General features: G+C 43.3%; 1 protein-coding gene across 1 annotated transcript; it reads right to left on the reverse strand.

The window, feature by feature from the left end:
* Positions 1–17,521: 17,521 nt before the first annotated feature.
* Positions 17,522–193,821, reverse strand: enpp6 (ectonucleotide pyrophosphatase/phosphodiesterase 6). Its single transcript, XM_034180940.1, has 8 exons — positions 193,567–193,821; positions 132,774–132,953; positions 93,215–93,326; positions 91,423–91,564; positions 91,155–91,334; positions 78,633–78,770; positions 36,030–36,153; positions 17,522–18,078 (listed from the first exon to the last, which is right to left on the reverse strand). Exons 1-8 carry the CDS (start codon positions 193,793–193,795, stop codon positions 17,861–17,863), a joined length of 1,323 nt encoding a protein of 440 aa, XP_034036831.1. The 5' UTR covers positions 193,796–193,821; the 3' UTR covers positions 17,522–17,860.
* Positions 193,822–261,441: the final 67,620 nt, after the last annotated feature.

Below are 261,441 nucleotides of genomic sequence, written 5' to 3' on the forward strand. Positions count from 1 at the left end.
TAACTGTCAGAATGCTCGTTGCACGGGCCGGGGCGGAGGATTAGCAGCAATCTTCCATTCCAGCTTATTAATTAATCAAAAACCCAGACAGAGCTTTAATGCATTTGAAAGCTTGACTCTTAGTCTTGTCCATCCAAATTGGAAGTCCCAAAAACCAGTTTTATTTGTTATTATCTATCGTCCACCTGGTCGTTACTGTGAGTTTCTCTGTGAATTTTCAGACCTTTTGTCTGACTTGGTGCTTAGCTCAGATAAGATAATTATAGTGGGCGATTTTAACATCCACACAGATGCTGAGAATGACAGCCTCAACACTGCATTTAATCTATTATTAGACTCTATTGGCTTTGCTCAAAAAGTAAATGAGTCCACCCACCACTTTAATCATATCTTAGATCTTGTTCTGACTTATGGTATGGAAATAGAAGACTTATCAGTATTCCCTGAAAACTCCCTTCTGTCTGATCATTTCTTAATAACATTTACATTTACTCTGATGGACTACCCAGCAGTGGGGAATAAGTTTCATTACACTAGAAGTCTTTCAGAAAGCGCTGTAACTAGGTTTAAGGATATGATTCCTTCTTTATCTTCTCTAATGCCATATACCAACACAGTGCAGAGTAGCTACCTAAACTCTGTAAGTGAGATAGAGTATCTCGTCAATAGTTTTACATCCTCATTGAAGACAACTTTGGATGCTGTAGCTCCTCTAAAAAGAGAGCTTTAAATCAGAAGTGCCTGACTCCGTGGTATAACTCACAAACTCGTAGCTTAAAGCAGATAACCCGTAAGTTGGAGAGGAAATGGCGTCTCACTAATTTAGAAGATCTTCACTTAGCCTGGAAAAAGAGTCTGTTGCTCTATAAAAAAGCCCTCCATAAAGCTAGGACATCTTTCTACTCATCACTAATTGAAGAAAATAAGAACAACCCCAGGTTTCTTTTCAGTACTGTAGCCAGGCTGACAAAGAGTCAGAGCTCTATTGAGCTGAGTATTCCATTAACTTTAACTAGTAATGACTTCATGACTTTCTTTGCTAATAAAATTTTAACTATTAGAGAAAAAATTACTCATAACCATCCCAAAGACATATCGTTATCTTTGGCTTTCTTAATAACTGTTGTGTGGGCCGCCAGAAGAGGAGGTACTTTTGTGATTTGGCTTTTTGTCCATTGTTGTAATCTGTTGTATTTGTTGTGCCCATTCACAACAGTAAAGTGTTGTTATTTGACTTCCTCCATTGTCCGTTCATTTGCGCCCCCTGTTGTGGGTCCGTGTACCTACACTTTCCCAACAGGATATCTCGGCCAACGTCATGGACCCCCGTGGGGCGTCAACCGGCTGTTGAACGGCCAATGGAAGAGCAGGGCGCACAGGCGTCTGCAGGAGGAATGATCGGTGAGTTGCAGCGAATCCTCACCGCTTTTACGGCTCGGCTGGATCTGATGACCGAGCAGAACGTCCTCCTTAACCGCAGGGTGGAGGCTCTCGCCGCGCAGGTGGAAGCGCGCCCTCAGGGCGCTGATGCGGCTCCCCCTCCTGTCGATCCTGTGCGCAACAGTGACGTTCCACAGGTCGTTCAACGACCCCTCCCACCTTCCCCTGAAGCATACATAAGCCCTCCGGAGCCGTACGGGGGTTGTGTGGAGACATGCGCGGACTTTCTTATGCAGTGTTCGCTCGTCTTCGCACAACGTCCCGTCATGTACGCGACTGATGCTAGTAAGATAGCTTATGTAATTAATCTGCTTCGCGGCAAGGCACGCGCTTGGGCTACAGCGCTTTGGGAGCAAAATTCACGGCTCCTTCTGATATATGATGGGTTTGTGAGGGAGTTCAGAACAGTGTTCGATCACCCAAATAGAGGAGAGACCGCTTCAGCCGTGCTGCTGTCAATGAGACAGGGGCGCCAGAGCGCAGCTGTTTATGCAGTCGACTTCCGCATCGCGGCTGCGAGGTCCGGCTGGAATAACACTGCCCTCCGTGCCGCCTTCGTAAACGGACTGTTGTTGGTCCTGAAGGAGCTCCTGGTGGCCAAGGACGAACCGCGGGATTTAGACGGGCTTATTGATCTCGTTATACGATTAGACAATCGGTTAGAGGAACGCCGTCGGGAGCAAGGCGAAGGACGTGACCGGATACGCGCCTCCCCTCTCCCTTCCGGGTTCGAAAAGGGGCCGCCCTCCCCACGCTCCACAGCCGCAGCGCTTTGTGGGGCAACAGCTCCCCCTGGTGACATTGTTAGGGAAACGCACAGGGCCAAAATGGGGAGGCTGATCCGTGGAGAGTGTTTTCTCTGCAGCTCAACAGAGCACACACAGAGAGACTGCCCCAAACGGCCAAAACGTCAACACTCACCCTTAGAGACTGGGCTAAGGGGGGGGGGCAAGACATTCAAGTGAGACACACACAAATTGCCACACGACTCCCAGTCACAATCCTGAGCGGGGATTTAACCCTTCAAGCCCGAGCACTGGTGGACACGGGGTCAGAAGGGAATCTGCTAGACAGCAGATGGGCAAAGGAGGTAGGGCTCCCTCTGGTGGTGCTTCCTTCGCCATTGCAGGTGCGGGCACTAGATGGCACCCTCCTCCCTTTACTCACACACAAGACACAACCAGTAACTCTGGTGGTGTCTGGAAACCACCGGGAGGAGATTGAGTTTTTTGTAACTCCTTCTTCCTCCCGCGTGATTTTGGGCATCCCATGGATGTTAAAGCACAATCCCCGGATCGATTGGCCGTCTGGGGTGGTGGTTCAGTGGAGCGAAACCTGCCATCGGGTGTGTTTAGGATCCTCGGTTCCTCCCGGTTCCCAGGCTAAGGAGGAGGTCAAAGTCCCTCCCAATCTGACGGCAGTGCCGGTTGAGTACCACGATCTTGCTGACGTCTTCAGCAAGGATCTGGCACTCACCCTTCCCCCGCACCGTCTGCACGATTGTGCCATTGATTTGGTTCCAGGCGCTGAGTTCCCGTCCAGCAGGCTGTACAACCTCTCACGACCTGAGCGCGAATCAATGGAGACCTACATCCGGGACTCATTAGCTGCCGGGCTGATCCGGAACTCCACCTCCCCGATGGGGGCAGGTTTCTTTTTTGTGGGCAAGAAAGATGGCGGACTTCGTCCATGTATTGATTACAGTGGGCTGAATGAGATTACGGTTCGCAACCGATACCCGTTGCCATTATTAGATTCCGTGTTCACCCCCCTGCATGGAGCCAAAATCTTTACTAAGCTGGATCTTAGAAATGCGTATCACCTGGTTCGGATCCGGAAGGGAGACGAATGGAAGACGGCATTCAACACCCCATTAGGTCACTTTGAGTACCTGGTCATGCCGTTCGGCCTCACAAACGCCCCCGCGACGTTCCAAGCATTAGTTAATGATGTCTTGCGGGATTTCCTGCACCGATTCGTCTTCGTATATCTAGACGATATACTCATCTTTTCTCCGGATCCTGAGACTCATGTCCGGCATGTACGTCAGGTCCTGCAGCGGTTGTTGGAGAACCGGCTGTTTGTGAAGGGCGAGAAGTGTGAGTTTCACCGCACATCTTTGTCCTTCCTGGGGTATATCATCTCCCCCAACTCCGTCGCTCCTGATCCGGCCAAGGTTGCGGCGGTGAGAGACTGGCCCCAACCCACTAGCCGTAGGAAGCTGCAACAGTTCCTCGGCTTTGCAAATTTCTACAGGAGGTTCATTAAGGGCTACAGTCAGGTAGTTAGCCCCCTGACAGCCCTGACCTCACCAAAAGTCCCCTTCACCTGGTCGGATCGTTGCGATGCCGCGTTCAAGGAGTTGAAACGGCGCTTCTCGTCTGCACCCGTTCTGGTGCAGCCCGATCGTAGTCGCCAGTTAGTGGTTGAAGTGGACGCCTCGGACTCAGGGATAGGAGCCGTGCTTTCCCAGAGCGGGAAGACCGATAAGGTCCTTCACCCGTGTGCCTATTTTTCCCGCAGGTTGACCCCGGCCGAACGGAACTATGACGTCGGCAATCGAGAACTCCTTGCGGTGAAAGAGGCTCTTGAAGAGTGGAGACATCTGTTGGAGGGAACGTCCGTGCCATTCACGGTTTTCACTGACCACCGGAACCTGGAGTATATCAGGACCGCCAGGCGGCTGAACCCCAGGCAAGCCAGCTGGTCACTGTTCTTCGGCCGTTTTGACTTCCGGATCACCTACCGTCCCGGGACCAAGAACCAGAGATCGGATGCCTTGTCCCGGGTACATGAAGATGAAGTCAAAGCGGAGTTGTCGGATCCACCGGAACCCATCATCCCGGAGTCCACTATCGTGGCCACCCTCACCTGGGACGTAGAGAGAACCGTCCGGGAGGCCCTGGCACGAAGCCTGGACCCCGGAACTGGGCCGAAGAACAAACTATACGTCCCACCAGAAGCTAGGGCTGCAGTCCTGGACTTCTGTCATGGCTCCAAGCTCTCCTATCATCCAGGGGTGCGAAGAACCGTGGCAGTTGTCCGGCAGCGCTTCTGGTGGGCATCCCTAGAGGCCGACGTCCGGGACTATATCCAGGCCTGCACCACCTGCGCCAGGGGCAAGGCTGACCATCGCAGGGCATCAGGTCTACTCCAGCCGCTGCCTGTGCCTCATCGCCCCTGGTCCCACATCGGCCTGGATTTTGTCACGGGCCTCCCGCCGTCCCAGGGTAACACCACCATCCTCACGCTAGTGGACCGATTCTCCAAGGCGGTCCACTTCGTGGCCCTCCCGAAGCTCCCAACAGCCCAGGAGACAGCGGACCTCCTGGTCCACCACGTCGTCCGGCTGCATGGGATTCCAACAGACATCGTCTCCGATCGCGGTCCCCAGTTCTCCTCGCAAGTCTGGAGGAGCTTCTGCCGGGAACTGGGGGCCACGGTGAGTCTCTCGTCCGGGTACCACCCTCAGACCAACGGGCAAGCAGAACGGGTAAACCAGGAGGTGGAGCAGGCCTTGCGCTGCGTGACTGCCGCACACCCGGCGGCCTGGAGTACCCATTTGGCCTGGATTGAGTATGCCCATAACAGCCAGGTGTCTTCAGCCACCGGCCTCTCCCCTTTTGAGGTATGTCTGGGGTATCAGCCCCCGTTGTTTCCGGTGGTTGAGGGAGAGGTCGGTGTGCCCTCGGTCCAGGCTCACCTACGGAAGTGCCGTCGGGTGTGGCGTGCCGCCCGTTCTGCTTTGCTAAAGGCCCGGACGAGGGCAAAAGCCCATGCAGACCGTCGGCGGACCCCGGCCCCTGCGTATCGGCCAGGGCAGGAGGTGTGGTTATCCACAAAGGACATCCCCCTCAAAGTGGACTCCCCCAAGTTACATGACCGTTACATCGGCCCATTCAAGATCCTGAAGGTCATCAGTCCAGCCGCAGTGAGGCTTCGGCTGCCGGCCTCACTGCGGATCCATCCTGTGTTTCATGTGTCCCGGATTAAACCTCATCACTCCTCACCCCTCTGTACTCCGGGTCCGGCGCCGCCTCCTGCACGGATCATCGATGGCGAGCCGGCTTGGACTGTACGCCGGCTTTTGGATGTCCGTAGGATGGGCCGGGGCTTCCAGTATTTGGTGGACTGGGAGGGGTACGGCCCCGAAGAACGCTCCTGGGTGAAGAGGAGCTTCATCCTGGACCCGGCCCTCCTGGCCGATTTCTACCGCCGCCACCCGGACAAGCCTGGTCGGGCGCCAGGAGGCGCCCGTTGAGGGGGGGGTCCTGTTGTGTGGGCCGCCAGAAGAGGAGGTACTGCTGGCCCACCACCAGAGGGCGCCCTGCCTGGAGTGCGGGCTCCAGGCACCAGAGGGCGCAGCCGCCTCACAGGAGCAGCCAGGGTGACAGCTGTCACGCATCACCTGCAACAGCTGTTACCAATCAGCAGGGGTACATCAGCAGGACGACGTCTCCACCTCTTTGCTGAGATATCGTTCTACCTGGAAGGTAACATTCTCAGCTAACTGTGTGACAGTAACCTTTTGTGACTTTTGTGCGTTGTATAACAGACTCCTTTTCCAACGAGAGGTGGAGGTAGTTTTCCTGCCGTGCGGATTGCTGGGTGCAAATGCGCCCACATTTAATTGTTTCTTTGTTCCTCACCAGCAGTACCAGGTCCGACACGCGGAGGCAGTGGCCACCTGGGAATTCGGGACTTGGCGGCTCCAGTATTCCCGGGGTCTGGTGGCGGAGGAAATCGTGTGGTTCCGGTTCTGCTTTGGACAGACGTCTCCTATCTTCGAGCCTGCCCACACGACACCTTTTGTGATTTGGCTTTTTGTCCATTGTTGTAATCTGTTGTATTTGTTGTGCCCATTCACAACAGTAAAGTGTTGTTATTTGACTTCCTCCGTTGTCCGTTCATTTGCGCCCCCTGTTGTGGGTCCGTGTACCTACACTTTCCCAACAATAACATTTACATTTACTCTGATGGACTACCCAGCAGTGGGGAATAAGTTTCATTACACTAGAAGTCTTTCAGAAAGCGCTGTAACTAGGTTTAAGGATATGATTCCTTCTTTATGTTCTCTAATGCCATATACCAACACAGTGCAGAGTAGCTACCTAAACTCTGTAAGTGAGATAGAGTATCTCGTCAATAGTTTTACATCCTCATTGAAGACAACTTTGGATGCTGTAGCTCCTCTAAAAAAGAGAGCTTTAAATCAGAAGTGCCTGACTCTGTGGTATAACTCACAAACTCGTAGCTTAAAGCAGATAACCCGTAAGTTGGAGAGGAAATGGCGTCTCACTAATTTAGAAGATCTTCACTTAGCCTGGAAAAAGAGTCTGTTGCTCTATAAAAAAGCCCTCCGTAAAGCTAGGACATCTTTCTACTCATCACTAATTGAAGAAAATAAGAACAACCCCAGGTTTCTTTTCAGCACTGTAGCCAGGCTGACAAAGAGTGAGAGCTCTATTGAGCTGAGTATTCCATTAACTTTAACTAGTAATGACTTCATGACTTTCTTTGCTAACAAAATTTTAACTATTAGAGAAAAAATTACTCATAACCATCCCAAAGACGTATCGTTATCTTTGGCTGCTTTCAGTGATGCCGGTATTTGGTTAGACTCTTTCTCTCCGATTGTTCTGTCTGAGTTATTTTCATTAGTTACTTCATCCAAACCATCAACATGTTTATTAGACCCCATTCCTACCAGGCTGCTCAAGGAAGCCCTACCATTATTTAATGCTTCGATCTTAAATATGATCAATCTATCTTTGTTAGTTGGCTATGTACCACAGGCTTTTAAGGTGGTAGTAATTAAACCATTACTTAAAAAGCCATCACTTGATCCAGCTATCTTAGCTAATTATAGGCCAATCTCCAACCTTCCTTTTCTCTCAAAAATTCTTGAAAGGGTAGTTGTAAAACAGCTAACTGATCATCTGCAGAGGAATGGTCTATTTGAAGAGTTTCAGTCAGGTTTTAGAATTCATCATAGTACAGAAACAGCATTAGTGAAGGTTACAAATGATCTTCTTATGGCCTCGGACAGTGGACTCATCTCTGTGCTTGTTCTGTTAGACCTCAGTGCTGCTTTTGATACTGTTGACCATAAAATTTTATTACAGAGATTAGAGCATGCCATAGGTATTAAAGGCACTGCGCTGTGGTGGTTTGAATCATATTTGTCTAATAGATTACAATTTGTTCATGTAAATGGGGAATCTTCTTCACAGACTAAAGTTAATTATGGAGTTCCACAAGGTTCTGTGCTAGGACCAATTTTATTCACTTTATACATGCTTCCCTTAGGCAGTATTATTAGACGGTATTGCTTAAATTTTCATTGTTACGCAGATGATACCCAGCTTTATCTATCCATGAAGCCAGAGGACACACACCAATTAGCTAAACTGCAGGATTGTCTTACAGACATAAAGACATGGATGACCTCTAATTTCCTGCTTTTAAACTCAGATAAAACTGAAGTTATTGTACTTGGCCTCACAAATCGTAGAAACATGGTGTCTAACCAGATCCTTACTGTGGATGGCATTACCCTGACCTCTAGTAATACTGTGAGAAATCTTGGAGTCATTTTTGATCAGGATATGTCATTCAAAGCGCATATTAAACAAATATGTAGGACTGCTTTTTTGCATTTACGCAATATCTCTAAAATCAGAAAGGTCTTGTCTCAGAGTGATGCTGAAAAACTAATTCATGCATTTATTTCCTCTAGGCTGGACTATTGTAATTCATTATTATCAGGTTGTCCTAAAAGTTCCCTAAAAAGCCTTCAGTTAATTCAAAATGCTGCAGCTAGAGTACTGACGGGGACTAGAAGGAGAGAGCATATCTCACCCATATTGGTCTCTCTTCATTGGCTTCCTGTTAATTCTAGAATAGAATTTAAAATTCTTCTTCTTACTTATAAGGTTTTGAATAATCAGGTCCCATCTTATCTTAGGGACCTCGTAGTACCATATCACCCCAATAGAGCGCTTCGCTCTCAGACTGCAGGCTTACTTGTAGTTCCTAGGGTTTGTAAGAGTAGAATGGGAGGCAGAGCCTTCAGCTTTCAGGCTCCTCTCCTGTGGAACCAGCTCCCAATTCAGATCAGGGAGACAGACACCCTCTCTACTTTTAAGATTAGGCTTAAAACTTTCCTTTTTGCTAAAGCTTATAGTTGGGGCTGGATCAGGTGACCCTGAACCATCCCTTAGTTATGCTGCTATAGACGTAGACTGCTGGGGGGTTCCCATGATGCACTGTTTCTTTCTCTTTTTGCTCTGTATGCACCACTCTGCATTTAATCATTAGTGATCGATCTCTGCTCCCCTCCACAGCATGTCTTTTTCCTGGTTCTCTCCCTCAGCCCCAACCAGTCCCAGCAGAAGACTGCCCCTCCCTGAGCCTGGTTCTGCTGGAGGTTTCTTCCTGTTAAAAGGGAGTTTTTCCTTCCCACTGTAGCCAAGTGCTTGCTCACAGGGGGTCGTTTTTGACCGTTGGGGTTTTACATAATTATTGTATGGCCTTGCCTTACAATATAAAGCGCCTTGGGGCAACTGTTTGTTGTGATTTGGCGCTATATAAAAAATTGATTGATTGATTGACTAAGGTTAATTATGGAGTTCCACAAGGTTCTGTGCTAGGACCAATTTTATTCACTTTATACATGCTTCCCTTAGGCAGTATTATTAGACGGCATTGCTTAAATTTTCATTGTTACGCAGATGATACCCAGCTTTATCTATCCATGAAGCCAGAGGACACACACCAATTAGCTAAACTGCAGGATTGTCTTACAGACATAAAGACATGGATGACCTCTAATTTCCTGCTTTTAAACTCAGATAAAACTGAAGTTATTGTACTTGGCTCCACAAATCTTAGAAACATGGTGTCTAACCAGATCCTTACTCTGGATGGCATTACCCTGACCTCTAGTAATACTGTGAGAAATCTTGGAGTCATTTTTGATCAGGATATGTCATTCAATGCGCATATTAAACAAATATGTAGGACTGCTTTTTTGCATTTACGCAATATCTCTAAAATTAGAAAGGTCTTGTCTCAGAGTGATGCTGAAAAACTAATTCATGCATTTATTTCCTCTAGGCTGGACTATTGTAATTCATTATTATCAGGTTGTCCTAAAAGTTCCCTGAAAAGCCTTCAGTTAATTCAAAATGCTGCAGCTAGAGTACTAACGGGGACTAGAAGGAGAGAGCATATCTCACCCATATTGGCCTCTCTTCATTGGCTTCCTGTTAATTCTAGAATAGAATTTAAAATTCTTCTTCTTACTTATAAGGTTTTGAATAATCAGGTTCCATCTTATCTTAGGGACCTCATAGTACCATATCACCCCAATAGAGCGCTTCGCTCTCAGACTGCAGGCTTACTTGTAGTTCCTAGGGTTTGTAAGAGTAGAATGGGAGGCAGAGCCTTCAGCTTTCAGGCTCCTCTCCTGTGGAACCAGCTCCCAATTCAGATCAGGGAGACAGACACCCTCTCTACTTTTAAGATTAGGCTTAAAACTTTCCTTTTTGCTAAAGCTTATAGTTAGGGCTGGATCAGGTGACCCTGAACCATCCCTTAGTTATGCTGCTATAGACTTAGACTGCTGGGGGGTTCCCATGATGCACTGAGTGTTTCTTTCTCTTTTTGCTCTGTATGCACCACTCTGCATTTAATCATTAGTGATTGATCTCTGCTCCCCTCCACAGCATGTCTTTTTCCTGGTTCTCTCCCTTAGCCCCAACCAGTCCCAGCAGAAGACTGCCCCTCCCTGAGCCTGGTTCTGCTGGAGGTTTCTTCCTGTTAAAAGGGAGTCTTTCTTCCCACTGTCGCCAGGTGCTTGCTCACAGGGGGTCGTTTTGACCGTTGGGGTTTTTACGTAATTATTGTATGGCCTTGCCTTACAATATAAAGCGCCTTGGGGCAACTGTTTGTTGTGATTTGGCGCTATATAAATAAAGTTGATTGATTGATTGATCTCTTTAGAGACTAGGGTTGGGTATTGAGAACTGATTCTTTTCAAGTATCGTTAAGAAATTATTCGATCCACTGATATCAATAGCCTTTTTGCCTAACAATTCCCTTATCAGTCCTTCAGAGCAGCTAAAAACAATAGAAACAATAGAATCCAATCAAATTCCCAATGTAGATCATTCCTCTACGTTGATTACAGACCCTGCAGCGGCTCTGTAATCAACCCTTTCTGTGGTGCGACACCACTTTGAAGCGTGAACCAATGAAGCAATGCTTTGATCCACTAGCTCATTGGTTCTTTGATTCGCTGCTCTTCAGAAGCGACAAGTCTGCTTCTTAACCCCTCTCAAAGCCATTAAAATATCATGAGTCACTTTTGTGTGGATTAAAGTCACTAACTGGGACTCTTGTGTTGTAGTCAAGAAATGAGAATCATCCTCCGTTCCATTGGCACAGCTCCAAACGTTGCTTCCAGATGGAATTAATAACTTCAAAACAAATTGCCGCTTTAAATAAAATGACACCTCTTACAAATGTTGCAATACAGACAAGAAACTACAATCAACTAAAATGTTTTTTTCATTCCAAAATGAGACTTCCTGCATTCTTTATAAATTACATCCTGACGTGCAGCACAGCCAGCTGCAAGAGCTCAGCTCAGATGTATGGAGTGAGATTCATACCAATAATGTCTGAAAGGAAATGCTTTGGACTAAAACTACAGATTTTGTTTATTTCTATTCATGTCCAGAGCTCAAAGATCCACCATGTAGAGTTTATTATGTCCAAAGTTTAAGGATCCAGTGACCAATTTCATATTTATTTACTTTAAGACTCAATAAAATGTTGTTCAATTTCAGTTCAATTTAATCAGCTTATAAAGCGCCAAATCACAACAAAAGCCATCTCAAGGTACCTCACATAGAACAGTTCAACATAAATAATTAAAATAAATAAATAAAAATTTAAAAATTCAAATACATAATTAAAAACAGAAGTAAAAGAACAAAACTGATAAAAAAATAAAAACTATTCATGAGAAAGAGAATAGGCTTTAAGTGTTGACTTAAAAATGTCCACAGACTCCATGTTGTGAAAGTGTAGGTACACGGACCCACAACAGGGGGCGCAATGAACGGACAATGGAGAAAGGTGAATAACAAGTTTTACTGTTGTGAAACGAGCACAACCGATACAACAATCAATAATTTGGGGTTTAAGCCGAAATCTGCTGGTGTCGTGTGGGCAGGCTCGAAGGTAGGAGACGTCCGTCCTAGTCGAACCGGAACCACCCAGATCTCCTCTGCCACCGAACCCCAGAAGTACTGGAACCGCCAAGTCCCGAATTCCCAGGTGGCCACTGCCTCCGCTCGTCGGATCCGGTACTGCTGGCGGGAGAGAGCAACAAACACACAGGTGTGGATGCGACAGCACCCAGTAAACGGAGAGGGGAGAAGCCGCCTCCACCTCTTGTCACAATAAAGCAGGAAGGTGAGTACTTATCCAAGTAATTAGCTTTCAGTAGTCAGCTGTCCTGAAAAGGTTTAACAAGTTTTATCAGATTATACAGAATATGCTTGCAGAGAAGGTTACCTCAATCTTAAGGCGATATCTCGGCACTGAGGTGGAGACGCCGTCCTGCTGATATACCTCTGTGCTGAGTGGAACAGCTGTGTCCAGTGATGGGTGACAGCTGTCACCCTGGCTGCTCCCATAAGGCGGCAGCGCCCTCTGGTGCCTGGAGCCCGCACTCCAGGCAGGGCGCCCTCTGGTGGTGGTGGGCCAGCAGTACCTCCTCTTCAGCGGCCCACACAACACTCCAACTGCCTCACGGTCACAGAAAGACCGTTCCACAGAGTGGGTGCACGAATAGAAAAAGCTCTTTGACCCGATGACATAGAAAACCTGCAAAGCCTACTTTTAGTACCCAAAAATTTCACAAGAGGTATCGATAAGGGGAATCGATAAGGAATCGGATCGATAAGCGGAATCAATAATGGTATGATATCGATAAAATCTTAGTGATACCCATCCCTATTAGAGACCACACCTTTTTTAGAACAAAAGAAATGGAGAGATGTTAAATTAAAAAATGAGTGGATTGTGTGTACACGACGAGTATGGACACAGGTAAGGAATAAAATTGGTGCACCTTTAACAATTTCACGGACACTTAAAATGACTAAGATTACTGATTATTTTACCTAATAAAATGGATTCTGGATTTAAGGCCTGAGCAGAAAAGGGTTTAATCATTATACACCAAATGTTTGATGGAGGGATTTTAATACCTGAACAACAGTTGCAGGACAAATTTGGTTTAAGTTCTGTTGATTTTTTTTTCGATATTTATTTGCGAGATTATACAGTATATTGTCAAGTGCAAAATGGGAAACCTTGAAACAAATGCTTATGCCAATCAAACACTTACTGATTAAGGCAATTGAAGAGAAAAGCAAGGTTAAAATAATATTGAGCATGTATAAATACCTACAATCTCACCTGGCTGATAATTCACTGGACTTGAAGGCGAAGTGGGAGTTAGAGGCAATTATTGAGGATGAAGAATGGGAAGAGGCCTGTAAAAGAGGCCATAAAATTACTGACAGTCCAACATGGAAGGAGTTCAGTTGGAATGTTAAGATTCTTTAGGACACCATCCATTATTTTTAATAATGATAATATTAAAACTAATCTGTGTTGGAGGGATTGCTAACAAATTGGTGATCACTGAAATCATACTGAAATCATACTGGCAAGGGATCCAAGGAGAGATTCGAACCATACTAAACTTTAACTTACCGCTCGATCCAAAATATTATATTATAGGGCTGACTCCGGGGGGTAACGAGATCTTGGTTAAAAGCACTACCTCCCTCTCTTCTTCATTGGCGTATGGGACAGATGGAAGAAATTACTGCTAAGGTTCATTTGAAAATGGACTTGTTTTTGGACTTAGTGTAAAAGTGTAATAGTGTAAAATATGTTGTAGGATGTACCCCTATTATTTTCAGTGGGCTGGAATACTGTTTTTGAAATTGCTGAGTCGCTCTGTTCTATTTGTTCTATTAATTCTATTTGTCCTTATTTTACTATGCTGTAACTGAGTATGGAGGTGACAAGATCTTTTTGAATAAACATTCAAAAAAAAAATACACATACACAGAATGAGTGTTTCTCAACTCTACTCAAAAGTATTGGAACACTTGGCATTTCACACAATTTTTTTTTATGTCATTTCAAATACAAATAATTAAATAAATCTAAAGTTATCTGTTGTGTGTTGGGGGGTGTGGCTGGAGGTTTTGGTGTTGTTTTCTTTTCTTTGCTCCTCAGGTGGCATGGAAGCTGATTTGTCTGTGGAAAAAAGGTGCTGGCTGAAGAATCCTCACCCTCGTCAATATCATGTGAGGCACCTGGGACTGGTGCTCACGTGCAGCCCTAAAGACTTTCAGCTGTAGCAGATAATTGGATGGCGTTCTGCTTTTAAGGCATGTGTGAATCAAGCAGAACTGCCGGGAACTCAACCTTGTGATGTTCGTTTGTGAGACGCTGAGGACCGCACCTGGGTTTGACACAATAAGCCTGTGAAGCAAGGAAGGGTGAGGACACTTGCTGTCAGCACACAGTAAAGGTAATTAACTGTTGGACTAATTGTAGATAGTAACTTGATGTTTTGCTACATAGTATACTTGAAATTGTGATGAGAATGGTGTGGCTTGCTTCTCACTGCTGTGGCGTGCAGGATAAGTGATCCTCCACTTATTGTGAGAAGCTGCTCATGTGCATAAAGATAAAAAGTACAGACCTTGATGTGTTGCTGATAGCATGTGTCTTGTGAAAGAAATTGTTATAACTGCTAACTTACCTCACATCTTCTGTGCTTCACAGAGAGTCAGTTTGTCGTGTCCACCTGGGGGGTGTTTGTCTGATGGTAGTGAGTCCAGGAGCGCCGGACTTCTCTCCTTATAAATGCTGGAGAGCGTGCCAGCAGTCACTCCTCTTGAAGGACATTGGGTTGGGGTTTTTTGTATAATTTATTTAGGCACAGGTGAAAAATAAATTGTTTTTTGTTGATGGAACTGCTTTCTGGTTATTTTTAGTGCTGGGTCCTGTCTGACGCAGGTTCGCTCCTCAATCTGCGTCGACACATAACATTATCTTCCTTAAACTCAAACTGAAAGCAAATGTCTGCAACTTGATATAAATTAATTAAAAGTATCAAATCCAGCTTCCTGAAGTGGTGTAGAGGAGGATTTTCTTAAAAAGGAGACCTGAAACTTCAGCTACAATTTGCCAGAAAGTAAGATGCAAACCTGGATTTGATGTTTTGGTGAAAGAAACATTTGTATTTCTTCATAATTGATGTGACTCGCTGTGACGTACGTTGTATTTGGTGTGATTGTGCAATGTTCACATCTAGTGCACATAATGATTGCGTGTCACAGACTTTGCACATTACATTATTTCATTTGCGCACCCCAAACAGGATGCACAGTGGGGTCCGGCTCATCGAGGGCACAATCAGGATGTACTAGCAGGATTTGGCATGCTTCATCCATTTCGAAGTTCCCACAAATGCCATCAGAATGATCCAAATGCAGCGCGAATGCAGCGCGACTGCCCTTCAACTGCTGTTCAAATATTCCCCAGTTCGAATGCAGAACGACAGTGGTGTGCATGTTCTCTACATTCATGCTGGCTATGTGAATTTGGCAGATTTTGTTAAGCGCCACATGAATGCTGTACGAGGAATTTGAATGCAGCTCGAATTGCACGAATGTCGTTTGACTGTCCATTCATACGGCATTCACACTGTAGTGTGACGGGAAGGACAGTCGAGACAATCGGCCAGGATTCGACATGCTCAAGCAATTCATACAGCCCCTTGAACTTCATTCGAATGGTTCGAATTGCATACGAATTGCCACATGAATGTCGTCAGAATACGATACGACTGCATCAACTTTCGAATGTTTTCCAATACAAGTGCAAAATGAATGTAGAGTGCATGTGTTCTGGCCGCATGAATCAGCATGGTCCTGAATGCTGTACGAGCCATTCAAGTGCAGTTCGAACTTGCACGACTGTTGTTCGAATCGTCATTCGTATGGCATTTGGGCTCATTCATGCTGTAGTGTGACGGGGTATAAGCGGGGTAGTCCTAGTGAGTACAGGCTGATACTTTTGTGATTGTGTTCCATCAGGAAGCAGCGTTTGTGGCAGCTCTGGCTGAGAACGCAACCGGCCACAGCTTTGCTTTTGTTTTTGAGCAGGTTGCGAGGAAAAAAGGTTTATAAGCCAGTCAGTTGCCAGGTCTCCACTTTATAAGCCAGCACGATGATAGAACAGTGCTCTGTGGAATAGGAGTGTTAAATAAAAAAGGTCTAAGTTCAGTTGTGAACACAATCTCTGCTGACAAACATAAACTTCATGACAGAGTTAGCATGAGAAGGCAACGTGTAAAGCAATCCAGGTGATGAGCAGTAATGTTTTTAAAGACAGACATTATTTCTGGGGAGTGATCACCTCCACACAACCCCAATGAAAGGAGGAAACACAAAGCCTTTGACAAAAGAGATAAATGTAATGAAAAGGTGACTATTTTGGACTACTTTAAGAAATCTTTCAATTACTCCACCATGAACATAATGAACTCAGGACACGCTGCTGTTGTTTGCCCCCTTGTCTTCCCAGATCGAGTCCATGCTTTGGGGATCTAGGAATCCAGTAAGTTGTTCCTTTTTGGTGGTTCATTTGGACCTTTGTTTTATGCTTCAGTTGTCATTCAGGTTGGTTTGTGTTATTCTTTCCACTCACCCTGGGTTCTTTCTTTGACTGTCACTGTGCTTGTGGGCGTAGCCATGTGCTTGTGGGCATGGCCATGTACTTGTGGGCATGGCCCTGTCACTTGGTGCTCCTCACAGCTGTTCCCCATCAGAATCACCTCACCTGTCTGCTGTCTCCTGGTTCCATGCCCCTGTTCCTCTTTGATTGCTGGATTATTGTGTGGTTCTTGTGTGTTTGTGTTCCTGCTGGTTGTCCTCCTTGCCCTGAGGTCCTGTACCTCAGCTGGTCCTTGACTCTGTGTTGCTCTCGAATCCCCGCCTGTGTCCCTGACCATTTCACTGCTCTGTGGTTTGGTAAAGTAAACCTTTTACATTCTGTGTCTTTGTTGTCTGCATTTTGGGTTCAGTTTATACAAATCATGACATAAATGGACAATGTGCACTATTTTGTGCCTTTGAAAGGCAGAATTCTCTGCACTCAGTGAGTCAGCATGAAACGTTTTTGGGAATGCTATGGTGTTGGCATAAATTGAAGTCACTGTTGTGTAAATTGTCACAGACGACGGTTGTCTGTCACTCAAACTCACCTCGCCTTCACTTCCCACCTGGGCCTTTCTGTGTGGAGTTTGTGTGTTCTCTCAGGGTTGGCGTGGGTTTCCTCAGGGTGCTCAGGCTCTGCCCACTTCCAGACATGCAGGTTCGGTGAATGTTTGACTCTAAATGGACCGTAGGTGTGAGTGTGTTTGTCTGTCTCTCTGTTGACACTGTGACAGACTGGCGTCCTGTCCAGGGTGGAACACAATCCCACTATTCCCACTGTCGCCAAGTGCTTGCTCACAGGGGGTCGTTTTGACCGTTGGGGTTTTTCCGTAATTATTGTATGGCTTTGCCTTACAATATAAAGCGCCCTGGGGCAACTGTTTGTTGTGATTTAGCACTATATAAATAAAATTGATTTGATTTGACCTATCTCTCACCCTATGACTGCTGGGATACACTCCAACCCCCGCTGTGACCCTTGATTGGAATGAGCGGGTATAGAAAAATGAATGACAGCAGACAGGAAACGTTCAGGAAAACGTTCCTCAACCTGGCATCTGCAGAGGTCGTCGGCTTCCTGTCTGCTGCCTCCCACTGACTCTGACACCACGTTCAACAATTCTTTAACTGTAAAAATCACTTCCATTCATAATCCTCAGTCATTCTCATCTTACTTATGACAATTTTTCATCTGACTTTTATTTACAGTCCTTTATTTTTAATCCTCAGAGAATCAAACTTTATTACAGTTCTTGTTTTTCCATTTTACTCCCAAGAAAAGTTTTATTCTTGTTTCCTTTAACTTGTTTATTTCTCAGAGCAGAGGCCTGATGAAGAAAGACATCACTAATGTCCACTGATCCACTGTCAAGAACTCGAACCCAACACTAAACACTGTAGCAGAATAAAGTGGTCCAGTGGCGCTCTGTTCCAGTTCCTCCATAAAAATAAGGATTCAAGAAGATTCTAGCATCATGGACACTTGCTCCTATAAGGATTTTTAAAAACTGATTTTTAAACGTATCTTAACATTCCATTAGCATTAGTCCTGCAGATGTCTCTACCAGATTACAGATTATAGTCTCCTTTTCAGAGAGCTATATGATGTCATCCCACAATGGCAGCAGTATTGCAAGAAAGCCTATGAAGCAGGTGGAGAGGGGCGTGTTCCTGGCTTCACCACCGCCATTCAGAAGATACTCCACTCGAGACCAAGAGCCGTTATTTGGCAAAGGATCCACACCCAGGACCCGGCACAGCAGGTTATAGATGTCCACTGTACGAATTGGTGCTGCTCGAACATTCCGCTTGAAGTCTGGAGGAAAACAAAAATGACACAAGTACTCTCCGTGAGTAATGATGGGTACAATACACCAATCAGCCTTCACATCGACAATTTATCAGCTGCTGAATGTAACAAATAGACTAACTAGTAATCCAACAAGTTGCTGGCAGCTGTTCATGAAGTAACTGTATAATGTAACTTTTCAAAGTTACTGTGGTAACACTGTCTGTTTGTGAAGCTTAGGACTAGCAGCCGGCGAACACCTTAGTAATTTCTCTGTTTTCCCGTCGACTTACTGCTGATAGCTTAGGTGTAGTTTTTTCTGACCGACTGATTCTGCTCTTTTTCTCTCTGTCCGAGGTACGAAAGACATCACTTGGAATTGCAGGATTGATGGATCCCAAACTCAATATGTCCAAAACTGACTGATTGTGAGATACAAGGCCTGACGCAGGGGCTGCAGTCTGTGTTTGGGGGTGACCCTGTTGTGGGAACAGGCCCTCTGACGGCATGAGGAATGCTCGATGACCCCTGCCTGTGGCGTTGATGCCTGCGTGGACTTCTCGTCTTCTTAATATTATTATGGTTTTTGATTTCCTGTTTTTTGTTTTGTCAGCTTTGTAAAATTTTGCAAAAACTTGTAATTGTTAGAATGGCCTAAGCAGTGGGTCACCCCTCTGAATCTGGTCTGCTTGAGGTTTCTTCCTCAGTATCATCTTAAGGAGTGCTTAAGATGAGTGTGCTTGCTCTAGGGCAGGGGTAGGCAACCTGTTCCAGAAAGAGCCATGAGGGTGCAGGTTTTCTTTGCAGCCATTGACTCCACCAGGTGATTTTACTGATTAATATCACTTTGAGCAGATGGAATCAGTGAAATCACCTGGTGGAGTCAGTGGCTGCAAAGAAAACATGCACCCTCATGGCTCTTTCTGGAACAGGTTGCCTACCCCTGCTCTAGGGGTTGGAATCTTTGGAATCTTCTGACCACAAAGATTCCAAAACAGTATACTGTGGACTATCTGTGACTGGATGTTGGAGTAAAAACAGCAAGAATGGTGACAAAGGTCAATTTCAGTTTGTACAGGGATCAAAAGTTAAAGTTGCTTTAATTTTGTTAAAAAGCAATGCAAATTTGAGTTAACAGGGTTTTAAAAAAGGAATAGTTTGCATCATGCTTAGTTATCATATTAGAATAAGAAAGAACTTTATTAATCCCAAAATTATTTTGTCAGAGTGCCAAAACAGTAAGCATTGCTTTTTTTTTTTTTTTTAGAATGAGAGCAATGAATACAACATGTTGTCGTCAGTTCAGCTGCTCCTGTTATTGTCCGGGTTTGCGACAGCAGATACAGCCAGATCTGCATTGGTTTTGCTCTTCCTGACGCAACTCCAGTTTCACGTGGAGAAACACACACAGCCACTGGTGTTCCGAAGAGGAGTCCCATCCAAGTACTAACCAGATGCTGCACTGCTTAGCTTCTGAGATCTGACGGGATCAGGCTGACACAGAGCAGACCGGCTGCAGCAATGAATACAACATGCTTATGCAAAATGACTGAAAGACACTTGCACAAGATGTTGACAGTATTGCACATATCTCTGAGTAACTGGAAAAACTCTGATATGTATAAATCCTGCAGAAAGGAGAGGCGTTATACAGTCTGATTGCCACAGGTAGGAAGGACCTCCTGTGGTGTTTTGTGGTGCACCTCGGTGGTCTCAGTCTGTGGCTGAAGGCAGTGGTGGGCACAGTTCCGATAATCCGATAACCGATAGTTATCGAAGATATTGTTTTCATTATTCTCTCAAAAATTCTTGAAAGGGTAGTTGTAAAACAGCTAACTGATCATCTGCAGAGGAATGGTCTATTTGAAGAGTTTCAGTCAGGTTTTAGAATTCATCATAGTACAGAAACAGCATTAGTGAAGGTTACAAATGATCTTCTTATGGCCTCAGACAGTGGACTCATCTCTGTGCTTGTTCTGTTAGAGCTCAGTGCTGCTTTTGATACTGTTGACCATAAAATTTTATTACAGAGATTAGAGCATGCCATAGGTATTAAAGGCACTGCCCTGCGGTGGTTTGAATCATATTTATCTAATAGATTACAATTTGTTCATGTAAATGGGGAATCTTCTTCACAGACTAAGGTTAATTATGGAGTTCCACAAGGTTCTGTGCTAGTACCAATTTTATTCACTTTATACATGCTTCCCTTAGGCAGTATTATTAGACGGCATTGCTTAAATTTTCATTGTTACGCAGATGATACCCAGCTTTATCTATCCATGAAGCCAGAGGACACACACCAATTAGCTAAACTGCAGGATTGTCTTACAGACATAAAGACATGGATGACCTCTAATTTCCTGCTTTTAAACTCAGATAAAACTGAAGTTATTGTACTTGGCCCCACAAATCTTAGAAACATGGTGTCTAACCAGATCCTTACTCTGGATGGCATTACCTTGACCTCTAGTAATACTGTGAGAAATCTTGGAGTCATTTTTGATCAGGATATGTCATTCAATGCGCATATTAAACAAATATGTAGGACTGCTTTTTTGCATTTACGCAATATCTCTAAAATTAGAAAGGTCTTGTCTCAGAGTGATGCTGAAAAACTAATTCATGCATTTATTTCCTCTAGGCTGGACTATTGTAAGTCATTATCAGGTTGTCCTAAAAGTTCCCTGAAAAGCCTTCGGTTAATTCAAAATGCTGCAGCTAGAGTACTAACGGGGACTAGAAGGAGAGAGCATATCTCACCCATATTGGCCTCTCTTCATTGGCGTCCTGTTAATTCTAGAATAGAATTTAAAATTCTTCTTCTTATAAGGTTTTGAATAATCAGGTCCCATCTTATCTTAGGGACCTCATAGTACCATATCACCCCAATAGAGCGCTTCGCTCTCAGACTGCAGGCTTACTTGTAATTCCTAGGGTTTGTAAGAGTAGAATGGGAGGCAGAGCCTTCAGCTTTCAGGCTCCTCTCCTGTGGAACCAGCTCCCAATTCAGATCAGGAAGACAGACACCCTCTCTACTTTTAAGATTAGGCTTAAAACTTTCCTTTTTGCTAAAGCTTATAGTTAGGGCTGGATCAGGTGACCCTGAACCATCCCTTAGTTATGCTGCTATAGACTTAGACTGCTGGGGGCTTCCCATGATGCACTGAGTGTTTCTTTCTCTTTTTGCTCTGTATGCACCACTCTGCATTTAATCATTAGTGATTGATCTCTGCTCCCCTCCACAGCACGTCTTTTTCCTGGTTCTCTCCCTCAGCCTCAACCAGTCCCAGCAGAGGACTGCCCCTCCCTGAGCCTGGTTCTGCTGGAGGTTTCAATATAAAGTGCCTTGGGGCAACTGTTTGTTGTGATTTGGCGCTATATAAATAAAATTGATTTGATTTGATTATCAGATTATCTTTTCAGATAACTTTAAAAACCATTATCGGACTAATTATCTTCCAATACATTTTTGTCTGATAATTTTTAGACCGTTAATGTCGTAAACAAAGGTGAACAGCTACAAACATTTCTAAAACTTCAAATCAGTTGAGCACCTACCTGTTAAATGCTTCATAGCAGATGTGTAGTTCTACCCTCTGCAAACAGAGGAGAGTTGCTTCTAGAAGAAACCACTCTATCCTCTGCAGTCAAAAAAGAACTGGTCACAAAAAACTCTCATTTCTTTTAACCATATACTGATACGTGGGCAATATCACCCAAGTCATCCAAAGGCATACATTTTTAACTTATGGTTCAAATTTTAACCAAACTAATTTTGGACAAGTTATTTAAATTAACATGTCTGAAGTTTTATAAAGTGTAAATATCAGATATATGTTTTAGTTTTAAAGTAATGCGCTAATTTTTAAGGTTTTAGTGTGAACATGCTGTGCCAAGTGCATTATGGGTAGGATAGGGTAATCTCAGGACGTTCACAACAGCATTTGAGACACTGATCAGGCGCCACGGACAACAGCATTAAACTCTAGTGCCTAAAACTCTCGTGAATATATTCTCTGGGTTTATAGACGTTGTTATTGTGTTTGCATTTATGAAATTCCACACATCTTAAATGTAGCAGACACAGATTTTCTGGAATTTTGTTTTGGCAAGTTTTCACAGCCTCTTCTGACATCTACTGGCCAGTAGTGTTCATGGCAGTATTTGCCCTGAAGCTGGGCACTGACACTGTACAGACACTGTACAATATTTTCAATCAATCAATCAATCAACTTTTTTCTTATATAGCGCCAAATCACAACAAACAGTTGCCCCAAGGCGCTCCATATTGTAAGGCAAGGCCATACAATAATTATGAAAAACCCCAACGGTCAAAACGACCCCCTATGAGCAAGCACTTGGCCACAGTGGGAAGGAAAAACTCCCTTTTAACAGGAAGAAACCTCCAGCAGAACCAGGCTCAGGGAGGGGCAGTCTTCTGCTGAGACTGGTTGGGGCTGAGGGAAAAAACCAGGAAAAAGACATGCCGTGAAGGGGGGCAGAGATCGATCACTAATGATTAAATGCAGAGTGATGCATACGGAGCAAAAAGAGAAAGAAACAGTGCATCATGGGAACCCCCCCACAATCTACGTCTAAAGCAGCATAACCAAGGGATGGTCCAGGGTCACCCCAACTATAAGCCTTAGCGAAAAGGAAAGTTTTAAGCCTAATCTTAAAAGTAGAGAGGGTATCTGTCTCCCTGATCTGAATTGGGAGCTGGTTCCACAGGAGAGGAGCCTGAAAGCTGAAGGCTCTGCCTCCCATTCTACTCTTACAAACCCTAGGAACTACAAGTAAGCCAGCAGTCTGAGAGCGAAGCGCTCTAATGGGGTAATATGGTACTACGAGGTCCCTAAGATAAGATGGGACCTGATTATTCAAAACCTTATAAGTAAGAAGAAGAATTTTAAATTCTATTCTAGAATTAACAGGAAGCCAATGAAGAGAGGCCAACACGGGTGAGATATGCTCTCTCCTGCTAGTCCCCGTCAGTACTCTAGCTGCAGCATTCTGAACCAACTGAAGGCTTTTTAGGGAACTTTTAGGACAACCTGATAATAATGAATTACAATAGTCCAGCCTAGAGGAAATAAATGCATGAATTAGTTTTTCAGCATCACTCTGAGACAAGACCTTTCTGATTTTAGAGATATTGCGTAAATGCAAAAAGGCAGTCCTACATATTTGTTTAATATGCGCTTTGAATGACATATCCTGATCAAAAATGACTCCAAGATTTCTCACAGTATTACTAGAGATCAGGGAAATGCCATCCAGAGTAACGATCTGGTTAGACACCATGCTTCTAAGATTTGTGGGGCCAAGTACAATAACTTCAGTTTTATCTGAGTTTAAAAGCAGGAAATTAGAGGTCATCCATGTCTTTATGTCTGTAAGACAATCCTGCAGTTTAGCTAATTGGTGTGTATCCTCTGGCTTCATGGATAGATAAAGCTGGGTATCATCTGCGTAACAATGAAAATTTAAGCAATACCGTCTAATAATACTGCCTAAGGGAAGCATGTATAAAGTGAATAAAATTGGTCCTAGCACAGAACCTTGTGGAACTCCATAATTAACTTTAGTCTGTGAAGAAGATTCCCCATTTACATGAACAAACTGTAATCTATTAGACAAATATGATTCAAACCACCGCAGCACAGTGCCTTTAATACTTATGACATGCTCTAATCTCTGTAATAAAATGTTATGGTCAACAGTATCAAAAGCAGCACTGAGGTCCAACAGAACAAGCACAGAGATAAGTCCACTGTCCGAAGCCATAAGAAGATCATTTGTAACCTTCACTAATGCTGTTTCTGTACTATGATGAATTCTAAAACCTGACTGAAACTCTTCAAATAGACCATTCCTCTGCAGGTGATCAGTTAGCTGTTTTACAACTACCCTCTCAAGAATCTTTGAGAGAAAAGGAAGGTTGGAGATTGGCCTATAATTAGCTAAGATAGCTGGGTCAAGTGATGGCTTTTTAAGTAATGGTTTAATTACTGCCACCTTAAAGGCCTGTGGTACATAACCAACTAACAAAGATAGATTGATCATATTTAAGATTGAAGCATTAAATAATGGTAGGACTTCCTTGAGCAGCCTGGCAGGAATGGGGTCTAATAAACATGTTGATGGTTTGGATGAAGTAACTAATGAAAATAACTCAGACAGAACAATCGGAGAGAAAGAGTCTAACCAAATACCGGCATCACTGAAAGCAGCCAAAGATAACGATACATCTTTGGGATGGTTATGAGTAATTTTTTCTCTAATAGTCAAAATTTTGTTAGCAAAGAAAGTCATGAAGTCATTACTAGTTAAAGTTAATGGAATACTCAGCTCAATAGAGCTCTGACTCTTTGTCAGCCTGGCTACAGTGCTGAAAAGAAACCTGGGGTTATTCTTATTTTCTTCAATTAGTGATGAGTAGAAAGATGTCCTAGCTTTACGGAGGGCTTTTTTTATAGAGCAACAAACTCTTTTTCCAGGCTAAGTGAAGATCTTCTAAATTAGTGAGACGCCATTTCCTCTCCAACTTACGGGTTATCTGCTTTAAGCTACGAGTTTGTGAGTTATACCACGGAGTCAGACACTTCTGATTTAAAGCTCTCTTTTTCAGAGGAGCTACAGCATCCAAAGTTGTCTTCAAAGAGGATGTAAAACTATTGACGAGATACTCTAACTCCCTTACAGAGTTTAGGTAGCTACTCTGCTCTGTGTTGGTATATGACATTAGAGAACATAAAGAAGGAATCATATCCTTAAACCTAGTTACAGCGCTTTCTGAAAGACTTCTAGTGTAATGAAACTTATTCCCCACTGCAGGGTAGTCCATCAGGGTAAATGTAAATGTTATTAAAAAATGATCAGACAGAAGGGAGTTTTCAGGGAATACTGTTAAGTCTTCTATTTCCATACCATAAGTCAGAACAAGATCTAAGATATGATTAAAGTGGTGGGTGGACTCATTTACTTTTTGAGCAAAGCCGATAGAGTTTAATAATAGATTAAATGCAGTGTTGAGGCTGTCATTCTCAGCATCTGTGTGGATGTTAAAATCGCCCACTATAATTATCTTATCTGAGCTAAGCACTAAGTCAGACAAAAGGTCTGAAAATTCACAGAGAAACTCACAGTAGCGACCAGGTGGACGATAGATAATAACAAATAAAACTGGTTTTTGGGACTTCCAATTTGGATGGACAAGACTAAGAGACAAGCTTTCAAATGAATTAAAGCTCTGTCTAGGTTTTTGATTAATTAATAAGCTGGAATGGAAGATTGCTGCTAATCCTCCGCCACGGCCCGTGCTACGAGCATTCTGACAGTTAGTGTGACTCGGGGGTGTTGACTCATTTAAACTAACATATTCATCCTGCTGTAACCAGGTTTCTGTAAGGCAGAATAAATCAATACGTTGATCAATTATTATATCATTTACCAACAGGGACTTAGAAGAGAGAGACCTAATGTTTAATAGATCACATTTAACTGTTTTAGTCTGTGGTGCAATTGAAGGTGCTATATTATTTTTTCTTTTTGAATTTTTATGCTTAAATAGATTTTTGCTGGTTATTGGTGGTCTGGGAGCAGGCACCGTCTCTACGGGGATGGGGTAATGAGGGGATGGCAGGGGGAGAGAAGCTGCAGAGAGGTGTATAAGACTACAACTCTGCTTCCTGGTCCCAACGCTGGACAGTCACAGTTTGGAGGATCCAAGAAAATTGGCCAGATTTCTAGAAATGAGAGCTGCTCCATCTAAAGTGGGATGGATGCCGTCTCTCCTAACAAGACCAGGTTTTCCCCAGAAGCTTTGCCAATTATCAATGAAGCCCACCTCATTTTTTGGACACCACTCAGACAGCCAGCAATTCAAGGAGAACATGCGGCTAAACATGTCACTCCCGGTCTGATTGGGGAGGGGCCCAGAGAAAACAACAGAGTCCGACATTGTTTTTGCAAAGTTACACACCGATTTAATGTTAATTTTAGTGACCTCCGATTGGCGTAACCGAGTGTCATTACTGCCGACGTGAATTACAATCTTACCAAATTTACGCTTAGCCTTAGCCAGCAATTTCAAATGTCCTTCGATGTCGCCTGCTCTGGCCCCCGGAAGACAATTGACAATGGTTGTACTCAATCACTGTACTCGGCTACAGCTCAAACTGTAGGACAGAACCGCACGGTGTAAAACTTCAGAGCACCCGATTTATGTTCTCACACACATTGTATGTTCAAAAACCACACGTCAGACTCATGTTTCCGGAAGCAAAACGTAAACAGAAGCTTTTTTTTCAAATTGAATTTACATTTCTTATTTTTTACAAAAGCTCTCGATGGGAGACATCAAAGTTTAAAGAAAAACATTACAAGACAGGTCTGCAGTGTTTGCTCAGGCACAGTGTGAGAGGTTGGACGCTTGTAGCACTTCAGCAGCGGCATACCCTCAGGACGGCCGACCAGACTATCAAACAGGTTTGATTTTCATCTGACCATACGATTGACGAGCAGGAGGTGGTCGTGAGATGTTAAATGCAGCTTGTTACTCCATGTATACTAAACGATGCAGGACGCGCGATTAACCCGAAACTCGGTGCGATCCAAAAAATTCTCGCACGAATGAAAAATCAGCTGAAAAGGACAAAACTCGCACAGTGTAAACTCAGCTTAAGTACTGAACATCCGGCACCAGTAGATCATGGCAGTGTTCTATTTATTTTTGACACCGGTTATATCAGACGGTTATCTAATTACAACTTGGCTTTTTTTTTTTTTTTTTTTTTGGAAAATGCTTTTTTACAAATAAAAAAAGGGAATATTTTACAAAAGCACACTTATCTGTAAACACCAACACACGACACACCTCACATTAACGTGTTGGTTTACATAGAATGGATGAGTCAACCAATCAGTGTTAGCAGAGGCACATTTTACCCAGAATCCTTTGCGATCTGTTTGTTACAAAAATTCAGAATTAGTGCATTATTCAACATTAAAAGATATATGTTATATTTTAACTTTGTACAAATGACAGAATTGACATTAATGGAGTTATTCTATCAGTATTCATTTTATTTATGTTGTGCTGCCTTTGTTTTCTGCACCTTGCTGCTGGATCTGCTTCACTCCCCCTCCCTTCCTATGTCTGTTGGAGCCACCTGTGGAACTGATTGCATTCACCTGTTCACACTCATCAACCTCCTGTACAAATACTGCTTCTCTTCACGCTCTCAGACGCTGGAAACTACAGTTACCTCCAGGTTTCTTCGGCCTTGTCTCTGCAGCATTCCGTTGTTCCATGTTTTGACATTGTAAACTAACTCTGTGTCTCTTGCGTCCTCAGTGCTCCATCAGCTTAACTGAGCCACCTGGTCCAGTTCTGAGCTGGTTTTGGATAATCTGTCTTGGGTGTGACGTTCCTGCCTCCTGTGTGCTCCAGTGGTCATTCCTTCCTCCAGTGCCTGGCTTCCTGGTTTAAACTCTTACCATTCATATTATATTTTTGTACTTTGGCCTGTTTCCTGCATTTTTCGGTCCAACTAACTGATCTGTGGGTTTGTCCCCTAACAATTTATACACCAAACCATAACTCAGCACTGCTTTATTTTCCAAGACCTCCACCTGACGGCAGCATTATGATTGAGTAGAGAGTTGAGCTTTGTGGCTCCTCTCAGCTTGCTTCTGTGCTGGAAGCCATGTAGTAAACAGAACCTTCCAGCAGTGGGCAGGATGCTCAAAGACAGAAGTGCTGACTTGACTCATTGTTTGGGTCTGTTGTCGCTTTTGATGCTACCAGAAGCGATTGTGGTGTTAAAACTCAAAATCAGCTTGTTTAGTAGTAGTTGCAAGTGTACCGGAAACAATACTGGAATTTATCGGTTATCTGTAACTTCTGATACATTTTTTGGGTGGTTTATCGGTTTAGCTTTATACCAGTTGTAGATAGTGTAAAATATGTTGTAGGATGTACCCCTATTGTTTTCAGTGGGCTGGAATACTGTTATTGAAATTGCTGAGTCGCTCTGTTCTATTTGTTCTATTAATTCTATTTGTCCTTATTTTACTATGCTGTAACTGAGTATGGAGTTGACAAGATCTTTTTGAATAAACATTGTAAAAAACAAAAAACAAAAAATACACATACACAGAATGAGTGTTTCTCAGCTGAACTCAAAAGTATTGGAACACTTGGCATTTCACACATTTAAATTTTTTATGTCATTTCAAATACAAATAATTAAACAACTCTAAAGTTATCTTCCTTAAACTCAAACTAAAAGCAAATGTCTGCAACTTGATAGAAATTAAATAAAAGTATCAAATCCAGCTTCCTGATGAAGTGGTGTAGAGGAGGATTTTCTTAAAAAGAAAACCTGAAACTTCAGCTACAATTTGCCAGAAAGTACATCTAAGATGCAAACCTGGATTTGATGTTTAGGTGAAAGAAACATTTGTATTTCTTCATAAATGATGTGACTCGCTGTGACGCACGTTGTATTTGGTGTGATTGTGCAATGTTCACATCTAGCGCACATAATGATTGCGTGTCACAGACTTTGCACGTTACATTATTTCATTTTCGCACCCCGAACAGGATGCACGGTGGGGTCCAGCTCATCGAGGGCACAATCAGGATGTACTGGCAGGATTTGGCATGCCTGATCCATATCGAAGTTCCCTCAAATGCCATCAGAATGATCCAAATGCAGCGCGAATGCAGCTCAAATTACTTTTTTTTTTTTTTTTTTTTACTAATAGCCCAATTTCATAGCCTTAAGAGTGTGCATATCATGAATGCTTGGTCTTGTTGGATTTGTGAGAATCTACTGAATCTACTGGTACCTTGTTTCCCATGTAACAATAAGAAATATACTCAAAACCTGGATTAATCTTTTTAGTCACATACTGTAGCACTACTTTTATTCTGAACACTGCTGTATGTCACATGTCCTAGAAACCAATGGACATCAACCTTGTTTGACCTTTACTTTGGAGACCAAACATTCAACACTGTCAAAACTATATAATTTATTAATCTATTAGAGCAACCAATAATTTGCACCAATTTTTACCATAATTGGAGCAACTTTAACTTTTGACCCTTGTACAAACTGAAATTGAACTTTGTCACCATTCTTGCTTTTTTTTAAACCCAATGACTCCACAACATTCTGTCATAGATTGTCCAAACTATACCTTTTTGGAATATTTATGATCAGACAAATAATGTGGTGTAATTTTCAACATGAATGAAGCAACTTTTAATTTTGACACCTGTGTAATTCTTCAATTGACCCATACCTGGCTGCCTATTGAAAATTCAAGTAGCCAATCAATTTTTTTCTAGAGAGCAATGCCATTTGTGCCAGATTTGGTGCTTGTTTCACATTTAAAGATTCCCCTGTAAATATTCTGTTATCTGTCTACCATGAGCTGTGAAGCTGGTGGATTTAGTCTGAGGTGTTGGAGGTGTGTGTGTGTGTGTTGGCCTCTACTGGTGGTTGGCTCTCACTGCGGTATTGTATCACTTCCTGTTCCGGAGCACAGCTGTGTTTTTCTGTATCTGTTAGCTGTTTAATCTGCACAGTTAGATTGATCTAGTTACCTAGATAACAATTTGTTTCACAGTGTAATCTTCACGTGCCTTAACTAAAGCACTCCCTTTGCTGAATCACCTCTAAATTATTTACACATTATTCACTTTGTGTGTTTTTAGGAATCCGCTAGCTTAGCGCAGCTACTAGCTCTTAGCCGGTTTAGCATGGCGGCTTCTCCTGTCTCTCCTGCACTTTTCTGCTCTGGGTGTGAAATGTTTAGTTATTCCTCGGCCTCCTTTAGCAGTAATGGTACTTGTAATAAGTGTAGCTTATTCGTAGCTTTGGAGGCCAGGCTGGGCGAATTGGAGACTCGGCTCCGCACCATGGAAAATTCTACAGCTAGCCAGGCCCCTGTAGTCGGTGCGGACCAAGGTAGCTTAGCCGCCGTTAGTTTCCCTCTGGCAGATCCCGAGCAGCCGGGGAAGCAGGCCGACTGGATGACTGTGAGGAGGAAGCGTAGTCCTAAACAGAAGCCCTGTGTACACCGCCAACCCGTTCACATTTCTAACTGTTTTTCCACACTCGACGACACACCCGCCGAGGATCAAACTCTGGTTATTGGCGACTCTGTTTTGAGAAATGTGAAGTTAGCGACACCAGCAACCATAGTCAATTGTCTTCCGGGGGCCAGAGCAGGCGACATCGAAGGAAATTTGAAACTGCTGGCTAAGGCTAAGCGTAAATTTGGTAAGATTGTAATTCACGTCGGCAGTAATGACACCCGGTTACGCCAATCGGAGGTCACTAAAATTAACATTGAATCGGTGTGTAACTTTGCAAAAACAATGTCGGACTCTGTAGTTTTCTCTGGGCCCCTCCCCAATCGGACCGGGAGTGACATGTTTAGCCGCATGTTCTCCTTGAATTGCTGGCTGTCTGAGTGGTGTCCAAAAAATGAGGTGGGCTTCATAGATAATTGGCAAAGCTTCTGGGGAAAACCTTGTCTTGTTAGGAGAGACGGCATCCATCCCACTTCGGATGGAGCAGCTCTCATTTCTAGAAATCTGGCCAATTTTCTTAAATCCTCCAAACCGTGACTATCCAGGGTTGGGACCAGGAAGCAGAGTTGTAGTCTTACACACCTCTCTGCAGCTTCTCTCCCCCTGCCATGCCCTCATTACCCCATCCCCGTAGAGATGGTGCCTGCTCCCAGACCACCAATAACCAGCAAAAATCTATTTAAGCATAAAAATTCAAAAAGAAAAAATAATATAGCACCTTCAACTGCACCACAGTGTTGGGGAAAGTGTAGTGACACGGACCCACAAATGAAGGGTCAATAGATGAGCCAAAAGGTAACAATTTTAATGTTGTGAATGTGCACAACGATTATACAGACAATCACAGAATCTGATAGCAGTCAATACACAAAGGTGACGTGTGGGCAGGCTCGAGGATAGAAGACGTCTGTCCTGAGAAGAGCCGGGACCACACGATTTCCACCGCCACAGAACCCGGTGAATACTGGAGTCGCCAAGTCCCGAATTCCCAGGTGATCACCGTCCCCGACTGTCGGATCTGGTACTGCTGGCGAGGAGCACAAACAGTGAGATGTGGGTGTGTGCACACCCAGTAACAAAAACAGTCAGAAGGTGGAAAGTCACCTCCACCTCTAATCACACACTCGTGCAGCTCCTGTTAACCACTTATCTGGTTGGGGTGTGAAGTGAAGCCGTCGCTGTTCACACCAAACGCCAATCCAGCAGATAAGGCACACAACAGGAAAACGGCTGCAAAAGAGTTCAGACTATTATTTAAGTTTTTGTTCAGCAGAGAAAATTACCTTCACAGGTAGATGATATCTCGGCAACAAGGTGGAGATGACGTCCGGTCTTTATGGAGTGAGATGATGTAGTGTAGATGGGTGACAGCTGTCAAGAGATAATGAGTGACAGCTGTCACCCCCGGCTGTGTCCGTGGCGGCAGCGCCCTCTCGTGCCTGAAGCCCGCATTTCAGGCAGGGCGCCCTCTGGTGGCGGGCCAGCAGTACCTCCTCTTCTGGCGGCCCACACAACACACAGACTAAAACAGTTAAATGTGGTCTATTAAACATTAGGTCTCTCTCTTCTAAGTCCCTGTTAGTAAATGATATAATAATTGATCAACATATTGATGTATTCTGCCTTACAGAAACCTGGTTACAGCAGGATGAATATGTTAGTTTAAATGAGTCAACACCCCCGAGTCACACTAACTGCCAGAATGCTAGTAGCACAGGCCGAGGGGGAGGATTAGCAGCAATCTTCCATTCCAGCTTATTAATTAATCAAAAACCCAGACAGAGCTTTAATTCATTTGAAAGCTTGACTCTTAGTCTTGTCCATCCAAATTGGAAGTCCCAAAAAACAGTTTTATTTGTTATTATCTATCGTCCACCTGGTCGTTACTGTGAGTTTCTCTGTGAATTTTCAGACCTTTTGTCTGACTTAGTGCTTAGCTCAGATAAGATAATTATAGTGGGCGATTTTAACATCCACACAGATGCTAAGAATGACAGCCTCAACACTGCATTTAATCTATTATTAGACTCAATTGGCTTTGCTCAAAATGTAAATGAGTCCACCCACCACTTTAATCATATCTTAGATCTTGTTCTGACTTATGGTATGGAAATTGAAGACTTAACAGTATTCCCTGAAAACTCCCTTCTGTCTGATCATTTCTTAATAACATTTACATTTACTCTGATGGACTACCCAGCAGTGGGGAATAAGTTTCATTACACTAGAAGTCTTTCAGAAAGCGCTGTAACTAGGTTTAAGGATATGATTCCTTCTTTATGTTCTCTAATGCCATATACCAACACAGTGCAGAGTAGCTACATAAACTCTGTAAGTGAGATAGAGTATCTCGTCAATAGTTTTACATCCTCATTGAAGACAACTTTGGATGCTGTAGCTCCTCTGAAAAAGAGAGCTTCAAATCAGAAGTGCCTGACTCCGTGGTATAACTCACAAACTCGCAGCTTAAAGCAGATGACCCGTAAGTTGGAGAGGAAATGGCGTCTCACTAATTTAGAAGATCTTCACTTAGCCTGGAAAAAGAGTCTGTTGCTCTATAAAAAAAGCCCTCCGTAAAGCTAGGGCATCTTACTACTCATCACTAATTGACGAAAATAAGAACAACCCCAGGTTTCTTTTCAGCACTATAGCCAGGCTGACAAAGAGTCAGAGCTCTGTTGAGCCGAGTATTCCTTTAACTTTAACTAGTAATGACTTCATGACTTTCTTTGCTAATAAAATTTTAACTATTAGAGAAAAAATTACTCATAACCATCCCAAAGACGTATCGTTATCTTTGGCTGCTTTCAGTGATGCCGGTATTTGGTTAGACTCTTTCTCTCAGATTGTTCTGTCTGAGTTATTTTCATTAGTTACTTCATCCAAACCATCAACATGTCTATTAGACCCAATTCCTACCAGGCTGCTCAAGGAAGCCCTACCATTATTTAATGCTTCGATCTTAAATATGATCAATCTATCTTTATTAGTTGGCTATGTACCACAGGCTTTTAAGGTGGCAGTAATTAAACCATTACTTAAAAAGCCATCACTTGACCCAGCTATCTTAGCTAATTATAGGCCAATCTCCAACCTTCCTTTTCTCTCAAACATTTTTGAAAGGGTAGTTGTAAAACAGCTAACTGATCATCTGCAGAGGAATGGTCTATTTGAAGAGTTTCAGTCAGGTTTTAGAATTCATCATAGTGTTGTGTGGGCCGCCAGAAGAGGAGGTACTGCTGGCCCACCACCAGAGGGTGCCCTGCCTGAAGTGTGGGCTTCAGGCACGAGAGGGCGCTGCCGCCTACAGGAACAGCCGAGGTGACAGCTGTCACTCATCAACTATGACAGCTGTCACCGATCATCTGCATCTCACCTGGCATAAAAGCAGGATGACACCTCCACCACATCGTTGAGATATCGACTTCTGCGAGAGGTAATATTCTCATCCTTAATCTGTGCCGTACTGCACTGTGTGTTTCTGATCTTTGTACAGGAGGTTTCAGTCGTTTGTGTCAGCGGGAAGCTGAGCTGGTCGGTAACGGCAGGGTGACGGATCGCACCCTTCATGATCAGTGAGACAAGTGACTGTTCAGGTTCTGTAAAAGACTGTGTTCATATTTTCGGAGGTGGAGGTGGAATTCCCACCATTATTGTTACGGGGTGTACACACAGCCACACTTGACTGTCTTTGTTTTCCGCCAGCAGTACCAGATCTGACACGCTGAGACGGTGGTCACCTGGGGACTTCGGGACTTGGCGGCTCCAGTATCCCTCGGGTTCGGTGGCGGTGGAAATCGTGTGGTTCCGGTTCGTCTCCAGACGGGCGTCTCCTATCGTCAAGCCTGCCCACACGACACCTTCATTAATTGACTTGTATTCATTCTGTAATCTGCTGTGTGTGGTTGTGACATTCACAACAGTAAAGTGTTCTAATTTAACTCCCTCTATTGTCCGTTCATTTACGCCCCCTGTTGTGGGTCCGTGTCACTAAACTTTCCCAACACATAGTACAGAAACAGCATTAGTGAAGGTTACAAATGATCTTCTTATGGCCTCAGACAGTGGACTCATCTCTGTGCTTGTTCTGTTAGACCTCAGTGCTGCTTTTGATACTGTTGACCATAAAATTTTATTACAGAGATTAGAGCATGCCATAGGTATTAAAGGCACTGCGCTGCGGTGGTTTGAATCATATTTATCTAATAGATTACAATTTGTTCATGTAAATGGGGAATCTTCTTCACAGACTAAGGTTAATTATGGAGTTCCACAAGGTTCTGTGCTAGGACCAATTTTATTCACTTTATACATGCTTCCCTTAGGCAGTATTATTAGACGGCATTGCTTAAATTTTCATTGTTACGCAGATGATACCCAGCTTTATCTATCCATGAAGCCAGAGGACACACACCAATTAGCTAAACTGCAGGATTGTCTTACAGACATAAAGACATGGATGACCTCTAATTTCCTGCTTTTAAACTCAGATAAAACTGAAGTTATTGTACTTGGCCCCACAAATCTTAGAAACATGGTGTCTAACCAGATCCTTACTCTGGATGGCATTACCCTGACCTCTAGTAATACTGTGAGAAATCTTGGAGTAATTTTTGATCAGGATATGTCATTTAATGCGCATATTAAACAAATATGTAGAACTGCTTTTTTGCATTTACGCAATATCTCTAAAATTAGAAAGGTCTTGTCTCAGAGTGATGCTGAAAAACTAATTCATGCATTTATTTCCTCTAGGCTTGACTATTGTAATTCATTATTATCAGGTTGTCCTAAAAGTTCCCTGAAAAGCCTTTAGTTAATTCAAAATGCTGCAGCTAGAGTACTAACGGGGACTAGAAGGAGAGAGCATATCTCACCCATATTGGCCTCTCTTCATTGGCTTCCTGTTAATTCTAGAATAGAATTTAAAATTCTTCTTCTTACTTATAAGGTTTTGAATAATCAGGTCCCATCTTATCTTAGGGACCTCATAGTACCATATCACCCCAATAGAATGCTTCGCTCTCAGACTGCAGGCTTACTTGTAGTTCCTAGGGTTTGTAAGAGTAGAATGGGAGGCAGAGCCTTCAGCTTTCAGGCTCCTCTCCTGTGGAACCAGCTCCCAATTCAGATCAGGGAGACAGACACCCTCTCTGCTTTTAAGATTAGGCTTAAAACTTTCCTTTTTGCTAAAGCTTATAGTTAGGGCTGGATCAGGTGACCCTGAACCATCCCTTAGTTATGCTGCTATAGACTTAGACTGCTGGGGGGTTCCCATGATGCACTGAGTGTTTCTTTCTCTTTTTGCTCTGTATGCACCACTCTGCATTTAATCATTAGTGATCGATCTCTGCTCCCCTCCACAGCATGTCTTTTTCCTGGTTCTCTCTCTCAGCCCCAACCAGTCCCAGCAGAGGACTGCCCCTCCCTGAGCCTGGTTCTGCTGGAGGTTTCTTCCTGTTAAAAGGGAGTTTTTCCTTCCCACTGTCGCCAAGTGCTTGCTCACAGGGGGTCGTTTTGACCGTTGGGGTTTTTACGTAATTATTGTATGGCCTTGCCTTACAATATAAAGCGCCTTGGGACAACTGTTTGTTGTGATTTGGTGCTATATAAATAAAATTGATTGATTGTGTGTGTGTGTGTGTGTGTGTGTGTTTTAAATTAAATTTAAGCATTAGAGATATGTTGACGGTTCAGTGCGGTCTGTTAGGGTGATGCTCCATAAGCAGTTCGAAAGAGATGGAACTTTAAGAGTCAAATCAGTGTTTCTCCCTGAGATGTTCAAACTCGCTCTGATGTCATTATGAAGTGCACTTTTTTCTTCATTAGACTGGATCATTTTTCAGTATATGAGGATGATTACCAGGTCCAGAAGCTAAGAAAAAAGCCCTCATGTCGATGAACTCGTTGTCATAGCCATGCCAGCCGTGCTGCCACCCTGCTGGATCCCCACTGTCGTTCTTCCAGTACGGGAGGTCTTCCCTCTTCTGCAGTGAAGACACAGAGACGCACACACACGGACACATTTAAATACATCGTATCCTGTAACCTCAGCAAACCATCTCAAGAAGGTTATGTCCTTGTCTCAAGGTTTAGTCAACAGTTTTATGAAACTTGGTGAAATATTTGTGCTATTGCAGACAGCTGATGGGAGGTGTGTCCATATCGTGATGTAGATTCATTTTGACCAGCTCCTGCACATCTGTTCACTAACTAAGGAACAAACATGGCTGTGTAATTCAGATGATGGCTTGAGATATCTGGCTGGGAAAAAGGAAACTCATCGAGAGCGTTTGGCTTGAGGTGCTCAGAGTCCCATTACTTGACAAGTTGGTGAGAAAGCTTAACCTGTGGTATCACCTGGACACGGCGACACTCCTGATGATGAAGGAGACCCTCCTGTCTCCATGGCTGTGAATCTTATCAAAACTTTTTGAGCTGAAACCTGATCATCGATGGACTCTTTCCAGTTGACTTGTTTGGCTCATGTCGGTGGAAATTTCACTTCAAAACTGTGATGTCACGCTAACAGCACTGGAGGCTAAGTGTGCGGAGCTAGCAAAATGCAGCAAGCTGCTAATGGCCAAGATGAAGGACCTCGAGCAGGCGCCAAAACCTGCATGTGTCTGGTGTCCCAGAGAACTCTGGTGGGTCACAAATTACATCTTTTGACTGATTTCCTTGCTGAGACACTGGGCATGGACATTCCAAATGGTCCAGATTTGCTTCCCGGCCAACTGACTAGCATTCGGGCCTCGAGGCCTGAATGCTCCCCCGAGGCCAATCACAGTACGGGTACATCATTTTAGGGTGAAGCAGCACATCCTTCAGCATGTCAGGAAGAAGGGACCACTCTCATTATGAAGACAGCTGGTGGACATCTTCCCAGATTTAACAACTGAGGTCACTTTGTGGAGAACATCCTTCAAGAACATCAAGCAAAAACTCTGGGGCGCGAGCATCAGAGACATCCTGCTGTTTCCAGCATGGCTTCTATAGCTTCGCAATACCGGAGAATGCAGAGAAATTCTGCACAGTGCCGTAGCCCCGCCCTCTTGGCAGAGACCGGTGATGGTGGCAACAGCTGAAGACTTTGGTCCCTTCTCTCACTGGGCCGCTTCTTCTCAACTCTGATACTGACTGATCCACATGATCAGGTAAAGTGCTACCCTCTTTTTATTTGGACTCCTTTTTATTTATTTTTTTAATTATTAATTTTAATTTATTTTGTTGTTCTATTTTGATATATGGGGGTTTTCTAAATCTTGATGAGGCCGCTCTTTGATTTTATTTTTTTTTGGAGGGTGTGGGGGGTGTTCTGGGTTTTTCTTCTTAGTTTATATTTTGTTTTAAGCAGAATTTTTCTTGCATTGTGAATTGAGATGTTGCATCAGGGTCCACAGATATGTCACATACATTTTGGATGGGGTACGTCTGGTAACACAATAATTACACTGTGCTTCTGGAAAGTCCATGGAATTCAGGGACCTGTTAAACACAAGACGAAGCTCAATTACAGTTGTGTTCAAAATAATGGCAGTTTTAAAAAAAACTGAGTAAACCTCAAAATCCGTATATCTTTTATTTCCATACAGGCAAATGCGGTGGGAACACTGCACATTCTATTCCAAAACAAAACTTGAAAAAATTATCAAATTTGCTATTACTTTACAGAAAGTGAAGAAAAAGGAATATAAATCTGTTAAAAAAAAAAAGAAAAAAAAAAAACAGCACCTGCATTTTTCTTTATGAACACTTACTGAATAAAATGTAAACTGTTTGAAGATTTATCTTGCCCGTGAATAACTGAACTAATATTTAGTTGTATAAACACTGTTTCTGAGAACTGCTTCACATGTGTGTTTCATGGAGTCGACCAACATCACCTGTGAACAGGTTTTCCATTCCAGGACCATCAGACGACATTCCACAATTCCTCTGCATTTCTTGGGTTTACCTCAGAAGCAGTATTTTTGATGTCACCCCACAGGTTTCTCTATTGGATTAAGGTCCTGGATTGGGCAGGCCACTCCATAACATTAATCTTTTTGGTCTGGATCCAACATGCTGCTTACTTGCTGGTGTGTTTGGGGTCATTTGTCTTGTTGAAACACCCATCTCAGGCTCATTTCCTCTTCAGCATAAGACAACACGGCCTCTTCAAGTCTTCTGATGTATTCAAACTGATCCATGGATGACACCATAGTATGAGGAACATCCCCATATCATGATGCTCCACTGTCTTCACAGAGGACTGTGGTTTGAATTCAGTTTTGGGGGTTGTCTGGCAAACTGTCTGCAGCCTCTAGACCCCAAAAGAATAATCTTGCTTTCATCAGTCATCATCAGTTTCTGTTTAGGTGTGTGTTGTTTGTGTGTGTTGTTTGTCAAATTGTAACCTCTTCAGCATGTGTGGTTTTTTTTCCAACAGTAGCACTTGGTGGGGTCTTTTTGTCCATATCTTGTCTTCACGTACATGTCTTCTAATTGTTACAGTACTCACAGGTAACTTCAGACCGTCTTTGATCACCCTGCAGCTGATCTTTGGCTGAGTCTTTCCCATTCTGTTGGTTCTTCGATCCATTTTAATGGTGGTTTTCTATTTTCTTCCATGTCTTTCTGGTTTTGTTTCCATTTTAAACAATTTGAGATCATTTTAACTGAGCAGTTTATCATTTTCTGCACTTCTTTATACATTTTCCCAGCTCCAGTTACTCTGATTTTTGTCAAGAAATGCACAACAACCAGCATGTACAACATTTGCTGCCTTCTTAAATAAGGGCCACCTGTTTGACACCTGTTTTTTAACAGATAAATGCAGACCCAATTTTTTTTTCTGAACAGACTCATATTTCTTTTCCTTCAGTTTCTCTGGAGTAATACAGTAGATACATTTTTCTTAATGTTTTGGTTTAGAATGGAATGTGCAGTGTTCACAATGCATATGCGTGTATGGAAATAAAAGCTATTAAGGCTTTTTGAGCTTTTTTAAACACACTGCTATGATTTTGAACAACTCTTATCTACAAAAACAGAAAATACAGATCACATTTATTCAGGAAACCCTTTAAATGATAGTGAAGGCTCTAAATTGAGGAGAGACTGGGAAGGTCGGGACTAGTGCTCCTTGCACTTCTAAAAAAAAGCAGAGGTGTCCCTGTCCTGGTCCAGATGTCCTGACAGAGGTAGAGCTGGTTCCATGTTTCTGTAAGGAGAGTCAGACTTACTGTCTGTATGTGTTTGTTTGTCATTTCAGAAAGTTGGACATTCATGTTTGCTTTTGTTCCATTTCATCTTACGTTTGCAATTAATGTTTTGTTAAATGTAATAAAGTTCAAGTGTTGCCAACGACTGGATGAATTCTCAGTGAACAAACCACCACTTTTTTTGTTGGTACCCAATACGCAGACACAAAACAGTGACTGAGGGGACATTCAGGCTTGGTCCTGTAATCCCACCATGGCATCCTGCCAGGACACAGCTCCTACCTCCCTGTAGTGATTAGTGAGGTCAAGTCTGGTGGCCTTCCACAGAGAGGTAGCTGTGTAGCCAGGGTGCATTATCAGGCCACGCAGAATGTTTTCCTGATCCTGCTGTCTCCACTCCCCCGGGTCATGGCTCAGGGTACACTGTGGCAGCAATTTCAACCACTCGGATTCCCATCAGCCAAGAGGTTGTGGAGGCTGCAAACTCAACTTTGTTTACAGTCTGCAACAAGCAGGACTGGAGGCACATGAACCTGCATACATAGGAGAGCTCTTGTATAACATTAGTTCATAAAAATTGCACATTGAAGAGACATTTTTGTGAACTATATAGCTACATTAGAAAGTTCACATGAAAAGCAAAACATGTATTTATACAGTGCATCCAGAAAGTGTTCACAGCGCTTTTTCCACACTTTGTTACAGCCTTATTCGAAAATGCAGTAAATTCATTTTTCCCTCAGAATTCTACTCACAAATCCCATAATGACATGAATTTATTTATTTATTTATTGCAAATTTATTCCATCCATCCATCCATCCATTTTCTTCCGCTTATCCTAGGTCGGGTCGCGGGGGCAGCAGCTTAAGCAAAGCCGCCCAGACCTCCCGATCCACACACACCTCCCCAGCTCCTCTGGGGGAACCCCAAGGCGTTCCCAAGCCAGCTGAGAGACGTAGTCCCTAAAGCATGATCTGGGTCTTCCCCAGGGCCTCTTCCGGATGGGACATGCCCGGAACACCTCTCCACTGAGGCGTCCAGGGAGCATCCGGAAAAGATGCCCGAGCCACCTCAGCTGGCTCCTTTCGACGTGGAGGAGCAGCGGCTCAACTCCGAGCTCCTCCTGAGTGACAGCGAGCGCCCTGCGGAGGAAACTCATCTCGGCCGCTTGTACTCGCGATCTTGTTCTTTCAGTCATGAGCCAAATCTCATGACCATAGGTGAGGGTCGGAACGTAGATCGATCTGTAAATCGAGAGCTTTGCCCCCCTACTCAGCTCTCTCTTCACCTGACAGTCCGATACAGCGACCGCATCACTGCAGACGCAGCCCCGATCCGTCTATCGATCTCACGCTCCATCCGTCCCTCACATGTGAACAAGACCCCGAGATACTTTAACTCCTCCACCTGAGGCAAGGACACCCCACCGATGCAGATGCTGCCCCGATCCGTCTATCGATCTCACGCTCCATCCGTCCCTCACTCGTGAATAAGACTCCGAGATACTTAAACTCCTCCACCTGAGGCAAGGACACCCCACCGACCTGAAGAGGGCAAGGCACCTTTTTCCGGTCGAGAACCATGGCCTCAGATTTGGAGGTGCTGATCTTCATCCCAGACGCTTCACACTTGTCTGCAAACCTCCCCAGTGCACTCTGAAGGTCCTGGTTTGACGAAGCCAACAGGACCACATCATCCGCAAACAGCAGAGATGAGATTCTGTGGTTCCCAAACCGGACCCCCTCTACACCCTGGCTGCGCCTAGAAATTCTGTCCATAAAGGTAATGAACAGAACTGGTGACAAAGGGCAGCCCTGGCAGAGGCCAACGTGCACTGGAAACAGGTTTGACTTGCTACCGGTAATGCGAACCAAGCTCCTGCTGTGGTCATACAGGGACCGGATAGCCCTTAGCAAAGGACCCTGGACCCCGTGCTCCTGGAGCACCCCCCACAGGGCGTCTTGAGGGAAATGGTCAAACGCCTTCTCCAGATCCACAAAGCACATGTAGACTGGTTGGGTGAATTCCCATGAAACCTTGAGCACCCGATAGAGGGTGTAGAGCTGGTCCAGTGTGCCGTGACCAGGACGGAAACCACACTGACATGGTTTAGTCAAACCTCCTGAAAATTTGCAGGAAAAGGTTTTTCCTGCAAATTGATTAAAAATAAAAAACTAAGACATCACGTGTACGTAAGTATTCACACCCTTTGCTCAATACTTTGTTGATGCACCTTTGGCAGCAATTACAGCCTCAAGCCTTGTTGAATATGATGCCACAAGCTTGGTGCACCTATCTTTGGGTAGTTTGGTCCATTCCTCTTTGCAGCACCTTTCAAGCTCCATCAGGTTGGATGGGGAGCATCGGTGCAGTCATTTTCAGATCTCTCCAGAGATGTTCAGTCAGATTCAGGTCTGGGCTCTGGCTGGGCCACTCAAGGACATTCATAGAGTTGTCCTGAATCCACTCCTTTGATATTTTGGCTGTGTGCTTAGGGTCACTGTTCTGCTGAAAGATGAACTGTCGCCCCAGTCTGAGATCAATTGTGCTCTGGAGCAGGTTGTCGTCTAGGATGTCTCTGTACATTGCTGCATTCATCTGTCCCTCAATCTTGACTAGTCTCCCAGTTTCTGATGCTGAAAAACATCCTCGCAGCATGATGCTGCCACAACCATGCTTCACTGTAGGGATGGTGCCTGGTTTCCTACAAACATGATGCCTGACATTCACACCAGAGACTTCAATCTTTGTCTCATCAGACCAGTGAACTTTCTTTCTCATGGTCTGAGAGTCCTTCAGGTGACTTTTGACAAACTCCAGGTGGGCTGCCATGTGGCTTTTAGTAAGGAGTGGCTTCTGTCTGGCCACTCTACCATACAGGCCTGATTGGTGGATTGCTGCAGGGATGGTTGTCCTCTCTCCACAAAGGACCTCTGACAGAGTGACCATCAGGTTCCTGGTCACCTCCCTGACTATGGTTCTTCTCCCCCGATCGCCCAGTTTAGACATGTGGCCAGCTCTAGGAAGAACTTCTTCTTCTGAACTTCTTCCATTTACGGATGATGGAGGCCACTGTGCTCACTGGGACCTTCAAAGCAGCAGAAATGTTTCTGTACCCTTTCCCAGATTCGTGCCTGGAGACAATCCAGACTCAGAGGTCTACAGACAATTCCTTTGTGCTCTGATATGCACTGTCAACTGTAGGACCTTATATGTAGACAGGGCTGGGTCTTTCCAAATCATGTCCAATCAACTGAATTTACCCCAGGAGGACTCCAATTAAAAACTGTAGAAACATCTCAAGGATGATCAGTGGAAACAGGATGCGCCTAAGCTCGATTTTAGGCTTCATGGCAAGGACTGTGAATACTTATGTACATGTGATTTGTTGTTTTTTTTTTAATAAATTTGCAAAAAAACAAACAAACAAACAAACAAACAAAAAAAAACAAAAATAAAACTTTGTTCACATTGTCATCATGGGGTATTGTGTGTAGAATTTTGAGGGGAAAAAAATGTCATCCAGTTCAGAATAAAACTGTAATATAATGTGGAATGTGAAGCGCTGTGAATACTTTGCATATGCACCCTACATACCTGCTTGCTAAAAGTATACTCCACAATGCTACAGGCCCTGGATGATCTGTAACTGACAATATGCTCTGACAGTGAGATTCCTCTTGGAGTGTGGCTTCATCAGCCAGACTCTGAGATCAAAAACATCATCACCAACGATGAAGTAGGGCACATCTAGCTCACTAGCTGGCAATACAGCCTTGCCCTGCTGGAGAGCAAGATGAAGCTCACACTTCCTGAAAGCTCCAGCGTCAGTCTGTGTCACAGGCACCTACATCTTCATACAGGAATTTGTACTTGCCACTGACCAGGGCAGCAGGATTATGGAACGGTAGCCATTGTAATTGTAGTACGGATTGCCACTGAGGTGGCATCTGTATTTTGGCATGTTTTTCATAGATGCAGCCACAGCCGTGATTGAAATTCCACCGGTCCAGTGGGCCAAGTCCTACTCTTCTGGTGTTGTTGGACACACGAAAGCAATGTCATGCTACCGGTCATAGATTGGTGCCACAAGTCTGCCAGGTACAGACACTTCAGTGAACCCATATACCAGAGTCATATAGGAGTCCACAGTGGCCAGTTTAAGCCAGGGGAAAGAGACTCACTAAAACTGGTTGACCTCTTCTCGATGGTTGAGGTCAGATCTTCCACCAACTGCTAGAACATGTCAGGGTCCAAACAGAGAAAGTTTGAGTGACCTAAGATCCTCCCCTCTCAGGTGCTGCATGAGCATGTCCTACATGCCATGTTGTGCTCTTGATCAGCAGCCAGCCCCCACCCAGACAGTCTTCCATCTTATCTGGTGTCTGACCCTCACTGTTCTAGCTTTGGCCTTGGCCATCCTCACTGCAGCAACAGCGAGCAGATATACTGCAGCCTATAGCCTGGCCCTCTAGTGGTGGCCATGGTATGGTTCCTCCACGCCTCTTCTGTCAGCTCCATCTCCATTGTCGTTTCCTATCCAAAATGTATGTTTGGACTTTGAAGGGGCTAGGGATTTATATAGTCCAAATGTTTGCATTGTCTCGCATACATATAGTGTGAAGGACACATGGCACTCTGGTGACCATCAACTATCACTCACGTGTCCTTCACAGGTGCCACATTGTTGCTGTTTTTCACATGAATGTCTCACAAGTGTGTGGCATTCCAGCAGGACTCACACAATAGGTATGAGGACTACTTGAGGTTCCTGATCCTATTTTCACTGTATGTCCATGCAACATTTGGTCGACATGCACTAACGTGTTGTAAGTACCAATTCAGTGAGATACCAATGGAAATATTGCGCCTAATTTGCGTGTTTTGTCACAAATTTGTGTTTCCGACTACTCCACAACAGTCACAGCCCAGTGAGATAGGGGCCCGACAACAAAAATATTAATAATTAATTTGTGTAATTCTATGAGTGTTTGTCCCACTCTGAGCAGGCTGTCACTCTGACTTGTTCATTTGTAAATTCCTTTTGAATAGCTGTTGAATAGACCCACTACACACGAGGCTATTAATACGAGGTCTGTTAGAAAAGAAACCGACCTTTTTATTTTTTTTAAAAAACTATATGGATTTGAATCACGTGCGATTACGTCAGACAAGCTTGAGCCCTCGTGCGCATGTGTGAGTTTTTTCACACCTGTCGGTTGCGTCATTCGCCTGTGGGCAGGCTTTGAATGAGCACTGGTCCACCCCCCTCATCGGAATTCCTTTGTCTGACTTCTTCCTGAGAGACTGGCGCTTTGCTTGATAAAACTTTTTTCAGAAACTGTGAGACACATCCAAGTGGACACCATTCAAGAAATTCAGACGGTTTTGGCTGAAAATTTTAACGGCTGATGAGAGATTATGGAGTGTTACTGTCGCTTTAAGGACTGCCTACGGAGCCGGACGGCGCACCGCGCCCCGAGCCGCCGTCGTCAGCCTGTTTCGAGCTGAAAACCTCCAAATTTAAGCCACTGTTGACCCACGACGTCGTGAGAGAACAGAGAAGTTTCAGAAGAGCTCGGGATCAGCAGTTTATCTGGACATTCCACTGTTGAAGGAGATTTTGTAATGAAAGACGTGCGGACGGATTCAGCGTCGGCACCCAGCCGCTCATGGCGCGGCGCCACAGCAAAACACCTCCGTGGTGATAACCATTCGTAAGATTCAATCAATCAATCAATCAATTTTTTTATATAGCGCCAAATCACAACAAACAGTTGCCCCAAGGCGCTTTATATTGTAAGGCAAGGCCATACAATAATTATGTAAAACCCCAACGGTCAAAACGACCCCCTGTGAGCAAGCACTTGGCTACAGTGGGAAGGAAAAACTCCCTTTTAACAGGAAGAAACCTCCAGCAGAACCAGGCTCAGGGAGGGGCAGTCTTCTGCTGGGACTGGTTGGGGCTGAGGGAGAGAACCAGGAAAAAGACATGCTGTGGAGGGGAGCAGAGATCGATCACTAATGATTAAATGCAGAGTGGTGCATACAGAGCAAAAAGAGAAAGAAACAGTGCATCATGGGAACCCCCCAGCAGTCTACGTCTATAGCAGCATAACTAAGGGATGGTTCAGGGTCACCTGATCCAGCCCTAACTATAAGCTTTAGCAAAAAGGAAAGTTTTAAGCCTAATCTTAAAAGTAGAGAGGGTGTCTGTCTCCCTGATCTGAATTGGGAGCTGGTACACAGGAGAGGAGCCTGAAAGCTGAAGGCTCTGCCTCCCATTCTACTCTTACAAACCCTAGGAACTACAAGTAAGCCTGCAGTCTGAGAGCGAAGCGCTCTATTGGGGTGATATGGTACTACGAGGTCCCTAAGATAAGATGGGACCTGATTATTCAAAACCTTATAAGTAAGAAGAAGAATTTTAAATTCTATTCTAGAATTAACAGGAAGCCAATGAAGAGAGGCCAATATGGGTGAGATATGCTCTCTCCTTCTAGTCCCCGTCAGTACTCTAGCTGCAGCATTTTGAATTAACTGAAGGCTTTTTAGGGAACTTTTAGGACAACCTGATAATAATGAATTACAATAGTCCAGCCTAGAGGAAATAAATGCATGAATTAGTTTTTCAGCATCACTCTGAGAAAAGACCTTTCTGATTTTAGAGATATTGCGTAAATGCAAAAAAGCAGTCCTACATATTTGTTTAATATGCGCTTCGAATGACATATCCTGATCAAAAATGACTCCAAGATTTCTCACAGTATTACTAGAGGTCAGGGTAATGCCATCCAGAGTAAGGATCTGGTTAGACACCATGTTTCTAAGATTTGTGGGGCCAAGTACAATAACTTCAGTTTTATCTGAGTTTAAAAGCAGGAAATTAGAGGTCATCCATGTCTTTATGTCTGTAAGACAATCCTGCAGTTTAGCTAATTGGTGTGTGTCCTCTGGCTTCATGGATAGATAAAGCTGGGTATCATCTGCGTAACAATGAAAATTTAAGCAATACCGTCTAATAATACTGCCTAAGGGAAGCATGTATAAAGTGAATAAAATTGGTCCTAGCACAGAACCTTGTGGAACTCCATAATTAACTTTAGTCTGTGAAGAAGATTCCCCATTTACATGAACAAATTGTAATCTATTAGACAAATATGATTCAAACCACCGCAGCACAGTGCCTTTAATACCTATGGCATGCTCTAATCTCTGTAATAAAATTTTATGGTCAACAGTATCAAAAGCAGCACTGAGGTCTAACAGAACAAGCACAGAGATGAGTCCACTGTCCGAGGCCATAAGAAGATCATTTGTAACCTTCACTAATGCTGTTTCTGTACTATGATGAATTCTAAAACCTGACTGAAACTCTTCAAATAGACCATTCCTCTGCAGATGATCAGTTAGCTGTTTTACAACTACCCTTTCAAGAATTTTTGAGAGAAAAGGAAGGTTGGACATTGGCCTATAATTAGCTAAGATAGCTGGGTCAAGTGATGGCTTTTTAAGTAATGGTTTAATTACTGCCACCTTAAAAGCCTGTGGTACATAGCCAACTAACAAAGATAGATTGATCATATTTAAGATCGAAGCATTAAATAATGGTAGGGCTTCCTTGAGCAGCCTGGTAGGAATGGGGTCTAATAAACATGTTGATGGTTTGGATGAAGTAACTAATGAAAATAACTCAGACAGAACAATCGGAGAGAAAGAGTCTAACCAAATACCGGCATCACTGAAAGCAGCCAAAGATAACATACGTCTTTGGGATGGTTATGAGTAATTTTTTCTCTAATAGTTAAAATTTTGTTAGCAAAGAAAGTCATGAAGTCATTACTAGTTAAAGTTAATGGAATACTCAGCTCAATAGAGCTCTGACTCTTTGTCAGCCTGGCTACAGTGCTGAAAAGAAACCTGGGGTTGTTCTTATTTTCTTCAATTAGTGATGAGTAGAAAGATGTCCTAGCTTTACGGAGGGCTTTTTTATAGAGCAACAGACTCTTTTTCAGACTCAGAATTCTACTCACAACATCCCATAATGACATGAATTTATTTATTTATTTATTTATTTATTGCAAATTTATTCCATCCATCCATCCATCCATTTTCTTCCGCTTATCCTAGGTCGGGTCGCGGGGGCAGCAGCTTAAGCAAAGCCGCCCAGACCTCCCGATCCACACACACCTCCCCAGCTCCTCTGGGGGAACCCCAAGGCGTTCCCAAGCCAGCTGAGAGACGTAGTCCCTAAAGCATGATCTGGGTCTTCCCCAGGGCCTCTTCCAGATGGGACATGCCCGGAACACCTCTCCACTGAGGCGTCCAGGGAGCATCCGGAAAAGATGCCCGAGCCACCTCAGCTGGCTCCTTTCGACGTGGAGGAGCAGCGGCTCAACTCCGAGCTCCTCCTGAGTGACAGCGAGCGCCCTGCGGAGGAAACTCATCTCGGCCGCTTGTACTCGCGATCTTGTTCTTTCAGTCATGAGCCAAATCTCATGACCATAGGTGAGGGTCGGAACGTAGATCGATCTGTAAATCGAGAGCTTTGCCCCCCTACTCAGCTCTCTCTTCACCTGACAGTCCGATACAGCGACCGCATCACTGTAGACGCAGCCCCGATCCGTCTATCGATCTCACGCTCCATCCATCCCTCACTCGTGAACAAGACCCCGAGATACTTTAACTCCTCCACCTGAGGCAAGGACACCCCACCGATGCAGATGCTGCCCCGATCCGTCTATCGATCTCACGCTCCATCCGTCCCTCACTCGTGAATAAGACTCCGAGATACTTAAACTCCTCCACCTGAGGCAAGGACACCCCACCGACCTGAAGAGGGCAAGGCACCTTTTTCCGGTCGAGAACCATGGCCTCAGATTTGGAGGTGCTGATCTTCATCCCAGACGCTTCACACTTGGCTGCAAACCTCCCCAGTGCACTCTGAAGGTCCTGGTTTGACGAAGCCAACAGGACCACATCATCCGCAAACAGCAGAGATGAGATTCTGTGGTTCCCAAACCGGACCCCCTCTACACCCTGGCTGCGCCTAGAAATTCTGTCCATAAAGGTAATGAACAGAACTGGTGACAAAGGGCAGCCCTGGCAGAGGCCAACGTGCACTGGAAACAGGTTTGACTTGCTACCGGTAATGCGAACCAAGCTCCTGCTGTGGTCATACAGGGACCGGATAGCCCTTAGCAAAGGACCCTGGACCCCGTGCTCCTGGAGCACCCCCCACAGGGCGTCTTGAGGGAAATGGTCAAACGCCTTCTCCAGATCCACAAAGCACATGTAGACTGGTTGGGTGAATTCCCATGAAACCTTGAGCACCCGATAGCGGGTGTAGAGCTGGTCCAGTGTGCCGTGACCAGGACGGAAACCACACTGACATGGTTTAGTCAAACCTCCTGAAAATTTGCAGGAAAAGGTTTTTCCTGCAAATTGATTAAAAATAAAAAACTAAGACATCACGTGTACGTAAGTATTCACACCCTTTGCTCAATACTTTGTTGATGCACCTTTGGCAGCAATTACAGCCTCAAGCCTTGTTGAATATGATGCCACAAGCTTGGTGCACCTATCTTTGGGTAGTTTGGTCCATTCCTCTTTGCAGCACCTTTCAAGCTCCATCAGGTTGGATGGGGAGCATCGGTGCAGTCATTTTCAGATCTCTCCAGAGATGTTCAGTCAGATTCAGGTCTGGGCTCTGGCTGGGCCACTCAAGGACATTCATAGAGTTGTCCTGAATCCACTCCTTTGATATTTTGGCTGTGTGCTTAGGGTCACTGTTCTGCTGAAAGATGAACTGTCGCCCCAGTCTGAGATCAATTGTGCTCTGGAGCAGGTTGTCGTCTAGGATGTCTCTGTACATTGCTGCATTCATCTGTCCCTCAATCTTGACTAGTCTCCCAGTTTCTGATGCTGAAAAACATCCTCGCAGCATGATGCTGCCACAACCATGCTTCACTGTAGGGATGGTGCCTGGTTTCCTACAAACATGATGCCTGACATTCACACCAGAGACTTCAATCTTTGTCTCATCAGACCAGTGAACTTTCTTTCTCATGGTCTGAGAGTCCTTCAGGTGACTTTTGACAAACTCCAGGTGGGCTGCCATGTGGCTTTTAGTAAGGAGTGGCTTCTGTCTGGCCACTCTACCATACAGGCCTGATTGGTGGATTGCTGCAGGGATGGTTGTCCTCTCTCCACAAAGGACCTCTGACAGAGTGACCATCAGGTTCCTGGTCACCTCCCTGACTATGGTTCTTCTCCCCCGATCGCCCAGTTTAGACATGTGGCCAGCTCTAGGAAGAACTTCTTCTTCTGAACTTCTTCCATTTACGGATGATGGAGGCCACTGTGCTCACTGGGACCTTCAAAGCAGCAGAAATGTTTCTGTACCCTTTCCCAGATTCGTGCCTGGAGACAATCCAGACTCAGAGGTCTACAGACAATTCCTTTGTGCTCTGATATGCACTGTCAACTGTAGGACCTTATATGTAGACAGGGCTGGGTCTTTCCAAATCATGTCCAATCAACTGAATTTACCCCAGGAGGACTCCAATTAAAAACTGTAGAAACATCTCAAGGATGATCAGTGGAAACAGGATGCGCCTAAGCTCGATTTTAGGCTTCATGGCAAGGACTGTGAATACTTATGTACATGTGATTTGTTGTTTTTTTTTTAATAAATTTGCAAAAAAACAAACAAACAAACAAACAAACAAAAAAAACAAAAATAAAACTTTGTTCACATTGTCATCATGGGGTATTGTGTGTAGAATTTTGAGGGGAAAAAAATGTCATCCAGTTCAGAATAAAACTGTAATATAATGTGGAATGTGAAGCGCTGTGAATACTTTGCATATGCACCCTACATACCTGCTTGCTAAAAGTATACTCCACAATGCTACAGGCCCTGGATGATCTGTAACTGACAATATGCTCTGACAGTGAGATTCCTCTTGGAGTGTGGCTTCATCAGCCAGACTCTGAGATCAAAAACATCATCACCAACGATGAAGTAGGGCACATCTAGCTCACTAGCTGGCAATACAGCCTTGCCCTGCTGGAGAGCAAGATGAAGCTCACACTTCCTGAAAGCTCCAGCGTCAGTCTGTGTCACAGGCACCTACATCTTCATACAGGAATTTGTACTTGCCACTGACCAGGGCAGCAGGATTATGGAACGGTAGCCATTGTAATTGTAGTACGGATTGCCACTGAGGTGGCATCTGTATTTTGGCATGTTTTTCATAGATGCAGCCACAGCCGTGATTGAAATTCCACCGGTCCAGTGGGCCAAGTCCTACTCTTCTGGTGTTGTTGGACACACGAAAGCAATGTCATGCTACCGGTCATAGATTGGTGCCACAAGTCTGCCAGGTACAGACACTTCAGTGAACCCATATACCAGAGTCATATAGGAGTCCACAGTGGCCAGTTTAAGCCAGGGGAAAGAGACTCACTAAAACTGGTTGACCTCTTCTCGATGGTTGAGGTCAGATCTTCCACCAACTGCTAGAACATGTCAGGGTCCAAACAGAGAAAGTTTGAGTGACCTAAGATCCTCCCCTCTCAGGTGCTGCATGAGCATGTCCTACATGCCATGTTGTGCTCTTGATCAGCAGCCAGCCCCCACCCAGACAGTCTTCCATCTTATCTGGTGTCTGACCCTCACTGTTCTAGCTTTGGCCTTGGCCATCCTCACTGCAGCAACAGCGAGCAGATATACTGCAGCCTATAGCCTGGCCCTCTAGTGGTGGCCATGGTATGGTTCCTCCACGCCTCTTCTGTCAGCTCCATCTCCATTGTCGTTTCCTATCCAAAATGTATGTTTGGACTTTGAAGGGGCTAGGGATTTATATAGTCCAAATGTTTGCATTGTCTCGCATACATATAGTGTGAAGGACACATGGCACTCTGGTGACCATCAACTATCACTCACGTGTCCTTCACAGGTGCCACATTGTTGCTGTTTTTCACATGAATGTCTCACAAGTGTGTGGCATTCCAGCAGGACTCACACAATAGGTATGAGGACTACTTGAGGTTCCTGATCCTATTTTCACTGTATGTCCATGCAACATTTGGTCGACATGCACTAACGTGTTGTAAGTACCAATTCAGTGAGATACCAATTGAAATATTGCGCCTAATTTGCGTGTTTTGTCACAAATTTGTGTTTCCGACTACTCCACAACAGTCACAGCCCAGTGAGATAGGGGCCCGACAACAAAAATATTAATAATTAATTTGTGTAATTCTATGAGTGTTTGTCCCACTCTGAGCAGGCTGTCACTCTGACTTGTTCATTTGTAAATTCCTTTTGAATAGCTGTTGAATAGACCCACTACACACGAGGCTATTAATACGAGGTCTGTTAGAAAAGAAACCGACCTTTTTATTTTTTTTAAAAAACTATATGGATTTGAATCACGTGCGATTACGTCAGACAAGCTTGAGCCCTCGTGCGCATGTGTGAGTTTTTTTCACACCTGTCGGTTGCGTCATTCGCCTGTGGGCAGGCTTGCATGAGCACTGGTCCACCCCCCTCATCGGAATTCCTTTGTCTGACTTCTTCCTGAGAGACTGGCGCTTTGCTTGATAAAACTTTTTTCAGAAACTGTGAGACACATCCAAGTGGACACCATTCAAGAAATTCAGACGGTTTTGGCTGAAAATTTTAACGGCTGATGAGAGATTATGGAGTGTTACTGTCGCTTTAAGGACTGCCTACGGAGCCGGACGGCGCACCGCGCCCCGAGCCGCCGTCGTCAGCCTGTTTCGAGCTGAAAACCTCCAAATTTAAGCCACTGTTGACCCACGACGTCGTGAGAGAACAGAGAAGTTTCAGAAGAGCTCGGGATCAGCAGTTTATCTGGACATTCCACTGTTGAAGGAGATTTTGTAATGAAAGACGTGCGGACGGATTCAGCGTCGGCACCCAGCCGCTCATGGCGCGGCGCCACAGCAAAACACCTCCGTGGTGATAACCATTCGTAAGATTCAATCAATCAATCAATCAATTTTTTTATATAGCGCCAAATCACAACAAACAGTTGCCCCAAGGCGCTTTATATTGTAAGGCAAGGCCATACAATAATTATGTAAAACCCCAACGGTCAAAACGACCCCCTGTGAGCAAGCACTTGGCTACAGTGGGAAGGAAAAAACTCCCTTTTAACAGGAAGAAACCTCCAGCAGAACCAGGCTCAGGGAGGGGCAGTCTTCTGCTGGGACTGGTTGGGGCTGAGGGAGAGAACCAGGAAAAAGACATGCTGTGGAGGGGAGCAGAGATTGATCACTAATGATTAAATGCAGAGTGGTGCATACAGAGCAAAAAGAGAAAGAAACAGTGCATCATGGGAACCCCCCAGCAGTCTACGTCTATAGCAGCATAACTAAGGGATGGTTCAGGGTCACCTGATCCAGCCCTAACTATAAGCTTTAGCAAAAAGGAAAGTTTTAAGCCTAATCTTAAAAGTAGAGAGGGTGTCTGTCTCCCTGATCTGAATTGGGAGCTGGTACACAGGAGAGGAGCCTGAAAGCTGAAGGCTCTGCCTCCCATTCTACTCTTACAAACCCTAGGAACTACAAGTAAGCCTGCAGTCTGAGAGCGAAGCGCTCTATTGGCGTGATATGGTACTACAAGGTCCCTAAGATAAGATGGGACCTGATTATTCAAAACCTTATAAGTAAGAAGAAGAATTTTAAATTCTATTCTAGAATTAACAGGAAGCCAATGAAGAGAGGCCAATATGGGTGAGATATGCTCTCTCCTTCTAGTCCCCGTCAGTACTCTAGCTGCAGCATTTTGAATTAACTGAAGGCTTTTTAGGGAACTTTTAGGACAACCTGATAATAATGAATTACAATAGTCCAGCCTAGAGGAAATAAATGCATGAATTAGTTTTTCAGCATCACTCTGAGAAAAGACCTTTCTGATTTTAAAGATATTGCGTAAATGCAAAAAAAGCAGTCCTACATATTTGTTTAATATGCGCTTCGAATGACATATCCTGATCAAAAATGACTCCAAGATTTCTCACAGTATTACTAGAGGTCAGGGTAATGCCATCCAGAGTAAGGATCTGGTTAGACACCAGGTTTCTAAGATTTGTGGGGCCAAGTACAATAACTTCAGTTTTATCTGAGTTTAAAAGCAGGAAATTAGAGGTCATCCATGTCTTTATGTCTGTAAGACAATCCTGCAGTTTAGCTAATTGGTGTGTGTCCTCTGGCTTCATGGATAGATAAAGCTGGGTATCATCTGCGTAACAATGAAAATTTAAGCAATACCGTCTAATAATACTGCCTAAGGGAAGCATGTATAAAGTGAATAAAATTGGTCCTAGCACAGAACCTTGTGGAACTCCATAATTAACTTTAGTCTGTGAAGAAGATTCCCCATTTACATGAACAAATTGTAATCTATTAGACAAATATGATTCAAACCACCGCAGCGCAGTGCCTTTAATACCTATGGCATGCTCTAATCTCTGTAATAAAATTTTATGGTCAACAGTATCAAAAGCAGCACTGAGGTCTAACAGAACAAGCACAGAGATGAGTCCACTGTCCGAGGCCATAAGAAGATCATTTGTAACCTTCACTAATGCTGTTTCTGTACTATGATGAATTCTAAAACCTGACTGAAACTCTTCAAATAGACCATTCCTCTGCAGATGATCAGTTAGCTGTTTTACAACTACCCTTTCAAGAATTTTTGAGAGAAAAGGAAGGTTGGAGATTGGCCTATAATTAGCTAAGATAGCTGGGTCAAGTGATGGCTTTTTAAGTAATGGTTTAATTACTGCCACCTTAAAAGCCTGTGGTACATAGCCAACTAACAAAGATAGATTGATCATATTTAAGATCGAAGCATTAAATAATGGTAGGGCTTCCTTGAGCAGCCTGGTAGGAATGGGGTCTAATAAACATGTTGATGGTTTGGATGAAGTAACTAATGAAAATAACTCAGACAGAACAATCGGAGAGAAAGAGTCTAACCAAATACCGGCATCACTGAAAGCAGCCAAAGATAACATACGTCTTTGGGATGGTTATGAGTAATTTTTTCTCTAATAGTTAAAATTTTATTAGCAAAGAAAGTCATGAAGTCATTACTAGTTAAAGTTAAAGGAATACTCAGCTCAATAGAGCTCTGACTCTTTGTCAGCCTGGCTACGGTGCTGAAAAGAAACCTGGGGTTGTTCTTATTTTCTTCAATTAGTGATGAGTAGAAAGATGTCCTAGCTTTACGGAGGGCTTTTTTATAGCGCAACAGACTCTTTTTCCAGGCTAAGTGAAGATCTTCTAAATTAGTGAGACGCCATTTCCTTTCCAACTTACGGGTTATCTGCTTTAAGCTACGAGTTTGTGAGTTATACCACGGAGTCAGACACTTCTGATTTAAAGCTCTCTTTTTCAGAGGAGCTACAGCATCCAAAGTTGTCTTCAATGAGGATGTAAAACTATTGACGAGATACTCTATCTCCCTTACAGAGTTTAGGTAGCTACTCTGCACTGTGTTGGTATATGGCATTAGAGAACATAAAGAAGGAATCATATCCTTAAACCTAGTTACAGCGCTTTCTGAAAGACTTCTAGTGTAATGAAACTTATTCCCCACTGCTGGGTAGTCCATCAGAGTAAATGTAAATGTTATTAAGAAATGATCAGACAGAAGGGAGTTTTCAGGGAATACTGTTAAGTCTTCTATTTCCATACCATAAGTCAGAACAAGATCTAAGATATGATTAAAGTGGTGGGTGGACTCATTTACTTTTTGAGCAAAGCCAATAGAGTCTAATAATAGATTAAATGCAGTGTTGAGGCTGTCATTCTCAGCATCTGTGTGGATGTTAAAATCGCCCACTATAATTATCTTATCTGAGCTAAGCACTAAGTCAGACAAAAGGTCTGAAAATTCACAGAGAAACTCACAGTAACGACCAGGTGGACGATAGATAATAACAAATAAAACTGGTTTTTGGGACTTCCAATTTGGATGGACAAGACTAAGAGACAAGCTTTCAAATGAATTAAAGCTCTGTCTGGGTTTTTGATTAATTAATAAGCTGGAATGAAAGATTGCTGCTAATCCTCCGCCCCGGCCCGTGCTACGAGCATTCTGACAGTTAGTGTGACTCGGGGGTGTTGACTCATTTAAACTAACATATTCATCCTGCTGTAACCAGGTTTCTGTAAGGCAGAATAAATCAATATATTGATCAATTATTATATCATTTACTAACAGGGACTTAGAAGAGAGAGACCTAATGTTTAACAGACCACATTTAACTGTTTTAGTCTGTGGTGCAGTAGAAGGTGCTATATTATTTTTTCTTTTTGAATTTTTATGCTTAAATAGATTTTTGCTGGTTATTGGTAGTCTGGGAGCAGGCACCGTCTCTATGGGGATGGGGTAATGAGGGGATGGCAGGGGGAGAGAAGCTGCAGAGAGGTGTGTAAGACTACAACTCTGCTTCCTGGTCCCAACCCTGGATAGTCACGGTTTGGAGGATTTAAGAAAATTGGCCAGATTTCTAGAAATGAGAGCTGCTCCATCCAAAGTGGGATGGATGCCGTCTCTCCTAACAAGACCAGGTTTTCCCCAGAAGCTTTGCCAATTATCTATGAAGCCCACCTCATTTTTTGGACACCACTCAGACAGCCAGCAATTCAAGGAGAACATGCGGCTAAACATGTCACTCCCGGTCCGATTGGGGAGGGGCCCAGAGAAAACTACAGAGTCCGACATTGTTTTTGCAAAGTTACACACCGATTTAATGTTAATTTTAGTGACCTCCGATTGGCGTAACCGGGTGTCATTACTGCCGACGTGAATTACAATCTTACCAAATTTACGCTTAGCCTTAGCCAGCAGTTTCAAATTTCCTTCAATGTCGCCTGCTCTGGCCCCCAGAAGACAATTGACTATGGTTGCTGGTGTCGCTAACTTCACATTTCTCAAAACAGAGTCGCCAATAACCAGAGTTTGATCCTCGGCGGGTGTGTCGTCGAGTGGGGAAAAACAGTTAGAGATGTGAACGGGTTGGCGGTGTACACGGGGCTTCTGTTTAGGGCTACGCTTCCTCCTCACAGTCACCCAGTCAGCCTGCTTTCCCGGCTGCTCGGGATCTTCCAGAGGGGAACTAACGGCGGCTAAGCTACCTTGGTCCGCACTGACTACAGGGCCTAGCTAGCTGTAGAATTTTCCACGGTGCGGAGCCGAGTCTCCAATTCGCCCAGCCTGGCCTCCAAAGCTACGAATAAGCTACACTTATTACAAGTACCATTACTGCTAAAGGAGGCCGAGGGAATAACTAAACATTTCACACCCAGAGCAGAAAAGTGCGGGAGAGACAGGAGAAGCCGCCATGCTAAATCGGCTAAGAGCTAGTAGCTACGCTAAGCTAGCGGATTCCTAAAAACACGCAAAGTGAATAATGTTTAAATAATTTAGAGGTGATTCAGCAGAAGGAGTGCTTTAGTTAAGGCATGTAAAGATTACACTGGGAAACAAATCGTAATCTAGATAACTAGATCAATCTAACTGCGCAGATTAAACAGCTAACAGATACAGAAAAACACCGCTGTGCTCCGGAACAGGAAGTGATACAATACCGCAGTGAGAGCCAACCACCAGTAGAGGCAAGCAAGAGAAGCCGGTTTTCAGGCGGTTTTCGATGGCTTTTAGTCGAGTGAGTATCCGAGAAATTGTTTAACAGCTGGGCATGTTCAAACTTGTCCTGTAATGCTTCCAACGGAGGTGTTTTGCTGTGGCGCCACACGATGAGCGGCTGCGTGCCAACGCGCAAATCCGTCCGCACGTCTTTCATTACAAAATCTCCTTTAACAGTGGAATGTGACGGCGGCTCCGGGCGCGGTGCACCGTCCAGCTCCGTGGGCAGTCCTTAAAGCGACAGTAACACTCCATAATCTCTCATCAGCCATTAAAATTTTCACCAAAAACCATCTGAATTTCTCGAATGGTGTCCACTTGGATGTGCCTTACAGTTTCAGAAAAAATTTTGATCAAGCAAAGCGCCAGTCTCTCAGGAAGAAGTCAGACAAAGGAATTCCAACGAGGGGGGTGGACCAGTGCTCACTCAAAGCCTGCCCACAGGCGAATGACGCAACTGACAGGCGTGAAAAAACTCACGCATGCGCACGAGGGTTCAAGCTTGTCTGACGCAATCACACGTGATTCAAATCCATTTAGTTTTTGAAAAAACAAAAAGGTCGGTTTCTTTTCTAATAGACCTCATACTTCACCAAACAAGGCCCCGACTGCCTGACTCCAGAATTTTAAAAAACATTTTGTGATCTGCTTAACATGTTGTCACACTCCTTTAACTCCAGGGTACTTCCCAACACTATGATGGATGCAAACGTCTCCTTAATTCTTAAGAAAAATAAACCTGCAGATGACTGTCCTTCTTTCAGAAGGGTTACCCTGCTGAATGTAGACTGAAAACTACTGGCCAAAATATTAGCCAAAAGACTTGAAGGTATCCTTCCTGATATAATCTCTGTAGACCAGATGCATTTTATAACCAGACATAAATAACAGTGGGGGAAACTGTTAATGTTATACATCTATGTTCAGAATCCAAAACCAAATGTCTGATGATGGATGCGGATTAGACTTTTGACAGAAATGAGTAGCCTTATCTACCGGAGGTTCTCTAAATTCAATTTGGGTGACACGTTTAGTGGATGTTTGTGTTCTGTGTCTGTCCTCATGCATCAGTTATCACAAACGGTTTGATGTCACTGGCTTTCACTGAGGCGCAGCTGCAGGCAGAGCTGTCCAATGTCTTCTCTTCTGTTTGCCCTTTTCAATTAAGCCTTTGGCTGGAGTATTTTGGAAGGATCCATTGGTGCTGGGCCTCTTTTGGTCCCATACACCAATGGGACCCTTTTTGGTGTATGGGACTTATTTGGTCCCATAGACCATAAAAGTTCTTTGTACTGTGGTGATGTCTTAATGTTTCTCAGTAATCCCAGGACTTCTTTTGCCAGAACTGTCAAAAAAAAACAAAAAAAACAGTTCCTTTAATTCACTTACAGCTTCTGAAGCAATGCCTTTATCCCCTGGTGCTCGGTGAACAGCCCTGACTCTGTCTCTGTTGGGCACAGTTAATTTTTAAGATAGTTACTGTTATGATTAGACAGAACAAGGTTAGGACTCAAAATGTAGGGAATCAGGAAAATGCCAATAAATTTATTGCATGAACAGTGGAATGTAATATTACGAGGGCTGTCAATAAAGTAACGGTCCTTTTTATTTTTTTCAAAAACTATATGGATTTCATTCATATGTTTTTACGTCAGACATGCTTGAACCCTCGTGCGCATGCGTGAGTTTTTCCACGCCTGTCGGTGACGTCATTCGCCTGTGAGCACTCCTTGTGGGAGGAGTCGTCCAGCCCCTCGTCGGAATTCCTTTGTCTGAGAAGTTGCTGAGAGACTGGCGCGTTGTTTGATCAAACGTTTTTCTAAACCTGTGAGACACATCGAAGTGAACACGGTTCGAAAAATTAAGCTGGTTTTCAGTGAAAATTTTAACGGCTGATGAGAGATTTTGAGGTGATTCTGTTGCTTTAAGGACTTCCCACGGTGCAAGACGTCGCTCAGCGCTCTCAGCCGCCGTCGTCAGCCTTTTCAAGCTGAAAACCTCCACATTTCAGGCTCTATTGATCCAGGACGTCGTGAGAGAACAGAGAAGTTTCAGAAGAAGTCGGTTTCAGCATTTTATCCGGATATTCCACTGTTAAAGGAGATTTTTTTAATGAAAGACGTGCGGACGGATCCGCGCGTCGGGACGCAGCCGACGCGGTGCGGCGGCACAGGAAAAATACCTCCGTGTTGATAACCATTTGTAAAATCCAGGCGGCTTTTGATGGTTTTCAGTGGAGTGAGTATATGAGAAATTGTTTAACAGGCAGGACATGTTCCAACTTGTCCTTAAGGCTTTCAACAGAGGTGTTTTTCCTGTGGCGGAGCGTCGCGGCCTCTTTGTGGATTTTGAGAAAAATGTGGCAAACCCAGAGAGTGATGCAAAAAATATTCAGCACTCAGATAAGCATTTAGCCCCCTGAGACAGAACCAGATTCAGTCTGTGTGCATAGCAATGCACAAACATTGCACTGGGGGCTATTGCTTTAACTTTGGCCTGCAAACCATTGAGAGATGAAGCCATGACAGCAGCCATGGCTTCTTCATAAGGAAGACTATCAAATGGCTTCGCCAAAATCCGGTCCACAACATTCAAATTGTCTGCCATTATGTGCAGCTTGCTACCTAGCTAGCTCGCTAGCTGGGACTGGCGCGAGGCTAGTGTGAAGTGTGTGCGCCTGTGAGTGCTTTGTGACGGTGGAGGGGTTCAGCAGCACCCGCTGCTCGGTAGGGACAGAAACTGCGATAGAAGTCAGAAAGAGTGATAGAAGTCAGTCTCCAAACACAAGCAGCTACAAAAAAACAAACAAAAAAAACCCACCAGAAATAGAAGCTCGATTTGTCACTAGTCCTTTTAATAAATAAAATGCCGCTAAGAGGATTAGGAAAGTCTCCAGTTCAACTCAGAACAGAATGAAAATGCTCCCACGGATGTTTACACCAAAAGATCACTGATTCACTCATTTCACTGTCAATCAAAAAGGGATTCAGCCTCAGACAGATCATCCAATCATCATGCAGAAGCTGAGTGTCCGGGCCGGCCGAGGCCAGCCCACTGCCCCATAGACCCCCAGACACGCTGAGCGTCCGATGGGCGGGACAAAGCCCAGCATTTATCCAATGACTCGTCTCGTTTCACTGCAGTCTTTCCTTTGCTATTGAACTCTGTGGATGCTGAGCTGTTTAAAGCACTGTGAAGCTGCGTGTTTGAGTGAGAGGAAAGCCACCATGGGACGGGGGGGGGGCGACGCTATGCCGTAACGTAACCTTGACCCCCCCCCCCCCCCGTCAGGACAACCCCCCCACCCCGTTTTTTTTTTTACCGTTTATTTTTTTTTTCTGCATGGTCGTGCCGCCCCCCCTGCGATGCTGCCCCGGGCGGCTGCCCGGTCGGCCTGCCTCCAGGACCGCCCCTGGTGGGTGGAACCTTAACCAAGACCAGTTGGCCGCGATGGAGCTGACAGGTGACTGGAATGTTGGAGGCACAAGAAACAGAGTTGTCAAAAATGCAGAGATTTAACAGGATCACAGAGGAAAAACAAGGAAGTCATTCACAGAGGAATAACTAACGCCAGGTACCAAGCAGGCAGAGCTGAGTTTTTGATAATTGTGGAGAGGCAGGACTGGGGTATATAACAGGTGGCGTTGATTGCAATCAGGTAAGTCAATCAGCTCCATGACGTAGTCACCTGGAAACACAGAGAAGGGAGGGGGAGCAGAGCAGACACCAAGGTAGCACAACAATAACCCTGCCCTGAATGGGAGCCCCCAGGCAACCTACCAGGCTGGCCCAGGCAGGCCCAATAGAAGTCCATCCATGAGCCGGGTGGGAGGAGGGCAATTGGCCGGAGGGCACAAAGCGCTAGTGTGGACAGGCTTCAGCCGAGACACATGGAACACAGGATGGATTCTAAGTGACCGAGGCAGATGGAGTCTGACTGCGGTGGGATTGATGAGATGGTCGACCACGAAGGGTCCAGGACAGCTCACCACAAATTTCCTGGCTTCTGTCTTCAGCAGGACATCCTTGGCCAACAGCCACACCTCCTGGCCCGGCTAGTATTGGGGGAGCAGGGTTTGGTGCATGTCTGCATGATGAGTAGTCCGGTCCCTCATCCGGTGGCAAGGAGAGCCACCCGGGAGGTCCTCCTCCAGGATTTGGGTGGTTCTTCTGCGCCTCCCGGACGACCCTCTCAATATCCCAGGTGAGAGCTCCGATGACCAGCTAGTTGGGAATGATGGTGTCTGGATCCGGTGTATGGTTCTGAAGAAAAATCTGATGAGAGAGAGCATCTGCTCTGGTGTTTTTAGAGCTGGGTCTATATGTGATTGAAAAATTGAATTGTCCAATAAACAATGACCACCTGGCCTGTCTGGAATTGAGAACCAGATTGATGTATGCCAAGTTCCTGTGATCAGTCCAGATGATAAAAGGAACAGATATGCCTTCAAGCCAGTGTCTCCACTCCTCCAGTGCCCACTTCACAACCAAGAGTTCCTGGTCCCCCACATTATAATTTCGCTTAGTGGGAGAAAGACACAGACAGAAAAAAACACAGGGGTGCAGGTGTTGATTGCCCTCAGCCCGCTGGGAAAGGATGCCCCAATCCCAATGTCAGAGGCATCGACCTCCATGATGAACTGGTGATCTGGATCTGGCTATATGAGGATGGTGTTGTGGCTGGGGTGCCTGGATGGCTTTTGTTTCTGTCTTTTGTTTTTCCTTCCAGGTGGCATGCGTTCAGGACTGAGTGGCTGTGTGGCTGAGTTATTAGGACCTCACCCTGATCACCTGAGGCTGGTCATGTGCAGCTCGTCAGGACTCACAGCTGTGGTGCATCTATATGGATTGGGGCATGGTTGCATTTAAGTCTGGAGTACACAGTGTGTATTTGCCAGAGACTCGACCTTGTGACCAGACGGGTGAGATCGACGTTTAGAGATCCATCTCATCATCATGGACGCAGAGACCGTACCAGGTTTGATGCCATGGTCTGTGAAAGAGGAGGGGGTGAGGTCTCACGCTCGTCAGCACACTTCCTGAGGTACTTTAGGTTTTGTGACTAACATGAGTACAGTCAGTAAATGTGGTGTCCCTCACACCTTATTATATTGAGCTGTTATGTTAGTCGTTTAATCAGCTTCCACTGCAGTGGAGAATTGAACTGGGTGTTCCATGCCTGCAGGGTGGGAAGCTGATTGGTGATTAAGCCAGGAAGTGTTTGCTGTTTATGTACACCTTTGAGTGGTCTCTCTGTGTGTGGAGTGGTGGACTCACATGATGGTTTCTTCTTTCACAGACTCGGTTGGTCGCGGCCACCTGGGGGGTGTCGGCGGGGTCCTTGGGTCCGAACTGTTCTGGCTCTGGACCGTTTGTGCTGCTGGGAGCGCACCGTTCTTCCACCTCGCCAGACCGCGCACTTATTTGTTTAGCACTCACTGTTATGTCATTAAATTCTGTTATCCTTTGAACCGTGCTCTGTTTCCTTTATGCTGGGTCCTACTTCAAATGCTGGTCGGTTCTCCGACTGCGTCCGACACATAACAGTAGTCTCTGGCCAATACATCACGGACCCAGCGGTAGCAGAGGCGGTACTGCGCCGGGAAGGCGGCAGCAGACGTCAGAAGTTATCCGGATCAGTTGCGGGTGCTCTCCGCCCAGATGGTGCGTGTCGGAGAACCCATTATTGAATAGTGATTTGAGCTCTCTTGCAGCCGTGTTCCTGTGGTGTTGCCTTATCTGTGGGTTGTTGTGGAGTGTGAATAGCGACGGCTTCGCGTCACACTTCGACCGGATAAGAGGTAAAACGGGAGCTGCATGAGTGTGTCTTTAATGGGTGAACGCGCACGGTGGAGTTCTGTGGCACGGGTCGCTGTGCTTCCTGTTGTTACAGTTGTAGCCCCGTCTCCCCGGGTGAAGATAGCTACTGTGTCTGTTGTGTCAGCTTCGGCGTAATTTAGTTGAAGCACATTTTGGTTGTGTGTTTACACGTAGCTGCGCACAGGGAAAGCAGCGTGAGTTGTTTTCTCGGTTACCAAAGGGGTTTTTTTATTTTTAGCACTTTGGCTCCCCCTGTTGGTGACTGAGTCACATTACCGTTATTGCTCTTAAGGTGGAACAGGTGTGTTCCATTTGTTTGAGCTTAACGGTATAAGTCACTTATTAGTTTTGTGTTGGTTCATTTTTTGTGGGTGTTTTTTGAGTTGGTTTTTGTGTGGGATGTTCTACACTATTAGTGTTCTGGGGTCGTGTCTGTGCAGGCTGTCTGGAGCATAGAAAGGACCCAGGTAACTTTATGTTAGTCTGTTAGTCTTTCTTTTTATTTCTTTTGGTTTCACCTCCCAGGGTTTGATGGGACGGTCCTCTGGGGGGTGATGGGGGGGGGGGGGTAATTGGGTTGTTTTTTCTTTTTTCTTGTTTTTTTTTGTTTTTGTTGTGCCCTCTCTTCTCCTCTGGCTCCAGCCGTGTGAGCCGTAGGTTGTCGGCGTTGCTGGAGTGGTGCAGTTTGGTTATGCTGGGCGTTTCCCAGGTAACCTCTGCACCCGGGAGGGGGGGGGGGTTCGGGGTGTTATTTTTTTTTGTTGATTCCCTGTTCCACCTCTGGCTTCAGCGCGCCTTTGAGCCGTATGCCATCGGCGTAGCTGAGGTTTGGGGCAGTGGAATATACCCGCAGCTGGTGGCTGGTTTGGAAGTCGGAGGGGTGGCGCCGTTTTGTGCAGTCTGCCATTACCGCTGTTCCACTCCTCCCGGTTGACTTCTGGGGTATAGTCGTGGTTGGTGACACTGGACGTACTTCCAGTTTCCACTGCGCCGAGGGGGTGGGGTTGGGGTTGTTTTGTTTGTATGTTTGTTTTTTTTTCTTTTGTTTTTCCCCCCAGTTTCCGCCCTCAGGGTGTGAATGTTGGTGTCCTCTGAGGGGGAAAGGGCTGTGGGTCCATCTAGCCATAGACGGCCGGGCTGGGTCTGTTAGTCATGAGGGGGGGCGTCTCCTGGGGTTTGATGGAACGGTCCTCTGGGAGGCGCTGGGAGTCCCCGTGGGTGACTTTGGATCCCAGAGGGACCTCGGCTGTGGTTATTACTCCTGGAGCTGGCGGGATATCCTCTGGGGGGTGTTGGTCCCTACATGTCGTCCGGGGGGGGGGGGGGGGGGGGGTGTTAGTGTTTTTGTTTGCAAGCTTAAGTTTGGGTTGTGTTTTTCTTTTCTCCTCTTCCCAGGGTTTGATGGGACAGTCCTCTGGGGAGGGGGGGGGGTGGTTTGGTTGTTTGTGTTTGTCTTTTTTGTTTTATGACTAAACAGACTTTAAACATGGTCGGACAAAGGCTGACCGCACAGGTTCAAGAACTCCTGGCCACACCTGTGCAAATTGACTGACAGAAACAAAGGCAAAGATGCAGTCAGAGGAGAAGACGTCAACCGTTCTGTTAGATGAAGATTCAGTTGGAAGATGAATGCAGATACGGTTTCCAGCCATGGTCCCTGGAGGGGGGTGTTTTTCCTGGGCCAGGTTTGTGTGGTCGCCGGGAGGCTTCCCGTGAGGGTGGGGTGCTGTTGTGGCTGGGGTGCCTGGCTGGCTTTTGTTTCTGTCTTCTGTTTTCTGTCTTTTGTTTTTCCTTCCAGGTGGCATGCGTTCAGGACTGAGTGGCTGAGTTATTAGGACCTCACCCTGATCACCTGAGGCTGGTCATGTGCAGCTCATCAGGACTCACAGCTGTGGTGCATCTATATGGATTGGGGCATGGTTGCATTTAAGTCTGGAGTACACAGTGTGTATTTGCCAGAGACTCGACCTTGTGACCAGACGGGTGAGATCGACGTTTAGAGAACCATCTCATCATCATGGACGCAAAGACCGTACCAGGTTTGATGCCATGGTCTGTGAAAGAGGAGGGGGTGAGGTCTCATGCTCGTCAGCACACTTCCTGAGGTACTTTCGGTTTTGTGACTAACATGAGTTCAGTCAGTAAATGTGGTGTCCCTCACACCTTATTATATTGAGCTGTTATGTTAGTCGTTTAATCAGCTTCCACTGCAGTGGAGAATTGAACTGGGTGTTCCATGCCTGCAGGGTGGGAAGCTGATTGGTGATTAAGCCAGGAAGTGTTTGCTGTTTATGTACACCTTTGAGTGGTCTCTCTGTGTGTGGAGTGGTGGACTCACATGATGGTTTCTTCTTTCACAGACTCGGTTGGTCGCAGCCACCTGGGGGGTGTCGGCGGGGTCCTTGGGTCCGAACTGTTCTGGCTCCGGACCGTTTGTGCTGCTGGGAGCGCACCGTTCTTCCACCTCGCCAGACCGCGCACTTATTTGTTTAGCACTCACTGTTATGTCATTAAATTCTGTTATCCTTTGAACCGTGCTCTGTTTCCTTTATGCTGGGTCCTACTTCAAACGCTGGTCGGTTCTCCGACTGCGTCCGACACATAACAGATGGGTGCTGTGATGAACCGGTGTTTAATTGACTGAAATGTGTTATCAGCTTCAGAGGACCAGTGAAATGGTGTTTTGGAGGAGGTCAATTTATGGAGAGTTGCTGGAACCTAACTGAAATTCTGGATAAACCTACGATAGAAATTTGTGAACCCTAAAAACCGCTGAAGCTATTTATGTTTGAAGTGGTGGGCCAGTCAGAAACTGATATTGGAGGAGTCTGGTTTTATTTGATTGCACTGAAAAAACGTAACTGAGTAATGAATGCACATTTTTTGGCTTTTACAAACCGATGGTTTTCCAACCAATGATTCAGTACCAAATGGACGTGGTGACATGTTCTTGGAGATCTTTGGAGAATATGAGAATGTCATCGAAATACACGAAAATGAAACAATTGAGAAACTAAATGGACTACATTTATATGGCGCTTCTTCATCTGCATCAGGCGCTCAAATCGCTTTACAATTATGTCACACATTCACCCATTCACACAGACACACTCACACACTGATGTCAGGGTGCTGCCATGCAAGGCTCTCATGACACACTGGGAGCAACTTGGGGATTAAGGACCTTGCCCAAAGGCCCTTACGGATTTTATGGTCAGGCTGGGGTTTGCACCGAAGATCCTCTAGTCTGAAGCCCGATGCTTAACCACTAGACCATCACCTCCCAAGTCATGGAGAACATCATTAACCAAGGCCTGGAAGGTGGCAGGAGCACTTTTGATACCGAAAGGCATGACAAGATATTCAAATTGACCTATGGGGTGTTAAAAGCAATCTTCCACTCATCTCTCTCCTTGATTCCAACCAAATGATGAGCATTGTGCAGATCAAGCTTTGTAAAGATTGAGGTCCCATGTAAAGAATCAAATGCAAAATCCAGTAGCAGAAATGGATACTTATTGAGCATGATCGCATTCAACCCACAAAAATCAATACAGGGGTTTCGGGTCCTGTCCTTTTTCCCTACATAAACAAGTCTGCTCCCAGGGGAGAGACTGAGGGATGGATAAGTCCCGTGGCCAGGGTGTCTTGTATGTACTGATTCACTGATTCCCTCTATGGGCGCGGCTGGTTGTAGAGATGCCTGGGTAGGAGGGATGCACCTGGGAGCAAATTAAATGGAGAAGTCATAGGGTCTGTGCTGCAGAAGGGAGAGCGCATGACTCATACTAAACACCTCACTGAGATCATGATATTGTTCCAGAATCATTGAGAGATCAAGGGGGAATGCTTCGGACTCCCTAGGGCACTGAGTGGGTGTTACAGAGATGCTAAGACACCTGAGGTGGCAGGCTTTGCTCCACCAGGTGATCAAACCGGTTGGCCAGTCAGTATAGGGAAAGCTGGGGGGTGACCCAACACTAGTGATGGAGAGGAGTAAACAAAAAGCTGAATGGACTCCTGATGATTTCCTGACATAATCAAGTGAGTGGTGTTCCGTCAAGTGCATTCACCATAATGGGAGTGTGAAATGACACCACTGGATGTGGGCTCAAGTGATTACACTGTAATCTAAAAAATTAGCTTAGGCTCTGGAGTCAACGAGGGCGTATAACTGCAGGGACTGATTTTCAAATAAAGCGGTCACCAGGATCTGAGTGTGTGGAGTGCGGTCACCCATGATGCAGGTGTTAATCAAGCCCTGCTCAGCTGCATGGGCTCTTCGGCAGGGAGCGCCGTGGGTATGGGGAGTGCATGGCCGGTAGAGAGCAAGGAAGAAGGTGCATATGGAGTTAAAATTGTCTCATTAATATTTGTAAATGCACACAGGGTGATCTACAAATAATCATTGATTTGCAAATGTGTTCAGATATCCACAAATGCAAATTTCATATTTGTAACTTGTAAATTGGTCTTTGCAAATAATGTTGTATTTGCAAATATAAAACTTAATTTGTAAAAAAAAAAAAAATTACATTTGTAAAACTGGAAATTGTATTTGTGAATTGAGTTTCAGCATTTGTGGCTCACCAATTACACGCATTCATCGCTTTCCTCTATGACATCATTTTGAGACATTCTTTTCGCGAACACAGATCCACAAACAAATGCCTACTGATTCACAAATACACACGCACACTGGATATCCACTAGATGGCAGTGTGGTTCCATTCATTGATGTGGCAAGCTGAATTATTTTTTTAAATTATGTGTTCGCGGATTTCATCATGGGAAAGGGGGCAGGGGTGTTGGTGTTGTACTCTTTAACGCAGTGGTTCAAATAAGAGTATTAAACAGCATTGCACCTGTGCGTGCTCCATGACACAGACATGCTGCAAAATTCTTCTTTTAAAAACTTGAAAGTTCTAAAAGTTGCTACATTTAGCTAAGCTTCGCACAGGAGCCACACAGCGTCACCGCAGCAACCAACCAGTCCCGCGTTACGACAACTGTCGCAACAGCCAGGCTCCGCGGATCCGAGGAAACTGATTTGTATCTGTAACACACAGATCAGTGTCCGCGGACTTATAAAACTTGCATTATGCTTTGCGATAAGCATTTTAAATACTCAGTATTTAACATAATGAAAATGAGGGGCCTGTAATGTCTGCCACCTTTCTCAAATCTCTTTTGTACAAACTAGATCACAAATATAAAGAGTGGCAGATAGGAATCAACAGAATAATATATTCTGGAGTTATGGGGTAAAAACAGCAAAAATGGTGACAAATGTCACTTTCAGTTTGTACAGGGGTCAAAAGTTAAAGTTGGTCCAATTACAGTAAAAAAATCAAATCAAATCAATTTTATTTATATAGCGCCAAATCACAACAAATAGTTGCCCCAAGGCGCTTTATATTGTAAGGCAAAAGCTATACAATAATTACGGAAAAACCCCAACGGTCAAAACGACCTCCTGTGAGCAAGCACTTGGCGACAGTGGGAAGGAAAAACTCCCTTTTAACAGGAAGAAACCTCCAGCAGAACCAGGCTCAGGGAGGGGCAGTCCTCTGCTGGGACTGTTTGGGGCTGAGGGACAGAACCAGGAAAAAGACATGTTGTGGAGGGGAGCAGAGATCAGTCACTAATGATTAAATGCAGAGTGGTGCATACAGAGCAAAAAGAGAAAGAAACACTCAGTGCCTCATGGGAACCCCCCAGCAGTCTAAGTCTATAGCAGCATAACTAAGGGATGGTTCAGGGTCACCTGATCCAGCCCTAACTATAAGCTTTAGCAAAAAGGAAAGTTTTAAGCCTAATCTTAAAGCAGAGAGGGTGTCTGTCTCCCTGATCTGAATTGGGAGCTGGTTCCACAGGAGAGGAGCCTGAAAGCTGAAGGCTCTGCCTCCCATTCTACTCTTACAAACCCTAGGAACTACAAGTAAGCCTGCAGTCTGAGAGCGAAGCGCTCTATTGGGGTGATATGGTACTATGAGGTCCCTAAGATAAGATGGGACCTGATTATTCAAAACCTTATAAGTAAGAAGAAGAATTATAAATTCTATTCTAGAATTAACAGGAAGCCAATGAAGAGAGGCCAATATGGGTGAGATATGCTCTCTCCTTCTAGTCCCTGTCAGTACTCTAGCTGCAGCATTTTGAATTAACTCAAGGCTTTTCAGGGAACTTTTAGGACAACCTGATAATAATGAATTACAATAGTCCAGCCTAGAGGAAATAAATGCATGAATTAGTTTTTCAGCATCACAGCATCTGGAGGATTTAAGAAAATTGGCCAGATTTCTAGAAATGAGAGCTGCTCCATCCAAAGTGGGATGGATGCCATCTCTCCTAACAAGACCAGGTTTTCCCCAGAAGCTTTGCCAATTATCTATGAAGCCCACGTCATTTTTTGGACACCACTCAGACAGCCAGCAATTCAAGGAGAACATGTGACTAAACATGTCACTCCTGGTCCAATTGGGGAGGGGCCCAGAGAAAACTACAGAGTCCGACATTGTTTTTGCAAAGTTACACACTGATTCAATGTTAATTTTAGTGACCTCCGATTGGCGTAACCGGGTGTCCTTACTGCCGATGTGAATTACAATCTTACCAAATTTATGCTTAGCCTTAGCCAGCAGTTTCAAATTTCCTTCAATGTCGCCTGCTCTGGCCCCCAGAAGACAATTGACTATGGTTGCTGCTGTCGCTAACTTCACATTTCTCAAAACAGAGTCGCCAATAACCAGAGTTTGTTCCTCGGCGGGTGTGTCGCTGAGTGGGGAAAACAGTTAGAGATGTGAACGGGTTGGCGGTGTACATGGGGCTTCTGTTTAGGACTACGTTTCCTCCTCACAGTCACCCAGTCGGCCTGCTTTCCCGGCTGCTCGGGATGTGCCGGAGGGGAACTAACGGCGGCTAAGCTATCTTGGTCTGCACCGACTACAGGGGCCTGGCTAGCTGTAGGATTTTCCACGGTGCGGAGCCGAGTCTCCAATTCGCCCAGCCTGGCCTCCAAAGCTACACTTATTACAAGTACCATTACTGCTAAAGGAGGCCGAGGAATAACTAAACATTTCACACCCAGAGCAGAAAAGTGCGGGAGAGACAGGAGAAGCCGCCATGCTAAGAGCTAGTAGCTGCGCTAAGCCAGCGGATTCCTAAAAACACACAAAGTGAATAATGTGTAAATAATTTAGAGGTGATTCAGCAGAGGGAGTGCTTTAGATAAGGCACGTGAAGATTACACTGTGAAACAAATCGTTATCTAGTTAACTAGATCAATCTAACTGCGCAGATTAAACAGCTAACAGATGCAGCAAAACACCGCTGTGCTCCGGAACAGGAAGTGATACAATACCGCAGTGAGAGCCAACCACCAGTAGAGGCAGCAATGCCCACACATGATGTAAAATGATGTAAATAATTGGTTGAAATCAAAGGATTAATAAATGGAATCATTTTGACTGTTTTGAATGTTTGGTCTCCAAAGTAAAGGTCAAACAAGGCTGATGTCCATTGGATGCTATGAGAGGTGACATATGTTACCCTGTATAATGATAACTAAGCATGACAGATGGTGCAAACTAGTCTTTTTAGAACCCTATCAATCCAAATAATCCAAACGATATGTAGAATCCACTGAGGCTGGATTCTAAGTGTCATTTGGTCACCTTGAGTGGTACCGACAGCCTGCTTGGCCCATGGACTACCAGGACAGCTGTTTCATCAAATTTAGTGTTTGACCTTCCTGTGACCTTGATCTTTGACCTTGAGCCTTTTGTGTACTGAAAGGTACTTGACTAGGGCTGCTATATTTCAAAAACTTTGTAGTTGAATTTAGTGTTTGCCCTTCCTGTGACCTTTGACCTTGAGCTTGATCCTTTTGTGTACTGAATGGTACCTTACTAGGGCTGCTTATATGTGAACTTGCAAGAGTCTGTGATGTAAACTGTGTGCTGCACAGCGAGTTAAGGTGAAAAATGCAATGATTACAAATAAACAAAGAAAAAAACCAAACATATTGACAAACATATCTTGCCAAACTCGTTTTGGCAAGATATTGAGGTGGGGATAAGATATCCGGGGGGGAGAAGATAAACTGTTACACTAGAATTCCACTGAATATGCAGCCACACTGCGGTTCTCCTGACAGAGTGATAATAGTCTTTTGGAAATTGCCTGCCCCCGCATCGGATGATCAAAGACCAGAGGTGTCAAGTAACGAAGTACAAATACTTCGTTACTGTACTTAAGTACACTTTTTAGGTATCTATACTTTACTCCATTACTTATTTTTCTGCCTACTACTGACTTCTACTCATTACATTTTCACACAAGTATCTGTACTTTCTATTCCTTACATTTTTAAAACAAACAGCCTCGTTACTCTTGGCTTCAGTTTAATGTTTATATATATAATATATTTCACGTCATGTGCGCCTGTAATCAACTTTTCTGCAGCGCGGCTTTGCTTTGAACCGTGAACCAAGCAGTGGTTCGCAGATTGAAGCAATGCTTCGACCATTGCTTCGTTTATTCTTTCTTTCGCTTAATTTCCCCCCGCTAAAACCCTAAAGAGCATACTTCTGTGAGTATTATTTACCTTTTCTATGTTAAACCGACCTGTTATGGTCTTCTGAAACAGTTGATAGATGTATTTTATAACTTAAAAACGGGAGCGATGCTAACGCGTTAGCATGTCTATGGCATTTTCAATGTTAAAAGTTAGCATTTAGCAATTGCAGCTCTCATCACGTTCGGGTGCATTTGTTTTCAAATTGTAATATTTCTTAAATTTATTTTTGTTTATATATTAATAATCTAATTATTATTATATACAATTCTAGAGAAAGAGGCAAAAAGAACCTGAATAGAAACACAACAGAAAATATAAAAGCCACTAACAATGAACATACATAAATAAATACATAGTACATAAATGTTTCCTGTGAACACCTAGTGACTCTTACTCCTTCATTTCATCCCTGTCTTATTTAAGTTTAATGACCGTTTGTTTCAGTCAAACCATATTTTCAGTTTGTTAATTTCTTCTGTGATTTCCTCCAGAACTATCTGCCAAACTAGAAAACTGCTGCATCCTAGTAAGAGCAGAATACTACTGGAATTAATTTGAATAAGGAAAGTTGTTTTTTTTTTTTTTTTTTGTTTTCCTTCACTAAATGGATGCTGCACTCACTGCAGTTTATTGTCTGGAATAGTCCCAGATTGCATTTCAGAGCTTCTAGAATTGAAACATTTTCATGCAGGTGGTGTTGGGGGGTAATTTTGGGTTTTGGGTCTTGGGCCACATGTAGAACGAATCAGTTTTTAAATTAAGCTTTCAATTCATATAGTGGCATCTACCTTTTTTTTTTTTTTTTTTTTAAAGGTTACTTTATACTTTTATACTTTAAGTAGGTTTTGGAGCACATACTTTTTCACTTTTACTTGAGTAAAGAGGTCAAGTTGATACTTCAACTTTTACCAGAGTGTTTTTAAACTGTAGTATCTGTTGGGAAAGTGTAAGTACACGGACCCACAACAGGGGGCGCAAATGAACGGACAATGGAATAGGTCAAATAACAACACTTTACTGTTGCGAACGTGCACAACAAACACAACAGATTACACAATAGATCAAAGGTCAAATTACAAGGTGTCGTGTGGGCAGGCTCGAAGATAGGAGACGCCTGTCCAAAGCAGAACCGGAACCACACGATTTCCTCCGCCACCAGACCCCGGGAATACTGGAGCCGCCAAGTCCCGAACTCCCAGGTGGCCACTGCCTCCGCGTGTCGGACCTGGTACTGCTGGCGAGGAACAAAAACACAATTAAACGTGGGTGCGTCTGCACCCAGCAATCTGCACGGCAGGGAAGCTACCTCCACCTCTCGTTGGAGAAAAAGTCTGTTATCACTCACAAAAATCACAAAAAAAGGCTTTCTATCAAGCAGTCAGGCTGAGGATATTACCTTTCAGGTAGAACGATATCTCGGCAAAGAGGTGGAGATGACGTCTTGCTGATATACCGATGCAGATCAGATGAGTGGTGACAGCTGTCACAGGTGATGAGTGTCAGCTGTCACCCCGGCTGCTCCTGTGAGGCGGCAGCGCCCTCTGGTGCCTGGAGCCCGCACTCCAGGCAGGGTGCCCTCTGGTGGTGGTGGGCCAGCAGTACCTCCTCTTCAGCGGCCCACACAACAGTATCTATACTTCTACTTAAGTAACAAATGTGTGTACTTTTGACACCACTGTCAAAGACCACCTAGAATTCTTGGGAAAAAGCAGTATAAGTCCAGTGACTTCTGCCCCCACAAGGCCATGGCCCATGCTAAGGCCTTGCCCCTGAAGAGACTGACGAGGTATGCAGTTTTACGTTGATCTGTGATATACATGGATGGTTTCTGAGAGAATACTAGTGAACAGTGTAACATAAAGGAGGCACATGTTTCTACTGACCCAGAATATGGTTCAGGATGATAAATGGTGGGCTTGTGGGAATGATGTACAGTTGTAGGTGCTGGTGCAGGTACAGAGGATGCAGGAGGAGAGGGTGATGATGGGGTGCAACTTGGCTATGATAACTGATTACTTGAGGGAAGACAATTGGAAACATAACTGCGATACCTGGGCGCAAGCGCCTGCTGTAGTTCAGAGAGTGTCTGAAGTTGCTGTTGCTACTGTCCTAATAAGGTTCCCTGTGAGCTGAGGGCTTTTCAGACCAGGTCTGCTCCTGCTGGGTCCATAGTATGTCCAGAAACGCCTGTTATGGTTAGACCGGAGAATAAGGTGAGGACCCAAAATGAAGGGAGTCAGGATAAAGCCGAATAACAATTTATTATGTGAATAGAAGAATGTAATATTGCACAGTCATGGAAGGAGACACCAGAACAGGGAGATGCTGACTTGACCAGAATGCTTGATGGGGTGAGTTCTTGGACCAGATGGTGGGTGGAAGCAGAATCAGGACTAGGTGGTGAAAAAAAGTGACTGGAATGCTGGAGGCACAAGAAACAGAGTTGTGAAAAATGCAGAAATTAAGAGGGTCTCAGAGGAAAAACAAGGGAGTCGTTCATGGAGGAATGAATGAGCCCAGGCACCACGCAGGCAGAGCTGAGTTTCTGGCAGTTGTGGAGAGGCAGGGCTGGGGTATATAACGTGGCTCCGTCACCGAGAGGGAGCAGAGCAGACACCAAGGCAGCACAACAGTTTCACTCTCATGTTTATTGTACCCCCACTTAAAAGCGATCCCTATTCTTTTGACTCATAAATCACTCTCTATCCTTAACGGCTCCATGTCAGCATTCCTCTGGAGAAAAGTGGGCCAGGCTAAAGCTAACAGTGCTACAATGCCCTCTCTTGTGGTCTCGGGGTACCCAATATTATCAAATTGCATATCTGTGTAGCTATTTTTGGTACTGGTTTAAAGAGGACCCTGATTCTACTTGGCTTACAGTGGACACCCCCCCAGTGAGTCCCATCCCTCTCTGTAACGTCCTGTATATCTCTAATAAATGGGATACTCTGAATGTTAAAAAATAACTTTATTCTGCAGAATTCCCTTAAAACGTGGAACTTGACAAGTTAACAAAATCAATGGGCCTTCCTCTCTATCCTCACTCCAATTCACTCAAATCCTGTGTTCACCTCTGGTTTAGAGGATTGCACCTTCTCCCTGTGGACCACTAAGGGTATTTTAATTTTTTATTTAACCTTTATTTAGCCAGGTTAGTCCCATTGGGATTGAGATCTCTTTAACAAGGGAGACCTTGACAATTTTTAAAGTTTTCAATTCACCTAACCTGCATGAAAATTCAATAAGGCCTATCTTCTATTATACATCCCAAATCTAAGGGGGAACCCTCCCAGTGCCTACTCAGGCACACCTAAATATCTTTACAAAAGGCAGAGCCACTTAGGTGTCTGGTCTTGAGAACCAGGGGTGGTCAGGTCTGCATGTCTTTGCATACGGGAGGAAGCCAGAGCACCTGGAGGAAACCCACGCAAATACGGGGAGAACATGCAAACTCCACACAGAAAGGCCACAGGTGGAAATCAATCCCATGACCTTCTTGCTGTGATGCAACAGTGCTAACCACTAAACCACTCTGCTCCCTGGTATCCAGACTGTGGAAAGGTATTGGTGAATAACATTGTGATGTCGTTTTACCAGCGCAGGCACACAGCTTTATTACCTACTGCAATTAAATGACACCCTAACAGGTTCTCGCTTATCAGTGGAAATCACTCTGACTCCAAAACTCCTCACAAAATTCTTTGGGGCCCATTAAATACTGGACACGCTGCTTATGTGATGTCCCTCTGAGAAGCTAACTTAGGGGTTCCTGTTTCTGATGATGAATGGGACAGAGTCTGGACAGAGTCAGAGTTCAGCAGGTTGTCTGATTACTACCAAAGCCCCAGAATTACAATTCAGGATTATTTATTGACTTCATATTATTCCTGTGTTACATAATGAGTTCAATCCTCCATTTTCAGAAACTTTCCCTTGAAACTATTTTCTGTATACTGGGGGTTCAACCAACCTTATTGAACCATGCTCCCTGCAGCTTGAAGTTCCTTTGGATTTAGGATTCCGTTCCTGATGTTTCATACTGGATCAGAAACATCATTGATCTTATCCCTCATGATCCAGTAAGCTAAATCTTTCAATATTTGGAGCCCCTTTTGGCCTACATTGGGAATGAAGGTATGCAGGCTCTTTGGAAGGGCCAGTGTGGACATGCGTAGACTTAACTGTCTAGGTGCACTCTTGGCTAGTCAGCCAAAAGTTTGGTAACTGTGCTGGTGACCTCTGATGCAACATTTTACATTCTATATTTATGAGTATCTTCTGTAATGTTTGTTATTTATTATTATTATTATTATGTTGCTGAGTATTCCATTAACTTTAAACTAGTAATGACTTCATGACTTTCTTTGCTAACAAAATTTTAACTATTAGAGAAAAAATTACTCATAACCATCCCAAGATGTATCGTTATCTTTGGCTGCTTTCAGTGATGCTGGTATTTGGTTAGACTCTTTCTCTCCGATTGTTCTGTCTGAGTTATTTTCATTAGTTACTTCATCCAAACCATCAACATGTTTATTAGACCCCATTCCTACCAGGCTGCTCAAGGAAGCCCTACCATTATTTAATGCTTCGATCTTAAATATGATCAATCTATCTTTGTTAGTTGGCTATGTACCACAGGCTTTTAAGGTGGCAGTAATTAAACCATTACTTAAAAAGCCATCACTTGACCCAGCTATCTTAGCTAATTATAGGCCAATCTCCAACCTTCCTTTTCTCTCAAAAATTCTTGAAAGGGTAGTTGTAAAACAGCTAACTGATCATCTGCAGAGGAATGGTCTATTTGAAGAGTTTCAGTCAGGTTTTAGAATTCATCATAGTACAGAAACAGCATTAGTGAAGGTTACAAATGATCTTCTTATGGCCTCGGACAGTGGACTCATCTCTGTGCTTGTTCTGTTAGACCTCAGTGCTGCTTTTGATACTGTTGACCATAAAATTTTATTACAGAGATTAGAGCATGCCGTAGGTATTAAAGGCACTGCGCTGCAGTGGTTTGAATCATATTTGTCTAATAGATTACAATTTGTTCATGTAAATGGGGAATCTTCTTCACAGACTAAAGTTAATTATGGAGTTCCACAAGGTTCTGTGCTAGGACCAATTTTATTCACTTTATACATGCTTCCCTTAGGCAGTATTATTAGACGGTATTGCTTAAATTTTCATTGTTACGCAGATGATACCCAGCTTTATCTATCCATGAAGCCAGAGGACACACACCAGTTAGCTAAACTGCAGGATTGTCTTACAGACATAAAGACATGGATGACCTCTAATTTCCTGCTTTTAAACTCAGATAAAACTGAAGTTATTGTACTTGGCCCCACAAATCTTAGAAACATGGTGTCTAACCAGATCCTTACTTTGGATGGCATTACCCTGACCTCTAGTAATACTGTGAGAAATCTTGGAGTCATTTTTGATCAGGATATGTCATTCAAAGCGCATATTAAACAAATATGTAGGACTGCTTTTTTGCATTTACGCAATATCTCTAAAATTAGAAAGGTCTTGTCTCAGAGTGATGCTGAAAAACTAATTCATGCATTTATTTCCTCTAGGCTGGACTATTGTAATTCATTATTATCAGGTTGTCCTAAAAGTTCCCTAAAAAGCCTTCAGTTAATTCAAAATGCTGCAGCTAGAGTACTAGCGGGGACTAGAAGGAGAGAGCATATCTCACCCATATTGGCCTCTCTTCATTGGCTTCCTGTTAATTCTAGAATAGAATTTAAAATTCTTCTTCTTACTTATAAGGTTTTGAATAATCAGGTCCCATCTTATCTTAGGGACCTCGTAGTACCATATCACCCCAATAGAGTGCTTCGCTCTCAGACTGCAGGCTTACTTGTAGTTCCTAGGGTTTGTAAGAGTAGAATGGGAGGCAGAGCCTTCAGCTTTCAGGCTCCTCTCCTGTGGAACCAGCTCCCAATTCAGATCAGGGAGACAGACACCCTCTCTACTTTTAAGATTAGGCTTAAAACTTTCCTTTTGCTAAAGCTTATAGTTAGGGCTGGATCAGGTGACCCTGAACCATCCCTTAGTTATGCTGCTATAGACGTAGACTGCTGGGGGGTTCCCATGATGCACTGTTTCTTTCTCTTTTTGCTCTGTATGCACCACTCTGCATTTAATCATTAGTGATCGATCTCTGCTCCCCTCCACAGCATGTCTTTTTCCTGGTTCTCTCCCTCAGCCCCAACCAGTCCCAGCAGAAGACTGCCCCTCCCTGAGCCTGGTTCTGCTGGAGGTTTCTTCCTGTTAAAAGGGAGTTTTTCCTTCCCACTGTAGCCAAGTGCTTGCTCACAGGGGGTCGTTTTGACCGTTGGGGTTTTACATAATTATTGTATGGCCTTGCCTTACAATATAAGGCGCCTTGGGGCAACTGTTTGTTGTGATTTGGCGCTATATAAAAAAAAATTGATTGATTGATTGAATTGATTTTGTTTTTCAACACATCATCATGGCATTATTTTGCAAATGAAGATTATGATAGTGGTAGCCAATGTCAACTCCAGGCATGATCATTATTGCATTTGTTAACTTTTGTGTGAAGATATTTGTTTGTGTAATTTCTTGTACTTTATCTAACATTAAAAATTTGTGACAACCGGATTCCACAACGGAATTATCAGTTCACATATTTGAGTACCTGTCATTACTGAGAACAACAAACATCATGGAGTTTAGTGAAAGTACACCTTGCTGAAAAGTGCATTCAACAGCTTATCAGAACATCCACAATTCAGCTTACCTGGACGCCATGTTGCCATGTTGGATTTGTAAAAATGGCATCTTAAAGTTGGAGCTTTTCAATATTTTGGCTTCTGGATGACCGAGGATCTTGGTTCCAGTGGCTCACTACACATTTTTAGGGCCAAGCAAACTACTGGTGTTTAATTACAAAAAGTTTATATTGACAAAGTCACATTTCTGGGTATTCAGCTTAAGCTTACTACACTTGGATTTCCTGGCCCCTAAATATTTATATTTAGCCACTGGAGTCAGGATCTGAGTTAACCTGGAACTCTGAGATATTAAAAAGGATATCATTATACCCATCCATGCTCAAAAGACAAAGACGATGATCATGGTGCAAAATCTCACACTGGTGAACAATAAAAGTCAGTGTTGTGCATTACCATGATGATGAACCAGCTCGGATCAGCGACCAGCGTCAGTGGGGACACAAACTTTCCTCCTCTGTAATGAAACCGTTGTGGAACCTGGTCTTTGGTATAAACATGCATGTGAGGGACACGGGACAAGGCGCCGTACATCTAAAAAAACAAGAAAACCACATCAGGGACTTGTTTCCACAGACTTCATGTGCACACCGCATGTGGCTTCATGTGCACACCCACATGGCTACACGTGTGTTTGCCACATGCATGTGTGTTTGCTGCATTTGTGCTGCGTCAGGGCTCATCTTTTATTCCACACTGGCTCCTCTGTGGTCTGATTTTAATGTGATTTTTACAGGTTAGTTTGGGCTTTGGTGCGTGTGTACGTGCATGTTTGTGTGTGTGTGTGTGTGTGCGCATATGCACACCAGACTGTACTGTATATAAACTGGACAAGACCTAATATGATATCACCAAAGGTTTTCTATAGAGTCCTTGAAGAGCCAAAAAATTGCTGCCCTGCCCTTACCAAAAAATAGTACTGATAAGTATATAAAAAGTAAACTAGAAGTATACTTGAAACATACTTGCATATACTACTTTTTGGTAAGGGTGGGCGTCGCCATGTTGGCTGTGCTGACCCCGCCTACTTCACAACCAACTGTGGATAATGAGGTGGAGCACGGGCAACACCCTGCATGACCGGCGTGATACAAACAAAAGCTGAACATGCCCTATTGTAGAGTAAAATTTATTTAATAAAGAAAGTAATAGACTCTCCATCAGCATTTCTTTTGTTCCCGTCCTAATCCAGATCTTGTGGGTCACAGAGTGCCGTGTCTGTTCAGTTGAGGCAAAGATTGGTTGTTTTTTGTTTTTTTATACTAAACTTCAGGGACATGCTGCTTAGTCAGGTACAGGTACACCTTTTACTACTGAGTGGGCAGTGGGCATAAGGTAGGAAGGTAGGACTTGAACCAGCAACCTTCAGCACATAAGGTCAGTGCTCAAACCACTGATTCATCACATGGTCATAGACCAAAACACCAACAAACAGGAAGAGGAGACGGAACAATCATCATGACTGAAAAAATGATCTACCAGGAATCGTAATTTGTTTTGTAGTTCAGAAAATAACATTCCTGTTTACAAAGTAAAGTAACTGTTTGCTTGGAGGTCAGTCTGAGCCGTTTATATATGCTGTAAACGTGATTTGTCGCTATATAAATTAATACATTTGATTTGATTTTGCAAACTGTTACGATTCTTCTAATTAATATATTAAACCGCAGCTACACAATTTAATGGCAGTAGAAACCAGGGACGTGCTGGGAACATTTTTCAGCCCGGGAGTTTCATATCCAACCGGCCCACAAACCGCCAGTGCACAGAGATAACAAGAGTTCTGCAGTGGCATTTAAATCCAGCATTTATGTGCTGACTGAAAATTGGGTGACTTATAATAGAAAGTAAAAGTCAAGGCGGGGCTTACATGGTGCGAGTTTTGGCCCTTTATCAGCCGATTTTTCACTCGTGCGAGAATTTTTGGATCGCGCCGAGTTTCAGCTTAATCGTGTGTCCTGCGTCGTGCAGTCTACATGAAGTAATGAGCTGCGTTTAACATCTCACGACACCTTCTGATCGGGAATCATATGGTCGAATGAGAATCAAACCTGTTTGATATATTATTATGGTCGGCGGCCGTCGTGAGGGTTTCCTGCTGCTGAAAGGTACAAGCATCCAAACGCTTGCACTGTGCCTGTGCAAACACTGCAGAGCTGGCTTGTAATGTTATTATTATTTTGGTGGTGTTTTGTTTTGTTTTTAAACTTCATTTGTAAAAAAACAACAACAAAAAAAAAAGCCATTTGCAAAGCCAAAAAGTTGATTTGACAATCATCTGATAAAACAGGAGTCAAAATAAATAGAACACTGCCATCTACTGGTTCCCAGAAGCTTAGTACTTAGGGCGAATACTGCCGTGAACACTACTGGCCAGTATCATCAATTCAATTTTATTTATATAGCGCCAAATCACAACAAACAGTTGTCCCAAGGCGCTTTATATTGTAAGGCAAGGCCATACAATAATTATGAAAAACCCCAACGGTCAAAACGACCCCCTGTGAGCAAGCACTTGGCGACAGTGGGAAGGAAAAACTCCCTTTTAACAGGAAGAAACCTCCAGCAGAACCAGGCTCAGGGAGGGGCAGTCTTCTGCTGGGACTGGTTTGGGCTGAGGGAGAGAACCAAGAAAAAGACATGCTGTGGAGGGGAGCAGAGATCAATCACTAATGATTAAATGCAGAGTGGTGCATACAGAGCAAAAAGAGAAAGAAACACTCAGTGCATCATGGGAACCCCCCAGCAGTCTAAGTCTATAGCAGCATAACTAAGGGATGGTTCAGGGTCAGCTGATCCAGCCCTAACTATAAGCTTTAGCAAAAAGGAAAGTTTTAAGCCTAATCTTAAAAGTAGAGAGGGTGTCTGTCTCCCTGATCCAAATTGGGAGCTGGTTCCACAGGAGAGGAGCCTGAAAGCTGAAGGCTCTGCCTCCCATTCTACTCTTACTAACCCTAGGAACTACAAGTAAGCCTGCAGTCTGAGAGCGAAGCGCTCTATTGGGGTGATATGGTACTATGAGGTCCCTAAGATAAGATGGGACCTGATTATTCAAAACCTTATAAGTAAGAAGAAGAATTTTAAATTCTATTCTAGAATTAACAGGAAGCCAATGAAGAGAGGCCAATATGGGTGAGATATGCTCTCTCCTTCTAGTCCCCGCTAGTACTCTAGCTGCAGCATTTTGAATTAACTGAAGGCTTTTCAGGGAACTTTTAGGACAACCTGATAATAATGAATTACAATAGTCCAGCCTAGAGGAAATAAATGCATGAATTAGTTTTTCAGCATCACTCTGAGACAAGACCTTTCTAATTTTAGAGATATTGCGTAAATGCAAAAAAGCAGTCCTACATATTTGTTTAATATGCGCTTTGAATGACATATCCTGATCAAAAATGACTCCAAGATTTCTCACAGTATTACTAGAGGTCAGGGTAATGCCATCCAGAGTAAGGATCTGGTTAGACACCATGTTTCTAAGATTTGTGGGGCCAAGTACAATAACTTCAGTTTTATCTGAGTTTAAAAGCAGGAAATTAGAGGTCATCTATGTCTTTATGTCTGTAAGACAATCCTGCAGTTTAGCTAATTGGTGTGTGTCCTCTGGCTTCATGGATAGATAAAGCTGGGTATCATCTGCGTAACAATGAAAATTTAAGCAATGCCGTCTAATAATACTGCCTAAGGGAAGCATGTATAAAGTGAATAAAATTGGTCCTAGCACAGAACCTTGTGGAACTCCATAATTAACCTTAGTCTGTGAAGAAGATTCCCCATTTACATGAACAAATTGTAATCTATTAGATAAATATGATTCAAACCAGCGCAGTGCCTTTAATACCTATGGCATGCTCTAATCTCTGTAATAAAATTTATGGTCAACAGTATCAAAAGCAGCACTGAGGTCTAACAGAACAAGCACAGAGATGAGTCCACTGTCTGAGGCCATAAGAAGATCATTTGTAACCTTCACTAATGCTGTTTCAGTACTATGATGAATTCTAAAACCTGACTGAAACTCTTCAAATAGACCATTCCTCTGCAGATGATCAGTTAGCTGTTTTACAACTACCCTTTCAAGAATTTTTGAGAGAAAAGGAAGGTTGGAGATTGGCCTATAATTAGCTAAGATAGCTGGGTCAAGTGATGGCTTTTTAAGTAATGGTTTAATTACTGCCACCTTAAAAGCCTGTGGTACATAGCCAACTAACAAAGATAGATTGATCATATTTAAGATCGAAGCATTAAATAATGGTAGGGCTTCCTTGAGCAGCCTGGTAGGAATGGGGTCTAATAGACATGTTGATGGTTTGGATGAAGTAACTAATGAAAATAACTCAGACAGAACAATCTGAGAGAAAGAGTCTAACCAAATACCGGCATCACTGAAAGCAGCCAAAGATAACGATACGTCTTTGGGATGGTTATGAGTAATTTTTTCTCTAATAGTTAAAATTTTATTAGCAAAGAAAGTCATGAAGTCATTACTAGTTAAAGTTAAAGGAATACTCGGCTCAATAGAGCTCTGACTCTTTGTCAGCCTGGCTACAGTGCTGAAAAGAAACCTGGGGTTGTTCTTATTTTCTTCAATTAGTGATGAGTAGTAAGGTGTCCTAGCTTTACGGAGGGCTTTTTTATAGAGCAACAGACTCTTTTTCCAGGCTAAGTGAAGATCTTCTAAATTAGTGAGATGCCATTTCCTCTCCAACGTATGGGTTATCTGCTTTAAGCTGCGAGTTTGTGAGTTATACCACGGAGTCAGGCACTTCTGATTTAAAGCTCTCTTTTTCAGAGGAGCTACAGCATCCAAAGTTGTCTTCAATGAGGATGTAAAACTATTGACGAGATACTCTATCTCACTTACAGAGTTTAGGTAGCTACTCTGCACTGTGTTGGTATATGGCATTAGAGAACATAAAGAAGGAATCATATCCTTAAACCTAGTTACAGCACTTCTGAAAGACTTCTAGTGTAAATGTAAATGTTATTAAGAAATGATCAGACAGAAGGGAGTTTTCAGGGAATACTGTTAAGTCTTCAATTTCCATACCATAAGTCAGAACAAGATCTAAGATATGATTAAAGTGGTGGGTGGACTCATTTACATTTTGAGCAAAGCCAATTGAGTCAAACCCAAATTCTAGGGTTTGTAAGAGTAGAATGGGAGGCAGAGCCTTCAGCTTTCAGGCTCCTCTCCTGTGGAACCAGCTCCCAATTCAGATCAGGGAGACAGACACCCTCTCTACTTTTAAGATTAGGCTTAAAACTTTCCTTTTTGCTAAAGCTTATAGTTAGGGCTGGATCAGGTGACCCTGAACCATCCCTTAGTTATGCTGCTATAGACGTAGACTGCTGGGGGGTTCCCATGATGCACTGTTTCTTTCTCTTTTTGCTCTGTATGCACCACTCTGCATTTAATCATTAGTGATCGATCTCTGCTCCCCTCCACAGCATGTCTTTTTCCTGGTTCTCTCCCTCAGCCCCAACCAGTCCCAGCAGAAGACTGCCCCTCCCTGAGCCTGGTTCTGCTGGAGGTTTCTTCCTGTTAAAAGGGAGTTTTTCCTTCCCACTGTAGCCAAGTGCTTGCTCACAGGGGTTTTTTTGACCGTTGGGGTTTTACATAATTATTGTATGGCCTTGCCTTACAATATAAAGCGCCTTGGGGCAACTGTTTGTTGTGATTTTGCGCTATATAAAAAAATTGATTGATTGATTGATTAATAATAGATTAAATGCAGTGTTGAGGCTGTCATTCTCAGCATCTGTGTGGATGTTAAAATCGCCCACTATAATTATCTTATCTGAGCTAAGCACTAAGTCAGACAAAAGGTCTGAAAATTCACAGAGAATCTCACAGTAACGACCAGGAGGATGATAGCTAACAACAAATAAAACTGGTTTTTGGGACTTCCAATTTGGGATGGCAGGGGGAGAGAAGCTGCAGAGAGGTGTGTAAGACTACAACTCTGCTTCCTGGTCCCAACCCTGGATAGTCACTGTTTGGAGGATTTAAGAAAATTGGCCAGATTTCTAGAAATGAGAGCTGCTCCATCCAAACTGGGATGGATACCGTCTCTCCTAACAAGACCAGGTTTTCCCCAGAAGCTTTGCCAATTATCTATGAAGCCCACCTCATTTTTTGGACACCACTCAGACAGCCAGCAATTCAAGGAGAACATGCGGCTAAACTCCCGGTCCGATTGGGGAGGGGCCCAGAGAAAACTACAGAGTCCGACATTGTTTTTGCAAAGTTACACACTGATTCAATGTTAATTTTAGTGACCTCCGATTGGCGTAACCGGGTGTCCTTACTGCCGATGTGAATTACAATCTTACCAAATTTATGCTTAGCCTTAGCCAGCAGTTTCAAATTTCCTTCAATGTCGCCTGCTCTGGCCCCCAGAAGACAATTGACTATGGTTGCTGCTGTCGCTAACTTCACATTTCTCAAAACAGAGTCGCCAATAACCAGAGTTTGTTCCTCGGCGGGTGTGTCGCTGAGTGGGGAAAACAGTTAGAGATGTGAACGGGTTGGCGGTGTACACGGGGCTTCTGTTTAGGGCTTCCTCCTCACAGCCACCCAGTCGGCCTGCTTTCCCGGCTGCTCGGGATCTGCCAGAGGGAAACTAACGGCGGCTAAGCTACCTTGGTCCGCACCGACTACAGGGGCTTGGCTAGCTGTAGAATTTTCCACGGTGCGGAGCCGAGTCTCCAATTCGCCCAGCCTGGCCTCCAAAGCTACGAATAAGCTACACTTATTACAAGTACCATTACTGCTAAAGGAGGCCGAGGAATAACTAAACATTTCACACCTAGAGCAGAAAAGTGCGGGAGAGACAGGAGAAGCCGCCATGCTAAACTGGCTAAGAGGTAGTAGCTGTGCTAAGCTAGCGGATTCCTAAAAACACACAAAGTGAATAATGTGTAAATAATTTAGAGGTGATTCAGCAGAGGGAGTGCTTTAGTTAAGGCACGTGAAGATTACACTGTGAAGCAAATCGTTATCTAGTTAACTAGCTCAATCTAACTGCGCAGATTAAACAGCTAACAGATACAGCAAAACACCACTGTGCTCCGGAATAGGAAGTGATACAATACCGCAGTGAGCGCCAACCACCAGTAGAGGCACTAGAGTTTAATGCTGTTGTCCGTGGAGCCTGAACAGAGTGTCTGAAATGCATTTGTCCTGTCGTGACGTACTGAGATTACATCATTGTACCCATAATGCACTGTGGGGCAGAGCATGTGCTCACAAAACCTTAAAAATTAGCACATTATTTTAAAACTAAACCATATATCTGATATTTTCACTTTCTAAAACTTCAGACATGACAGTAATTTTAAATAACTTGTCCAAAATTAGTTTGGTTAAAATTTGAACCATAAGTTAAAAATGTATGCCTCTGGATGACTTAGGTGATATTGCCAGCATATTGGTATGGTGTTAAAGAAAATGTTTTCTGTTTTTTTGGCCGTTTCTCCTTTGTCTGCAGAGGATTGAGATGCTTTTCATACAAGCAGTTCTCTTCTGTTGGCAGAGGTTATAACTGTGCGTCTGTTACAAAACTTTTAACAGGTGGGTAGTGAACTGATTTTAAATTTAAAAAATGCTTGTCGCTGTTCAGCTTTGTTTACTTTGTTTATCGGTTTAAAAGTTATTGGACAAAAATTAATCGGAAGATTATTGATTCAATAATGGTTTTTAAAGTTATCTAAAAAGATAATCCGATAATGAAAACATTATCTTTGATAATTATCTGTTATCGGATTATCAGACGTGTGCCCACCACTGCACAGCAGACAACAACAGGATTTACGACAGATGAGCGCAGCTGTAAGACTCCATATGAAATATAGTTTATTTATACAACATTGTAAGTAGCAACACCTGTTATGAGTGTTTGTTTTCTTTTTTTTTTAACCGCCCTCTCATGAATCACGCTGCTGTCTGCTGTGTGTGCATGCGCGCGCATATGCGCTCAGTCTCCCCCACCTGATTCCACTCACTGTGCATGCTGATAGGCATGAACTTTAAAATGATATTAGGTTATTGCGAGGGAACGTAATAAAAAAACAAGACTTTACATGAGATCACGGTTTTCTCTCTCCAGTGTTTGCACATGGACACTAACAGTGCGCAAGGTAATCAACGCGTAGATGCTTGTAGCGCTGCTTCAACAGCGTGGAAAAAAAAGAAAAAGAAAAAAAAGCTTCTGTTACATTTTGCTTTTGGAAACACGAGCGCGACGTGTGGTTTTTGAACGTACAATGTGAGCAGTCAGATCGCATCAGAGCATCGGGCCGTACAGTGTGAGAACATGAACCGTGTGCTCTGAACTTTTAAACTCTGCGGTTTTGTCGCACAGTTTGAGCTGGAGCCAAGTACGATTGAAAATATTGTCAGTGAAGTCTGTAAATAGCTGGAAGAGGTGGTACTGTACTACAAATGTTGCATCAACAGGCATGTAGCCTGTTATGGCATGTAGCCTGCTCCCAGACTACCAATAACCAGCAAAAATCTATTTAAGCATAAAAATTCAAAAAGAAAAAATAATATAGCACCTTCAACTGCACCACAGACTAAAACAGTTAAATGTGGTCTATTAAACATTAGGTCTCTCTCTTCTAAGTCCCTGTTGGTAAATGATATAATAATTGATCAACGTATTGATTTATTCTGCCTAACAGAAACCTGGTTACAGCAGGATGAATATGTTAGTTTAAATGAGTCAACACCCCCGAGTCACACTAACTGTCAGAATGCTCGTAGCACGGGCCGTGGCGGAGGATTAGCAGCAATCTTCCATTTCAGCTTATTAATTAATCAAAAACCCAGACAGAGCTTTAATTCATTTGAAAGCTTGTCTTTTAGTCTTGTCCATCCAAATTGGAAGTCCCAAAAACCAGTTTTATTTGTTATTATCTATCGTCCACCTGGTCGTTACTGTGAGTTTCTCTGTGAATTTTCAGACCTTTTGTCTGACTTAGTGCTTAGCTCAGATAAGATAATTATAGTGGGCGATTTTAATATCCACACAGATGCTGAGAATGACAGCCTCAACACTGCATTTAATCTATTATTAGACTCTATTGGCTTTGCTCAAAAAGTAAATGAGTCCACCCACCACTTTAATCATATCTTAGATCTTGTTCTGACTTATGGTATGGAAATAGAAGACTTAACAGTATTCCCTGAAAACTCCCTTCTGTCTGATCATTTTTTAATAACATTTACATTTACCCTGATGGACTACCCAGCAGTGGGGAATAAGTTTCATTACACTAGAAGTCTTTCAGAAAGAGCTGTAACTAGGTTTAAGGATATGATTCCTTCGTTATGTTCTCTAATGTCATATACCAACACAGAGCAGAGTAGCTACCTAAACTCTGTAAGGGAGTTAGAGTATCTCGTCAGTAGTTTTACATCCTCTTTGAAGACAACTTTGGATGCTGTAGCTCCTCTGAAAAAGAGAGCTTTAAATCAGAAGTGTCTGACTCCGTGGTATAACTCACAAACTCGTAGCTTAAAGCAGATAACCCGTAAGTTGGAGAGGAAATGGCGTCTCACTAATTTAGAAGATCTTCACTTAGCCTGGAAAAAGAGTTTGTTGCTCTATAAAAAAGCCCTCCGTAAAGCTAGGACATCTTTCTACTCATCACTAATTGAAGAAAATAAGAATAACCTCAGGTTTCTTTTCAGCACTGTAGCTAGGCTGACAAAGAGTCAGAGCTCTATTGAGCTGAGTATTCCATTAACTTTAACTAGTAATGACTTCATGACTTTCTTTGCTAACAAAATTTTGACTATTAGAGAAAAAATTACTCATAACCATCCCAAAGATGTATCGTTATCTTTGGCTGCTTTCAGTGATGCCGGTATTTGGTTAGACTCTTTCTCTCCGGTTGTTCTGTCTGAGTTATTTTCATTGGTTGCTTCGTCCAAACCATCGGCATGTTTATTGGACCCCATTCCTGCCAGGCTGCTCAAGGAAGTCCTACCATTATTTAATGCTTCAATCTTAAATATGATCAATCTATCTTTGTTAGTTGGTTAAGTACCACAGGCCTTTAAGGTGGCAGTAATTAAACCATTACTTAAAAAGCCATCACTTGACCCAGCTATCTTAGCTAATTATAGGCCAATTTCCAACCTTCCTTTTCTCTCAAAGATTCTTGAGAGGGTAGTTGTAAAACAGCTAACTGATCACCTGCAGAGGAATGGTCTATTTGAAGAGTTTCAGTCAGGTTTTAGAATTCATCATAGTACAGAAACAGCATTAGTGAAGGTTACAAATGATCTTCTTATGGCTTCGGACAGTGGACTTATCTCTGTGCTTGTTCTGTTGGACCTCAGTGCTGCTTTTGATACTGTTGACCATAAAATTTTATTACAGAGATTAGAGCATGTCATAGGTATTAAAGGCACTGCGCTGCGGTGGTTTGAATCATATTTGTCTAATAGATTACAGTTTGTTCATGTAAATGGGGAATCTTCTTCACAGACTAAAGTTAATTATGGAGTTCCACAAGGTTCTGTGCTAGGACCAATTTTATTCACTTTATACATGCTTCCCTTAGGCAGTATTATTAGACGGTATTGCTTAAATTTTCATTGTTACGCAGATGATACCCAGCTTTATCTATCCATGAAGCCAGAGGATACACACCAATTAGCTAAACTGCAGGATTGTCTTACAGACATAAAGACATGGATGACCTCTAATTTCCTGCTTTTAAACTCAGATAAAACTGAAGTTATTGTACTTGGCCCCACAAATCTTAGAAGCATGGTGTCTAACCAGATCGTTACTCTGGATGGCATTTCCCTGATCTCTAGTAATACTGTGAGAAATCTTGGAGTCATTTTTGATCAGGATATGTCATTCAAAGCGCATATCAAACAAATATGTAGGACTGCCTTTTTGCATTTACGCAATATCTCTAAAATCAGAAAGGTCTTGTCTCAGAGTGATGCTGAAAAACTAATTCATGCATTTATTTCCTCTAGGCTGGACTATTGTAATTCATTATTATCAGGTTGTCCTAAAAGTTCCCTAAAAAGCCTTCAGTTGGTTCAGAATGCTGCAGCTAGAGTATTGACGGGGACTAGCAGGAGAGAGCATATCTCACCCGTGTTGGCCTCTCTTCATTGGCTTCCTGTTAATTCTAGAATAGAATTTAAAATTCTTCTTCTTACTTATAAGGTTTTGAATAATCAAGTCCCATCTTATCTTAGGGACCTCGTAGTACCATATTACCCCATTAGAGCGCTTTGTTCTCAGACTGCTGGCTTACTTGTAGTTCCTAGGGTTTGTAAGAGTAGAATGGGAGGCAGAGCCTTCAGCTTCAGGCTCCTCTCCTGTGGAACCAGCTCCCAATTCAGATCAGGGAGACAGATACCCTCTCTACTTTTAAGATTAGGCTTAAAACTTTCCTTTTCGCTAAGGCTTATAGTTAGGGCTGGATCGGGTGACCCTGGACCATCCCTTGGTTATGCTGCTTTAGACGTAGATTGTGGGGGGGTTCCCATGATGCACTGTTTCTTTCTCTTTTTGCTCCGTATGCATCACTCTGCATTTAATCATTAGTGATCGATCTCTGCCCCCCTTCACGGCATGTCTTTTTATTGTTTTTTTCCCTCAGCCCCAACCAGTCTCAGCAGAAGACTGCCCCTCCCTGAGCCTGGTTCTGCTGGAGGTTTCTTCCTGTTAAAAGGGAGTTTTTCCTTCCCACTGTTGCCAAGTGCTTGCTCATAGGGGGTCGTTTTGACCGTTGGGGTTTTTCATAATTATTGTATGGCCTTGCCTTACAATATGGAGCGCCTTGGGGCAACTGTTTGTTGTGATTTGGCGCTATATAAGAAAAAAGTTGATTGATTGATATATGTATGCATATATTAACACCCCCTCACAACGGCCCCAGGTTGGACCAGCCCACCGGGAAAACTCCCGACTATCCCGATTACCCAGCACGCGGTAGGTAGAAACTGTTGTGACTGATCAATAATTGGCCAATAAACTGGACAAAATCCAAAACTGCTACATCTCAAATGGACTGAATTTATATAGCGCTTTTCCATCTGCATCAGACGCTCAAAGCGCTTTACAATTATGCCTCACATTCACCCCGATGTGAGGGTGCTGCCATATAAGGCGCTCACTACACATCGGGAGCAATAGGGGATTAAAGACCTTGCCCAAGGGCCCTTAGTGATTTTCCAGTCAGGCTGGGATTTGAACCGAGGATATTCTGGTCTCAAGCCCAATGCCTTAACCACTAGACCATCACCTCCCCACATCACTATGAACTTTCTCCTGCTCTAACTATGATGATAAATAATGAAGATGAAAGGCATAAAGTTCATGTTCATGTCACTTATTCATTCATTTTCTATCTACACCCTGGACAGGATGGCAGTTTAACACAGGGACATATACAGTAGTGTTCAGAATAATAGTAGTGTATGTGACTAAAAAGATTAATCCAGGTTTTGAGTATATTTCTTATTGTTACATGGGAAACAAGGTACCAGTAGATTCAGTAGATTCTCACAAATCCAACAAGACCAGGCGTTCATGATATGCACACTCTTAAGGCTATGAAATTGGGCTATTAGTAAAAAAAAAAAGTAGAAAAGGGGGTGTTCACAATAATAGTAGCATCTGCTGTTGACACTACAAATTCAAAACTATTATGTTCAGCAGCTGTTGAGATCTCTGGTTCTGGAAGTCCCAGCTGGAGAACATGTACCATGTTTGGACAGACATGAACTTACAACTGTCCTGTGATGTATGTGTGTCTGCTTGCTGTCGTCACGTGGAAATACATAAAAACATATTGCTTTTGCGACGGGCTGGAGAGCGCTTTGTGACATCCCACAGAAACAAGCACAGCAGACGTTTCTCGTCTTCTCACCTCCTGGTACTTGTTGTCTTTGGGCCAAACGCTGACCACAGGTCCTTTGTCCATCACCTTCACCATATCTGAGCTGTTAATGTACTTTTCCAACTCAATGACTTTGTTCTCCCACTGGATGTTTGTCATGCCGTGGTCTGAGAAGAAGACAACATTCAGATGCTTCTCCAATCCCTGTTCCTGGAGGAAAACGAACAAAGGTTGAAATTCCAAATGCGTTTATTCAGACAAAAAAATTACAGCAGGAGCTGGTGAAAAGAAGACAGACTTTGATTTTTCTGTTGAGCGTCTGCAGAGCCAGGTCCAGGCGCTGCACCGCTGTCCTGGTGGGGCCAGAGTCTGGGCCGTAGCGATGTCCCTCCACATCGATCTGCTCATAATACACAGCTGCCATGTCCGCTTGGCCCGACCTGCGCACAAAACACAATCTTTGCTCAACATGACTTTGGTATGTCTGAGATAGTTTCAGATATCAAACGGACGGTATGATGAGACAAACAGAAGACTGTCTTCAGTTCCTGACTGTGTGGTCTGGGTGCAGTGAATGAGCAGGACTCATTTATTTTCTCTACCTGCTTATTACAGTGAAGGATCATGGGGGTGGAGCCTATCCCAGGACTATCCCAGAGATGGGATTCACCCTGGACAGGATGCCGTTCCATCACAGTGCATGTGCAGAAACATGGATTTATCATAAGCAACGTCACGATTCTGTAAAATCCAGGTTTCTGTCCGTCTCAAAGGACAAGGATCATGAATGTGGCAATGACACACGAGAACGTCCCAACAAGTCAAAACAAACAGGTCTACATCTGGTGTCTGAGCACAGGAAGCCTGGCTTCAGGACCATCATACACCCAGATGCTCTGAGTCCTCAGGCAGACTCTCGAGCACCACAAATATTGATTCCAACAAGGATCACAGAATATCCACATAATCATTATATAAATTAGAATCTTTAAATAAGATTTCATTCATATTCATGTTTTCATGTTACAAAACATAATCGGATTATTGACTCACAGTCACATTACGTCCTCTGTGACTTACGTGTTGTTAAACGTTGTTAAATCTCCAACAGGACGTCACAGTCTGATTATTGACTCACGGTCACATTACCTCCTCTGTGACTTACGTGTTGTTAAACGTTGTTAAATCTCCAACAGGACGTCACAGTCTGATTATTGACTCACGGTCACATTACCTCCTCTGTGACTTACGTGTTGTTAAACGTTGTTAAATCTCCAACAGGACGTCACAGTCTGATTATTGACTCACGGTCACATTACCTCCTCTGTGACTTACGTGTTGTTAAACGTTGTTAAATCTCCAACAGGACGTCACAGTCTGATTATTGACTCACGGTCACATTACGTCCTCTGTGACTTACGTGTTGTAAAACGTTGTTAAATCTCCAACAGGACGTCACAGTCTGATTATTGACTCACGGTCACATTATGTCCTCTGTGACTTACGTGTTGTAAAATGTTCTTCAATCTCCAACAGGACGTCACAGTCTGATTATTGACTCACGGTCACATTACGTCCTCTGTGACTTACGTGTTGTAAAACGTTGTTAAATCTCCAACAGGACGTCACAGTCTGATTATTGACTCACGGTCACATTATGTCCTCTGTGACTTACGTGTTGTAAAATGTTCTTCAATCTCCAACAGGACGTCACAGTCACATTACATCCTCTGTGTTAAAACTCCATTGTGTTAAAGTATGTGTTGTAAAATGTTGTTAAAGGACATCACAGCCACAGCATGTGTGTGTTGTGTGCATCTGATGAAAGTGATGCAGTGTGGTTTAGGTTTAATAATTCACGGATAGATTCTGTGTCAGTAACCCCTTCGAAGCATGATGTGCAGAGGACTGGTCCTGCTCCACTGTGAGAAAGTGTATTGAGAGATTAAGCTGACAAGTCAAGTGCCCCCTCCTCCGCAGTCAAAAAAATACAGGATATTAGGATTGCATTATGGACACACAGATTGGATCTGGTCACTTGCTGTCAAGTGGACAGTGCAGGTCAGATTTGGTGGTGCTGGTTACTTTACCTCAGAGCACTGATAGCATTCTCTATGGCGTCTGTCAGGTTTTTCTCAGACGGGCTGTCGATATATTCCTCGCAGAAGGTTGACCTCACACCTAGAATTTCCACCTCACAGCCTGAGCACACACAGACACACACACACACAGAGTAATGGAAATTGACTGTATTTATGTTGAGCTTTTTTCTGATGCCTTATTCACCCATTTACACACACAGCTGCACAACAGGGCCAGCTTGAGGACTGAGGACATTGCTGTAGGTCATGAGAGACAAGTGCTGATCTCCATTTTCTTGTTTGGCTGCTAGATTGAACACACGCTGGCTTCTTTCACATCTGTCCTTCCACTTTACCCATTTACCAAATTTTATCGGAAAAGAAAGCTGCAACAAACAGTACAGTCTCCATTGTCCCGTCCACTCCGACAATTTACAATTCTGTAACAGTAGGAATTAAGGAATAACTGCATTATTTTTTTAAATAGTACACAACAGCATGAAACAATGTCAGTGTCTGGAGACAGGATCGACCAAATCCTTGAAATAATACATCAAAGGAAAACAGCAGTGCTGCTCATTTCTCTAAAAAGCACGTGAAAGGACAATAATGGACCAGAAATCACTCAACTGGCATATGAGATAACATGTCAGCCAAGATGTTATCTGTTATCTCACAGTGGTGGGTGAGGTGACTCCTACCAGTGCTGAATCTCAGAGCACAGTGATACAGCGGGGTCAGGGACTGTAGACAACTGGTTGAAGCACAAATATACACGACACCGCCGTAGTCCAACAAGAGGAAAAATGTGGCAGTTATTAGGAGCTTCCGAGCACTTAAGGAAAAACATGATGTATCTATAAAGGAAGCCTAGTTTCACCCTTAATTTGGAGAGCAGGTGTTTAAGATGATCTTTGAAAGAAAGCTTTGTGTCAGTAGTTAATCACAAATACTTGCTGACTAGCTCAACAATCTTACCTCAAACAGTTTTAACTGATGGTCACATCCTCCAAAGAAACAGGTGATTTTGAGAAAAACATTATTTTGGATTTTTCTACATTCAAGAGTAGCTTGAATTTCTCCAGATTGTTCTGTGCTACGTCAAAAGCAGACTGCAAAAATTCTAATGCCTGTGTCACTGAACTTGAACAACAACAGATTATAGTGTCATCAGCATAAAGATGGTAGGAGGCATTTGATAGGTTCACACACGTCAGTAGTATAAATTGTGAACAAAATAGGTCCTAAAGGTGAGCCTTGAGGAACACCAACCATCTGAATGCACTGTGTCCTGTTTGATAAATAGACTGCAAACCAAGAGACAGCGTATGTAGAGACCAGAGGTGGGACAAAATCATTGTCAAGTCACTATCAAGTCATGAATCAACAAGTCCCAAATCAGCTTGCAAACAATTGGTGGTTATTATGACTTGAGACTTGACTTGGGACTTGCTGATTCATGACTTGATAGTGACTTGATGGTAATTTGTTGCACCTCTGGTAAAGACACCATGTTTGTAAAGAACTTCTAACATGAGACTGTGATCCACAGTATCAAATGCCTCAAGAAATAGTGCAGCACAAAGGTTTTTAGAATCCAGTGCCTCAGACACATTATTTAAAACTTTTAGAATGTTGACAAGAACCAATGAAGAACTCCTGTCACTTTGCCCATGTTCTATCACTCCCATAGCCTACATATAAGACAACTCTTCCATTAAACACTACAATTTGAAGGGTGCCTATGGGGTGCTGCTTGATTGAAGTTGCACTGCATATATCCGCATTATGAACAGATAGTGACTTTCACACTCAACCATCTTGAAAGAGAGCAGGAAATTCACTTATCAGAGCTTTTACCTCATTCTGCCAGTCAGCTGATATATGCATAAGTTGGACATCAAGTGACCTCAGAGCCTGAGACCTTCAAATGGAACCCTACAGTCTCACCATCTTCACTATCATCTTCAGGCATGTGATTAATGATGACACAAGCTCCAGTGGGGCCACATGTGCACCCTGGTCTTTATCCTTCTGTCTGGAATGCTAATCACAGCTTTTTCTCTCTCCTACCTTTTTTAAAACCATGTAGATACCACAAAAGGATACACTTAGACCAGATGTGCTTTGTGGCACCAAAGCCAGAACTTGTTCTCTAACTATGTTGATCAACAGTCTTCTGGTTAAACTGAGCCTTCATTTGTTGTTAAGTTGGGTTAAGATTCTCCTTGGCAACCCAGCCAGCCTGAAGAAGCTGCTCCTTAAATAACTTTAACCATAATGTGACCTCATGGTAAACACTAGTTCAAGGCGGGTCAATCCTTTAGGCTCACTCACAAACTGTCACACAGCAAAAGGCAAAAATGGGAGATCAACATCCCAGTAACCAGGGCACTTCATGCTTTAAGTCTTTAACACGGTTTTTAGAGTCTGAAGAGCCCTTTCAAGAGCTTCTTGAGACTGAGGGTGATCAGCTGATGAAACTGCTTGTAAAATATCACAACTCGCACACCACATTCTGGAAAACTGGAGACACACAATTTGTTCCCTGATCATGCTGCACTTGTTTTGGGAAACCAAATCAAGAGAAGAACCCAAAGAGTGCCTCACTAATAGTTCTGTATTTAATGTTTCTCAGCAGGACAGCCTCAGGGAAATGAGCAGTAACGACTGCTATGGTCAACAGGAACTCATTACCTCACCTATTTTAGGCAAAAGGCCAACAAAGTCTAGAAAATGGACCATCTACCAAATTTGGCTTAGCTGCTAACTAACATGAGTGACTGGATTGACAAAAAGAGATCACTATGGAGTTTTGGCCAGTAAAAGTATTTCTTGAGTCTGCCTCATACCTACATGACCAGCAACTGCAGTCTCATGAGCCAAACGATAATTCTGAGGGAGACCTATCTGCTCATTCATTCATTCATCTATGCCAGGTCGATTTGGAGGTCTCCATTTTCACATCAGTACAACATCTGTTTGGTAAAATCTTTCCACCATGTGTTCCATCTCCTCAGTAGTTGAAGCTGTTGCCCGAAGAAGGTGCAAAGTGGGGTCCTGTTTCTGCTCCACAACTAATGTCTCTCAATTTAATGCAGACATCTGGTTGACACTGCAACATTTAGTGAAAACTGTATCTGCCAAATCAGCTCAGGGAGGTTTCTCTGAGATCTGTAAGTGCTATCATCTACGAGCAAGTAACTATGCAAACCAGAAAAGCAGCTTGACATTGTTCTTCAAAGGTCTTGGTGTGTTTAACATCACAAGGAGTTGGAGGCAAAAAAAAGCCAGATTATGAGCCAGATCATTGCCCAAAAGAAATGCAACTCCCTTCACTGGTAATGCAGGCACCACTCCCACAGGCCGCGGCAATCCCTCTATGGAGACGAAGATTCTCTTGACTGATTCCCAGATGGGATGGTGGACAGGGACATGACTGAACAGGTGTAGTCTTGTCATTCACTGTTGTGACATATGCTGCACATGGTTGCTGCGGGAAGCTTCTGTCAGTCAGGATGTTGGTCTCTCTCATTCCTCTTTCTCCTTTTCTCTGTTGTTGTTTGTCCGAATGTTTTTGAAGATGTCCACTACAGTGTGGATCAGGACTCACCAGCTGGCTCGGTTCCTTGCTTGTTCTCCCAGGTCGATGGAGCAGCTCTTGAGGTTGTGCTTCTGGAGGTCCTGGTAGGGTTTCTTCTGCCCTCATCTGGACTGTTTGCCTTTGCTCAGCTGGGACAAGAAGATCTGCTTGGGAAGTCGGCTATATCCATCTGTGACCCACCCACCAAATCTGGCTCTTGATGATGACACCATCCATGCTCTGGAGCTTGGCTTCAGCCAGGATGCTGATGTTGGTACGACAGTCTTTCCACTTGATGTGGCGGATACTCCTCAGGCAGCATGGTGGAATCGCTCAAGGGTCTTCAGGTAGTGGCAGTTGGTGGTCCAGGTCTCACATCTGTACATGTAAGTGCAGGAATGCAGACTCACTAGCGTTAGAACCTCAAATTTCTTTTGACTCAACAAAAAACATCAGAAAATAAAAGCCTGGAGTGCAAAATTCTTTTTGTCTGTTTACTTATGAACTTAAAATCACAAAAAGAAAATGTAGAATCTTGACATTTCTAACAAATTACCTAATGTAAGTGTAGGTCAAAAGACTGTGTTGCTGCAAGGCCCAGTGGCTTTTGACTGTTTCATGACATTCTTACACTTTTATTTTAAATCAAACACCCAAACAAATTTCTAAACATCAGTGGTCAAATATTACTATCCTTACAGTACTTCTAGACTACACACACAGAGTTTCTCAGGTGTACTCAGTATAATCAAAAACTTAAATGATCTCAGTATAAAATTATTCACTCATTACTTACTCATATTCAACTGCTTATCTGAAATCGGGTCGCGGGGCAACAGCTCTAGCAGGGGACCCCAGACTTCCCTTTGCAGGGCCACATTGACCACCTCTGATCCCGAGGCATTCCCAGGCCAGTGTGCAGATATAATCTCTCCACCTAGTTCTGGGTCTTCCCTGGGGTCTCCTCCCAAATGGATGTGCCTGGAACACCTCCCTAGGGAGGCACCCAGGGGACATCCTTTCCAGATGCCCGAACCACCTCAGCTGGCTCCTTTCAGTGCGAAGGAGCAGCGGCTCTACTCTCAATGGATGACCGAGCTTCTCACCCTGTCTCTAAGGGAGACACCAGCCACCCTCCTGAGGAAGCTCATTTCGGCTGCTTGCACCCGCGATCTAGTTCTTTTGGTCATGACCCAACCCTCATAACCATAGGTGGAAGTAGGAATGAAAATTGACCAGTAGATCGAGAGCTTCGCCTTTTGGCTCATCTCCCATTTCATCACAGCATTATGTTATAGCGAATGCAACACCACCCCTCCTGTGCCGATTTTCCGACCAAACTCCTTCAAACTCCTTCACTTGGGGCAAGACCGCATTCCCTACCTGAAGTAGGGAATCCATCAGTTTCCTGCTGAGAACCATGGCCTCAGATTTAGTGGTTCTGATCCTCATACCAGCTGCTTCACACATGGCTTCAAACCAATCCAGTGAGTGTTGGATATCACCGGCTGATGAAGCCAACAGGACCACATCATCTGTAAAAGGCAGTGATGAGAGCTTGAGGCCACCAAACTGGAAACCCGCCTCCCCCCGACTTTTTCTTGTCCATGAATATCACTAACAGGATTGGTGACCAGGTGCAGCCCTGGTGGAGGCCAACCCCCACCAGAAACGAGTCCGACTTACTGCCGAGCACCTGAACACAGCTCTAGCTTTGTGAGTACAGAGATTGGATGGCCCTGAGAAGGGACCCCCTCACTACATACTCCCGTAGCACCTCCCACAGTATCTCCCGGGGTACCCAGTCATACACCTTCTCCAAGTCCACAAAACACAAGTAGAGTGGATGGGCATACGCTCAGGCATCCTCCAGGATCCTTGTGAGAGTGAAGAGCTGGTAAGGTGTTCCACGAACAGGATGGAACCTGAATTGTTCCTTTTCAATCAGAGGTTCAACTATCGGCCCAACCCTCCTTTCCAGCACCCTGGAGTAGACTTTACCAGGGAGGCTGAGTAGTGTGATGACCCTGTAATTGGTACACACTCTCTGGTCCCCTTTTTTTCAATATGGGCACCACCTCTCCAGTTTGCCACTCCTTTGGCACTGTCCTAGACCTCAACGCAATGTTGAACAGACATCTCATCCAAGACAGTCCCTCCACACCCAGAGCCTTCAGCATTTCTGGACGGATCTCATCAACCCCCGGGGCCTTGCCACTGCTGAGTTGTTTGACTACCTCAGTGACTTCCTAACTGTGACTTGATGAGAGGTGATGGTCTAGTAGGGGAGATGATGGTCTAGTGTTTAAGTGTTGGGCTTGAGAACAGAGGATCCTCGGTTCAAATCCCAGTCTGACTGGAAAATCATGAAGGACCCTTGGACAAGGTCCTCAATCCCCAAGTTGCTCCCGGTGTGTAGCGAGCGCATTATATGGCAGCACCCTGACAGGGTGAATCTAGGCATTATTATAAAGCACTTTGAGCATCTGATGCAGATGGGAAAGTGCTATATATGTAAATGCAGTCCATTTACTTCCACCAGGGAAATTGATGATAATCCTCCATCAGCTTCCAGCTCTGCCCCTACTATAGAGGGCAATCTGGTCTGATGCAGGAGTTCATCAAAGTGTTCCTTCCATTGGCAAATCCTCAGCTGAGGTCAACAGAGCCCATCCTTACTGTAGACAGCTTGGATGGTTCCCCAATTTCCCCTCCTAAGGTGCCTCATGGTCTGCCAGAAGCACCTTGGTGCTGACCAAAAGTCCTTCTCCATGGTTGCACCAAACTCCTCCCACACCCGCTGCTTTGCCTTCCCCACAGCAGATGCTGCTGTCCTTCGGGCCTGTCCGTACCTTGCAACTGCCTCCGGAGTCCTCTGAGATAACATATCCCGGAAGGACTCCTTCTTTAGTCGGACGGCTTCCCTGACCATCAGTGTCCACCATGGTGTTCGAGTGTTGCTGCCCCTTGAAGCACCTAAGACCTTCAGTCCACAGCTCCCCCTGCTGCAGTGTCATCAATGGAAGCTTTGAACTTTGCCCATTCTGGTTCAGTGCCCCCAACCTCCACGGTGATGCAAGAAAAGCTCCACCTGAGGTGTGAGTTGAAAATCTGTCAGACAGTGGGCGCCTCCAGATGTTCCCAGTTACCAGGTCTGTCCAAAGTCCTCCCCCATCCTCTAATCCAACTCACCACCGTGTGTGTTGAAGTTCCCCAGCAGAACAATGGAGTCGCCCACTGGAGCCCCATACAGGACCCCATTCAGGGACTTCTACCACCCATACATGTTCACTTGAATCAACTCCAACCGAACAGTGGACCACCCTTCAGAGGGCAACCAGGACAAAGGGGAGGCATGTGTTGCCAAGGAAAAGGAAGAGGAATAGCTAGGCATGCAGAATCCCATACCCTGCTAAATGTAGACCAAAAAAATGGGCTGGGGGTACGACCAGAAATGCCACCATCGCAGAGATTACCCCACTAATCCTTGAATGGGGCCACCGAGGGACTGGAAATAGGGATGCCCAGAGAAGCCAGAGGGGAAGTACATGACATCGGGGTGTATCAAGACAGCCACAGGATGAACCCACTGTGGTGGTGCTGTGGTAATACAGAACCAAGAACCAATATAACAACACAATTTTCTGGCAAAAAGATAAAGTTTTAATAATAATAATACAACATTGAAGTAAATGTGCAAGGTGCAAAGAAGAAGCACAGGTAGGCCTAGGACTGGTCTGTAACAACACAACAACCAACCCAAATAATACAATGTCTAATTCAAGTTGTTCCCAACCTTAGTGGGACGTCTGGCACTGACAGGAGGCAGCTCGTCTCTCATAATCTGGACATTAGGAGCTGAGTGCCAGCTGTGTTTTGAATGTGCTGGACATCCTGAGCACTGAAAATGTTCAAAAATTGTTTTTTTTAAATAATGTTAATTTGTTCTATCAGTTATTTTAAAATAACTGATAGAACAGTTCACAGTGTTAACAAAGGGAGATCTGGCTGAACCAGAGAAGGAGTGCACATATTGAGCACATCTTGGGAGTGCCAAATATATATATATAGGGCTAGGATTAGGCCCAGTCTAAGCTGACCGCCATTAACATCGTTGACATTCCTGATGATCTTTTGAGGTCAGTACATCTGCCATAAGGCTTAGTTTCAGATTCACTGGAGGAGAAAAAGAAACAGAGAAAAACGACCTGTCTTTGGACTCCGAGACACCACAAGACAAGAAGCTTTGTGTGACAAGTTCTGGCTCCATTTGAACACAGTCTAAAAACTACACACTAACATAACGGAGCACTTGTTTGCACTGCAAGAGAAAATGTCTGCTTTTATCTTCGTCCTCCACCAGCACGTTGGAGATGACGATAAAAACAAACCAATTCTGTTGTTTCATAAAAAGTGATGAAAAAATTCAAATAGATTATTTATCTGGTGTCATGTCTGGTGTCACCTAAAATTGTCTTTTTTCCATTTTAATATGTGCTAAGCACATGGTACACATTCAATCCACTGAACCCAAAGTGTAATTAAAAGGAATATACAGTAGTGTTCAGAATAATAGTAGTGCTATGTGATTAAAAAGATTAATCCAGGGTTTGAGTATATTTCTTATTGTTACATGGGAAACAAGGTACCAGTAGATTCAGTAGATTCTCACAAATCCAACAAGACCAAGCATTCATGATATTCACACTCTTAAGGCTATGAAATTGGGCTATTAGTAAAAAAAAGTAGAAAAGGGGGTGTTCACAATAATAGTAACATCTGCTGTTGATGCTACAAACTCAAAACTATTATGTTCAAACTGCTTTTTTAGCAATCCTGTGAATCACTAAACTAGTATTTAGTTGTATAACCACAGTTTTTCATGATTTCTTCACATCTGCGAGGCATTAATTTTGTTTGTTTGGAACCAAGATTTTGCTGTTTACTAGTGTGCTTGGGGTCATTGTCTTGTTGAAACATTTCAAGGGCATGTCCTCTTCAGCATAAGGCAACATGACCTCTTCAAGTATTTTAACATAATCCAAACTGATCCATGATACCTGGTATGCGATATATAGGCCCAACACCATAGTAGGAGAAACATGCCCATATCATGATGCTTGCACCACCATGCTTCACTGTCTTCACTGTGAACTGTGGCTTGAATTCAGAGTTCGGGGTCATCTCACAAACTGTCTGCGGCCCTTGGACCCAAAAAAGAACAATTTTACTCTCATCAGTCCACAAAATATTCCTCCATTTCTCTTTAGGCCAGTTGATGTGTTCTTTGGCAAATTGTAACCTCTTCTGCACGTCTTTTATTTAACAGAGGGACTTTGCGGGGGATTCTTGCAAATAAATTAGCTTCACACAGGAGTCTTCTAACTGTCACAGCACTTACAGATAACTCCAGACTGTCTTTGATCATCCTGGAGCTGATCAATGGGTGAGCCTTTGCCATTGTGGTTATTCTTCTATCCATTTTGATGGTTGTTTTCCATTTTCTTCCACGCGTCTCTGTTTTTTTTTTTTTTTTGTCCATTTTATAGCATTGGAGATCATTGTAGATGACCAGCCTATAAGTTTTCCCCTCTCCAATCAACTTTTTAATCAAACTACACTGTTCTTCTGAACAATGTCTTGAACATCCCATTTTCCTCAGGCTTTCAAAGAGAAAAGCATGTTCAACAGGTGCTGGCTTCATCCTTAAATAGGGGACACCTGAGTCACACCTGTTTGTTCCACAAAATTGACAAACTCACTGACTGAATGCCACACTACTATTATTGTGAACACCCCCTTTTCTACTTTTTTTACTAATAGCCCAATTTCATAGCCTTAAGAGTGTGCATATCATGAATGCTTTGTCTTGTTGGATTTGTGAGAATCTACTGGTACCTTGTTTCCCATGTAACAATAAGAAATATACTCAAAACCTGGATTAATCTTTTTAGTCACATAGCACTACTATTATTCTGAACACTACTGTATGCATGCACAAGATGAGAATAGAAATGGAGAATAAAGACTGTTTGTCAATTGAAGTGATGAGGACTGTCCTGCTGGTGTTGAGTTTGGGCTTTTTGGGTGTGAAGGTGACTGATGAGGTCAATTCATGTTCTCTGAATGTTCTTTGGCATTGGGGATAAGGAGTGGTGGGGACAGCTGAGGGGTTGCTGGCACAGGGGTTGCTGGGTTTTTCTGGCCTCTTTCTGTAGTTCAGGACCAGTGATTCTGTTTGCTTTGCATGTTATCACGCCCTTTTGGATAGCTGATTGCCACTTTTCTCTATCCTGAGCTGCTGGCCACCATGTGAGATGGCTGATGAAGACCTTTAGTAAAACTTTTAAGGTGACCTTAAGGTGCTTTTTCTGGCCTCCTTGTCAGGATTTGGGTCTTTCTTGCTTGGGCTTTCTCTGTCCCTATCTCTCTTGTCTGTCTCTTGGTGCTTGGTGGTGGCTGTTTCACTCTGTCTGACCACCCTCATTCTGGTCCTTTCCCAGTAGTGGGCACAGTTCTGATAATCCGATAACCGATAATCATCGAAGATAATGTTTTTATTATTGGATTATCTTTTCAATTAACTTTGAAAACCAGTGTTGCCAGATATGAAATATGAAACTATCGTACCAAAACCTCAAAATGATCGTATTTTGGGAGAAATGATCGTACACAAACAAAACGCATACAACGTAGCTATTTTAGCGTTTTGTTTTGTTTTTCCAAAGAATTTTATGTCACATTTTTAAACAGTAGTTATAGTAATGGGGAAATTATGGCAAAAGAACGCAAATGCACTACCAGACTAGAAAGATTTTTTTTTTTTCTGTGAAGGGACACAAACGTGTTGATTACCAGACTAGAAAGAGTCTAATTCAACCTTGAGGTCGCTGTCGTCATCCGATGCCATGGCCACTTGTGCAGATTTTGTTCAACACAGAAAAAATGTTGACACCTCCATAAGGAACTTGAACTTTTTATTTCTCTTGTATATCTCTTTGCTCTTTGCTCTTTGTTATTGCATTTGTTGAAATAAAGTTTAAAAAAAAAAAGATGTTGGTTGGGGACTCTTCCTGTCACGGCAGAGATTGGATGGGAACTCATTACTTTGTATGGAGACGGGGTGGGCTTTCAAATGACTTTGTTCCGGGCGGCCAAAGCCAGCAGCAGCCCTGTGTGTGGTGTGTCTTTGATGCCGCCTGAGTGCAACACCTGCAAAATGATTCTTGGGTGTCAGAGAGATGTGTGTTTGGGCAACCAACTGAAATTATCGTACATTTTGGATTTTTTCCCATTATTGATCGTACATCGTACAGAGGGCAAAACTATTGTACAAATACGATAATTATCGTACATCTGGCAACACTGTTGAAAACCATTATCGGACTAATTATCTTCCGATAAATTTTTGTCCAATACTTTTTACACCGTTAACGTGGTAAACAAAGCTGAACAGCTACAAACATTTATAAATTTTAAAATCAGTTGAGCACCTACCTGTTAAAAGTTTTGTAGCAGAAGTGCAGTTCTACTCTCTGCAGAAAGAGGAGAGCTGCTTCTAAAAGAAACCGCTCTATCCTCTGCAAGCAAATGCGAAGTGGTCACAAAAGAAAACTCATTTCTTTTAACCCCATACTGATATGACGGCAATATCACCCAAGTCATCCAGAGGCATACATTTTTAACTTATGGTTCAAATTTTAACCAAATTAATTTTGGACAAGTTATTTAAATTAACGTCACATGTGAAGTTTTATAAAGTGAAAATATCAGATATATGTTTTAGTTTTAAAGTAATGCGCTAATTTTTAAGGTTTTAGTGGGGGACATGCTGTGTCCAGGTGCATTATGGGTATAGGTTAATCTCAGTACGTTCACGACATGAAAAATGCATTTGAGACACTCTGATCAGGCTCCACAGATAACAGCATTAAACTCTATCAATCAATCAATCAATTTTATTTATATAGCGCCAAATCACAACAAACAGTTGCCCCAAGGCGCTTTATATTGTAAGGCAAGGCCATACAATAATTACGTAAGAACCCCAATGGTCAAAACGACCCCATGTGAGCAAGCACTTGGCAACAGTGGGAAGGAAAAACTCCCTTTTAACAGGAAGAAACCTCCAGCAGAACCAGGCTCAGGGAGGGGCAGTCTTCTGCTGGGACTGGTTGGGGCTGAGGTGAAATTCTAGTGCCTAAAACTCTTGTGAATATATTTTCTGGGTTTATAGACATTATTGTGTTTGTGTTTTGTTAAATTCCATACATCTTAAGCGTAGCAGAGTAGCAGCAGACACAGATTATCTGGAATTTAGTTTTGGCAAGTCTCTCCTGCCATCTACTGGCCAGTAGTGTTCATGGCAGTATTCAAACTGAAGCTGGGCTGATATTTTCAATCACTGTACTCGGTTCCAGCTCAAACTGTACCACAGAACCGCACGGTGTAAAAGTTCAGAGCACACGATTTATGTTCTCACACACATTGTACGTTCAAAAACCACACGTCGGACTAATGTTTCCAGAAGCAAAATGTAAACAGAAGCTTTTTTTTCAAACTTAATTTACAAAAACTCTCGATGGGAGACATCAAAGTTTAAAAACAAACAAACAAAAAAACATTACAAGACAGGTCTGCGGTGTTTGCACAGGCACAGTGCGAGAGGTGGTCATGAGATGTTAAAAGCAGGTCATTACTCAATGTAAACTTGCACTGGCACCAGTAGATCATGGCAGTGATCTATTTATTTTGACACCGATTATATCAGACTATCAGATTATCTAATTACAACTTGGCATTTTTTTTTTTTTGAAAATGCCTTTTTTTACACATAAAAAATTGAATATTTTACAAAAGCACATTTATCTGTAAACACCAACACATGACACACCTCACATTAATGTGTTGGTTTACATAACCAATCAGTGAGCGGAGGCACATTTACCCAGAATGCCATCTGTCTGTGTTTGTTACAAAACTTAAGAATTAGTGCATTATTCAACATTAAAAGATATATGTTATAGCTTAAATTTGCACAAATGATAGAATTGACATTAATGGAGTTATTCTATCAGTATTCATTTTATATACACCAAACCATAACTCAGCACTGCTTTATTTTCCAAGACCTCAGCCTGATGGCAGCATTGTGATTGAGTAGAGTTGAGCTTTATGGCTCCTCTCAGCTGTGTTTGTGCTGGAAGCCATGTAGTAAACTGGAGCTTCCAGCAGGGGGCAGGACACTCAAAGACAGAAGCGCTGACTCATTGTTTGTGTCTGTGGTCGCCTTTGATGCTTTCAGGAGCGATGGTGTTAAAACTCAAAATCAGCTTGTTAGTAGTTGCAAGTGTACCGGAGACAATACTGGAATTTATCGGTTATCTGTAACTTCCGATAAATTTTTGGGTGGTTGATTGTTTCAACTTTATCAAAGATAACTTTTCAGTTATCTGATTATCTATTATCGAAGTTAATTTTTTTGGTTATCTGTGCCCACCACTGTCCTTTCCACACACCTGTTCCTGATCTGTAGCTCATCACCTGGGTGTATATAAGCTCCACCGGTTGCACTTATCCATCGCCAGATTGATGCACCTTCTCTCCTGCTCCCAGGGATGAAAATTTTTGGCGTATCCACGGATTTCAGGGGTTTTCTTGGTTTCTGGGCCATTTCTGAGATCAGTGTAAATCTGTTGAGAAAAATTTGGGGTAGGTCATCCGTGCAAGTTAAATCTTTCTTCATATGCATTGGATCCATAATAGCGCTGCCGAAACTGTAAGCTAAGGGCCCTGTCCCACTGGCGTTTAGGAGGATTTGCGCATGAAATGAGGAGACAAAAGCTGAGCGTCCGCAACAAAGGTGGGCGGAAATGACAAATGTCCCGGGGTGGATCAGCGAATACATGAGGAAGAAAAGCGGATATAACAGGGAACAGAAGCGAAGGCGACCACGGAGGCGCCCCCATGAGGGGCACAGCGGCCGTGATGCACTCGCTTCATCCGTGCCCACTCTGTCTGCATGCGTGACATACCATTTGCGACCATGGTGTGGTTGTGCTGTGGCCGTGCTGGGCACGCATCATATCTGTTTTGCACGCTGTCCTGGTCTGCCGCCAAGCTGCGCCAACCCGTCGGTTGCGGATATCAGCGGATGACAGGGGATATGCGGCGCGTTGGTTGTGTATGTCCGGCGTATGTCTTCGGTATGTGTTCAGGCAGTGATGCGGATCTTATCCGCAGGATTTTGAGCGGCTCAAAAATCCTGGTTGCGGACATGCGTGCCTCTGTGGATGATCACGGACGTGTTCGGATGGTGGCCGACTCATACAGGAATGATACACGGTTATTGCGGTTGTTTGGCGGATGTGGGCCACTTCTGTGCGCATTCCATCTGCAAATCCTCCTAAACGCCAGTGGGACAGGGCCCTAAAATGTGCAACGTCATTGGTTACTTTTTCTACAATACCGAACTTTCAGCCAATCAGATTCTCTGTAAATCTGAAGTCACTGAAAGTACCCGGACGTGGACATTTTGAGTTTCTGCAAGTTTGGTTTGTTGAGCTGCCAAAATTACAGGGAGAGAGAATAAAGACTGTGTTAAAGACATTGATAGTGGTGTAAAAAATGTGTTTAAGTGAACGTGTTTGGACCGGGAGGTGGACGTGGACAATTACAGCAAGACTCTGTGAATTCGTCCGCAAAGCACGCTATGTTTGGATTTCATCAACAAAACATTGGAAAAACACTGCAAGACAAAGAAACATGTCACCAAAGTAAATATTAAACAGACTAATCTGTCCGGTCCAGAAGAGCGCGGAAGAGGCACAGAGCAAGCCCCAAAGCTCACAGCACTCGTACCGGTAAGGGGGAGTGCTGAGCTCCTGATGTTCGGTCAGCGACCGAACATCCTCAGGTGCGTGTCCAAAAATTCTCTATATGCAATTAAAATGTGTTTACAATCACTGAAATTTTTAAGTGCAGCGCAGTTATTTATACTGTGCATGTGCTGAAGTGAAATTCAGCGCTGCAAAACCAGTGTTTGTACGAGGTCTGTTAGAAAAGTATCAGACCTTTTTATTTTTTGCAAAAAACCTGATGGATTTGAATCACGTGTGCTTGCATGAGCAAACCTTGAACCTTTGTGCGCATGCGTGAACTTTTTCACGCCTGTCGATTGCATCATTTTCTGGTAAGCAGCCTTTTTGGAGGACGTGTGCTGTGCGCTCGGCGGATTTTCATTTCAAGTAAAAAGACGGAACGACTGGAGCAGTGCCGCACTAAATTTTGCCAGAAACTGGGCAACAGCCAGGTGGAAACCATTTGGATGATTCAGACGGCTTTCGGTGACTTTTTAGTCGTGTGACTATCCGAGAAATTGTGGAAGAGGTGGACATGTCACAGCATGTCCTGTGAGACTTCAACAAGAAGGCGCTTTTGCGCCGCCGTCAGAAGCAGCATGAATTTCACAGCCACTCGTTTCATGGCCAAATCTTCTGTCACAGTGGAATGTACCGAAAAAGTGCTGATGTCCACCTCTTCTGCAATTTTCGGATAGTCACACGACGGTCCCGCATCACCACAGCGTTCACTTTGGAATGATCTGGTCATTTCAGCATGTTAATGGCCGACCGGAGCGTGGCTCACTCTCCACCATTGTGCAGACGTCTTTAAACCGGTTGTACCGCTCCTTAATCTGTGTGATGCCCATAGCATCGTCACCGAAAGCCGTCTGAATCATCCGAATGGTTTCCACCTGGCTGTCGGCCAGTTTCTGGCAAAATTTGATGCGGCGCTGCTCCAGTCGTTCCATCTTTTTCCTTGAAATGAAAATCCGCCGAGTGCACAGCATACGTCCCACACAAAGGCTGGTTACCAGGAAATGATGCAATCGACAGGCGTGAAAAAGTTCATGCATGCGTACGAAGGTTCAAGGTTGGCTCATGCAAGCACACGTGATTCAAATCCATCAGGTTTTTGCAAAAAATAAAAAGGTCCGATACTTTTCTAACAGACCTCGTATACAGATTTTCATCAAAATTTGTTTCCACATTCCGTTTTTCATCATATAAAACCGCTAACTTAAAAAACATGTTTTATAGCTTTATTTTGACATGAAACACGGCTTTTCTAAAAACGTCATGTGACCATGTGGAGAAAACAAACGGACCCTTCTTCTTTGTTTGTGGCGTATAGCGACAGCCGGCAGGCTTATTGTTGCATTGCTGCCACCTGCTGCACCAGTCCGTTATAGCAGGACTAAATCCTCTCAATGAGTCCAGTGAAAAAAAGCAAACACTTCCCCTCTCACTTGACCTTATGGCTAAAATACTTCCTACAGATATTTCTTTCAGGCTTGTCATGCTTGCCCCTGGCTTGGAGCTATTAGGTCTTAGTTCTTTTAATTATTTCCTCTATGGTTTTCTGGTTTTAGTTTTCATATGTTTATACTTTATCATGTACATCTCAGTTTGGTTCTGTTTATTGCTTTTCTTTGTGTTGCACTTTTGTCACTGGTTCATTCTTTGGTTATCATTTATTCTGTAGTTGGTTATGGTATTCTTCCACTCTTGGTCCCTTAAGTTAGTTTAGTCTTAGTTTAGTTCTGGTTATCACATTTACTGTATTATGCTTTAGTCACAGGATTTTGTTATTATTTATCTTCAGTATTGTTTATCAGATTATGTTCCGTTTGTTATTTATTGTATTTTCTGTTTATCAGTTATCTTGTCTTATTTATTGCATTATTCTGTAGTCACCAGGTTTGTTTATTCTCTGTTTTACCTTTAGGTTGTTTTGTCATCATTATTTATTGTATTCACTTTTATGTCTCAGTCTGTACCAATTCCGTCCTAGTTTGGTTTAATACCGGGTTTCTTGTTTGTTTCCCCTTTTTAGACTAGTCTCGGTATTTCTTAGATTTTCCCCTTTTGTTTTGCTCACCCATTATTGTTTGTCTGGAACACGTCACGTTAGGGCCCTGTCCCACTGGCGTTTAGGAGGATTTGCGGATGGAATGCGCACAAAAGTGGCCCACATCTGCCAAACAACTGCAGTAACCGTGTAACATTCCTGTATGAGTTGGCCGCCATCTGAACACGTCCGTGATCATCCGCAGAGGCATGCATGTCCGCAGCCAGGATTTTTGAGTGGCTCAAAAATCCTGCTGCGGATGAGATCCGCATCACTGCCTGAACACATACTCAAGACATACGCAGGACATACACAACCAACGCGCCGCATATCCCCTGTCATCTGCTGATATCCGCAACTGACAGCTTGGCGCGGCTTGGCGGCGGACCGGGACAGCGTGCAAAACAGATATGACGTGTGCCCAGCACGGCCACATCACGGTCGCAAATGGTATGTCGCGCATGCAGACTAGAGCACGACACGGGAGTGGATTTTCACTCCCATCCCATCCCGCTCCCACAAAAAAAATCCCATCCTGTCCCAATCCTGGAAAGGAGTAAAAAAAAAAAAAATCCCATCCCGTCCCACTCCTGTAAAGATGACTCCCAATCCCATGCCGCTCCCACTCAAAATCAGTCCCACTCCCATCCCACTCACGTATGTCGCGCGCCGTGATGATCAATCAGGGACTGAATATGTAGTGACGTGAAGAAGTCTGGAGTTTGACTGAAGATGTGAACATGTCCTGTATCTGGTAGCAGCCTGTGAGCAGGACTTATGTCTCTTTTGTCCTTTATTTCACAATTATGACAGAGTTTTTGGAGCGAGCAGCAGCAGGAACGGAGTTTCTTTTTCTTTTTATGTTACGTGCGCGCGCAAGAGAATCGTTAATGGAGATTATTTTACTTATTAACTACACAGATGTATAATAAAACAACTGGTGACTGGTTTCTAAACACAATTATGACAGAGTTTTTTGGTGGAAGAGCGAGCTGCAGCAAGCAGCGGAATTTCTTTTTTTTTTTGTTTACATGTGCGCACGTGAACGGGACAGTTGGTCCTCAAACTGGGTCCTGCAGAGGTGGAAGGACCGCTGAAAGCGGCCATCATCCAGACTCAGCTCCTGCAGCAGATAATGATGCTCTCTGTATTGGGAGCTTTCCACAACAACTCGCTCCGTGTGATCAAGGTCCTTCATGTTAACTTGACTGACAACCGGAGCCGGCGAGCGGAATGGAAGCTCCTCCTATTTGATGATGCACCGGGGTGAATTTTCACAGCAAAAGCAGAGCGACACACCAGGCGAAGGAGGCGCATCCGTCGCCACGCGACCCCCGCGAATTTGTAGCGTCTGATCGCGCCCGGTGTGAACGCGGCATTAAATAGATGAAAATCATCATCTATTTTTGGCATTCCCGCTCCTGCCCGCTCCCATTAATTTTTATTCCCATCCCAATCACGGGATTGATAAAATTTTGACTCCCATCCCGCGGGAATCCCGCAGGAATCACGTGACCCTCGGGAATTCCCGAAAAATGTCATCCTCTAATGCAGACAGAGTGGGCACGGATGAATCGAGTGCATCACGGCCGCTGTGCCCCTCATGGGGGCGCCTCCGTGGTCGCCTTCACTTCTGTTCCCTGTTATATCCGCTTTTCTTCCTCATGTATTCGCTAATCCACCCCGGGACATTTGTCATTTCCGCCCACCTTTGTTGCGGACACTCAGCTTTTGTCTCCTCATTTCATGCGCAAATCCTCCTAAACGCCAGTGGGACAGGGCCCTTAGTCACAGTTAGATTTCTGTCACTTACGTCTCTTGCTTTGCACCGCTTTGTTTTTCACTCCCGCACTTTCTTGCCTTTCTTCCCTTATCTTTGAGTCACAAGACCACACCTCTTTCCAGAACCTTCCACACACCTGCTTCACATCACCTTGATTAGTTTGCTCCTTATTTAAGCCCTCACAGTTCCACAGCTCACTGCCCTGAATGCACAGTTACAGAGTGTGTGTGGCCTGTGTTACTACTGTGTAAGAAATATGAGGCACAGAGAAGGATATTGAAGACTCGACTGTATGAACTGGAGAGAGGATGGGATATGCAGAGCATTCTAGGTAAAGGTGATAGTAAATGTTTAACGGCACTGATGGGCTTTCTGAAGGGAACGGGGCTTTATAATATAGTGTAGGCGTTGTGTTCATCTGGATAGGTAGTTCCAACTTTGGTGCTATGTTTATTATTATCGTTGTTATTTTTGTTTCATTGCTATTATTTTTTATGTTATGTGCACTTAACACACACCAAAATGTAACCTGATGTATCTATACAGCCATTGACACATCCGGTACAGTAAGTGGCGGTATGGACCTAAGGTGATGGTTGCCACCCGCCAATCAAAGGAGGAAAGAAGAAGAACAGCTCACTGCCCGATTGTTGACTCTGTTCACTCTCTTGTCTTTTGTTCACGTCCTGTTTGTTCTGTGGTTTTTCACCTTGCTTGTGTACTCCGACCTCCGCTTCACCATTACCCTGGACTCAGCCTGCTTTTTGAATATATTTTGCCTGTTTTACTCCTTGACGCCATTTGTGTACCTGTGTACTGAACCCAACGCCTAGACATCAGATAAAACCTTTTATCCATCTAAATCAGTCATGCCTGTGAGTCTGCATTGGTCTCCTACTGTTCTCCCTGTGTCAAGCCACTACGAGTCCTGACAGAACAATCAGGGCAGTACCAGGAGGCCGCGGATTCAGACCCTAAACTGAACCTGTCAACAATCAAAGATGTATTCAATGACGTCAATGTCTTTTTTACCTGCTTCTGCCACACCTACTCTCCCGGCAAGAAGTTTGACTACCTTGACCAGGCTTGGGAAGGCTGGGTGAAGACGACGAAGAAGAGGAGGAAAACGTTGCCACGAACAGAGGGAGAAGAACAAAACTAGAAGGGTGGAAATGAGAGTGGGGACTTTGAATGTTGGTAGTATGACTGGTAAAGGGAGAGAGCTGGCTGATATGATGGAGAGGAGAAAGGTAGACATATTGTGTGTGCAAGAGACCAAGTGGAAGGGAAGTAAGAGCAGGAGCATCGGCGGTGGGTACAAGTTGTTGTACCATGGTGAGGACAGGAAGAGAAATGGTGTTGGGGTCATTTTAAAGGAAGAGTATGTTAAAAGTGTGTTGGAGGTTAAGCGAGTGTCTGACAGGGTGATGAGTGTGAAGTTGGAAATTGAAGGGGTGATGATGAATATCATCAGTGCATATGCCCCACAGGTAGGTTGTGAGATGAAGGAGAAAGAAGATTTCTGGAGTGTGTTAGATGAGGTGGTGGAGAGTATGCCCAAGCATGAAAGAGTGGTGATAGGAGCAGACTTCAATGGGCATGTTGGTGAAGGGAACAGAGGTGATGAGGAAGTAATGGGTAGATATGGTATCAAGGATAGGAATGGGGAAGGACAGATGGTAGTTGATTTTGCGAAAAGGATGGAAATGGCTGTGGTGAATACCTACTTTAAGAAAAGGGAGGAGCACAGGGTAACATATAAGAGTGGAGGATGGTGCACACAGGTGGACTACATTCTTTATAGGAGATGCAAGCTAAAAGAAATCACAGACTGTAAGGTGGTAGCAGGAGAGAGTGTCACTAGACAGCACAGGATGGTTGTTTGTAGGATGACTTTAGAGGTAAAGAAGAAGAAGAGAGTGAGAGCTCAACAAAGGATCAGATGGTGGAAGCTGAAGGAGGAAGACTGTTGTGTGAAATTTAGCGAGCAGGTGAGAGAAGCACTGGTTGGAGGGGAAGCAATTTTGGACAACTGGAAAAGTACTGCAGATGTGGTGAGGGAGACAGCTAGGACAGTACTGGGTATGACATCTGGACAGTGGAAGGAAGACAAGGAGACTTGGTGGTGGAATGAAGAGGTCCAGGAAAGCATAAGGAGAAAGAGGTTGGCGAAAACGTTTTGGGATAGTCGGAGAGATGAAGATAGTAGACAGGAGTACAAGGAGAAGCGGCGTAAGGCGAAAAGAGAAGTGGCAAAAGCAAAGGAAAAGGCATATTGCAAGCTGTACAAGAAGTTGAATAGTAAGGAAGGAGAAAAGGAATTGTACCGATTGGCCAGACAAAGGGACAGAGCTGGAAAGGATGTGCAGCAGGTTAGGGTGGTAAAAGATGCACATGGTAATGTGTTGACAATCAATCAATCAACTTTTTTCTTATATAGCGCCAAATCACAACAAACAGTTGCCCCAAGGCGCTCCATATTGCAAGGCAAGGCCATACAATAACCATGAAAAACCCCAACGGTCAAAACGACCCCCTATGAGCAAGCACTTGGCCACAGTGGGAAGGAAAAACTCCCTTTTAACAGGAAGAAACCTCCAGCAGAACCAGGCTCAGGGAGGGGCAGTCTTCTGCTGAGACTGGTTGGGGCTGAGGGAAAGAACCAGGAAAAAGACATGCCGAGAAGGGGGGCAGAGATCGATCACTAATGATTAAATGCAGAGTGATGCATACGGAGCAAAAAAAGAAAGAAACAGTGCATCATGGGAACCCCCCACAGTCTACGTCTAAAGCAACATAACCAAGGGATGGTCCAGGGTCACCCGATCCAGCCCTAACTATAAGCCTTAGCGAAAAGGAAAGTTTTAAGCCTAATCTTAAAAGTAGAGAGGGTATCTGTCTCCCTGATCTGAATTGGGAGCTGGTTCCACAGGAGAGGAGCCTGAAAGCTGAAGGCTCTGCCTCCCATTCTACTCTTACAAACCCTAGGAACCACAAGTAAGCCCGCAGTCTGAGAGCGAAGCGCTCTAATGGGGTAATATGGTACTACGAGGTCCCTAAGATAAGATGGGACCTGATTATTCAAACCTTATAAGTAAGAAGAATAATTTTAAATTCTATTCTAGAATTAACAGGAAGCCAATGAAGAGAGGCCAACACGGGTGAGATATGCTCTCTCCTGCTAGTCCCCGTCAGTACTCTAGCTGCAGCATTCTGAACCAACTGAAGGCTTTTTAGGGAACTTTTAGGACAACCTGATAATAATGAATTACAATAGTCCAGCCTAGAGGAAATAAATGCATGAATTAGTTTTTCAGCATCACTCTGAGACAAGACCTTTCTGATTTTAGAAATATTGCGTAAATGCAAAAAGGCAGTCCTACATATTTGTTTAATATGCGCTTTGAATGACATATCCTGATCAAAAATAACTCCAAGATTTCTCACAGTATTACTAGAGATCAGGGAAATGCCATCCAGAGTAACGATCTGGTTAGACACCATGCTTCTAAGATTTGTGGGGCCAAGTACAATAACTTCAGTTTTATCTGAGTTTAAAAGCAGGAAATTAGAGGTCATCCATGTCTTTATGTCTGTAAGACAATCCTGCAGTTTAGCTAATTGGTGTGTATCCTCTGGCTTCATGGATAGATAAAGCTGGGTATCATCTGCTGTAACAATGAAAATTTAAGCAATACCGTCTAATAATACTGCCCAAGGGAAGCATGTATAAAGTGAATAAAATTGGTCCTAGCACAGAACCTTGTGGAACTCCATAATTAACTTTAGTCTGTGAAGAAGATTCCCCATTTACATGAACAAACTGTAATCTATTAGACAAATATGATTCAAACCACCACAGCGCAATGCCTTTAATACCTATGACATGCTCTAATCTCTGTAATAAAATTTTATGGTCAACAGTATCAAAAGCAGCACTGAGGTCCAACAGAACAAGCACAGAGATAAGTCCACTGTCCGAAGCCATAAGAAGATCATTTGTAACCTTCACTAATGCTGTTTCTGTACTATGATGAATTCTAAAACCTGACTGAAACTCTTCAAATAGACCATTCCTCTGCAGGTGATCAGTTAGCTGTTTTACAACTACCCTCTCAAGAATCTTTGAGAGAAAAGGAAGGTTGGAGATTGGCCTATAATGAGCTAAGATAGCTGGGTCAAGTGATGGCTTTTTAAGTAATGGTTTAATTACTGCCACCTTAAAGGCCTGTGGTACATAACCAACTAACAAAGATAGATTGATCATATTTAAGATTGAAGCATTAAATAATGGTAGGACTTCCTTGAGCAGCCTGGCAGGAATGGGGTCTAATAAGCATGTTGATGGTTTGGATGAAGTAACTAATGAAAATAACTTAGGCAGAACAATCGGAGAGAAAGAGTCTAACCAAATACCGGCATCACTGAAAGCAGCCAAAGATAACGATACATCTTTGGGATGGTTATGAGTAATTTTTTCTCTAATAGTCAACATTTTGTTAGCAAAGAAAGTCATGAAGTCATCACTAGTTAAAGTTAATGGAATACTCAGCTCAATAGAGCTCTGACTCTTTGTCAGCCTGGCTACAGTGCTGAAAAGAAACCTGGGGTTGTTCTTATTTTCTTCAATTAGTGATGAGTAGAAAGATGTCCTAGCTTCACGGAGGGCTTTCTTATAGAGCAACAAACTCTTTTTCCAGGCAGACAAGTGAGGAGTGTGTGCTGAGAAGGTGGAGGGAATATTTTGAAGAGTTGATGAATAAAGAAAATGAGCGAGAGAAAAGGCTGGATGACGTGGTAAGAGTAAATCAGGAAGTACAAGAGATTAGCAAGGAAGAAGTGAGGGCTGCTATGAAGAGGATGAAGAGTGGAAAGGCAGTCGGTCCAGATGACATTCCAGTGGAGGCATGGAAATGTCTAGGAGAGATGGCAGTAGAGTTTCTAACCAGATTGTTTAATAAAATCTTGGAAAGTGAGAGCATGCCTGAGGAGTGGAGACGAAGTGTGCTGGTTCCTATTTTCAAGAACAAGGGTGATGTGCAGAGCTGCAGTAACTACAGAGGCATAAAGCTGATCAGCCACAGCATGAAGTTATGGGAAAGAGTAGTAGAAGCTAGACTTAGAAAACAGGTGATCTGTGAGCAGCAATATGGTTTCATGCCGAGAAAGGGCACTACAGATGCAATGTTTGCTCTGAGAATACTGTTGGAAAAGTACAGAGAAGGACAGAAAGAGTTACATTGTGTGTTTGTGGACTTAGAAAAAGCTTATGATAGGGTGCCAAGAGAAGAGTTGTGGTATTGTATGAGGAAGTCTGGAGAGGCAGAGAAGTATGTTAGGGCAGTGCAGGACATGTACAAGAATAGTGTGACAGCGGTGAGATGCACAGTCGGAATGACAGACTCATTCAAGGTGGAGGTGGGATTACACCAAGGATCAGCTCTGAGTCCTTTCTTGTTTGCAGTGGTGATGGACAGGTTGACGGATGAGATCAGACAGGAGTCCCCATGGACTATGATGTTTGCAGATGACATTGTGATCTGTAGTGAGAGTAGAGAGCAAGTTGAGTCTAGTCTGGAGAAGTGGAGATATGCTTTGGAGAGAAGGGGAATGAAAGTCAGTAGAAGCAAGACTGAGTACATGTGTGTGAATGAGAGGGAGCCCAGTGGAATAGTGCAGTTACAAGGAGTAGAAGTGGTGAAAGAGAGTTTAAATATTTGGGGTCAACTGTTCAAAGTAATGGAGAGTGTGGTAGAGAGGTGAAGAAGAGAGTGCAAGCAGGGTGGAGTGGGTGGAGAAAGGTGGCAGGAGTGATTTGTGACCGAAGAATATCAGCAAGGGTGAAGGGGAAAGTTTACAAAACAGTAGTGAGACCAGCTATGTTGTATGGTTTAGAGACAGTGGCACTAACAAAAAGACAGGAGGCAGAGCTGGAGGTGGCAGAGCTGAAGATGTTAAGATTCTCTTTGGGAGTGACAAGAATGGACAAGATTAGGAATGAACATATCAGAGGGACAGCTCAGGTGGGACGGTTTGGAGACAAAGTCAGAGAGGCGAGATTGAGATGGTTTGGACATGTGCAGAGGAGGGACCCAGGGTATATAGGGAGAAGGATGCTGAGGATGGAGCCACCAGGCAGGAGGAGAAGAGGGAGACCAAAGAGGAGGTTCATGGATGTGCTGAGAGAGGACATGCAGGTGGTTGGTGTGACAGAGGAGATACAGAGGACAGGGTGAGATGGAAACGATTGATCTGCTGTGGCGACCCCTAACGGGAACAGCTGAAACATAAAGAAGAAGAAGAAAAAGACCAGGCTTGGGAAGTGGTTGAAGCTAACACCTGGCTTTCCCGCTATTTTCCTGACCTAGAAGAGCTGGATGATTTATTTTCTGCAGAGAGGCTGCCTGACTAGCTTAAACATCCTGAGTCATATCTGCAATTCATTTGGACGCCATGAGACGATAACGATGAGTGTTTTTACTGTGGTCAGGATGGTTACATAATCTCTGTCTGTCCGGTCAGGGGTGCCCCTGTATGGTCCAGATCAAGTTTGCTGGTGAGTCTGCACAAACCATTATCTCTGCTAAATTAATTTCTGATCATGCGTCCGTGTCAGTGCCAGTATTTATTGAATCAGGTTCTGACGCTAATCTGTTGTTGTCCTCTTTCGTCAGGCCCCTCCGCCTTAAGATGTGTCGTATCTTGTGCCCTCTTGTGGTGCGAGCAGTAGACGGCCACAAATTAGACGAAACAACCCACCAAAAGCATGACTCAACAAAAATATAAACGCAACACTTTTGGTTTTGCTCCCATTTTGTATGAGATGAACTCAAAGATCTAAAACTTTTTCCACATACACAATATCACCATTTCCCTCAAATATTGTTCACAAACCAGTCTAAATCTGTGATAGTGAGCACTTCTCCTTTGCTGGGATAATCCATCCCACCTCACAGGTGTGCCATATCAAGATGCTGATTAGACACCATGATTAGTGCACAGGTGTGCCTTCGACTGTCCACAATAAAAGGCCACTCTGAAAGGTGCAGTTTTGTTTTATTGGGGGGGGATACCAGTCAGTATCTGGTGTGACCACCATTTGCCTCATGCAGTGCAACACATCTCCTTCGCATAGAGTTGATCAGGTTGTCAATTGTGGCCTGTGGAATGTTGGTCCACTCCTCTTCAATGGCTGTGCGAAGTTGCTGGATATTGGCAGGACCTGGTACGCGCTGTCGTATACGCCGGTCCAGAGCATCCCAAACATGCTCAATGGGTGACATGTCCGGTGAGTATGCCGGCCATGCAAGAACTGGGACATTTTCAGCTTCCAAGAATTGTGTACAGATCCTTGCAACATGGGGCCGTGCATTATCCTGCTGCAACATGAGGTGATGTGTTGTATGGCCTTGCCTTACAATATAAGGCGCCTTGGGGAAACTGTTTGTTGTGATTTGGCGCTATATTAAAAAAATTGATTGATTGATTGATGTTCTTGTATGGCACAACAATGGGCCTCAGGATCTCGTCATGGTATCTCTGTGCATTCAAAATGCCAACAATAAAATGCACCTGTGTTCTTCGTCCATAACAGACGCCTGCCCATACCATAACCCCACCGCCACCATGGGCCACTCCATCCACAACATTGACATCAGAAAACCGCTCACCCACACGACGACACACACGCTGTCTGCCATCTGCCCTGGACAGTGTGAACCGGGATTCATCCGTGAAGAGAACACCTCTCCAATGTGCCAAACACCAGCGAATGTGTGCTTTTGCCCACTCAAGTTGGTTATGACGACGAACTGGAGTCAGGTCGAGACCCAGATGAGGACGATGAGTATGCAGATGAGCTTCCCTGAGACGGTTTCTGACAGTTTGTGCAGAAATTCTTTGGTTATGCAAACCGATTGTTTCAGCAGCTGTCCGAGTGGCTGGTCTCAGACGATCTTGGAGATGAACATGCTGGATGTGGAGGTCCTGGGCTGGTGTGGTTACACGTGGTCTGCGGTTGTGAGGCTGGTTGGATGTACTGCCAAATTCTCTGAAACGCCTTTGGAGATGGCTTATGGTAGAGAAATGAACATTCAATACATGAGCAACAGCTCTGGTTGACATTCCTGCTGTCAGCATGCCAACTGCACGCTCCCTCAAATCTTGCGACATCTGTGGCATTGTGCTGTGTGATAAAACTGCACCTTTCAGAGTGGCCTTTTATTGTGGGCAGTCTACGGCACACCTGTGTACTAATCATGGTGTCTAATCAGCATCTTGATATGGCACACCTGTGAGGTGGGATGGATTATCTCAGCAAAGGAGAAATGCTCACTATCACAGATTTAGACTGGTTTGTGAACAATATTTGAGGGAAATGGTGATATTGTGTATGTGGAAAATGTTTTAGATCTTTGAGTTCATCTCATACAAAATGGGAGCAAAACCAAAAGTGTTGCGTTTATATTTTTGTTGAGTGCATTTTTGACAGTATGACTCACTCAGCTATTTTAGGGCACACCTGGTTACAAAGCCACAGACCTAATTTTGATTGGACTAAAGGAAACATTAATTCTTGGGGTCCAGCCTGTGTAAAAACCTGAACAATCCCTGCCAGCGTCGAACCCAGATATCACTGGGGTTCTTGTGTGCTACCATGATCTTGTTCTTGTATTCAGAATATCCAAAACTAAATCTTTATCACCACAGTAAGAGTATGATTGTGCTGTCGATTTCCTCCCGGGGGCGACACCCCCCTCCCCCCAGGGGGAGACTGTTTTCTCTGTCTGCACTTGAACGTGCCGCCATGAATGAGTATAGCCAGGAATCATTTGTGGCTGGTTTAATTCATCCATCCTCATCGCCCGCAGGGGCAGAGTTCTTCTTTGTAGAGAAAAAAGACCAGACTTTCCGCCCTTGTACTGATTATCGTGGCTTAAATGACATCACAGTTAAGAATCGCTACCCTTTGCCACTCTTTTTCCACTGCGTTTGAGTTACTGAAAGGTGCAAAATGGTTCAGAAGCTTGATTTATGCAATGTGTACCATTTACTCTAAAACAAGGGGAATAAAACAAGTCTCCAGGTTCTGGAGGGAATTCTGCTGTCTTCTCTGGGTCACCTCCAGTCTCATCTCGGACTACCATCCACAGGCTAATGGATAAACTGAGTGTCTCAATTAAGACTTAGAAAAAGGACTCAGAATACTTAAAGTACCTCACAACTCCCTTCTACCGGGATCAACTCTCATGGATTGAATTTGCTCATAACTCTTTGCCCTCCTCATCTTCTGGTTTCTCTCCATTCCATGTTGATCACCAACCATCTCTGTTTTCCTCCCCAGTCATTCAGTCCATGGTACCCTCTACTCTAAATCTCATCCTCCGGTGTCGACGAACGTGGAGTGGGTCAGAGCTCTCTTTCTTTCCTCAGCTTCTTACAAGTGTACTGCTCATTGCAGGTGGTCCACGGCTCCTGCTTACTCTATGGGACAGTAAGTCTGGCTATCTACGCATCACCTGCCTTCACAAGGACTGCCCAGGAAGATGGCTCCCAGGTTCGTTGGCCCTTTCCCTATTTCCAAATTCATTAAACCAGTCTCTGTCCATCTCCATCTTCCTAGGTCCATGCACATCCATCCCACCTTCCATGTCAGTCATGTCAAACCTGTCCACTCCAGCACTTTATGGGGAAATTGCGTCTCCTTCATTCATCATGATTTCTACAATGTAAACAATCTGCAGATATGTAGACTAACCCCAAGAACCAAAAGAGCACAGTGTAGGTCGGCAACAAGCAATCAAATATGGAGAAAATAAAATCCCAGAAGTCATTAAGCAATAACTACAGATGTACGAGCACTGAAAGATAAACAGCAGAGGGTTGGTAGAGTAATCAGTTACATCTTTGAGTTATGCAGTCATAACTCAAAAGTTGGTCTGAGAAGTAGAAAATAGGAGCATATCTGCCAACATTTGAATTTACCAATGTGGGACACTCACATGTGGCCTCTAACGCCAAGGGCGCAAAGTGCAACTAGGGCAGTCTGGGGACATGCCTGGACACACACTCATGCGGGACGCAAGGGTAAATACTGGGACTGTCCCGCCTAATGCTGGATGGTTGGCAGCACTGTAGTAGCAGGGTTTTCAATTTCAATTTATTTTCATTTATATAGCGCCAAATCACAACAGAGTTGGCTCAAGGCACTTCACACAAGTAAGGTCTAACCTTACTAACCCCCAAAGCACAGTGGTAAGGAAAAACTCCGCCTGAGGAAGAAACCTCAAGCAGACCAGACTCAAAGGGGTGACCCTCTGCTTGGGCCATGCTATAGACACAAATTACAGAACAATTCACAAAACGAATATACAGTTAATGCTGTTGGTGCACAGGACAGGAGGGTCTCCAGCAAAAATACCGCACCCATCTCTGGATGGAGCTGCACCTTAAACAGAGAGAAAAAACAGAAACAGGCATCAGAAAGACGAGAAATACAGTATAATTTTCCCAGCATTAAACAACAAGAAAAACAGGAAATACTGAGGTGATCGCCGGCCACTAGCCCTAAGCTTCACTAAAAGACCCACAATTTAGGCAAAGTTGAGGCCGCAGCACGCTCCATTTCCTAATAAAATGAATTAAAAGAGTAAAAAAGCGCAGAACTATACTATGCCAGTATGCTAGTCATAAGAAAAGGAAAATAAGTGCGTCTTAAGTCTGGACTTGAAAGTCTCCACAGAATCTGCCTGTTTTATTGATGCAGGGAGATCATTCCACAGAACAGGGGCACAATAAGAGAAAGCTCTGTGACCCACAGACGTCTTATTCACCCTCGGGACACAAAGTGGTCCTGCACCCTGAGAACGCAAAGCCCAGGCCGGTACGTAAGGTTTAATTAGGTCAGCTAGGTAGACAGGAAGCCAGCTAGGTGGACAGGAAGCCAGTGAAGGAATGCCAAAATGGGTGTAATGTAATGTGTAAGTCTGGCTGCAGCATTTTGAACCAATTGGAGAGCCCTAATGCTGAACTGCGGTAAACCAGAAAATAGAACATTGCAGTAGTCCAATCTAGAAGAGATAATTGCATGGATCAGGGTCTCAGCATCAGCTATAGACAGGATGAGACGAATCTTCGCTATATTTCTGAGGTGGAAGAAAGCAGTCCTCGTAATATTTCTAACGTGGAGGTCAAAGGACAATGTAGGATCAAAAATTACCCCGAGGTTCCTCACTTTGTCATTGTAATGTATGACACACAAGCATAGGCTAAACATTAACTGGTCAAATTGATGCTGATGTCTCATTGGACCAAGAACCATCATTTCAGTCTTTTCAGTTTTTTAAAAGCAGACTGCATTGGCTCAAAGAGATTATTCTCAGTAAGATAGTCCACAAGCTGCCGTGACACCACTTTTTCCAGAATTTTAGAGCAAAATGATAGATTTGATATTGGCCCATAATGATTTAATCACTGCAGATGTAAAACATTTAGGAACAGATCCAGAAGTTAAAGAAAGATTAATCATTTCCAGCACAGTCGGCCCAAGAGTGGGCTACAGGTCCTTAAACAGTTTTGTTGGTATAGGATCAAATAAACAGGTTGCGTTTTTTTGTTGATGGTACAAGTTTCATCAGCATGGCTAGAGAGATACTCTTAAATTCTGTAAATCGAGGTAATACCTCAGTAATGGTGCCCACGTCAATAGCAGGGTGTAGTGGCTGGGTTAAGTCATGCTGGGATATGTTTAACCTAATGTCTTCTATTTTCTTCTGAAACTAATCCAGGAAATCTTGTGCTGTAAAAGGAGAGTGAACTACAAGTAGTTGTCCATGAATAAGTGTTGCCACCATGTCGAACAAGAACTTTGAGTTATGCTTGTTTTTATTGATCAAATCAGAGTAATAGGTTTGCTTTGTAGCCAGTAATGCATGCTTTTAGTCTAAGATAGCATCATGCCACACAAGGTGGAATACTTTTAATTTTGAAGTACGCCATTTCCGTTCTAGACCTCTAGCCTTATGCTTGAGGTCACGCAGGTAATCATTGAACCAAGGTGACTGTGGGGGAGCACAATTTTAACACAGGTGGCACAATCATGTCGAGTGTAGTTTTGAGCACTGAGTTTAAACTATTCACAAGAATGTCTACTGATTGGGTATTTTCCAAATGTGAAGCTAAGATATCAGACAGTCTAGCTTCAAGTTCAGTCTTAGTTGAGGCGTTGATGCATCGCCGTAGTGATATATAAGGTTGTTGTTCCACTAAACATGGCAGCGAAACTGTAAACTTAATAAGTGAGTGATCAGAGACCACTGATGTAAGAATCATTATGCCAGTATTCATGAAAGCAATACCACATGCAAGAACCAAATCCAGGGTATTTCCACTAATGTGTGTCGAGTCCCAAATGCATTGCCGAAATCCTAATGCAACCATAATTTCCATAAATGATTTGGGATCAGAAAGCTTATTTATATGAACGTTAAACTCACCAATGATCAGAATGTTATCTGCACTAGTTGACAAGTTAGAGATCAACGCACCAATTTAATCTAAGAATTCAGAATATGGGCCAGGAGGGCTATATACAGTGACAAAGTAATATGGCTGATTTTTATTCTTCTGACCTTGGCAATGTGTAATATGCTGAGCAGAGTGGGGATTCAGATGCTCATACGAGTTATATTTGTGACCCCCAACAGCTAATAAGCTAAACCTAAACCTATAAATAAGAGCAACACCCCCGCCTTGCTTCGCATCACGAGGGACGTGACTAAATGTATATGCTGGTGGGCAGGCCTCATTTAAGGGGAGGACAGCTGTAGCTTTAAGCCAGGTTTCACATAACCCAATCATATCTAAGTGATGATCAATAATTAGATCATTAATCAACAGTGGTTTTGAGGATAGTGATCTTATGTTAATGAGACCCAGACTAAGGACCTCAGTGGGATTGACAGTTGAACTGTTTGGGTTTAGGGGTGGTTCCAGAGTAGCATATATAAGATGCCTAGAACTAGGTTTAGGTTTGAGACATTCCACAAGTGTTGTAGGTAGCAGACACAAAATCTTTGATATTGCTGGAACAACCACTGGGCCATCCTCAATTTCAGCATCATCTAATGTAGTAATGGGTATTAAGTTTGCAAAGTATATCCCTGTATGATTTTTGTCGACACATCTACAGAAGCAGGCCACAGTCTCACCTTGTTAAATTTCCCTCCCTGGCAGATAAACTGCATGATCACCATAGTAGGTTTTCTGCACTAATTTCCCCGCTAAGCTAATGGATTCCACACCACATTTGTCATAAGCCTTGCAGGTTCTCTAATCACCTGCTCCGTGGCCTGCTGTAAATTCCTAATGTTACCATCCCTGTAGAGCTCTATCTTTGTTCACAGACAAGATGGCGGCGCCTTCCCCAGTAGGGTGGAGGCCATCCGGCATCAGCAAGCCATGGTGGCCCCAGAACGAAGGCCAGTTATCCATAAAGCAAAAGCCTTGCTGTCTACAAAATTGCACCAGCTACCTATTTAACGATGTCAGCCTGCTAAACGCTTCATCAGTACTCCAGGAGGGGAGGGGACCAGAGACTATTAATCAATGCCGACACATCATTGTGGCAAGCTCACACACAAGTCCTCTCTATGTCCATTTTTGTGACCTCTGAGTGCTTCATCCTGACATCATTGGTGCCGACGTGAATAACTATGTGACTATATCTCATGTCATGTTCCTTAGTCTGACTTCCCTTCTGCAGCATCAGCACCCTAAGATGGGATGCAATGTCGGGAGCTTTGGCCCCAGGAATACATTTAACATCAGCCGGCGCCTGTTGCCTGACTTTGTGGGTGATAGAATCTTCTATCACTAATGTCCGGGGTTTCGGCCTGGAGACAGGAGTGGAAGTCACTCGTGGGCTCAGAGAATTCACATCTGGCAAATCCAAGGGGGAGAACCGATTCACAGTTCGCAGTGGCGAGTGTGATCAGGGTACAACAACCGGGCACCAAGCCCTACGGGGCTTCCTCTGCCTAGCCACAGTCCGAAAGACATCCTCCACAGCCAGTGTTTCTAGGCTGATGCTAATGGGCACGCTAGCCAGCCCAACACTAACCTCATCTGGAGTGCCCGTAACATCTAACTCCACTGAGCTAAGAAGCTGCTCTAACTTACGGACACGGCTCTCTAAGAGAGCCACCCTATCTTCCAACATCATGCAGGATTTACGGAGGGAATAAAGTAGTGTACTTTGTGCACTGGGAAATTCAAGAGTATTCATCCTTTTCAGGTTTCAAATCCTGCAAAATTTCGAAGAGGTCGCCGCTCTGCGAGATCTCAGTAACATTGAGAACTGCATTGAGACGTTTTGATCGGGCTGCACTTTAACTGCTGCACATGGACAGCACCATTAACATCGCAACATAAAACTATTTTTATGTTCTGCCTAAAACTCTCATGAATATATTCTCTGGGTTTATAGATGTTGTTATTGCGTTTGTTTTATGTAAACATGCGAGAATCACAGGCTGTCTCTCCGTTATTCTCAATGGGAGCTGCTGTGAGCGACAATCGCTTCCTGATCATGTTGTTCTGGGGGAAAGTGAAGTTTGCTCTTTAACGTCTTGATTATTGTCCTTTACACCATTGTTTGTCCTCATTGTTCCAGACTAATATACAAGGTCTATTAGAAAAGAAACCGACCTTTTTATTTTTTTATAAAAATATTGGATTTGAATCACGTGCGATTACATCAGCCAACCTTGAACCCTCGTGCACGTGTGAGTTTTTTCACGCCTGTCGGTTACGTCATTCGCCTGTGGGCAGGCTTTGAGTGAGGAGTGGTCCACCCCCCTCGTCGGAATTCCTTTGTCTGACTTCTTCCTGAGAGACTGGTGCTTTGCTTGATCAAAATTTTTTCATAACCTGTGAGGCACATCGAAGTGGACACCATTTGAGAAATTCAGCTGGTTTTCGGTGAAAACTTTAACGGCTGATGAGACATTATGGAGTGTTACTGTCGCCTTAAGGACTTCTCATGGAGCGGGACATTGCGCCGCGCTCGGAAGCGCCATCGTTAGCCTGTTTCGAGCTGAAAACCTCCACATTTAAGCCTCTGTTGACCCAGAACGCTGTGAGAGAACAGAGAACTTTCATAAGAGGTCGGGATCAGCATTTTATCTGGACATTCCACTGTTAAAGGAGATTTTGTAATGAAAGACGTGCGGACGGATTCGTGCATTGGCAGGCAGCCAGTGTGGCGCGCCGCCACAGGAAAAACACCTCTGTGTTGATAACCATTTGTAAAAGCCAGATGGCTTTTGATGGCTTTCAGTTGAGTGAGTATCTGAGAAACTGTTTAACAGCTGGACTTGTTCCTACTTGTCCTTAAGGCTTCCAACGGAGGTGTTTTTCTTGTGGCGGCGCACCGCGCCGGCTGCCTGGCTACGCACCAATCTGTCCGCACGTCTTTCATTACAAAATCTCCTTTAACAGTGGAATGTCCGGATAAACTGCTGATCCCGACCTCTTCTGAAAGCTCTCTGTTCTCTCACGATGTCCTGGGTCTACAGAGGCTTAAATTTGGAGGTTTTCAGCTCGAAACAGGCTGACAATGGCGCCTCTGAGCGCGGCGCGATGTCCCGCTCCGTGGGAAGTCCTTAAGTTCAATTCAATCAATCAATTTTTTTATATAGCGCCAAATCACAACAAACAGTTGCCCCAAGGCGCTTTATATTGTAAGGCAAGGCCATACAATAATTATGTAAACCCCCAACGGTCAAAACGACCCCCTGTGAGCAAGCACTTGGCTACAGTGGGAAGGAAAAACTCCCTTTTAACAGGAAGAAACCTCCAGCAGAACCAGGCTCAGGGAGGGGCAGTCTTCTGCTGGGACTGGTTGGGGCTGAGGGAGAGAACCAAGAAAAAGACATGCTGTGGAGGGGAGCAGAGATCGATCACTAATGATTAAATGCAGAGTGGTGCATACAGAGCAAAAAGAGAAAGAAACAGTGCATCATGGGAACCCCCCAGCAGTCTACGTCTATAGCAGCATAACTAAGGGATGGTTCAGGGTCACCTGATCCAGCCCTAACTATAAGCTTTAGCAAAAAGGAAAGTTTTAAGCCTAATCTTAAAAGTAGAGAGGGTGTCTGTCTCCCTGATCTGAATTGGGAGCTGGTTCCACAGGAGAGGAGCCTGAAAGCTGAAGGCTCTGCCTCCCATTCTACTCTTACAAACCCTAGGAACTACAAGTAAGCCTGCAGTCTGAGAGCGAAGCGCTCTATTGGGGTGATATGGTACTACGAGGTCCCTAAGATAAGATGGGACCTGATTATTCAAAACCTTATAAGTAAGAAGAAGAATTTTAAATTCTATTCTAGAATTAACAGGAAGCCAATGAAGAGAGGCCAATATGGGTGAGATATGCTCTCTCCTTCTAGTCCCCGTCAGTACTCTAGCTGCAGCATTTTGAATTAACTGAAGGCTTTTTAGGGAACTTTTAGGACAACCTGATAATAATGAATTACAATAGTCCAGCCTAGAGGAAATAAATGCATGAATTAGTTTTTCAGCATCACTCTGAGACAAGACCTTTCTGATTTTAGAGATACTGCGTAAATGCAAAAAAGCAGTCCTACATATTTGTTTAATATGCGCTTTGAATGACATATCCTGATCAAAAATGACTCCAAGATTTCTCACAGTATTACTAGAGGTCAGGGTAATGCCATCCAGAGTAAGGATCTGGTTAGACACCATGTTTCTAAGATTTGTGGGGCCAAGTACAATAACTTCAGTTTTATCTGAGTTTAAAAGCAGGAAATTAGAGGTCATCCATGTCTTTATGTCTGTAAGACAATCCTGCAGTTTAGCTAATTGGTGTGTGTCCTCTGGCTTCATGGATAGATAAAGCTGGGTATCATCTGCGTAACAATGAAAATTTAAGCAATACCGTCTAATAATACTGCCTAAGGGAAGCATGTATAAAGTAAATAAAATTGGTCCTAGCACAGAACCTTGTGGAACTCCATAATTAACTTTAGTCTGTGAAGAAGATTCCCCATTTACATGAACAAATTGTAATCTATTAGACAAATATGATTCAAACCACCGCAGCGCAGTGCCTTTAATACCTATGGCATGCTCTAATCTCTGTAATAAAATTTTATGGTCAACAGTATCAAAAGCAGCACTGAGGTCTAACAGAACAAGCACAGAGATGAGTCCACTGTCCGAGGCCATAAGAAGATCATTTGTAACCTTCACTAATGCTGTTTCTGTACTATGATGAATTCTAAAACCTGACTGAAACTCTTCAAATAGACCATTCCTCTGCAGATGATCAGTTAGCTGTTTTACAACTACCCTTTCAAGAATTTTTGAGAGAAAAGGAAGGTTGGAGATTGGCCTATAATTAGCTAAGATAGCTGGGTCAAGTGATGGCTTTTTAAGTAATGGTTTAATTACTGCCACCTTAAAAGCCTGTGGTACATAGCCAACTAACAAAGATAGATTGATCATATTTAAGATCGAAGCATTAAATAATGGTAGGGCTTCCTTGAGCAGCCTGGTAGGAATGGGGTCTAATAAACATGTTGATGGTTTGGATGAAGTAACTAATGAGAATAACTCAGACAGAACAATCGGAGAGAAAGAGTCTAACCAAATACCGGCATCACTGAAAGCAGCCAAAGATAACGATACGTCTTTGGGATGGTTATGAGTAATTTTTTCTCTAATAGTTAAAATTTTGTTAGCAAAGAAAGTCATGAAGTCATTACTAGTTAAAGTTAATGGAATACTCAGCTCAATAGAGCTCTGACTCTTTGTCAGCCTGGCTACAGTGCTGAAAAGAAACCTGGGGTTGTTCTTATTTTCTTCAATTAGTGATGAGTAGAAAGATGTCCTAGCTTCACGGAGGGCTTTTTTATAGAGCAACAGACTCTTTTTCCAGGCTAAGTGAAGATCTTCTAAATTAGTGAGACGCCATTTCCTCTCCAACTTACGGGTTATCTGCTTTAAGCTACGAGTTTGTGAGTTATACCACGGAGTCAGACACTTCTGATTTAAAGCTCTCTTTTTCAGAGGAGCTACAGCATCCAAAGTTGTCTTCAATGAGGATGTAAAACTATTGACGAGATACTCTATCTCCCTTACAGAGTTTAGGTAGCTACTCTGCACTGTGTTGGTATATGGCATTAGAGAACATAAAGAAGGAATCATATCCTTAAACCTAGTTACAGCGCTTTCTGAAAGACTTCTAGTGTAATGAAACTTATTCCCCACTGCTGGGTAGTCCATCAGAGTAAATGTAAATGTTATTAAGAAATGATCAGACAGAAGGGAGTTTTCAGGGAATACTGTTAAGTCTTCTATTTCCATACCATAAGTCAGAACAAGATCTAAGATATGATTAAAGTGGTGGGTGGACTCATTTACTTTTTGAGCAAAGCCAATAGAGTCTAATAATAGATTAAATGCAGTGTTGAGGCTGTCATTCTCAGCATCTGTGTGGATGTTAAAATCGCCCACTATAATTATCTTATCTGAGCTAAGCACTAAGTCAGACAAAAGGTCTGAAAATTCACAGAGAAACTCACAGTAACGACCAGGTGGACGATAGATAATAACAAATAAAACTGGTTTTTGGGACTTCCAATTTGGATGGACAAGACTAAGAGACAAGCTTTCAAATGAATTAAAGCTCTGTCTGGGTTTTGGATTAATTAATAAGCTGGAATGGAAGATTGCTGCTAATCCTCCGCCCCGGCCCGTGCTACGAGCATTCTGACAGTTAGTGTGACTCGGGGGTGTTGACTCATTTAAACTAACATATTCATCCTGCTGTAACCAGGTTTCTGTTAGGCAGAATAAATCAATATGTTGATCAATTATTATATCATTTACCAACAGGGACTTAGAAGAGAGAGACCTAATGTTTAATAGACCACATTTAACTGTTTTAGTCTGTGGTGCAGTTGAAGGTGCTATATTATTTTTTCTTTTTGAATTTTTATGCTTAAATAGATTTTTGCTGGTTATTGGTAGTCTGGGAGCAGGCACCGTCTCTACGGGGATGGGGTAATGAGGGGATGGCAGGGGGAGAGAAGCTGCAGAGAGGTGTGTAAGACTACAACTCTGCTTCCTTTGGCTCAAACCACCCCCTTGAACACAAGCTCGGGGTGATCAGAACTCTTCAACACAGAGCCCTACAGGTGCCCACAACTACAGAGGGAAGGGCTAAAGAACAACAACATCTCCAGAAAGCCCTCACAGTATGTGGGTACCCATGATGGTCCCTGGATAAAGTGCAGAAGTCCCAAAGAACAAAGAGACCAGATAGACAGGAGACAGAGCCAAGAAGAAGAGGGGTGTCTCTCCCTTATTTAGCAGGAGTAGTGGAAAAACTACAGAGGATCTTCAGACAGCACAAAATCCCAGTTTACTTTAAACCTGTTAACACCTTGAGACAGAAATTAGTTCACCCTAGGGACTGGATCCCTAGTTACAAACAGAGCAATGTAGTGTATTCTATCAGATGTCAGGGAAACTGTAACAAACACTACATAGGTGAGACTAAGCAGCTGTTGCACAAAAGGCTATACCAGCACTGCAGAGAGGGTGCCGGTGGACCTCAGTCTGCAGTTCATCTCCACCTTTAAGATGCTAAGCACACGGTTGAGGACAAGGAAGTTAAAATCTTAGCCAGAGAAAAGACTTTGAGAGGAGTGAAGGAGGCATTATATGTGAAACAGTTGAAACCCAGCCTTAACCGGGAAGGGGGTCTGAGACACACTTTGTCCCCTGTTTACAATGTAGTACTCAGGTGTAAGCAGTTGCAGTCTTTTGTTCATGGTAATGATTCATTCATGTCATCAGGAGAGTCGTCAGGAGAGGCCTCAGTCCCATCGTTAGGAGGGACAGCTACCCTGTCATTAGGAGGGTCCTAACTAGAGTACAATGGGTGCTAATTAGAGCAATTGTTAGTCACTAGCCAATAGCAGTCTGCCTCTCGGTAGGAGGGGTCTGGTTCGGTTTAATTAATTAATTAAATTAATTAATTAATTATTTATTAATTAATAATTTAACTCCAGCTTTTGTGGCTTCTGGTATTCTTCTCTACAAGAGTCAAGACAGAAGTCAGACTACCAGAGCAAGAATTGTAGCTGAGGAAGCATCTGCGATTTGAAGCAAAACATCCTCGCATCAAGCAACCCAGTCCAGTCGAAGATTCAAGCTTCTCTGCAATATTTAATGTAATTTCAAAACGAACGACACCCAGCAAACGCATACATAAAAAGTTGGCTCACTTTAACTTTTGTCATGTTGGTTGGTACCGTGCTGCTCTCCAAATTTGCCAGGGCGTCCTCATCAAGCTGGCTGCTTTGGCTGCTGTTCATTGTCGGACTATTCATGATAAAATCATCCAGAATATCCATAATGGGACCAACACACACTTCTCACCTTTTCATGTTATCGTCTGCAGACAGTTCTTGGGTTGCGCATGCTATGACGTCATCACTTTATGCACAGCGGGTGGGTACTGGGATACCCGCCCATTACTGTGGGCAGGCATCGACAAGTAGCGTAAATGTAAATCTATGCTACCGGCCCAGCTATGCCTCAGTAAATGATAATAATGTTCAGCACCTTCCTACCAGCTTACACAACCAGTATGTTACTGGCCAGTCCGGTGCCGCGAACTGAGCGGTACCCCCTAAAAACCGTTACGCCTGCCTTCACTGCGCATGCGTCATTTCAGACCACAGCAGCATGTGTGAGACGGACTGTCTTCACTCAAAGCAATCAAATAGATTAATGGGCTTATTAACCATGAGATGACAAAGTAAAACCTCTTAAATCATTCAAAAGTCAGTTTCAAGCAGAAACAAGGCCATTTGAAGCAGAAACTCAAAAATGACCGACAGTCAGTGAACACAAGCTGCATCAGCTAGCAGCTTGTGTAGGCGGGGTGCTCTGATCGTTTCATCTGTCTTTTATAATGAAATAATGCTGAATTTATGTGGAAATGATTGTTGTACAAAAGCTTCAGATATCTGTCGCTGAGATAGATGACTGGAGTGCAGTTTGAAGCAGAAATGAGTTGATAATCAGTGAACCGCAGCTAATGACACATGCGCAGTGAAGGCAGGGAGGACCGATTTTTAGGGGGGACCGTTCGGTCAGCGACACCAGACCTGGGGTCCTACGACTGCCTTATTGGTGCTGAGCACCCAAGTGGAGATGCTTTTGTTGGGGTTCATGTTAAAGCTGTGTGTACTCACCAGGCCAGTAGTACATGAAAACCTTTTTTCCCAACTTCTGCATGGTGACCCAGAGTGGTTCTGAGCCATTCCACCAAAGAGGCAACCGGCTGTCAGGATTGGTCCCAATCCGAAACTCCTTTCCAGATGCTTTATCCCACATATAGTTTCCCGTCATCTGATGAACTTCACAGTGGCGGCCTGACAAAAACCCACTATTAGAAACTATTTCCATTTCCATGTTTTCACAGACGTCAGTAATTATCTAGTCTTGTGAAGTAGTTATTATATGTTATACAGTTAATGTATATACAGTGGGTAAAATAAGTATTGAACACATCGCAATTTTTCTAAATATCTTTCTAAAGGTGTTATTAACATAAAATTTTCACCAGATTTTGGTAACAATCCAAGAAATCAATTCATAGATGTATATAAATTATGTGTAACAATGTGAAATGACACAGGGTAGAAAGGGAAGAAAGGGAGGTGTAAAAAAGGCATGGAAAGTCAAGACACCAGCTGAAATCTATCACTAATTAGAAAGCAGTCCTGCCCCATGTCAGTGCAAATTAATATCAGCTAGTTTATTCCCAAATGATGGCCTATAAAAGATGTCTCATTACTAAAGTGTCACACAAGAAACATCGCATGATGGGTAAAAGCATATTCAGCAAACAGCGCACTCCTCAGAATGATGAATCAGCAGCAGCCGAGCATCGCAGACTCCAGCATGGAGTAGATGGCTTTAGCAACCAGTACAGGGACAGCCAGCATGGTGAAATAGGCCCCAGCAAAATAGCACCAGCCTCAGTGTGGGGTAGATGGCACCCAGATTGAGCCACACTAGCCAGTATAGTTGGAAAGTGAGAGAATGCCTGAGGAGTGGTGAAGAAGTGTGCTGGTAGTGCAGTAGATCAGCAAAATAATTGTGCATTTTTCTGATAAAAGCATGAAATTTGGCATACGAGGGCTGTCAATAAAGTAACGGTCCTTTTTATTTTTTTCAAAAACTATATGGATTTCATTCATATGTTTTTACGTCAGACATGCTTGAACCCTCGTGCGCATGCGTGAGTTTTTCCACGCCTGTCGGTGACGTCATTCGCCTGTGAGCACTCCTTGTGGGAGGAGTCGTCCAGCCCCTCGTCGGAATTCCTTTGTCTGAGAAGTTGCTGAGAGACTGGCGCGTTGTTTGATCAAAATTTTTTCTAAACCTGTGAGACACATCGAAGTGGACATGGTTCGAAAAATTAAGCTGGTTTTCAGTGAAAATTTTAACGGCTGATGAGAGATTTTGAGGTGATTCTGTCGCTTTAAGGACTTCCCACGGTGTGAGACGTCGCGCAGCGCTCTCAGGCGGCGTCATCAGCCTGTTCAAGCTGAAAACCTCCACATTTCAGGCTCTATTGATCCAGGACGTCGTGAGAGAACAGAGAAGGTTCAGAAGAAGTCGGTTTCAGCATTTTATCCGGATATTCCACTGTTAAAGGAGATTTTTTTAATGAAAGACGTGCGGACAGAAAAACACCTCTGTTGAAAGCCTTAAGGACAAGTTGGAACATGTCCTGCCTGTTAAACAATTTCTCATATACTCACTCCACTGAAAGCCATCAAAAGCCGCCTGGATTTTACAAATGGTTATCAACACGGAGGTGTTTTTCCTGTGCAGCTGCACCGCGTCGGCTGCGTCCCGACGCGCGGATCCATCCGCACGTCTTTCATTAAAAAAATCTCCTTTAACAGTGGAATATCCGGATAAAATGCTGAAACCGACTTCTTCTGAAACTTCTCTGTTCTCTCACGACGTCCTGGATCAATAGAGCCTGAAATGTGGAGGTTTTCAGCTTGAACAGGCTGACGAGGGCGCCTGAGAGCGCTGCGCGACGTCTCGCTCCGTGAAAAGTCCTTAAAGCGACAGAATCACCTCAAAATCTCTCATCAGCCGTTAAAATTTTCACTGAAAACCAGCTTAATTTTTCGAACCGTGTCCACTTCGATGTGTCTCACAGGTTTAGAAAAAATTTTGATCAAACAACGCGCCAGTCTCTCAGCAACTTCTCAGACAAAGGAATTCCGACGAGGGGCTGGACGACTCCTCCCACAAGGAGTGCTCACAGGCGAATGACGTCACCGACAGGCGTGGAAAAACTCACGCACGCGCACGAGGGTTCAAGCATGTCTGACGTAAAAACATATGAATGAAATCCATATAGTTTTTGAAAAAAATAAAAAGGACCGTAACTTTATTGACAGCCCTCGTATGTGTTATTGTTACATGGGAAACAAGGTACCAGTAGATTCAGTAGATTCTCACAAATCCGACAAGACCAAGTATTCATGATATGCACACTCAGGCTATGCTGGGCACACTCAGGCTATGACATTGGGCTATTAGTAAAAAAAAGTAGAAAAGGGGGTGTTCACAATAATAGTAGCATCTGCTGTTGACGCTACAAACTCAAAAGTGTTATGTTCAAACTGCTTTTTTAGCAATCCTGTGAATCACTAAACTAGTCTTTAGTTGTATAACCACAGTTTTTCATGATTTCTTCACATCTGCGAGGCATTCATTTTGTTGGTTTGGAACCAAGATTTTGCTCATTTACTAGTGTGCTTGGGGTCATTGTCTTGTTGAAACAGCCATTTCAAGGGCATGTCCTCTTCAGCATAAGGCAACATGACCTCTTCAAGTATTTTGACATATCCTAACTGATCCATGATACCTGGTATGCGATATATAGGCCCAACACCATAGTAGGAGAAACATGCCCATATCATGATGCTTGCACCACCATGCTTCACTGTCTTCACTGTGAACTGTGGCTTGAATTCAGAGTTTGGGGGTCGTCTCACAAACTGTCTGCGGCCCTTGGACCCAAAAAGAACAATTTTACTCTCATCAGTCCACAAAATATTCCTCCATTTCTCTTTAGGCCAGTTGATGTGTTCTTTGGCAGATTGTAACCTTTTCTGCACATGTCTTTTATTTAACAGAGGGACTTTGCGGGGGATTCTTGCAAATAAATTAGCTTCACACAGGAGTCTTCTAACTGTCACAGCACTTACAGGTAACTCCAGACTGTCTTTGATCATCCTGGAGCTGATCTATGGGTGAGCCTTTGCCATTCTGGTTATTCTTCTATCCATTTTGATGGTTGTTTTCCATTTTCTTCCACGTGTCTCTGTTTTGTTTTGTTTTGTTTTTTTTTGTGTCAATTTTAAAGCATTGGAGATCATTGTAGATGAACAGCCTATAATTTTTGCACCTGCATATAAGTTTTCCCCTCTCCAATCAACTTTTTAATCAAACTATGCTGTTCTTCTGAACAATGTTTTGAACATCCCATTTTCCTCAGGCTTTCAAAGAGAAAAGCATGTTCAACAGGTGCTGGCTTCATCCTTAAATAGGGGACACCTGATTCACACCTGTTTGTTCCACAAAATTGATGAACTCACTGACTGAATGCCACACTACTATTATTGTGAACACCCCCTTTTCTACTTTTTTTTACTAATAGCCCAATTTCATAGCCTTAAGAGTGTGCATATCATGAATGCTTGGTCTTGTTAGATTTGTGAGAATCTACTGAATCTACTGGTACCTTGTTTCCCATGTAACAATAAGAAATATACTCAAAACCTGGATTAATCTTTTTAGTCACATAGCACTACTATTATTCTGAACACTAGTGTATGTTAAATCAAAATTTGATGCCCTGATAGTTCTGTCTGAATCCAGCTGTAAATCAATCAGTCAATCAATCAACTTTTTTCTTATATAGCACCAAATCACAACAAACAGTTGCCCCAAGGCGCTCTATATTGTAAGGCAAGGCCATACAATAATTATGAAAAACCCCAACGGTCAAAACGACCCCCTATGAGCAAGCACTTGGCTACAGTGGGAAGGAAAAACTCCCTTTTAACAGGAAGAAACCTCCAGGAGAACCAGGCTCAGGGAGGGGCAGTCTTCTGCTGAGACTGGTTGGGGCTGAGGGAAAGAACCAGGAAAAAGACATGCTGTGAAGGGGGGCAGAGATCGATCACTAATGATTAAATGCAGAGTGATGCATACGGAGCAAAAAGAGAAAGAAACAGTGCATCATGGGAACCCCCCCACAGTCTACGTCTAAAGCAGCATAACCAAGGGATGGTCCAGGGTCACCTGATCCAGCCCTAACTATAAGCCTTAGCGAAAAGGAAAGTTTTAAGCCTAATCTTAAAAGTAGAGAGGGTATCTGTCTCCCTGATCTGAATTGGGAGCTGGTTCCACAGGAGAGGAGCCTGAAAGCTGAAGGCTCTGCCTCCCATTCTACTCTTACAAACCCTAGGAACTACAAGTAAGCCTGCAGTCTGAGAGCGAAGCGCTCTAATGGGGTAATATGGTACTACGAGGTCCCTAAGATAAGATGGGACCTGATTATTCAAAACCTTATAAGTAAGAAGAAGAATTTTAAATTCTATTCTAGAATTAACAGGAAGCCAATGAAGAGAGGCCAACACGGGTGAGATATGCTCTCTCCTGCTAGTCCCTGTCAGTACTCTAGCTGCAGCATTCTGAACCAACTGAAGGCTTTTTAGGGAACTTCAGGACAACCTGATAATAATGAATTACAATAGTCCAGCCTAGAGGAAATAAATGCATGAATTAATTTTTCAGCATCACTCTGAGACAAGACCTTTCTGATTTTAGAGATATTGCGTAAATGCAAAAAGGCAGTCCTACATATTTGTTTAATATGCGCTTTGAATGACATATCCTGATCAAAAATGACTCCAAGATTTCTCACAGTATTACTAGAGATCAGGGAAATGCCATCCAGAGTAACGATCTGGTTAGACACCATGCTTCTAAGATTTGTGGGGCCAAGTACAATAACTTCAGTTTTATCTGAGTTTAAAAGCAGGAAATTAGAGGTCATCCATGTCTTTAGGTCTGTAAGACAATCCTGCAGTTTAGCTAATTGGTGTGTATCCTCTGGCTTCATGGATAGATAAAGCTGGGTATCATCTGCGTAACAATGAAAATTTAAGCAATACCGTCTAATAATACTGCCTAAGGGAAGCATGTATAAAGTGAATAAAATTGGTCCTAGCACAGAACCTTGTGGAACTCCATAATTAACTTTAGTCTGTGAAGAAGATTCCCCATTTACATGAACAAACTGTAATCTATTAGACAAATATGATTCAAACCACCGCAGCGCAGTGCCTTTAATACCTATGACATGCTCTAATCTCTGTAATAAAATTTTATGGTCAACAGTATCAAAAGCAGCACTGAGGTCCAACAAAACAAGCACAGAGATAAGTCCACTGTCCGAAGCCATAAGAAGATCATTTGTAACCTTCACTAATGCTGTTTCTGTACTATGATGAATTCTAAAACCTGACTGAAACTCTTCAAATAGACCATTCCTCTGCAGGTGATCAGTTAGCTGTTTTACAACTACCCTCTCAAGAATCTTTGAGAGAAAAGGAAGGTTGGAGATTGGCCTATAATTAGCTAAGATAGCTGGGTCAAGTGATGGCTTTTTAAGTAATGGTTTAATTACTGCCACCTTAAAGGCCTGTGGTACATAACCAACTAACAAAGATAGATTGATCATATTTAAGATTGAAGCATTGAATAATGGTAGGACTTCCTTGAGCAGCCTGGCAGGAATGGGGTCTAATAAACATGTTGATGGTTTGGATGAAGTAACTAATGAAAATAACTCAGACAGAACAATCGGAGAGAAAGAGTCTAACCAAATACCGGCATCACTGAAAGCAGCCAAAGATAACGTTACATCTTTGGGATGGTTATGAGTAATTTTTTCTCTAATAGTCAAAATTTTGTTAGCAAAGAAAGTCATGAAGTCATTACTAGTTAAAGTTAATGGAATACTCAGCTCAATAGAGCTCTGACTCTTTGTCAGCCTGGCTACAGTGCTGAAAAGAAACCTGGGGTTGTTCTTATTTTCTTCAATTAGTGATGAGTAGAAAGATGTCCTAGCTTTACGGAGGGCTTTTTTATAGAGCAACAAACTCTTTTTCCAGGCTAAGTGAAGATCTTCTAAATTAGTGAGACGCCATTTCCTCTCCAACTTACGGGTTATCTGCTTTAAGCTACGAGTTTGTGAGTTATACCACGGAGTCAGACACTTCTGATTTAAAGCTCTCTTTTTCAGAGGAGCTACAGCATCCAAGGTTGTCTTCAATGAGGATGTAAAACTATTGACGAGATACTCTAACTCCCTTACAGAGTTTAGGTAGCTACTCTGCTCTGTGTTGGTATATGACATTAGAGAACATAAAGAAGGAATCATATCCTTAAACCTAGTTACAGCGCTTTCTGAAAGACTTCTAGTGTAATGAAACTTATTCCCCACTGCAGGGTAGTCCATCAGGGTAAATGTAAATGTAATTAAAAAATGATCAGACAGAAGGGAGTTTTCAGGGAATACTGTTAAGTCTTCTATTTCCATACCATAAGTCAGAACAAGATCTAAGATATGATTAAAGTGGTGGGTGGACTCATTTACTTTTTGAGCAAAGCCAATAGAGTCTAATAATAGATTAAATGCAGTGTTGAGGCTGTCATTCTCAGCATCTGTGTGGATGTTAAAATCGCCCACTATAATTATCTTATCTGAGCTAAGCACTAAGTCAGACAAAAGGTCTGAAAATTCACAGAGAAACTCACAGTAACGACCAGGTGGACGATAGATAATAACAAATAAAACTGGTTTTTGAGACTTCCAATTTGGATGGACAAGACTAAGAGACAAGCTTTCAAATGAATTAAAGCTCTGTCTAGGTTTTTGATTAATTAATAAGCTGGAATGGAAGATTGCTGCTAATCCTCCGCCCCGGCCCGTGCTACGAGCATTCTGACAGTTAGTGTGACTCGGGGGTGTTGACTCATTTAAACTAACATATTCATCCTGCTGTAACCAGGTTTCTGTTAGGCAGAATAAATCAATATGTTGATCAATTATTATATCATTTACCAACAGGGACTTAGAAGAGAGAGACCTAATGTTTAATAGACCACATTTAACTGTTTTAGTCTGTGGTGCAATTGAAGGTGCTATATTATTTTTTCTTTTTGAATTTTTATGCTTAAATAGATTTTTGCTGATTATTGGTGGCCTGGGAGCAGGCACCGTCTCCACAGGGACGGGGCAACGAGGGGACGGCAGGGGGAGAGAAGCTGCAGAGAGGTGTATAAGACCACAGCTCTGCCTCCTGGTCCCAACGCTGGACAGTCACAGTTTGGAGGATCCAAGAAAATTGGCCAGATTTCTAGAAATGAGAGCTGCTCCATCCAAAGTGGGATGGATGCCGTCTCTCCTAACAAGACCAGGTTTTCCCCAGAAGCTTTGCCAATTATCAATGAAGCCCACCTCATTTTTTGGACACCACTCAGACAGCCAGCAATTCAAGGAGAACATGCGGCTAAACATGTCACTCCCGGTCTGATTGGGGAGGGGCCCAGAGAAAACAACAGAGTCCGACATTGTTTTTGCAAAGTTACATAGCTGTATAGCTGTTGTCGGGTGCTCCAGGCCTCCATCTGCCTCTGAGGAAACAATTTAATTGGTAATTTAAATTGGGATTGGCTTAAAGCAGTATCTGAGGATTTTAAACGTGTCTGTAACTCAGTAACCCAGTTGGTAAATTTACCCACTTGGCCAAACCTCAAAAGCCCTGAGAAGTCAACAGTGATTGATTTGATTTTGACAAATGTTCCTCATAAAGTTTCATCTCTTGATGTTTTCTGCAACGATATAAGTGACCACTGTGTTGATGCTGCATCCAGCAACATGAAGATGCCCAAATCAAGTCCCCATATCATTAATAAGAGGACTCTTAAACACTTTAATGAACAAGCACATCACCCTGATTTGTCCAGTTTTGACTGGAAAAATTAGGACTTATCCCTAACAGGTTGGACATTCTTTTTTTTTTTTTGAACACTGTTTATTCAAAGAGATCTTGTCAACTCCATACTCAGTTATAGCATAGTAAAAAATGACAAATAGAATTAATAGAACAGAGAGATTCAGCAATTTCAAAAACAGTATTCCAGCCCACTGAAAATAATAGGGGTACATCCTACAACACATTTTACACTATCTACAATTGGTATCTGCCTATGAGGACTAATGGGAGTGATGCTTTGTCATCACTATTTAATTGTATTCACGATGTCAAGCAGTGGCTGTCCCAAAACTTCCTTTACCTGAAAGATTGTGAAACTGAGATCATGGTGTTTAAGCGCTCTGGCATACCAAATGTGGTAACACCAAATTTCGGTGCCCTGACTAATTGTATGTAAAACCAGCTGTCAAGAATTTTGACAGCTGTTTGAGGTTCGATCAACAGATAAACTCTGTTGTCAAAGCAAGTTTTTTCCAGCTTCGTCTTTTGGCTAAAATAAAGCACTTCCTCAGTAGACGTGAGATGGCCATTCATGCTTTCATCAGCTCCAGACTTGATTATTGTAATGCACTTTATTCTGGCATTAACCAGTCGTCTCTTGCACATCTCCAATTGGTGCAGAATGCTGCTGCTCGTCTTTTAACAAACAGTTTTAGACGTGAGCATATTACGCCCGTCCTGTACTCACTCCACTGGCTTCCAGTTCGTTTTAGAATAGATTTTAAAAGTTTAGTTTTGTTTTTAAAGCTATTGCGCCTCCCTACTTGTCTGAAATTTTAACTTTGCGCACTTACAGTAGGACATTACGGCGTCTGGCCAGCTTTACTTTGATGTTCCGAGGTCAAGATACAAATGCTGATCATGTTTTTGCGGTAGCTGGCCCCAGACTGTGGAACAAGCTACCTCTTGAGTTACATACTATTCCTGACCTAGAGCTTTTTAAATCTAAGTTAAAGACTTATTTATTTAAACTGGCTTTTAACACCTAGTGGGGAGGTGACATGTTCTGTTTTTATGTGCTGTTTTAAATTTTATTGTATATGTGTTTTATTTTTGTGAATTTGTGTTTTTAATGTTAAGTGCTTTGGACACCAGTTGGTGCTGTAAAGCGCTCTATAAATAAATAAATAAATAAAATGTATATCATAAAAATGCTCATACTTCAAATGAAAAACAATGAGCAAACAGGAAGAAACCTCCAGCAGAACCAGGCTCAGGGAGGGGCAGTCTTCTGCTGGGACTGGTTGGGGCTGAGGGAGAGAACCAAGAAAGAAGACATGCTGTGGAGGGGAGCAGAGATCAATCACTAATGATTAAATGCAGAGTGGTGCATACAGAGCAAAAAGAGAAAGAAACACTCAGTGCATCATGGGAACCCCCCAGCAGTCTAAGTCTATAGCAGCATAACTAAGGGATGGTTCAGGGTCACCTGATCCAGCCCTAACTATAAGCTTTAGCAAAAAGGAAAGTTTTAAGCCTAATCTTAAAAGTAGAGAGGGTGTCTGTCTCCCTGATCCGAATTGGGAGCTGGTTCCACTGTCGCCAAGTGCTTGCTCACAGGGGGTCGTTTTGACCGTTGGGGTTTTTACATAATTATTGTATGGCCTTGCCTTACAATATTAAGCGCCTTGGGGCAACTGTTTGTTGTGATTTGGCGCTATATAAATATAAATAAATAAAATAAATAAATAAATAAATATAATTATGTCCAACCAAAGTAAACAATGACAGGAGCCCACAAGTCCACAAACAAGTCCATTTTCAAATGAAGCTTAGCAGTAATTTTTTCCATCAGATATACATTTTTTTAATCCCACATGCCATTGAAGAAGAGAGGGAGGTAGTGCTTTTAACCAAGATCTCATTATCATTTTCTTCACCACGAATAAGCAAATATGAAGTAATTGAACTTCCCTTTTTCTCAAACCTCCCCTTGGAGTCAGCCCTATAATATAATATTTTGGATCAAGCAGTAAGTTGAAATTTAGTATGGTTCGAATCTTTCCTTGGATCCCTTGACATTATGATTTCAATGATCACCAATTTGTTAGCAATCCCTCCAACACAGATTACTTTTAGCATTATCATTATTAAAAATAATAGATGGTGTCCTAAAGAATCTTAACTTTCGAATTGAACTCCTTCCATGTTGGACTGTGAGTAATTTTATGGCCTTTTTTACAGGCCTCTTCCCATTCTTCATCCTCAATAACTGCGTTTGCCTCTAACTCCCACTTTCCCTTCAAGTCCAGTGAATTATCAGCCAGGTGAGATTGTATGTGTTTATACATGCTCGATATTATTTTAACCTTACTTTTCTCTTCAGTTGCCTTAATCAATAAGTGTTTGATTGGCATAAGCATTTGTTTCAAGGTTTCCCATTCTGCACATGACAATATAAAATCACTTAACAAACAAACTTTTCGGTTTTACAATTTTTTTTTTTTTTTACAAATGAAAAAAAAATTACACATTTTATGAAGGCACATTTATTTGTAAACACCAGCACACGTTACATTAACTTGTGTTGGTTTTTACATAGAATGAGTGAGTCAACCAATCAGTGTGAGCGGAGGCTCAGTTTACCCATAATCAATTCAATTCAATTCAATTTTTTTTTTATATAGCGCCAAATCACAACAAACAGTTGCCCCAAGGCGCTTTATATTGTAAGGCAAGGCCATACAATAATGATGTAAAACCCCAACGGTCAAAACGACCCCCTGTGAGCAAGCACTTGGCTACAGTGGGAAGGAAAAACTCCCTTTTAACAGGAAGAAACCTCCAGCAGAACCAGGCTCAGGGAGGGGCAGTCTTCTGCTGGGACTGGTTGGGGCTGAGGGAGAGAACCAGGAAAAAGACATGCTGTGGAGGGGAGCAGAGATCGATCACTAATGATTAAATGCAGAGTGGTGCATACAGAGCAAAAGAGAAAGAAACAGTGCATCATGGGAACCCCCCAGCAGTCTACGTCTATAGCAGCATAACTAAGGGATGGTTCAGGGTCACCTGATCCAGCCCTAACTATAAGCTTTAGCAAAAAGGAAAGTTTTAAGCCTAATCTTAAAAGTAGAGAGGGTGTCTGTCTCCCTGATCTGAATTGGGAGCTGGTTCCACAGGAGAGGAGCCTGAAAGCTGAAGGCTCTGCCTCCCATTCTACTCTTACAAACCCTAGGAACCACAAGTAAGCCTGCAGTCTGAGAGCGAAGCGCTCTATTGGGGTGATATGGTACTACGAGGTCCCTAAGATAAGATGGGACCTGATTATTCAAAACCTTATAAGTAAGAAGAAGAATTTTAAATTCTATTCTAGAATTAACAGGAAGCCAATGAAGAGAGGCCAATATGGGTGAGATATGCTCTCTCCTTCTAGTCCCCGTCAGCACTCTAGCTGCAGCATTTTGAATTAACTGAAGGCTTTTTAGGGAACTTTTAGGACAACCTGATAATAATGAATTACAATAGTCCAGCCTAGAGGAAATAAATGCATGAATTAGTTTTTCAGCATCACTCTGAGACAAGACCTTTCTGATTTTAGAGATATTGCGTAAATGCAAAAAAGCAGTCCTACATATTTGTTTAATATGCGCTTTGAATGACATATCCTGATCAAAAATGACTCCAAGATTTCTCACAGTATTACTAGAGGTCAGGGTAATGCCATCCACAGCAAGGATCTGGTTAGACACCATGTTTCTAAGATTTGTGGGGCCAAGTACAATAACTTCAGTTTTATCTGAGTTTAAAAGCAGGAAATTAGAGGTCATCCATGTCTTTATGTCTGTAAGACAATCCTGCAGTTTAGCTAATTGGTGTGTGTCGTCTGGCTTCATGGATAGATAAAGCTGGGTATCATCTGCGTAACAATGAAAATTTAAGCAATACCGTCTAATAATACTGCCTAAGGGAAGCATATATAAAGTGAATAAAATTGGTCCTAGCACAGAACCTTGTGGAACTCCATAATTAACTTTAGTCTGTGAAGAAGATTCCCCATTTACATGAACAAATTGTAATCTATTAGACAAATATGATTCAAACCACCGCAGCGCAGTGCCTTTAATACCTATGGCATGCTCTAATCTCTGTAATAAAATTTTATGGTCAACAGTATCAAAAGCAGCACTGAGGTCTAACAGAACAAGCACAGAGATGAGTCCACTGTCCGAGGCCATAAGAAGATCATTTGTAACCTTCACTAATGCTGTTTCTGTACTATGATGAATTCTAAAACCTGACTGAAACTCTTCAAATAGACCATTCCTCTGCAGATGATCAGTTAGCTGTTTTACAACTACCCTTTCAAGAATTTTTGAGAGAAAAGGAAGGTTGGAGATTGGCCTATAATTAGCTAAGATAGCTGGGTCAAGTGATGGCTTTTTAAGTAATGGTTTAATTACTGCCACCTTAAAAGCCTGTGGTACATAGCCAACTAACAAAGATAGATTGATCATATTTAAGATCGAAGCATTAAATAATGGTAGGGCTTCCTTGAGCAGCCTGGTAGGAATGGGGTCTAATAAACATGATGATGGTTTGGATGAAGTAACTAATGAAAATAACTCAGACAGAACAATCGGAGAGAAAGAGTCTAACCAAATACCGGCATCACTGAAAGCAGCCAAAGATAACGATACGTCTTTGGGATGGTTATGAGTAATTTTTTCTCTAATAGTTAAAATTTTGTTAGCAAAGAAAGTCATGAACTCATTACTAGTTAAAGTTAATGGAATACTCAGCTCAATAGAGCTCTGACTCTTTGTCAGCCTGGCTACAGTGCTGAAAAGAAACCTGGGGTTGTTCTTATTTTCTTCAATTAGTGATGAGTAGAAAGATGTCCTAGCTTTACGGAGGGCTTTTTTATAGAGCAACAGACTCTTTTTCCAGGCTAAGTGAAGATCTTCTAAATTAGTGAGACGCCATTTCCTCTCCAACTTACGGGTTATCTGCTTTAAGCTACGAGTTTGAGAGTTATACCATGGAGTCAGACACTTCTGATTTAAAGCTCTCTTTTTCAGAGGAGCTACAGCATCCAAAGCTGTCTTCAATGAGGATGTAAAACTATTGACGAGATACTCTATCTCCCTTACAGAGTTTAGGTAGCTACTCTGCACTGTGTTGTTATATGGCATTAGAGAACATAAAGAAGGAATCATATCCTTAAACCTAGTTACAGCGCTTTCTGAAAGACTTCTAGTGTAATGAAACTTATTCCCTACTGCTGGGTAGTCCATCAGAGTAAATGTAAATGTTATTAAAAAATGATCAGACAGAAGGGAGTTTTCAGGGAATACTGTTAAGTCTTCTATTTCCATACCATAAGTCAGAACAAGATCTAAGATATGATTAAAGTGGTGGGTGGACTCATTTACTTTTTGAGCAAAGCCAATAGAGTCTAATAATAGATTAAATGCAGTGTTAAGACTGTCATTCTCAGCATCTGTGTGGATGTTAAAATCGCCCACTATAATTATCTTATCTGAGCTAAGCACTAAGTCAGACAAAAGGTCTGAAAATTCACAGAGAAACTCACAGTAACGACCAGGTGGACGATAGATAATAACAAATAAAACTGGTTTTTGGGACTTCCAATTTGGATGGACAAGACTAAGAGACAAGCTTTCAAATGAATTAAAGCTCTGTCTGGGTTTTTGATTAATTAATAAGCTGGAATGGAAGATTGCTGCTAATCCACCGCCCCGGCCCGTGCTACGAGCATTCTGACAGTTAGTGTGACTCGGGGGTGTTGACTCATTTAAACTAACATATTCATCCTGCTGTAACCAGGTTTCTGTTAGGCAGAATAAATCAATATGTTGATCAATTATTATATCATTTACCAACAGGGACTTAGAAGAGAGAGACCTAATGTTTAATAGACCACATTTAACTGTTTTAGTCTGTGGTGCAGTTGAAGGTGCTATATTATTTTTTCTTTTTGAATTTTTATGCTTAAATAGATTTTTGCTGGTTATTGGTAGTCTGGGAGCAGGCACCGTCTCTACGGGGATGGGGTAATGAGGGGATGGCAGGGGGAGAGAAGCTGCAGAGAGGTGTGTAAGACTACAACTCTGCTTCCTGGTCCCAACCCTGGATAGTCACGGTTTGGAGGATTTAAGAAAATTAGCCAGATTTCTAGAAATGAGAGCTGCTCCATCCAAAGTGGGATGGATGCCGTCTCTCCTAACAAGACCAGGTTTTCCCCAGAAGCTTTGCCAATTATCTATGAAGCCCACCTCATTTTTTGGACACCACTCAGACAGCCAGCAATTCAAGGAGAACATGCGGCTAAACATGTCACTCCCGGTCTGATTGGGGAGGGGCCCAGAGAAAACTACAGAGTCCGACATTGTTTTTGCAAAGTTACACACCGATTTAATGTTAATTTTAGTGACCACCGATTGGCGTAACCGGGTGTCATTACTGCCGACGTGAATTACAATCTTACCAAATTTACGCTTAGCCTTAACCAGCAGTTTCAAATTTCCTTCAATGTCGCCTGCTCTGGCCCCCGGAAGACAATTGACTATGGTTGCTGGTGTCGCTAACTTCACATTTCTCAAAACAGAGTCGCCAATAACCAGAGTTTGATCCTCGGCGGGTGTGTCGTCGAGTGGGGAAAAACGGTTAGAGATGTGAACGGGTTGGCGGTGTACACGGGGCTTCTGTTTAGGGCTACGCTTCCTCCTCACAGTCACCCAGTCAGCCTGCTTTCCCGGCTGCTCGGGATCTGCCAGGGGGGAACTAACGGCGGCTAAGCTACCTTGGTCCGCACCGACTACAGGGGCCTGGCTAGCTGTAGAATTTTCCACGGTGCGGAGCCGAGTCTCCAATTCGCCCAGCCTGGCCTCCAAAGCTACGAATAAGCTACACTTATTACAAGTACCATTACTGCTAAAGGAGGCCGAGGAATAACTAAACATTTCACACCCAGAGCAGAAAAGTGCGGGAGAGACAGGAGAAGCCGCCATGCTAAATCGGCTAAGAGCTAGTAGCTACGCTAAGCTAGCGGATTCCTAAAAACACGCAAAGTGAATAATGTGTAAATAATTTAGAGGTGATTCAGCAGAAGGAGTGCTTTAGTTAAGGCACGTAAAGATTACACTGGGAAACAAATCGTAATCTAGATAACTAGATCAATCTAACTGCCAATCCCTTTGGGCATTGTGTTAATGTGTGTGTGTGTTAATGTTCAAAACTTCAGAATTAGTGCATTATTTTAAAATTAATAGATACAGTGGCTTACAAAAGTATTCAGCCCCTTGGTATTATCAGCGCTAGCCAAACTTCTTGATGCTCTTGTGAGTGAACAAATAGTGAAGCTTTTCCATTCAAATGTTATCAGAAAATTAATTAGGTTTCAGGAAAATATACAGTACAATCACAGCTGTGATGAAGGTGGTAAATGACATTATTCTTGCATGAGACAAGAAACAACATTGTGCATCACTTTTTATTGATTTGTCAAAAGCATTTAACACTGTTGACCATGATATTTTAAAACTTCAATCAGGAATCTCGGAGCAGTAACATGGTTCTCAAACTATCTCAGTGTGTTGTGTCTGCTTCTGACTGCCTGTTTGTGTCCTCTGTTCATGGTTTGTGTTCTGGCCTGTTTGTTTTGCACGCCCCCTGTAGTTTTGAGAGTGTGTGTGTATGCATGGGTGTGGCCTCCTTTCCCTGTAGTTTCAGTACCTTGTGTGTGTGTGTGTGTGTATACATCTGTCAGCCCTGTCTGTATCTTTAGTTTATAGGCCTATATTCAGTCCTCTGTCCTTTCTCTGTTGATGTTTGTTATTTGGCATGTTCCCTTTTTTGTATCCGGTGTGTCTCCTCCCTGGTCTGTCATCCCTATTGGTCTCTTTTAGTGTTCTCCTCTGTCTATTGTCTTTGTGGTCAGTCCTTGTCCTCTGTCCCGGTCTATGTGGTTTTTGTCATTATGTCTCTGGGTATGCTCTGTGGGCTTTTTTTGGTATAGTTCCTCTGTTTTACACTGTGTTCACTTTGTAGTTCCATGTTGGTTTTTTGCTTTTATTTCTTGAGGTAGTTTTGGTTATTGGTTAGTTTTTGTTTTAGTCAATTATTCGTTGCCTCTTTATTTATGCTCCTTCTGTCAGTTGTCCACTGTTGCATCTTGTTTTCATTTTGAATCTCTTTGTTGTGTGGGCCGCTGAAGAGGAGGTACTGCTGGCCCACCACCAGAGGGCGCCCTGCCTGAAGTGCGGGCTTCAGGCACAAGAGAGGGCATCCGCCCCAGGAGCAACCGGGAGTGGCAGCTGTCACTCATCATCAACGCCAGCTGTCACTCATCAACCACCACCACCATATAAGCCGGGCAGCATCTCCACCTCACTGCCGAGATATCGACTACCCGAAGGTAATACTCTCAGCCGTGTTTGGAACGCACATTGTTTTTCTCTCGCATTTCTGATTGTGTTTGCAGGCGTTCACTCGCTACTTACAGCCGAGTTTGTGGATGGTGGAGAAGTGAACGGATTTCACTTCTCACTCCGAACTGCAATAAAGTAGGACACTGACCTTGCATAACTGTGAACTTGTGATTGAGGTGGAGGTGTTATTCCCACCTGACTACAGAGAGAACATTTTTGCTGACTGTTTGCTGGGTGTGTGTACACACACCCACCATTAACTGTTTCTGCCTCCTGCCAGCAGTACCAGATCTGACAGCTGGAGACGGTGGCCACCTGGGGACTCAGGACTTGGCGACTCCGGCGTACTTCAGATCCGTTGGCAGTGGAAATCGTGTGGGACCCGACTCTTCTCTGGACAGACGTCTTCTATCCTCGAGCCTGCCCACACATCACCTCTGTATATTGACTGATATCAAATTCTGTGATTGTCTGTATTTCATTGTGCACATTCACAACATTAAATTGTTACCTTTTGGCTCATCTAGTGACCGTTCTTTTACGCCCCCTGTTGTGGGTCCGTGTCACTACACTTTCCCAACAGGATATGTGGGCCAACATCATGGATTCCGAGGGGCGTCAACCATAAGTTGAACAACCAATGGAAGAGCAGGGTGCACAGCAGCCAGCAGGAGGTGTGTTAGGTGAGTTGCAGCACATCTTAACCGCCTTCACTGCTCGGATGGACTTAGTGACCGAGCAGAGCAACATACTCAGTCGCAGGATGGAGGCTGTCACCGCGGAGGTGGAAGCGTGCACAGGGCACGGCTGCAGCTCCTCCTCCTGCTGTCCTGGTGCCAAATATAGATATTCCACTGGTCGTCCAGTAACTCTGGTGGTGTCTGGGAATCATCGGGAGGAGACTAAGTTTTACATAACTCCTTCTACCTCCCGCGTAATTTTGGGCTTCCCGTGGATGATCAAACACAATCCCCGGATAGATTGGCCGTCTGGGGTGGTGGCTCAGTGGAGCGAAACCTACCACCGGGAGTGTTTAGGTTCCTCAGTTCCCCCCAGTCTGAGGGCTAAAGAGGAGGTTAAAGTCCCTCCCAATCTGACGGCGGTGCCTGAGGAGTACCACGATCTCACTGACGTCTTCAGCAAAGATCTGGCACTCACTCTCCCCCCCCCCACCGGACATATGATTGTGCCACTGATTTGATCCCGGGCATCGAGTACCCGTCCAGTAGACTGTACAACCTCTCACGTCCAGAGCGCGAATCAATGGAGACCTACATCCGGGACTCGTTAGCCGCCGGGTTGATCCGAAACTCCACCTCCCCGATGGGTGCTGGTTTCTTTTTTGCGGCCAAAAAGGACGGCGGACTCCGTCCATGCATTGATTACAGGGGGCTGAACGAGATTACGGTTTGCAATCGATACCCGTTGTCCCTGTTAGATTCGGTGTTCACGCCCCTGCATGGAGCCAAAATTTTCACCAAACTGGATCTTAGGAATGCTTATTACCTGGTTCGGATCCGGAAGGGAGATGAATGGAAGACGGCATTTAACACCCCGTTAGGTCACTTTGAGTACCTGGTCATGCCGTTCGGCCTCACTAACGCCCCCGCGACGTTCCAAGCCTTGGTAAACGACGTCTTGCAGGACTTCCTGCACCGATTCGTCTTTGTATACCTGGATGATATCCTCATCTTTTACCTGGATCCTGAGACTCATGTTAAGCATGTACGTCAGGTCCTGCAGCGGTTGTTGGAGAAGGGTGAGAAGTGCGAGTTCCACCGCACTTCTTTGTCCTTCCTGGGGTACATAATCTCCTCCAACTCCGTCGCCCCTGATCCGGCCAAGGTTGCGGCGGTGAGAGATTGGCCCCAACCAACAAGCCATAGGAAGCTGCAACAGTTCCTCTGCTTTGCAAATTTCTACAGGAGGTTTATTAAGGGCTACAATCAGGTTGTTAGCCCCCTGACAGCCCTGACCTCCTCTAAGGTCCCCTTCACCTGGTCGGATTGGTGCAAAGCCGCGTTTAGGGAGTTGAAGCGCCGGTTCTCAACTGCAACAGTTCTGGTGCAGCCCGATCCAAACTGCCAGTTTATTGTTGAAGTGGACGCCTCTGACTCAGGGATAGGAGCCGTGCTGTCCCAGAGCAGGGAGTCCGATAAGGTTCTCCACCCCTGTGCCTATTTCTCCCGCTGGTTGACCCCGGCTGAGCGAAACTATGACGTGGGCAATCGTGAGCTCCTTGCGGTGAAAGAGGCTCTTGAGGAGTGGAGACACCTGTTGGAGGGAGCTGCGGTGCCATTTACGGTTTTCACTGACCATCGGAACCTGGAGTACATCCGGACCGCCAAGCGTCTGAACCCCAGGCAAGCCCGCTGGTCATTGTTCTTTGGGCGTTTTGACTTCCAGATCACCTACTGCCCCGGGACCAAGAACCAATGATCCGACAAACCCGAGCTGTCAGATCCAATGGAAACCATCATCCCCGAGTCCACTGTTGTGGCCACCCTCACCTGGGACGTGGAGAAGACCATCCGGGAGGCCCTGACATGGAACCCGGGAACTGGCCCGCAAAATAAACTGTACGTCCCACCAGAGGCCAGGGCTGCCGTTCTGGAATTCTGTCATGGTTCCAAGCTCTTCTGTCACCCAGGGGTGCGAAGAACTGTTGGCAGTGGTCCGGCAGCGCTTCTGGTGGGCGTCTATGGAAGCCGACGTCCGGGAGTATGTCCAGGCCTGTACCACCTGCGCCAGGGGCAAGGCAGACCACAGAAAGACACAAGGACTCCTCCAGCCGTTACCTGTGCCACATCGCCCCTGGTCCCACATCAGCCTGGACTTCGTCACTGGTCTCCCGCCGTCCCAGGGCAATACAAGCATCCTCACGATAGTGGACCGGTTCTCCAAGGCGGCCCACTTCGTGGCCCTCGCGAAGCTCCCAAGGACCCAGGAGACAGTAGACCTCCTGGTCCACCATGTCGTGCGTCTGCATGGGATACCAACTGACATTGTCTCGGATCGTGGTCCTCAGTTCTCCTCTCAAGTCTGGAGGAGTTTCTGCAGGGAACTGGGGGCCACAGTGAGCCTCTCGTCCGGGTATCATCCACAGACCAACGGACAGGCAGAGCGGGTGAACCAAGAACTGGAACAGGCCCTCCGCTGTGTCACCTCCGCGCACCCGGCGGCTTGGAGTGACCATCTGGCCTGGATCGAGTACGCCCATAACAGTCAAGTGTCCTCAGCCACCGGCCTCTCCCTGTTTGAAGTATGTTTGGGCTACCAGCCCCCATTGTTTCCCGTAGTGGAGGGAGAGGTCGGTGTGCCCTCGGTCCAGGCCCATCTTCTCAGATGTTGTCGGGTGTGGCGCACCGCCCGTTTTGTCCTGCTGAAGCCCCGGACGAGGGCCCAGGCCCATGCAGACCGCCGGCGATCCCCGGCCCCTGCATATCAGCCTGGGCAGGAGGTGTGGCTTTCTACTAAGGACATTCCCTTACAGGTGGACTCACCCAAATTAAAAGACCGTTACATCGGACCATTCAAGATCCTCAAGGTCCTCAGTCCTGCCGCAGTGAAGCTTCAACTCCCAGCTTCACTGCGGATCCACCCGGTCTTCCACGTGTCACGCCTCAAGCCACACCACACTTCACCCATCTGCACCCCCAGACCGGCGCCGCCTCCTGCCCGGATCATTGACGGGGAGCCTGCATGGACGGTTCGCAGGCTCCTGGACATCCGTCGGAAAGGCCGGGGGTTCCAGTATCTGGTGGACTGGGAGGGTTATGGACCCGAAGAACGCTCCTGGGTGAAGAGGAGCTTCATCTTGGTCCCGGCCCTCCTGGCCGACTTCTACACCTGTCATCCCGACAAACCTGGTCGGGCGTCAGGAGGTGCCCTTTGAGAGGGGGTCCTGTTGTGTGGGCTGCTGAAGAGGAGGTACTGCTGGCCCACCACCAGAGGGCGCCCTGCCTGAAGTGCGGGCTTCAGGCACGAGAGGGCGCATCCGCCCCAGGAGCAACCGGGAGTGGCAGCTGTCACTCATCATCAACGCCAGCTGTCACTCATCAACCACCACCACCATATAAGCCGGGCAGCATCTCCACCTCACTGCCGAGATATCGACTACCCGAAGGTAATACTCTCAGCCGTGTTTGGAACGCACGTTGCTTTTCTGTCGCATTTCTGATTGTGTTTGCAGGCATTCACTCGCTACTTACAGCCGAGTTCGTGGATGGTGGAAAAGTGAACGGATTTCACTTCTCACTCCGAAATGCAAAAAAGTAGGAGGCTGACCTTGCATAACTGTGAACTTGTGATTGAGGTGGAGGTGTTATTCCCACCTGACTACAGAGAGAACATTTTTGCTGACTGTTTGCTGGGTGTGTGTGCACACACCCACCATTAACTGTTTCTGCCTCCTGCCAGCAGTACCAGATCTGACAGCTGGAGACGGTGGCTACCTGGGGACTCAGGACTTGGCGACTCTGGCGTACTTCAGATCCGTTGGCAGTGGAAATCATGTGGGACCCGACTCTTCTCTGGACAGACGTCTTCTATCCTCGAGCCTGCCCACACGTCACCTCTGTATATTGACTGATATCAAATTCTGTGATTGTCTGTATTTTGTTGTGCACGTTCACAACATTAAATTGTTACCTTTTGGCTCATCTAGTGACCGTTCTTTTACGCCCCCTGTTGTGGGTCCGTGTCACTACACTTTCCCAACAGGATATGTGGGCCAACGTCATGGATTCCCAGGGGCGTCAACCATAAGTTGAACAACCAATGGAAGAGCAGGGTGCACAGCAGCCAGCAGGAGGTGTGTTAGGTGAGTTGCAGCACATCTTAACCGCCTTCACTGCTCGGATGGACTTAGTGACCGAGCAGAGCAACATACTCAGTCGCAGTGACCAGTGACCTCGCTCTCCCGTGTCTTTTATCCCGCGCGTCCATTGATTTGAAGAAAGGTTTTGACCAGTTATTTAAATTTGAACACAATTACTCTGAGGGCTAGACCACCACTCAGAGATTTATTAAACAGAATTTAAATGTCACAGAATTTGACAGAATGCAAGCTTTACAGAATGAGTGAGATAAGCAAAAGCATACCCAGAGGTTCTGAGGGTCCCAGGAGCTGCAAGCTTCCAACCAGCAATCTGGTGTTCCAACAAGTTCACAGCAAGGAGGAACCCCGAATAGTGGGCTGGCATTGTATTTATACCCTTATGCTACTACAACATTTTTCTGCTAATCTTGGGCGTTGTCCTTCATCTGGGTGGTCTTGATCCATCTATTTCGTGGCATGGCCCTGCCCACACGCGCTGTAAAGTCTTCTGGTCTCAAACTCATAACAAATTTTGAGCAACAGCTGCTAACTAAAAAACTGTCAGCAAGTCACATCACGCGGATATACCACAAGAATGTTTGCACATTTCAAAATTGCACAACCTTCTAACAAACAGTTTAGTCTCCTTCTCTGACAGTTTATCACATTTACAAGACTTTTGAAAATGATTATATAAGTAATATATCTTCATGACAGCTTGCTAATAAATTAAACTAATATTTGAGCAAAAGCAAATCTTAGAACAAAAGCAAATGTAATCATAAACATAACATACCTCTAATTTGGTAGACACAATACACAATTCAACAGCACTCGAACATATAACTCAAAAGTATTTGAATTTGAATATATAGATATCATGTAATTAACCTTAGCTGTTGATTATGTGTTTAATAAGCATTGATAAATATTGATCACTATGAGCATATGAGTAATATATACTTCAACAGCAACAAGCTCTATTAATATATAAATGATGACTTCTAAACATTAAAACACACTCATATATGTAACAATATATTTTAGCTCAATAAAAGATAAATAATATTATGATGATACTGAATGGGAGAAAAAAGCACAAAATGTTAATGCATATTTAAGCACATTTAGGATATATTCCTTCAAGTTTATTTTTGCATTATTTAGTTTAGGATCTGTCTTTTGGTTTTGTGACTTTTCTTCTTCTTGGTTATGTTTCATTTATGGTCATATTTTGTTCTACTTCACTTGAGATTTCTGTTTAAGTTTTGTTCACCTTTTGTTGTCTCTTGACCTTTGACCCTGCCACACCTGTCTTCCATTTTGATCATCAGTTGAGTTGGTATTTTAACTTACTGGTGAAATTAACTTAGAAAATCCACTATGGTGATAGCCCAGTTTAGCACAGAAAATCCATTATGGTGATATTGCAGTTTATGTGGAAAGGAAATTTTTCAAGTTGAGATTGTGACCTGTTTCCACAGATGTGCTCATAAAGAGCTTAGAGGGATATGGTTTGGAATCTTGGTTGCTATTACTACATTGGAAAACTGTAAAATTGTGGATGCCCCACTGGTGGTTCCTGCAGCATCAAATATTCTGTGTCTGCTACCTTCAAGCTGCGTGGAACTTCATCAACCCAAACCTAATTTTTGGCATTATATATATATATACGAGGTCTATTAGAAAAGTATCCGACCTTATTATTTTTTTCAAAAACCATATGGATCTGAATCACGTGTGATTACATCAGACATGCTTGAACCCTTGTGGGTATGCGAGAGTTTTTTCATGCCTGTCGGTTACGTCATTCGCCTGTGGGCAGTCTTTGAGTGAGGAGTCGCCCACCCTCTCGTCGTTTTTTCATTGTTTAGGAATGGCTCAGAGACTGCTGCTTTGTTTGATAAAAAATTTTTCAAAAACTGTAAGGCACAACTGAGTGGACACCATTCGATAAATTCAGCTGGTTTTCGGTAAAAAATTTTAACGACTGATGAGAGATTTTGGTCTGGTAGTGTCGCTGTAAGGACAGCCCACGGTGCCTGACGGCGATCTGTGCTTCGAGGCGGCAGCGTCTCGCCGTTTCAAGTTGAAAACTTCCACATTTCAGGCTCTGTTGACCCAGTAAGTCGTCAGAGAACAGAGAACTTTCAGAAGAAGTCGGCATGAGGAGTTTATTCGGACATTCCATTGTTAACGGACATTTTGTAATGAAAGAACATGCGGGCAGAGTCGCATGTCGGGCCGGACCCGACCGCGGGGGTCGCAACAGGAAAAACACCTCTGTTGGAAACCTTAACGGGCAAGTTGGAACATGCCCAAGCTATTAAACAATTTCTCAGTTACTCACTTGTTGAAAGCCATCAAAAGCCGCCTGAATTTTTCAAATGGTTTTCAACACGGAGGTGTTTTTCCTGTCGCGGCGCACACAGATTTGCGCGCACGTCTTTCATTACAAAATGTCCTTAAACAGTGGAATGTCCGCATAAAGTCCTCATGCCGGCCTCTTCTGAATCTTTTCTGTTCTCTCACGACGTCCTGGGTGAATTAAGCCTTAAATTAGGATGTTTTCAGGTCGAAACAGGCCGACGACGGCGCCTGGAAGCGCTGCGCGACGTCCCGCTTCGTGGGAAGTCCTTACAGCGACAGAAACACCCCATAATCTCTCATCAGCCGTTAAACTTTTCACCGAAAATCAGCTAAATTTCTCGAATAGTGTCCACTCGGATATTACTCACAGGTCCAGAAAAAATTTTGATAAAGCAACGTGCGCCGTCTGGAGCAGAGTGTGAAACAAAGGAATTCAGCCGAGAGGGCAGGACCACATCTCACTCAAGGCCTGCCCACAGGGAAATGACATCACCGACACACGTGAAAAAACTCACGCATGCGCACGAGGGTTCAAGCATGATTGGTGTAATCGCATGTCATTCAAATCCATATAGTTAAAAAAAAAGTGTTGGTTTCTTATCTAATAGACCTCGTGTATATATATATATATATATATATATATATATATATATATATATATATATATATATATAATTGTGGAACCACCCCCAAATCACAGTAGTCCAAATGTCAACCCCACTGAGGTCCTTAGTCTGGGTCTCATGAACATAAGGTCACTGTCCTCAAAATCACTATTAATAAATTATCTAATTATGGAACACCACTTAGACATGTTAGGTTTATGTGATCCCTGGCTTAAACCTACTGTTATCCTCCCCTTAAATGAAGCCTGTCCACCAATGTATCACGCAGTGGCGGCTGGCCCATAGGGGGCGCTCGGGCGCTGCCCTACTAGATGTGGAGGGGAAAAGTCATAATATATATATATTTAAAAAGTATTATCAATGTCAGTTTTACTTAATAGTATGTGCCTACATGTAATATGAATGATTAAAACAACACTTCCTCCAACTGACTCTCATTCAACAGTGCATTTCCACCGACAGAAGCAGAGAACGTATCATTCCTCGTCTTGGGCACTCATTCAAAGCGCCCTTGAAGTGCAGCAAAATAACCAATTGTATGTAGTTGCTAGGGAAAATTAATAAATATTTGACAAATCAACATTGCCAAAATTAATGGCTTTGGGGCGCCGGAATTTTAGCCCTTGCTACAAAAATGCGAGAACGTTAGATTACAGTCAGTGATATACGTGACGCTGCAGCTGTCAGTCAGTCAGGCAGGAAGAGATGATGGTGACAACGACGTTTGGGTTATATTTATTTATTTTTATTTTGTCTCCGTGTGTTTTGCTGGAGTAAGTTGAAGAACTCTTCGGAGGTTTAAAACGGGACAAAACTCATCAAATCAATGACACCAAAGTTTGGCGGGATCCTTTTGGAGGCGCATGCAGGTGCGCACATCAGATCTTTCTCGTGGTTTAATGACAGTTGCACATCCCGGTTGGAGGAGAGACGTTTGTCTGACTCGTTATAAACCGTGTCAGGCTTCATTCACACTGTCAGCGCGCACACGTCACGGAGGCTGCTGATCTGCGCGGATGGAAAGGAGCGCGTCCACCTCTTCAGGTGAGCTGACGAGCTGCTCGGATTTATTCCCGAATGTTGCTCCTGGTGTGGAAACGAGGGTGAAAATTTAAGATAAAACGAATGAGTGATGTTTTTTTTATTTGTTTTAGGGGGTCAAAGCTGTGATCTTTATTGGGACAGCAGACCAGTTATAATGGTAATAGGGGAGGTCGGGGCTGTTTGTAACAGTGTTCAAAGCTGCAGCCTTGCTGGTATTTTGATTTCACTTTACACGTTATGAGGATCAGTTCACAGAAGTGAAATATTCTTTGGAGTATTCCACACTCTAAAACAAATTATTTGCTCAGTTTAAAAACAAAACAAAACCCTAAAATAGCAATTAGCATGTTTTTTAAAGAAATTCTAACTCAGCCACTGAGTTCACACAAGACACTTAACAGTCAGACAAACCCAAGTTTAGCAACGTGTTTAAATAAGTGGTTTTGTATACTTCATTTGCTTTGTCCTCTACACTCTTAATTAATTTTAACCAATTTAATTTAAAGGTTTTGGTGTTATTAGTCAAGTTATTTAATTTAAGTTTTTCAAGCTTCTTTAGTTTGCCTCCATTCCACTCAGTAATGTTCATGCAAAATATTACCTTAATTTTCTCTCTCGCACGCTCTCTCTCACACACACACACACACACGAACACTTTCTCTCTCTCTCTCTCACTCACACACACACAAACATTTTCTCTCACTGAAGGTGATGTGAACATTGTCGTATGTACATAATGTTCTTTTGTCAATTGAAGGATTTTTCAATATTTTGAAAGAGTGTAAATTTGGTGATATTTTCTATTTTGTTAAGGTCAGTGTCATTGTGAACCCCAGGATCTGTTTGTCTGAAGATAATGGCAGTTCAGTACAGTTTGGTGTACTATGTGTGTAATTGGTGTCAAATGGTGAATTGTTCTTTGCTCAAGAACTTGAGTGTTACATTTGATACTGTTCCTTTCCAAAGTAGAAATGGGGCCTAATATAGCTGTAAATGGTTAACTTTATCTGTAAAACTGCTGATTTTGAGAAGGACATGAAATGATTATTGTGGAATTGTAGTAATTTTCCGACTGTTCACTTGAATGCCTGTACTGGACAAGGCAAGGGAATCTATTGGCACAGTAGCCCCACCAAGACTGTTTTTCACCAGCCGCCACTGGTATCACGACTGGTAAATGGCTGTGGCAGGATGCAAATGCAGGACTCAGACTCAAGGCTCTGTATGTAAAAGCAGTTTACTTGGGTGAAAAACGGGGTCTGGTACACAGGTAGGCAAACAGCAACAAGGCAAACAAAAGCAAGAACATCAGGCAGGTGCGTGGTCGAGAGTACAAGCAAGGGGGTCAAAGAACACGGGTGGTAAGCAGGTTGAGAACAAGAAATAGAAGGCTGGAGAGAAGGCATAGAGCCCATCAATCTGGTGAGGAAACAGGGCAAAAAGAGGATCTTAAATACACCCAAGTGATGAGGTGCAGATTGGGAGCAGGTGTGCGTGGAACACAGCAGAATGAGGTTGTGGCCAGGGAGAGGGAAACACCCACCACCAAGAAACAGAAGATACAAACAAGAGAGACGGGGACAGTAGAACCCAAGCAGAAAAAAACCCCAACAAGAGAATAAGCCTACAAAGAAACAAACGTGGCAAAAGCATGAAAACAAAACCAGGCAGAACCTCACATCCTGACACAATGTACACATTTAGTCACGTCCTTCTTGATACAAAGCAAAGAGGTCAGTGTTGCTCCAATTCATAAATGTGGGTTTAGCTTACTGGCTGTTGGAAATCTAAAATATAATTTGTTTGAACATCTGACTCTCTGCTCTGCCCAGGATACTATGTATAGCCAAGGTCAGAAGAATAAAAATCAAACGTTATTTTGTCACCATATATAGGCCGCCTGGCCCATATTTTGAGCTGAATTTGTTGAGTTTATCTCTAATGGCAACCCGTGTAGATAACATTCTGATTGTTGGTGACTTCAACATTTGTATTAGTAAGCCTTCTGACCCCCTCTACAAATCATTCATGGACATTATAGATGTATTATCATTCCACTGAGGGCTCAACACACATCTTTGGAAATACCCTGGATTTGGTCCTTATTCACTGTCACAAATACTGACATTATGCCTCTTGTGTCAGCGGTCTCAGATCACTCAATTATTAAGCTTACAGTCTCGTTGCCGTGTTTACTGGAACAAGAACCTTATTTGTCATTGCGGCGACACATCTATTCTTCGACAACAACTGAACTCGGAGCCAGACTGCCTGATATCTTAGTCTCACTTTCGGGAAATGACCATTCAGTAGACAGCGGTGGTGTCAAAAGTACACACATTTGTTACTTAAGTAGAAGTATAGATACTGCAGTTTAAAAACACTCTGGTAAAAGTTGAAGTATCAACTTGACCTCTTTACTCAAGTAAAAGTGAAAAAGTATGTGCTCCAAAACCTACTTAAAGTATAAAAGTATAAAGTAACCTTTAAAAAAAAAAAAAAAAAAAAAAAGTAGATGCCACTATATGAATTGAAAGATTAATTTAAAAACTGATTCGTTCTACATGTGGCCCAAGACCCAAAACCCAAAATTACCCCCCAACACCACCTGCACAAAAATGTTTCAATTCTAGAAGCTCTGAAATGCAATCTGGGACTATTCCAGACAATAAACTGCAGTGAGTGCAGCATCCATTTAGTGAAGGAAAACAAAACAAAAAAAAGAAAACAACTTTCCTTATTCAAATTAATTCCAGTAGTATTCTGCTCTTACTAGGATGCAGCAGTTTTCTAGTTTGGCAGATAGTTCTGGAGGAAATCACAGAAGAAATTAACACACTGAAAATATGGTTTGACTGAAACAAACGGTCATTAAACTTAAATAAGACAGGGATGAAATGAAGGAGTAAGAGTCACTAGGTGTTCACAGGAAACATTTATGTACGTATGTATTTATTTATGTATGTTCATTGTTAGTTGCTTTTATATTTTCTGTTGTGTTTCTATTCAGGTTCTTTTTGCCTCTTTCTCTAGAATTGTATATAATAATAATTAGATTATTAATATATAAACAAAAATAAATTTAAGAAATATTACAATTTGAAAACAAATGCACCCGAACGTGATGAGAGCTGCAATTGCTAAATGCTAACTTTTAACATTGAAAATGCCATAGACATGCTAACGCGTTAGCGTCGCTCCCGTTTTTAAGTTATAAAATACATCTATCAACTGTTACTTCGTTACTTGACACCTCTGGTAGACAGCCTTGTGGACAGCGTAAACTCAAAGCTCACAACTACACTCGACATGATTGCTCCACCTACATTAAATCCAGGTCCCCAAAACACACTTGCCTTGGGTCAATGATTACTTACATGACCTCAAGCATAAGGGTAGAGGTCTAGTAGAATGAAAATGGCATGGTTCAAAACTAGAATTATTCCACCTCGTGTGGCAAGATGCTATTCGAGACTTTAAGCATGCACCGCTGGCTTCAAAGTGGGCCTACTACTCTGATGTGATCAACAAATACAAGCATAATTCAAAGTTCTTGTTCAACACTGTGACAACACTTATTCATGGTCACCCACCTGTAAGTCCCTCTCCATTTACAGCCCAAGATTTCTTAGAATACTTTGAGAAGACAATAGATGTCATTATAACCTAATGACATCTGTTTTCTTCCAAATAAATCTTCTTGTTATTTTCTTCTCAATATATATCCTAGCATGCCTTAATCCGGCCACTACACCATGATTTTGAGGTGGGTGCCATTACTGATATATTACCTAGATTTACAGAATTTAATAGTATCTCACTGGGTGTGCTGATGAATTTTGTAATGCCTGCTAAAAGTACGACCTTATTTGATCCTATACCAACAAAACTGTTTAAGGACCTGTGGCCCACTCTTGGGCCTACTGTGTTGGAAATTATTAATCTGTCACTAACCCTTGGATCCGTTGCTAAATGTTTCAAATCTGCAGTGATTAAACCATTATTTAAGAAATCTAATCTTGACTCCAGTGTATTGAAAAATTATAGGCAGACATCAAATCTATTATTCTGTTCTAAAATACTGGAAAAAGTGATTTCACATCAGATAGCGGACCACCTTACTGAGAATAATCTCTTTGAGTCACTGCAGTCTGCATTTAGAAAATATCATTCCAAAGTGACAGCTCTCACTAAAGTGGTGAATGATCTTCTGCTTGCACTGGATTCGGACACCTCTACGGCTCTGGTGCTATGAGGTCTTAGCACTATGTTTGATATGGTAGATCACCATATTCTACTTGATAAGCCGGAAAATCATTTTGGGATCACTGGGAATGTCCTTGCATGGTTGACATCATACCTAACCAGTTGTTCTCAATGTGTCTTGTACAACACTACCTCTAACCTTGGTGACATGGTTTTCCAGGGAGCTAGTTAGCCTGCTTAGAAGTATAATAAGTACAGTGGTTGGGACTCTCACAGGTCACAACGTCTTGAACAGAAATAGTATGGTAATGACACTCCAACAGGTCAGTACATGTATAGGAGGAACCTGAGATGTGTCTCTATTTTTGGGCCAGTGTCCACCATAGGGTACACTGAGTTTTTTTGGGGGGGTTTCTTTCTTGGAACCTGACCACATTAGGAAACTAAAGCTAAGAAATCTGATATTCCTTTATCAAGGGTACCAAAAGGTTTAACTAAGAATGATTATTTTTGGGGGTGTAATGGGCCTCTTCTTTTTGGCCTACACCCTGCTGGGCTGATAGCCCACCCCTTCTCTCCTAACCTAACCTAACCTCGGTGACATGAAATATGGGGTTCCACAGGGGCCCGTCTTAGGCCCCCTGTTTTTCTCCCTGATGACACCCAGTTGTACATGCCGATATCTGCTGGTAATCTCGTAAACATAAAGTCCTTAGATGATTGCCTTGTCTCAGTTTGAAAAGCTGGATGTCCAGCAATTTCTTACTTTTAAACTTGGGCAAGACCGAAATGATGGTTCTGGGTCCAGCGAGATATCGGCATTAGTTTAACCAGCTAATGGTTACCTTAGACTTGTGTTTCATACATTACACCGAAAAAGTGAGGAACCTTTGGGTGATTTTTTTACCTTTCTTTCTTTATTTTTAAAAAATAATAAGTCAACATTCAGAAAGGATCAGACAAAACAATAAAAGAGCACAAAAAACAATAAATAAAAAAATAAATAAAAAATAGAACACCAAACAAAGGAGAATATTTAAAATCACATGAATTCACAGAAGTATTTTTTTTTCAGTGTCATTATCAACTTATCTTCTATCATTGTCGCTGTTCTTGTTCCTGTATGTCGTCCATTTCTCCCATTTCTCTTTGAATTGGGCTTTCCACAGTCTCACATATATGTCAAATTCTCCATCAGATAAATCTTAATAATTTGAATCCATTGTTCCATAGCTGAGGGGTCGAGTTAATGCCACTTCCTTGTTATTGATTTTTTTTACAAGCCACTGTGTTGTGGGCTGGGGTGTTTGGCTGGCTTGGTTTTTGTTTTCTGTTTCTCCCACCAGGTGGTATGCATTCAGGACTGAGTGGCTGGGCATTAGGACCTCACCCTGAACACCTGAGGCTTGTTTTCACATGCAGGTCTTCAGGACTCACAGCTGTGGTGTATTTTGTCTTGATCAGAGATTGCTGCATTTAAACCTTGAATGCACAGTGTGTGATTGCCAGAGACTCGACCTTCAATCAATCAATTTTTTTATATAGCGCCAAATCACAACAAACAGTTGCCCCAAGGCGCTTTATATTGTAAGGCAAGGCCATACAATAATTATGTAAAACCCCAACGGTCAAAACGACCCCCTGTGAGCAAGCACTTGGTACAGTGGGAAGGAAAAACTCCCTTTTAACAGGAAGAAACCTCCAGCAGAACCAGGCTCAGGGAGGGGCAGTCTTCTGCTGGGACTGGTTGGGGCTGAGGGAGAGAACCAGGAAAAAGACATGCTGTGGAGGGGAGCAGAGATCGATCACTAATGATTAAATGCAGAGTGGTGCATACAGAGCAAAAAGAGAAAGAAACAGTGCATCATGGGAACCCCCCAGCAGTCTACGTCTATAGCAGCATAACTAAGGGATGGTTTAGGGTCACCTGATCCAGCCCTAACTATAAGCTTTAGCAAAAAGGAAAGTTTTAAGCCTAATCTTAAAAGTAGAGAGGGTGTCTGTCTCCCTGATCTGAATTGGGAGCTGGTTCCACAGGAGAGGAGTCTGAAAGCTGAAGGCTCTGCCTCCCATTCTACTCTTACAAACCCTAGGAACTACAAGTAAGCCTGCAGTCTGAGAGCGAAGCGCTCTATTGGGTGATATGGTACTACGAGGTCCCTAAGATAAGATGGGACCTGATTATTCAAAACCTTATAAGTAAGAAGAAGAATTTTAAATTCTATTCTAGAATTAACAGGAAGCCAATGAAGAGAGGCCAATATGGGTGAGATATGCTCTCTCCTTCTAGTCCCCGTCAGTACTCTAGCTGCAGCATTTTGAATTAACTGAAGGCTTTTTAGGGAACTTTTAGGACAACCTGATAATAATGAATTACAATAGTCCAGCCTAGAGGAAATAAATGCATGAATTAGTTTTTCAGCATCACTCTGAGACAAGACCTTTCTGATTTTAGAGATATTGCGTAAATGCAAAAAAGCAGTCCTACATATTTGTTTAATATGCGCTTTGAATGACATATCTTGATCAAAAATGACTCCAAGATTTCTCACAGTATTACTAGAGGTCAGGGTAATGCCATCCAGAGTAAGGATCTGGTTAGACACCATGTTTCTAAGATTTGTGGGGCCAAGTACAATAACTTCAGATTTATCTGAGTTTAAAAGCAGGAAATTAGAGGTCATCCATGTCTTTATGTCTGTAAGACAATCCTGCAGTTTAGCTAATTGGTGTGTGTCCTCTGGCTTCATGGATAGATAAAGCTGGGTATCATCTGCGTAACAATGAAAATTTAAGCAATACCGTCTAATAATACTGCCTAAGGGAAGCATGTATAAAGAGAATAAAATTGGTCCTAGCACAGAACCTTGTGGAACTCCATAATTAACTTTAGTCTGTGAAGAAGATTCCCCATTTACATGAACAAATTGTAATCTATTAGACAAATATGATTCAAACCACCGCAGCGCAGTGCCTTTAATACCTATGGCATGCTCTAATCTCTGTAATAAAATTTTATGGTCAACAGTATCAAAAGCAGCACTGAGGTCTAACAGAACAAGCACAGAGATGAGTCCACTGTCTGAGGCCATAAGAAGATCATTTGTAACCTTCACTAATGCTGTTTCTGTACTATGATGAATTCTAAAACCTGACTGAAACTCTTCAAATAGACCATTCCTCTGCAGATGATCAGTTAGCTGTTTTACAACTACCCTTTCAAGAATTTTTGAGAGAAAAGGAAGGTTGGAGATTGGCCTATAATTAGCTAAGATAGCTGGGTCAAGTGATGGCTTTTTAAGTAATGGTTTAATTACTGCCACCTTAAAAGCCTGTGGTACATAGCCAACTAACAAAGATAGATTGATCATATTAAGATCGAAGCATTAAATAATGGTAGGGCTTCCTTGAGCAGCCTGGTAGGAATGGGGTCTAATAAACATGTTGATGGTTTGGATGAAGTAACTAATGAAAATAACTCAGACAGAACAATCGGAGAGAAAGAGTCTAACCAAATACCGGCATCACTGAAAGCAGCCAAAGATAACGATACGTCTTTGGGATGGTTATGAGTAATTTTTTCTCTAATAGTTAAAATTTTGTTAGCAAAGAAAGTCATGAAGTCATTACTAGTTAAAGTTAATGGAATATTCAGCTCAATAGAGCTCTGACTCTTTGTCAGCCTGGCTACAGTGCTGAAAAGAAACCTGGGGTTGTTCTTATTTTCTTCAATTAGTGATGAGTAGAAAGATGTCCTTCTGAGCAGATGTGTGAGATCGACGTCAGGAGAACAATCTCACCATCACGGACGCAGAGACCGCTCCAGGTTTGACGCCACAGTCTGTGAAGAAGGATTGGGTGAGGTCTCACGCTCTTCAGCACACTTCCTGAGGTAATTTGGTTTTGGTGACTTTTATGAAGTAATGACAGTGGATTTGGTGTCCCTCACACCTTGTGTTAGTGAGCTGTCACGTTATGCTAATTGTCTAATCAGCTTCTGGTGCAGTGGAGATTTGAACTGAGTTGTTCCGTGCCTGCAGGGTAAGAAGCTGATGTATAGATTTAAGCCAGGAAGTGTTTGCTGATTGCGTGCACCTTTGAGTTGTGTCTCTCTGTGTGGAGTTGGACTCACCTCATGTTTTCTTTCTTCACAGACTCGGTTTGTCGCGGCCACCTGGGGGGTGTCGGCGGGGTCCCTGGGTCCGAACTGCTGTGGCTCCGGACCGTTTGCGCTGTTAAGAGCGCGCCATGTTTCCACCTCACCAGACCGCGGACTTTTTAGTTGTTTAGCACTGCATCTCACTGTTATGTTTATTAAATTCTGTTATCCTTTGAACCGTGCTCTGCTTATTTTATGTTGTGTCCTTTCAAACGCTGGGTCGGTGCTCCGACCGCGTCCGAAACATAACACACTGTCAATAATTTTAGCAAATATTTATCTTTTCCTTGTACATATTCTACTGAAAAATGTCCTAAATACAGTATAGTTGTATTTAGTGGTAGATTATATCCCCAAACTTTTGTAATTTCTCCATTTATGTTTTCCCAATAGTTATTTATTTTTGAACATTTCCAAAATAGATTTCTATGATTTACATTTACTGATCCACAGTTTTTCCAGCATGGTATAGATTGATTCAGATATTTAGTTTTTGTCTTAGGTGTGATGATGAAGCGAATCAGGTTTTTACATGAAAATTCCCTCCATTTCTGAGAACCAGTGGTTGTTTGGTGGGTTTCCATGTGTTTTGCCAATCATTTTTCATTATTTCAGTAGTTGATTCCTTTGGAATTTTATCTTAATATATTCTGTTGTATGCTTAATCATTTTGTTCACTGTGTTCTCTTCCATGTAGGGACTCATCTTGATTTCTCTGTTATAATAATCTCTTACTTATAAATACTGAAAAAAATCATATTTGTCAAAACCAAATTTATCTTTCATCTCCTCAAAACTCATTAATTCTCCCTGCTTTTCCAACATTCTCCATGTTGTAATTCCTTTTATTAACCATTGCTTACATCCCAGCCCTTGTACAACCCCTGGCAAAAATTATGGAATCACCGGCCTCGGAGGATGTTCATTCAGTTGTTTAATTTTGTAGAAAAAAAGCAGATCACAGACATGACACAAAACTAAAGTCATTTCAAATGGCAACTTTCTGGCTTTAAGAAACACTATAAGAAATAAGGAAAAAAGTTGTGGCAGTCAGTAACGGTTACTTTTTTAGACCAAGCAGAAGGAAAAAAATATGGAATCACTCAATTCTAAGGAATAAATTATAGAATCACCCTGTAAATTTTCATCCCCAAAATTAACACCTGCATCAAATCAGATCTGCTCATTAGTCTGCATCGAAAAAGGAGTGATCACACCTTGGAGAGCTATTGCACCAAGTGGACTGACATGAATCATGGCTCCAACACGAGAGATGTCAATTGAAACAAAGGAGAGGATTATCAAACTCTTAAAAGAGGGTAAATCATCACGCAGTGTTGCAAAAGATGTTGGTTGTTCACAGTCAGCTGTGTCTAAACTCTGGACCAAATACAAACAACATGGGAAGGTTGTTAAAGGCAAACATACTGGTAGACCAAGGAAGAAATCAAAGCGTCAAGACAGAAAACTTAACGCAGTATGTCTCAAAAATCAAAAATGCACAACAAAACAAATGAGGAACGAATGGGAGTCATAGTCAGTGATGAATCTCGAATCTGCAGTGGGCATGGTGATGATGCTGGAACTTTTGTTTGGTGCCATTCCAATGAGATTTAGAAAGATGACTGCCTGAAGAGAACATGTAAATTTCCACAGTCATTGATGATATGGGGCTGCATGTCAGGTAAAGGCACTGGGGAGATGGCTGTCATTACATCATCAATAAATGCACAAGTTTACGTTGATATTTTGGACACTTTTCTTATCCCATCAATTGAAAGGATGTTTGGGGATGATGAAATCATTTTTCAAGATGATAATGCATCTTGCCATAGAGCAAAAACTGTGAAAACATTCCTTGCAAAAAGACACAAAGGGTCAATGTCATGGCCTGCAAATAGTCCGGATCTTAATCCAATTGAAAATCTTTGGCGGAAGTTGAAGAAAATGGTCCATGACAAGGCTCCAACCTGCAAAGTTGATCTGGCAATAGCAATCAGAGAAAGTTGGAGCCAGATTGATGAAGAGTACTGTTTGTCACTCACTAAGTCCATGCCTCAGAGACTGCAAGCTGTTATAAAAGCCAGAGGTGGTGCAACAAAATACTAGTGATGTGTTGGAGCGTTCTTTTGTTTTTCATGATTCCATAATTTTTTCCTCAGAATTGAGTGATTCCATATTTTTTTCCCTCTGCTTGGTCTAAAAAAGTAACCGTTACTGACTGCCACAATTTTTTTTCCTGATTTCTTATAGTGTTTCTTAAAGCCAGAAAGTTGCCATTTGAAATGACTTTAGTTTTGTGTCATGTCTGTGATCTGCTTTTTTTCTACAAAATTAAACAACTGAATGAACATCCTCCAAGGCCGGTGATTCCATAATTTTTGCCAGGGGTTGTACTTAGCTGACCTACTTAAACCCTACGTACGGGCCTGGCGTGGCATTCCCAGGGTGCAGGACTATTGTGTGTCCCTAGGGTGAATAAAAATCTGCTGGTCACAGAGCCTTCTCTTATCATGCCCCTATTCTGTGGAATGATGTCCCTACGTCAATAAAACAGTCAGATTCTGTAGAGACTTTCAACCAAAACTTAAGACGCACTTATTTTCCCTTTCGTATGGTTAGCATACTGGCATAGTATGTTACTATGCATTTTACTCTTTTAAATTAATTTTGTTATTAAAGAGAGCAGGCCGTGGCATCAACTTTATCTAAAGTCTGGGGCTTTTAGTGAAGCTTTGTGGTAGTGGCCGGCGGTCACCTTAGTATTTCTTCTGTTTTTCTTGTTGCTAAATGCTGATAAATTACACTGTATTTGTTGATTTTCTGCTGCCTGATTCTGTTTTTTTTCTCTCTCTCTTTTTAAGGTGCAGCTCCATCCAGAGATGGGAGTGGGTGTTTTTCTTCTGCAGGCCTCCTGTCTTGTGCGGAATGGACTCCAAAAACCTCCCAAAATTTCCTGTATAATTTTCTGTATTGTCTATTGTGTCGGTAGCATGGCCCAAGCAGAGGGTCACCCGGTCAAGTCTGGTCTGCTTGAGATTTCATCCTCAAATCATCAGAGCGAGTTGTTCCTTACCACTGTCACCTGTGTGCTTGCTCTAGGGGTTGGTAAGGTTGGACCTTACTTGCGTGAAGCGCCTTGAGAAACCTTGTTGTGATTTGGTGCAATATAAATGAAAATAAATTGAAATTGTATCATATACTATCCATTTTAATGCATTAATATGTTTCTGTAGATTACGAGGTCTGTTAGAAAAGTATCTGACCTTTTTATTTTTTGCAATAACCTTATGGATTTGAATCACATGTGATTGCACCAGCCAAGCTTGAACCTTCGTGCGCATGCGTGAGTTTTTTCATGCCTGTCGGTTGCGTCATTCGCCTGTGAGCATGCTTTGTGGGAGGAGTGGTCCAGCCCCCTCGGCGGATTTTCATTGTCAGGAAAATGGCCGAGCAACTGCCACTTTGCTGCATCAAAATCTTTTCAGAAACTGTGAGAGACAGCCAGGTGGAAACCATTCGGAAACTTCAAATGGCTTTCGGTGAAGATCTTATGGGCATCACACAGATTAAGGAGCATTACAACCGGATTAAAGAGCGGCCATCGACAGGCTGAAACAACCAGATCATTTCCAAAGTGAAGGCTGTGTTGATCCGGGACGTCGTCTGACTACCAGAGAAATGGCAAGAGAGGTGGACATAGCACTTTTTCGGCACATTACACTGTTACAGGAGATTTTGTAATGAAAGACGTGCGGCGGAATTCGCGCGTCAGGACGGAGCCGCGTAATGGCGCAGAACAAAAAGCACCTCCGTGTTGGAAGTCTCACGGAACATGCCCAGCTCTTCCACCATTCGGAAGATACAGACTGCTTTGGGTGGCATTTCAGTCAAGTGAGTATCCGAGAAATTGTCGAAGAGCTGAGCATGTCACAACATGTCCTGTGAGACCAACACGGAGGTGCTTTCATTCCACGCCATTAGTGGCTCCGTGGCGAATTCCTCCACTCCTGTTTTCATGACAAAATCTCCTTTAACAGTGGAATGTACAGGGAAAGTGCTGATGTCCACCTTTTCTGCCATTTCTCTGGTAGTCAGACGACGTCCCGGATCAACACAGCATTCAGTTTGGAAATGATCTGGTCGTTTCAGCCTGTCGATCGCCACTCGGAGCGCGGTGCGCCCTCCACCATTGTGCGCCGTCTTTAAACCAGCCGTACCACTCCTTAATCTGTGTGATGCCCATAAAATCGTCCCTGAAAGCCATCTGAATTTTCCGAATGGTGTCCACCTGGCTGTCTCTCACAGTTTCTGGAAAAATTTGATGCAGCGCTGCTCCAGCCGTTCAGACATTTTCCTCACAATGAAAATCCGACGAGGGGGGAGGACCAGTGCTCACTCAAAGCGTGTTCACAGGGGAATGACGCAACCGACAGGCGTGAAAAAACTCACGCATGCACACGAAGGTTCAATCTTGGCTGACGCAATCACACGTGATTCAAATCCATAAGGTTATTGCAAAAAATAAAAAGGTCCGATACTTTTCTAACAAACCTCAGATATATTTTTTATAGCTTCATACCATGTTTCTAGTGTTAAACTTGTTATTGGGTCTATGTTACTTTTAAGTTTATTGTATTGTTCTATATCCCCAATCAGAGTTTGTATTGGGTTATTATTAACATCTTTTTCTATATCCTTCCACTTTGCTTCATAGTTTGGCTTTAACCAGCAATAAGCATATTTCAGTTGTGCTAATGTATAATAATATTCTAAACTGGGGAGGGCTAAGGCCCCAAGCTTCATACCATGTTTCTAGTGTTAAACTTGTTATTGGGTCTATGTTACTTTTAAGTTTATTGTTTTGTTCTATATCCCCAATCAGAGTTTGTATTGGGTTATTATTATCTTTTTCTATATCCTTCCACTTTGCTTCATAGTTTGGCTTTAACCAGCAATAAAGATATTTCAGTTGTGCTAATATATAATAATCTTCTAAACTGGGGAGGGCTAAGCCCCCATGTTCTTTAGGGAGCTGAAGAATTACATGCCTAACTCTGGGTCTTTTACCTCCCCAAATAAATCGGGATATTTGCTTACGCCAAGTCATAAAAAATTTGGGGTATCTTTGCTGGTAATGACTGGAATCGATAGAGTAACCTCGGTTAGATATTCATTCTTATAATTTCTATTTACAAACTAAAATCCAGAGGTAATATGTTCCATCTTTGTATATCTTTTTGGATTTCTCTTTATTCTTTATTACACACATTGTGTTTAAATTTTGTGTAACCATTATTCCCAAATATTTTACTGTCTTCATATTCCAAATTAATTTATATGTATTTTGCATATTTTTTAATGGTAGGTAATTAAATGTCAGAACTTGTGTTTCTTTACGTTTGTTGTATATCCTGAAAAATTCCCATAGACCTCCATTTGTTTCAATAGGGCAGGGGTTGACTGTTTTGGTTGTTGGAGAAAGCAAATAGTGTTATCTGCAAAAAGCCCTATCTATGGTTTGTATTTTTAATTTTAACTCCTTTAATCTCTCTTTTTTGTCAGATCGCCTGTGCCAATGGTTCTATATACAAAGCAAATAATAAGGGCAACAGACTTGTCTAGTTGATCTTTCGAAAATGAATTTATCTGTCAGATTACCATTTATTTTAATTCTTGCACTGGGTTGATAATATAATGTCTTTATATAATCCACTGATTTCATATTAAATCCCAATCGTTTTAGTACTTGATATTAAAACCTCCAAATAACCCGATCAAACACTTTCTCTGCATCAATGCTTACTAATACTGTGCCTCTTTCTTGATGTTGTGCTTCTTCTATAATGTGTATAGTTTTTCTAATATCCTGTGCTTGTCGCCTCCTTATAAATCCTGTTTGATCTTCATCTACAACCCCAATTCCATTGAAGTTGGGACGTCATGTAAAATGTAAATAAAAACAGAATATGATGATTTGCAAATCCTCTTCAACCTATATTCAATTGAATACACCACAAAGACAAGATATTTAATGTTCAAACTGATAAACTTTATTGTTTTTGTGCAAATATTTGCTCATTTTGAAATGGATGCCTGCAACACATTTCAAAAAAGCTGGGACAGTGGTATGTTTACCACTGTGTTACATCACCTTTCCTTCTAACAACACTCAATAAGCATTTGGGAACTGAAGACACTAATTGTTGAAGCTTTGTAGGTGGAATTCTTTCAATGTACAACTTCAGTTGTTCAACAGTCCGGGATCTCTGTTGTATTTTGCCCTTCATAATGCACCACGCATTTTCAATGGGTGACAGGTCTGGACTGTAGGCAGGCCAGTCTAGTACCCGCATTCTTTTCCTACGAAGCCACGCTGTTGTAACACGCGCAGAATGTGGCTTGGCATTGCCTTGCTGAAATAAGTAGGGATGTCCCTGAAAAAGACGTTACTTGGATGGCAGCATGTGTTCCTCCAAAACCTGGATGTACCTTTCAGCATTGATGGTGCTACCACAGATGTGTAAGTTGTCCATGCCATGGGCACTAACACCTCCATACCATCACAGATGCTGGCTTTTGAACTTTGCACTGGTAACAGTCTGTATGGTCTTTTTCCTATTTAAGGACACGACATCCATGATTTCCAAAAACAATTTGAAATGTGGACTCATCAGACCACAGCACACTTTTCCACTTTGCCTCCGTCCATTTCAAATGAGCTCGGGCCCAGAGAAGGTGGCGGCATTTGTGGATGTTGTTGATGTATGGCTTTCGCTTTGCATGGTAGTTTTAACTTGCACTTGTAGATGTAGAGACGAACTGTGTTAACTGACAGTGGTTTTCTGAAGTGTTCCTGAGCCCACGCGGTAAGATCCTTTACACAATGATGTCGGTTTTTAATGCAGTGCTGCCTGAGGGATCGAAGGTCACGGGCATTCAATGTTGGTTTTCGGCCTTGCTGCTTATGTGTAGAAAGTTTTCCAGATTCTTTGAATCGTCTGATTATATTATGGACTGTAGATGATGGAATCCCTAAATTCCTTGCAATTGAACGTTGAGAAACATTGTTCTTAAACTGTTGGACTATTTTTTTTCACACAGTTGTTCACAAAGTGGTGACCCTCACCCCATCTTTGCTTGTGAATGACTGAGCCTTTTGGGGATGCTCCTTTAATACCCAATCACGACACTCACCTTTTCCAGTTAACTTGTTCACTCATCAACTTTCCCAGTCTTTTGGTCCCACTGTCCCAGCTTTTTTGAAATGTATTGCAGGCATCCATTTCAAAATCAGCAAATATTTGCACAAAAACTATAAAGTTTATCAGTTCGAACATTAACTATCTTGTCTTTGTGGTATATTCAATTGAATATAGGTTGAAGAGGATTTGCAAATCATTGTATTCTGTTTTATTTTCATTTCACACAATGTCCCAACTTCATTGGATCTGGGGTTGTATTAGATCGGGTAAAAAACTACTAAGTCTTTTTGACAATACTGACGTATATATTTTATAGTCTACATAAGGGGTGGGCAACTTGTTCCAGAAAGGGCCAAGAGGGTGCAGATTTTCTTTGCAGACACTGACTCCACCAGGTGATTTCACTGATTAACTGATTCCATCTGCTCAAAGTGATATTAATCAGTGAAATCACCTGGTGGATGGAATCAGTGGCTGCAAAGAAAACCTTCACCCTCTTGGCCCTGTCTGTCTGGAACAAGTTGCCCAACCCCTGGTCTACATTCAAGATTGATATAGATTGGTAGTTTTCACAGTGGTTCACGTCTTTTCCGGATTTCAAAATAATGGGGCAATTTTTGATCCCACATTCTTCTTTAACCTACACATTAGTGATATTTTGAGGACTACTTTCTTCCACTTGCGAAATATAGCGTAGATTCGTCCCATCTTGTCTATGGCTGATGCTGCGACCCTGATTCATACATTTGTTTCTTCTACAACCCCTGGCAAAAATTATGGAATCACCGGCCTCAGAGGATGTTCATTCAGTTGTTTAATTTTGTAGAAAAAAAGCAGATCACAGACATGACACAAAACTAAAGTCATTTCAAATGTCAGCTTTCTGGCTTTAAGAAACACTATAAGAAATCAAGAAAAAAAGATTGTGGCAGTCAGTAACGGTTACTTTTTTAGACCAAGCAGAGGAAAAAAATATGGAATCACTCAATTCTGAGGAAAAAATTATGGAATCACCCTGTAAATTTCATCCCCAAAACTAACACCTGCATCATATCAGATCTGCTCGTTAGTCTGCATCTAAAAAGGAGTGATCACACCTTGGAGAGCTGTTGCACCAAGTGGACTGACATGAATCATGGCTCCAACATGAGAGATGTCAATTGAAACAAAGGAGAGGATTATCAAACTCTTAAAAGAGGGTAAATCATCACGCAATGTTGCAAAAGATGTTGGTTGTTCAGTCAGCTGTGTCTAAACTCTGAACCAAATACAAACAACATGGGAAGGTTGTTAAAGGCAAACATACTGGTAGACCAAGGAAGAAATCAAAGCGTCAAGACAGAAAACTTAAAGCAATATGTCTCAAAAATCAAAAAATGTACAACAAAACAAATGAAGAACGAATGGGAGGAAACTGGAGTCAACGTCTGTCACTGAACTGTAAGAAACCGCCTAAAGGAAATGGGATTTACATACAGAAAAGCTAAACGAAAGCCATCATTAACACCTAAACAGAAAAAAACAAGGTTACAATGGGCTAAGGAAAAGCAATCGTGGACTGTGGATGACTGGATGAAAGTCATATTCAGTGATGAATCTCGAATCTGCATTGGGCAAGGTGATGATGCTGGAACTTTTGTTGGTGCCGTTCCAATGGGATTTATAAAGATGACTGCCTGAAGAGAACATGTAAATTTCCACAGTCATTGATGATATGGGGCTGCATGTCAGGTAAAGGCACTGGGGAGATGGCTGTCATTACATCATCAATAAATGCACAAGTTTACGTTGATATTTTGGACAATTGAAAGGATGTTTGGGGATGATGAAATCATTTTTCAAGATGATAATGCATCTTGCCATAGAGCAAATACTGTGAAAACATTCCTTGCAAAAAGACACATAGGGTCAATGTCATGGCATAGGGTCAATAGCAACAAGCAGATGTGATTTGATGCAGGTGTTAGTTTTGGGGATGAAAATTTACAGGGTGATTCCATAATTTTTTCCTCAGAATTGAGTGATTCCATATTTTTTTTCCTCTGCTTGGTCTAAAAAAGTAACAGTTACTGACTGCCACAATCTTTTTTCTTGATTTCTTATAGTGTTTCTTAAAGCCAGAAAGTTGCCATTTGAAATGACTTTAGTTTTGTGTCATGTCTGTGATCTGCTTTTTTTCTACAAAATTAAACAACTGAATGAACATCCTCCAAGGCCGGTGATTCCATAATTTTTGCCAGGGGTTGTAGTACTGTGCTTCTTATCCCTTTAATTCATCTTATTAGCAACAGAACAGGTCTTGGCCTCAACTTCATCTAAATTCTGGGTCTGCTAGTGAAGCTTAAAACCTGGTTCACACGACAGGATTTTTTTGTAATGAGAATTTATTTGGTTTTAAACATGAATAAGAAGAATAACAAATCAGAACAAAAAATGTCAGCAATAACAACACTGAGCAGACTGCATGGGAAGTAACTTTAGAAAAGAGGTTACACAACAAAAACACAGAGGGCGTAAAATAAAAACAAAACACAACTGTTAAAGTAGACACGGGCATCACACCGCAAAGCAGAACCGTCCGGTCAGTGTACAAGAACTTTTAACAATAGTGTCTGCGAGGTTCCTGGGAAGGTAATCAATAAGAGGGTGCCACATTTCTGTAAACAAATTGTCATTGCCTCTCAGTTTTGCGCTTATTCTTTCCATTGGCATAGCTCTAAAAATGTCATTATACCACTCTGTGAATGTAGGGAGTTTGTCCATTATCCACTTATTCAGAATACATTTCCTAGCCAAAGAGAGAAACTTCTTGAGCAATTTACCGTTGAAGTATGTAGTTTTAGCTGGCAGTCCTAATAAAAACTGACCGGGGTCTAAAAAGATTTTACATTTCAAAATTGTACCAATCTCCTTTGCTATCAGTGATATTTTAGGACATGACCAGAAAAAATGAAAATAGGTACCCGGAGTCTGGTTGCACTTTCGACATGAAGAAGATCTGGAAGAGTCAAATTTATTCAAAACATACGTAAGGGGTTCTATGCTGCCTATGAAAAATTCTAAATTGCATTTCTCTTAATCTGTTACTCAAAAAAACTGAGTAGATGTCACGGATTGCTCTTTGCCAGTCTACTTCATTGTAAGAAAGACCAATATCCTCCTCCCATCTCTTAACAAGTTTCTCCACACTATCCCTAGTAAATTTAAGTAACACACCATAAAATCGAGAAATAAACCCTTTTGTAATTTTAGATGTGGACAAAAAACTCTCAAGTGGATTTAACAATGACTTATCCTTATACAGAGATTTTACATTGCTATTTATAAAATGCCGAACTTGTAAATATGAAAAAAAGGCATTATTAGGGAGGCCAGAAGCATCCTTCACCTGTAAGAAAGACATGAGACTGTCATTTTCACTGAAAAGATCTTTTGCAATAAGAAGACCTCATCCATACCAATCAACAAACACTGCATTGCTTACTCCAGGAAGAAACATTTGATTATTTAAAATAGGTGACAGAAGTGAAAAGCAACCCTTCCTCCCAACATACGAAGACATATCTCGCCAAGTTTTGACTGTATTTAACAGGAGGGGATTACAACGCGCCTCTGCTGTAATATTCTTAGATGTAAGCTCTCCTAAGAAATTATATGGAGCACATGACCATGCTTCAAGAGGGTCCAAACCCCCATTTAAGTAGGCCTGTATCCACTCTCTTATAATTCTGCCCTGACAAGCCCAGCCATACAACCTGATATCAGATAAGGCAAGTCCACCTTTCTCTTTTGTCAATGTTAAAACACTCAATTTCAACCTCGGTTTTTTATCCTTCCAAATAAAAGCTGAGAAGTCTCTTTCAATCTCCCTGGCTTTCTTCTTAGTCAAATATATATCAAATCAAATCAATTTTATTTATATAGCGTGAAATCACAACAACAGTTGCCCCAAGGCGCTTTATATTGCAAGGCAAAAGCCATACAATAATTACGGAAAAACCCAACAGTCAAAACAACCCCCTATGAGCAAGCACTTGGCGACAGTGGGAAGGAAAAACTCCCTTTTAACAGGAAGAAACCTCCAGCAGAACCAGGTTCAGGGAGGGGCAATCTTCTGCTGGGACTGGTTGGGGCTGAGGGGAGAGCATCGGGAAAAAGATATGCTGTGGAAGACAGCAGAGATCAATCACTAATGATTAAATGCAGAGTGGTGCATACAGAGCAAAAAGAGAAAGAAACACTCAGTGCATCATGGGAACCCTCCAGCAGTCTAAGTCTATAGCAGCATAACTAAGGGATGGTTCAGGGTCACCTGATCCAGCCCTAACTATAAGCCTGAAAGCTGAAGGCTCTGCCTCCCATTCTACTCTTAAAAACCCTAGGAACTACAAGTAAGCCTGCAGTCTGAGAGTGAAGCGCTCTATTGGGGTGATATGGTACTAAGCGGTCCCTAAGATAAGATGGGACCTGATTATTCAAAACCTTATAAGTGAGAAGAAGAATTTTAAATTCTATTCTAGAATTAACAGGAAGCCAATGAAGAGAGGCCAATATGGGTGAAATATGCTCTCTCCTTCTAGTCCCTGTCAGTACTCTAGCTGCAGCATTTTTGATTAACTGAAGGCTTTTCAGGGAACTTTTAGGACAACCTGATAATAATGAATTACAATAGTCCAGCCTAGAGGAAATAAATGCATGAATGAGTTTTTCAGCATCACTCTGAGACAAGACCTTTCTAATTTTAGAGATATTGCGCAAATGTAAAAAATCAGTCCTACATATTTGCTTAATATGCACATTGAAGGACATATCCCGATCAAAAATGGCTCCAAGATTTCTCACAGTATTACTGGAGGTCAGGGTAATGCCATCCAGAGTAAGGATCTGGTTAGACACCATGTTTCTAAGATTTGTGGGGCCAAGTACAATAACTTCAGTTTTATCTGAATTTAAAAGCAGGAAATTAGAGGTCATCCATGTCTTTATGTCTGTAAGACATTCCTGCAGTTTAACTAATTGGTGTGAGTCCTCTGGCTTCATGGATAGATAAAGCTGGGTATCATCTGCGTAACAATGAAAATTTAAGCAATGCTTTCTAATAGTACTGCATAAGGGAAGCATGTATAAAGTGAATAAAATTGGTCCTAGCACAGAACCTTGTGGAACTCCATAATTAACCTTAGTCTGTAAAGAAGACTCCCCATTTACATGAACAAATTGTAATCTATTAGATAAATATGATTCAAACCACCGCAGCGCAGTGCCTTTAATACCTATGGCATGCTCTAATCTCTGTAATAAAATTTTATGGTCAACAGTATCAAAAGCAGCACTGAGGTCTAACAGGAGAAGCACAGAGATGAGTCCACTGTCTGAGGCCATAAGAAGATCATTTGTAACCTTCACTAATGCTGTTTCTGTACTATGATGAATTCTGAAACCTGACTGAAACTATTCAAATAGACCATTCCTCTGCAGATGATCAGTTAGCTGTTTTACAACTACTCTTTCAAGAATTTTTGAGAGAAAAGGAAGGTTGGAGATTGGCCTATAATTAGCTAAGATAGCTGGGTCAAGTGATGGCTTTTTAAGTAATGGTTTAATTACTGCCACCTTAAAAGCCTGTGGTACATAGCCAACTAATAAAGATAGATTGATCATATTTAAGATCAAAGCATTAATTAATGGTAGGGCTTCCCTGAGCAGCCTGGTAGGAATGGGGTCTAATAGACATGTTGATGGTTTGGAGGAATTGACTAATGAAAATAACTCAGACAGAACAATCGGAGAGAAAGAGTCTAACCAAATACAAGCATTACTGAAAGCAGCCAAAGATAACGATATGTCTTTGGGATGGTTATGAGTAATTTTTTCTCTAATAGTTAAAATTTTATTAGCAAAGAAAGTCATGAAGTCATTACTAGTTAAAGTTAAAGGAATACTCGGCTCAATAGAGCTCTGACTCTTTGTCAGCCTGGCTACAGTGCTGAAAAGAAACCTGGGGTTGTTCTTATTTTCTTAAATTAGTGATGAAGAGTAAGATGTCCTAGCTTTACGGAGGGCTTTTTTTATAGAGCAACACACTCTTTTTCCAGGCTAAATGAAGATCTTCTAAATTAGCGAGTTGCCATTTCCTCTCCAGTTTACGAGTTATCTGCTTTAAGCTGCAAGTTTGTGGGTTATACCACGGAGTCAGGCACTTCTGATTTAAGGCTCTCTTTTTCAGAGGAGCTACAGTATCCAAAGTTGTGCTCAATGAGGATGTAAAGCTATTGATGAGATAATCTATCTCACTCACAGAGTTTAGGTAGCTACTCTGCACTGTGTTGGTATATGGCATTGAAGAACATAACAAAGAAGGAATCATATCCTTAAACCTAGTTACAGCACTTTCAGAAAGACTTCTACTGTAATGAAACTTATTCCCCACTGCTGGGTAGTCCATTAACGTAAATGTAAATGTTATTAAGAAATGATCAGACAAAAAGGGGTTTTCAGGGAATACTGTTAAGTCTTCAATTTCTATGCCATATGTCAGAACAAGATCTAAAGTGTGGTTAAAGTGGTGGGTGGGCTCATTTACATTTTGAGCGAAGCCAACTGAGTCTAATAATAGATTAAATGCAGTGTTGAGGCTGTCATTCTCAGCATCTATGTGGATGATAAAATCGCCCACTATAATTATCTTATCTGAGCTAAGCACTAAGTCAGACAAAAGGTCTGAAAATTCACAGACAAACTCACAGTAACGACCAGGTGGACGATAGATAACAACAAATAAAACTGGTTTTTGAGACTTCCAATTTGGATGGACAAGACTAAGAGTCAAGCTTTCAAATGAATTAAAGCTCTGTCTGGGTTTTTAATCAATTAATAAGCTGGTGTGGAAGATTGCTGCTAATCCTCCCCCTCGGCCTGTGCTACGAGCATTCTGACAGTTAGTGTGACTCGGGGGTGTTGACTCATTTAAACTAACATATTCATCTTGCTGTAACCAGGTTTCTGTAAGGCAGAATAAATCAATATGTTGATCAATTATTATATCATTTACTAACAGGAACTTAGAAGAGAGAGACCTAATGTTTAATAGACCACATTTAACTGTTTTAGTCTGTGGTGCAGTTGAAGGTGCTGTATTATTTTTTCTTTTTGAATTTTTATGCTTAAATAGATTTTTAATGGTTGTGGGTGGTCTGGGAGCAGGCACCATCTCTACGGGGATGGGGTATTGGGGGGGTGGCAGGGGGAGAGAAGCTGCAGAGAGGTGTGTAAGACTACAACTCTGCTTCCTGGTCCCAACCCTGGGTAGTCACGGTTTGGAGGGTTTAATAAAATTGGCCAGATTTCTAGAAATGAGAGCTGCTCCATCCAAAGTGGGATGGATGCCATCTCTCCTAACAAGACCAGGTTTTCCCCAGTTCCCAAGTTACACACCGATTCAATGTTAATTTTAGTGACCTCCGATTGGCGTAACCGGGTGTCATTACTGCCGACGTGAATTACAATCTTACCGAATTTACGCTTAGCCTTAGCCAACAGTTTCAAATTTCTTCAAAGTCACCTGCTCTGGCCCCCGGAAGACAATTGACTATGGTTGCTGGTGTCGCTAACTTCGCATTTCTCAAAACAGAGTCACCAATAACCAGAGTTTGTTCCTCAGCGGGTGTGTCGCCGAGTGGGGAAAAACGGTTAGAAATGTGAACGGGTTGGTGGTGTACAGGGGACTTCTGTTTAGGGCTACGCTTCCTCCTCACAGTCACCCAGCCGGCCTGCTTTCCCGGCTGCTTGGGATCCGCTGGGGGGCAGCTAACGGCGGCTAAGCTACCTTGGTCCGCACCGACTAAAGGGGCCTAGCTAGCTGTAGGATTTTCCAAGGTGCGGAGCCGAGTCTCCAATTCGCCCAGCCTGGCCTCCAAAGCTACGAATAAGCTACACTTATTACAAGTACCATTACTGCTAAAGGAGGCCGAGGAATAACTAAACATTTCACACCCAGAGCAGAGAAGTGCGGGAGAGACAGGAGAAGTCGCCATGCTAAACAGGCTAAGAGCTAGTAGCTGCGCTAAGCTAGCGGATTCCTAAAAACACACAAAGTGAATAATGTGTAAATAATTTAGAGGTGATTCAGCAGAGAGGATGCTTTAGTTAAGGCATGTGAAGATTACACTGTGAAATAAATCGCTATCTAGTTATCTAGATCAATCTAACTACAAGGATTAAACAGCTAACAGATACAGCAAAACACCGCTGTGCTCCAGAACAGGAAGTGATACAATACCGCAGTGAGAGCCAACCACCAGTAGAGGCCAGTGGGTATATAGGTAACATTTGTAAGGGATATAAAATTCTAGGAAAAACATTCATTTTTAACAGACTAATTTTACCCATCCAAGATACTGGCAGATCTTTCCACCTCATAAGGTCACTTTTAACTTTTTTGCATACATCTTGAAAATTAGACTTCAGTGTTGTTTCAACACACGGTGAAATCTTTATTCCTAAATAGGTGAATCCCGTGGGGGACCAAGAGAAAGGAAAGTTAACTAGAGAGGGAGGATCTGGAGCATATCCAAGCGGCAGTGCCACTGATTTATCAAAATTTATTTTATACCCTGATATAAATGAGAAGGATTGAATAGTAGTCATTAGCTGAGGTATTGACACATCTGGTTTAGTAATAAACAACAATATGTCTTCTGCATAGAGTGCAATTTTACAAATGTGTTTATTCATTTCAAAACCAAAAATACTTTTATGTGATCTAATGGCCGCAGTAAGTGGCTCTACAGCCAGAGCAAAGATTAGCGGTGAAATTGGATCACCCTGGCGGGTTGATCTACCCAGTGAAAACTCTGCTGATTTAATCCCATTAATCAATACACTTGCTCTTGGAGCTTGGTACAATAACCTCACAAGATGTATAAAATTTGAACCCAGCCCAAATTTCTGTAAAGCCATAAACAGATAAGGCCATTCGACCCGGTCAAATGCCTTCTCTGCATCAAGTGAGACAATGAAACCTTTCAAGTGTTTAGAATTAGCATATTGAATAATATTAAGCAGTGTGTCCTCACATTAGTGGAAAATTCTACAGCTAGCCAGGCCCCTGTAGTCGATGCGGACCAAGGTAGCTTAGCCGCCGTTAGTTACCCCCTGGCAGATCCTGAGCAGCCGGGAAAGCAGGCTGACTGGGTGACTGTGAGGAGGAAGCGTAGCCCTAAACAGAAGCCCCGTGTACACCACCAACCCGTTCACATCTCTAACCGTTTTTCCCCACTCGACGACACACCCGCTGAGGAACAAACTCTGGTTATTGGCGACTCTGTTTTGAGAAATGTGAAGTTAGCGACACCAGCAACCATAGTCAATTGTCTTCCGGGGGCCAGAGCAGGCGACATTGAAGGAAATTTGAAACTGCTGGCTAAGGCTAAGCGTAAATTTGGTAAGATTGTAATTCACGTCGGCAGTAATGACACCCGGTTACGCCAATCGGAGGTCACTAAAATTAACATTAAATCGGTGTGTAACTTTGCAAAAACAATGTCGGACTCTGTAGTTTTCTCTGGGCCCCTCCCCAATCGGACCGGGAGTGACATGTTTAGCCGCATGTTCTCCTTGAATTGCTGGCTGTCTGAGTGGTGTCCAAAAAATGAGGTGGGCTTCATAGATAATTGGCAAAGCTTCTGGGGAAAACCTGGTCTTGTTAGGAGAGACGGCATCCATCCCACTTTGGATGGAGCAGCTCTGATTTCTAGAAATCTGGCCAATTTTCTTAAATCCTCCAAACCGTGACTATCCATGCTTAAATTTTCATTATTACGCAGATGATACCCAGCTTTATCTATCCATGAAGCCAGAGGACACACACCAATTAGCTAAACTGCAGGATTGTCTTACAGACATAAAGACATGGATGACCTCTAATTTCCTGCTTTTAAACTCAGATAAAACTGAAGTTATTGTACTTGGCCCCACAAATCTTAGAAACATGGTGTCTAACCAGATCCTTACTCTGGATGGCATTACCCTGACCTCTAGTAATACTGTGAGAAATCTTGGAGTCATTTTTGATCAGGATATGTCATTCAAAGCGCATATTAAACAAATATGTAGGACTGCTTTTTTGCATTTACGCAATATCTCTAAAATCAGAAAGGTCTTGTCTCAGAGTGATGCTGAAAAACTCATTCATGCATTTATTTCCTCTAGGCTGGACTATTGTAATTCATTATTATCAGGTTGTCCTAAAAGTTCCCTGAAAAGCCTTCAGTTAATTAAAAATGCTGCAGCTAGAGTACTGACGGGGACTAGAAGGAGAGAGCATATCTCACCCATATTGGCCTCTCTTCATTGGCTTCCTGTTAATTCTAGAATAGAATTTAAAATTCTTCTTACTTATAAGGTTTTGAATAATCAGGTCCCATCTTATCTTAGGGACCTCGTAGTGCCATATCACCCCAATAGAGCGCTTCGCTCTCAGACTGCAGGCTTACTTGTAGTTCCTAGGGTTTGTAAGAGTAGAATGGGAGGCAGAGCCTTCAGCTTTCAGGCTCCTCTCCTGTGGAACCAGCTCCCAGTTCAGATCAGGGAGACAGACACCCTCTCTACTTTTAAGATTAGGCTTAAAACTTTCCTTTTTGCTAAAACTTATAGTTAGGGCTGCATCAGGTGACCCTGAACCATCCCTTAGTTATGCTGCTATAGACGTAGACGGCTGGGGGGTTCCCATGATGCACTGTTTCTTTCTCTTTTTGCTCTGTATGCACCACTCTGCATTTAATCATTAGTGATCGATCTCTGCTCCCCTCCACAGCATGTCTTTTTCCTGGTTCTCTCCCTCAGCCCCAACCAGTCCCAGCAGAAGACTGCCCCTCCCTGAGCCTGGTTCTGCTGGAGGTTTCTTCCTGTTAAAAGGGAGTTTTTCCTTCCACTGTAGCCAAGTGCTTGCTCACAGGGGGTCGTTTTGACCGTTGGGGTTTTACATAATTATTGTATGGCCTTGCCTTACAATATAAAGCGCCTTGGGGCAACTGTTTGTTGTGATTTGGCGCTATATAAAAAAATTGATTGATTGATTGATTGATCCAGGGTTGGGACCAGGAAGCAGAGTTGTAGTCTTACACACCTCTCTGCAGCTTCTCTCCCCCTGCCATCCCCTCATTACCCCATCCCCGTAGAGACGGTGCCTGCTCCCAGACTACCAATAACCAGCAAAAATCTATTTAAGCATAAAAATTCAAAAAGAAAAAATAATATAGCACCTTCAACTGCACCACAGACTAAAACAGTTAAATGTGGTCTATTAAACATTAGGTCTCTCTCTTCTAAGTCCCTGTTGGTAAATGATATAATAATTGATCAACATATTGATTTATTCTGCCTTACAGAAACCTGGTTACAGCAGGATGAATATGTTAGTTTAAATGAGTCAACACCCCCGAGTCACACTAACTGTCAGAATGCTCGTAGCACGGGCCGGGGCGGAGGATTAGCAGCAATCTTCCATTCCAGCTTATTAATTAATCAAAAACCCAGACAGAGCTTTAATTCATTTGAAAGCTTGACTCTTAGTCTTGTCCATCCAAATTGGAAGTCCCAAAAACCAGTTTTATTTGTTATTATCTATCGTCCACCTGGTCGTTACTGTGAGTTTCTCTGTGAATTTTCAGACCTTTTGTCTGACTTAGTGCTTAGCTCAGATAAGATAATTATAGTGGGCGATTTTAACATCCACACAGATGCTGAGAATGACAGCCTCAACACTGCATTTAATCTATTATTAGACTCTATTGGCTTTGCTCAAAAAGTAAATGAGTCCACCCACCACTTTAATCATATCTTAGATCTTGTTCTGACTTATGGTATGGAAATAGAAGACTTAACAGTATTCCCTGAAAACTCCCTTCTGTCTGATCATTTCTTAATAACATTTACATTTACTCTGATGGACTACCCAGCAGTAGGGAATAAGTTTCATTACACTAGAAGTCTTTCAGAAAGCGCTGTAACTAGGTTTAAGGATATGATTCCTTCTTTATGTTCTCTAATGCCATATACCAACACAGTGCAGAGTAGCTACCTAAACTCTGTAAGTGAGATAGAGTATCTCGTCAATAGTTTTACATCCTCATTGAAGACAACTTTGGATGCTGTAGCTCCTCTAAAAAAGAGAGCTTTAAATCAGAAGTGCCTGACTCCATGGTATAACTCACAAACTCGTAGCTTAAAGCAGATAACCCGTAGTTGGAGAGGAAATGGCATCTCACTAATTTAGAAGATCTTCACTTAGCCTGGAAAAAGAGTCTGTTGCTCTATAAAAAAGCCCTCCGTAAAGCTAGGACATCTTTCTACTCATCACTAATTGAAGAAAATAAGAACAACCCCAGGTTTCTTTTCAGCACTGTAGCCAGGCTGACAAAGAGTCAGAGCTCTATTGAGCTGAGTATTCCATTAACTTTAACTAGTAATGACTTCATGACTTTCTTTGCTAACAAAATTTTAACTATTATAGAAAAAATTACTCATAACCATCCCAAAGACGTATCGTTATCTTTGGCTGCTTTCAGTGATGCCGGTATTTGGTTAGACTCTTTCTCTCCGATTGTTCTGTCTGAGTTATTTTCATTAGTTACTTCATCCAAACCATCAACATGTTTATTAGACCCCATTCCTACTAGGCTGCTCAAGGAAGCCCTACCATTATTTAATGCTTCGATCTTAAATATGATCAATCTATCTTTGTTAGTTGGCTATGTACCACAGGCTTTTAAGGTGGCAGTAATTAAACCATTACTTAAAAAGCCATCACTTGACCCAGCTATCTTAGCTAATTATAGGCCAATCTCCAACCTTCCTTTTCTCTCAAAAATTCTTGAAAGGGTAGTTGTAAACAGCTAACTGATCATCTGCAGAGGAATGGTCTATTGAAGAGTTTCAGTCAGGTTTTAGAATTCATCATAGTACAGAAACAGCATTAGTGAAGGTTACAAATGATCTTCTTATGGCCTCGGACAGTGGACTCATCTCTGTGCTTGTTCTGTTAGACCTCAGTGCTGCTTTTGATACTGTTAACCATAACATTTTATTACAGAGATTAGAGCATGCCATAGGTATTAAAGGCACTGCACTGCGGTGGTTTGAATCATATTTGTCTAATAGATTACAATTTGTTCATGTAAATGGGGAATCTTCTTCACAGACTAAAGTTAATTATGGAGTTCCACAAGGTTCTGTGCTAGGACCAATTTTATTCACTTTATACATGCTTCCCTTAGGCAGTATTATTAGACGGTATTGCTTAAATTTTCATTGTTACGCAGATGATACCCAGCTTTATCTATCCATGAAGCCAGAGGACACACACCAATTAGCTAAACTGCAGGATTGTCTTACAGACATGGATGACCTCTAATTTCCTGCTTTTAAACTGAGATAAAACTGAAGTTATTGTACTTGGCCCCACAAATCTTAGAAACATGGTGTCTAACCAGATCCTTACTCTGGATGGCATTACCCTGACCTCTAGTCATACTGTGAGAAATCTGGAGTCATTTCTGATCAGGATATGTCATTCAAAGCGCATATTAAACAAATATGTAGGACTGCTTTTTTGCATTTACGCAATATCTCTAAAATCAGAAAGGTCTTGTCTCAGAGTGATGCTGAAAAACTAATTCATGCATTTATTTCCTCTAGGCTGGACTATTGTAATTCATTATTATCAGGTTGTCCTAAAAGGTCCCTAAAAAGCCTTCAGTTAATTCAAAATGCTGCAGCTAGAGTACTGACGGGGACTAGAAGGAGAGAGCATATCTCACCCATATTGGCCTCTCTTCATTGGCTTCCTGTTAATTCTAGAATAGAATTTAAAATTCTTCTTCTTACTTATAAGGTTTTGAATAATCAGGTCCCATCTTATCTTAGGGACCTCGTAGTACCATATCACCCCAATAGAGCGCTTCGCTCTCAGACTGCAGGCTTACTTGTAGTTCCTAGGGTTTGTAAGAGTAGAATGGGAGGCAGAGCCTTCAGCTTTCAGGCTCCTCTCCTGTGGAACCAGCTCCCAATTCAGATCAGGGAGACAGACACCCTCTCTACTTTTAAGATTAGGCTTAAAACTTTCCTTTTTGCTAAAGCTTATAGTTAGGGCTGGATCAGGTGACCCTGAACCATCCCTTAAGAGTAGAATGGGAGGTAGAGCCTTCAGCTTTCAGGGTCCTCTCCTGTGGAACCAGCTCCCAATTCAGATCAGGGAGACAGACACCCTCTCTACTTTTAAGATTAGGCTTAAAACTTTCCTTTTTGCTAAAGCTTATAGTTAGGGCTGGATCAGGTGACCCTGAACCATCCCTTAGTTATGCTGCTATAGACGTAGACTGCTGGGGGGTTCCCATGATGCACTGTTTCTTTCTCTTTTTGCTCTGTATGCACCACTCTGCATTTAATCATTAGTGATCGATCTCTGCTCCCCTCCACAGCATGTCTTTTTCCTGGTTCTCTCCCTCAGCCCCAACCAGTCCCAGCAGAAGACTGCCCCTCCCTGAGCCTGGTTCTGCTGGAGGTTTCTTCTGTTAAAAGGGAGTTTTTCCTTCCCACTGTAGCCAAGTGCTTGCTCACAGGGGGTCGTTTTGACCGTTGGGGTTTTACATAATTATTGTATGGCCTTGCCTTACAATATAAAGCGCCTTGGGGCAACTGTTTGTTGTGATTTGGCGCTATATAAAAAAATTGATTGATTGAATTGATTTATTGATTAGTGTATGGTGTCGTATGTTTAATAAAACTGGATTGATCTGAATTAATCAACGTGGGAAGGTAAACTTCAAGTCTTTTTGCAAGTATTTTAGAAAAAATTTTGTTATCAACATTAATTAAACTGATGGGGCGATATTTATCAGCACGCTTATCCTTTTTTAATATTAGTGAAATATCAGCTGAATAGAGTGATTGAGGAAGAGAGCCTTTGTCTGATGAGTGTAAGTACATGTTCAACAGAAGTGGATTTAACAAATCTTGAAATTTTTTTATAAAATTCAGTGCAATAGCCGTCCAGCCCGGGGGCCTTTCCATTTGGCAAATTCTTAATCGAAGTTGCAATTTCTTCAACAGTAACTGGCTTCCCCAAAGTCAACCTATCAGCATCAGAAAGCTCAGGTATGTTCAGACCACTTAAAAAAATCCTGTATTTGTCCCTCCGAAGCTTTATGTTCTGAGGTGTATAATTTTTTGTAAAACAACCTCATTATTTCCACTAATTTATGAGTCTCAAAATGACTTTTCCCACTATCATCTTGCAATGAAGAAATTGCTCTCATTTGTTGTCTACCAGCTACTAAATGTGCAAGCAGGCGACCTGGTTTATTCCCCATTTCAAATAATCTGTGTTTTGCATAAAGTATACTTGCTTCTGCCTTTTGGGTTAGCAATTGATTTAAGAACAAGCATGTTACTTCCAGTTCTTTTGCCAATACTGAAGATGGACAAATTTTAATTTGATTTTCAAGACTGAAAGTTGTGTCTCTAGATCAAGTTGTGCCTTTAAAGCCTCCTTTTTACGAGCTGTACTGTACGAAATAATAAAACCCCTAAGATATGCTTTCAAAGTATCCCAAAGTATAGAGGCATTGGTCTCATCATTATCGTTGTTAGCAAGGAAATCTTTTATCTGATCTTTAAGGAAGGTAACAAATAAGGGTTGTTGCAAAAGTGAGGTGTTCATACGCCAACGCCTTGATGTGGTTTGGGGGGAGGGGGATGACACCACCATAGAAACTTCAGCGTGATCAGAAAGTAAACGAGAACCTATTTTACATTGTGTAGTTTGGTCCAGTACCTCTCTTGTAGAGAAGAAATAATCAATTCTAGAGTAACTCTGATGTGGGTTAGAGAAAAATGTGTAATATTTCCTAGTGGGATTAATAACTCTTCAAACATCCAGCAATTGAAGGTCCAAGCAGAGCAGAGAATGAGATACACAACCAAACGGTTGTGTATCTCATTTTAGACTGAAGAGGTTTAGAGAAGGGGATCTGGTGCACCTCGGGATTCATAGTACAATTAAAGTCACCAGCCATGATACTAAACGGTAACGACAAATTTAGGGCATCAGCCAACAAGCCAGAATAAAATTCTTTTTGGAAAATATTAGGAGCATACACACAACCAATAAAAATGTGTTCACCATACAAGTATCCTGTTATTAAAACATAATGCCCCTGCTTGTCTTTTACACATTTGTCTAAAGTAAATGGAGTGTTTTTATTGATGAGTATAGCCACTCCTCTCTTACTTGAAGAAAATGAAGAGTAATAAACCTGTCCAACCCATTCTATACGCAACTTTTCATGTTCCGTGTCGGTAAGGTGTGTTTCTTGCAACAACACAATATTAGCCTTCTCTTTTTTAAGCCAAGTTAAAAGCTTTTTACGTTTAACAGCATTATTGATACCCTTAACATTGAAAGATGCATATTTAGTAGCACACATATTTAACAACTACAGAAAAACAATGTACCTAATTGTGCAGCAGTAGTTTTTATACAAAGCCCCCAAAAAACATGAGAGTAAATAAGCCTCCCAAATATAAAGAAAATCTGCTCAGTGTAAAAAAAAAAAAAGAAAAAAAAAGGCTTACATCAGTTCTGAGCGCAAAGAACATACACTCAGTAACAGCATAAATCAAACAAAATATAAAAACAAAGGGACCAACGTCCCACTTAGAAAAGGGCCAAGCTAGGCTCCGGGATACTGGGAGGAAACAACGCAAACTGCAAGCACAGGAAAACACACTGCTATTGAGCATTGTCTCTAGTACCTGTGCTCACTCACCCCCGACACAAACCACCAAATTAACATAATATCGTAAGCTTTACAGTAATACAGTCACTCACGTAACTCTTCCTCAAGTGCATTCACAGCGGCCGAAGCCGCAGCTGCACTGTCAAACGAGTACTCCTTCCTCTCATATGTAAACTGCAGGGTCACTGGGAATCTCATCCTGAATCTTATGTTTTTAGCGATAAGCTTTTGGCACACCTCATTGAAAGCTCTCCGTTGCTGAGTGATGTTTTGAGGAAAGTCTTGACGAAAAAAAATTGTGTTTCCCTCAAATTCCAGCTTACGCCCTGCACTGAGGGCCAGGATCTTCCTTTTATCCACCGAGTAATGAAGCTTTATTATCACCGGCCTGGGAGCGACTGACTTGGGGCGGGGGAGACGGTGACACCTATCCAAGATGACACGGCCGTTGGGAGTATCCAGGGTCAACAGCTTGGGTATCCAGGTTTCAAAGAACATTAAAGCATCACATCCCTCGCTGCCTTCTTTCACGTTGAAAATCTTAACGTTGTCCGCACGGCTTCTTGCCTCTTGGTCATCTAGTCGGTTAGTAATGCTAGCCAGCCTCTCCTCGGTGCTAGATATTTTAGCCTCCAGCTCCACCATGCTATCCTCTGTGTTGGAAATGCGCTGTTCAGCCTCATCCAAGCGTCGAGCCTCACTCTAAATCTTGGCGGTGATTGCGTCCAACTTGTTGAAGATCTGGGTCATTCTGTTGTCAATCACCGCAGTACTTTTGTCTGATAAGTGGGTTGAAAGTGAAAGCAAGTCCACCTGTGTACATGGTTTAAGATCGCTAGTGTTAGCCTCATTAGCATCGCCATCTTTGGAGGGAGCTTCGGTATTAGCTTGCCTGCGGGAACTTTTTGGATTCTTCTTTTTGTCGGTGCCTACCAAAGCCATACCTTTGCCAGACATTGTTGCAACCCGTAAAACTTTGACTGTACTCACACTAACATGCAGATGTATCTTAAAAATATCACTTTAGCAGTGGTTTGGTCGGGAGCTATCTGACCTCACACCTCTCAGTATGGCGTCATCACCGGAACTCACATGACAGGATTTTAAAATTATCTTTAGGTTTCCAAAACCTGAGAGACCACACACGTGAAGATAAAAAAATCATGGATCTAACAGTGTTGGTCGTACAGTGTGTGTTGTTCAGCCACACGGTGAGGACAACATACCACACACGAACAGATTTCACACATGAACATTCACAGCTCAGACAGAAAATCTCGCAAAATCTCTTGAGATTAAATGTGACTTCAGAGTAAACCAACTGAGGTACTTTGTGGACTATTTAAAACAGAGGAGAAAAAAACGATAGAAAAAGAAAAGGTGTTCTTTAAAGGAGTGGAGAAAGCGTGACCACCAGCTGTTTTGATTTTATTTTCCGCTCCGTGCGTTCGGCACCTCACTTTCTGATTGGCTGTACGTCACATTCAGCAGGCTGCATTCTCGTTTTGGTTGGAGGACACCACACATGCTGCGATGTCGGTCCAAAATAATCCAACATGTTGAATATCCCTGATTTGCAATCGGAGCGCTCCTGACACACACGGGAGGAATATCTGATAAGATTATCTATAGCATCATCACGATTGTCGGGGCGTCCTTAAGATTGTCAGAAGGGGAAGATCGGGTCCGATATCGGCCTAATTATCCTGCCGTGTGAACCTGGCTTAAGTCCCTTTCATACTGGCATATTCGTAGAGCTGCATATTGCGGCGTTGTGTTTCGTTTAAGTACGCCCAAAATGCACGTGTACTCAGCCTTTTTCCGTGTTCGTAGATTTGCTTGCAACTGCGTGTGTTTACTTTTTAATGCATGCGCAGTCACGTGTAGCCCTGCAGCAGAAAGGTACTCGCTTTAAAATGCTACATTTCCAGCCATGACAAAGCATTAAAGTATTTTCAGATGTCGTTTTCCAAAATCAGGAGGCTTTATGTGGATACGTGTTCATCAGACTGTGATGAGGAATCGGACTGAAAAGAACAGGTCAGACTTTATATTTACTCCATGTGTGAATGAAACAGTCTGTCCACATGAGGACGCAGCTGTCAGCCAACCAATGGATGTATTTAGACTTATGAGTAAATTACAAGAAACATATGTCAGCAATCACATAACTTACAACTTATGTCCCACATGTGGCGGACATATGAGTCATACGGTGGTATGCGTTGAAATTTTCAGCATGCCCAAAATTTTTCAAGAAGGTCAGCGTATTAAGACATATATCAGTGTGCATCAACATGCTCTTAACGTATAAATAAACTTTGTTGTGGTCAATCTTTGCCCTTGCCCTGTCTCTCCTCTTGTGTGTTGTTTGTCTGTTTTTCCTCCAGGTGGCCCAAGGTGCACCTAAGATTCATCAACTCCTCACACCTGTGATTTATGAGCTCCTGATTATGAGCAGCCTCTTAAACCCCGGCTTTGAGCGCACTCCTTGCCAGATTCTACTGATGCTTCCATGAGCTACTTCAGCCTCGAGCTCTGTCTTCTGAGAGATTTCCCTGAGACACCCTCAGTGTGAATTCTGAGCTTCCAGCGAAACTCCGTGACGGTTTGAAATGACTGATGCACAGTGAACACATCAGCTAGCATGTCGAAATGATTGTTGTACAAAGCGTCAGATATCCATTACTGAGATGGATGATGACTGGAGTGCGGTTTGAAGCAGAAACGAGGTGTTAATCCATGAACTGCGGCTAATATCGCATGCGCAGTGAAGGCAGGACTGATTTTTAGGGGGGACGGTTCGGTCGGTGACACCAGCACTCAGAATGTATTGGCTGCACACCCCATGTGGCTGAGATTAAGCTTTTTTCTTGATTTAACTTTTCTTGCTGATTACTTTCATCAAATAGAAAAAAAATTCTCAATTTCATTTACATTTTTATTCATCTGAATTTTTTTGATCTAATCAGAAAAAAAAAATTTGGCAGGGGCGGGGGGTGGTGGGGGTGGGGTGGGTGTAGCATTGTGGTGAGTATTTTCAGTCCATATTGGCTCCTTGAGATTCTGAGTGTCCCCTACATTTTTCAAGTTCAGAGCTGAAAACCAGTCGATCAAGGCCTGTAAACGTTGACTCTTTTCATTTGACTGACTTAAAATTTATGATTTTGTTCAAACCTTTGAAACTGCAAGTCAGAGGACATTTGATAACTTTGAAATTCTCTCTCTCATACACACACAGACACACACACACATAAAGTCACAGACCTGTCATTAATGAGTAGTAATTGGGATATGACAAACTGGGGAAGTCTGGAATCACAAAGTCGGTCTTCACGCCGTTGGTGACGATCTCTTGAAATCCAGGCAGTTGGTCCAAATCATCCAGGTAATCGTACCGAAAGCCGTCGATGAGGAATATGAGCAGCGGCTGAATTGCTAAACAGCGAGGAGCTGCAGTGATCAGCATGAGGAGCCACAGCGAGTCTAACTCCATGACTGTGTCCCAGTCTGTGAGACCTCCTCCACAGCACTCACACAAAGCACAGAGAGTCCATGCTCAATTTGGTCCCACACACACACTCTCTCTCCAGTTGCCTTTCAGTGCGAGTAGGTCCTAAATCCCTCCAATGTGCATCAGTGCACACTTACAAAGAGACCGGCTCGTTGTCCTCCCTGAACCCTGAACCCTCATAGAGCTGGGAAGTGAAAGAGTGCAAGTGTGTCTCGCTGCAGCCACAACAGCTTCAAAACATGCCCTCATAAAGGTTAAAATGTAATATCACAATCACTTTTCCATGAGTGAAAAGAATCATTTGATCTCGATCATCTCTGACATCAATGCAGGTGTTTTTTCCAGCTCTCAATTGACAGAGTTCTGATATGCAGCAGCGTCTTGACACGGATCAATAACACACTGACACAGTATCTCAAGAACCTTGTCACCCACTAGTCCACCCACTTCAGGTCAGAGCCAAATGGGGACAACACACACACACACACACGCAGAAATTATGTACTCGAGGACATAAAAGAAGTAAGGATACCGTGTATCTCAGAATACCTTGGTTGAGCCTGTGAGTGAAAATCTAAGCTTTTCAAGCTTTAGACTATAAAGAACTTTGTTGTTCCAGTGGCCATGTGTCGGGGTGCAGGTAAGCCTCCAATTAAGCAAAGTCACTCTCAGGGCCAACAGAGTCCTAAAATCTAGAGCCCAGTTTATTCCAGCAGAGATCTTAGAATCAGGACGAATGCCAGAAATGTTTTCTCAAAAGGTCACCAACTTGGTGCATGTGAATGTAACGAGTTGTGCATTGTGTACATCTGTTAGATAAGATAAAACTTTATTGATCTCACAGAGGAGAAATTCACGTTACGTCAGCTCTGTTGCTGCTTATACTGTTACAGGCGTCACTAACAGTGGAACAGAGTCTGACATTTAATTCAGTTTATTTCATTAATATAGCGCCAAATCACAACAAAGCTGCCTCAAGGCGCTTCACACAAGTAAGGTCAAACTGTTGTGTAATCTTTTGTTAAAAGAAAGATGTGCTAATGAGAAACTTGAATGAAACTTGAATATGAATTGCCAGGAAATTATTGTATTGTGTACTTTTGATGACATTGAACAGATGTTTAACAGAAAATAAGTTTTGTGCAAAATGTATGCTTTCTTTCAAAGGAAACTATAAGACCAGAATTTGGAGTAAAAGTACAACTGGAGTGAAACACAATCTGTAAAGGAAAATGAATATTGGATTAAAAATGTGGGATTCACCAGAGAAATAAATTCTTCTGGCTGAGGGCTTGTTGAATCAGAGACAAAGGCCCTGACCTGGTAAAAGTCCATGATATCACCTGCAAGTTAACTGAGAGTGACTGGGTGAATTCCAAGAAATGAACTAATTTGCATTTTTGCAGACTGGGTGGAGTTCAAGAAGTAGGCTAATTTACATTTTGTAGAATGATGTCATTAGTAACTGATTTCATTGATGTAAAAAAGTGCTAAGTTTAGAAATGCCGCTCATTTTGGGTGAAGTCACTGACCCCAGAAGTGGATTCTGTGCACTGCTTCCTTTTGCCGGCAAAATAAAAACTGCTTGCTTTGGGACTTCAACTCTCTGATTTTTGTGGACACCGTTAAGGAATAGATTTTATGATTGAGCAGCAGGAAAACTTAGACTCATGTCTGGTGAGTAACAACTTAGTTCTAAAAAACTCCATGACATAACCTTACCAACCCCCAGAGCAGCAGTGGTAAGAAAAAACTCCCTCTGAGGAAGAAATCTCAAGCAGACCAGACTCAAAGGGGTGACCCTCTGCTTGGGTCCAACACAATTTACAAAACAATTCACAAAATGAATATACAGGAGATGTTGCCGGTGCACAGGACAGGAGGGTGCAGAATAAGACACTACCTCCATCTCTGGATGGAGCTGCACCTCAATCAGAGAGAAAAGACAGAATCAGGCATTGGAAAGAGAACAAATAGAGTATAATTTGTCAGCATTAAACAAGAGAAACAGAATAAATACTAAGGTGATGGCCAGCTACTCACCCTAAGCTTCACTAAAAGACCCAGAATTTAGATAAAGTTTCCTAATAAAATTAATTTAAAAGGGTAGAAAGCATAGTAGCATAATATGCCAGTATGCTAGCCGTACAAAAGGGAAAATAAATGCAACTTAAGTCTGGACTTCAAAGTCTCTACAGAATCTGACTGTTTTATTGACGCAGGGAGCTCATTCCACAGAACAGGGGCACGATAAGAAAAAGCTCTGTGACCCACAGAATTTTTATTCACCCTAGGGACTGTCAGATCCCGCTTTTTAGATACACGGCACACGCTCACCCTCCGATGAGTGTGTTTGTGTACAAAACCAGCTCTCCGTCTCTGGGGTCCGACCTTCGTGTCTCCACGGGTATTACCTGGCAGGGCTGCACAAAGGCTGTTCAAGCTGGTGGCGAGGAGATTCGTCTAGCTGCTCACTGCCTCCATCCGGACGTCCACCCCGCTGAAGCTGATCTCGCACCCCAGTCGAATAGCCTTCTCAGAAACCAGGATACGAACCGGCCACGCCCGTTAACGGCAGCTCTCCTCTTATGGATCAGGGCTCTTGGAATGTTGCTAGATTTTAAATTTAGTGACTCGTACAGCGAGTCCCCAGGATGTGTTATTTTCATTAAAAAACCAGACTAACCTTTTAGAGCCTTTTGATGTTGTACACCCAATAAACTTTAACTTTTACACCTTAAGAAGCATCAATAATCCAATGTCCGAGCCTTAACACTTTAACTGCATGCTTGGAAATTTATTGCAGGTTTTGCAAGTGCTGATAACATAATCAAAATAGGTTCTATGGTGATAATTTCACAACAGTAATTCAAGTATAATTAGAATAATGATTGGCAGAGATTTTTGTTTTTAATTCAATAATTCTGACTGATCTTACTTTGACTGGGACTGGATTGACTTCTTAACAATTTTTTCTAGGAGTGAGGGAAAGAGGTTTTTGAGGTTAGGGTCCCCAGCTCGATGAACTTGATTTCCTCTTCATCAGCTATTAATTGTTAGCTGACCACGATCCTTGTGTGATGTTGTAATCCTTCAGGAAGTTAATCCACATAAGAATTTATTCTGTCTTCAATCAACCAAAAGTTGATCTAATCCATTCTGGTATGCGGTGATGTTCCTTGAGAGAAAAATCGTTGAACATTCCCCACTCAGACTTAAGGCCAGTGGTTACTCTCCGTTGTTCTGCTACTCCGTGACTGGACGGCCTGAGCGGGAGTTGAAATCTCTCTCAAATAATCTTTTATGGCTCCAGTCCTGTCACTCCACGATTCCAATTGATGCTCACAAGATGGTCAAGTCTTGTGATTTCCTCGTAGCAGGGGAGTAGTGTCAACAGCACCTCTCCCTGGAAGAATAACCCTGTTTTCTGGTGTTTCACAGTTTATATATGTGCTTGACTCTTGTTGTCCTCAGATGATCTTGGTTACCATGGGGACGCTGTTGACTCAAAACCTCCTCCCTTCTACTTTACTGGAAATCCCCGCAGCCCCTACCAGTAACTTATTTCTCAAGTTCCTCTTTTCTGTTAACACTTCAGCTTTTCCGAGAATTCATTCTTTTAAATCATTTCTTCAAAATCACATCAATCATATTCAATCATTTCATTACAACTCTCTTTCACATAAAAACAATTCATATGATCATCTACAAACATTTTCATTCCTTATTATTCATTTCATATCTTACCAACATCTTAATCATTTGCTCAGTTGTTTAACATCAGCTTTTCTTGCCCTGCTTGCGACATCTTCTTCACTTCCTCTTTTTCTCTGACTCTGCACTCTTTATGAAAAACAACTCATATAATCATTCATTTCACTTATTTGTAACATACTTTTTCTAATCAACTCTTAATTTTAACACATTAATACTTCGTTTGATCATACTTGTCATGTTAGAATCATTCTTAGACATATTCCCTCGTCTTCACCACCAAGTTCATTCCGTGGGCCTCCCCATTTGTAATGGAAAAGTCCGGTATGACCTCACTTACTCCTGGAAGGTACCAAAAACTGTGCAGTTTAATCCAACAGCATGTATATTAATTCCATGGCACGTATTATATTCCAAGATGAAAACAAGCTCAAAGCAAGCTTAAAGTCATCTTTCCTGACAGGACACAAAGTAGTCCTGCACCATGAGAATGCATTTCCCGGACCGGTACGTAAGGTTTAAGTAGCTCAGCTAAGTAGGGAGGTGCCAATCCGTGAACAATTTTTCAGGTTAGTAGCAGAACATTAAAATCTGATCTCACAGGGGCAGGAAGCCAGTGAAGGGATGCCAAAATGGGTGTAATGTGGTCAAACTTTCTGCTTCCTGTCAAACGTCTGGCAGCAGCATTTTGAACCAATTGGAGACCCCTAATGCTGGACTGCAGTAAATCAGAAAATAGAACATTGCAGTAGTAAAAACGTATGAATCAGGGTCTCAGCATCAGACCTAGACAGGATGGGATGAATCTTCACTATATTTCACAGTTGGAAGAAAGCAGTCCTCATAATATCTCTAATGTGGAGGTCAAAGGATCAAAAGATCAAAAATCAAATTCAAAAATTACCCCAAGGTTCCTCTCTTTGTCAGTGTGATGTGTGACACATGAGCCTAGGCTAAGTGTTAACTGGTCATATTGATGCAGATGTCTCACTGGACCAAGAATCATCATTTCAGTCTTATCAGAGTTTAAAAGTAGGAAACTGCTAAATATCCAGCTATTTACTGATGCAAAGCAATCTTCTAAGGCTTTTATGTGGATGAGATTACCATCAGTTTTCGGCATGTATAACTGAGTATCATCAGCATAGTAGTGAAAAATAATCCCAAAAACATGCTTTGCATTCATGTCCTGTACTTTGTGGAAGGCTTTGCACTGGATTAGGCTGACAGACACATACAGCGGGTAAAATTATTAATAAGTATTGAACACGTCACAATTTTTCTCAGTAAATATATTTTTAAAGGTCCAAACAACATGACATTTTCACCAGATGTTGGTAACAACCCAAGTAACCCACACATACAAAGAAACCACAACAAATAAGTAGAGACATGGCGTTATATGTCATAAAATTGAATGGCTCAGGGAAAATGTATTGAACACACTTACTGAAATTTATTTAATACTTCGTTGGTAATGAAACTTTAAGATGCCTCCTGTATGGAGAACCTAGTCACATGCATTACTCAGGTGTGATTTTGGCCCATTCTTCCACACAGGCTTCAAATCATGAAGGTTCCATGGACCTCTTCTATGAATTTTGATTTTTAGTTCTCTCCAAAGATTTTCTATTGGATTCAAGTCAGGTGATTGTCTGGGCCATTCTAGCAGCTTTACTTTCATTCTCTGAAACCAGTTGAGAGTTTCCTTGGCTGTGTGTTTGGGATCATTGTCTTGATGAAATGTCCACCCTCATTTCATCTTCATCAGCTTCTGTCCCTGAGTACAGAGCATCAACTGGACAAGATAAGAGTCTGCTGTGTCCATGTTTGGCGAGTTCCTTCTGTCAGGAACCTGGACCCAAAAAGGCTGGACACAATTGTGAGACTCACAAAGAAGCTTAGTGTGTAAAGATGGACTTACTGAAAAGCCAGGCAAATGTTATGCAAGCCGCAACCAGCAACGGTATCCAAAACATGAGACTAACCCCCAATCTCAATTATCTTTTGTACCCCTTCCTCTTTCCCTTGGCCCTACCCCATACCCCTACGCCTACCCCTTTAAAACAAGGGGTAAGGCAAAGGGTTATGCCTCTAGCCCTGTGAATTGAGACACCCCTCCGCCTTAGGAGAAACAAAAAACTGACGGTGTCAAACTGCTGTCTTCACTGTTTGTTAACATGGCAACCAAAATGCAACTTGTTGCAGTAGCCTGTTTGCTCTTTTTATTTTCTCGCCTTTCTGCGTAAATGCAAAGAAATAGAAGTCACAGATTTCTTTGACTCATCGTAATAATGTCATTTTAATTAATGTAATTAATTTGTAATTTATAATAATAATAATAGTATTAATACTTAATTAGTAATTAATCAATGTTAATAATACTAATATAATGAACCAATAAGAGTAATAATTATATTGTTTGATTAATCATTAATTGATTGATTAGTAATTAATTAATTAATTAATTAATTAGTAATTAAAATAAATAAATACTTGAAATATATCACTGTGCAATAAATGTATACAAGTTTCACTTTTTGAATGGAATTACTGAAATACGTAAATCAACTTTTTCATGATATTCTAATTATATGACCAGCACCTGTATGTATGTTCTGGGCTGCATCTAGTTCTGTTAACCTTTTATTTCTTTTTCAAATTCTCACATTTTTTTGCATCCAGCCCTATTTCCTTTAGAAATTTCCTTGACAAATAATATCAGTCTATTAGGACGTCAGGTTATGTGTTACACATATACATGTGTGTGTGTATATTTTCCAACATTGGTGAAATTTCTCCTCATTTTCTGCCTGAAAGCTTATTAGGAGACGAATCAACTCAATCAACTTTTTTTTTATATAGCACCAAATCACAACAAACAGTTGCCCCAAGGCGCTTTATATTGTAAGGCAAGGCCATACAATAATTATGAAAAACCCCAACGGTCAAAACGACCCCCTGTGAGCAAGCACTTGGCAACAGTGGGAAGGAAAAACTCCCTCTTAACAGGAAGAAACCTCCAGCAGAACCAGGCTCAGGGAGGGGCAGTCTTCTGCTGAGACTGGTTGGGGCTGAGGGAAAGAACCAGGAAAAAGACATGCTGTGGAGGGGAGCAGAGATCGATCACTAATGATTAAATGCAGAGTGGTGCATACAGAGCAAAAAGAGAAAGAAACAATGTGTTCAGGGCTCCTGTTTGTTTACTAAATACACGCATTACAGACCTTGAAATCCAACAGCAGGGGTCGCTATTATCCAAAGATTTATGAACATACAAATTAACGTGCTGATCCTTTATCATGATTTTCTCCATTGTGTACTCCATTCTCCACTGTAGCCAAGTGCTTGCTCACAGGGGGTCATTTTGACTGTTGGGGTTTTCCATAATTATTGTATGGCCTTGCCTTACAATATAAAGCACCTTGGGGCAACTGTTTGTTGTGATTTGGCGCTATATTAAAAAATTGATTGAAAATTGATTGATTGATATAAAAGTGTTTTATCGTAGCATTCGTGTGTATGTGCATTATAACGCCTCAGCGCACGAGCGAAGTTACGATATTCCTCAGAACGACAATATACGCAACATGCATCCAGCAGCATACACGTTGCTGTCCTATACAACTGTCTGTAAAGTTTTTTGGCAAGTTATAATTTTCTAAACAGCGTAATTTATAATGAAAGCTGTTTCATTTGTGCAGCTCATTCGGCGCCATGTTTTTTTTTTTTTTTTTTGGAGACAGCGGCAAGCTCCTCCTACCCCTCCAAACGGAGTGTGCATCCAGATTCACTCCGTTTGAAGGGGTTTGTAGCCCTCTGCCTACCCCTCCGCCTCGCTCCAAAAAGAGAATTGAGACACCCCTCTGTCTCTCGTGCCTGCGCAAAACGGAGGGGAAGGATTAAGGGGAAGGGCCGAGGGGTAGAATTGAGACTCAGCCTAAGTCAAGGTCAGAAACAGGCAAAAGGTTCAGTACACTGCAAGGCAAAGAACAAGATCAAGAACTATGAGAAAAAGGCTGGAACAAAGACACAAGGAACAACGAACTGGCAAAGACATCAATCAATCAATTTTTTTATATAGCGCCAAATCACAACAAACAGTTGCCCCAAGGCGCTTTATATTGTAAGGCAAGGCCATACAATAATTATGTAAAACCCCAACGGTCAAAACGACCCCCTGTGAGCAAGCACTTGGCTACAGTGGGAAGGAAAAACTCCCTTTTAACAGGAAGAAACCTCCAGCAGAACCAGGCTCAGGGAGGGGCAGTCTTCTGCTGGGACTGGTTGGGGCTGAGGGAGAGAACCAGGAAAAAGACATGCTGTGGAGGGGAGCAGAGATCGATCACTAATGATTAAATGCAGAGTGGTGCATACAGAGCAAAAAGAGAAAGAAACAGTGCATCATGGGAACCCCCCAGCAGTCTACGTCTATAGCAGCATAACTAAGGGATGGTTCAGGGTCACCTGATCCAGCCCTAACTATAAGCTTTAGCAAAAAGGAAAGTTTTAAGCCTAATCTTAAAAGTAGAGAGGGTGTCTGTCTCCCTGATCTGAATTGGGAGCTGGTTCCACAGGAGAGGAGCCTGAAAGCTGAAGGCTCTGCCTCCCATTCTACTCTTACAAACCCTAGGAACTACAAGTAAGCCTGCAGTCTGAGAGCGAAGCGCTCTATTGGGGTGATATGGTACTACGAGGTCCCTAAGATAAGATGGGACCTGATTATTCAAAACCTTATAAGTAAGAAGAAGAATTTTAAATTCTATTCTAGAATTAACAGGAAGCCAATGAAGAGAGGCCAATATGGGTGAGATATGCTGTCTCCTTCTAGTCCCCGTCAGTACTCTAGCTGCAGCATTTTGAATTAACTGAAGGCTTTTTAGGGAACTTTTAGGACAACCTGATAATAATGAATTACAATAGTCCAGCCTAGAGGAAATAAATGCATGAATTAGTTTTTCAGCATCACTCTGAGACAAGACCTTTCTGATTTTAGAGATATTGCGTAAATGCAAAAAAGCAGTCCTACATATTTGTTTAATATGCGCTTTAAATGACATATCCTGATCAAAAATGACTCCAAGATTTCTCACAGTATTACTAGAGGTCAGGGTAATCCCATCCACAGTAAGGATCTGGTTAGACACCATGTTTCTAAGATTTGTGGGGCCAAGTACAATAACTTCAGTTTTATCTGAGTTTAAAAGCAGGAAATTAGAGGTCATCCATGTCTTTGAGAAGCTTTTTTTCAGCACTGGAAAAACTTTTAAAATAAATGTGACGGCACAGAAAGGAGTGAAAAAGGAAAAGTGTCCATCACAGCCTTTGTGGTGTCAGCAGCTACAGTCAGGCTGCGAGAAGGTTCACAGCCTGCAGAGGGGCTCTGATCTAAAGCCATTCTCTTTGTGAAACCTGACATCATCTTCTAGAGCAAAAACAAGCAGCATTTTCTTAATTATCACCGTTTCGTCGTTGTTCCAACAGGCTTCTGTTCAGGTAAAATACTTGTGAAGTTTATCTGGTTTGGTGCGTTGCGGCACTTTTTTGCTGTAATTAAAGGCGCTGCTGTTAAATGAGTCAACATGCTGTTTTTCACAGCACAATGGAGCCCTTAAAAAGTGGTGCAATAAATGGCCATTTAGATGCACAGAATGCGTATAAAATTCACCATCTGTGCATATCACAACGCACGCAAAAAATGTCATTTGTGTAGTTTGATATTTCTCCAACCTTCTTTTCGTTCAGCCAGTGGCGGCTCCAGAATTTTTTTTTTTCTGCAGGTGCTATTGGGTGGGCTTTGTTTTTAACCTGGTTAAATAAAACATTTTCTCTCAGCCACTGAATTTGAAATGTTTGCTCCGTGGTACGGTGGCTGGGAAGTACAAATCAATCAGTCATGAAAACTGAAAGTAAAATAGCAAAAAGACCTTTCGATAAGACTGGTCAGTGTTCCACTGGCTTTGTCAAAGTACAACCCCTGGCAAAAATTATGGAATCACCGGCCTCTGAGGATGTTCATTCAGTTGTTTAATTTTGTAGAAAAAAAGCAGATCACAGACATGACACAAAACTAAAGTCATTTCAAATGGCAACTTTCTGGCTTTAAGAAACACTATAAGAAATCAGGAAAAAAAATTGTGGCAGTCAGTAACAGTTACTTTTTTAGACCAAGCAGAGGGAAAAAAAAATATGGACTCACTCAATTCTGAGGAAAAAATTATGGAATCATGAAAAACAAAAGAACGCTCCAACACATCTCTAGTATTTTGTTGCACCACCTCTGGCTTTTATAACAGCTTGCAGTCTCTGAGGCATGGACTTAATGAGTGACAAACAGTACTCTTCATCAATCTGGCTCCAACTTTCTCTGATTGCTGTTGCCAGATCAGCCTTGCAGGTTGGAGCCTTGTCATGGACCATTTTCTTCAACTTCCACCAAAGATTTTCAATTGGATTAAGATCCGGACTATTTGCAGGACATGACATTGACCCTATGTGTCTTTTTGTAAGGAATGTTTTCACAGTTTTTGCTCTATGGCAAGATGCATTATCATCTTGAAAAATGATTTCATCATCCCCAGACATCCTTTCAATTGATGGGATAAGAAAAGTGTCCAAAATATCAACGTAAACTTGTGCATTTATTGATGATGTAATGACAGCCATCTCCCCAGTGCCTTTACCTGACATGCAGCCCCATATCATCAATGACTGTGGAAATTTACATGTTCTCTTCAGGCAGTCATCTTTATAAATCTCATTGGAACGGCACCAAACAAAAGTTCCAGCATCATCACCTTGCCCAATGCAGATTCGAGATTCATCACTGAATATGACTTTCATCCAGTCATCCACAGTCCATGATTGCTTTTCCTTAGCCCATTGTAACCTTCTTTTTTCTGTTTAGGTGTTAATGATGGCTTTTGTTTAGCTTTTCTGTATGTAAATCCCATTTCCTTTAGGCGGTTTCTTACAGTTCGGTCACAGACGTTGACTCCACTTTCCTCCCATTCGTTCCTCATTTGTTTTGTTGTGCATTTTCGATTTTTGAGACATATTGCTTTAAGTTTTCTGTCTTGATGCTTTGATGTCTTCCTTGGTCTACCAGTATGTTTGCCTTTAACAACCTTCCCATGTTGTTTGTATTTGGTCCAGAGTTTAGACACAGCTGACTGTGAACAACCAACATCTTTTGCAACATTGCGTGATGATTTACCCTCTTTTAAGAGTTTGATAATCCTCTCCTTTGTTTCACTTGACATCTCTCGTGATGGAGCCATGATTCATGTCAGTCCACTTGGTGCAACAGCTCCCCAAGGTGTGATCACTCCTTTTTAGATGCAGACTAACGTGCAGATCTGATTTGATGCATGTGTTAGTTTTGGGGATGAAAATTTACAGGGTGATTCCATAATTTATTCCTCAGAATTGAGTGAGTCCATATTTTTTCCCTCTGCTTGGTCTAAAAAAGTAACCGTTACTGACTGCCACAATTATTTTTCTTGATTTCTTATAGTGTTTCTTAAAGCCAGAAAGTTGCCATTTGAAATGACTTTAGTTTTGTGTCATGTCTGTGATCTGCTTTTTTCCTACAAAATTAAACAACTGAATGAACATCCTCCGAGGCCGGTGATTCCATAATTATTGCCAGGGGTTGTAATTCGACAAGACTATGTTGGTGTATCTGTTCGTTTGTTTGTTTATATGTTTGTCTGTTTATATGTTTGTCTGTTTATTTGTTTATTTGTTCACCTTGAAATTTGGAGTATTTTTCTTCTGATTGACTTGAAGTTTGGTCAGAACATGTAAACTGCCTGGGTTTATAAGCCTTTGATTTTTGGAGTGGTTCCAATAATATTTACAATATTCACAAATTTTGGGAACATTTAAATGAAAAACCACCCTGTGGCAACAAACGGAATTACAGCTTTCTGTTATCAGATGTTACCGCCTGGTGGCAAAAACCAGAATCACATGCAGATGGGCTGTGATCTAAAGTGGTTCTCTTTGCTTCGTCACACTCAGGGATCTGTGTGAAACTTTAGACAACAAGCAGCATTTTGTTAATCGTTTACATTTCCTCGTCGTCCTTCCAACAGGTTTCCGTTCAGGTAAAATACTTGTGAAGTTTGTCTGGTTTGGTGGTGAGCCGTCAGGAAACAGCAGATCAATCAGTCATGAAAACTGAAAGTAAAACAGCAAAAAGACCTTTTCGACAAGCATATCTATTTATCAACTAACATATAAGCATTATGAAATTATATAGGTCTTTGACCCAAAGACACTCATCACTTGATATAATCACATTAAATCAATACAAATACCAAATAACACAATAAAACACTTCCAGTATTACATGACATTAAAGATATCACTCAGTCTTTGATAGCAGGACTACAACCTCTGAGATAGGTCTTCTTTAGCAGTCCCTTCATTTTGCAGACCTTTCTGTCACTGCTGGGCAAAGTTTTTCTGATAAGTCCCAGGAGCCATTTGTTCCTGTTTACTTGAGCATCCTTTAACAGAACAATGTAAATGGTAAATGGATTGCATTTAAATAGCGATGTTCGTTCTGCATCAGATGTTCAAAGCGCTTTACATGTCAATGCTTCACATTCACCCCAATGTCAGGCTGCTGCCATGCAAGGCACACACTACACACCTTGACTAACTAGGAGGTTAAGGACCTTGCCAAGTGCTCTTAGTGATTTTCCGGTGAGGCTGAGATTTGAAGTGAGGATCCTCTGGTCTCAAGCCCAACACTTTAACCACCAGACCATCACTTCCCCTCTCTTTCTTTGACATGTGGTTTGTTGTCAGTCCATTTTGTGCTTTCCATAAGCTCGACAAATATTCTCCTTTCCACCTCTAAATCAGCCATGACAAAGTTTTGTCTTAGTTTCACCAAAGTCGTTCGAATTTGGGCTGCAACTGGCATTGATGGAGTATTCTGTCCCTCAGTCTCTTGAAGTGAATGTATTTTAGTTTGTAAACCAAGTTGTCTCAATTTGATGTTATTCTTAGTTTGTCCAGCCGAGGGCAATCTTTTCTTTCTTGGTTTCTTGTTATTTCCTTTGTTCTTTGGTTTTATGGTAATGCCATTGAGTGGTTTCCACCTGTAAGCAGCAGGAAATTTGTTAGAGCAGCTATTTTGAGAGCAACACTGGAGGTGTTAAGCTGCACACCACACCTCTCTGCAGACTTCTTGGGAAAACCGGTGACAAATCATAATCGCTTAGTACTGTATGTGTGCTTACTTTATTTTATGTTGTGAATGTAGGTTGATTTGTAATTTTACATATATGTTTTGTAATTGTGTTACAGTTTTACAGAAAAGAAACTGAAAGAAGTTGAAAGTAAATGGTCTTCAAACACGACACACTTCTCATCATTTTTTGGAGCCATTGAAAGATGTTTAGCTCGCTGTCTAAGTTAGATTAGAGACATGTAACTGAGGACAGAAGATGGTGAAGTGTTTGAAATTCTGTGAGTGGAATCCCTGTATACTGAGGGGAGTCTGCATCACTCTCTAAGATACAGTCAGCTACAGAGTGTGGTGGTCCTGGTGGTGGTGGTGGGTGCATTTCACACGTGATGGTGGGCCTTTTGAGCAGGTGTGACTCTCCAACCCTGCATCTGACAAGATGACTTCCTCACCCTGATCCATCTCATCTTGTTCATCTGAGGGCAGCGATACAGAACATGATTATCAAGAAGTGATGCATTAGAGTTTTCATGACAACACTTTAATTACACCATTAACCTTCCATCAACCCACAACTTCTCACTGGTAACAGCATCACCTCTGTGCTCCAGAAACCAAGAGAAAACAGCTACAATATTAAATTCAGATTAAGATTAAAATACTGCATTGTTAAACATTTTGTTATGTACTGAAATTGTGGCATTTTTAGGCTCATACTGACCATCAGTCCAAACACATGTTACATTTTAACTGTTCAGAAAATACATGTTGCTGCTAATGATGAATATTACAGTGATTCTGGTGACCCTGCTGTCAGTCCTCGTTAGCTTCTCCGGTGGTCTGTCATTTCCCAGCCACAAAGTAGAGGGTTCCTCTGTGGGCTTTTTGTCGACAGTGTGAAAAGAGCACACATATAACGTTTTAGGTGGTCTTTTCAAGTTGAGTTTTTTCAGCCACATCTTTCTGGGCTCCTCATCTCTCTGTTGGCGGTGGAAACTCTCTCAGTCTGGCTCCATGTTAAAAACATTGCTGTTGTAGCCGCAGATTTAACTTCGTCTGGTTGTAAGTACAACCACAAACAACGCGACATGTTCTTGAGTTGTGCTTATTTTACATAAAGACTCGTTCACTACAGGACAGTATTAGTTTTAAGCTGGGATTTGAGAATATAATAAATGATTTTGTCGCTGCAGACAAAAGAATGTGCTTAAAAGTACACTACCCATGAGTCCCGCAGGTGGAGTTAAAGTTCAAAGTTCTTTATTAATCGTCTCCTTTCGGAGAAACTTAGTTTAACTTGCCTGTCCTGTGTGCGCTCGGTGTATAGACCTCCAAAGTTTAACAAAGATTTTATTATGGATTTCTCAGACTTTGTGGCTGAAATTGTTCTTAAGTGTGACCGTTTTTTAATAGTTAGTGATTTTAACATACATGTCTGCTGTGAATCTAAGCCTCTGGTCAAGGACTTTTTAAATACTATTGAGTCGTTTAATCTTACACAGTGGGTCACTGGGCCCACACATGAGAAAGGGTACTCTCTTGATCTTGTTCTGTCTTATGGCATGAATGTTTACATTGAGGACCTCTGTACAAAGCAGATTTCAGACAACTTTCCTGTTTTATTTTCTGTAAAATTGCCTTGTGCTCCATCTATGCCGTGCGCTCTGATGCATGCGTGGCGCGTAATTAACTCTTCAACGGCAGAGGAATTTTCGAGCACATTTATTTCCCTGGTGCCGACTTTGGATTTGTCAACTAGCTCAGTTGAAGAGACTATGGAAATGTTTAATTCAACTTGCATCTCTATTTTAGATCTGCTTGCGCCTTTGAAAATCCAAAAGGCTAAGTCTGCAGCTGAGCCTTGGTTAAATGACACCACTCGTGCACTGAGGTGAGAATGTACAACCCCTGGCAAAAATTATGGAATCACCGGCCTCAGAGGATGTTCATTCAGTTGTTTAATTTTGTAGAAAAAAAGCAGATCACAGACATGACACAAAACTAAAGTCATTTCAAATGGCAACTTTCTGGCTTTAAGAAACACTATAAGAAATCAAGAAAAAAAGATTGTGGCAGTCAGTAACAGTTACTTTTTTAGACCAAGCAGAGGAAAAAAATATGGAATCACTCAATTCTGAGGAAAAAATTATGGAATCACCCTGTAAATTTTCATCCCCCAAATTAACACCTGCATCAAATCAGATCTGCTCGTTGACATTGACCCTATGCCATGACATTGACCCTATGTGTCTTTTTGCAAGGAATGTTTTTGCAGTTTTTGCTCTATGGCAAGATGCATTATCATCTTGAAAAATGATTTCATCATCCCCAAACATCCTTTCAATTGTCCAAAATATCAACATAAACGTGCATTTATTGATGATGTAATGACAGCCATCTCCCCAGTGCCTTTACCTGACATGCAGCCCCATATCATCAATGACTGTGGAAATTTACATGTTCTCTTCAGGCAGTCATCTTTATAAATCTCATTGGAAAGGCACCAAACAAAAGTTCCAGCATCATCACCTTGCCCAATGCAGATTCGAGATTCATCACTGAATATGACTTCCATCCAGTCATCCACAGTCCACAATTGCTTTTCCTTAGCCCATTGTAACCTTGTTTTTTCTGTTTAGGTGTTAATGATGCCTTTCGTTTAGCTTTTCTGTATGTAAATCCCATTTCCTTTAGGCGGTTTCTTACAGTTCGGTCACAGACGTTGACTCCAGTTTCCTCCCATTCGTTCCTCATTTGTTTTGTACATTTTTCGATTTTTGAGACATATTGCTTTAAGTTTTCTGTCTTGACGCTTTGATGTCTTCCTTGGTCTACCAGTATGTTTGCCTTTAACAACCTTCCCATGTTGTTTGTATTTTGTCCAGAGTTTAGACACAGCTGACTGTGAACAACCAACATCTTTTGCAACATTGCGTGATGAATTACTCTCTTTTAAGAGTTTGATAATCCTCTCCTTTGTTTCAATTGACATCTCTCGTGTTGGAGCCATGATTCATGTCAGTCCACTTGGTGCAACAGCTCTCCAAGGTGTGTTCACTCCTTTTTAGATGCAGACTAACGAGCAGATCTGATATGATGCAGGTGTTAGTTTTGGGGATGAAAATTTACAGGGTGATTCCATAATTTTTTCCTCTGCTTGGTCTAAAAAAGTAACCGTTACCGACTGCCACAATCTTTTTTTCTTGATTTCTTATAGTGTTTCTTAAAGCCAGAAAGTTGCCATTTGAAATGACTTTAGTTTTGTGTCATGTCTGTGATCTGCTTTTTTTCTACAAAATTAAACAACTGAATTAACATCCTCCGAGGCCGGTGATTCCATAATTTTTGCCAGGGGTTGTAGAAGGGCTGAAAGGAGGTGGAAAAAGGATAAGCTTCATGTGTCATTGGACAGCTTAAGGGACTGTTAAATTATCAAAGAAGAGCCAAATCTGCGAAAGCTGATTACATTTCAAATTTAATTGTGTCAAATATTAAGAGACCCCAGGTCCTGTTTAATGTTTTAAACAAATCAGTGAATCCTGTGGAGTTAAACAGTGTTGTTTACTCTCAAACTTGTGATAGCTTTCTTAACTTTTTTATTGATAAAATATCTGCCATCAGGGCTTCAACCTCTGCCTCTTTTGAGGCAAATCCCTCCATGAACATAGTCTGTTCTACGGCTTTTCAGCGTTTTGAGCAAATTACTATCAGTGATCTGTCTGTTGCTGTGCAAAAGCTCCAACCCTCTAACTGTCCAGTTGATTGTCTTCCTCCCAAACTGCTCAAATATGCATTTGATGTGGTTGGCCGTTATTTACTGAAGATCATGAATCTATCGCTGACTTCTGGCTGTGTCCCTAGTTCTTTTAAGCATGCGGTTGTTCAGCCCTTGCTTAAAAGCAAAATTTGGACTCTGAAGTCCTTGCAAATTATAGGCCAATTTCGAAGTTGCCTTTTCTGTCCAAAATATTGGAAAATTTGGTTTTTAAACAAATTCAAACTTAGTTGGAGGCTAATGGCATTTTTGAAAAATCTCAATCTGGTTTTAAGTTGTGCCATAGCACTGAAACTGCACTTTTAAAAGTTTTTAATGACTTAATTTTAGCTGTTGATTCTGGTCATTCTATTGTTTTAATTATTTTAGATTTAACAGCAGTGTTTGACACAGTTGACCATAAAATTCTGTTGTCATGCCTTGAAAACCATGTTGGCAATAAAGGTACTGCCTTAAGTTGGTTTACATCCTATTTGGAAAATCGGTCATTTGCTGTGCACCTTGGCCCTTATTCATCTGATATTGCCCCACTAAAATGCGGAGTACTACAGGGTTCCATTTTGGGCCCTTTATTGTTTTCTCTGTATATGCTGCCACTCAGGTCAGTTTTTAGAAAATATGATATTTCTTTTCATTGCTTTGCAGATGATCTGCAAATTTATCTTCCGCTGTACCCGGGCAGAGACAATTTTAAACTTTTAAATAATTGTTTGAAGGAAGTGCAGGACTGGTTGACCCATAATTGTCTTAATCTGAATGACTCTAAAACCGAGATTGTGGTATTTGGGAACTCATTTGATGCCACTGCTCTGGCCTCGCTGAGTAACCACTGCCACCCGTCTGTTAGGAATCTTGGTGTCATCTTTGACAGTTCTTTTAAATTTGATATGCAAATTAACTCTGTAATCAAGTCTAGCTTTTTTCAGCTTCGTCTCTTGGGTAAGTTAAACCCTATTTGCCCCGGGCTGACTTGGAGAGACTGATTCATGCTTTTGTCACCTGTTATGTGTCGGACGCAGCCCGGAGAACCGACCAGCGTTTGAAGGACCCAGTATGAAATAAGCAGAGCACGGTACAAAGGATAACTAAATTTAATTACATAACAGTGATGTGTAAAAACATAACCAATGAGTGCGCGGACTGGCGAAGTGGTAAACGGTGTGCTCCCAGCAGCACTAACGGTCCGGAGCCAGAAGCTGTTCGGACCCAAGGACCCCGCCGACACCCCCCAGGTGGCCGCGACAAACCGAGTCTGTGAAAGAAGAAATCATCATGTGAGTCCACACTCCACACACAGAGAGACCGCTCAAAGGTGTACATAAACAGCAAACACTTCCTGGCTTAATTGCTAATCAGCTTCCCACCCTGCAGGCATGGAACACCCTGTTCACAAACTCCAACTGCAGTGGAAGCTGATTAAACGACTAACATAACAGCTCAATATAATAAGGTGTGAGGGACACCACATTTACTGACTGTATAAATGTTAGTCACAAAACCTAACGTACCTCAGGAAGTGTGCTGACGAGCGTGAGACCTCACCCCCTCCTCTTTCACAGACCATGCATCAAACCTGGACATTCTCTGCATCCACTGATGATGAGATGGCTCTCGAGACGACGATCTCACCCGTCTGGTCACAAGGTCGGGTCTCTGGCAAATACACACTGTGTACTCCAGACTTAAATGCCACCATGCTCCAATCCGTGTAGATGCACCACAGCTGTGAGTCCTGACGAGCCTCAGGTGATCAGGGTGAGGTCCTGATAACTCAGCCACACAGCCACTCAGTCCTAAACGCGTACCACCTGAAAGGAAAACCAAAAGACAGAAACAGAAGACCAGCGTTACTCTAATCTGACCACTTTTTTTTAGTAACGAGTAATCTAACGCGTTAATCTTTCCAAATCAGTAATCAGATTAAAGTTACTTCTCCATGTCACTGTGCGTTACTATTATTTTTCATTGTGGGTTGATAACAGCATTAAACTTGGTCTGTGGTCAGGAGGTCGGGGTTCGACTGAACTGCCCACTTTAAGCGAGCTGTGAGCTTTTAATCCGCGGTTTTTTGCAGCTGCTCGACTCGTCGTCACCTCTTAAAGCGCGGTGATCAGCACACCTGCACTGAACTTTACAAAGACATTTTTATACTTTTTTTTCCTCCTTTATTTAGAATTCTGAGCTGAGCCGCTCTGTATCTGGTCGTTAAAAACAGCTGATCCTCCGCGACGCGTCAACAACTAACACTATTTTCCACTCAAATGCACCTAAACTCTCTTTCTGAGGACCACATGATGTGAAAACGCAATAAAACTTTCTTACCTGTAAATCTGGTCATGTTTTCTGCATAAATAAATGTTATCCATTCTTTGTGCCCAAACGCCAAAGCAGGGGCCAATCTAGATGGAATGGGGGCGTGGGGCAAGGATGTGCCCCCTCCCCCACAACACCCCTAGATTAAAGGTGCAATTTTGAAGCTGTTTTTTACTACAACTAATATTGCTTAAAATAATAATAATTTCGACAAGTAAAATGTTTAGAGAGAATTTAAATGTTAGAAAAATGTTAGAATTTAATAGTTACCTTTATAAACAATGTAGGTTTGAAATTGCAAGTTTTACTGTTACAGTGCTGTCAACAGTTAAATATGAGGTCAAGAAAGACGTCTTTATTTTACTTTTTATAAAACAAGTATTTATTTTCATTGAAGTCAAGAAAGGGTGACTATAAAGTGAGTTTTGGCAAAACAGGTATCATTGTCATGTTGAGGTGGCAGAGGGTTGTTGTCGGCAGCTGGGAAAAGTAACTAAAAAAGTAACTAGTAATCTAACTTAGTTACTTTTACAATTGAGTAATCAGTAAAGTAACTAAGTTACTTTTACAATTGAGTAATCAGTAAAGTAACTAAGTTACTTTTTCAAAGTAACTGTGGCAACACTGCAGAAGACAAACAAAAGCCAGCCAGGCACGCCAGCCACAACAGTCACCTGTCGTTTGGATTATTGTAACTCCCTGTATTGTGGGCTAGATCAAATGTCCATTCATCGTCTGCAATTGGTCCAAAACGCCGCAGCGCGGTTGCTTACGGGCACCAGAAAGCGGGACCACATAACTCCTGTACTGGCCTCTCTGCACTGGCTTCCAGTCAGTTACAGGATTCATTTCAAGTTGTTGTTGTTGTTTTTTAAATGTTTAAATGGATTGGCTCCCTCCTACCTCTCCGAGTTTCTGTCGGTTCATCCTCCAGGTCGAAATATGAGATCGGCCAATCAACTGATTCTGGAAGTGCAGAGATCCCGTCTGAAAACTAGGAGAGACCATGCATTTTCAGTGGTGGCTCTGAGACTCTGGAACAGGCTTCCTTTGAATGTTCGTATGGTCCCATCTTTAAACATCTTCAAGTCTTGGTTAAAAACTCATTTGTTTGCTCTGGCTTTCGACTCAAGCTAGCCGATTCCTGATTTGATTATGATTATCATTTTTGCCATTTTGTTCCTTTTGTGTTTTTCGTTATTACTATTATTTTTTGGGTGTGTGCAGCACTTTGGGCAGTTTTTCTGTATTAAATGTGCCATATAAATAAATTTGACGTTGACACTGGTGCGTGAGGGGGCTCAGCTGCAAAAACAATAAAAACAGGACCAGCCTTTACACAGTAAAAGCCACTGAGGCGCCTGAAGCAGACCATCGATGTGACTGTAGATGAGCAACAGTACACGTACAGGCAAAACTGGTCCACAGCTGATGCCATCTCCACCGTAGTGCGTCAGGCCCTCTCCCACACAGAGAACAAGGCTGCTGTTCCTGGACTTCACTTCTGTGTTTAACACCATCATCCCGCAGAAACTGGTTTCCAAGCTGGCTGAACTAGGAGCCCCCTCAGCACTGTGCAACTGGATCCTGGACTTCCTGACTGGGAGGCCACAGAGTGTCAGGATCAACACCACCTCATCCTCCACCATCATCCTGAACACTGGCTCACCCCATGGTTGTGTGCTCAGTCCACTGCTGCACACATTGATGACCTTTGACTGCAGAGCCCAGCACAAGAATAATCTTGTTAAGTTTGCAGACAATACAGCAGTGATCGGGCTCATTAGCCAAGGGGATGAGACAGCATACAGGCGAGACGTGGAGAACTGACACAGTGGTGCGGAGACAACAACCTCATCCTCAACACCCAGAAGACAAAGGAGATAGTTGTTGACTTCCACAGGTCAGCCCCCACCACCCTCACTACATCAATGGAGCTACAGTGTAGATTGTCTCCTCCATCAGGTATCTTGCACCTCTCCAACACTCTCACCTGGCCCAACAACACCACGGCCGTCATCAAGAAAGCCCACCAACATCTCTGTTTTTTGAAGAAATTGGGAAGGGCCTTACTGAACACCAAGGTCCTCAGGGCCTTCTACAGCTGTGCAGTGGAGAGTGTCCTGTCCTGCTGCCTCCCTGTGTGGTATGGTGGCTGCATGGTGGTGGAGAAGAAAGTGCTACAGCAGGTGGTGAAGTCTGCACAGAGGATCATCGGATGCAGCTTACCACCCATTGGGGACATCTACATCTCCAGATGTAGAGACAAAGCCACCTGTATCCTCCGAGACTCCACCCACCCTGCGCGCAGTCTGTTCACACCCATTCCCTCTGGACGGAAGCTGTGCAGCATCCAGGCAAAAACATCCAGACTGAAAAACAGCTTCTACCCGAATGTTGTCAGACTGTTGAACAGTTCAACATCCACCATCAAACTGTGAACATCACACTACATGTACATTGTCACCTTCTTAATACTCTAACGCTGCTGCTGCCTTGTATATATATTCTATGGCCACGGGGGTGCACATATTGTACATTGCAAAAGTTTATATTGCAAAAGTTTATACAATAGGGTAGGTAAAAAAAAAAAAAAATGGCCCCAGTTAACTACACCAAGACCTGGAGAAACGGCATTTCGTTCTGCCTGTAAGGGTCGAGTGACAATAAAAGTGAGTCTGAGTTTGAGTCTGAGTGTGAGTTGATGAAGTAACATATGTCTGCCAGCTGAAGTTACTGTCAATATGAACACCAAGATATTTTTAAGAGGTCACCTGTTTAATTGTGAGGTTGTTTATAACAACAGGACTATGGTCCTGATGTTACACTCAACAAAAATATAAATGCAACACTTCTGGTTTTGCTCCATTTTGTATGAGATGAACTCAAAGATCTAAAACTTTTTCCACAAACACAATATCACCATTTCCCTCAAATATTGTTCACAAACCAGTCTAAATCTGTGATAGTGAGCACTTCTCCTTTGGTGAGATAATCCATCCCACCTCACAGGTGTGCCATATCAAGATGCTGATTAGACACCATGATTAGTGCACAGGTGTGCCTTAGACTGCCCACAATAAAAGGCCACTCTGAAAGGTGCAGTTTTGTTTTATTGGGGGGGGGATACCAGTCAGTATCTGGTGTGACCACCATTTGCCTCATGCAGTGCAACACATCTCCTTTGCATAGAGTTGATCAGGTTGTCAATTGTGGCCTGTGGAATGTTGGTCCACTCCTCTTCAATGGCTGTGCGAAGTTGCTGGATATTGGCAGGAACTGGTACACGCTGTCGTATACGCCGGTCCAGAGCATCCGAAACATGCTCAATGGGTGACATGTCCGGTGAGTATGCCGGCCATGCAAGAACTGGGACATTTTCAGCTTCCAAGAATCGTGTACAGATCCTTGCAACATGGGGCCGTGCATTATCCTGCTGCAACATGAGGTGATGTTCTTGGAGGTATGGCACAACAATGGGCCTCAGGATCTCGTCACGGTACCTCTGTGCATTCAAAATGCCATCAATAAAATGCACCTGTGTTCTTCGTCCATAACAGACGCCTGCCCATACCATCAGTGATGCCGGTTACATAGTAACGCGTTACTCTAATCTGACCACTTTTTTTAGTAACGAGTAATCTAACGCGTTAATCTTTCCAAATCAGTAATCGGATTAAAGTTACTTCTCCAAGTCACTGTATGTTACTATTATTTTTGCATTGTGGGTCGATAGCAGCATTAAACTTGGTCCGTGGGCAGGAGGTCGGGGTTCGACTGAACTGCCCACTTTAAGCAAGCTGTGAGCTTTTCATCCACGTTTTTTTGCAGCAGCTACGACTCGTGCTTTTTTTTTTCTCCATTATTTAGAATTCTGAGCTGAGCCGCTCGATCTGCTGCTAAAAACAGCTGATCCTCCGCGACGCGTCAACAACTAACACTATTTTCCACTCAAATGCACCTAAACTCTCTTTCTGAGGACCACATGATGTGAAAACACAATAAAACTTTCTTACCTGTAAATCTGGTCATGTTTTCTGCTTGAACTAAAGCTCTACCATGTCAGTCAAAGGGGAATTCCCCGTTAGCCAAGCTAGCGGGAACATCTTTTCAATCCGGACTTCACCTTGCTACACTTACTTTGAGGCTTCAGTGACTGTTGAATCTTGGAGATTCCAGGTTCAAGGGATCACCAGAATACATATCACATAATTTGCAAGAATCCAATTTATGTGGTCACTGTGTTCATGGATTATAAGGGATTTGGCTGAAATTAGCTACTTGGGCCATCCCCAAAACTTGGGAGTCAATAAGCACATTGAACGCTTGGATTTTTAGCCACTGTTTGTGTGAATTGTGAAAAGTGCTGACATTACACTGAGCTTGTATTCCAGGAAAGGATCTCCAGTGATTTTTAAGAGTCAATGGACTCTTAAAACATGTGCTCATGTGTGCTGACACACACTTTGTTTAAGTGGAAAATTTAGAAAGAGGCGTTGTTCCCTGGACCAGCCTCTATGTGCGTTCTACATCCCAACATGCTGACGTCACAACATATCAGCATCACCATGCACTGACATCATGACATGCCTACATCACGTGCTCGACGTAAACAACCTCCATCTTGGTACACCCCAATCGAAAAAATGATTAAGATTTTTTTTATTTGGTGAATCAAGCGGCCTTCCACTGTCATTAACTGCATGTACTCTGCATGTTAATCATTTCATTTAATTCCGTTCAATTGATTCAGCCATTTTTTCCATGCTCTGCGGGGTTAGTGTGCTAATATAGTGCTAATGAACGCTAGCTTCTACAGCCGTGCTAACAGATTTTAACCCATATAATTTACACTAATCAACTACCGGAAAGCCAGCGGCGATAGCATGCTAAACCGTTTATAACCCCTGAGCCGCCAATAACCAAATTTAGTCCCGTTGTTAACGACCACAGCTAACGTGCCTAGCTAGTTAACCTAGCTTCTGTAAACAACTTGATAACATGCCACAGTAACTGCTGTTTGCTAGCCTACATTGCATGCAAATCATTCTTCCCTGTGACTTTTAAAATAGTTTACTGTCTGACTACTGTTGATGATGATAAATGATAGCTAATATCAATCAAAGCATTTATTATCAAGTTTTTGTTGTATGGCTGGGGGGCCTGGCTGCCTTTTTGTTTCTGTCTTTTGTTTTTCCTTCCAGGTGGCTTGCATTTGGGACTGAGTGGCTGTGTTGCTGAGGTTATCAGGACCTCACCCTGATCACCTGCGGCTCGTCAGGACTCACAGCTGTGGTGCATCTATATGGATTGGAACATGGTGGCATTTAAGACTGGAGTGTACAGTGTGTATTTGCCAGAGACTCGACCTTGTGACCAGACGGGTGAGTTCGTCATCTCGGGAGCCATCTCATCATCAGTGGATGCAGAACGTCCAGGGTTTGATGCACGGTCTGTGAAAGAGGAGGGGGTGAGGTCTCACGCTCGTCAGCACACTTCCTGAGGTACGTTAGATTTTGTGACTAACATTTATACAGTCAGTAAATGTGGTGTCCCTCACACCTTTATTATATTGAGCTGTATGTTAGTCATGTATCGGCTTCCACTGCAGTGGAGTTTTGTGAACTGGATGTTCCATGCCTGCAGGTTGGGAAGCTGATTAGTAATCAAGCCAGGAAGTGTTTGCTGTTTGTACACCTTTAAGTGTTCTCTCTGTGTGTAGAGTGTGGACTCACATAATGGTTCCTTCTTTCACAGACTCGGTTTGTTGCGGCCACCTGGGGGGTGTCGGCGGGGTCCTTGGGTCCGAACAGCTTCTGGCTCCGGACCGTTAGCGCTGCTGGGAGCGCACCACGCCAGACCGCACTTTGTTATTTTTGTATCACTGTTATGTATTAAATTCAGTTAGCCTTTGTACCGTGCTCTGCTTATTTCATACTGGGTCCTTCAACGCTGGTCGGTTCTCCGAGCTGCGTCCGACACATAACAGTAGTCTCTGGCCAAACATCACGGACCCAGCGGTAGCAGAGACGGTAACGCACCGGGAAGGCGGCAGCAGACGTTCAGTAGTTATCCGGATCAGTTGCGGGTGCTCTCCGCCCGGATGGTGCGTGTTTGAGACCCATTACTGAATACTGATTTGTGCTCTCTTGCAGCCGTGTTCCTGTGTTTGTGCCTTATCCGTGGGTCGTGGTGGAGTGTGACTGGCGACGGCTTCGCGTCACGCTCCGACCGGATAAGAGGTTTAAACGGGAGCTGCAAGAGTGTGTCTGTAATGGGTGCACGCGCACGGCGGAGCTCTGTGGCACGGGTCGCTGAGCTTCCTGTGTTACAGTTGTAGCCCCGTTTCCCCGGATAAAGATAACTACTGCGTCTGTTGTATCAGCTCCGGCGTTATTTAGTTGAGCACATTTTGGTTGTGTGTTGCACACAGCTGCGCACGGAGATGCAGCTCGTTTGTTTTCTGTCACCAAAGGGGGTTTTTTCATTTTTAGCACTTTGGCTCCCTCTTTTGGTGACTTAGTCACATTACCGTTAAGCTCTTAAGTTAGAACATGTGTGTTCGATTTGTTTGAGCTTAACGGTATACGTCACTTATTTGTTTTGTGTTAGTTCATTTTGTGTGGGTGTTTTTTGAGTTGGTTTTTGTGTGGGATTTTATTTTTTGTTTTTCACTATTTAGTGTCTGGGGTCGTGACCCTGCAGTTCTGCCAAAAAAAAAAAAAAAAAAAAAAAAAAAAAAAGGACCCGAGCAACCTTATGTCAGTCGGTTAGTCTTTCTTTTATATATATATATATATTTTTTTTTCAGTTTCACCTCCCAGGGTTTGATGGGACGGTCCCCTGGGGGGTCATGGGGGGGGGGGGGGGGGGATTTGGGTTGTTTTTTCTTTCCTTTTTTTTTGTTATGCCCTCTCTTCTCCTCTGACTCCAGCCGTGTGAGCCGTAGTGTCGGCGTTGCTGGAGTGGTGCAGTTAGGTTGTGCTGGGCGTTTCCCAGGTAACCTCTGCACCCGGGAGGGGAGGGGGGGGTTTGGGGTATTTTCTTTTTGTTCCCTCTCTTCTCCTCTGGCTCCAGCCGTGTGAGCCGTAGTGTCGGCGTTGCTGGAGTGGTGCAGTGTGGTTATGCTGGGCGTTTCCCAGGTAACCTCTGCACCTGGGGGGGGGGGTGGGGGGTTTCCCCCCAGTTTCCGCCCTCAGGGTTTGACTGTGGTGTCCTCTGGGGGGGAAAGGGCTGTGGGTCCATCTAGCCATAGACGGCCGGGGCTGGGTCCGTTGGTCGTGAGGGGAGGCGTCTCCTGGGGTTGACGAGTGGTCCTCTGGGAGGCGCTGGGAGTCCCCGTGGGTGACGTTGGATCCCAGAGGGACCTCGGCTGTGGTTATTACTCCTGGAGCTGGCGGGAAGTCCTCTGGGGGGTGTTGGTCCCTACATGTCGTTTGGGGGGGGGGGGGGTGTTTTAGCGCTTTTATTTGTAAGCTTACGTTTGGGGTTTTTCTTTTCTCCTCATCCCGGGGTTTGATAGGACGGTCCCCTGGGGGGGGGGGGTGGTTTGGTTGTTTGTGTTTGTCTTTTTTGTTTTATGACTAATGACCAAACATGGTTGGATAAAGGCTGACCGCACAGGTTTAAGAACTCCTGGCCACACCTGTGCTAAGTGACTGACTGAAACAAAGGCAAGGATGCAGCCAGAGGAGAGGACATCAACCATTCTGTTGGAAGACGAATGCAGATGCGGTTTCCAGCCATGGTCCCTGGAGGGGGGTGTTTCTCCTGGGCCAGGTTTGTGTGGTCGCCGGGAGGCTTCCCGTGAGGGTGGGGTACTATTGTATGGCTGGGGGGCCTGGCTGCCTTTTTGTTTCTGTCTTTTGTTTTTCCTTCCAGGTGGCTTGCATTTGGGACTGAGTGGCTGTGTTGCTGAGGTTATCAGGACCTCACCCTGATCACCTGCGGCTCGTCAGGACTCACAGCTATGGTGCATCTATATGGATTGGAACATGGTGGCATTTAAGACTGGAGTGTACAGTGTGTATTTGCCAGAGACTCGACCTTGTGACCAGACGGGTGAGTTCGTCATCTCGGGAGCCATCTCATCATCAGTGGATGCAGAGAACGTCCAGGGTTTGATGCACGGTCTGTGAAAGAGGAGGGGGTGAGGTCTCACGCTCGTCAGCACACTTCCTGAGGTACGTTAGATTTTGTGACTAACATTTATACAGTCAGTAAATGTGGTGTCCCTCACACCTTTATTATATTGAGCTGTATGTTAGTCATGTATCGGCTTCCACTGCAGTGGAGTTTTGTGAACTGGATGTTCCATGCCTGCAGGTTGGGAAGCTGATTAGTAATCAAGCCAGGAAGTGTTTGCTGTTTGTACACCTTTAAGTGTTCTCTCTGTGTGTAGAGTGTGGACTCACATAATGGTTCCTTCTTTCACAGACTTGGTTTGTTGCGGCCACCTGGGGGGTGTCGGCGGGGTCCTTGGGTCCGAACAGCTTCTGGCTCCGGACCGTTAGCGCTGCTGGGAGCGCACCACGCCAGACCGCACTTTCTGTTATTTTTGTATCACTGTTATGTATTAAATTCAGTTAGCCTTTGTACCGTGCTCTGCTTATTTCATACTGGGTCCTTCAACGCTGGTCGGTTCTCCGAGCTGCGTCCGACAAATAACAGTTTTGTCTTATTTTATAATGTTGAAAGGATTTAATAACAACCCTCCAATCCCAATTGGAAATATTACTCCTGTTACTGTTATTACTCCTGGTAATGTTTATTTTAATTACTAATCAAGTTAAGGGTATGCACTTTTATTCATAGTAGATTGAATGGTTAATTTGGATTCATTTTATTCAATTTTAATGTTGTCACAACTAGCTAGTTAACCTTACATATGTTGCAATCCTATTTAATCAGGATCAATAAAGGAATCATTTAATCAGAAATTTTCACTGTTACATTCATCACTCATCCTCAACTGCTTTCCAGGTTTGGGTTGCAGGGGTAACAGCTCCAGCAGGGGACCCCAGACTTCCCTTTCCCATGCCACATTGACCACCTCTAACTGGAGCATCCCAGGGTGTTCACAGGCCAGTGTGGAGATATAATCTCTCCACCTAGTCCTGGGTCTTCCCCGGGCTCTCCTCCCAGGTGGATGTGCCTGGAACACCTCCCGAGGAAGGCTCCCAGGAGGCATCCTTACCAGATGCCTGAACCACCTCAGCTGGCTCCTTTCAATGCGAAAGAGCAGTGGCTCTACTCTGAGCTCCCCACGGATGACCAAACTTGTCACCCTGTCTCTAAGTGAGACACCAGCCACCCTCCTAAGGAAGCCCATTTTGGCCACTTGTACCCGCGATCTAGTTCTTTCGGACATGACCCAACCCTCATGACCATAGGTGAAAGTCAGAACAAAGACTGACCAGTAGATCAAGAGCTTTGCCTTTTGGCTCAGCTCCCTTTTTGTCACAACAGTAGGGTAGAGCGAATGCAACACCGCCCCTGTTGCGCCGATTCTCCAGCCAATGTCACGCTCCATTATCCCCTCACTCATGAACAAGACCCCGAGGTACTTGAATGCCTTCACTTGGGGCAAGACCGTATTCCCTACCCAACATAGGCAATCCATCAGTTTCCTGCTGAGAACCATGGCCTAAGATTTATGCCGCGTTCACACCGGACACCACGCGAGCGACGGCAGCGGCAACAGGTTGCCATGTAATCCCTATGGAAGGACTTGTTGTGGTGGCACAAAAGTTCAAGCCATGCAATGCGACCCGATGGATGTGAATAAAGCGATGCAGATAAAGCGATTTTGAGCGATTGGCATGTTTGTGGCGTGATATCGCGTTGCATCGCGTCATCCTCTTCCCAAGTTGAAAAATCTGAACTTTTTCATCTTGTCACGCCGTGATGAACAATCAAGGAATGGATATGTAGTGACGTGAAGATGTCTGGAGTTTATACTTGATGTGGACATGTCCTGTCTCTGGCAGCCAGCCTGTGAGCAAGACTTATGTCCCTTTTGTCCTTTATTTCACAATTATGACAGAGTTTGAGGGGAGAGTGAGCAGCAGCACCGCAGCAGCAGCCAGTTTCTTTTTTTTTCACATGCGCGCGTGAACAAATCTTCCGTGAAGATAATTTTATTAACTATACAGATGTATAATAAAACAAATGGTGACTGGTTTATAACACAATTATGACAGAGTTTGAGGGGAGAGCGAGCAGCAGCACTGCAGCAGCAGCAGCCATTTTTTTCATGTGCATGCTTGAACAAATTGTCCGTGAAGATAATTTTATTAACTACACAGATGTGTAATAAAACAAATGGTGACTGGTTTATAACACAATTATGACAGAGTTGGACGGGAGAGCGAGGAACTGCAGTGGCAGCCAGTTTTTTTTTTAATTGTTTACATGTGCGCGCACAAACGGTACAGGAGGTCCTCAAACTGGGTCCTGGAGAGGTGGAAGTACCGCTGAAATCGGCCATCATCCAGCCGCAGCTCCTGCAGCAAATAATGAAACTCCCTGAATTGGGAACATCTCATGGGGATGTTGTGAATCCAGGGACAGCGCCACTGGTGACGTTTGTCAGCTTTCCACAACAAATAGAGCACAGCAACTCGCTCCGTGTGGTCAAAGTCCGCCATGTCGACTTGATGGCGAGCGGAATGGAAGCTCCTCCTATTTGATGGTGCATTGGGGCGAATTTTCGCAGCAAAAGCAGAGCGACACACCGGGCGATGGTGGCGCGTCCATCACCAGGTGAGAGACACAAATCGATCCAGTGAGTGTTGGAGGTCACCGGCCGATGAAGCCAACAGGACCACATTATCTGCAAAAAGCAGTGATGAGACCCTAAGCCCACCAAACTGGAAACCCTCCTCCCCCTGACTACGCCTTGAGATCCTGTCCCGCACCAGAAACAAGTCCGACTAACTGCCTAGCACCCGAACACAGTTCTCTCTTTGTGAGTACAGAGATTGGATGGACCTGCAAAGGGACCCCCTCACTCACTGTTACATGAAAATAATACTTCTTTAGTGTTATCAATTCTTTTTTCTAAAGTGAAGGTGCTAGAGCATTACTAAATTGTAACCTTTATCTATTCTAAACAGAATATTTGTGTTACATATAAACAACAAAGAAAATTTTCCACTTGTGGATATAAGACAAGACTTGGAATAACACTCCTTTTAAAATGGCTTTTTTGGGGGGTGAATTTTTCATTGCTGGTTTCACCTCCATCCAAACCTCCTTCACTAATCCAGTTCACACTTTTACAGCTCGTTCACCTGTACATACATTTTTATTTTTATATTGTATTTTATTGTTATTTCTTTATTGTTTCGTATCTGGTGTGGATGCCATCTTAACCTGTGCCCCACAAAGCCAACATGGGCACCCCCAATGCTTGATGACTACTTCCACAAACTTGGAGAGCCAAAGTCGTGGCAACTGCAGATGCACTGTTGGCTGAGAAGGATACTTCTCTGTGTAAGTTGTCAGAGGACACTAATAATACCCTGTGGTGGTAGACAGCATCCATTTGGAAAATACACATGTTGCTGATGTAGATCTGGCTCTTTGGGCTGAAAGATCACCTATCAAAGTCTATTTGACTCACTGAGCAAACTCCATCCCAACATTTTATATGTTGAAAAATTCTTCTGTTTTCCAAAGGACCTTCTACCCCCGACCATACTCAACGCCACTGGGATCTGCACTCTTAAGATATGCTGGAACCGGAGAGAACTGACTCACTCATTCTTAGTGGTTCCAAACCTACCATACTCAGTCTACATAGGAGGTGACTTCCTTGTCAGATTGGAAGTACAGGTTGATAGAATCAATCAGGTACTCTGGTCCCTGACTAGAGCACATGATGACCCTGCCTACTCCGATCCGGAGTATTTAAAGTCAGGGCAACTGATCCCTGATGTATGCCAGATAGTGAGTGATACTCACATACGATACCCGCCAACCCGAAGAATGCATCAATCCAATCCACCTCATGATACATCTGGGACAACAGCTCCAACACCCCAAGGTGGTCTTCCAGCCATCCCAGCTTTTAACCAGCCTGGGATTGTCCCTCAAAGCTACCCCTCGTCTGAGTCTCAGAGACCGGACAACTCACTTGGTGGTGCATAATCACACTACCGACGATATCTTGATTCTCAAAGCCACCCCACTGGGCTAGTTAATTAGCACTGACTTTCAGGACTTTGAGCTGAACATTCTAGTTCTCTGTCAAGTCCCTCCATCATTTCTTCCCTGTTCACAACATGGGTGGGTGGGTGGGAGGGGGGTGTTGTCTTTTCAAATCCTTCAAGGGCAATTGCTGTATTTCCAGTGATCAGCTCTGAAGCCCCTTTCACATTGGTGTATTCGTAGAGCTGCTCATTGCAGAGGTATTGTCTACACTGCAATGAGCAGCTCTCCGCCCACTTTACGTGGCGTTTTTTTCTCAATACGCAGCAGTAGGTTGAGGCCTACGCGCATATGGAAGAAATTAAACATGTTTAATTTTTTTCGGCGTACAACACAGCATGGAGCCTTCAAGCAAGTACACTCAGCGCAGTGCTACTGTCCACTACTGTGAGCCTGCCCATGCTGCAACACCGTACTGTACGCCATTTCACACCTCCCGCTAGGTTCCATTGTTCTTCTGGAGCTATAAATACTGCAAGATCATTGTTTCACTTTATCATACTGGACTCATTATATGACTGTTCACCGTGTCGCAAAGCTGACTGTTGTCATTTCATAAAAGCGCTCTCTCTCATGCGTGCGCTCTCCCTCACTCTCTCTCTTTCTCTCTCTGTCTCTCTCTGTGTCTGATCAGACCTGTGACTTTAAAATAAAAGCACTCTCCCTCACACTCTCTCTCTGTGTGTGTGTGTGTGTGTGTGTGTGTGTGTGTGTGTGTGTGTGTGTGTGTGTGTGTGTGTGTGTGTGTGTGTGTGTGTGTGTGTGTGTGTGTGTGTGTGTGTGTGTGTGTGTGTGTGTGTGTGTGTCTGATCAGACCTGTGACTTTAAAATAAAAGCGCTTTCCCTCACACTCTCTCTCTGTTTGATCAGACCTGTGACTTTAAAATAAAAGTGCTTTCCCTCACACTCTCTCTCTCTGTCTGATCAGACCTGTGACTTTAAAAGTGCTCTCGCCCGCGCGCTCCCTCTCTCTCTCTCTCTCTATCTGATCAGACCTGTGATCAGACAGTGAGTGCACTTTTATTTTAAAGAGTCACAGCGCTCATCAAACGTCCTGATCGATCAGGTCTGATCAAATTAGCGGACCTGATCAGAGCAGCTGGAGGTATAAAGTTTAACGAGTCACAGCGTTTCATTCAGGGCAGCCTTTACCACAGCCAGACTCAGCAGTATCTGGACACAAAGAAAGTGATCCACCAAGACAAAAAATAATAAGAATAATAATAATAATGTTAAATGACTCTGTTTTTGGGGGAGGTGATGGTCTAGTGGTTAAGGTGTTGGGCATGAGACCAGAAGATCCTGGTTGAGCGCCTTGTATGGCAGCACCCTGACATCGGGGTGAATGTGAGGCATAATTGTAAAGTGCTTTGAGCGTCTGCTGCAGATGGAAAAGCGCTATATAAATGCAGTCCATTTATTTACCATTTTTGAGCCGCACCACACCTGCAGAAGAGAACAGAGCGCACTTCCACAGAGGCAGAAAATAGCACTGAACTGGTTTAATAGCGGCAAGGTACACACGACTGTGTGAGCGAACACATGCAGCTGCAAGTATGAAACGAACACTGAAAAAGGCTGAGTACACACGCTTTTCGGCTGTATTTAAATGAAACACAACGCTGCAATACGCAGCTCTACGAATACGCCAATGTGAAAGGGGCTTGAGAAAGACACTCTCAACAGAATAGATCTTAGTGACCCAGATCACATGGTCCTCAAGACCCTTATGGTCCTCACAGTTGACTCTCTGACCAAAACCGCTGGGGATAACACTGAACAAACTCTGAACCTTGGCCAGGACTCAGACGTTGAATTTGCATCTCAAGTGGAACAAGTGTTGGCAGAAGCTGATGCCTTAAAGAATGATTATGAGCGAGGATGCCTGAGAGATCTACTCTATAAGTATCAAGCATCCTTTGCTAATGACTTGTTGGGTTGTGGACTCACCCACATTCATTCTATTCGCATCTCATCTCCTACAAACGCACTGCCCACCTTTGTGCGGCAGTACAAATTTCCTTTGGCATTTTATGACATTCCTTTGGCATCTTTTGCCAAAATGCCAAATTCCTTTGGCATCTTTTTCCAATAGGTCATCTAAGATGACCTATTGGAAAAAGGGATCACAAGACCATGCAACAGTACTTATTCAGCCCCTGTTTGATTACCATTGATTACCGTAAGCTAAACCAAAAGGTGTTGCTGTCTTGATGGTCAATGACTCATTTAGAGCAGGAACTTCCCAAAGTCAGAGACGCAAAGTACTTTACCATGCTCAATGTGGCATCCGGATTCTGGACAATCCCAGTCCATGAAACTGATCAACACAAACTGGTGTTTACCTTTGCCAACCCCAATATACTTCCACCAGGTGTCCATTTGGCTATGCCAACTTAACTGCAGAATTCAACATTTTCTTGAATAAAGCATGCCCCAATGCTAACAAGCGAGGCACCTTTATCTATGTTGATAACGTCCTTATGCGAAACCCCACATTAGACACACATTTGGATAAGATAGACCACATTCTGGGCCAATTCACAGCTGCTGGTGCAAAAATCTCACTCTAGAAGTGCCAGTGGAGCCAGACCAAGGCCAACTACGTGGGCCTCCTCATCAGGTCAGATGGGGACAACCACAAGCTGGATGAGTCCAGGGCATCACCAATATCAAAACACCCACAAATCTAATTGACCTGCACAGCTTCCTGGGAGTGTGCAACTATTCCTGTCAGTTCATTGAAAACTACATAAATTTTGTGAAAACACTGACAGACCTGCTCAAAAATGACACATGGGGTGAACTCCATGAACAGGACAGGTTCTAAAAGACAGACTGCTCAGCCCTGTGCCTAGCATACCACCATTGTAACAAAGAGTTCCACCTAGAGGTGGGAATCTCCAACCAATGCGTCAGTGCAGGACTGGACCAAATGTATGCCAAAAATAGGAGAGTGGTCGCGTACAACGAGCAAGATGCTACAACCACCACAAATGAAATTCAGTGACTGCAAAAAAGTAGTTTGGGCAGTTAAGCACTTCATCAACTATCTGGGCAGACAAAAAGTCATTGTGGAAACCAATCATCAACCAGTTACATTCCTTAACAGTCAGAGACTGAGAGAAGGTGTGGTGACAAACTCACAGGTAGCTTCTTGGTTGATGGCATTACAGTGTTTAAGAGGTGCAGTATGCACAAAGCTGCAAAAACTCCCTTAGGCACAGGGTGAGCTGCTTGCCAGTGCTGCATTGAAGACACGCTGGCTGCAACCCCACTGAATGAAGACATGCCTGCCAAGGCCTGATCACTGCGTATGATGATGGCTGTTCATTCCACCATGAAACAATTGTCCGTGCAGGAGTGGGGGTTTTGTGGGTTGACTATACACCATACGAGCCACAGAACTTTCAGCTGATTACACAGTCCTCCCAGTATGCAGAAATTGCTGGCATACTCATAGCATGCCAGTTAGCTGTGATGTAAAATGTTAAAACATTTTTACTCTGCACAGACTCTAACAATGCACACCTCAGCTTCTCATGCCATCTGACTGGCTAGAAATGCAATAGCTCTGTGACCTCCAACAGGAAACCGGTAAAACACAAAGAACTGTTTGTGGTCTGTGACCATTTGATAACTACACATGACCTCCAGGTATAGTGGAAAAAGGTCAGAGGTCACTCCCACACACCAGGCTAATACAAAGAGCTCACTCTTCCCTGATGGCCTTAGTCGCTCCAACTTTCTCTGATTCCGATCTGACCTCACTTCAGTCTCTTGATCTGGCCATTAACAAAATTATGCTACACCTCACTGATCCTCAGGCTCACACGCTGACTGAGGAAGATTTTGCTTCTGTTCCTGACTTGAAACAGCTTCACAATGCCCACAGTAACATGAAAGTGGTCCCTGTTCTCTTGGTCCATGCTTCCAAGGACCTACCTTCACCTGTGTTGGTGATCACTTGGAGCTACTGGGGGGGTGATGCTGATGGAGGGGCATGATTCAGTTTGAGCAGGTCACCAAGGAATGAAAGCAAAATACAGCATGATACGACAGGTGGCATATTGGCCAAATATGCAGAAGGATGTAAGCGATTATATTAAAGGTTGTTTGGTCTGTTGCCAATTTCAACCCGCAAACGCACTTTACAGAGCTCCCTTACAGAACAGGGGCATCTCCTTCCCATGAAGTCTGCAAGAGGAAATAAATATTTCCCCACAGTCACGTGTGACTTCATCAAATGGCTGGAATGCCTACTGGTATCGCAGGCCGAATGCCCCCCCCCTAAAAATCGGTCTGCCCTGCCTTCACTGCGCATGCATCATTTCGGAGCTCAGCAGCATTATTTCTGAGCATCACCAGCATTTTGCCAATTAGCACTTTGTTTCTCCTTAAAACTGCACTCCAGTCATCATCTATCTCAGCGAGAGATATCTGAAGCTTTTGTACAACAATCATTTCCACATAACTTCAGCATTATTTCATAATAATAGATAGCGGACCGATCAGAGCACACAGCAGCTGCTGCACTGACATCATTTCAGTGCGCCAGTAACGACTCGCCAATTTTCTAATTTTCTGCTTAAAACTGCCTCATTTCTGCTCTGGGTGTGGAGAGTCAGACTCAGATGGTGTGGTCCAAAATGACGCATCCGTAGTGAAGGCAGGGTGGACCCGTTTTTTAGGGGTGACTGTTCGGTCGGTGTCACCGGCTCTGAATGATACAGTGCTGACGACAGCCTATTTGATAATGAATCACATCTTCTCACGATTTGGACTACATATCTGCATAAACTTGGTTAGAGGCACCCACTTCCCCAGTGAGGTAATACAACAACTCTGTCAAGTGCTGGGGGTAAAGACAAGATTCCACATCGGCCACCACCCATCGCCATCAGGACCTTGTGGACAGGGCCAGCTGAACTGTGGCAACCATCCTGCACAAATATGTGCCAGCCAACCAGAGAGATTGTGATGTGAAACTGCCCTTGGTCCTCATGGCCATCCGGGTGACCCTCCACGAGTCGATAGGGTTCTACCCCTTTCAAACGATGACAGGCCGACAGATGACACTGCCCTTCGATCTGCTGTATCAGCCAGGGGAACCAAACATTGCAACAGCATACACGGCCCAACAAAATATGACTGACCTGTCTGAACATCTGAAAGCCATCTTCTCCTTCGCTCAAACACCCCTGCACAAAAGTGGAGAAGGTCGAAAAGCATACCCTGATCAGAAGGCATCCCATCATGAAATCCAAGTGGGGGACAAAGTGTGGTACTACTCATTTGGGCAACGCAGCCAGAACACTGCCATGCTGGCCCACAAGCTGTTACCCTGTTGGACCGGCTCATTTTTGGTAATTGACAAACTTTCCGCAGTTGTGTACCATATCAAGGTCACCAAGGGCCAAGAGAACCCATCTTCAAGTGGGTCCACCACCATTAGATAAAGCTGCACAAAACCCCATGGGACTTGCTGGGGATAACACAGTCGTTGATAGGATCTAAAACCTACACATTAGGGTGACAGGATGTTAAGTGAAAGTATCAATACCAGCTGCATTCTAACTAATCAAACTAAACAGATCATGGCAAAGACTTATATGAAATACCTAAGTCAATCAGACTTTTACCATTCGATCGACATCATGAATAGGTTTAGCCACCCGAATGTTAACTTGGTGGGGTAGGGCCAGCTTGTGAGCCACCACAATCTGGTGCACAGTGACCAGATTGTAGTTGTTGTGTTTGCCAGGCTGACCTGGCTAGTGGCCCTGCTGTCAACAGTGCCTCCTTTGATATGATTGAAGCCGGACCAGAATCGAGTATTGTTTTAAAGGACCAACCCAGTTTGCTAATAACAAACTGCCACTTGCACACGCAGAGGGTGTTCATCAGGCTGAATTCCATGGAGGTATACACAGCCACCTTCGCCAGTTCTACCATAAACCTGGTCTCATGGGCAGGTCGATGGACCAAGAACATCTTGAAACATGCAGAGGCAGATATCTGTCACATGCTATGACAAATGGAAAAGTTCACCCTCACATAGTCAGAACTGAGTGGCCTCAATAGTTCATTGGAGGACTGCTAATGGCAGCCTCAGCTGTAGGATCCAGTGAATTACAAGAAGCAATTCCTGAAATACAAGCTCAGCTCAACAAACGTGAAGGCCTTGAAACCATCAGGAAAACAGTACGAGATACCATTGTGGTTCTCAACACCCACACCAACGTACTGAAAAATACAGTAGTAGTAGTAGTAGTTAGTGTTGTAAGAAGATTATGCACACACAGATGTTAGCAATGCTAATGTCAAACATGACCAGGGATATAGGATCGTGAATGGCCATTGGTAGAATTCCACCCTACATTGTTCCTCTATCTTTGGTCCAAGAACCTCTGGAATCATCAGTATATAGCCTGATTATGCTGCTCCAAACCCACTTAGTTTACACTCTGGGCAGCTCAGTCCCACTATATGTGGACCCAAATGCCTTGGAAATTTTCCTCATAAATGTACCCATTGCCACTTCAGAAAAATAGTAGAGAAGCTTGAATCTTCGACTGGACTGGGTTGCTTGATGCGAGGACATTTTGCTTCAAATCGCAGAAGCTTCCTCAGCTAAAATTCTTGCTCTGGAAGTCTGACTTCTGTCTGACTCTTGTAGAGACGAATAAACAGAAGCCAACAGAAGCTGGAGTTTTAAACCTAACCAGACCCCTCCTACTGAGAGGCAGACTGCTATAGGCTAGTGACTAAACAATAGCTCTAATTAGCAACTATTGTGCTCTAGTTAGCACTCTCCTAATGACAGGGCAGCTGTCCCTCCTAATGATGGGATGGATGCCTTTCCTGATGGCTCCCTTGATGACTCTCCTGATGACGTGAAAGACTCATTACCATGAACAAAAGACTGAAACCCCTTTGACCTGAGTACCCCATTGTAAACAGGGGATAAAGTGTGTCTCAGACCCCCTCCCCGGTTAAGGCTGGGTTTCAAATGTTTCACAAAGAATGCCTCCTTGACCCCTCTCTCAAACCATTTCTTCTCTCTGGCTAATATTTTAACTTCCTTGTCCTCAAACGTGTGGTTAGTGTCTTTAAGGTGGAGATGAACTGCAGACTGAGGTCCACTGGCGCCCTCTCTGCGGTGCTGGTATAGCCTTTTGTGTAAAGGTTGCTTAGTCTCACCTATGTAGTGTTCATTACAGTTTTCCTGACATCTGATAGAATACACTACATTGGTCTGTTTGTAACTAGGGATCATGTCCTTAGGGTGAACTAATTGCCAAGGTCAGAAGAATAACAATCAGCCGTATTACTTTGTCACTGTATATAGGCCTCCTGGCCCATATTCTGAATTCTTACATGAATTTGGTGCATTCATCTCTAACTTGTCAACTAGTGCAGATAACATTCTGATCATTGGTGACTGTTGTGTGGGCCGCCAAAAGAGGAGGTACTGCTGGCCCACCACCAGAGGGCGCCCTGCCTGAAGTGCGGGCTTCAGGCACGAGAGGGCGCTGCCGCCACGGACACAGCCGGGGGTGACAGCTGTCACTCATTATCTCATGACAGCTGTCACCCATCTACACTTCATCATACTACTCCATAAAACCCGGACGTCATCTCCACCTCATTGCCGAGATATCATCTACCTGTGAAGGTAATTCTCTGCTAAACTGAAAACACTGACTAATAGTCTGAACTTCTTTGCAGCTGTTTTCCTGTAAGTGTTTCCTTATCTGTGGGATTGGCGTTTGGTGTGATCAGCGACGGCTTCGCTTCACACTCCAACCAGATAAGTGGTTAACAGGAGCTGCACGAGTGTGTGATTAGAGGTGGAGGTGACTTTCCACCTTCTGACTGTTTTTGTTACTGGGTGTGCACACACCCACATCTCACTGTTTGTGCTCCTCACCAGCAGTACCAGATCCGACAGTCGGGGACGGTGATCACCTGGGAATTCGCGACTTGGTGGCTCCAGTATTCACCAACTTCGGTGGCGGCGGAAATCGTGTGGTTCCGGCTCTTCTCAGGACAGACGTCTTCTATCCTCGAGCCTGCCCACACGTCACCTTTGTGTATTGACTGCTATCATATTCTGAGATTGTCTGTATAGTCGTTGTGCACATTCACAACATTAAATTGTTACCTTTTGGCTCATCTATTGACCGTTCATTTGCGCCCCCTGTTGTGGGTCCGTGTCACTACACTTTCCCCAACAGGATATCTCGGCCAATGTCATGGATCCCGAGGGGCGTCAACCATCTGTTGGACAGCCAATGGAAGAGCAGGGTGCACAGGCGTCGGCTGGAGGCGTGATTGGTGAGTTGCAGCATATCCTCACCGCCTTTACCGCTCGGATGGACCTGATGACCGAGCAAAACGTCATCCTTAATCACAGGATGGAGGCCCTCACCGCGCAGGTGGAAACACGCGCTCAGGGCGCTGCTGCAGCTCCTCCTCCTGCCGACCCGGTGCCGAATACAGACGTTCCACTGGTCATTCAACGACCCCCCCCCCACCATCCCCTGAAGCATACATAAGCCCCCCAGAGCCGTACGGAGGTTGTGTGGAGACATGCGCGGACTTTCTTATGCAGTGTTCGCTCGTCTTTGCACAACGTCCCGTGATGTACGCGTCTGACTCCAGCAAGGTGGCTTACGTGATTCATTTGCTTTGGGGTGAGGCACGCGCTTGGGCTACAGCGCTTTGGGAGCAAGGTTCACGGCTCCTTACCACTTATACTGGGTTTGTGAGGGAGCTCAGGACCGTTTTTGATCACCCTAACAGAGGCGAAACCGTGTCTACCGTGCTGCTGTCAATGAGACAGGGGCGTCGGAGCGCAGCCGAATATGCAGTCGACTTCCGCATCACGGCTGCGAGGTCCGGCTGGAATATGACTGCGCTCCGCACCGCCTTCATAAACGGACTGTCGTCGGTCCTGAAGGAGCACCTGGTGGCTAAGGAGGAACCGCGGGATTTGGCTGAGCTTATCGATTTGGTTATATGGTTGGACAATTGGTTAGAAGAACGCCGACGGGAGCGAGGCGAAGGGCGTGGTCAGGCACAAGCCGTCCCTCTTTCTCCCGGGTCCGAAAGGGAGCCGTCTTCCCCACGCTCCACAGCCACAGCGCTCCGTGTGGCTACAGCTCCCCCTGCTGACGGTGCTAGGGACACGAGCAGGGCCACATTCAGACAAAGGAGGCTGGTCCGTGGGGAGTGCTTTGTCTGCGGCTCGAGTGAGCATCAGCAGAGAGACTGCCTCAGACGGTCAAAACACAAACGCCCGCCCTTAGAGACTGGGCTGAGGGGGGGCTGAGGGGGGGTCACATTCACGTGGGTCATACACATCTGTCAACACGACTCCCAGTTAAAATACTGAGCGGGGATTTAACCCTTCAAGCCCCAGCACTGGTGGACACGGGGTCAGAAGGGAATCTGCTGGATAGCAGATGGGCAAGGGAGGTAGGGCTCCCTCTGGTGGCGCTTTCTTCACCAGTGAAGGTGCGAGCACTAGATGGCACTCTTCTCCCTTTTATCACACACAAGACACTACCTGTAACCCTGGTAGTGTCTGGGAATCACCGGGAGGAGATTGAGTTTTTTGTAACTCCTTCTACCTCCCGCGTGATTTTGGGCTTCCCATGAATGATTAAACACAATCCCCGGATTGATTGGCCGTCTGGGGTTGTGACTCAGTGGAGCGAAACCTGCTACCGGAATTGTTTAGGATCCTCGGTTCCTCCCGGTGTAAATGCTAATGAGGAGGTTAAAGTCCCTCCCAATCTAACGGCGGTGCTGGTTGAGTACCATGACCTTGCTGACATCTTCAGCAAGGATCTGGCGCTCAACCTTCCCCCGCACCGTCCGTACGATTGTGCCATTGATTTGGTCCCGGGCGCTGAGTACCCGTCCAGCAGGCTGTACAACCTCTCACGTCCTGAGCGCGAATCAGTGCAGACCTACATCCGGGACTCATTAGCTGCCGGGTTGATCCGGAATTCCACCTCCCCGATGGGTGCAGGTTTCTTTTTTGTGGGCAAGAAAGACGGCGGACTCCGTCCATGCATTGATTACAGGGGGCTGAACGACATAACGGTTCGCAATCGATACCCTTTACCCCTGTTGGATTCAGTGTTCACGCCCATGCATGGAGCCCAAATTTTCACCAAACTGGACCTTAGGAATGCGTATCACCTGGTTCGGATCCGGAAGGGAGACGAATGGAAGACGGTATTTAACACCCCATTAGGTCATTTTGAGTACCTGGTCATGCCGTTCGGCTTCACCAACGCCCCCGCGACGTTCTAAGCTTTGGTAAATGACGTCTTGTGGGACTTCCTGCACCGATTCATCTTCGTATATCTGGATGACATACTCATCTTTTCCCCGGACCCTGAGACTCATGTCCAGCATGTACGTCAGGTCCTGCAGCGGTTGTTGGAGAACCGGCTGTTTGTGAAGGGCGAGAAGTGTGAGTTTCACCGCACCTCTTTGTCCTTCCTGGGGTTCATCATCTCCTCCAACTCCGTAGCCCCTGATCCAGCCAACGTTGCGGCGGTGAGAGATTGGCCCCAACCAACAAGCCGTAGGAAGCTGCAACAGTTCCTCGGCTTTGCAAATTTCTACAGGAGGTTCATTAAGGGCTACAGTCAGGTAGTTAGCCCCCTGACAGCCCTGACCTCTCCAAAAGTCCCCTTCACCTGGTCGGATCGGTGCGAAGCCGCGTTCAAGGAGTTGAAACGCCGGTTCTCGTCTGCACCATTTCTGGTGCAGCCCGACCCTAGCCGCCAGTTTGTGGTTGAAGTGGACGCCTCTGACTCAGGGATAGGAGCCGTGCTATCCCAGAGCGGGGAGACCGATAAGGTTCTTCACCCGTGTGCCTACTTTTCTCGCAGGTTGACCCCCGCTGAACGGAACTATGACGTCGGCAATCGAGAACTCCTTGCGGTGAAAGAGGCTCTTGAGGAGTGGAGACACCTGTTGGAGGGAGCATCTGTGCCATTCACGGTTTTCACTGACCATCGGAACCTGGAGTATATCAGGACCGCCAAGCGGCTGAACCCCAGGCAAGCCCGCTGGTCACTGTTCTTTGGACGTTTTGACTTCCGGTTCACCTATCGCCCCGGGACCAAGAACCAGAGATCGGATGCCTTGTCCCGGGTACACGAAGACGAAGTCAAAACTGTGCTGTCGGATCCACCGGATCCCATCATTCCGGAGTCCACTATCGTGGCCACCCTCACCTGGGACGTGGAGAAGACCGTCCGGGAGGCCCTGGCATGGAGCCCGGACCCCGGAACTGGTCCGAAGAATCGTATGTACATCCCACCAGAAGCCAGAGCTGCAGTCTTGGATTTCTGTCACGGTTCCAAGCTCTCCTGTCATCCAGGGGTGCGAAGGACCGTGGCAGTTGTCCGGCAGTGCTTCTGGTGGGCATCTATGGAGGCCGACGTCCGGGAGTATATCCAGGCCTGCACCACCTGTGCCAGGGGCAAGGCAGACCACAAAAGGTCCCAAGGACTTCTCCAGCTGCTTCCTGTGCCTCATCGCCCCTGGTCCCATATCGGCCTGGATTTCGTCACGGGCCTCCCGCCGTCCCAGGGCAACACCACCAGCCTCACGATAGTGGACCGATTCTCCAAGGCAGCCCACTTCGTGGCCCTCCCGAAGCTCCCAACGGCCCAGGAGACAGCAGATCTCCTGGTCCACCACGTCGTTTGTCTGCATGGGATACCAACTGACGTAGTCTCGGATCGTGGTCCCCAGTTTTCCTCTCAAGTCTGGAGGAGTTTCTGCAGAGAACTGGGGGCCACCGTGAGCCTCTCGTCCGGGTACCACCCACAGACGAACGGACAGGCAGAACGGGCCAACCAAGAGTTGGAACAGACCCTCCGCTGTGTGACATCCGCGCACCCGACAGCCTGGAGTAACCATCTGGCCTGGATCGAGTATGCACTTAACAGCCAGGTGTCTTCTGCCACCGGCCTCTCCCCATTTGAGGTGTGTCTGGGGTACCAGCCCCCATTGTTTCCCATGATGGAGGGAGAGGTCGGTTTCTCACTGTTTGTGCTCCTCACCAGCAGTACCAGATCCGACAGTCGGGGACAGTGATCACCTGGGAATTCGGGACTTGGCGGCTCCAGTATTCACCAGGTTCGGTGACGGCGGAAATCGTGTGGTTCCGGCTCTTCTCAGGACAGACGTCTTCTATCCTCGAGCCTGCCCACACGTCACCTTTGTGTATTGACTGCTATCATATTCTGAGATTGTCTGTATAGTTGTTGTGCACATTCACAACATTAAATTGTTACCTTTTGGCTCATCTATTGACCGTTCATTTGCGTCCCCTGTTGTGGGTCCGTGTCACTACACTTTCCCCAACAGTGACTTTAACATTCATATCCTTCTGGTCCCCTCTGCAAATCATTTATGGAAATTGTGGATGCATTAGGATTTCGGCAATGCATTTGGGACTCAACGCACTTTAGTGGAAATGCCCTGGATTTGGTTCTCGCACGTGGTATTGCTGTCACGAATATTGACATCATGCCTCTTACATCAGTGGTCTCTGATCACTCACTTATTAAATTTACAGTTTCGCTGCCGTGTTTAGTGGAAGAACAACCTTATATATCACTACAGTGATGCATCAGCTCCTCAACTAAGACTGAATTTGAAGCTAGACTGCCTGGTGTCTTAGCTTCACATCTGGCAAATATCCAATCAGTAGACAGTCTTGTAGATAGTTTAAACTCATTGCTCAAAAGTACACTCGACATGATTGTGGCACCTGTGTTAAAACCGCGCTGCCCCAAAACACAGTCACCTTGGTTCAGTGATTACCTGCGTGACCTCAAGCATAAGGCGAGAGGTCTAGAATGGAAATGGCATAGTTCAAAATAAGAAGTATTCCACCTTGCGTGGCATGATGCTATCTTAGACTACAAGCATGCATTACTGGCTACAAAGCGGACCTATTACTCTGATTTGATCAACAAAAACAAGCATAACTCAAAGTTCTTGTTCGACACGGTGGCATCACTTATTCATGGACAACCACCCATAGTTCGCTGTCCTTTTACAGCACAAGATTTTCTGGATTACTTTGAGAAGAAAATAGAAGACATTAGGTTAAACATAACCCAGCCACTACACACTGCTGTTGAGGTGGGCGCCATTACTGAGGTATTACCTAGATTTACAGAATTTGATAGTATCTCACTAGGCATGCTGATGAAACTCGTAACATCAACAAAAAGCAAAACCTCTTTATTTGATCCCATACCAACAAAACTGTTTAAGGACCTGTGGTCCACTCTTGAGCCAATTGTGCTGGAAATTATTAATATTTCTTTAACTTCTGGATCTGTTCCTAAATGTTTCAAATCTGCAGTGATTAAACCATTACTTAAGAAACCTAATCTTGACCCTAGTGTATTGAAAAACTATTGGCCGATATCAAATCTGTTTTTGTCATTTTGCTCTAAAATTCTGGAAAAAGTGGTGTCACAGCAGCTCGTGGACCATCTTACTGAGAATAATCTCTTTGAGCCATTACAGTCTGCTTTTAGAAAATATCATTCGAGACAGCTCTCACTAAAGTGGTGAATGATCTTCTGTTTGCAGTGGATTCGGACACCACTACGGTTCTGGTGCTGTTAGATCTCAGTGCTACATTTGATACCGTGGATCACCATATTCTACTTGATAGGCTGGAAAATCATTTTGGGATTACTGGGAGTGCTCTTGCATGGTTGAGCCATACTTGACCAGTCGTTCTCACTGTGTTTTGTACAGTAACAGTACCTCTAGTGACATGGAATTTGGGGTTCCACAGGGGTTCGTCTTAGGCCCCCTGCTTTTCTCCCTTTATATAGCACCCGTTGGCCCATATTGCAGCGTTTTGGGATTACCTTTCAGTGCTATGCTGATGATACTCAGTTATACATGCCAATAACTGCTGGTAATCTAATTCACATAAAATCCTGAGAAGATTGCCTTGCATCAGTGAGAAGTTGGATGTCTAGAAACTTCCTACTTTTAAACTCTGATAAGACTGAAATGATGGTTCTTGGTCCAGTGAGACATCGGCATCAATTTGACCAGTTAGGCTTGTGTCATATATTGCCTAGGCTTGTGTATCATACATCAAACTGACAAAGTGAGGAACCTTGGGGTAATTTTTGATCCTACATTGTCCTTTGACCTCCGCATTAGAGATATTTGGACATTGGACTGCTGCAATGTTCTATTTTCTGGTTTACAGCAGTCCAGCAATAAGGCTCTCCAATTGGTTCAAAATGCTGCAGCCAGACTTTTGAAATGAAGCAGAAAGTTCAACCACATTACACCCATTTTGGCATCCCTTCACTGGCTTCCTGTCCCAGTGAGATCAGATTTTAAGGTTCTGCTACTAGTCTATAAAATTATTCATGGACTGGCACCTCCCTACCTAGCTGACCTAATTAAACCCTCTGTACTGGCCTAGGCTTTGCGTTCTCAGGGTGCAGGACTACTTTGTGCCCCTAGGGTGAATAAGAAGTCTGCAGGTCATAGAGCTTTCTCTTATCGTGCCCCTGTTCTGTGGAATGATCTATCTCCCTGCGTCAATAAAACAGTCAGATTCTGTGGAGACTTTCAAGTCCAGACTTAAGACACACTTATTTTCCCTTTCATATGGCTAGCATACTGGCATAGTATAGTTTTACGCTTTTTACTATTATAAATCATTTTATTAGGAAACGGAGCATGCCACGGCCTCAACTTTACCTAAATTCTGGGTCTTTTATTGAGGCTTAGGGCTAGTGGCCGGCGATCACCTTAGTATTTCCTGTTTTTCTTGTTTAATGCTGGCAAATTATACTGTATTTCTTGTCTTTCTGATGTCTGATTCAGTTTTTCTCTCTGTCTAAGGTGCGGCTCCATCCAGAGATGGGTGTGGTATTTGTGCTGGAGATCCTCCTGTCCTGTGCACCAACAGCATTTCCTGTATATTCATTTTGTGAGTTGTTCTGTAATTTATGTCCGTAGCATGGCCCAAGTAGAGGGTCACCCCTTTAAGTCTGGTTTGCTAGAGGTTTCTTCCTCAGAGGGATTTTTTCCTTACCACTGCTGCTCTGGGGGTTGGTAAGGTTAGACCTTACTTGTGTGAAGCACCTTGAGGCAACTCTGTTGTGATTTGGCGCTTATATAAATGAAAATAAATTGAAATTGCTTGATGTATGACTTCAGTTGTTCAACAGTCCAGGGTCTCCGTTGTCGTATTTTGCGCTTCATAATGCACCACACATTTTCAATGGGCGACAGGTCTGAACTGCAGGCAGGCCAGTCTAGCTCCCGCACTCTTTTACTACGAAGCCACGCTGTTGTAACACGTGCAGAATGTGGCTTGGCATTGTCTTGCTGAAATAAGCAGGGACGTCCCTGAAAAAGACGTTGCTTGTGTGACTGCAGGACCTTTGTGGCCGGGACAGCGGTGGGATCAAACCCATGTGGCTCGCACTAAAGACCATTCCTTATTGTATTGTATCGGGTATTGTATCACTTCCTGTTCCGGAGCACAGCGGTGTTTTTCTGTATCTGTTAGCTGTTTAATCTGCGCAGTTAGATTGATCTAGTTATCTAGATTACGATTTGTTTCCCAGTGTAATCTTTACGTGCCTTAACTAAAGCACTCCTTCTGCTGAATCACCTCTAAATTATTTACACATTATTCACTTTGCGTGTTTTTAGGAATCCGCTAGCTTAGCGTAGCTACTAGCTCTTAGCCGATTTAGCATGGCGGCTTCTCCTGTCTCTCCCGCACTTTTCTGCTCTGGGTGTGAAATGTTTAGTTATTCCTCGGCCTCCTTTAGCAGTAATGGTACTTGTAATAAGTGTAGCTTATTCGTAGCTTTGGAGGCCAGGCTGGGCGAATTGGAGACTCGGCTCCGCACCGTGGAAAATTCTACAGCTAGCCAGGACCCTGTAGTCGGTGCGGACCAAGGTAGCTTAGCCGCCGTTAGTTCCCCCCTGGCAGATCCCGAGCAGCCGGGAAAGCAGGCCGACTGGGTGACTGTGAGGAGGAAGCGTAGCCCTAAACAGAAGCCCTGTGTACACCGCCAACCCGTTCACATTTCTAACCGTTTTTCCCCACTCGACGACACACCCGCCGAGGATCAAACTCTGGTTATTGGCGACTCTGTTTTGAGAAATGTGACGTTAGCGACACCAGCAACCATAGTCAATTGTCTTCCGGGGGCCAGAGCAGGCGACATTGAAGGAAATTTGAAACTGCTGGCTAAGGCTAAGCGTAAATTTGGTAAGATTGTAATTCACGTCGGCAGTAATGACACCCGGTTACGCCAATCGGAGGTCACTAAAATTAACATTAAATCGGTGTGTAACTTTGCAAAAACAATGTCAGACTCTGTAGTTTTCTCTGGGCCCCTCCCCAATCGGACCGGGAGTGACATGTTTAGCCGCATGTTCTCCTTGAATTGCTGGCTGTCTGAGTGGTGTCCAAAAAATGAGGTGGGCTTCATAGATAATTGGCAAAGCTTCTGAGGAAAACCTGGTCTTGTTAGGAGAGACGGCGTCCATCCCACTTTGGATGGAGCAGCTCTCATTTCTAGAAATCTGGCCAATTTTCTTAAATCCTCCAAACCGTGACTATCCAGGGTTGGGACCAGGAAGCAGAGTTGTAGTCTTACACACCTCTCTGCAGCTTCTCTCCCCCTGCCATCCCCTCATTACCCCATCCCCGTAGAGACGGTGCCTGCTCCCAGACTACCAATAACCAGCAAAAATCTATTTAAGCATAAAAATTCAAAAAGAAAAAATAATATAGCACCTTCAACTGCACCACAGACTAAACCAGTTAAATGTGGTCTATTAAACATTAGGTCTCTCTCTTCTAAGTCCCTGTTGGTAAATGATATAATAATTGATCAACATATTGATTTATTCTGCCTAACAGAAACCTGGTTACAGCAGGATGAATATGTTAGTTTAAATGAGTCAACACCCCCGAGTCACACTAACTGTCAGAATGCTCGTAGCACGGGCCGGGGCGGAGGATTAGCAGCAATCTTCCATTCCAGCTTATTAATTAATCAAAAACCCAGACAGAGCTTTAATTCATTTGAAAGCTTGTCTCTTAGTCTTGTCCATCCAAATTGGAAGTCCCAAAAACCAGTTTTATTATTATCTATCGTCCACCTGGTCGTTACTGTGAGTTTCTCTGTGAATTTTCAGACCTTTTGTCTGACTTAGTGCTTAGCTCAGATAAGATAATTATAGTGGGCGATTTTAACATCCACACAGATGCTGAGAATGACAGCCTCAACACTGCATTTAATCTATTATTAGACTCTATTGGCTTTGCTCAAAAAGTAAATGAGTCCACCCACCACTTTAATCATATCTTAGATCTTGTTCTGACTTATGGTATGGAAATAGAAGACTTAACAGTATTCCCTGAAAACTCCCTTCTGTCTGATCATTTCTTAATAACATTTACATTTACTCTGATGGACTACCCAGCAGTAGGGAATAAGTTTCATTACACTAGAAGTCTTTCAGAAAGCGCTGTAACTAGGTTTAAGGATATGATTCCTGCTTTATGTTCTCTAATGCCATATAACAACACAGTGCAGAGTAGCTACCTAAACTCTGTAAGGGAGATAGAGTATCTCGTCAATAGTTTTACATCCTCATTGAAGACAACTTTGGATGCTGTAGCTCCTCTGAAAAAGAGAGCTTTAAATCAGAAGTGTCTGACTCCGTGGTATAACTCACAAACTCGTAGCTTAAAGCAGATAACCCGTAGTTGGAGAGGAAATGGCGTCTCACTAATTTAGAAGATCTTCACTTAGCCTGGAAAAAGAGTCTGTTGCTCTATAAAAAAGCCCTCCGTAAAGCTAGGACATCTTTCTACTCATCACTAATTGAAGAAAATAAGAACAACCCCAGGTTTCTTTTCAGCACTGTAGCCAGGCTGACAAAGAGTCAGAGCTCTATTGAGCTGAGTATTCCATTAACTTTAACTAGTAATGACTTCATGACTTTCTTTGCTAACAAAATTTTAACTATTAGAGAAAACATTACTCATAACCATCCCAAAGACGTATCGTTATCTTTGGCTGCTTTCAGTGATGCCGGTATTTGGTTAGACTCTTTCTCTCCGATTGTTCTGTCTGAGTTATTTTCATTAGTTACTTCATCCAAACCATCAACATGTTTATTAGACCCCATTCCTACCAGGCTGCTCAAGGAAGCCCTACCATTATTTAATGCTTCGATCTTAAATATGATCAATCTATCTTTGTTAGTTGGCTATGTACCACAGGCTTTTAAGGTGGCAGTAATTAAACATTACTTAAAAAGCCATCACTTGACCCAGCTATCTTAGCTAATTATAGGCCAATCTCCAACCTTCCTTTTCTCTCAAAAATTCTTGAAAGGGTAGTTGTAAAACAGCTAACTGATCATCTGCAGAGGAATGGTCTATTTGAAGAGTTTCAGTCAGGTTTTAGAATTCATCATAGTACAGAAACAGCATTAGTGAAGGTTACAAATGATCTTCTTATGGCCTCGGACAGTGGACTCATCTCTGTGCTTGTTCTGTTAGACCTCAGTGCTGCTTTTGATACTGTTGACCATAAAATTTTATTACAGAGATTAGAGCATGCCATAGGTATTAAAGGCACTGCGCTGCGGTGGTTTGAATCATATTTGTCTAATAGATTACAATTTGTTCATGTAAATGGGGAATCTTCTTCACAGACTAAAGTTAATTATGGAGTTCCACAAGGTTCTGTGCTAGGACCAATTTTATTCACTTTATATATGCTTCCCTTAGGCAGTATTATTAGACGGTATTGCTTAAATTTTCATTGTTACGCAGATGATACCCAGCTTTATCTATCCATGAAGCCAGAGGACACACACCAGTTAGCTAAACTGCAGGATTGTCTTACAGACATAAAGACATGGATGACCTCTAACTTCCTGCTTTTCAGATAAACTCAGATAAAACTGAAGTTATTGTACTTGGCCCCACAAATCTTAGAAACATGGTGTCTAACCAGATCCTTACTCTGGATGGCATTACCCTGACCTCTAGTAATACTGTGAGAAATCTTGGAGTCATTTTTGATCAGGATATGTCATTCAAAGCGCATATTAAACAAATATGTAGGACTGCTTTTTTGCATTTACGCAATATCTCTAAAATCAGAAAGGTCTTGTCTCAGAGTGATGCTGAAAAACTAATTCATGCATTTATTCCTCTAGGCTGGACTATTGTAATTCATTATTATCAGGTTGTCCTAAAAGTTCCCTAAAAAGCCTTCAGTTAATTCAAAATGCTGCAGCTAGAGTACTGACGGGGACTAGAAGGAGAGAGCATATCTCACCCATATTGGCCTCTCTTCATTGGCTTCCTGTTAATTCTAGAATAGAATTTAAAATTCTTCTTCTTACTTATAAGGTTTTGAATAATCAGGTCCCATCTTATCTTAGGGACCTCGTAGTACCATATCACCCCAATAGAGCGCTTCGCTCTCAGACTGCAGGCTTACTTGTAGTTCCTAGGGTTTGTAAGAGTAGAATGGGAGGCAGAGCCTTCAGCTTTCAGGCTCCTCTCCTGTGGAACCAGCTCCCAATTCAGATCAGGGAGACAGACACCCTCTCTACTTTTAAGATTAGGCTTAAAACTTTCCTTTTTGCTAAAGCTTATAGTTAGGGCTGGATCAGGTGACCCTGAACCATCCCTTAGTTATGCTGCTATAGACGTAGACTGCTGGGGGGTTCCCATGATGCACTGTTTCTTTCTCTTTTTGCTCTGTATGCACCACTCTGCATTTAATCATTAGTGATCGATCTCTGCTCCCCTCCACAGCATGTCTTTTTCCTGGTTCTCTCCCTCAGCCCCAACCAGTCCCAGCAGAAGACTGCCCCTCCCTGAGCCTGGTTCTGCTGGAGGTTTCTTCCTGTTAAAAGGGAGTTTTTCCTTCCCACTGTAGCCAAGTGCTTGCTCACAGGGGGTCGTTTTGACCGTTGGGGTTTTACATAATTATTGTATGGCCTTGCCTTACAATATAAAGCACCTTGGGGCAACTGTTTGTTGTGATTTGGCGCTATATAAAAAAATTGATTGATTGATTGATTGATTCCTCTACCAGGTCAGCCAAAGGGGAATTCCCCATTAGCCAAGCTAGCGGGAACGTCTTTTCAATCAGGACCCGGGACCTTCATCCCGTTGCACTTGGATGGCAGCATGTGTTGCTCCAAAACCTGGATGAACCTGTCAGCATTGATGGTACCATCACAGATGTGTAAGTTGCCCGTGTCATGGGCACTAACACCCCCATAACATCACAGATGCTGGTTTTTGAACTTTGCGCTGGTCACAATCTGGATGGTCTTTTTCCTCTTTTGTCCAGAGGACACGACGTCCATGATTTCCAAAACAGTTTGAAATGTCGACTCATCAGACCACAGCACACTTTTCCACTTTGCGTCTGTCCATTTCAAATGAGCTCGGGTCCAGAGAAGGTGGCGGCGTTTCTGGATGTTGTTGATGTATGGCTTTCACTTTGCATGGTAGAGTTTTAACTTGCAGATGTAGAAACAAACTGTGTTAACTGACAATGATTTTCTGAAGTGTTCCTGAGCCCACGCTGTTAGATCCTTTACACAATGATGTCGGTTTTAATGCAGTGCCACCAGAGGGATCAAAGGTCACAGACATTCAATGTTGGTTTTTGGCCTTGCCACTTACGTGCAGAAAGTTCTCCAGATTCTCTGAATCTTCTGATTATATTATGGACTGTAGATGATGGAATCCCTAAATTCCTTGCAATTGAACATTGAGAAACATTGTTCTTAAACTGTTGGACTATTTTTTCACGCATTTGTTCACAAAGTGGTGATCCTCACCCCATCTTTGGTTGTGAATGGCTGAGCCTTTTGGGGATGCTGCTTTTATACCCAATCATGACACTCACCTGTTTCCAATTAACCTGTTCACCTGTGAAATGTTCCAATCAGGTGTTCTCTGAGCAGTCATCAACTTTCTCAGTCTTTTGGTCCCACTGTCCCAGCTTTTTTTTTTTTTTAAAGTGCTGCAGGCATCCATTTCAAAATGAGCAAATATTTGAAAAAAAAAAACCCCAATAAAGTTTAGCAGTTTGAACATTAAATATCTTGTCTTTGTGGTGTATTCAATTGAATATAGGTTGAAGTGGATTTGCAAATCATTGTATTCTGTTTTTATTTGCATTTCACACAACGTCCCAACTTCATTGGAATTGGGGTTGTAAATCCTTTACCGGCCAGACCTGCTGTCCTACTACCGTCACGCAATTACACCAGGTCACAAACACCCAAGTGGAGATAGTGGGACAACGTTGGCTGGTGTATGACCGTCATGACACATCAACTCACCTAGCGCTCCTTTTAAAGACCTTATGGGTGACCTGAAAATGCAATGCTCCACATTGGTGAGGTGGCATTATACCACCTGCACGTGATCAATATGAAGGAGCCATTGAAGTATCAGAGTTCTACAATCAGACCGCTATTGACTAAGACTGTCAGACACTGGAGAAAGTCCAGTACGAGGACCCTCAGGTTATCGACATGGCCCCTGTAGATAGAGTCCTAAAAGAAATGCAAATTCAGGACCTCAAACCATACCTAACCATTTGTGAGGGGGTTGTTGTGTGTCTGTCTCTTCTCATGTCTCAGTGTGGTGGTGGGCATGTCCCATGCTGTCGCTCATCCATGTTATGTTAGTCAGCTGTGTGAGTGGTTCCCTGAGGGCGTAGGTGAAATGTCATGTCCTCCTTTCTCGTGCAGTTTGTCTCTTGTTGATTACAGCTCTTATCCTTCGTTCCCAGTGTCAATGTGTTCTTGTCCTCGAGTCCCCCGTGTTGTCACACGGGTGGACTTGTCTTTATTTTACTCCTGTCATTCTCCATGTTCATTTCTTGTGAATTAATTGCACTTGTGTTCGATTATTACTTCTGCCTTGTGGTGTTTTCTGTTATCTTATACTCCATGTTTTTCCTGTATGAGTTGCACTTTGTTCTTTGGTTTCAATTTAAAGTGTCATGGTTTAGTTTTACTTCTCACTCTGAACATGTGTTTCTTTCTTTGTGAATGCCGTGATCACACCCATTCTTCAGTTCTGCCCCTTTGCGGTTTGCACACACCTGTCACTCCTCTCTGCTGCTGTTTCAAACCTCAGCTGTTTGTTTACTCATTAGGTGGGAGATGGTATCCAGTCCTTCCAGTGTTTTACTTCTTGTCGCAGGTTTTGGTCCATCACCTCCTGTGGTCTTGTGTTTCCTCACTGTCTCTTTTGGGTGGTCACTTTCTGTTGTCTTAAATCACTGTGTTAGAATTCAAGTCTTGTACTGTCATTTTGACAGTAACTTCAGTCACCCTTTTTGGTGTTTTGGACATATTTTGGAATTTTTGTGTTACTTGGATTTTGGACTCTTAGTTATCTGTTTATCCCAGCCACGTTTTGAATTTTGGAGAAATTAAACCTGCTTTTGCACTTAACTCTTTGTTGTCTAGCTACCTGCATTTTTGGGGTCCACCCTTGTCTCTTTTAGTGGTACTAAACCATAACATTGTAGATGTAGTTTTTCTCTCTGTCTGAGGTACAGATAGCTGGATGGCTACTGAAGACAGGGTGCTGGACTGACAGACTGAACAGGCCCACTGAAGCCATGAGGACTGCTGGTTGACCCCTGCCTGTGGCATAACCACCTGCATGGACTTCTCATCAAATACATATTGTTTTCTTATTATGTCATTTGGTTATTATGTCTTGACTCAATTTAAATCCATCATTCAGAAATGAAAACAGTATGGTTCTTTATTGTAGGTCGGTACCATAACTCAGAGGGAGTTTTTTTTCTTACCACTGCTGCCTGTGTGCTTGCTCTAGGGGTTGGTAAGATTCGAACTTACTTGTATGAAGCGCCTTGTGGCAGCTTTGTTGTGATTTGGCGTTATATAAATGAAATGTAATGATCTCTTGTTGGTTTGAAAACGGATTATTTTTGGACTTGTTGAACTGAATCCCTCTAGTCAATTTAAGAATAGATTAATTTTGGAACTGTTGGACTGATTATCTGTTGTTCATTTAAGGAACAACTGATCATCACTTGGTTTAAGAACTGATTATTTTTGGACCAGTTCAACTGATCATCTCTAGCCAATTTAAGAACTGATTATCTGTAGTTGATTTAAGAATGAATTGTTTATGGACTTGTTGAACTGATTGTCTCTTGTCGATTGAAGAAATAATTATTTTTTGACCTGTTGAACTGATTATTTCCAGTCAACTTAAGAACGCATGATTTTTGGGCTTGTTGAACTGATTATCTCTAGTCTAGTCGATTTCACTAGGATCTCACAGCAGAACTTCACGTCAGAATCTGAAGTCAGCCTCCAAGGTGAAGTCAGCCTGATACCTTAACCTTCCGAGAGATTTCAAGAGAGTTCCTCAACGTGAATCCCGAGCTTCCCACAGTTTCTCTCCAAGGTAACCTGGCCGTTTTAATTCCCGTATTGGTCTTCTGATCTTTGGTGTTTCCAAATGCCTTCCTGTGCAGCTTCCACGCCATTACCTGCACTATAACATCCCTTTGGACCTCGCAGCTGTGCCGCTGTTTGTCTGGACTCAGCATTCAGAGCGCTCTGCTCTGTTCAGCTAAGTTCCTGCCGTCTCTGAGTTTAAGATTCTGCCTCACTCAGCTCCTGTTCGACCTCTTGAACTGATTATCTCTCATCGATTTAAGAATGTAATATTTTTGGGCTTGTTGAACTGATCATGTCTTGTTGGTTTAAGAACTGATTACTTTGGGGCTTGTTAAACTGATTAAATCTGTCATGTTTAGCCCCGGCTCAGGGTTTAAGTCTGGATTCTCGGCGTAATTTCCTCTGTGATTTTCTGGTTTTGCTTTTCATACGTTTTTACTGATTTATGTAAATGTCAGTTTTGGTTCTGTTTATTGCTTGCCTTTGTGTTGCACTTTTGTCATTTATTGCATTCTCTGTTTAGCAGTTATCTTGTTTAATTTATTGCACTATTCTGTAGTCCCCAATTCTGTTTATTTTCTGTTTAACTGATAGTTTGTTTTGCCATAATTTATTGTATTCACTTTTGTCTCAGCCAGTACAGGCACGGCGCCAGAAAAAAATATTAAGGGGGCGATGAGTTTATCACAGGGGGCGGGGTCGCCCCCCCCCCCCGCAAAAAAAAAAGTGCGCACCAGAGGAGACGTGCCTCTGAGCGTGCGTAATGAATTGGGTGCGCTCCTGGAAAGCTCGTGTATTTAGGCTACACCGTTGTAAGAGACTGATTGAGTAAGAGTAAAGAGTGATGACAGTATTTTTTTAATTATTATTTGAATGTATAGCCCCTCGGTCAAGTGATCTCCTGCATACCACACAGAGCCTGTGTTCTGTTGAGATGAGGTGCACCAACTTTTGACACTGAGCTGTGACGTACCTTCGTGTTGTCCAATAGGAACGACGCGTCGGGTCAAAACACGGAAGACTCATGGCAGAAACCACTGATCTGTACAAAATGGATTGGACCAATCCGATTGGTGCAGAAACCAATTAAAATAGCTAAATAAATCAGTAAATGGTTCTTTAGAAATCTTTCATCTGTAAATTAAAACCACCTGTTATTTCATATTAGATCATTTTTTGTTTAACATTAGGAACCTCACATTTATTTTTAGACAAATAAAATAACATGGAAACTTGTATATTTTTTAAGTCTGGTAGATTATTTATATCTCATTTCAACCAGAAAAACAAACACTAAATAAATACAAATGTTTATTATAAATGCAAAAGGAAATTATTTAACAATGACTGCAGTGTGATTGTAAAGTAGGATTTCTGTGACATAAACCTCATGATGAATTTTTTTTTATAGTCATTTAAACTTGTAATTTTGTCAAAATATGTAATTGCCTTTAATGTTATCAGGACAGAGTCATTTCTAAAATATGAATTTGAGCACAATAAGTGGAGAGCTTCTACTTGTGCAAATGTCTTTTGACTTTGATTTGTGGACATTTTTAATGATCCGTTCATTTATTGTTAAAATATAAAATGAAACAGCTTTTTTAAAAATAATAAAATAGTTGCTGTTCAAAGAGCCTTTTATTTAGAAGCAGGTGTTCTGCTGGATTCTCGGGACCAGATGAAGGTCTCTTCTGCAGCTTTGAACTCTGGTGGTGTTGCTGAAAAGCAGAGATGTTTTCTTTCGACTGGACTTCGCGGTGTTCAGCTCATCAATGGAAGTTTGGTTGTCTGCACAGCAAATGTTCCTGATTTGGACAAATAAAAATATTTCTTTAAATATAAAGAAACACTAAACAGTTTATACATTAAAAAAATGGAAAAAAGGCAAAAAAAAAAAAAAAAAGCGATGGAAAAAACGCCCGAAAAAAATAAGTTATTTAAAGCTGAGCTTTTGTGGTGTCTGAAAAAAGCTGTAGCTTTATTTGGTAAAAATAAAAAAGACTGAACCAATTTACAAATTAAAGTGTTCACTCAGATCAACTGTGCTAAAAGGCTAAGCTAACGTTAGCCGATCATTAAACCTTCACAGTTTTACGTCACGTTTTATTTTTACATTATTCTCACCCCAGTAAAGCTGCAGAACTAAACTCCGTTGGTCAAACTGGGACTTCGCATATATCCAAAAAGTGGGAAATTTCGGACTGATTGGGTTTGCTCCATCACCCCGGCGGCCTGGATCGCTCTGCCCAGTGATGATGCCTGAAGGCCGGCTTCTCCGTGCGGGTCGGCCCGCTGTCGCGGTTCGATCGATATCCCACCAAGACGTCAGTCCTCCCTCGATCGGTGTCACGCCGAAAAGTAGCTGAAAAAAGCTTCTCCCAGCACGGTAATGGGAGAATCGTTCTACTGCTATTTTTTAAAGGTTTTTTGTGGTTCAGGCGACCGAAGTTCAAGACGGCGATCGCTGAACTTTTTTCAGATTGTGGAAACAGCCAGAGTGTGACGTAGCAATCTCTGCCCCCTTGCTGCTTCCGAAGCGACGCGTCTGACGTCACAACGCGTTGGAAACACACCGCCCTCTGCTGCACTGACAAGCGCAACCCTCAACCTATCAAATCCCTTGAACACAGACACACGCCATATCTGTTTGTTTTAAAATTAATTACTTTAGTTAATTAATTTGGTTTAGTTGTTAAATACGTGATATTATTGAATAACTAATATTTTGCTATATTTTCCAGTATTTCTTTTTCTTTCTTTTTTATTTTTTGATAACTCTAACATCTGAGGGGGCGAGGTTGATGACGTGAGGGGGCGTCGCCCCCAAATGCCCCCTCGTGGCGCCGGCTATGAGCCAGTATCAGTTCCATCCTTGTTTGGGTTATAATTAGGTTTCTTGTTTTTCCCCTTTTTAGACTAGTCACAGTATTCCTTAGTTTTGCCCCTTTTGTTTTGCTCACGTATTATTGTTTGGAACATAAGATAAGACTTTATTGATCTCACAGTGCAGAAATTCACGTTACATCAGCTCTTAAAAAACAAACAAGTGGGTGCAAGTAGAGGAAAATGTGCATCAAACAGCGTGCGAGGATAAGCAATAATAATAATAATACTTGTAACAGTACAATAAAATAAGAAATGAGGTAGAAATAGAATATATATATATATATATATATATATATATATATATATATATAAACATGATTGGAATTGGAAAAAAAATAGGAGCATCTTATTTACAATATGTGAAGTGGAATTTTGATGTGGTAAGGTGACATTAGTGCTGGGATTTGTAAACGAGCTGTTACTGCACATGATTTATGGACATATTGTTATTGCACGTGATTGTGGACATATTATTGTATGTGGTTATTTCACAGTGTTATTGTGCAGTCTGACAGCAGCAGGGAGGAAAAACCTGCGGTATCGTTCCTTCTTGCACTGAGGGTGCCTCAGTCTGTCACTGAACGAGCTGTTCAGCTCCACTACAGTCCAGTGCAGAGGGTGAGAGGAGTTGTTCATGATGGATTTGAACTTGTCTAACACCCTCCTCTCAGCCACCTCCTCCAGAGAGTCCAGAGGACAGCCCAGGACAGAGCTGGACTTCCTGACCAGCTTGTTCAGTCTCTTTCTCTCCCGCTCTGTGCTGCCTGGGGCCCAACAGACGACAGCATAGAGGAGAGCTGAGGCTACAACAGAGTCGTAGAAGGTCTTACGCAGAGGCCTGCTCACTCCAAAGGATCTCAGTCTCCTCAGGAGGTGGAGGCGACTCTGGCCTTTCTTGTACAGGGCGTCAGTGTTGTGAGACCAGTCCAGTTTGTTGTTGAGGTGAACACCCAGGTATTTGAAACTGTCCACGGTCTCATTGTCCTCCCCTGGATGTTCACCAGTGGATGAAGTGGTGGTTTCCTCCTGAAGTCGATCACCACCTTCTTTGTCTTACTGGTGTTGAGACACAAGTGGTTGTGCTCACACCAGTCCACAAAATCTGTGATGACCGACCGGTACTCCAGCTCGTTCCCCTCAGACACACGACCCACAATGGCGGAGTCATCAGAGAACTTCTGGAGGTGGCAGGTGTCCGTGTTGTAGGTGAAGTCCAAGGTGTAAAGGGTGAAGAGGAACGCGAGAGGATGGTGCCATGGGGGGCCCCGGTGCTGCACCTTACCACCTCAGACTGGCAGCCGCAGGTACTGCGGGCAGTCAGTGAGGTAGTCGATGGTCCAGGCGGCGAGATGTCCATCCACACCTGCGTCCTCCAGTTTCCCCCGCAGCAGCGCCGGTCTGATGGTGTTGAAAGCACTGGAGAAATCAAAGAACATGACTCTCACAGTGCTCCCGCCGGTCTCCAGGTGGGTGAGCGCCCGCTGCAGCAGGTAGATGACAGCGTCATCTACCCCGATGTTGGGCCTGTAGACGAACTGCAGTGGGTCCAGGATGTCGCTCACCACGGTGCGGAGGTGAGACAGGATGAGCCGTTCCCTGGTCTTCACGAGGTGGGGGGTGTGAGTGAGCTGGTTTCTTTGCATGCTGTGTTTTGGGAACCGGGATCACACAGGAGGTCTTCCACAGGGTGGGGACCACCCCCAAGCTGAGGCTCTTGTTGAAAATGTAGCTGAGGACCTCACAGAGCTCATCTGCACAGGTCCTCAGCAGCCTCTGGGAGATCCCATCAGGTCCTGCTGCTTTCCTCTTCTTCAGTCGCAGGAGCTGGCCTCTCACCTCAGTCGGAGTCACAGTGGGGGGGGGGGGGAGCTGAGATGTGAGCTGAGGTGGGCTGGTGCTGAATACAGTCTGGTGGGAGGAGGGACAGAGTCCGGGGTGCAGTGGAGGTGACCGGGGGGAGGAAGTTGGGGGGTCAGAGGGACCGGAGGGCTGGCTGCTGGAGACGTGTGGAGAGCCGGAAGCAGGCAGGGGGGCAGGTGTGGAGGAGCCAAAACGGTTAAAGTAACTGTTTAGCTCCTCTGCAAACCGAGAATCCGGAGGCAATCTTGTGGCCTCTCCACACATCCCTGACGTTGTTCCGGGCCAGCTGCTCCTCCATCTTCCTTCCATACTCTTTCTTGGCTGCCCGGATCTTCCACTGGAGTTCCTGTTGGACTCTACGCTGCTCCTCTCGGTCTCTTGAGTTGAAAGCCCTCTTCTTCTGGTTCATCAGGACCTTCAGCTCGGGGGTCGGAAAACACCGTACCCTCCGGGTGGGCACAGTGCTCTCCACACAGAAGTTCATGTAGTCAGTGACACACTGGGTCAGGCCGTTGATGTTTTCACCATAAGAGTTTTGAAACATGCTCCAGTCTGTGGTTCTGAAACAGTCCCTCAGCCTGTTAGTGGCCTCTTCAGTCCAGAGTTTCACTGACCTTTTCTGCACTGGCTCTCTTCTCACCCTGGCTGTGTATTGGGGTAGCAGGTAGACGAGTTTGTGATCCGAGCGGGGGGCGGAGGTGTAAGCGTCCTCCACATTAGCGTAAAAAAGTTCCAGTATTCTATTGTCCTTGGTTTTACATGTGACATACTGGGTGAACATGGGGAGGGTGGCGGAGAGGGAGGCGTGGTTAAAGTCCCCTGTGATGAGGAGGGGGGCGCAGGGGTGTTGTGTCTGCAGCTGTGTGACTGTACTGTGGATCCGCTCACAGGCAGTGGTGGCGTCTGCAGAGGGAGGAATATACATGCAGAGCGTAATCACACTTCCAAACTCCCGTGGGAGATAGTACGGCCTCATGCTCACCGCGAGTAGCTCCACGTCCGAGGAGCCCCCCCTCTTCTTTTCTTCCCGCTCTCTGCCAACGTTCTGTCTGCGCGGATGAGTGTGAAGCCTTCCATGTTAATGACCGAGTCCGAGTCATTAACATGTCACATTATTCAGTTAGTTTTTCTGTCACTCACTTCTCTTGCTTTGTACTGCTGTTTTTCATTCCTGCACTCTCTTGCCTTTCTTCCCTCTTCTTTGATTCATTAAACCACACCTGCACCTCATCACACCCTAATTACACTCAACAAAAATATAAACGCAACACTATTGGTTTTGCTCCCATTTTGTATGAGATGAACTCAAAGATTTAAAACTTTGTCCACATACACAATATCACCATTTCCCTCAAATATTGTTCACAAACCAGTCTAAATCTGTGATAGTGAGCACTTCTCCTTTGCTGAGATAATCCATCCCACCTCACAGGTGTGCCATACCAAGATGCTGATTAGACACCATGATTAGTGCACAGGTGTGCCTTAGACTGCCCACAATAAAAGGCCACTCTGAAAGGTGCAGTTTTGTTTTATTGGGGGGGATACCAGTCAGTATCTGGTGTGACCACCATTTGCCTCATGCAGTGCAACACATCTCCTTCGCATAGAGTCGATCAGATTGTCAATTGTGGCCTGTGGAATGTTGGTCCACTCCTCTTCAATGGCTGTGCGAAGTTGCTGGATATTGGCAGGAACTGGTACATGCTGTCGTATACGCCGGTCCATAGCATCCCAAACATGCTCAATGGGTGACATGTCCAGTGAGTATGCTGGCCATGCAAGAACTGGGACATTTTCAGCTTCCAAGAATTGTGTACAGATCCTTGCAACATGGGGCCGTGCATTATCCTGCTGCAACAATGGGCCTCAGGATCTCGTCACGGTATCTCTGTGCATTCAAAATGCCATCAATAAATCACTGGTGGTTGGCTCTCACTGCGGTATTGTATCACTTCCTGTTCCTGAGCACAGCGGTGTTTTGCTGTATCTGTTAGCTGTTCAATCTGCGCAGTTAGATTGATCTAGTTAACTAGATAACGATTTGTTTCACAGTGTAATCTTCACGTGCCTTAACTAAAGCACTCCCTCTGCTGAATCACCTCTAAATTATTTACACGTTATTCACTTTGCGTGTTTTTAGGAATCCGCTAGCTTAGCACAGCTACTAGCTCTTAGCCGGTTTAGCATGGTGGCTTCTCCTGTCTCTCCCGCACTTTTCTGCTCTGGGTGTGAAATGTTTAGTTATTCCTCGGCCTCCTTTAGTAGTAATGGTACTTGTAATAAGTGTAGCTTATTCGTAGCTTTGGAGGCCAGGCTGGGCGAATTGGAGACTCGGCTCCGCACCGTGGAAAATTCTACAGCTAGCCAGGCCCCTGTAGTCGGTGCGGACCAAGGTAGCTTAGCCGCCGTTAGTTTCCCTCTGGCAGATCCCGAGCAGCCGGGAAAGCAGGCCAACTGGGTGACTGTGAGGAGGAAGCGTAGCCCTAAACAGAAGCCCCGTGTACACCACCAACCCGTTCACATTTCTAACCGTTCTTCCCCACTTGGCGACACACCCGCCGAGGATCAAACTCTGGTTATTGGCGACTCTGTTTTGAGAAATGTGAAGTTAGCAACACCAGCAACCATAGTCAATTGTCTTCCGGGGGCCAGAGCAGGCGACATTGAAGGAAATTTGAAACTGCTGGCTAAGGCTAAGCGTAAATTTGGTAAGATTGTAATTCACGTCGGCAGTAATGACACCCGGTTACGCCAATCGGAAGTCACTAAAATTAACATTGAATCGGTGTGTAACTTTGCAAAAACAATGTCGGACTCTGTAGTTTTCTCTGGGCCCCTCCCCAATCGGACCGGGAGTGATACGTTTAGCCGCATGTTCTCCTTAAATTGCTGTCTGTCTGAGTGGTGTCCAAAAATGAGGTGGGCTTCATAGATAATTGGCAAAGCTTCTGGGGAAAACCTGGTCTTGTTAGGAGAGACGGCATCCATCCCACTTTGGATGGAGCAGCTCTCATTTCTAGAAATCTGACCAATTTTCTTAAATCCTCCAAACCGTGACTATCCAGGGTTGGGACCAGGAAGCAGAGTTGTAGTCTTACACGCCTCTCTGCAGCTTCTCTCCCCCTGACATCCCCTCATTACCCCATCCCCGTAGAGACGGTGCCTGCTCCCAGACCACCAATAACCAGCAAAAATCTATTTAAGCATAAAAATTCAAAAAGAAAAAATATAGCACCTTCAACTGCACCACAGACTAAAACAGTTAAATGTGGTCTATTAAACATTAGGTCTCTCTCTTCTAAGTCCCTGTTGGTAAATGATATAATAATTGATCAACATATTGATTTATTCTGCCTTACAGAAACCTGGTTACAGCAGGATGAATATGTTAGTTTAAATGAGTCAACACCCCCGAGTCACACTAACTGCCAGAATGCTCGTAGCACGGGCCGAGGCGGAGGATTAGCAGCAATCTTCCATTCCAGCTTATTAATTAATCAAAAACCCAGACAGAGCTTTAATTCATTTGAAAGCTTGACTCTTAGTCTTGTCCATCCAAATTGGAAGTCCCAAAAACCTCCTGGTCGTTACTGTGAGTTTCATTGTGAATTTTCAGAACTTTTGTCTGACTTAGTGCTTAGCTCAGATAAGATAATTATAGTGGGCGATTTTAACATCCACACAGATGCTGAGAATGACAGCGTCAACACTGCATTTAATCTATTATTAGACTCAATTGGCTTTTCTCAAAATGTAAATGAGTCCACCCACCACTTTAATCATATCTTAGATCTTGTTCTGACTTATGGTATGGAAATTGAAGACTTACCACTATTCCCTGGAAACTCCCTTCTGTCTGATCATTTCTTAATAACATTTATATTTACTCTGATGGACTACCCAGCAGTGGGGAATAAGTTTCATTACACTAGAAGTCTTTCAGAAAGCGCTGTAACTAGGTTTAAGGATATGTTTCCTTCTTTATGTTCCCTAATGCCATATACCAACACAGTGCAGAGTAGCTACCTAATCTCTGTAAGTGAGATAGAGTATCAATCAATCAATCAACCTTTTTTTATATAGCGCCAAATCACAACAAACAGTTGCCCCAAGGTGCTTTATATTGTAAGGCAAGGCCACACAATAATTATGAAAAACCCCAACGGTCAAAACGACCCCCTGTGAGCAAGCACCTGGCTACAGTGGGAAGGAAAAACTCCCTTTTAACAGGAAGAAACCTCCAGCAGAACCAGGCTCAGGGAGGGGCAGTCTTCTGCTGAGACTGGCTGGGGCCGAGGGAAAGAACCAGGAAAAAGACATGCTGTGGAAGGGGGCAGAGATCGATCACTAATGATTAAATGCGGAGTGATGCATACAGAGCAAAAAGAGAAAGAAACTGTGCATCATGGGAACCCCCCCACAGTCTATGTCTAAAGCAGCATAACCAAGGGATAGTCCAGGGTCACCTGATCCAGCCCTAACTATAAGCCTTAGCGAAAAGGAAAGTTTTAAGCCTAATCTTAAAAGTAGAGAGGGTATCTGTCTCCCTGATCTGAATTGGGAGCTGGTTCCACAGGAGAGGAGCCTGAAAGCTGAAGGCTCTGCCTCCCATTCTACTCTTACAAACCCTAGGAACTACAAGTAAGCCTGCAGTCTGAGAGCGAAGCGCTCTAATGGGGTAATATGGTACTACGAGGTCCCTAAGATAAGATGGGACCTGATTATTCAAAACCTTATAAGTAAGAAGAAGAATTTTAAAATTCTATTCTAGAATTAACAGGAAGCCAATGAAGAGAGGCCAACACGGGTGAGATATGCTCTCTCCTGCTAGTCCCCGTCAGTACTCTAGCTGCAGCATTTTGAATCAACTGAAGGCTTTTTAGGGAACTTTAGGACAACCTGATAATAATGAATTACAATAGTCCAGCCTAGAGGAAATAAATGCATGAATTAGTTTTTCAGCATCACTCTGAGACAAGACCTTTCTGATTTTAGAGATATTGCGTAAATGCAAAAAGGCAGTCCTACATATTTGTTTAATATGCGCTTTGAATGACATATCCTGATCAAAAATGACTCCAAGATTTCTCACAGTATTACTAGAGATCAGGGAAATGCCATCCAGAGTAAAGATCTGGTTAGAGACCATGCTTCTAAGATTTGTGGGGCCAAGTACAATAACTTCAGTTTTATCTGAGTTTAAAAGCAGGAAATTAGAGGTCATCCATGTCTTTATGTCTGTAAGACAATCCTGCAGTTTAGCTAATTGGTGTGTGTCCTCTGGTTTCATGGATAGATAAAGCTGGGTATCATCTGCGTAACAATGAAAATTAAGCAATACCGTCTAATAATACTGCCTAAGGGAAGCATGTATAAAGTGAATAAAATTGGTCCTAGCACAGAACCTTGTGGAACTCCATAATTAACTTTAGTCCGTGAAGAAGATTCCCCATTACATGAACAAACTGTAATCTATTAGACAAATATGATTCAAATCACCGCAGCGCAGTGCCCTTAATACCTATGACATGCTCTAATCTCTGTAATAGAATTTTATGGTCACAGTATCAAAGCAGCACTGAGGTCCAACAGAACAAGCACAGAGATAAGTCCACTGTCCGAAGCCATAAGAAGATCATTTGTAACCTTCACTATGCTGTTTCTGTACTATGATGAATTCTAAAACCTGACTGAACCTCTTCAAATAGACCATTCCTCTGCAGGTGATCAGTTAGCTGTTTTTACAACTACCCTCTCAAGAATCTTGAGAGAAAAGGAAGGTTGGAGATTGGCCTATAATTAGCTAAGATAGCTGGGTCAAGTGATGGCTTTTTAAGTAATGGTTTAATTACTGCCACCTTAAAAGCCTGTGGTACATAGCCAACTAACAAAGATAAGTTGATCATAGTTAGATTGAAGCATTAAATAATGGTAGGACTTCCTTGAGCAAGCCTGGCAGGAATGGGTCTAATAAACATGTTGATGGTTTGGATGAAGTAACTAATGAAAATAACTCAGACAGACAATCGGAGAGAAAGAGTCTAACCAAATACCGGCATCACTGAAAGCAGCCAAAGATAACGATACATCTTTGGGATGATTATGAGTAATTTTTTTCTCTAATAGTCAAAATTTTGTTAGCAAAGAAAGTCATGAAGTCATTACTAGTTAAAGTTAATGGAATACTCAGCTCAATAGAGCTCTGACTCTTTGTCAGCCTGGCTACAGTGCTGAAGAGAAACCTGGGTTGTTCTTATTTCTTCAATTAGTGATGAGTAGAAAGATGTCCTAGCTTTACGGAGGGCTTTTTTATAGAGCAACAAACTCTTTTTCCAGGCTAAGTGAAGATCTTCTAAATTAGTGAGACGCCATTCCTCTCCAGCGTACGGGTTATCTGCTTTAAGCTACGAGTTTGTGAGTTATACCATGGAGTCAGACACTTCTGATTTAAAGCTCTCTTTTTCAGAGGATCTACAGCATCCAAAGTTGTCTTCAATGAGGATGTAAAACTATTGACGAGATTACTCTATCTCACTTACAGAGTTTAGGTAGCTACTCTGCTCTGTGTTGGTATATGCATTAGAGAACATAAAGAAGGAATCATATCCTTAAACCTAGTTACAGCGCTTTCTGAAGACTTCTAGTGTAATGAAACTTATTCCCCACTGCAGGGTAGTCCATCAGGTAAATGTAAATGTTATTAAAAATGATCAGACAGAAGGGAGTTTTCAGGGAATACTGTTAAGTCTTGTATTTCCATACCATAAGTCAAAACAAGATCTAAGATATGATTAAAGTGGTGGGTGGACTCATTTACTTTTTGAGCAAAGCCAATAGAGTCTAATAATAGATTAAATGCAGTGTTGAGGCTGTCATTCTCAGCATCTGTGTGGATGTTAAAATCGCCCACTATAAGTATCTTATCTGAGCTAAGCACTAAGTCAGACAGAAGGTCTGAAAATTCACAGAGAAACTCACAGTAACGACCAGGTGGACGATAGATAATAACAAATAAAACTGGTTTTTGGGACTTCCAATTTGGATGGAAAAGACTAAGAGACAAGCTTTCAAATGAATTAAAGCTCTGTCTAGGTTTTTGATTAATAATAAGCTGGAATGGAAGATTGCTGCTAATCCTCCGCCCCGGCCCGTGCTACGAGCATTCTGACAGTTAGTGTGACTCGGGGGTGTTGACTCATTTAAACTAACATATTCATCCTGCTGTAACCAGGTTTCTGTAAGGCAGAATAAATCTATACGTTGATCAATTATTATATCATTTACCAACAGGGACTTAGAAGAGAGAGACCTAGTGTTTAATAGACCACATTTAACTGTTTTAGTCTGTGGTGCAGTTGAAGGTGCTATATTATTTTTTCTTTTTGAATTTTTTTGCTTAAATAGATTTTTGCTGGTTATTGGTGGTCTGGGAGCAGGCACCGTCTCTACGGGGATGGGGTAATGAGGGGATGTCAGGGGGAGAGAAGCTGCAGAGAGGTGTATAAGACCACAGCTCTGCCTCCTGGTCCCAACGCTAGACAGTCCCAGTTTAGAGGATCCAAGAAAATTGGCCAGATTTCTAGAAATGAGAGCTGCTCCATCTAAAGTGGGATGGATGCCGTCTCTCCTAACAAGACCAGGTTTTCCCCAGAAGCTTTGCCAATTATCTATGAAGCCCACCTCATTTTTTGGACACCACTCAGACAGCCAGCAACTCAAGGAGAACATGCGGCTAAACATGTCACTCCCGGTCCGATTGGGGAGGGGCCCAGAGAACACAACAGAGTCCGACATTGTTTTTGCAAAGTTACACACCGATTTAATGTTAATTTTAGTGACCTCCGATTGGCGTAACCGAGTGTCATTACTGCCGACGTGAATTACAATCTTACCAAATTTACGCTTAGCCTTAGCCAGCAGTTTCAAATTTCCTTCAATGTCGCCTGCTCTGGCCCCCGGAAGACAATTGACAATGGTTGCTGGTGTCGCTAACTTCACATTTCTCAAAACAGAGTCGCCAATAACCAGAGTTTGATCCTCGGCGAGTGTATCGTCGAGTGGGGAAAAACGGTTAGAGATGTGAACGGGTTGACG

The sequence above is a fragment of the Thalassophryne amazonica genome, chromosome 11, assembly GCF_902500255.1.
Source record: "Thalassophryne amazonica chromosome 11, fThaAma1.1, whole genome shotgun sequence".
Lineage (NCBI taxonomy): Eukaryota > Metazoa > Chordata > Actinopteri > Batrachoidiformes > Batrachoididae > Thalassophryne > Thalassophryne amazonica.

What these genes read in the sequence shown, in the direction of transcription:
- enpp6 (XM_034180940.1), bottom strand. Translation starts at nt 193,795, where the DNA reads ATGGAGTTAGACTCGCTGTGGCTCCTCATGCTGATCACTGCAGCTCCT. An exon ending in AATGCTATCAGTGCTCTGAG is followed by an intron (nt 91,565 to 93,214) that starts GTAAAGTAACCA and finishes TTTTGTGCGCAG; the next exon opens with GTCGGGCCAAGCGGACATGG. An exon ending in CGCTCAACAGAAAAATCAAA is followed by an intron (nt 91,335 to 91,422) that starts GTCTGTCTTCTT and finishes GTTTTCCTCCAG; the next exon opens with GAACAGGGATTGGAGAAGCA.